Source organism: Felis catus, chromosome B4, assembly GCF_018350175.1.
Source record: "Felis catus isolate Fca126 chromosome B4, F.catus_Fca126_mat1.0, whole genome shotgun sequence".
NCBI lineage: Eukaryota > Metazoa > Chordata > Mammalia > Carnivora > Felidae > Felis > Felis catus.
This window is the reverse complement of record NC_058374.1, coordinates 75,807,391-76,085,628: the sequence shown is the minus strand read 5'-3', so window position 1 is coordinate 76,085,628 and position 278,238 is coordinate 75,807,391. Positions and strand designations below refer to the sequence as shown.

The following is a 278,238-nucleotide window of genomic DNA, read 5'->3' as shown; positions in this document are numbered from 1 at the left end:
AGAAAAAGCATTCAACAAAGTACAACATCCATTCATGAGAAAAACCCTCAACAAAGTAGGTCTCAAAGGAACATATTTCAACATAATAAAGGTCATATATGAAAAACCCACAGCAAACATCATACTCAATGGGGAAAAACTGGAGTTTCACCACTAATATCAGGAACAAGACAAGGATGTCCACTCTCACCACTTTTATTCAACATAGTTCTGGAAGTCTTAGCCCCAGCAATCCAAGAACAAAAAGAAATAAAAGGCATTCAAAATTGGTAACGAAGAAGTAAAACTTCCACTATTTGCAGATGACATAACGCTATGTATAGAAAACCCTAAAGACTCCACCAGAAAACTACTAGAACTGATAAATGAGTTCAGTAAAGCTGTAGGATACAAAGTCAATGTAAAGAAATCTGTTGCGTTTTTATACGCTAATAATAAGCAGCAGAAAGAGACATTAAGAAAAGAATCCCCCCCCCCAAAAAGAAAATAATCCCATTTACAATTGCATCAAAAATAATAAAGTACCTAGGAATAAACTTAACCAAAGAGGTGAAAGACCTATACTCTGAAAACTATAAAACATAGATGAAAGAAATTAAAGATGACACAAAGAAATAGACATTCCATGCTCACGGATTGGAAGAAAAAAATGTTAAAATGTCTATACTACCCAAAGCAAGCTAAATATTTAATACAACCCCTCTCAAAATACCAACAACATTTTTCACAGAACTAGAAAAAACAATCCTAAAATTTGTATGGAACCACAGAAGACCCTGAATAGCCAAAGCAATCTTGAAAAAGAAAAACAAGGGACGTCTGGGTGGTTAAGTCGGTTAAGCATCTGACTTTGGCTCAGGTCATGATCTCAGGGTTGTGGGCTCGAGCCCCACTCTGGGCTCTGTGCTGACAGCCTGGAGCCTGGAGCCTGCTTCGGATTCTGTCTCCCTCTTCTCTGCCCCTCCCCTGCTCACACGCTCTCTCTCTCTCTCTCTCTCTCTCTCTAAGAATAAACATTTTAAAAATAATAAAAGACAAGAAAAGAAAAAGAAAAACAAAACTGGAGGTATCAGAAATATGGACTTCAAGTTATATTACAAAGCTATAGTAATCAAAACAGCATGGAACTGGCACAAAAATAGACACATAGATCAATGGAACAGAATAGAAAACTGAGAAGTGAATCCACAATTATATGGTCAATTAATCTTCGACAAAAGATGAAAGGATATCCAATGGAAAAAAAAGACAGTCTTTCAACAAATGGTATTGGGAAAACTGGACAGCTACATGCAAAAGAATGAACCTGGGCCACTTTCTTACACCACACAAAAAGAAGAAACTCAAAATGGATTAAAGACCTAAATGTGAGACCTGACACCATAAAAATCCTAAAAGAGCACAGGCATAATTTCTCTGACATCAGCCATTGCAATATTTTTTTAGACGTCTCCTGAAGCAAGGGAAATAAAAGTGAAAACAAACTACTGGGACTACATCAAAGTAAAATTTTCTGCACAGCAAAGGAAACAATCAACAAAACTAAAAGGTAACCTACTTAATGGGAGAAGATATTTACAAATGACATATCTGATAAAAGATATATAAAAAAATATATTTTTTATATAAAAATATATATTTTTCTTATTTATTTATTTATTTTGAGAGAGAGAGAGTAAGAAAGGGGGAGGGGCAGAGAGAGACGGAGAGAGAATTCTAAGCAGGCTCCACACTGCCAGCACAGAGCCTGATGCAGGGCTCGAACTCACAAACCGTGTGTCTGTTGGCCATCTGTATGTCTTCTTTGGAGAAGTGTCTGTTCATGTCTTCTGCCCATTTTTTACTTGGATTATTTGTTTTGGGGATGTTGAGTTGTATACATTTTTTGAAATACATTTCAGGGGCACCAGGGTGGCTCAGTCAGTTAACCAGCTCTTGGTTTCAGCTCAGGTCATGATCTCATGGTTCGGGGTATCGAGCCCCATGTCAGTCTCTGCACTGGGCCTGCTTGGAATTCTCTCTCTCTGCCCTTCCCGACTCATGTTCACTCACTCTCTCTCCCTTTCAAAACTAAATATTTTTTTTAAAAACATGAGAAAAAGAAAAGAAAATTGAAATTCTTCTCCATGGGAGTTTTGTCTAACTCACCTCTAACTTAATTATTATTATCAGATGTACTCATAGATATTTTATATTTTGGGTCTTAATTTAGTACTACTTCATTTAGTTATTGCTCAGATTGCTCCAATTTTGACCACTGGGCTCCTTTCAAGTGGCTCCTGTGTCCCTTTAACATACTTCACCATTGTGGGTTTTTTTTTTTTTTTTTTTTTTGAGCAATTCATTACTTTCTGGCACTATAAGATGCTCCAGGATCATTTTGTTTATTTCTTGCCTTAGTCCTAAAATCAGCCATTTCTCCAAGGAACTGTTTCCTTTTATTGGAAAGTGTTATTATAAACACATGATTGGTGGGGGGGGGGGGGGGGTGCCTGGCTAGCTCAGTCGGCAGCATCTGCTACTCTTGATCTCAGAGTCATGAGTTCAAGCCCAACGTTGTGGGTAGGGTTTACTTATAAAAAAAAAAAAAAAGAAAAAAGAAAAGAAAGAAACACAGGATAGGTGTGCTTGTTGCTATTGGGGTGTCATTGCTTCTATGCACTTTCAGCTGACAGAAAAAGGAAATATATATATGTATACTAACCTGTGTACATACACACATATTTATTAATATTTTATATGTAATTACATGTATATTACATGTATATTAAGCTAAATATGGGTTCATACTGATGTCTCCAACTCGAATCCATTATCACGTTTTAACTTTCTCTTCTTGTTTGCCTATAACCTCTAACTCCAATAGTAAGAAAGAAACTTGGCTCCCACCATCCACCATACATATTTAATTGTTCAGTTCCAGTATAGATATATAGTGGTTTCAGGATTGTTAACTTGTACCCTCTTGGGAAACAACTTTATTGCCTAGAATACAGGACTTATGGACAGTTCCTCTTGGTCTTTAGTCTTATAGATTCCACCCATTTCCAAAGTTACTTGGATCAGCACTTTTTCTCCCTATCCTCTTCAGGGAGCTTGTTTCATACATTTGTAATGCAGTTAGATTCTTTTATCACATTCTATTCTGAGATCCTCTGACCTCCTTAATGGCTTGGGAATAGTTTTTAAAACTCACTCTCTTGGTGTCAAGGGAGTTCTTTGCTACTAGGATATCATTATTTGTATTCAGTGAGCAGAATCAGGAATTTTTTTTCATGGTTATAATCTTTTTTTTTTTAATTTCTTTAATGTTTATTTATTTTTGAGAGAGAGAGACAGACAGAGCACAAGCAGGGGAGGGGCAGAGAGAGAGGGAGGCACAGAATCTGAAGCAGGTTCCAGGCTCTGAGCTGTCAGCACAGAGCCCGACGCGGGGCTCGAACTCATGAACCGTGAGATCATGACCTGAGCCAAAGTCAGCCACTTAACCGACTGAGCCACTCAGGCGCCCCTATAATCTTTTTTTTTTTAAACAACAGCTTTATGTAAATATAATTAATGTACCATACGATTCACCATACGATTACAATGTAATGGTTGTAAGTATATTCATAGAGTTATGCAACCATCACCATAATCAATTTCAGAGAACTTTCATCACCCCACTAAGAAATCTTGTATACATTAGTGGTCACTCCCCCTTTTCTCCAACTTCTTTCCACATACCCTCTCTCCACCATCCCCAGGCAACCACTAATTTACTTTATGTCTGTATGAATTTGTCTCTTCTGAACATCTTACATAAATGAAACCATACAATATATGGCCTTCTATGTCTAGCTTCTTTCACTTAGCAACATGTTTTCAAAGTTCATCTCTGGAGACAAACCAAGAAACAGACTCTTAACTATAGAGAACAATCATGGTTACCAGAAGGGAGGTGGATAAGGGGATGGATGAAATAGATGATGGAGATTAAGAGTACACTTATGGTGAGCACTGAGTAATGCCTAAAGTTGTTGAATCACTATATTGTACACCTGAAACTAATATAACACTGTATGTTAACTATACTGGAATTAAAATTAAAAACTTAATTTAAAAAATGCAAAAAACCTATATTCTAGTGGAGTCACAAACGATAGATAGATAGATAGATAGATAGATAGATAGATAGATAGATAGATAACCTTCAGGTAGCTGTAAATGCTATATAAGAATAATAAGGTTTGAGAGGGGAGGGTAATGTGTGGAAACTGGGTGGCTCAGTTGGTTGGGCATCTGATTCTTGATTTTGGCTCGGGTCATGATCTCACTGTTTGTGGGATCAAGTCCTGTGTTGGGCTCTGTGCTGATAGCACAGAGGTCTCTAACTTGCTTGCTTCACGTTTTACCTTCCCTTCTTGTTTCAACCATTTGGATTCAGTAATTCAGCTTTAGAATGTGGTAACCTTAGCACCACTAGCCTGAAAACCTGATAGACCATTGCATCTGGCTATTGTCCCATGGCTCCATACCTTACATCTCACCTCTCTGCCCATCCTGGACACTTAGGACATCACTAATTGTATCATCTGGGGAGGGACACTAGTCACTCATGTCCTGTCAAATCCTGAAAGTCTTCCTCTAAAACTCTCACGTCAGATTCTTCCTTTCCATTTTCACTGCCATCAGCCTAGTCCAGACTTCCATTATCTCTTGCATCTTTTTTAAAACATATGTCCATCTTCACGTGACTTTGCCACTAGACCATAGGTTAACTGGAAAGGAAATAGAATACCGTGAATTCTGCTCTAAAATAGGATACCAGTAGTAAACCAAACCATGGCATGGGACCCCATATACAAAAATTTACTACAGTGAATTTCAGACAGTAGGTTTACCACTCATTAGCATGTCAAGAAATCAACTAAGTGACTTGTGACCAGTATTTAAAAAGTGAAATAGAATAGGAAGCGACCCAGAAGTTGTACTTGTAATGCTGCTTTCCCTCTCGCACAGTACCTCGCACTCTTCCTTTCCAATCAGGGTCCAGCAGAAACGATCCCACAAAAAAGGGTGGCGAGAGGAAGGGCCATTCTGCCAGCAAGGAGGTAGTGACCAGAGAATACACCATCAACATTCACAAGCGCATCCATGGAGTGGGTTTCAGGAAGCATGCACCTTAGGCACTGAAAGAGATCTGGAAATTCACCATGAAGGTGATATGCGTGTTGACACCAGGCTCAACAAAGCTGTCTGGGCCAAAGGAATAAGGAATGTTCTGTACCATATGCGTGTGCAGTTGTCCAGAAAACCTAACAAGGATGAAGATTCACCAAACAAGTTCTATACATTGGTTACCTACCCTATGTACCTGTCTTCACTTTCAAAAATCTACAGACATTTAATGTGGATGAGAACTAGTCACTGATGTTTCAGATAAAGGTGCATAAAAGAAGGGAAATAGGATAGGATAGAAAATATCAGAGAATATTATGCATAGTAAGAGTATTATTTTGTTTGGGGTATATGATATGAATGCAAAATGTATTTTCTACAATGCATCAATGGCCAAAAGGTTGGAAAAATACTGACTAGTGGTATTGTAAATGCTCTGCTAAAAAAAAGTCATTAGAAATAACCTAAATGTTAAGCTTGATCTATATTTAGCATGAAAAAGTATACTAGAAGGCCTACAAAGGCCTTCAGACTTTTTGGGTTTGAACTCTGGTTCTGTTGCTTACTTGGTGACCTTCAGCAACTTACTTAAACATTTTGTGCAATTTTATCATCTGTAAAATGGGGATAATTATAACATCTATCTCTGAGAGTTATAATGAGCTATAAATGAGCCAATACAAGTAAAATGCCTAGAACAGAGCCTAGCACATAGCAGTAAATTAAGAAATGTTAGCTATTATTATCAATATTCTCAAATTACTCGGCAATAGAAGTCATATTTTTAAATCCCATTTTTCTAACAATTACCATTTCAAGTCAGGTCATAAGGCTTCTCACACATAGAGACTAGGCCTATCATCTATGGATTTCAATACAGAATCTTTGGGTGATCACCTCAGGATCCAAAAGCCCCTTATAGGTGCTGTTCTGAGAAAACTATGTTGTCCCTGCAACCTGCTTTGTATCTCTCTCTTAGACACTGCCAAACATACCCAAATGTTCTGAGAAGATGTGGATCATACTGTCCTGTTCATGCCTGTGAACACAATTTCTACCAAGTCTTTTGTTTGAGGGCCCTCATTTAATAAAACTTGTATTAATACACACTGAGCAGATGACTTCCTTCATTTATACAGTATGAGAATCCAGCAACATGATGCTTAGCAATACAAGGATGGACTATGTTTCACTGCAATTATACTGCTGACACATTGCTCTTTGAGAGCTCCTCTCCTAGTGGTTTAACAACTAGCTCTAAGATAAAGAGGCAAAAAAAAAAAAAAGCGCCCAGATTTGTAGCATGGCCAATTTCTATGGTGTAAATGTTCCCATCGTGGCCAATTTCAAGCTACCAGTGTGACGTCCCTGAATACAGAGTTGGAAAGAGCTGCCTATATTCTGCTCACGTGAGCCCTAACAAGCAGTCCCCAGCATACCATCTGCATGTGACTGTTTCATGTTTTCTGCCCAGTGTACATGTAAGAATGAAAGCATTTTTAATTATCAAACGTTTCTTTGTTCTGAAAATACCATTCAGTGGACTTTTCGGTTATGCCAAGGAAAAGGAAACATTTTATTCTAAAATGAAGATTTTGAGACAATGTGACTCCAAGGCACTGAACAAAGGTCTGGATAATGTAAAATGTGAATCTCTCCAGACTCTTCTTTTTTGAAGTTTATTTACGTATTTTGAGAAAGAGAGAGAGCATGTGCAGGCAGGGAAGGGGCAAAGAGAGAGGGAGGGGGAGAGAGAGAGAGAGAGAGAGAGAGAGAGAGAGAGAGAGAGAGAGAATCCCAAGCAGGCTCCATGCTGCCAGCACAGAGCCTGACACAGGGCTCAAACTCACCAACTGTGAGATCATGACCTGAACCAAAATCCAAGAGTCGGCCGCTTAACCAACTGACCCAGCCAGGTGCCCCAGGCTGTTCTTTTAAAAAGGCATTCTTTTCTAAATTAGAATTCAGATCACGCAGTCCCTAAAAATGATCTCCTGTTCTTATTAGATAAGCAAATGAGAAGGAGAGATCAGATGAATGTAGAAAGGCTTTAGGGGCAAAGTCTTTGCCTCACATTGAAAAAGGACTACCAGATTGAATGGGCTGGGATTGCAGAGCCCAATCTGAACCACTCACCTAAAGACCTCAGGGAGTGTTATTACATATTGAATAACCTAGATTTGGGGAAGTGCAAGGATGAGGCATCACGGGGTTCTGAAGGATTGTCCTGGTAGGGCCTTTATGGCAAAGTCAACTCCAGGGGGAGCAGACATTCTGAGTCTCCACTACCCCATAAGGGGACAGTGAGACCCAAGACCCTACAGTCTTCACCTTGACACAAGTGTGATGTACTACATAATTTATTTCCATATAAAGAGCATTCTCTATTAAACAATACATAGAGTAGTGGTTCGAAGTGAAATGCTGGAGACAGATAGGTCCAGGTTTGAATTTTCATTTTGTCACATATCAGCTGTGAGAGACCTTGGGCATATTATCTAATTTCTCTGAACCTCAGTTTCCTCAAGAGAGGAAAAAAAGTGAATATAATTGTACCTACCCCTAAGAATTATTTTGAGGATTAAACTAGATAATATAGTATTTAGCCTTGATAAAGTACTCAAAAATTAGTAATAATCACAACAATAAATATCTCTTCAGACCCACTTCGGAGGCTAGATGCCTGATGGAAGTAGATATTTATGTCATCTCAGCATCAATGTTTACTAAATCTCAGCCCAGATTTGCAATTGTTTCCAGGTAAGTTCAGAGCTATAACCGTCTACATCTGGGTAGGAGACACAGAGGAAGCAAAATTTGAAGTCTATATTTGTATAGGATGGCTTGAGTAAGTGGGTTGTACTGGTCTCTGAAGCTCACCTAAGAGCCAGTATTTCATTTCAAGAGACAATGCAGGTTATTTCTGGGGGTCTTTATCAGAATCTCTGGACTCCTATTTGAAATGGTGCCATCATTCGCACCAGGACTTCTGTTGTCACTAAGGTGACCTCAAGCTGTCAACAAATGTTGATGCGACCTCAGAACTGGAAGTCATCTAAATCTGATGAAATCTTTCTTGTCTGTGTTCTTCTCTCAGACTCTTTATTATGCATTTAGTTAAGCTGGTGACACCAGATATAAGCTTTACTTTAATTAAACCATTCTCCAGTGTCCTCTCACCGCCCTGCACTGAAAGAGCAGGCATTCACGGAGACGACACTGAGGATGGAACTCTTTGTGTCAAGTCTCCATTTTACGCTGATTTTCACTGAACACAAGATGGACTGTTTGCAGCAGGACCATTGGGGATAACGGGCACTGGATTTTGTGCAATGATTTTTATCTCTGGTGTTTCTGGCGCTGATTAAGGTTTCAGGCAAACAGAGGCACTGAGGACCTAGCAACAATTGCTACGGAGCTTCCTGGTTGCCAGCAACAGTAAATGCCACAGAGACACAAAGACTCAACCTTTCACATGTACACAATGAAACCTGGAGCTTGGTTTCCTATTTCAGACACAACAGAATCTTCCAGGTAGAGCACAACAGCTTCTTCTTTCCCCCATTTATACTAGATTTTTAAAATTTTGTACAGAAACACACTGCCTGGGAGCCTGTATGACAACCTTGCTTCTAAATTTGTTCAAGAACACTTACATTCTAACCTCTCTCTTAGTACTGTCCATTTTCACTATTTTGAGAGATAAATGGAATGAAATAGTATTGTGTATCTGATCTGGAATTTTAAATAAGGTGTGACTTGTTTAATGTGTTTGGAATTGGCAATCTTCTCTACAAAGTTATGGTTAGTTTCTACCCTTCTGATGATATTCAGGAATATTATCTGAAAGATCTTCTTCCCCAAGTACAGTCTCTAATTTGTTTTTAGAAAAGGTAGAAGCATACAGAATATGAAATAGAGCACTGGCAATTTAAGGTTTTTCCATGACTCATTCAAGGAGATTGCATAATAGCCCCTCCTCTGCCAACCTCACACACTCTTCTCAAATACCTTGCTCTTTTCTCTATTCCATTCCCCCACCCCTGTCACCTTTTCTATCCTTTCTATATGCCATTATACTTTTTCTCTCTTTTCTCTTAAGACTGTAAAACTCTCTAGGGTATAGTCATGTGTTATGCAAGGTGATAAGGGAACTGAAGTGCCCCTAAGCTTGCTAGTCTGTCTCCTAGCAACGTATGACATGTTGCTTAGTAACATGAGGGGTGAGAGTGAAGTCTCTCTCACATATCTAAAAATACTGAAATCATTAACAAAAAATAATAGCGGGCTTATTAAGATATACCATGTTTACCATATAAGTTTACCATGGAGGGAACTTATTTCAGCCCATGTTATCTTGAGTAAACCTCTATAATTCTTATAATCAGTATACTAGAAAAACAGATAGCTTTTCTTATAAAGAGATAAAACAGCCTTTTCTAATCCTTTCTTTTCTACACATGCATAATCAATGTTTCTGCAGAATGAAGAAGTGTTTCCTAAATGATCTCTTAGGCTGAGCAGATGAAGAAAAACACAGCCTTTCCTCTTCTCTGCACATGCATAATTGATTTGTAAATCTAAATGAAGACTGAGAAATGTTTCCCAAAACACCTCTCTAGGCTGGGTGTCATTTGGGAGTTATGTCTTTTAAGATTACAACAGTCTGGAGAGTAATTCTCTGCGAACTTATTCAGTGGTTTTCAGAATTCAGAAATAACTGAATCATACCACCCCAAACCATTACAACTCTTTAGTTCCAAAATGGTAAATATTAATCCTAAGGGAATACTATTTACTGAATTAGATCTACTCAGTCTGACTCTGGTGCAGGATGCAGGAACTGGGAATCAGTTAACTAGCCCCCTAGTTACTTTAGCACTTTTAGGAAACACTAGTATAGAGGGTGATTCTAATATGTTACAAAGGGTTATCCTCCACTATTTTGTCTCTTGGATTCATACATAGGCATGGAGCCTACTTAAAGCAAACATTTCTAAATGAAATAAATAAGTAAACGCTTAAAAAAATAAAAATAAATTTAGATCTTGAGCTGTGTTTTTGTTAGAGAATTTAGGAGAAACGTATTTGCTTGGATTTATCCTTTTAAACTCAAACTTGCACGAGGCAGGCAATGTGAGACAGACAGCATGATCGTTTTATAAAGAATGTAGAGGTGGTGGTATGGTGTGAGACAGTGACCACTATCCTGGGATGAAGTTGGGAAATGTGACAGTTCTTTGTGTCAGCAGATCCTGCACTGTCCTCTCTCACACAGCACTGGACACAATGTATTGTAATAGCAGTTTCAGTCACTAGACCTTGAACTCCTCTAGGCCAGGAAAAATGTTTTATGTCTTTTGTGCCAATGCTTAAAGAAGCAGCTTCAAAGACCAAGTCCTAAATATTCTGCCACATCTTGCCCTTGAACTAGCCCCTTTGGCTAATAAAATTGGCCAAGCTTTAGAGGCACCTGGGTGACTCAGTTGGTTAAGCATCTGACTTTGGCTCAGTCATGAGCTCATGGTTTGTGAGTTCGAGCCCCGTGTCGGGATCTGTGCTGACAACTCAGAGCCTGGAGCCTTCTTTAGATTCTGTGTGTCTCTCTCTCTGCCCCTCCCCTGCTCATGTTCTGTCTCTCTTTCTCTCTCTCAAAACTAAATAAATGTTTAAAAAAATTTTAATTGGTTAAGCTTTAGAAAAATAGTTATTTGTTCATTATGCAAATATTTAGTAAGACAAATTGAAATATAATGGACAGAATTTAGTGATCAGTTGGGAGTAACTTGAAAGAGTTGATATACATAAAGTGCTAAGAATAGTGCCTGGTATATAGTTAACATTATATAAGGTTATTCTTATTTTAGTCTAGCTTGGTAGACTAGGCAGATGACAATGAACTGATATTGAGGATATAGAATAATGAAGAATATAGAACACTAAAGAGGGTAACGGAGAAGAATAATTCCATTTAGATATGTTGAACTTGAGATACCCACAGGTCATCCAAAGGGATAAAGCCAAGTAAGAAATATAAGTCCTGAAGATGGGAACATGTTGTATAAGACATTTTAAAAGTGAATTCTGACTTTTTGTGTGGCTAGTGCTACATAAAAATAGACCAGTTGTAATTCCTCAGTATTTTACTTCCTACAACATGAAAACATCGATTCTGTTGTTCACTAGTAAATCAGCGTCACCCTGATTTATCTATGCTATGGAATTAGTTAAGACAGGGATTTGAAAGAAAGAAGAGAAGTGCACATTTGGATGGTTGGGGGAAGGGACTCTGGGGCATCTTTGACTACTATCAAATCCCTGCAGCCAGTGCACCATGGCAACCTTCCCAGGCTGCCACCTAATTTCCATATGCTTTAAGGGGAGGGTGGGGTAGGATGGAAGTGAAGCCTTCAGTGTGCATTCTTGTGAGTGTGTGTAATTTGGGCTAATAAAATGCAACCAAATTATAAATTGTGTTTTATGGAAAACTGAGATTATCTGCTGCCTCTCCACTTTCTTCTTTTTTTCTTCTCTTCTCAGGATGCCTTTGAGCCTCTTCAAGTTTTGTCAAAGGTTGGATTTCAATAGTAGGCTTGCAGCCAGAGCAAAACTACAAATTAAAATGTGTATGTCAGGACATAAATATGTTGTTCAAAAGAGTTCACTAAGTGCCTGAACATCAATGAGCGACCTCAAAGCACTGTATTACAATACAAGAGATACATTTTTAATATTATAGGGTAGAGGTGTTTGCATTATTTCATAAGTCTTACTTCTGGAATCGAAATTCATTAATATTTCTCTCTACTATACAACAAAAGTCCTTCCCCAAATAGATGAAACTCAGTTACCAGAATCACCACTGATAATTCTTACCACTGTTATTCAGAAAAACTTATTATTTAGGAATATTGCATTGTGTTGACCAGAGTTTGAAAAAGATAATGTTAAGCTTTAAATAAAATTCTGAATTCAGGTGTGGGTCATATTCTTACCTAAATTGTTAATGAGGAATTTGGCCAAGGTGAATGTAGCAGGTAGTCTTTAAGGGCCATACACAGTAAGAGCCAAATCACTCAATACATCGATCAGTACTGAACCCTAAAGTAAATAAATGTAAATTCACCATGTCAGCATAATCATGTCCAGGAAGACTAGCCAGTCTCTCTGCATTATGTTCCCCTGTAACCAACTCTGCTCTGTCTATTCTTTCTGCACACAACAGTCAGAAGGACCTTTCTGAAATGCAAAGTTTATTATTCCTCTTTCCTTTAATGGCTCTCATTGAATTTGGAATAAGGTCCTTTCATAATCCATTCTTTGCTATAATCCTCCAGCCACCCAATCCCTTTCTCCTTACACTTCATGTAATAAACCATAACAAACCATTTCCAGTTTCTGAAACTAACCCAATTGTCTGTGTATTTGCATGTGCACTCTCTTCTCCATTTGTACCTGCTACTTCTATTTATTTTTCAAGACAATCCTAAGAATTGCCTCTTCCAGGAAGGTTTCCTGCATTCTTTATTCCACACCATCCCCCAAAGACCTAGAGGTTATAGGTAATATATATCTCCTTGCACAGGACCATGCCATGCCTCTTTCTTGGGACTGATCAGAATGCATTATGTCCCATTAAATCTTAGCCAAATAAACATTTATATATCCTACACTATACCTAGCCCAATATATGCAACTTAGTAGGCAATCTTACGTGTTTCCAAAAAGAAGAAACAAATGAATAAGTGTTTGAAAAATATAGGGCTGATCATTCATATGAGTTAATTATTTGGGTTAAAAAAGATAATTTAGAAAATAATGAAGTTGAAATATGTACGAGCTACTGAGAGGAGGGTTCCCAAATATACATATGGTAGCTTGATTCATGACAAAAGTGTCACTGGAGTCCAGTGGGGAAGTATGGTCTTATAAGTAAATAGTGTTGGGCCAACTGGATATTCATATGGGGAAAAAACAGATCTGACCTCTACATCACATCAAACACACACAAAAATATCGGTTCCTGTATGTATTGTGGAACTAAATGTAAAAGCTTAAACAATAAATCCTTTAGAAGAATATATCCATGAGCTGTGGATAGGCAATTTTTTTTTCTTTTTTTCTTTAAATGTTTATTTATTTAGGGGCGCCTGGGTGGCTCAGTCGGTTAAGCGGCCGACTTCAGCTCAGGTCATGATCTCGCGGTCCGTGAGTTCGAGCCCCGCATCGGGCTCTGTGCTGACAGCTCAGAGCCTGGAGCCTGTTTCAGATTCTGTGTCTCCCTCTCTCTGACCCTCCCCTGTTCATGCTGTCTCTCCCTGTCTCAAAAATAAATAAAACGTTTAAAAAAAAATAAATGTTTATTTATTTATTCTTGAGAGAGAGAGAGAGAGAGAGAGAGAGAGAGAGAGAGAGAGAGGCAGAGGCAGAGAAAGAGGGAGACAGAGAATCCCAAGCAGGCTCCCAGCTGCCAGCACAGAGCCCGATATGGGGCTCAAATTCACGAACCATGAGATCATGATCTGAGCCGAAATCAAGGGTCGAATGCCCAAGCGACTGAGCACCCAGGTGCCCTGGCAAAGATTTCTTAAATGTAACTCAAAAAGTACTAACAATAGGGTCACCTGACTGGCTCAGTAGTAGAGCATGTGACTCTGCATCTCAGGGTTGTAGATTCAAGCCCCACAGTGGGTGTACAGATTACTTAAAAACAAAATCTTTAAAACAATGCTACCAATGGGGTGCTTGGGTGGCCCAGTTCTTTGAGCCTCCAACTTGAGCTCAGGTCATGTTCTCATGGTTCATGGGTTGGAGCCCCATATAGAGCTCTCTGTGGACAGCACAGAACCCACCTCAGATCCTCTGTCCCCACCTCTTTCTGCCCCCACCTCTCTCTCTCTCTCTCTCTCTCTCTCTCAAAAGTAAATAAATATTTTTTTAAATGCTAACAATAAAGAAAAAGTGATAAACACAACTACATTAAAATTAAGAACTTCCGTTCATCAAATGACATCATTACATCATTAGGAGAGTAAAAAGGCAAGCTGCAGAGTGGGAAAAAATTTTTTTTTGTAATCTTCAAATCCAAAAAGGACTCTTATTCATAGTATATGATGTACTCCAACCAAACACTAAGATACAGACAGGCAATTCATGAGAAAATATGAAAGACCCTTGAACAGGCATTTCACCAGAGGACATTTAAATGGACAAAAAACACATGAAGAAGGTATCAACTTCATTAGTTAACAAACTGAAGTCACAATGGATAGATATTATTACTATAAACTCTCCTGGATGGCTACAATGAAGGAGGATGAAAAACGGAACTCTCCTACACTACTCGTGGGAGTGTGCATTGCTACAACTACGCTGGGAAAATTTGCTGTTTTTCCATTAAAGCTGAACATGCACATGCCCTATTATCCCACAATTCCACTCCTAGGTACACAGCAGCAGAAATATATATAGCAGAAATCTGTAAATATATTCACCCAAACACAGGCATAGGAATGCTTAGAGCACTGTCATTTGTGTTAGCCAAAAACTGGAAATAATGCAAATATCCATTAAAATTGGGAAATGGATAAATAAATTATGGTATGTTCATACATTAGGACACTACACAACAATGAGAACAATTTACAATTACATTCAATGGTATGAGTAAATTTCACAAACATAGTATTTATGTGTCATCCTTGTGCAGGGGCCACGCTAATCTCCTCTGTATCATTCCAATTTTGGTATGTGTGCTGCCGAAGCAAGCACCACAAACATAGTATTAAGTGAAATAAGCCACATATAAAAAGAATCTATTTCCGGGTGCCTGGGTGGCTCAGTCGGTTAAGAGACTGACTTTGGCTCAGGTTATGATCTCATGGCTCTGTGAGTTTGAGCCCTGCATAGGGCTCTGTGCTGACAGCTCAGAGCCTGGAGCCCGCTTCAGATTCTGTGTCTCCCTCTCTCTCTGCCCCTCCCCTGCTCAAGTTCTGTCTCTCTTTCTCTCAAAAATAAATAAACACTTAAAAAAAATCTATTCCGGGGCGCCTGGGTGGCTCAGTCGGTTGAACGTCCAACTTCAGCTCAGGTCATGATCTCGCTCAGTTCGTGAGTTCAACTGACATCAACTGATTGGTCCTACCCTCAACGACCCCCCCACCACACACACACCACAAAAACGTAATTCTCGCTCCGACTTGTGTCCCTTCTCAACTTCCCTATTTTCTTTTTCTTTTTCTGTTTTTAAATTTTTTCTTTTACGTTTATTTATTTTTGAGACAGAGAGAGACAGAGTATGAATGGGGGAGGGTCAGAGAGAGGGAGATACAGAATCTAAAACAGGCTCCAGGCTCTGAGCTGTCAGCACAGAGCCCGACGCGGGGCTTGAACTCACTGACCGACGCGGGGCTTGAACTCACTGACCATGAGATCATGACCTGAGCTGAAGTCGGCCACTTAACCGACTGAGCCACCCAGGTGCCCCTTCTTTTTCTGTTTTTTAAGTAAGCTCTATACCCAACATGGGGCTTGAGTTCAAGTAGTGTTGAACTCACTACCCTGAGACCAACAGACGCATGCTCCACTGACTGAGCACTCCCATCAACTTACCCAACAGTACCCACTACTACCGGTTCATTCTCTTAGTCTGCCAAGTTCAAAACTTTAAGGGTTAATTTTTACTCTCTCCTTTTTGCCTCATGTCCAACCAGTCACTACTGGGATTTTGTCCTTTGGATGGTCTCTTCTATTATTCCTTTTATCCATCCCCACTGTAATTATGAAGGTCTGAGAACTTCTGCTTATATTATTGCAATAACCTCCTTATTGATGCCATTATCTCCAGACTCTTTCCCTACTCCACTTACCTGTCAGATTAATTTTATAAAAATTAACACAGTGATAGTAATATTAATTCTATTAAAATGTTGTTCACTCTTTTCTATAAGAATATAAAGGCTTCCCACCATCCATGGACTCAAGTCCAAACTCTTTCTTTAGACTAGAGCTCAAATTGCTTCATTAACTACTCCACTCCCCACATGGAACACATCACCCACAATTTGTTTGCATACCCAAATCAAGACAACATTTTTGCTCTCCCTTGTACAGGCACCAGATCATCATGATACTATGTCTTTGCTAATATTATGTTCATTGTTTAAAGTACTCACTCTACTCCTGTCCCACTTGGTTACCAGCCACCATTCCTAGTAAAGGTTTCCATAATAAACCATAGGTCTTAATATAAGGACTTTTTCCTTCTTTTGAAATTTCTATATTCATAAATATAGAAATTAGAATTAGAATAGAATTAGAAATTAGAATAGAATTTCTTTCTATTCAAGGTAGTACAGAATAAATTGTGAAGTAGATAAAATTTGTCTTCAAATCCACCGTTTTCTCTTTTTAGTCATTATTTTATTAAGAAATTCTTAATTTATTAAGAAATTTTCAAACATACCCCAAAATAGAAAAAAAGGGTATAATGAACTCCATATACACATCATTAAAATTTAAAAATTTTCAAGAGTTTGGCCACAATTTTTATCTATCATCTCTTCCCTTGTTTCTTTCCTGAGGTATTTTAAAGCACATCTCAGACCTTATTTAATTTAATACACCATACTTCTGTATGCATCTCTAAAAATTATGGAAATTTTCTTACATTACCACACTGCCATCAACACATTTTTTATTTTTTTAATGTTTGTTTATTTTTGAGAGAGAGAGAGAGAGAGAGAGAGAGAGAGAGAGAGAGAGAGAGAGAACGAGGGGGGGAGGGGCAGAGAGAGAGGGAGACACAGAATCTAAAGCAGGCTCCAGGCTCTGAGCTGTCAGCACAGAGCCCGACATGGGGCTGGAACTCATGAACCATGCATGAAATCATGACCTGAGCCAAAGTAGGACATTTAACCAACTGAGGCACCCAGGTGCCCTGCCATCAACACATTTAATAAAATGAATAATAATTTGTTGGTATTATCTAATGATCAGTCCATATTCAAATTTTGCTGGTTATCTCTAAAATGTTTTACACTTGGTTTGTTGGAATCAGAATCCAAACAAAATCCATTGTTATACTGGCAATTAGTCTCTAAAATCTCTTCTAACTTTCAGCAGTCCCCCTTTCCCACCTTCTTCACCCCATGCCACCACTCAGTTGTTGCAGAAACAAGATAATTTGTCCCATAGAATGTCCCACACTTTGCGTTTTTCTGTTTGCCTCCCTGTGATGTCATCTGACTTGTTCCTATAAATGGAAGTTAGTTCTAAAAGTTTGGTTATAGGTTTAGCACAGCTGTTTCTGATGCACTTTCATAGGTGATGCTGTGTGCTTCCTATCAGATCACATCACAGGGTCGCAGGGTCTGATTGTCCCACTTTTAGTGATGCTAATATTGAGCAGTGAGTTCACTTAGTAATAGCTGAATCCTTTCATTTAAAAATTCCCCAACAGGGGCGCCTGGGTAGCTCAGTTGGTTAAGCATCTGACTTTGACTCAGGTCATGATCTTAAGGTTCGTGAGTTGGAGCCCTGCATGGGGCTCTGTGCTGACAGCTCAGAGCCTGGAGCCTGCTTCAGATTCTGTCTCCCTCTCTCTCTGCCCCTCCCCTGCTTGCATACACTCTCTCTCTCAAAAATAAACATTTTAAAAATTCCCCATCAATATTTTATCAGAGTTGTTATCCACTGATGATCTTTGCTTGAATAAATTACTTCATTAGGGGATGCAAGGGTAATTTTTCTAATTCTATTACTTCTATATTCACTAGTTGACATTACTCTATAAAACTCTATAAAACAATGATTTTCCCTAATTAATTTGGGTCATTTGGTTACCTTGAAATATAGTTTATACAGGAAATGCAGGACAAATGCTCAAATCTTTATCTGATTGCCAATGTGTAGAGTATGGAATTGCTGCCCTAGTTACTTCCAGTGGTGCAATGGTATCAGATGTTATTTTTAATTCACTTTTTTCCTATTTTTATTTTTCCTTTGTGGAATATCTTTATAAACTCATGGGTTTATATCATTAAATTTTTTTATTATAAATATGGTATAAATACAAAAATAAATAAAACATAATTTTATAGCATAACAAATAATTATAAAGTGAATATCTAGCTCTTATAACTCCTTTGCCTCCCTCCTCCCTATCAAAATCATCTCTCAGGACATTAGCTGAATTTTAAAATAATTTTAAATTAATATGTCCTTTTGCAGATTTTGAAGTATAAGATTTACTTCCATTATGGAATTAAAGCAGCCATATTAAGGATATGGGATCTTCATCTTAAAACTAATAGGCAGCCATTGATTTGCTTTAAGCAATGGTGTGACATGATCTGTATTATGTTACATGATCTGTGATATGTATGATAATAAGATCACTCTGGCTGTTGTGTGAAGACTGAACTGGGTGGGGTTAGGAGTATATGCAAAGAAAATCTAGAAGGGCACTGCAGTTGTCCAGGCAAAAGATGATGTACTTACTAGAGTGAAGGCAATAGAGATGGAAGAAAAGAATAAACTCTGAGAGAGATTTAGGAAGTAAACTTGATAGGACTTAGTGATCGATTCTATGCTGGTCAGAAAAAGAGAGGGAGCTATCAAGAGTAATTCTTCCTTCTGATTTGAGAAATCAGATATATGCTGCTCCATTTACTGAGCAAGAGAACCTTGTAGAAGGTGCATGTTTATGGGAAGGTAACTAGTTCAACTGGGGATACCTGTGAGAAACCCAGCCTAAGACTGGAAGTTTACTACACAATCTGAAACTAAGAAGAATTGTTAAGAAGTGATGGGCATATGGGGCGCCTGGGTGCTCAGTCGGTTAAGCATCTGACTTGGGCTCAGGTCATGATCTCACGGCTTGTGAGTTTGAGCCCTGCGTCGGGCTCTGTGCTGACAGCTCAGAGCCTGGAGCCTCTTCAGATTCTGTGTCTCTCTGCCCCTCCCCCACTCACACTCTGTCTCTCTGTCTCTCAAAAATAAACATTAAAAAATTTTTTTTAAAAAGAAGTGATGGACATATACAAAGGATTTGCAGCCTTGGAAATGAAAGCACTTACCATCTATTAGGAGTGACTAAGATCATATAGAATAAAATGAGTTAAGAGTCTAGGACTGAACTTTGAGAAACTCCAACATTTAAAGACTGGGAGAGGAGGAGGAACCAGCAGAGACAGAGAACAAGCAAACCAAAAATATATAAGAAGGAAACCCAGAAAATGGAGAGTTTTGGGATGCCTCGGTGGCTCAGTCAGTTAAGCGTACGGCTCTTGAGTTTAGCTCAGGTCATAAGCTCACGGTTCGTGAGATCAAGCCCCGTGTTAGGTTCTGCACTTAGATTGCGGAGTCTGCTTGGGATTCTCTCTCTCCCTCTCTCTCTCTGCCCCTTCCTCATTCGTGCTCTCTTGCTCTCTCTCAAAATAAATAAATAAACATTTTAAAAAGGAAAAATACTTATTAAATACCTTTAAATTACTACGCATTATAATAGTCAATTAAAATATGCACAGAAAGAAACCGTTCATTTAATTCAACAAACATGTGTAATGGTTAGTGTATGCTTGGCACTTTGCCAGGGACTAAGATTCACATTTTAATGGAGAAAAGGCGTAGACACACAAATAATTTAAATTCTACAAATATTATAAAAGAAAAGATGTTTTATGCTAATCTTACTGTGGACAAGAATGAATCCTTAGTAGACAGAATACTTATGCATGTATGTTTATGTAAGTTAAAGAAACTGACAGAAAAAAATAAGAAGCGAACTAGTAAAAAAATTTTCTAATAGTTTGCATGTCATTAAGTCAGACAATGAGGGAAAAAAGAACAGATTAGTTATTTCCCTTGCTCTCCCATTTATATATTTAAGGTTATCAGTGCTCAAATAATCTATTTCTGACCTAGATCTTATTGTTACTTATACCCAAGGGGAGAAAAAAATCCTCATTTGCATACGGAACAGAATAGCTCTGAGATAGAATTACAAAGAATCACTTGCATGAACACGCCTCTCTTTTGTTTAATCCTCAGTAAATTGCATAAGGAACTGAGACTACTGGGGAAATGACATATTCCTTTTATACTGTAAAGAAAATAAAATTCAAGACTGTGCCTCTCTCCATAAGGAAAGCTTTGCACACGTTACCATGGTCCAGCGGTGTTTCATTTACTTGATTATTAAAATTGTATAAGAAGTACTTTCAATGAGCTACTTATAAATCCTTAGACTGCTCAATGCCATTTAATTCCTATTTTTATTAAATGTACTTCTGGGTTCAGAACGAAGCATTCAAGTCGTCCTTAATTCTCCTGTCTTTTTACTGAAATAAACATTTATTTGGTAAAGGGACGGAGATAAGATGATGTTGAAGATTGTTTTTCCTATGAAATATGCAAGAAATAGATAAAATAATTTGTGTGTTGGGTTTTATTTTTTCTAGGGAGACGACTGCAGCAAATTTGAACAAGTAAAGCAGAGCTGTGGAAAGCAGGCTAGAAAAATCCATGGCAGCCATTGTCACACCACAACCTGCAGCAGCTGTCTCAAGTCCCTCCCTCCCACGCCTGCTGGGCTCGGCAGCCCAGCAGGAATGAATGGGCTCTGCAGAGCACTGTAAATGGTGCTGCAGACCCCAAAAATCTGTTGCTAAAAACCAAACATAAAAATTACCTGTCAAAATATAAATTTTCAACTTTGGTGGACATAACAAACCTTTTTACCTCTGAAATTTCATTAGCAATGTCAGGTGGTAATCAGTCCAAAGTCTTATTCTGCATAGCCCATCCTTGTTGATAATAGAGTCTTTCTAAATAGCAAAAGAATGTTACTGCAATCCATTTCCTAGGGGTGAAAGCAAAGCCTTTTTGTCTCGAGACGCAATTGAGCAACCACCAGAGTCTAGCTGAATAGCAAGGGTGTGAGGCTGGCTACATTTTCCACAGTTAGAAGCCCAATCTCTGAAGAGATTTACTGAATTCACACAAGAACTACCAAAAAAAAAAAAAAAAAGCAGTTATTGAGCTGACATGGTTGTCTGTGGATGGAGGCAAAATTACAAAATAGTCTTTTTTACATTGTATACAGCTCTCCTTTTTAATTTGGTATCTTAGTTTTTCTTCCCTTTCCAGAAAAAAAAGAAAGAAAGAAAGAAAGAACAATGCAGAATATTAACTACATGCACAGGTAGTAGCACCAGCTTCTGAACTCAATCCTTTCTCCTTGTATTTTCTCAATTCTATATCAGGAAAGACAATTCATTTTAAGGAACAATACACTACATAAAATATACTACAGGGACTTCTGGTAAAGGAATATTTCTAGGAGACTACTTAACTATGGTATGTTCATTAGATCTTAATTATCATGTTATAACTACTTGTGTGCTTCCATATTTAGTATGGTTTTCTTCCACGTTCCCTTTTTGTTTAGCTCTTTGGGGGAGGAGTGCATAAAAGGTCTTACGATAAATTACTTGAATCTGAAAAACCATTTTGGATGACTCTTATTGAACCTTTTTTATATTAAAAAAAATTACATTTACTCAAGCCATTTTAAGCATCATTCCCATCTTCTCTCCTACATTATTTGTAAAGCAATTAGAGATGTTGAAGCCGAATGTAGTGAAATTTAGAATACTCTGAGAGAGGGACTGGGAGTAATTTTCCGTTAAATATTTCATCTCAACACAAATTCTGCGATGTAAGTGTTGGGGAAAACCTACATTGGTGATTTTAGCTGTAGTGTGAGGCTTAAGCAATATAAAAATCATACAATTCAAGTTCTCTTTCTTCTCTCCCCCCCCCCCCCCCCGCCCCAACCCCACCCCATCATGGATGCTCGGCTGACTGTTTTTGCACAGTCTCTTTGTCTGAAGGATGCAAACAGTCTATGGATGCTAGGGAAAAAGGGGTGGGGGAGAGATTACCTCATCCCATGTCGTTTGCACCAATCACCACTCTCCTGTCGTGGCTTCTCCGGGCAGATTGAGGGGTCTGGACCAACAGGAAAAGGCCCCAGCCCATCCCCATGGTGACCGAGTTGTATATAGGGAGCCGCATCCGCCCATGTGCCGCAGGTTCTCTTACATCGACCGCCTAAGAGTCGCGCTGTAAGAAGCAACAACCTCTCCTCCTCTCCGCCATCTGCTCGGCAGCCGCAAAGCAGCAACCATGGTAAGAATCTTCTTTCTCTGGCTCTTTGTGGCCGTTGGGTGGGGTCGGTCCCCCAAGATCTACTTGGAAAGTCTTAAGCTCTCTTTCCTTTACAACTTCTTGGGTAAGGGTAGCCTTATGCTTTGTTTGCGAGGTTTGGCTTTGGGGCCCCAAATCCTTGAGTCTGGCCGCCGCCGCAGTGCGGGCTGAGGAACTGCGCCCAGGGCGCAGCAGAACCGTGGGGGAAGAACAAAGGCGGCGCAGAGGGAGTTCTTGTTATATGAGCCCTTCCAAGCTGCAGGCAGCCCATCTGTCGGTGACGAAAGGGTCTGGGCAGGGAAAGGCAGTCGTGGCGTCGCCTGCTCTGTCCCAGTGTCTGTGCGCACGGTTTTCGTGTGACTCGGGGAGGCTCTTTTCTTCCTGGCGTTGTTCCCAGGGGGAGGGAGAGAAGTCCCGAAAGACCCGGACTCAGTGGGTGTAGCTGGGAAGGGGGGGAGGGGAGAAGGACGGGGACAAAGCGGAGCCTTGGGTTAGTATTAAAAGATCCCTCCACGGCTCGTTGGCAGTTTAGGAAGATACCCGTATATTAACGCGAAAAAAAAAAAAGGTTAGTTTCTGTTCGAGCCCCTGGCAGCCGGCGTCAGGGCGGCGCAGGGGCGGAGTTGTTTGTTTCTGCCTTCTCTGGCCTTAAAGCCACTGGGCGGGGTTCCCCCTCACAAAACCTCTGTCATAAGACTTTTAATAAAATGCTTTCATCATTGTGGAACTGTAGGCGTTAAAAGGTTTTTCATTCACTGTTAAAGCTTAGATATTTTTTCTTAAGATGCAAAATCGCAATTCACTTGACAAGCACTTTAAAGTCTGGTCTGGGGCCGCCCCGCCCTGACTGACTCCGTGTGTGTGTGTGTGTGTGTGTGTGTGTGTGTGTGCGCGCGCGCGCGCGCGCACTTTCTGCTGGAAAGCCTCAGTTTGAGAGCCAAGGTACCCTAAAGCCCAGGATCCAGGGAAACGCCCTTCCCCTCCCCTCCTCTCCCCTCCCCCCCCACCAATATGTCAGTGAGTAGACAATGGACAGACAATGGAAGTTGAAGCCATAAAGACAGTAGAGAAGAAAATCTCTTATTGAACGTGATGAGTATGAATATTCGGTGGTGAGTAGAGAATCTCAAAATGAAAATACTATTTTGTTGTTTTAAATAAATACTTCATTATCCTTTCACTGGACTTTTATTCTTTGGTAGTTCTCCTGTGATATTTTTCTAATTTAGGAACTATTGTTTTAAAGATACTAACAATGTTTCAGTTTTTGCAGTGGAGAAGATTCTGGAAAGACTTCTTTTTAAGTAATGAAAATGCTGCAGACAAAGAACTATACTCTGTCCAGCTGTCTTTTGTTCTAGTGCATCTTCATTAATTCATTTCAATTTAGGCATATGGTCCCAGCTTGGGTCAGAGGAGGAAAACTGGCAGAATAGCACAATGAGATCATGTAGGCAGTTTCTGGAAATAGAACTTACTCTGTTAAATAATGTAGCAGACAGAACAGTCTAGTACCAGGCACAGCAAATGCAGCAATGCAGGAGGCAGACCTTATTTAGCTTCCAGTCCCCTAGGACTAATGGATCCTGCAGATAGACTGCAAAGGGGTGTGGCATCTAGCCTCAGCTGCAGCGCAGATGTCCATGTTAAAATTCCAAGTCATATGTACAAGAAACTCTCATCTTTATTTAAAGGGAATGCAGTAGTAATACTGATTCCAATTAACTAATGATTGAATTTAATTTACTGCATCTTACTAAATCTGTGCTTTAAATATTTTTTACATATGAAAAATTTCTCTTCAAGCATGGCTGGGGGAACAATGGGCTTGCACATGTATTGAACAGTGCAACCTTATTCAGACCACACCCATCTGCAGCATTTGGAGCAGGTGCTTTTCCTTAAACATTTCTATCGAGTTAGGGATAATCTCAAGTAAACTTGAAGAGTACCTGTATATGACTAGAAATATTTTCAGAAATTTACTGAAAATTCAAAATGCTAACACAATCTGATTTTAAATTTTCCTCTTTTCCTTCCCATAGCGTGAATGCATCTCCATCCACGTTGGCCAGGCTGGTGTTCAGATCGGCAATGCCTGCTGGGAGCTCTATTGCCTGGAACACGGCATCCAGCCCGATGGCCAGATGCCAAGTGACAAGACCATTGGGGGAGGAGATGACTCCTTCAACACCTTCTTCAGTGAGACGGGCGCTGGCAAGCATGTGCCCAGGGCAGTGTTTGTAGACCTGGAACCCACAGTCATTGGTGAGTTGGCCTCAGTAACCCAAGGGAGATCTCAGGGCTCTTGACACAGGAGGTCTGTCGTGAGGGCTCCATTGACACCCTGGGGTGGAGCAGGCGTGTGCAGGTTGTGAGTGACGGGTGGCTGCTTTGTTTTTCTCTTCCAGATGAAGTTCGCACTGGCACCTACCGCCAGCTCTTCCATCCTGAGCAGCTCATCACGGGCAAGGAAGATGCTGCCAATAACTATGCCCGAGGGCACTACACCATCGGCAAGGAGATCATCGACCTTGTCTTGGACCGAATTCGGAAACTGGTATGTTTGTTCTCCAGAATAAAGTAAATAATGACCCTAAGGAAGACATTTGAAATACGATCTTTTCTTTTCAAACACAGAATAGAAATATGATGGAGTGAGGACAACTGGTAAATTATTCCTTGATAGGGTTTTTAAATTTTCAACTGCAACATGAATTATTTGGTGTCATTTTATAAACGTCAATAAAGATATTTTAAGTGAAGAAATGCTTTGTAATTCTGGGAAGGTCTATTATAATCTGTCTCCTCTGTTCCTTTTTTCTCACAGGCCGACCAGTGCACGGGTCTTCAGGGCTTCTTGGTTTTCCACAGCTTTGGAGGGGGAACTGGTTCCGGGTTCACCTCCCTGCTGATGGAACGTCTCTCTGTCGATTATGGCAAGAAGTCCAAGCTGGAGTTCTCCATTTACCCAGCCCCCCAGGTTTCCACTGCTGTCGTTGAGCCCTACAACTCCATCCTCACTACCCACACCACCCTGGAGCACTCTGATTGTGCCTTCATGGTAGACAACGAGGCCATCTATGACATCTGTCGTAGAAACCTCGATATTGAACGCCCAACCTACACTAACCTAAATAGGTTGATAGGTCAAATTGTGTCTTCCATCACTGCTTCCCTCAGATTTGATGGAGCCCTGAATGTGGATCTGACAGAATTCCAGACCAACCTGGTGCCCTATCCCCGCATCCACTTCCCTCTGGCCACATATGCCCCTGTCATCTCTGCTGAGAAAGCCTACCATGAACAGCTTTCTGTAGCAGAGATCACCAATGCGTGCTTTGAGCCAGCCAACCAGATGGTGAAATGCGACCCTCGCCATGGTAAATACATGGCTTGCTGCCTGTTGTACCGTGGTGATGTGGTTCCCAAAGATGTCAATGCTGCCATTGCCACCATCAAGACCAAGCGTACCATCCAGTTCGTGGACTGGTGCCCCACTGGCTTCAAAGTTGGCATTAATTACCAGCCTCCCACTGTGGTACCTGGTGGAGACCTGGCCAAAGTACAGCGAGCTGTGTGCATGCTGAGCAACACCACAGCCATTGCTGAGGCCTGGGCTCGCCTGGACCACAAGTTTGACCTGATGTATGCCAAGCGTGCCTTTGTTCACTGGTATGTGGGTGAGGGCATGGAGGAAGGAGAGTTTTCTGAGGCCCGTGAGGACATGGCTGCCCTTGAGAAGGATTATGAGGAGGTTGGTGTGGATTCTGTTGAAGGAGAGGGTGAAGAGGAAGGAGAGGAATACTAAAGTTAAAAATGTCACAAAGGTGCTGCTTTTACAGGGAAGCTTATTCTGTTTTGAATATTGAAAAGTTGTGCTCTGATCAGTTAATTTGTATGTAGCAGTGTATACTCTCATATACAATTACTGACCTATGCTTTAAAACACAACGCTTTGTTATAGATCCAAGCTGTCCATTTCTCTGATGGGTTTGAATAAAGTATTCCCTGTCTTAAATGAATTCAGTCTTGTGTTTTCTATTTGGGGGTCTGATATTCATGTATTTAGTTCTGAGAAAGGATAACTTGACTGTGGTTTATACATGTTCTATAAAGTGACCTGTTTTTTTTATTTTAAATTTTAGTGTATTATAAAACTTATTCATTAAATACAAAATAACTAAAAATTACCATTATCCATGCAATTCTTAGTTTTCACTCCACTATATGTTAGTTAAACTGCTAGTACTCTTTAGAATTGGTATTTACTAATACACAGCCAAAGGTCTGGTTGCCTGCCAAGTCTCATACGACCCACATGAAATGATGAATATTCCAAATACATTATGTCTTAAGCTTATTTTCATGCATTCTCATCTTGGCTTGTGTCTAGTGCTGTCAGGCTTCCTCTTCTCTGGGTTCTCAGAAGTTTGCTCTCCTAGCAATTGCTCCCTTGTTCTCTACTTTCTTCTTTCCAAACTTATTTTCAGCTAAATGGCACAGTGGAAAAGCCTGATAAATGTATTCACTCTAATGTGTTAATTATATATCTTAATTTTAGCTTCCAAGTATATTATTTAAATTGGGCCAATAACTTCAAAGAACAAAACTAATAGTGCAGTTGTAGGAACCAGCACCAACATGGGGAGAGGAACAATTCTGGACCAATGGTTTCTTCAACAATAGAGTTCAGCTGCCAGTCCAACTGAACAAAAAGACCCAGAATAGCAAATTGTCTTGTACCATCACATTATCTTGTTCTACAATAATAGTTGTAATGAAATGATTTTTTGGTATTAACAGCTTATTTGATCTATTTTTCCTTTGACACTGCCAACAAGGGGGTGTAACACAATTTTATATATATATATATATATATATATATATATATATATATATATATATATTTAATATGTTACATATATATATTAATTTTGAGCGAGAGAGAGAGCACAAGCAGGGGAGGGGGCAGAGGGAGAGACAGAACCTTAAGGAGACTCCGTGCTCAGCACAAAGCCCAATGTGAGGCTCCATCCCATGATCTTGGGATCATTACCTGAGCCAAAATCAAGAGTCAGACACTCAACTGACTGAGCCACACAGGCGCCCCTAATACTACTATAGTTCCCGGAATCTGAGTTTAATGTAAGTTAGTGGAAATAATGAAAAATAAGAAATAAGCCGAAATCAACTAGTTTTACAGCCAATCCAATAGTGCTCAGCAGTTTTAACTAGAAGCCAATGTGTATAGATTTGGAAGAAAAAAAAGGAAAAGGCTTCGCTTATTTGAATAAAAAACAATGTGAAAACTAGATCAAATGTAAATTTTTAATATGCATTCCCAGCACCTAGCAAAATATAAGGAACATGGTAATGTATGTACAATGATTATTGGCTGAATGAGTATAGTGTAGGGTAAAAGAGATAAAACTATAAAATTTAAAAATCCCTATAATCTTAATTTTTATGGCAAATGACAGTATGAATTTATTATATATGTTCTATTATGAAAGAAAAAATTCCATAATTTTGCCCACTGAAAAGGCCTAGGACCAATTTAGGAATGAGCATCCCTACCACTCAGATGGTGGTCTCTAGATACTATTTTCTACTAAAAGGAATCAATGTTTAGAGATGTTCAAGCCTGGAGAAGAAAATATACAAACTCAGCCCCAAATAATTTCTCATTCCAGAAACTGAGGAAGATATCAAAGACTCAAAGTCATATCAAAAGGATACAGGAGTCAAGTAGAAGGGACTCTCATAGATGGTACAATGTAAGCATTGAAAATAATAGTGACTGCAGTGGGTTGAATCATAAAAAATATGTTAAAACCCATGAGCTCATAATATTTTTTGCGTGATTTACTTTTTATTTGAGAGAGAGAGAGAGAGAGAGAGAGAGAGAGAGAGAGAGAGTGCCTGAGTGGGGGAGAGGGGCAGAGGGAGACAGAGAGAATCTTAAGCAGATTCCACACTCAGCACAGCCCAACTCGGTGCTCGATCCCATGACCCTGGGATCATGACCTGAGCTGAAACCAAGAGTGGGACGTTCAACCTAGGCACCCCTATTTTCTGTGTGATTGAAAAAACAATTGGGGGTGTCTGGGTGGCTCAGTCAGTTAAGCGTCTAACTTCAGCTCAGGTCATGATCTCACAGTGAGTCTGAGCTCTGCATCAGGCTCTCTGCTGTCAGCACAGCACTTCAAATGCTCTGTCTCCCTCTCTCTCTGCCTCTCCCCTGATCTCTCTCTCTCAAAAACAAATAAACATTTAAAAAAAATTTTTAAACAATTAATGGGCCCCTGGGTGGCTCAGTTGGTTAAGCCCCTGGTTCTTGATTTTGGCTCAAGTCATGATCTCACGGTTGGTGGGATTGAGCTCTCTGTCAGGCTCCATACTCGAAGTGTGGAGCCTGCTTGGGATTCTCTCTCTCTCTCTCTCTCTCTCTCTCTCTCTCTCTCATCCTCCCCTGTTCATGCTCTCTCTGTCTCTCTTAAAATAAATACACATTTAAAAAAATATGAAGACAGTATGGCAGTTCCTAAAAAAAAAAAATTATAGAATTACTATATGATCTAAGAATTCCACTTCTGGATATATACCCAAAAGAATTTAAAGCAATGACTCAGACAGATATTTGTGTACCTGTGTCATATCAGCTTTATTCACAAGAGCCAAAAGATGGAAGCAACCCTAAAGTCCATTGATGGATGAATGGATAAACAAAATGTAGTATATACATACAGTATAATATTATTCAGCCTTAAAAAAAATGAAATTCTGACACATACTCCAAATGGATAAACTTTGAAAACATGAAGCTTAGTGAAATAAGTCATACACAAAAGGACAAATATTTTCTGATCCTACTTGTATGAGTTAACTACAACAATCAAATTCAGAGAGACAGAAAGTAGAATGCTGGTTACCAGGAGCTAAGGGGAAGAATATAATAGGAATTGTTTTTTAATTTTTTTAAGTTTATTTATTTATCTTGAGAGAGAAAGAGAGAGCTGAGGGAGGGGCAGAGAGAGAGAGAGAGAGAGAGAAGCAGAGAGAGAATCCGAATCCCAAGCAGGCTCTGAGCTGCACAGAGCCCAACGCAGGGCTCAAATTCACGTACGGTGAGATCATGAACTAAGCCAAAACCAAGAGTCAGGCGCTTAACTGACTGAACTATCCAGGTGCCCCAGAAATTTTTCTTTTTTAAGTTTATTTATTTTGAGAGGCGATGGGAGGAGAGGGTCAAAGATATAGGGAGAGACAGAATCCCTAGCAGGCTCTACGCTGTCAGCATAGAGCTTGACTCCGGACTCGACCTCACGAACCATGAGATCATGACCTGAGCCGAAATCAAGAGTTGGACACTTAACTGACAGAATCAACCAGGCGCCCCAATAGGAAGTTATTACTAAAGAGATACAGAGTTTCAGTTTGCAAAGACAAAAAAGTTCTGGGGGTACCCGACTGGTTCAGTCAGAAGAGTCTGCAACTCTTGATCTTGGGGTCATGAGTTGTGTGTAATATAAATAAACTTGAAAAATTTTTTCTGGAGATGAATAGTGGTGATGGTTGTACAACAATAAGAACGTACTTAATGCCACTAAATTGTACTTTGGCTGGCTCAGTTGGTAGAGCATGCAATCCTTGATCTTGGGGTTTTAAATTCAAGTCCCACGTTGGGTAAAGAGATTACTTAAAAAAAAAAATCTTTTCTAAAAATAATAAATCAATAAAAATAAATAAAAGTGTTAAAATTATAAATTATAAATAATTATAATTAAATATCATATAATTATATATTTATATAATATATATTTTATATAAATATTATGTATATTTATAGTTATATTATTTAAATATATTTATATTATATATTATATTTATAAATATATATTATATAAATATATAAATATTATTTATATAAATATATACTTATATATTATATAATATATAAGTATAATGTATACTTATATAATATATAAGTATATATTATATATTATAAGTTATATATACTATATATATTGTAAATCATATATTATAAAATTATATATTATATATATAGTTTCACCACAATTTAAAAACAACCAAAGTATAAACCAAAAACTAAAAATATATGGTTACCTGCAGGGGAGGGAACATGGTCTAACCAAACTCTATTTGTTGTATAGAAACGTAATTATAGGGGTGCCTGTGTGGCTCAGTCGGTTGAGTGTCCAAGTTCAGCTCAGGTCATGATCTCCCAGTTTGTGGGTTTGAGCCCCACACTGGGCTCTGTGCTGACAGTTCAGGGCCTCCTAGAGCCTGTTTCAGATTCTGTGTCTCCCTCTTGCTCTCTGCCCCTCCCCCGCTCATGCTCTTTCTCAAAAATAATAAAATAAACATTAAAAATTTTTAAAAAGAAACATGTAATTATATTACATAATTTTAATTACATAATTATACATATTATAATAAAGTATTAAATCAAGGTGGAAAAATCTCTAAAAATTAAAAGCAAAATGAAACAAATGAATATAACCATGCATCAAGTTGTAGCTTAACTACAGAGTTAATTCAGAATTATTTCACCTGACTTTATTTTTTTGTAAGTTTATTTATTTCGAGAGATAGAGTAGAGAGAGAAAGCACAAGTGGGGGAGAAGCAGAGAGAGAGAGGGAGAGAGAGAATCCCAAGCAGACTCCATACCATCAGCACAGAGCCTGATGTGGGGCTTGATCTCACAAACGGTAACATCATGACCTAAGCAAAAATCAAGAGTCAGACTCTTAACCAACTGAACCACCCATGTGCCCTATTTCACCTGACTTTAACACACAGTAATTTGCTTGTACATCCATAGTGAGATCTATCCCCAAAAAAGGACATCCAAAAGAACACAGCCATTTTCAGTAATCATATTATTAGTAATATTTATACTTTTGAAATTATTTATATTAGAATAAATAAAATTAATAATTCATTAATGTTATTAGTATACAAAAACCTTAAAAGTTAGAATTATATTACATATTCAAGAAAGTGGATGAGTTTTAAGTAGAGATATGGAGGAAAATCCAATTCTAGAGATGAAAAATCTGAGATAAAAAAGATACCAAATGGGTTTAACAGTAGATTAGACACCATAGAAAAAGATTAATGAATTGAAGAAAAACAGTAAAAATTATCCAAATAAACACAGAACAAAAAAAAACTGGAAAAAAAATGAATAAATGGATAATAAATAGAACACAAACAGAAACAGATTGAAGATGACTCAGCATTTTTAAACAGTTTGTAAAGCTTCAGGAATGAGACTTTAAACTTTTGGGTATTATTACATTTTCTCAATTACAAACTGCTTTCAACATAAAATACAGTGCTATAGATAAATTTAAAATAAATTTTATAAATCTATAAAGAGATTTTTAAAATGTTTATTTATTTATTTTGAGAGAGACAGAGTGTGCATGCGTGTTAGCGAGGGAGGGGTAGAGAGAGAGGGAGAGAGATAATCCCAAACAGGCTCCATGCTACCAGGGCAGAGCCCAATGCAGGGCTTGAACCCAGAAACCATGAAATCGTGACCTGAGCTGAAGTCCAACACTCAACCAACTTAGCCACCCGGGCGCCCCTAAAAAGATATTTTTAAGATTGGAATTACAAAATATTAAACACAAAATATTATATATATATACACACACACACACACATATACATTTTTTTTTTTAGTTTATTTTTAACTGTGCTAAAATACACATAGCATAACACTTGCCATCTTAACCATATTTTAAATATACAGGTCAGTAGTATTAAATGCATTCACATGGTTTGTACAACCAATCTCCAGAACTCTCCTTATCTTGCAAAACTAAAACTCTATACCCATCATATAACTCCCCATTTCTCCCTCCCCAGCCTCTGGCAACCACCATTTTACTTTCTGTCTTCATGAATTTGACTATTCTAGGTACATCTTTTTGTGACCAGCTTATTTCACTTAGCATAATGTCGTTAAGGTTCATCCATGTTATAGTATGTGTCAGAATTTCCTTTCTTTTTAAGTCTGAATAATATCCCATTCTACAAATATACCACATTTTGTTTATCCACTCATCCATCTGTGGACATGATGGTTGCTTCCACCTTCTGGCTCTTGTGAATAGCGCTGTTATGAACATGGGTATATAAATATCTCTTCCAGACCCTGCTCTTAATTCTTACGGTTATATATCCAGAAGTGGTATTGCTGGATCATGTGGTAATTCTATGTTTAAATTTTTTGAGGAACTGCCATACTCTTTTCCATAGAGTTTACACCATCTTACATTCCAACAGTGTACAACAGTTCCAATTTCTTCATATCCTTGTCAACATTTGTTATTTTCTATTGTTTTGTTTTTTGATGATAGTCATTTCAATGGGTATGAGGTGGTATCTCATTATGGTTTTGATTTGCATTTCCCTAATGAGTGGTGATGTTCAGCACCTTTTAATGTGTAAATTGGCCATTTGGATATCTTCTTTGGATAAATGTCTATTCAAGTCCTTTGTTCACTTTTTTTAGCATAATTCTTTTTTATTGAGATACAATTGACATATAACATTATAGTAGTTTCAAGTATACAACATAATTACTTGATATTTATATATAGTGCAGTGATCACCACAATAAGTCTAGTTAGTATCTGTCAGCTTACATAGTTACAAATTTTTTCTTGTGATAAGAACTTTCAAGACTGGGGCAGTCAGTCAGTTGAGCATCTGACTTCAGCTCAGATCATGATCTCATGGTCTGTGAGTTCGAACCCTGCATTGGGCTCTGTGCTGACAGCTCAGAGCCTGGAGCCAGCTAAGGATTCTGTGTCTCCCTCTCTCTCTGCTCTCTCTCTCTCTCTCTCTCTCTCTCTCTCTCTCAAAAATAAACATTAAAACAAAAATTTTTTAAAAAAGAACTTTTAAGACTTGCTCTCAGCAATTTTCAAATATGCAATATAGCACTGTTAACTATAGTCACTATGCAGCATGTTATATTCCCATGAGTGATTTATTTTATAACTGAAAATTCGTACCTTTTCACCACCTTCACGCATTTTGACCACCTTTGACCCCATCCCCCTACCTCTGGCAACCACTAATCTATTCTCTATGTCTACTAACATTTGCCCACTTTTTAACTGAGTTAATATTAAAACATTAAAAATATTTTTTAATTTTATTTAAATCCAAGTTAGTTAACATATAGCATAATAATGGTTCAGGAGTAGAATTTAGTGGTTCATCACTTACATATAACCCAGTGCTCATCCCAACAAGTACCCATCACGCATTTAGTCCATCCCCCTACCCAGCACCCCTCCAGGAACATTCAGTTTGTTCTCCGTCTTTAAGAGTCTCTTATGCTTTGCCTCCCTCTCTGTTTTTACCTTATTTTTCCTTCCCTTCCCTTCCCCTATGTTCATGTGTTTTATTTATTAAATTCCACATGAGTAAAATCATATGATATTTATCTTTCTCTGACTTATTTCACTTAGCATAATACATTCTAGTTCCATCCACATTGTTGCAAATGGCAAGATTGCATTCTTTTTGATTGCCAAGTAATATTTCATTGTTTCAATATTTCATTTCATATATATATGTATGTGTGTATATGTATATAATTGGTGTGTGTGTATATATATATATATATATATATATATATACATATACATATATATAAAACACATCTTCTTTATCCATTCATCAGTCAATGGACATTTGGACTCTTTCCGTAATTTGGCTATTATTGACAGTGTTGCTATAAGCATTGAGGTGCATGTGCCCCTTCGAATCAGCATTTTTGGTCCTTTGGATAAATACCTAGTACTGCAATGGCTAGGTCATAGGATAGTTCTATTTTTAATTTTTTGAGGAAACTCCATACTATTTTCCTGAGTGGCTGCACCAGTTTGCATTCCCTAAAACATTTTTAACTACTCTTCAATCTCTGAGGTTCTAAGAATCTTGAGATAATTAAAATGTAAAAAATTAGGGGTATCTGGGTAGCTCAGTCGGTTCAGCATCCAACTTCGGCTCAGGTCATGCTCTAAAGGTTCGTAAGTTCGAGCCCCACGTTGGGCTCTGTGCTGACAGCTCAGAGCCTGGAGCTCACTTTGGATTCTGTGTCTCCCTCTCTCTCTGTCTGCCCCTCCCCTACTCATGCTCTCTCTCTCAAAATAAATAAATAATTAAACATTTTTAATGTAAAAAATCAAAAATTGACAGTAAATATTTTAGTCTTGAGTCTTGAGACTATCATATGAATTTTATAATTCTCCTCTGTGTATTAATTCCTTCAATTAAAAAGTAAAAAGTAACAATACTTACCCTATCCTTTTTCTGTCTTTAATTGGAATGTAGCTTTTGGCCTTGAGACATTATAAACAAAAAATATTATAAGTTTATCAATATATGGAAAAATATATATCAAGGTAAGAATTTTATATTATTTACATGTTAAGAATATCAGAAAGGATGTTGAATTTTATTAAATGTCTTTTCAGTAATATTTGGAGATTGACATGATTTTTCTTCTTGAACATATTATGATGAATTATTTTAAAAGCTTTCCTAATGTTGGATCATCATTGCATTTTCCAGTACAAAAATTTTGGTTATGGTGAGTATTCTTCTAATGTGCTGCCAGATTCTATTTGATAATGTGAATTTTCACTCCCACCAGTAGTTTATATAAGCATACTGCTAAGTCATTTATATTATCTTTTAATATAGACTGTGGCATCACACCAGGGCACATTCTAGAAAAAAAAAAAAAAAAAAAAGTGATCCTACCCTGAGTTTATACAGTGCAGTCCAGGCAAGTTGGCCTTTGACGATCTAGCTTAATTGAGAGACAGAATTTAGAGTATCAAAAGCAGGAGTTCATTCTTGATGACTAGAGGGGTGAAAATAGATATCCTTGTCTTATTTCCAATCTTAGGGAGTGTTAAATATTTCATGATTGAGTACGATGTCAGTTTTCAGTTTTTCACAGATGTTCTTTCTTTTTAAAGTTTATTTTGAGAGAGAACGAGAGAATGAAAATGAGAGAGAGGGAGAGAGAGTATCCCAAGCAGGCTCCGTGCTATCAGCATGGAGCCTGATGTGGGGCCTGATATTACGAATTGTGAGATCCTGACCCAAGCCAAAATCAAGGGTCCGATGCTTAACTTACTGAGCCACCCAGGCACCCTTCATAGATATGCATTATTGGATTGTTGAAGTTTCCTTCTATTCCTAGTCTGCTGAAAGTTTGGAGGTTTTTTAATAAATGGATGTTAGATTTTGTCAAATTCTCTTTCTGCATGCATCTGTTGAGATAATCATGTTTTTTTTAAATTCTATTGATACAGTGAATTAGATTCATTGCCTTTTGAATATGAAATCAAAGACAAATCTACCATGAGCATTTTCAAATTTCTAACCATTTCCCTCATTTCTATAGGTACATGGTATTTCTCCTATCAAGAAATAAAGCCTATTCCTCTCTCCTTAAATCTTCATTGGACTTATGATTGAGCTGATTAATAGAATGTGACAGAAGGAATCTGTGCCAGATCCAGGTCAATCTCTTAAGAAGGCTGGCAGCTTGTTTTCCCTCAGAGAGGTCATGTGGAAAACAACCAGGGCACCCCACCCAATAGCCGCCACAAAGACCCCAGACATGTAAATGCGACTATCCTAGATATTCTAGCCCCAGATGCGATCCGGCGGAATGCAACTATGTGAATGAGCCAGATAACACCACATGAAACACAGCAACCGTCCATGACCCATGTAATCATGAGAAAAAATGAACAACTGTTTTAAGTCAGTAAGTTTTGGGGTAGTATGATAAGTAGCAACAGATAACTGAAACAAGGCTTACACACACATCTGGGGGGGGGATACAGTTTTCATCAGATTCTCTAAAGTGATTAAAACTACTAGAAAAATTAAAAGCTGAAGATTACTTAGGGAACACCTCATAAATATTCCTTTTTTCAGTGTTTTTGATAGTTTTAACAGCAGTGTGCTTAAGATACAATCTTTGACCTCTGTAAGTAGAGTAAAGGTATTGGATTTGGCAATTAAATAAAAGGTCATATGCTTAACAATATAAAGGGACTGACAACCTAAGGTGAAAAATGAGAAAACTTACTGGACCATTCCTCTTCTGTTCTGAAGTAAGTTTAGGTAGTATTTTAGAGCTAGACCAAAACTCTTCACAAAAAACATGCGAAAATATACACACAAAACTTATACAAGAAGAAATGAACAAAAGCAGACCCAAAATTCAACATAATAAAATATGGTAAAAAAAAAAAAAAAAGAAAGTAGTTGCATACATGAACCAGCCAGATGTATTCAACTACCATCATAAGTAGCACAGCCACAGTGGGAAGTGAGTGTGATCTGAAACTGAGTTAGAGCCTGTCCCCATAGAGTCCAGATAAAAATGACTAAGACATAGCATTGCTGCTATCTGGTAAAAATAACAGTACTGTAGACCATTAGTTCCAATCCAGTAAAAGATGTAATAAATCAGAAGGGTACAAGATAATGTGACAAAGAGAAGCTAATAACCTTGGAAAAAAGAGCTTGAAGAGATCAGGCCAGGTACTCAGAAACAGTTCAAAGAGAATGAATCAGGTACCTAGGTGGAGGCCTGCTAGGCAGTCTGTCTGACTCCCATGTTGGCATTATTTAGGGAAGCAACAGCTCTTTCAAGTGTCCAGGATGCTGAAGGCCAATATGTGCAAGGTCAGACCTGGAGACGGAGGCAAAACCAAGGATTCTAGGTGGCATTCTCAGGAATCCTTGCTGCAGCATATCACAGAAAGGCCCACCCCAGTGACAATTTCCCAGAAAGCAGACCAAATGAGTTAAAGGCCAAAACTTGTGAGGAAACCCTCAATGATGAGAAAAATGAGGTGAGAACTAAGAAAGATGATTTGAATGCTACACTGGAAAGACTAGAGCAACAAGCACTTGGAGAGATTATGTAAGGATCAGAAATATGGGTGCAGCCAAGCTGGGTCCCTCTGACTTAAGATCTCTCATAAGGTTTCAACCATCCTGTTGGCCAGGATGCAGTCAATATGAAGGCTCAACTGAGGGAGGATTCACTTCCCAGCTCATTCCTCTGGTTGTTAGCAGAATTCAGTACCTATTTTGAGAGCCTCAGTTCCTTGCTGTTCAGTTGAGGGCCTCAGTTCTTTGCGGCCTGTTGCCTGGAGACCTGTGGTTCCTTAACACATGGGCCTCTTCAAAGGGCAATACACAACATGGCAACTGGGTTCCCTCAGAACAAATTAGAAGGAAAGCAAGAGAGAACCCCCAAAACAGAAGCCACAGTCTTTTTGTAACCTAACCTTAAAGTGATATCTTATTATTTTTGCTATATTCTATTAGAAAAATCAGTAGATCCAGCCTATAGTCAAGGAGAAAGAATTACATAAGGACATGAATACTAGAAGGGGAACAATGGGGGCCATCTTAGAGGCTGTGTATCATAATTACTCAGCTCTAAAAATTGTATCTCTGTATTTAATTGTTGCAAATGTCAGATTACTGGGAGTTAGGATCTCATTGGCCCAGTCTGGGTTAGAGTTTTTTCCTGTGGGTTGGTCAACCTTGGCTAGAGGGGGCAAGATCATACAGTACAGGCCATTTCTAGGGTATAGGAAATTGTTGTAGGCTTGTTAGCCACATGAAAATCTGTTATAAAGATAACTATCAAGCTAGTATTAGAATTGCATAAAAACTAACAAGATTAACTTGAGATTTAGGATTGAGAAATAAAGCTATGACATGTTTTCATTCAGTTTCATTGATTATTGCCTTATTCTCTAGAGCTGAAGGGAGAGAGTAAGCATTATTTTGTCACCTGGAGATGCAGATACAATTTGATGGGATAATTTAGACGTGTCTTGTCTAAGCAAAATTGGAAGACTCCCAGAGTTATGAAGGAGGTGGTAGGGAAAATAATAAAGAAAATAGTGGCTATAGTGGAAAAAATATCAATAAGGAGATCAATTTTAGGGGCACTTGGGTGGCTCAGTTGGTTAAGCATCCAACTTCAGCTCAGGTCATGATCTCACAGTTCATGAGATCGAGCCCCACGTCGGGCTCTGCTGACAGCTCAGAGCCTGGAGCCTGCTTCAAATTCTATGTCTCCCTCTCTCTCTGCCCCTCCTCCCGTTGCACTCTGTCTCTCTCTCTCAAAAATAAATAAACATTAAAAAAATTTTTTTAAGATAAATTTTAAATGAAAAATTCACTTGATACCCTTGAAATTCAAGCATCCCAAAGGTAAATAGAAAATCATATTTGGGGAGTGCCTGGGTGGCTCAGTCAGTTGAGCATACGACTTTGGCTCAGGTCATGATCTCAGGGTTCGTGAGTTTGAGCCCCACATCGGGCTTGCTGCTGTTAGCACAGAGCCTACTTCAGATCCTCTGTCCCCCTTTCTCTCTGCCCCTCTCCTGCTCGTGCTCTCTCTCAAAAATAAATAAACATAAAAAAGAAAAGAAAAGAAATCATACTTGGGGCACTTGGCTGGCTCAGCCAGTAGAACATGTGACTCTTGATCTCAGGGTTGTAAGTTCAAGCCCCACGTTGGATGTAGAGATTACTTAAAAACAAAATCTTAAAGAAAAGAAAAGAAAAGAAAAGAAAAGAAAAGAAAAGAAAAGAAAAGAAAAGAAAAGAAAAGGAAAGAAAAGAAAAGAAAAGAAAATCATCTTTGCTGACACTGATACAATATTTACAAAAAAGCAAATAACTCAAGGTAGGCTGAGTATCCCTGTTCTTCTTCAATTGTCTTATTTTTATTCTCTAGGGCATTCTGCTGTCAGTAATGGTGGAGTATCTTGTTGCAGGCCAACCCTGCAGCAAAAAACAATCAGAAAATATGAACAAAGTTAAAAATGTAAAAATCTATTCACAGGAATCAGAGAGCTCCCAAGCCAATTGAGGAGCTAAAATCTCAGACTTCTCAAGTACAAAGAGGTAAACCTGACATTAAATGTCTCTTTTCCCTTAAAGGCATTACTGATTCAACAGTAGTAATGAGAGGCTAAGAAGCTGAGCAGAAAGCAGAAGCTAAAAGGCTGAGAACTGGTCTTCCTGTAGTCTTACAGAGCTTGGGGGGAAAAACTGCTCAGGACCCACCAAGATAAAGGAACTCCACTTCCCCCTTGCATATTTTTAAAAATTTTTTGAAATGTTTATTTTTGAGAGAAAGAGAGAGAGAGACTGAGCATGAGTGGGGGAGAGGAAGAGAGAAAGGGAGACACAGAATCTGAAGCAGGCTCCAGGCTCCGAGCTGTCAGCACAGAGCCCGACACGGGGCTCAAACTCACAAACCGTGAGATCATGACTCGAGCTGAAGTCAGTCGCTTAACTGACTAAGCCACCCAGGCGCCTTCCCCCCTTTACTTTTAGTTGGGACTCCCAAACGCCTATACATCAGAAGATACCAGCCCTTGTAAATACTAAAGCTCAGCTTCTCATCAACTCAATCCCTGGTTTGATTAAGGTGGTCTAATCTTACCCTGACTTCCAGAAGCAAAAGTCACCTCTTGCTGCAGAAATATAACACCATCCAGGGACTCAAATTATCTCTTTAATTTTTCATAAACCACTTTCAGTATTAAACAAAAAATACCAGTATTCCACAAACAAGATCAAATGACAAAAACTGAAGCAGAAGAGAAAAGGATCCATAGAAGAGTCAGATATTGGAATTATCAGACATGTACTTTAAAATAACCATAATGAGGGGCACCTGACTGGCTTAGTCAGTAGAGCATGTGACTCTTGATCTCAGGGTCATGAGTTTGAGCCCCACACTGAGTGTAGAAAATTCCGAAATAAATAAATAAATAAATAAATAAATAAATAAATAAATAAAGCAACCATAATGAATAGGTTTAAGAAGTTAAATGACAAGATAGAGAAATTCAGCAGAGGAAACTGTATAAAATATTAAATGAAAATTCTAGAACTGAAAAATAATCACATTTAAAAATTCAATGGGGCTTAACAGCACATTGGACATAAAGAGCTAACTAGCGAACTAGAAGATAGGTCAGAAGAAATTATCCAGAGTGACGATAAGGGGGGAGAAAAGAGGAAAATAGAGAAAAGAACATAAAATACACATAAGACTGTAAAAAATAAAATCTTTGATATATAGCTGATTAGAGGACCAGAAGAGGGAGACAATGGGATAGAAACACTATTTGAAGAGAAAATAACCAAAATATTTCCAAAAGTAGTGAAGGAACCAGAGTCACAAATATAAGAAATTCTCTGAACTCGAGCAGAACAAATACAAAGAAAAGCATACTTCAGGCATATCATAGCGAAGTTGCTAAAAACCAAAGATAAAGATAAAATCTTAAAAGAAGTCATGGGGGAGGGGGTTAGTAGAGGGACATACCTTCAAAAGAACAATAAAGCTAATAGGTAGCTTCTCAACAAATTGATGGAAGCCAAAAGATAATGGAATGATATGTACAAAGTGTTGTAAGATAATAACTGCCAAACGAGAATTTTATACTCAGTATAAAAAAGTTCTTCAGAAATGAAGCCAAATTAATATATTTTCACACAAACAAAAACAGAAAACTTGCCAGCAGCAGATCTTCATTAAAGGAACCCCAAAGGGAGTTCTACCAAAAGGAAAAGGATCCCAAATGGAAGCACAGATATGCAAAAAGAGATTTCGAGCAATAAAAAGAGCAATAAATATGAAGATAAATTCTGATGAATAAGAGCTTACATGTAAAGATTATGAGAGCAGATAAAAACAAAGAATTTCTGGAATGAAAACTATGATCTCTCAGGGAAAAAAATGCAGATGAATTGAAGGAGAGAATATTTACTGGCAAGATCTGAACTAGTGACTGGAAAGTTGAGCAGAAGAGCTATTTCAAAGCAAAGAGCTGAAATACAAACAGAAATCATAATGGAAAATATAAGACTTAGACATAGATCCAGGAGACCTAGTATGCAAGTAATAGCAGGAAAAGAGGACAGATGGAGAAAAGGTGATACTTTAAAATGTAATATAGATTGCTGGATACAAAATTATACAAAAATCAGCTGCATTTTTATATACCAAAAGTAATTGGAAATTTTAACTTAAAAAGGATATCATTCATAATAGCATCAAAAAACATATAACATGCCTATGAATAAAATTACCCAAATTGTTCAAGACATACTTTAATGAAACTTTATTGAAAAACACTAAATCAGGGGTGCCTGGGTGGCGCAGTCGGTTAGGCGTCCGACTTCGGCCAGGTCATGATCTCGCGGTCCGTGAGTTCGAGCCCCGCGTCAGGCTCTGGGCTGATGGCTCGGAGCCTGGAGCCTGTTTCCGATTCTGTGTCTCCCTCTCTCTCTGCCCCTCCCCTGTTCATGCTCTGTCTCTCTCTGTCCCCAGAATAAATGGACGTTGAAAAAAAAAATTAAAAAAAAAAAAAAGAAAAAAACACTAAATCAGAACCTTCAAGAGGAGGACAGGGCACTTGGAGAGTACAATTCAAGAAGGATCAGAAAAACTTTCTTGGCAAAGAAAATAATTAAACATGGGCAAAGGAGATCCTAAGAAGCCGAGAGGCAAAATGTCATCATATGCATTCTTTGTGCAAACTTGCTGAGAGGAGCACAAGAAGAAGCACCCAGATGCTTCAGTCAACTTCTCAGAGTTTTCTAAGAAGTGCTCAGAGAGGTGGAAGACCATGTCTGCTAAAGAGAAAGGAAAGTTTGAAGACATGGCAAAGGCGGACAAGGCCCGTTATGAAAGAGAAATGAAAACTTACATCCCTCCTAAAGGGGAAACAAAAAAGAAGTTCAAGGATCCCAATGCACCCAAGAGGCCTCCTTCGGCCTTTTTCTTGTTTTGTTCTGAGTATCGTCCAAAAATCAAAGGAGAACATCCTGGCCTATCCATTGGTGATGTTGCAAAGAAACTGGGAGAGATGTGGAATAACACCGCTGCAGATGACAAGCATCCTTATGAGAAGAAGGCTGCGAAGCTGAAGGAAAAATATGAAAAGGATATTGCTGCATACCGAGCTAAAGGAAAGCCTGACGCAGCAAAAAAGGGAGTCGTCAAGGCTGAAAAAACCAAGAAAAAGAAGGAAGAGGAGGAGGATGAGGAAGATGAAGAGGATGAGGAAGAGGAGGAAGATGAAAAAGATGAAGAAGATGATGATGATGATGAATAAGTTGGTTCTAGTGCAGTTTTTTTTTTTTGTCTATAAAGCATTTAACCCCCCTGCACACAACTCACTCCTTTTAAAGAAAAAAAATTGAAATGTAAGGCTGTGTAAGATTTGTTTTTAAATTGTACAGTGTCTTTTTTTGTATAGTTAACACACTACCAAATGTGTCTGTAGATAGCCCTGTCCTGGTGGTATTTCCAATAGCCACTAACCTTGCCTGGTACAGTATGGGGGTTGTAAATTGGCATGGAAATTTAAGGCAGGTTCTTGTTGGTGCACAGCACAAATTAGTTATATATGGGGATGGTAGTTTTTTCATCTTCAGTTGTCTCTGATGCAGCTTATACGAAATAATTGTTGTTCTGTTAACTGAATACCACTCTGTAATTGCAAAAAAAAAAAAAAAGTTGCAGCTGTTTTGTTGACATTCTGAATGCTTCTAAGTAAATACAATTTTTTATTAAAAAAAAAAAGAAAAACACTAAATCATACCTAAATAAATGGAATTATATACTTAGTCTGTGGATTGGAAGAGTTATCTCATAAAAATGTCAGTTCTTCTCAAAATGACCTATAGATTCAATATAATTTCAATCAAAATCACAAAAGTCTCTGTATGTGTATGCATGTGTACATGTTATCTAAGTACGCACTTAACACAGAACATATATCACATACGGCACCATACTAGAGGATTTTCAAAATATGGAATGAATAAGGGGCACCTGGGTGGCTCAGTTGGTTAAGCGTCCAACTTCAACTCAGGTCATGATCTCGCAGTTTGTGAGTTTGAACCCCCAGTCTGGCTCTGTGCTGACAGCTTGGAGCCTGCTTCGGATTCTGTGTCTCCCTCTCTCTCTGCCCTTCCCCTGTTCGCGCTCTGTGTCTCTGTCTCTCAAAAATAAACATTAAAAAAATTTTTTTAATAAAAAATATATAAATAACAAAATATGGAATGAATAAAAGTCCTTGCTGACCATTTTATACAACACAGGGAATAGTGGCGCTATGGGACAAAGAAAGTGCTGCAGGTGTTTGCTTCTAGGGCAGGCCTTCTGATCCTTCTAAGGCTTGGGTAAACATCATGAAGGCACTTTGTTTATCTAGACATTAGGCTATAAATTGTTTTTCTCTGTATTTATAAGAAACCTAAAAGATAAGAATATCAGGAAGGTAAATACAGATCCTTTTTATCTGGCTAATCAGGCTAAGGTGAAAGACTTAAGTAAGATTAAATTTGGTTATTTCTGTTCTCCATGATACATTTCATATTTTCTCTCTGTTATGTTTTCTTGACAGATCATGTAAAGAGATATGGATTATTATTATTATTATTATTATTATTATTATTATTTGTCAAACTTTTATGTTACAGTCTGTCTTTACCATTCTGGAATGTGGCCCCTTAACTCCAAGACTTAAGGCTAACTGCAAAATCTTTATGATTTCCAGAATTAAAGAGAATCATAGATATGCCTATTATTGGATTTTTACTAGTTCACAAATTGTGTGTGCATTAATCAAATAAGCTATTAAGATTATCTTACTAGCTTTATATTAATTTTATCAATTAACTATAGATATTGTATAAATTCTCTAGTTGGATCCAATTATAGATCTTGGATCTAGTTTTCTCTTGGAAGGCTTGCAAATTATAAGTAAAAGAAATGCCTCTAACAGACTCATAACCAAATACAATGCCAAGTCTCGTTTTTCCACAATATATATAGTGTAAATCCACTCACATAAAATAGTAAATATTTAGCATTTACTATTTAGTATATGTTTATACTAAATAGATGTCTACAAGGATCTTTATCAAATGTTAACAGTATTTTTAATAATGACAGGATTTCAAGTAAATTTACTTCCACTACAACTTTCTAAGTTGTCTGAATTTTCTAGAATGAGTAGATAGAACAAAGGAAATGGGAAATGTTTAAAAAGAATGAAGGAATTTCTCTGGTTTGAACTTAAAAGCCTGTTTATAGGGTCACCTAGCTGGCTCAGTCGGTAGAACAATACGATTCTTAATCTCAGGGTCAGGAGTTCCTATCATGAGTTCAAGTTCCACATTGGGTGTGGAGCCTAGTTAAAAAAAGAAAAAATAATAATAATAAAGGAAAAAATAAAAAAATAAAACCTGTTTATAGTGGATACATAGGCTGGGTGTCAAAAAATACAGGATATTCCTTAATGATGCATTCTATTAGTTTTACAAGTCTATTTATAGTTGATGTTACCATGTTCTAGATGCCACTTCCAGTTAAGAACCTCTCCAAATCATTATTCTATAAATCACTTTGTGGCAATGGGTCAGGAAGCTTTTTTTTTTTTTTTTTTTTTTTTTAAGATTTTATGATTGGCGTGCCTGGGTGCCTCGGCCGGTTAAACATCTGCCTCTTGATCTCAGCTCAGGTCATAATCTCATGGTTAGAGGGATGGAGCCCCAGACAGGGGCTCTGTGCTGATAGTGCAGAGCCTGTTTGGGATTCTCTCTCTCCCCTCTCTCTGCCACTCCCCTGCTTGTTCTCTCTCTAAAACAAATAAATAAACTTAAAAAAGTAAAAAAAATGCTTTAAAAAATGTGTACAAAATAAATAAATAAAGTATACAAATCACTGGTGTTTAATATATTCAGAGTTGTGTAACCATCACCATAATCAATTTTACAACATTTTCATCACCTCCCCAAAAGAAACTCTGCAACCTAGGCAACCACTAATCTATTTTCTGTCTCTATATATTGTCCTGTTCTGGACATTTCATATAAATGGCATCATAAAGCATGTAGGCATTTGTAACTGGCTTCTTTATTTAAAAAAAAAAATCAACTTAAGTAGATATATTTTGTAAATATTTCCATTTCAGTGATCCAAATTGTTACAGGAAACACTTAGAAGGGCATGAAATTTTCAAATATAGCAATTTCTTTGTATTGTTCATTTAAAAAAAATTTTTTTAACGTTTATTTATTTTTGAGACAGAGACAGAGCATGAACGGGGGAAGGTCAGAGAGAGGGAGACACAGAATCCAAAACAGGCTCCAGGCTCTGAGCTGTCAGCACAGAGCCCGACACGTGGGGCTCGAACCCACAGACCGTGAGATCATGACCTGAGCCGAAGTCGGCCGCTCAACCGACTGAGCCACCCAGGCGCCCCTGTATTGTTCATTGATATATAATTTATATACCATAAAATTCATCCTTTAGTGTATAATTTAAATTTTTAAATATAGTCACCAGGTTTTGCAACCATTACCACCACCTAATTCCAAACATTTTCATCATTCATCATTCTAAAAAAAAAAACCCAAAACTTCTGTACCTGTTAGCAGTTATTCCTCATTCAATTACCACCCCTTCACCCCCAGCCCATGGCAAACACTAATCCGTATTTTTCTGTTTCTGTGGATTTGCCTATTCTGGACATTTCATGTAAACTGAATCATACAATATGCAGCTTCTTTCACTTAGCATGTTTTCAAGGTTCATCTATGTTATAGTACGTATCAATACTTCATTTATTTTTACTGCCAAATAAATATCAATTGTGTGGATATACAACATTCTCTTTATCCATTCATCAGTTGATGGACATTTGGATTGTTTCCACTTTTTGGCTACTATGAATAATGCTGTGAAGGATAGCAGAATTTGCCACCCCAAAACATACCACTTTCACGCAATGATTGTTTTGAACTGAAGGCAATTGAGAAGCAGATCAAAACAAAGCAAAAACAAAAACAAAAAACCTCTCTGTCCTTTCCCTATTTGCCTAAAAGCAAGATATCAATTGATCATTGACAACCCTAGACATTTATCAGCCCAGAAACAGTACAAGAGAGCACACATCAAAAACCTTACTGACCAGCTCGGTTATCTTCCATTAGGCCCGCTTATATTTACAATGTGCTACCCCTAGAGACTCACGATTCTTTTCTTTTGTCTTCTCACTTCTCTAAAGATTTATTATTTCCTTGCTATGATGCTGTATAAGCCCATGCTTTAGCCAAACCTTTGAGTTATTATGCCTGAGTTTCTCCCATGTATATATGAGATAGACATGCTAGTAACCTTTTATTTTTCAAGTTTATTTATTTATTTTGAGAAAGAAAGAGAGAGAGCATGGGGTAGGGGGAGAGACAGAGAGAGAGAGAGAGAGAGAGAGAGAGAGAGAGAGCGCGAGGGAATCCCAAGCAGGCTCTGTGCTGTCAGCTCAGAACCTGATTCAGGGCTTGATCCCATGAGATCATGACCTGAGCAGAGATCAAGAGTCTGATGCTTAACTGACTGAGCCACCCAGGTGTCCCAGTTATCTTCTATTTTTTTCTCTTGTTAATCTGTCTTTTGTTACAGAGCCCTAGCCAAGAACCTAGAAGGGTAGAAAAAAAAGTATTTCCCCCCATTACAGCTGCTATGAACATAGGTGTAAGTTTTTGTGTGGCTATATGTTCTCATATATGCTTTTTCCAAATTGGTCACACCATTTACATTCCTTTCAGTAGTGTATGAGACCCCAATTTTTCCAAAACTTGTTATTACCATTTTTTTTTATTGTAATCATCCTAATGGTGTGATATGGTACCTCACTGGGTTTTGATTTGCATTTCCCTGATGGCTAATAATGTTGAGCACCATTTCGTGTGCTTATTGGTCATTTGTGTATCTTCTATGGAGAAATGTATATTCAGACTCTTTGCCCAATTTTTTGCCCATTTTTAAATTATATTGTCTTCTATTTTTTAGTTGTAACAGTTCTTTATATATTCTAGACACAAGTATATAATAATATTTTTTTTTAATTTTTTTTTTCAACGTTTATTTATTTTTGGGACAGAGAGACAGAGCATGAACGGGGGAGGGGCAGAGAGAGGGAGACACAGAATCGGAAACAGGCTCCAGGCTCTGAGCCATCAGCCCAGAGCCCGACGCGGGGCTCGAACTCCCGGACCACGAGATCGTGACCTGGCTGAAGTCGGACGCTTAACCGACTGCGCCACCCAGGCGCCCCTATAATAATATTTTTGATTTGCAAATATTTTCTCCAATTCTGTGGGCTGTCTTTACACTTTCTTGATAGTGTCTTTTGAAGCACAGATATTTTAAATTGTGATGAAGTCTAATTTATCTATTTTTTTCTTTTGTTGTTTATACCTTGGGCATCATTTCTAAGAAGGCTTTGCCTAACCCAAGGTCATAAAGATTTACTTCTACATTTTCTTGTAAGTTTTATAGTTTTATGTATTACATTAGGTGTATGATCCATTTTGAGTTTTTTAATGTATTTTTAAGTATTTTATGTGTTTTTATACATATTTTTATGTACGTGTGAGGAAAGGATCCAATTTTATTCTTTTGCATATGAATATCTACTTGTTCTAGCACTCTATGTTGAAAAAACTTCTTTCCTAAATGATTTGTCTTGGCACCCTTGTCAAACAATTAATTAACTAAAATGTTAAAGATTATTTCTGGACTCTCAATTCCATTCCATTAATCTGTTATATCTATTGTTACACTAGCACTGCACAGTCATGATTATTGTTGCTTTTCAGAAAGTTTTTAAATCAGGAAGCATGAGTCCTCTAACTTTGTTCTTTTTCAAGATTGTTTTGGCTACTCTAGGTTTCTTGAATTTTCATATGAATTTTAGGACCAGTTTTCTAATTTCTGGAAAGAAGCCAGCTGGGGATTTTGATAGGGATTACAATATATCTATTTGCCAACCTGGGAAATATTGCCATCTTAATAATATTAAGTCTTCCAATCCTTAAACATGAAATATCTATTTATTTAGATTGTCTTTGATTTCTTTCAACAATGTTTTGTAGTTATTCTATGATTTCAACTGCAATATTATCTATTATTAGAAAAAAGAAGTAATTATAATTCAAGTCTCTCAGTTCTTTTTCAAGATTTTGAAGAGAGATTTATTTGTCATACAGAAACAAAAACTTTTAAATTCTTAGTGGATCTCCAATTTAAATTTTCTGCCCCATCTCCATGTTTTTTTTATTTTAGGACCACTAAATCTCTATCCCATGTTGGTAGGCAAGGTTTCTTACTTTTGCTTGGTCTTAACTTGATTGAAGAAACACTTGTGTGCTGCACACACAACATATTCTCTATACTCACTGGGGACCCAGTTTGCTTATTCCACTGGGATGGCTTTTTAGATCTGTGATAAGATGCAGGGACTTTTTCCCCTTTGGGTTTATTATTAAGTAGAACATCTTATTCTGTGGCCGCAATAGAGAACAGCATTAAGACAACCCTCTGTAGAATAAGTTAAAAAGGACAAGGTATGTTTCTAATTTGTTTAAAAGAAGAAGAGTTAACTTTATTTACTTATTTATTTATAAATGTTTACTTATTTTTTGAGAGACAGAGAGAGTGCAAGCGGGGGAGGAGCAGAGAGAGAGGGGGACAGAGGATCTGAAGCAGGTTCTGTGACAGCAGAGAGCCTGATGTGGGGTTCAAACTCACATACTGAGAGATCATGACCTGAGCTGAAGTTGGACACTCAACTGACTAAGCCAGCCACCCAGGCACCCCGAGAGAGTTAACTTTTAAAGAATCCTTACTTAATATTCTGAACCTTAACTTCTGCCAGAGGGGAAATTTAAACACAGCACAATTTTCTTCCATATACACATATACACACGTACAGAGAGGGACAGAGAGAGAGAGAGAGAGAGAGAGAGAGAGAGAGAGAGAGAGAGAGAGAGAGAAGCAAAAAATCTGCCTGCTTCCCCTATAGAATCATATGTTGGTTGATTAAATATATGCCAACATTCTTCATAACTTACATGGCTTCAGTGATACATATTTCATAAGTCTCAGTTAATGGTTTCAGGGGTATTGAAGTGAGTATAGTCAGGGAGTTATAGATTTCATTAATTTTAAAGAAAACCCTTTCTTAGGGGTACCTGGCTGGCTCAGTCAGCAGAACATGTGACCCTTGATCTCAGGGTTGTGAGTTCAAGCCCCACGTTAGGCATAGAGCCTACTTTAAAACGTAAATAATATAATATAATATAATATAATATAATATAATATAATATAATATAATTTTAAAAAAGAATTAAAAAAAAAGAAAAGAAAAACCATTCTTAGATAATTCTCCCAAAAAAACTGTACAGAACATTCTCTTCCTCCATATATATATATTAAGCTTATTTATTTATTTTGAGAGAGAGTGAGTATGGGGGGAGGGGCGACAGAGAGAGGAGAGAGAGAATTGCTGTGAGTGTGGAGGAATCCCACGTGGGGCTCAATCTCACAAACTGTGAGATCATGACCTGAGCTAAAATCAAGAGTCTTGACGTTTAACCAGCTGAGCCACCCAGGTTCCCCCTCTTCCTTCATATATAAATTAATATTGTTTTAAACTTTTATTAATGATAATTTAACTTGAATGAGTACTTCAAAATTACCAGCTTCTCATCCTTTTTTTTTTTTTTTTTTTTTTTAATTTTTGGGACAGAGAGAGACAGAGCATGAACGGGCGAGGGGCAGAGAGAGAGGGAGACACAGAATCGGAAACAGGCTCCAGGCTCCGAGCCATCAGCCCAGAGCCCGACGCGGGGCTCGAACTCACGGACCGCGAGATCGTGACCTGGCTGAAGTCGGACGCTTAACCGACTGCGCCACCCAGGCGCCCCTTCTCATCCATTTTTAATAGCTTATTCTCCCTTCAAGAACACCAGAGGTAAAATCAGCATTCTTTACTACTGACCCAACATAATTGCTATTCTTTCTGAGTTACCAAGTTTAATACTTATGTGTAATTATGTTAGATAATGTGATTGGTATTTTTACTGGATTTTTTCTTTAATTATTTGTTTTTTCCTATCATGTGGAAATGAGCATTATTTGACAGTAAACACAAGAATTAATTCCTGAACCTGGATTGTGCCAAAATGACAAGTAATTCCATTTCACAAGATGAAATCACTATATACTATTTTCTGTAGGACCAAAATGATCATAGCATAGGCAAGAAAAGTGGCTCAAGGACATTTGAATTCATTTGGAAGGCAAAAACAAAAAACAAAACAAAACAAAACAAAAAATTCCACACTCTAAAAATCTAAAAAGTAAATTATTGGCCTTTTAAATTTTTCACTGGGAGGCGCCTAGGTGGCTCAGTCAGTTAAGTGTCCGACTTCAGCTCAGGTCACGACCTCGCGGTTCATGAGTTCGAGCCCCACGTCAGGCTCTGTGCTGACAGCTCAGATCCTGGAGCCTGCCTCAGATTCTGTGTCTCCCCCTCTCTCTGCCCCTCCCCTGCTCGTGCTCTGTCTCTCTCAAAAATAAATAAAAATTTTAAAAAATTTTTAAATAAATAAATAGATAAATATTTCACTGGGAAGGCTTTCTCTGGAACCATTTTCCTCATTGTTAGAAATTGTGGGACAGAGACCCTAGAGAGTCATTTGAGGTGCTGAAGATTAAGATAGATAACCTGGGAGCACCTGGCTGGCTCAGTCAGAAAAGCATGCAGCTCTTGATATCAGGATCATGTGTTTGAGCCCCACATTGGTTGTAGCGATTACTAAAAATAAATAAACTTAAAAGAGAAAAAAGGAAGAGATCGATAACTTGGGTTGCTATCTCAAAGCTCACCAAAATGAAAAGAAACTAGTCCTTACATGATGCAAAATGTAATCTTCCCATACAAAAGGAAACAATAAAGTACATGACTGACACTATATCCATTCATCCATTTAGTATCTTTTCAACACCAAACATATCTGTAAATAGACCTATGGTAGGCATTTGAGGATACACAGTTCTACATTTTAGAGCCTGATGAGGGGCTTGAACTCATGAACTATGAAATCATGCCCTGAGCTGAAGTCAGACACTTACCAACTGAGCCACCCAGAAGCCCCTAATTCTTTTATTTTTTTAAGTTTATTTATTTATTTTGAGAAAGAGTGTGCACACATGGACACACTCACATGAGCATGCAGGTGAGGGGCAGAGAGACAGAAAGAGAGAGAATCCCAAGCAGTTTCCATGCTGTTCCCATGCGGGGCTCGTTTCCCATGACTAAGCCAACCAGGTACTCCTCTACATTCAACTCTTATTCAAGACCAAAGTGGGAGGCATCACAATCCCCTACTACAAAGCTGTAATCATCAAGACAGCATGGTATTGGCACAAAAACAGACGCATAGACCAATGGAATAGAATAGAGACTCCAGAATTGGACCCACAAAAGTATGGCCAACTAATCTTTGACAAAGCAGGAAAGAATACCCAATGGAAAAAAGACAGTCTCTTTAACAAATGGTGCTGGGAGACCTGGACAGCACCATGCAGAAGAATGAAACTAGACCACTTTCTTATACCATTCACAAAAATAAACTCAAAATGGATAAAGGACCTGAATGTGAGACAGGAAACCATCAAAACCCTAGTGGAGAAAGCAGGAAAAAACCTCTCTGACCTCAGCCACAGCAATTTCTTACTTGACACATCTTCAAAGGCAAGGGAATTATAGCAAAAATGAACTATTGGGACCTCATGAAAAAAAAAGTTTCGCACTGCAAAGGAAACAATCAACAAAACTAAAAGGCAACCAACAGAATGGGAGACAATAGTTGCAAATGACATATTGGACTACAAAGGGCTAGTATCCAAAATCTATAAAGAACTCACCAAACTCCACACAAGAAAAACAAATAATCCTATGAAGAAATGGGCAGAACACATGAATAGACACTTCTCTAAAGAAGACATCCAGATGGCCAACAGGCACATGTAAAGATGCTCAACGTCACTCCTCATCAGGGAAATACAAATCAAAACCACACTCAGATACCACCTCACACCAGTCAGAGTGGCTAAAATGAACAAATCAGGAGACTATAGATGCTGGCGAGGATGTGGAGAAATGGGAACCTTCTTGCACTGTTGGTGGGAATGCAAACTGGTGCAGCCGCTCTGGAAAACAGTGTGGAGCTTCCTCAAAAAATTAAAAATAGATCTACCCTATGACCCAGCAATAGCACTGCTAGGAATTTACCCAAGGGATACATTGGGGTACTCATATACAAGGGGTACTCATATATAAGGGCACTTGTACCCCAGTGTTTATAGCAGCACTTTCAACAATAGCCAAATTATGGAAAGAGCCTAAATGTCCATCACTGATGAATGGATAAAGAAATTATGGTATATATATTCAATGGAATACTACTTGGCAATGAGAAAGAATGAAATATGGCCTTTTGTAGCAACATGGATGGAACTGAAGAGTGTTATGCTGAGTGAAATAAGTCATACAGAGAAAGATAGATACCATATGTTTTCACTCTTATGTGGATCCTGAGAAACTTAACAGAAGACCGTGGGGGAGGGAAAAGGGGGAAAAAAAGTTACAGAGAGGGAAGGAGGCAAACCATAAGAGACTCTTAAAAACTGAGAATAAACTGAGGGTTGATGAGGGGGTGGGAGGGAAGGGAGGGTGGGTGATGGGCATTGAGGAGGGTACTTGTTGGGATGAGCACTGGGTGTTGTATGGAAACCAATTTGACAATAAATTTCATATTAAAAAATAAAAATAAATAAAATAAAAAACATTAAAGAAAAAAAAACCATACTTATTCACCACCTACTACATAAGACTCTGGGGCTAAGGCTGTGAATAAAACAGACAAGATCCTCCCCTTTTATTTATTTGTTTAAGTTTATTTATTTTAGACAGAGAGAGAGAGAGAGAGAGAGAGAGAGAGAGAGAGAGAGAGAATCCCATGCAGGCTCCATGCTGTCAGTGCAGAGCCCAATGTGGGGCTCAAACTCACCAACCATGAGATCACAACCTGAGCTGAAATCAAGAGTCAGACGCTTAACCAAACTGAGCCACCCCAGTATTCCAAGATCTTCCCCTTTTAGAATTTATATTCCAGTGGGAGACAGAAATTAAGCAAATAAATAATAAATGTGCTAAGAGGAAAAAAGAAGCAGGTTAAGGGGGGAAAGAAGGGATAGAGCATACTATTTTATAAAGAAAGGTCAAGTCCTCTTTGGGGTGATAATATTGAAAGAGAAACTTTAAGGAAATGAAGAAATGAATATCTGGGGAAAAGGAAACTAGGCAAAGGGAACCACGAGTGGAGAGTCTTGAGGCAAAGTAGCATACTTACTGTGTTTGAGGTATAGTACAAAGGCCAATGCAGTTGAAGTGGATGAGGGAGTGGGGGGAAATAACATAAGATGAAGCCAGAGAGGTAGCCAGGAGCCAAATCATGAAGAACCTTTTAGAAGAATGTAAGAATTTGGATGTTATTCTAAGAATGCCCTCCAGAGTAGGCATGATCAAAATTATATTTTTATTTTATTTTTCATTTTGTTTATTTTAGAGAGAGAGGGCACACAAGTTGGGGAGAGGGGCAGAGGAGAGAGAGAAAGAATCACAGGCAGGCTCCACATTCAACATGGAGCCCGACACGGGGCTTGATCCCATGACCCTGGGATCATGACCTGAACTGAAATCAAGAGTTGGACGCTCAACCAACTGAGCCACCCAGACACCCCCAAAATTATATTTTTAAAGGATCACTTTTAAAAGCAGCCTATAAGAATAAAAACAGGGAGAACAGTTAAGTAGACTATTTCTGTGTCTGGGAGAGAGATGGCAAACAAGTCAGGATATATTTTTTAGGCATAGCTCACAGATTTGCTGAGGTATTAGATGAACTATTTTTTTTTAATTTTTTAAAAAATTTTTTATTTTTTATTTTTTTAAATTTTTTAAATATTTTTATTTATTTTTGAGACAGAGAGAGACAGAGCATGAGCAGGGGAGGGGCAGAGAGAGAGGGAGACACAGAATCTGAGGCAGGCTCCAGGCTCTGAGCTGTCAGCACAGAGCCTGATGTGGGGCTCAAACTCACAGACTGTGACATCATGACCTGAGCTGAAGTCAGACGCTTAACCGACTGAGCCACCCAGGCGCCCCAAAATTTTTTATTTTTGAGAGAGACAGAGCTTGAGGAGGGGGAGGGGCAGAGAGAGAGGGAGACACAGAATCTGAAGCAGGTTCCAGGCTCCGAGCTGTCAGCACAGAGCCCCATGTGGGGCTCAAACCCACGAACTGCGAGATCATGATCTGAACTGAAGCCGGACGCTTAACCGACTGAGCCACCCAGGCGCCCCAGACAAAATATTTGAAAAAAGAGAGAAGTCAAGAGTAACTCAAAGGTCTTTGACCAGCACAACTGGGTGAACAGAGATAACATTTACTCAGAGGGAGAACACTAGGAGAGGAAAGAAGTAGGTTGTGTGCATTTAAGTGTGAGGAGGAGGTGGAATTCAAGAATCTTGTTTGGGACATGATAAATCTAGGATGCTTATTAGACATCCTGTTGGAGATGTTGAGTAGGATATGTGCTTCAGGGAATAGGGGAAAGGTCTGGGTAAGATATATACATTTGGTAGTCACCAGTATATAGATAATGTTGTTGTTTTTTTTCAAGTTTATTTATTTATTTTGAAAGACACTGGGAGCAGCGGGAGGAGCAGAGAGAGAGAGGGAGAATCCCAAACAGACTCCAAGTGGTCAGCTCAGAGCCCAATGTGGGGCTCCAACCAACGAAACTGAGATCATGACCTGAGCTGAGATCAAGAGTCAGACACTTCACCGACTGAGTCACCCAGGCACCCCTTTACATAATACTTAAAGCCATGGGGCGCCTGGGTGGCTCAGTCGGTTAAGTGTCCAACTTTGGCTAAAGTCATGATCTCACGGTTTGTGGGTTCGAGCCCTGCAGTGGGCTCTGTGCTGACAGCTCAGAACCTGGAGCTGCTGCAGACTGTGTCTCCCTCTCTGTCTGCCCCTCCCCTACTCACACTCTGTCTCTCTCTCAAAAATAAACACTAAAGAAAATTAAAAAAAAAAACAAAAACCCATGAGGTTAGATGGGCATATATGTCTTCTTTTTCACTTATGTGACGATTTCTCTACATCAGCAGTCTTCACATTTTTGCTTGTGTATGACCTAATTTTTTTTTAAAACTATGTACCTCTTCAGACATCTTTAAGTTGTATCTAAAATTGTTCAAATTTAGTTTAAATGGTTAAAAAAAGAATGTAATTTTAACATTTAAACATTTTAAATTTCAACATTTTAAAGTAAAACTTATACCATTCTGTTACATCTAATGGAATCCGAAAACATCTAAGTTGATACCTGCTATCATCAGTTTTTAAAAGATAAGAGAAAACTGGGGGGTCTGGGGGGCTCAGTCAGTTAAGCATTCGACTTCAGCTCAGGTTCATGAGTTTGAGACCCACATTGGGCTCTCTGCTGTCAGCATGCAGCCCACTGTGGATCCTCTGTTTCCCTCTCTCTCTGCCCTGCCTCTGCTCCCGCCTCTCAAAATAAATAAATAAACTTAAAATAAAATAACATACAAGATAAAACTGAGTTTCCAAAATGTGGTGGACTAGATATTTTGATGTGCCTTCCAATAAAAACTAAAAATGCTAGATAAAATGATAAAACCATTTTCTTAAAAGTTTCAAAAAGCTGATAAGATAGGAATCCTTAAGGAATCCTTAAGCCCGGGGGAAATGGAACTCTGATGTCATTTTTTCTACAGCCTTTTAAGTGTTAGAATGGAATGTAAAGCCTAGGGTTACCCAAAAGAAGAAGTATAATAAATGAAGCACCTGCTTAAAAAAAAAAAAAGAAAAAAGAAAAATTTGGAACTCCAAAGGACTAAACCCTTAGTGCAAGGGTGAGTCAGAATTAAATCTACTCCAAGCTCCTCTTCCAGAGAGTTGCAATGAAAATTGCCTTGATGTGAGCAGGAAAAAGAGGAAAAACAAACAGACAAGAATACCTATGTCCAAAACAACCAGTTCTTACATGAATTTGCAACTCTAATCCACATAACTTGGATATTCCAAAAGCCCTAAAGCTATAAATTTAGTTTAAAGTCATCCTAGATAGGTAGTGCCCTCAGGCATCTGGCAGAAGAAAAAGCAAATCTTTATTTTAGGCATCAAAACATTTCATCCTCAAAATCTAATTTTCCAGAGTATGGAGGTTCCTCAAAATGTTAAAAATAGAACTAACCTATGATCCAGTAATTACACTACTGGGTATTTACCCCCAAAATACAAAGACACTAATTCAGAGGGATACATGCACCCCTATTTTTATTGCACCATTATTTACAACAGCTGAATTATGGAAGCAGCCCAAGTGTCCATCAATAGATGAATGGATAAAGAAGATGTGGCATACACATACAGTGGAATATTATTTAGCCATAAAAAATAATGAAGTCTTGCCATTTGCAACGACATGGATGGATGGAGCTAGACAGTATAATGCTAAGCAAAATAAGTCAGTCAGAGAAAGACAAATACCATATGGTTTCACTTATATGTGGAATTTAAGAAACAAAACAAATGAGCAAAGGGGAAAAAAGAGAGAGAGAGGCAAATCAAGAAACCGTACTTCTAGCAAATTATTGAAACTGAGAGAAAGGGTCATGGGAACCCCTGAGTTTATAGCTGGTGGGTGTTAAGTATAGGTGGCACATTGGGACTTGCGACTGGCCCCTTAAGTGGGGGCAGTCTTTTGTGATTGAGCCCTTCACTGGTGGGGTCTGCACTAACTGCACATAGTGTCAGAACTGAATCGAATGCTAAACACCCAGGTGGTATCAGAGAATTAAAAACTGGGGTGGAGGGGTGCCTCAGTGGCTCAGACAGTTAAATGTTCAACTCTTGATCTTGGCTCAGGTCTTGATCTCAGGGTTATGAGTTCAAGCCCTGTGTTGGGCTCCATGCTGAGCATGGAGCCTACTTAAAAACAAAAATTGGTGTGTTAAACACCATGTGTTTGGTGTCAGAAATAATCTTACAGAATGACTATATATACAAAAATTCCAAAAAATACGTATCAATTATTAGAATTTTTCTTTTTTATTTTAGAGAGAGAGCGGGGTGGGGGGGGAGAGGTACAGGGAGAGAATGAGAATCTTTTTATTTTTAATTAAAAAAAATTGTTTTAAGTTTATTTATTTTGAGAGAGAGGGAGAGAGCACAAGTGGTGGAGAGGCAGAGAGAGAGGGGGAGAGAGAACCCCAACCAGGCTCTGCACTTTTGGTACAAAGCCCAGTGCAGGGCTCGAGCCCATGAACTGTAAGATCATGACCTGAGCTAAGATTAAGAGCGGTTGGCCACTTAACTGACTGAGCCACCCAGGTGCCCCTGTATTATTGTGGTTATTCAAGTATTATTCATTGCTGAAGCAAATACACTAAAACCTTGGTTTGCAAGCATAATTCATTTCGGAAACATGCTTGTAATCCAAAGCACTCGTATATCAAAGAGAATTTCAAAAACCATTGGCTCAGTTGTAATCATGTGACATTTGGTGTCACATACTGCTCGTATTACAAAGACACCACTTGTTCATCAAGTTAAAATTTATTAGAAATGTTTGCTCGTCTTGCAGAACACTCGCAGAACAAGTTACTCGCAGTCCAAGGTTTTACTGTAGTCCACTATAACGATACTTCCTTTCTCATACAAACTTTTATTTTTCCTGAATCTCATAACTGCCTCAATCTTTGCTTGATGTTTCATATAAGACTTTCCAAATGCTCCTACCTCTCTGCCAATAGCCTGAGTAGTATTAATTAATTAATTAGAAATTAGCCCATCAACCCAGTCAAAGGAGGGACACGGAGACTCAGAGCACAGTGAAGAGAGGCTTTAATCAACGTTGTTCCAAGCCTGGGTGTCTGACAGGCAGGCACACTCAGGGCAGTCACAGCAGACAATTTATCTCCTAGTATGCAAGTTCCTCCCCTGGTTCCTCATTAGCTGAGTACTACAGAGGTTATAGCCTTACCCAGATGTTGCCTGTGCCCATGTAAGACAAAAAGTAGTCTGATTGGAACAAATATACATTTCCTGAGGTGACACAGAGTCTTTCAGTCCCTTCTCCCTTTGTTCTTTGGTGTGTGCTCATTGCAAAGCCTGAGAAAATAAGCCCACAAAAGGGAGAGGGGAAGAAGAACCAGGAAGTGAAGTGACTAAGGGTTTGGGACTCCATGGTGGTGGGCGGGTGGGGGGGGAGGGGGGTGCAGTGTTCGTACATATTTCCAATAGGTTGTAAACCTATGGTTAATCAGACAGCACAGTTTTTATTCGGTATTTCTTCCTTATTTCTCACATTCACCACTTCCTGTCTGTTGGTTGAATCCTTCTTTTTGGAGAATGATTTTTTTCCATCATCATGCATTCTTCACAATTCTATGGATCCTAGCATGATCCTTAAACACGAAGTCCTGCTATACTGGCCCCTTGTTATCTACAAAGCCTTAACAAAACCCAGTTCTTCCAAAGAAAGGCCTTGCTTTCAAATATTCATTAAATAATTATGATACATCCATAACAACAGACTACTTTGACGAGAGAAAAACTCTCTAAAGGCCTGATACACAAGGGAAGCCATTTTAGATTTCTTTCTAAGTCAGCATGACTGTACATAAACTGTGTTCAAACCAAAAGCCTGATTTATGGCCTGCCACGCATGCATTGTACCTCTGCTTCATGAACGAGTAGCCTAAAGGAAAACCATCTTGTCCTTGAGATACCCATCAATGCTGCTACTCCCTGCATTCTTTTATGATAAAACTCATGATTACTGCCTATATGCAGACCTATAATCCTTTGAGCTTTCATAAGATGAAAAAAAGTATATAACCCTATAAAAATTGCTCATTCTTGGAACAGTTTCTTCCCCATGAAGATCATGTTTCCAAGGCATCTGTACTAACGTGGGCTCAAATAAAACTTTCTTTACTTTTTGAAATTCTAAAAGGCTAGGGGCCCCTGGGTGGCTTAGTCAGTTGAGTGTTGGACTTCAGCTCAAGTCATGATATCACGGCCCTTGGGCTTGAGCCCCGCATTGGGCTCTGTGCTGACAGCTCAGAGCCTAGAGCCTGCTTTTGGATTCTGTATCTCCCTCCTTCTCTGCCGCCCTCTTGCTTGCTCTCTCTCTCTCAAAAATAAACATTAAAAATTTTAAAAAAAAGAAGAAATTCTAAAAGGCTTGTTCATTTTGGATTGACACCCTATAGATGGAATAGAAAATAAAACTAATGAAGATGCTTTCTAGGAGTTGTTGATATGGAAAGATATCCAGAATATACTGACAAGTGAAAAAACAAGGTGTAAAACAGCATGCACTATAGCTTGCTACCCTTTTGTGCATAAAAAAGGAGTTAAATAGGGGTGCCTCGGTGGCTCAGCTGGTTGAGTGTCCAGCTTTGGCTCAGGTCATGATCTTTCATTCGTGGGTTCGAGCCCTGCGTTGGGTTCTGTGCTAACTGCTCAGAGCCTGGAGCCTGCTTTGGATTCTGTGTCTCCCTCTCTCTCTGCCCCTCCCCTACTTGCACTCTGTCTTTCTCTATCTCTCAAAAAATAAAATGAAACATGAAAAAAAGGCGAAATAAGAATAGGTCAATATTTGTTTATATTTTCATGAAGAAATATTGACAGAATTCACAACAAACACAAATGCTTATCTATAGGGCTAGTGGGGAGGAATGGGATGAATGAGCACAGACTTGTGTATTAGCCAAGGCTGTCCAGAGGAGAACCAATAGGATCTGTCTACCTACCTACGTACCTATCTATCCATCCATCCATCCATCCATCCATCCACCATCCATTGAGATTATAAAGTATTGGCTCACATGATCATTGAGGCTGAGAAGCCCCACTGTCTATCATCTACAAACTAGAGACCTAGAAAAGACAGGCATGTAACTCAAAGGTTGGAGAGCTAATAGTGTAGATTCCTGTCTGGATCTGAAGTTTGAGAATCAGGAACACTGAGGACAGAAGATTGATGTCTCAGCTCATGTAGTCAGGGAGAGAATAAATTTAAACTTCCTGTGTCTTTTTGTTCTATTCAGGCCCTCAACACTTTTTTGTTTTTGTTTTTGTTTTGTTTTTTAAGTAAACTCTACATCCAAGTAGGGCTCAAACTCATTACTCTGAGATTGAGTCCCCTGCTCTATTGACTAAGCCAGCCAGGTGCCCCAGGCCCTCAATGCTTTGAATGACATCCATTCCCATTGGAGAGGGCCATCTGCTTTATTCAGTCCACCAATTCAAATGCTAATATCTTCTGGAAATACTTTACAGACACACCCAGAAATAACATTTAACCAGCTATCAGAGATCACAGGGTGGAAGCAAAACTTCTCAATGTACATTGGCTTATCTCTTCAACTTTTGAACCATGAGAACTTTTAACTAGTCTAGTGTTGTTTTTTTTTTACATTAAAAAAAAATCCATTCAGATATTCAATTATCTTTTCAGTGGCTAACATCTGCTTTGTCTTCTATTTCACAAATGGTGATCCAGCAGTTTCAGCAAAACACCAATCCTGGATAAATCCAATTCTCCACCTATTTCATACCTCATCTGAGCAGCTGGTCCTGACTAGAAAAAAACTACCAGGATGACTGATAATCATTTTGTATTTACAACCACAAATATTTGAAAAATCTACTATGCCTTCAACAATACTTGGAAATTTTACTACATTTCCCTAGTTAATTTACTCTCCCACTCTCAGAGATGACTATTTTATACATTTGCTCTCTTCAAACCTCCCACATTCTCTCCCCAATCCTCACATTTAGTCAGTGACCCTCCCCTTCCCATTTCACTGAAAAAACAGAAAATAAAAAAATTTAAAAATAAATGCAGAAGAGGAGTGCCTGGGTGGCTCAGTCGGTTAAGCGTCCAACTTTGGCTCAGGTCATGATTTTGTGGTTCATGGGTTCGAGCCCCACGTCAGGCTCTGTGCTGACAGCTCAGAGCCTGAAGCCTACTTCAGATTCTGTGTCTCCCTCTCTCTCCACCCTCCCCTGTTCATGCTTTGTGTCTTTGTCCCTCAGAAATAAAATAAACATTAAAAAAATTAAAAACAAAATAAAAATAAATACAGAAGAAAAATAAATACAGAAGAAAAATTCCACAAGATCCCACCATATCAGTTGTAACTTTAATCAGCCTCAAATAACAGACACACACATCCCAGGAAAATGAAAAAAGGGAAAAAGATCAGTGTGACTTAAACAAATTGTTTTATTTTCTCCCATAACGAAAAGTCCAGAGGTAGGCAATCCTGGGCTGGTTTGGCAGCTCCACAATGTCATCAGGGACCTAGATTCTAGCTTCCTCCATCCTTAGCAATGGTTTAGGATCACTTTATTGTTGTAAGATGGTTGAACTTCAATTATCATGTCCACATTCTAAGCAAAAAAAAAAAAAAAAAAGAGAGAGAGAGAGAGAGAGAGAGAAAGAAAGAAAGGGCTAAAAGCATATACCAGCTCAGAAGCCCCACAAAATAACTTCCACTAACAATTCACCAGAACTTAGTCACATAGACATCCCTTGTGTAATTGAAACAGAAACTTGGCACCTAGCTCCCAACAAAATCAGGGTTCTGCTGTGATTAAGAAACAGGGAGAGAATAAGGAGAAATTCCCTGTTTTGCTATTTCACTGGGGTGGGAAGAAAAAAGAAGCCACCAAAAGAGAAATTCCAGTGTTCCCATCACCAAATCTAACTGCCAATCTGAACCTGTACTCATACTCTGCTTCCTCCTATGTGTCAGTGGAAAAACTATCATGCTCCTCTCCAAGGTTAACCCCTTCAGTGGCACACTGGATCCCTTCCCATTTCACTAGTCTAAAACTTTGCTCCTTAACTGATCCCCCCTTTTCCTCACATCATCAATTTCCCCCTCTTTCATTTCTTCTCACTAGCAAACACACGTGTTAAACTATCTCCCATCTTTAAAAAAAAATCTTTCCTTTATTGAACATCCCTATCCAGCTATCCCAGCTAGCCTCCTTAACTCCCTTAAAGCAAAATTCCTCAAAAGAGGTTTTTATCCCATTTTCTCCACTTCCTCACCTTGCATTCTCTCTCAAACCCACCCCCATCAAGCCCTTCATTCATGCCTACTGATGCCACTCTTGCCCAGGTCACCGGTGACATCCACACTGCCAAATCTATTAGCCAACTCTCTGACCTTATCTTACCTAACTTCCCAAAAGAATTTGACAACAGTTTGCACTCTCCTGCTTGAAACACTTTCTTCATTTGGTTTCCAGAACACCACACTCTTCATGTTTTTCTTCCTACACCACTGGCTGATCTTTCTCACTTTTGACTACAGGATCTTCTTCCTCATTTTTAAAACCTGAAGGGCTCCAGGGTTCAATCTTGGGTCCTTTTTTATTTTTTTTTAATGTTTATATATTTATTTTGAGAGAGAGACAGAGAGAGAGAGAGAGAGAGCGAGCGAGCAGGAGAGGGGCAGAAAGAGAAGGAGAGAGAGAATCCCAAGCAGGCTTCACATTGTCAGCGCAGAGCCCAACTCAGGGCTCATCTCACAAACTGTGAGATCATGACCTGAGCCAAAATCAAGAGTCAGATGCTTAACCGACTGAGCCACCCAGGCACCCCTTTGGTCCTCTTTTAATCTACACTTTCTTCCTAGGTGATGTCACCCAGTTTCCATGCTAATGACTCCTAAGTTTACTTCCAGTGTGACTTCTCTGCACCTTAGCCTACTGCCTAATCACCATTTCTACCTAGATAACTAATACCTACATCTCAAACTTAACATGTCCAAAACTGAACTTCTGATTCCCTCCATTTCTTGATCCCTGTTCCTCCTTCAGTATTCCGCATTGTTGCTTGGGCCAGAAACCGTAGGATCATGTTTGACTCCTCTTTCTTTCTTTCTCACTCTACATTCCATGCATTAATAAATCCTACCAGTACTACCTTCAAAATATATCCATACACTGACCCCATTTTACCACCTCCACCACTGGTGCACCCTGGTCCAAGTAACTATCACCTCTTACTTGCATTACTGTTATTCCCTTCCAACTCATATTCCTTATTCCACTCTTAACCTCCTATAGTTTATTCTCATAACAGCCAGAAAATTCCTTTTAAAGTCTAAAATAGAATATTACACAGCTTTGCTCAAAACTATGTAATGGCTTCCCTTATTTTTAGAATAAAACATAGTCTTTCCATGGCTAATAGGAAGACACTTGCATGATCTAGGCACTGGCTACTTCTTAGATCTTATTTCATAATACTCTCCCCCTCACTTCCTCTGCTCATATCTCACTGACTTTATTGATACTGCTTTAAAAAGACATACAAGCTCAACCTCAAGCTTTACACTTGATGTTCATCTGCATGAAATGCCCATTCTATCACCTAATTCAGATCTTTGTTCAAATAACTACCTCCTCAGAGAGGCCTTCTCAGATCGCTTTATCTAAAATAGCATTCTTCTTAACTTTAATCTCTTTTCACTTTATTTTTCCTCATAGCACTCATTAGTACTTGACATTATATTTCACATCTCTGTGTTACATATTTATTTTCTTTCTTCTTCACTAAAATATAAATTCCATGAAGGGGGAAGAACATATTTTGTTCATTGTTGTATCTACCCAACATTTAAAAGGAGTACTTGAGTGGTAAGCTCTCAATAAATATTTGTCCAGTAAATAAATAAAAGAAGTCATATTATTTTTCTCTGTATATATATATATATACATATATATAAATATATTATATTATATAATATTATATAATATTATATATAAATAAATAATATATAAATAAATATTATAAATAAATAAATATATAAATATAATATATTATATAATATTATATAATATATATAATATATAATATATTATATAATAATATATAATATATAACATATAATATATAATATAATATATAATATACAATATATAATATACAATATATAATATATAATATACAATATATAATATGATACATTATATACATTATATATTATATATAATGTATTATATAATGTATTATATATAATATATTATATATCATATAATATATTATATATATTATATATTATAATATTATAATGTAATATATAATATATTAATGTAATATATAATATATATAATATGATATATATTATATATGTGTAATATATAATGTAATATATTACATTAATATATTATATATTTAGATATTATATAATATATAATATATAATATATAATATATATTATATAATATAATATATATAATATATATTATATATATTTTTTTTTCTGTATATATATATATATATATAACATATATATATATATATATAGAACACTTTGTAGTCTTTACCCTACTTAACTTCCCTACAGCATTTGGTATTGTACCACTTCTTCTGGAAACCATTTCTTTCCTTGGCCTGTGAGACCCCCAGTTCTACTTCCCCAATCATTCCTTCTCAGACTCCTTTTATAGGTTCCTTTTCTCTACTTTGAATAAGGCCATTCTTCAGTTCCCTACTAAAGCCAAGTTCTCTACTAAGGCTACTCCTCTCCTGGCTCCATATATTTCCCAAGTGGTCTTATCCATCTCCATGGTTTAATTACCATCTTTATGCTGAAGACTCTCAAATCTGTATCTCTCTCCTCTCTCCATATCTGCATATGTGACTAATGGACATCTCCAGGTATACGTACCACAGACACTTAAACCTCAAAACAAGACAAAAGCTGAATTGTTAGCTTCTCCTGTGTCCCTTCTTCAGTTCACATCCACTTCTTCCTTCAGTGTTCTGATCTCAGTGAAAAACACTACCATTCAATCAGTTATTTAAACCCAAAACCTAAAAATTAACCTCCATTCCTCAGTTTCCTTCAAACCCTGTATCCAGTCAACCACCAAGTCTGGCATTCAACAACAAATGACAAATTAGGCACTTAGTATAATAATAAATCTGGAGGTAGGTGGTTTTAAGGTTGGCTTAGCAGCTTCACAGTGCCAGAGCACTGAATTGGCATCTCTTTGTCTTTTTTTTTTAAACAAATAAATGATTTTTTAATGTTTATTTATTTATCTTGAGAGAGAGAGAGATAGAGAACGAGCAGTGGAGGGGCAGAGAGAGATGGAGACAGAGAATGCCAAGCAGGCTCAGCACTGTCAGCACAGAGCCTGATGCAGGGCTCAAACCACAAACTGTGAGATCATGACCTGAGCCAAAAACAAGAGTTAGACGCTTAACCAACTGAGCCACCCAGGCACACCTCTCTGATTGTCTTTATATTAAGACCCTGAAAGTCTTAAATTGGCTGCAGGCATTACACCTTCATAGGACATTTCCAAAAACAGAAAGCAAAGGGAAGACCAGAAACAAAAGGGCTTTTCTCAAGGGTGCAATCTCTTTTGATCAGGGGGCACAGGGGTGCAAGAGCACCTGGCTCTGGGAGTCCCAAACAGATAAGGTTCAACTACTCGCCACTGACAAAACCCAAAGACAGAGAAACGAGTGGTGGTGAAAGAAGAAAGGAATTTACCTCATTGAGGGCAACACTGGGAAGACAACAGCAGACCAACATCTCAAAGACTGTCTCCAAAGTGTTGAAAATACTTCCAGGTATATATAAGGAAAATGTGGAACAAAGGTTGGTGGGTACGTGCAGGTAGGCAATGAAGGTTAAACCGATCATTGTCTTAGGGTCAGTCACCAGGGGTCCTGCTGGCTCAGGGCAGTCCTTATTGCTCAAAGGGGTAGTTTTGGTTCCCATGGGGGATGCTTTGCCCGCAGGGTCTTTTGCCTGAGTTAAGAGATAAGTTTGATGGGCACCTGGCAGCTCAGTCCATAGAGCCTGCGACTTGATCTCAGGATTGTAAATTTGAACCCCATGTTGGGTATAGAGATCACTTAAAAAATAAAATCTTAAAAAAAGAGAGAGACACCAAAACCCATAAAATACCTAGGAATAAATCTAACCAAAGAGGTGAAAAATCTATACACTGAAAACTATAGAAAGCTTATGAAAGAAATTGAAGACACACACACAAAAAAAGGAAAAATATTCCATGCACCTGGATAGGAAGAACAAATATTGTTAAAATGTCAATACTACCCAAAGCAATCTACATATTCAATGCAATCCCTATCGAAATAACACCAGCATTCTTCACAGAGCTAGAACAAATAATCCTAAAATCTGTATGGAACCAGAAAAGACCCTGAATAGCCAAAGCAATCTTGAAAAAGAAAACCAAAGTAGAAGGCATCACAGTCCCAGACTTCAAGCTGTACTACAAAGCTGTAATCATCAAGACAGTGTGGTACTGTCACAAAAACAGACACTCAGATCAATGGAACAGAATAGAAAACCCAGAAATGGACCCACAAACATATGGCCAACTAATCTTTGACAAAGCAGGAAAGAATATCCAATGGAATAAAGACAGTCTCTTCAGCAAGTGGTGCTGGGAAAACTGGACAGCGACATGCAGAATGGACCTGGACCACTTTCTTACACCATACACAAAAATAAACTCAAAATGGATGAAAGACCTAAATGTAAGACAGGAAGCCATCAAAATCCTCAAGGAGAAAGCAGGCAAAAACCTCTTTGACCTTGGCCACAGCAACTTCTTACTCAACACGTCTCTGGAGGCAAGGGAAACAAAAGCAAAAATGAACCATTGGGACCTCATCAAAATAAAAAGCTTCTGCACAGTGAAGGAAACAATCAGGAAAGGAAAGAATCAGGAAGGAAAACTAAAAGGCAACTGACAGAATGGGAGAAGATATTTGCAAACGATATATCAGATAAAGGGTTAGTATCCAAAATCTATAAAGAACTTATCAAACTCAACACCCAAAAAACAAATAATCCAGTGAAGAAATGGGCAAAAGACATGGACACTTCTCCAAAGAAGACATCTAGACGGCCAACCGATACATGAAAAAATGCTCAACATCACTCATCATCAGGGAAATACAAATCAAAACCACAATGAGATACCACCTCACACCTATCAGAATGGCTAAATTAGCTACTCAGGCAACAACAGACGTTGGCGAGAATGCAGAGAAAGAGGATCTCTTTTGCACTGCTGATGGGAATGCAAGCTGGTGCAGCCACTCTGGAAAACGGTATGGAGGTTCCTCAAAAAATTAAAAATAGAACTACCCTACGACCCAGGAATTGCACTACTAAGTATTTATCCAAGGGATACAGGTATGCTGTTTCAAAGGGACACATGCACCTCAATGTTTATAGCAGCACTATCAACAATAGCCAAAGTATGGAAAGAGCCCAATGTCCATCGATGGATGGATGGATAAAGAAAATGTGGTATGTATATACAATGGAGTATTACTCGGCAATCAAAAAGAATTAAATCTTGCCATTTGCCACTACACGGATGGAACTAGAGGGTATTATGCTAAGTGAAATTAATCAGAGAAAGACAAATATCATATGACTTCACTCATATGAGGACTTTAAGACACAGAACAGATGAACACAAGGGAAGGGAAGCAAAAATAATATAGAAACAGGGAGGGGGACAAAACATAAGAGACTCCTAAATATGGAGAACAAACAGAGGGTTACTGGAGGGGTTGTAGGAGGGGAGATGGGCTAAATGGGTAAGGGGCATTAAGGAATCTACTCCTGAAATTATTGTTGCACTATATGCTAACTAATTTGGATATAAATTCAAAAAATAAAATTAGAAAAAAAAAAGAGAGAGAGGTTTGGAAAAAAGAATTTAATCAATTAGAAAGTACAGACTGAGGGTTGGGGATACTTGGGTAGCTCAGTCAGGTAAGCGTCTAGCTCTTGATTTTGGTTCAGTTCATGATCTCACTGTTTGTATGAGTGATCTGCGAGTCGGGCTCTTTGCTGACAGCACGGAGCCTGCTTGGGATTCTCTCTCTCTCCCTCTCTCTCTGCCCCTCCCCGACTTGTGTGTGCACTCTCTCTCCCTCTCTCTTAAAATAAATAAATAAACTGTTAAAGATCTTCCTGTTTAAAAAAAAAAGAATTACAGACTGAGGTCAAAATGGAGGTAGTTGAAGTGTTCTTTCAAAACCTTTCAGAAATACCCTAGCCAACTTCCCTTTATGTTCCACTGGCCAGAACTGGGGTCCAATCATAAGGAGACTGAAAAAGCAAGTAAACAACTGGTAAAAGGAAATAGGGTTCCCTTGATTTGTCCCCTGGGATGGAGCACATAAATATCCTTTAAAAAGAGAGAGCGTGGGGGCGCCTGGGTGGCTTAGTCAGTTAAGCGTCGGACTTCAGCTTAGATCATGATCTCGTGGTTCGTGGATTCAAGCCCCATATCAGGCTCTGTGATGACAGCTCAGAGCCTGGAGCCTGCTTCACATTCTGTGTCCCCTCTCTCTCTGCTCCTCCCTTGCTTGCGCTCTCTCTCTCAAAAGTAAATAAACATTAAAAAATAAGAAGAAGAGGGGTGCCTGGATGGCTGAGTAGGTTAGGCATCCGACTTCAGCTCGGGTCATGATCTCACCATCTGTGAGTTTGGGCCCTGCATAGGGCTCTGTGCTGACAGCTCAGAGCCTGGAGCCTGTTTCAGATTGTCTCCCTCTCTTTCTGCCCCTCCCCCGCTCATGCTCTGTCTCTGAAAAATGAATAAACCTTAAAAAAAAAATTTAATAATAAGAAGAAAATAAAAACAGAGAGAGGTTATCTTGGCAAAGAAGGATGGAAGAAGGTGGTTTTTAGAGGGGCAACAAAGATTGGCTTCCACACAAACAGACATGGAGTTTGCATGCAATTAGGGGGAAATTTTAAACAGGTAAATAAACATACAAACAAGATAATTTCAGATTCTATAAATGCTATGAAATAAGGGAATGTGATAATAAGTGATGGGAATATTATGGAAAATAAAGCTGATAGAATTTACTAATGGGTTTGAATATGACAATATGAGAAAAAGATGATTCAAACTAATACTGATTCTCATTCATAAATGAAACTGGAGAAAGATAATTAAGGATCTAAAGTCATACTACCATTAACTGACAAAATTAAAATTGTGTATAGAACTATCTGAATCCAAAACCCATTTTCTTTCCCCTATACCATGGCGGGTGGGGGGGAGGGCAGGGAGAGAACACAAAATAGTATATGTAAATTTATAGCACTGTGATAAGTAAGAATAAAGGCTAAATGTTTGAAAATAGTTGATGCTTGGTAAGTTATTGCTACTTATTTTTGTCTTTCCCTGTAGAGCTGGTTAAAGGAACAAAATATAAAGTGAACTGTTGTGTCTAAACCACAATATGGAACTATCAAAAATGTTCTGACTGCATAGAACAGTTAAACAAGTAGCAAATGGCCACAATATTAAGTAGCAAAGATGGGAGTGGCTCAAACACCAACACAACATTTCTATTACATCAAAAACTCAAAGCAAATTGTTACAAGCCCTGAAACAGTCCAACAAAAGAAAGATCTATAATATAATCAGTTAAAATGTTAAGACAGTGGATAATACTGTTTATATCCCAGCAATAGATAACTACTATTTAGTTGCTAAATATATACAAAGTATATACATCTATATATAATACAAGTAAATAAACCTATGTAAGTTTAATATGGGTACAAAAGAAAAACAAATGTCAGCTTTTCCTTTCAGGTACTAAAGAGGTAGCAAAATATACTTAGCATTATTCAATATTTTTCTGGCCTAAAGATACCAGATTAGATAATATTTAAAAGTCCTTTTTGGCTCTAAATTACTCTCTAAAAACCAAGGTATCATCAGGGACCTAAAAAAACCCCCTCAAATACTTCCTCATTCACAACAGGGGAATTCACAGAAACAGGGCTAGCAAAGCTAATGATTTTAGGAAGGCGTCTAGGGAAACATATAGGCCCATAGGAGCAAATCTCTGCAGTGAAAGCTCTAAGGTTCTGCAGAGAGCTAGGAGAAGGGAGGTGCCTGCTTCCAAATGGCTTTCATCCAGAGCAGACAGCAAAATGGAGTTAAGCAGGGTGGTTCCCTAACATTCATTCTTCTGGGCCAAGCAAACTAATCATTTTCCATCTCCTTTAAGAATAAGTGAGACAATATTTAAATATATTCCTGTCCCTGGTAACCCAGTTTGGAAAATGTGTGTAAATTCGGATCTTGAGTTGAAAACCTTTTAACAGGATTACAAAAAATATATATTTATTAGAAATAAAAGAAAACCTCCTTGTTTGTATTCCAGGTTCATAGCAGTGGAGATATTATATATATATATATTTATAAAACTAGAAATATATATGAAATCAGAAACATATACACACACACATATATATGTCTCATTACAAACTACACACACATATTAATAGTGTAAATTTGTTATTTGACATGAAGGGTGAAGGCTTTACCAAATCTGAGTAAAGTAATAACTAAATTTGAGCTATGATTTGTTACTGTTTTACGTTTACTTTTTGTTACTAACATATCACTGCAAGGATATCTTGAATAGTGTAACAGCAATAGGTTTCTGCTAGAGTCATTTTAAAGCCACACTTTATCCTAACTAACCACTTTATGCATTTACAAGGGTTAGCAATATATAGTTTATGGTCTTGTAATAGATTCTCCTGAAAGGCATGGGCGAGGTCTGGGGGGGGGGGGGAGGGGGTACCCACTATTATCTGGGCCTCCAAGCAGTGCGCCATAACCAACTGATCTATCCTGACATAACAGAAAGTATTTATTATTATATAGAGTTTTACAAAGCTCTAAATATAACACAAGGATTCCCTACTTCCTAATATCCTTCGGTGTCAAACAATTTCCTCTCTACCCAAATTTCTGTCCTCACTACTCCCATTCAGCTACCAAATGTGAAATGTACCTTTGTGGGGTTTTTCTGTTGTTGTTGTTGTTGTTGTTGTTGTTTAAGATTTTATTTTTAAGAATCTCTACACCCAACTTGGGGCTCAAACTCACCACCCCGAGATCTGGAGTCACAGGCTCTAGCGACTGAGCTAGTCAGGTGCCCGTGAAATGTATCTTTAAATATCCTCCCATTTTAAAAGCCCCTAAGACTGTTCCATAAAGTTGTTGGTTTAGGTCTAAAAATGGGGCCTAGTAAGTCGTTTTAACAGCCTCGATGTTCATTGCTTCGGTACTACTTTTTGAATGACTGAAATACTTTTGCTTCCAACGTCTTGCACCTTACTTTAACGAACAAGTCATTACAATAAACCAAATAAAACTAGTCTGTTTTCTAAACCTTGCATCCTCCACATTACCAGGTAAGTAAAGAATGCACTGCCTGCCTTTAAAGGAACTGAGAAAAGAAAAAGGCAAAACTCACTGAGGGATTGTGGCAACATGAAAATAATCAGCTGAGCTAGCCGGACCAGAAGTTTCTGCATTTCATGGTGCTTCATCTTTAAAACTGTATGGACTTCTTAAGTCTTAGGGTTCGTCCATATTAAGGCAAGCCTCCTTTCCCGTTCCCACGTTGGCTGGTTTCGGAACCTGCGCCCGCCGCCCGCCCCCCGCCCAGGCCCTGGCAGCCATGCGCCAAAGACTGCAGCACCCGAGCTCGGTGTCCGCAGGCGCGGCGGACCCCGCCCAGCAGGCCCGGAGCGGGGAGGGGGCTCCGGTCCAAGAAGCCCGCCTCTGCGGCGGCCGAGCCGGGCGCCGAGTGGGCGCGCCGGGCCGGGGGAGGGGCCCGCGGCAGTGGCACCGCCTGTGCCCGCCCGCCCCTCCCCGAACCGCTACTTAAGTGGCTCCGGCACCGCCCCCGCTTCAGTGCGTTACTTACCTCGACTCTTAGCTTGTCGGGGACGGTAACCAGGACCCGGTGTCTGCTCCTGTCGCCTACGCCTGCTAACCCTTAGCCACCATGGTGAGTGGACCACTCGCGGTGCCGCCCTCGCTCTGGAAAAACGGGAAAAGCCAGCCAGGCGGTCTCGGACGGCCTTTTAGCCAGAGATCGGCGCTCCTCGTTTTGGAGGGCGAAAAGCGAGGCGAGGGTGGGAGTAGTGAGAACGGCTGGGGCATGGAAGGGGGGGGCGCATTTTCTTCTCTGTCTTTGGGAGGGGATGGCGGAGCTCCAGCTCCCCAGACCGTGGTTGGGGCTCTCAATTAGCCCTTAACTCCGGGGTGCGGTGACCCGAGACCCTACAGTCCTTTCCCGCGCGTTCCCATCCCCCCTTCCTTCCCCGGCCTTTGGCGGGAGCGCGCGCGGGCTCTCCACGCCCTCACTTCCTCCTTAGCGAGAAGAGCGGAGGCGGGAAGGAGCCGGAATACAAAAGCGCACGCGCGACCGTTACCTTCCCGCCAGGGAGCGGCGGGAGACCGCCCCTGCAGTCTGCGCGTGCGCGCTGGGGCCCTGCGCGTCCGCCACTTGTAGGGCGTGTCGTCTGTTAGCCTGAATTTTTTTTTGTTTTTAACGAAAGAAAAGCTACATGTGGAGAATCCTCCATGTCAGTGTGCTGCAGTACGCCAGCGTACTAGGATAATTTGCTCCCAACAGCTTCTAGACTCCATCTGTCCCTTGACCTATGTTAGGAATGCGTGTAGGAGCAGCTGGTGGCGGTGAGGGATTTTGAGAGAATGGAAATCGGATCTTGGTCCAGATCTGGGCTGCTGATAATCCCCTGCTGCGCCCTGACTGATGTGGGGGTGCTAGGCTAAGCCTAGCGCCTGGGGGAGCAGAAGATGGTTGGCCGAGGTAGCACCTCAGCAGACGTGGCCGCTGCGTGTGTCTGCAGCTGCGCGGTCCCGCTGGCCGCAGGCGGGCGCGGGGGCGCGCGCACACACCCTGAATTGCTCATTCATCCTGTGCCGCAAAACCCCGCCCTTTGTCCCTGTGGCCAGACATTTCCTCTGCACTGTTCTGGCCACGTGCTTCCTGTGATGGTAGCTGCCCGGAAATCTGGCCGCCTAGTCTAAAATGGAATTCTGAAGCCTGAGCACTGGATGAATGGCCTCCCCCCATCTTGGTGCTCCAAAGGAGAAAGCTGTGACTAAGCTTTCTTGGTCTGGAACGAGGCCTTCCCAATTTACAGGGTGAAAAGAAATACATTAAAAGCAATGCCGATTAAAAAGTGTAGTGATTCTCTCCTAGAAAAGATGTTCCATTTTAACTAGTTTTACAAGGGGAAATTTGTAAGATTGATTAAGTTATTTTGTTCTGCTTCACAGTCACTACTAGATTAGTTTAATGCTGATTTTTTTTTTTTTTTTTTTTTTTTTTTTTTTTTATACCTACTTTTCCCACAGCGTGAGTGCATCTCCATCCACGTTGGCCAGGCTGGTGTTCAGATCGGCAATGCCTGCTGGGAGCTCTATTGCCTGGAACACGGCATCCAGCCCGATGGCCAGATGCCAAGTGACAAGACCATTGGGGGAGGAGATGACTCCTTCAACACCTTCTTCAGTGAGACGGGCGCTGGCAAGCATGTGCCCAGGGCAGTGTTTGTAGACCTGGAACCCACAGTCATTGGTGAGTTGCCCTCAGTAACCCAAGGGAGATCTCAGGGCTCTTGACACAGGAGGTCTGTCGTGAGGGCTCCATTGACACCCTGGGGTGGAGCAGGCGTGTGCAGGTTGTGAGTGACGGGTGGCTGCTTTGTTTTTCTCTTCCAGATGAAGTTCGCACTGGCACCTACCGCCAGCTCTTCCATCCTGAGCAGCTCATCACGGGCAAGGAAGATGCTGCCAATAACTATGCCCGAGGGCACTACACCATCGGCAAGGAGATCATCGACCTTGTCTTGGACCGAATTCGGAAACTGGTATGTTTGTTCTCCAGAATAAAGTAAATAATGACCCTAAGGAAGACATTTGAAATACGATCTTTTCTTTTCAAACACAGAATAGAAATATGATGGAGTGAGGACAACTGGTAAATTATTCCTTGATAGGGTTTTTAAATTTTCAACTACAACATGAATTATTTGGTGTCATTTTATAAACGTCAATGAACATATTTTAAGTGAAGAAATGCTTTGTAATTCTGGGAAGGTCTATTATAATCTGTCTCCTCTGTTCCTTTTTTCTCACAGGCCGACCAGTGCACGGGTCTTCAGGGCTTCTTGGTTTTCCACAGCTTTGGAGGGGGAACTGGTTCCGGGTTCACCTCCCTGCTGATGGAACGTCTCTCTGTCGATTATGGCAAGAAGTCCAAGCTGGAGTTCTCCATTTACCCAGCCCCCCAGGTTTCCACTGCTGTCGTTGAGCCCTACAACTCCATCCTCACTACCCACACCACCCTGGAGCACTCTGATTGTGCCTTCATGGTAGACAACGAGGCCATCTATGACATCTGTCGTAGAAACCTCGATATCGAACGCCCAACCTACACTAACCTTAACCGCCTTATTAGCCAGATTGTGTCTTCCATCACTGCTTCCCTCAGATTTGATGGAGCCCTGAATGTGGATCTGACAGAATTCCAGACCAACCTGGTGCCCTATCCCCGCATCCACTTCCCTCTGGCCACATATGCCCCTGTCATCTCTGCTGAGAAAGCCTACCATGAACAGCTTTCTGTAGCAGAGATCACCAATGCGTGCTTTGAGCCAGCCAACCAGATGGTGAAATGCGACCCTCGCCATGGTAAATACATGGCTTGCTGCCTGTTGTACCGTGGTGATGTGGTTCCCAAAGATGTCAATGCTGCCATTGCCACCATCAAGACCAAGCGCAGCATCCAGTTCGTGGACTGGTGCCCCACTGGCTTCAAAGTTGGCATTAATTACCAGCCTCCCACTGTGGTACCTGGTGGAGACCTGGCCAAAGTACAGCGAGCTGTGTGCATGCTGAGCAACACCACAGCCATTGCTGAGGCCTGGGCTCGCCTGGACCACAAGTTTGACCTGATGTATGCCAAGCGTGCCTTTGTTCACTGGTATGTGGGTGAGGGCATGGAGGAAGGAGAGTTTTCTGAGGCCCGTGAGGACATGGCTGCCCTTGAGAAGGATTATGAGGAGGTTGGTGTGGATTCTGTTGAAGGAGAGGGTGAAGAGGAAGGAGAGGAATACTAATTACCATTCCTTTCAACCCTGCAGCATGTCACACTCAGAACTTAAGCTTCAACATTAGCTGACAGGCATTAAAGCTTCTGGTTAGATTGTCTTCACTTTTAACTGTGACCATGTCTTACTTTTCCATGTGTACCTGTCAGATTTTTGCATCATGTCTCAAAGTAAAGGCTTTATGAAAGGAAGTTTGACCTCTGTGCTTCTTCTAAATTGCATTCTCCAATTCAAGATGTACTACCACTCATCTACATCTGGAAGAGTCTGCAACAGGGTTGTAATACCAAGGATCCCACTTTCTGTGTAGCTGCCTGTATGGGGAAAAGAGCACACTGGACTGGAAAAGCAGGAGAGCTAGATTTTGACACTGACGTGTTAATACCACCTCAGTTTCAGAATGCAGGTCAAAGGGGGTTTAGGAAAAATAACCCTTGTACAACAAAATGGCTGGCTAGATGAACATTTGACCACAAGGAGGTGAAAGCTGTTTCTAGCCCTATCCTATTGGGAGGGAGGAGTGGCAGGATCAGAATTCCTGGTGATAAAAATCCTACCATAGGGGAAAACCAAATGAGGCATGGGTATAGGAAAAACAAAGCTATGGATGTTTGCAAGAGCAGTGCTTTAGGAGACGGTGAAGTGGCAACATTGTACAGGTTAGGATAGGGTTAATAATTTACAGTACTTGCTGTAGCATACATTTTTTCTTAAGTTTATTTGCGGGGGGTGGGGGGTAGGAGTGGAGGGGCAGGGACAGGAGAGAGTCCTAAGTAGGCTCAGCAGAGCCCCACAAACTTTAACTCAAAAACAGATCATGCCTTGAGCCAAATTCAAGACTCCAATACAACCAACTGAGCTACCCAAGTGCCCCAACATACTGTACATTCTTTCAAGTATATAGTTTGGCTGCATTTAAACGACTATGGAGAAGACAGGCAAACAGGATGCAGATAGACGGTTTAACCTAAGAGAAAAGGTACATTTGAAATTCAGGAAGTATAGGGACTATTAAGGTTGGCTGGAGATGTTGATCCTTGGTTTAAAGAGTAGGGAATACCAAAATTTTTCCAGTTTTTTCCCTACAAATTTACAAAATAGTTTTCTACTCCTGAAAGAAATGATCTGATTTGTCACATATTTCTGAGAGAAAGCTCTCTTGGGTGGCACTGTAGACTGATAACACAAATGCAGCCACCACAGGTCTCGGGAAGGCAAATGCCAGGGCCTTAAAGTACCATGAGGAACCCTAAACTGAATTAGTGACCAAATGGGGATTGAAGGTTTTGAGTTAGTGCTGAACTCACAAAGGAAGTCGGTTATGTGAGCCATCTGAAGACCCTTTGAAATATCCCTCTCTGTTCTTTTCTGCAAAACAAGAAGGAAAAGTAGCTAGGCCAGAGCCTGGGAAACAACAAATCAATGCGGAGAAGAGTTTGCTCTTCAGGAAGACGGCCTGGATGGCCTAAAATCAGGGAAGTAAGCACACATTCCATAGAGCATGTGCAGTGATGCCTTTTCAGAGACCCGAGGCACAAGGCAGGGACAGGATAAAGCCAGAGTTTCAACTGCATCTGTTCTATTTTGAATGGGTTTTGTGTGTGTGTTGGAGGTGGGGGGTTTATATTTTTAAGAAAATTAAAAATCTAGGAGCCTGGGTGGCTCAGTCAGTTAGGCATCCAACCCTTGACTTTGGCTCATGTCATGATCTCATGGTTTCATGAGTTTGAGCCCCACGTCAGGCTCTGTGCTAACAGCATGGGCCTGCTTGGGATTCTCTCTCTCCCTCTCTCTCTGCCACTCTCCCATTCACCCTGTCTCTGTCTCAAAATAAATAAAAAAACAAAAAAATTTGGTAAAAAATGTTAAAAAATTAAAAATCTGTAATAAACCAAATGCTAAGATGACAAGCTGGTAGTAGGTATGTAGTTGTTTGCAATTTTATCCATTGCCACATAACAAATTGCCCCAAAACTTTGTGGTTTAAAATAATATATGTGTATTACTTCAGGAAGTTTCTGAGGGTCAGGAATTCGGTGGTGGTTGAGCTGGCATACTTCTGTCTCTGGATTTCTCATATAAGGTTGTAGTCAAGATGTTGACTGAGGCTGCAGTTCCCTGAATGCTTCATTGGGACTGGAAGATTTACTTTCCAAGGTGGTTCACCTGCCCATCTTGCAAGTTGGTGCTGGTTGTTGGCAGGTGGCCTTAGTTCTTTCACCAGATGGACCTCTCTCCAATAGGGCTGCTTGAGTGTCTTTAGGACATGGGAACAGGCTTCCCCCAGAATGGGTGATCCAAGAGAGGACAAGTTGGAAACTGCAGTGTTAGGACTTAACCTTGCAACTCACACTCTCATTTCTACAATATCCTATTTGTTACACGTCAGTCCTGTTCAGTGGGGGAGAAAACTGCACATTGACAAGAGAGAAGAATCAGTGGGAGTTACATACAAACCCCTAAATCTTAACGTTTCTATAGTATACAACAATACCACGTATATTATCCTTTTTTTCCCTGTATGCTTGATATATTTGATTTTTTAAAAGGGAGGAAGCTTGGGGTGCCTGGCTGCTTTAGTTGGAGGAGCATGTGACTCCTGATCTCAGGGTTGTGAGTTCAAGCCCTGTGTTAGGTGTAGAGATCACTTAAAAATAAAATCTTGGGGCATTTGGGTGGCTCAGTTAAGTGCCTGACTCTTGATATCAGCTCAGGTCTTGATCTAAGGAACAAGCCCCACATTGGGCTCCATGCTCAGCATTGAGCCTGCTTAAGATTCTCTCCCATCCTCTCCTGCCCTTCCCCCACTCTCGTGTGCACTCTCTCAAAAAAAAATTTTTTTTAATAAGGAATAATAATTGGAACACCTGGGTGGCTGAGTCGGTTAAGCTTCTGACTTCAGCTCAGGTCATGATCTCACAGTTTGTGAGTTTGAGCCCCTTGGTGGACTCTGCACTGCCAGCACGGAGCCTGCTTCAGATTCTCTCTCTCTCTCTCTCTCTCTCTCTCTCTCTCTCTCTCTCTCTCTCTCTTTCTGTCTCAAAAATAAACATTTTCAAAAGAAAATTTAAATTTTTTTAAAATTTTAAAATAAATAAATAAAAAGGAGGAAATCTCTACTTTAGAGAGATTTTCCATTTTCTACAGTTCAAGCTCAAAATTTTTTTGTTGTCTTAACTTAGGCTATCCTTTAGAATAAACACCTCCTATCTACATTCCTCCTGGACTATCTAATCCTCTCTATACTCTAATTATGTCCTTACTGATCCAACTGGCTGCTTGAGTTCAGTATTCCCTCTGTCCCTTCTGTTCCCAATCATCTTATATGTCGAAATGATGATTAGTAGTTACAAGTACTCAAAACCTTTGGTGACATGAAGTACCAAGTGGGAGACTGGGGGAGGGGGGCGGGGGGATGCCTATAATGAAATGCCAAGGCAGACAGGAAATGCCATCAAGTATTCCTTTGGGGGGCACTAGGGTCTGATTATCTATATCTCTGCCCTGGCAGCAAGCACAATGCCTGGCCATGATTATGGCCCATGGAATGCTCTAATGGAAGTAAAAATAAAGACAGTTTATTTCCCCCCTAGGACAGATTCTTTATTATTCTATTCAATGTCAACATTAAACCCAAGGGGTTTGTAAAATGTATTCATTCTGTTTCCAGGCCCAGGTCTCTTTAAGCATCTCCTGAGGAGTTGAGTTTCAGGGTAGAAAGGACTGGGAAACAGACTGAGACACTTGACTTTTTGTTCTGTCATTAGTCAGGGTCTCTTAACCTTCTAGGCCTATTTTCCCTTTTGCACTACAGATTCCCATTCTTCCTTTCTCAGAAGAGGGTGGTGAATAGTACAATCACATCTGGAAGGACTTGAAGTTTAGAGATGTGCATCTAAGCTTAGGAGATGAGGGGCAAGGTACCCAGGACTTGACAGCTCAACTCAGTGAGATGCCAAAGCCACTGGCAAAGGAAAATGAGCAATCTATTTAGAAAAGAAAGAGACATAAGTAAAACCCAAGATGGGTTTACTTAGAGATGGTAAGGATGATGATGATGATAACAATAATCATAACGATCATTCACCTTAACTACATGAAGACTTTCAATTTATACCCACCCACCTTTTTTTTTAAACACTAGCATGCTTAAATACCTTCACAACGCAGTATCCTTAGCCACTTTGAGGTGACCTTAAAATGAGAGGAGCCCAGTGCCTCACTTTCCTTTTTCTTTTTTTTTTTTTTTCTTTTCTTTTTCCAAATAACAGATATCATTGGCAGAGAAGAAGGGAAGTGATACCAGCCCTCTGATCAGCCTGGCCTGGTAGGACCAGAGGCCTTAAATTGCCTGCCAAAACATCAGAAGGAATAGGAGTCTTTCAGCCCTATTATACCTTTCAGATTAAGAGACTTGAATGAGAGAGAAGAGAAAAGGGCATTTTCCCTTTCCAATCCAACAAATTCCTGGCAAATTCCTGAATGCCCTGCAGATGGCACCACTGACAACAAGTTCTCTGCCCAGAAGAGCTGAGCTCACATTTGTGAACTCTGCCCTGTCACCTTGGACCTGAGCATAAAAGATACGTAATAAACAGGAAGTGACTGACTTGGCATCCCTGGCTTGTCATTTTTTGTTCTGTCGCTTCCTAGAGGCAGCTGGGCCTCGTGCTAGCCATTATGAATCAGGCAGCCACAGGATTTAGGAACTCCCATACCCCAGCTCTTAACTTCAGTTCCTGCCTTGAGGGTACTCTCCAGGGTTGGATAGATATAAAAACATGGCCTTGGGGTCAACATGTAGTAAGGGAGACTGCCAGATCAATCTGAACTCATTATTGACACAAAGTCAATAACTACCTGATGATATAGAAATTATCATGTAGATACTGATCGTTGTGTTGTGAGGCCCAGCTACTTCCTCTCTGCCATCTGGTCCATAAACCAAAATAAATGTCTTTCCCCACCCAGCCCTCAGCTGACCAACCCATGTCCCAAGTGACAGCTTGCTATATGTTACTATGTCCAACTGTGATGGAATCAGGCTCATCGTGTCATTCCTGCCTGGGACCTTCACTCTTCCCTCTACCTATCATAACTTTACCAACCATAACTGCCCCCACCTCTTTGTCTAGTTAACTCATACTCTTCCTTTGATGATGGAAACTTAAGTGTTACCTCTTCAAGGACTTAAAGATTAGGTCAGGGTAGGTCAGACTTCCCATTATACATCTGAATAGAACCTTCTACTTTTCTCTTAAAGCATTGATCACATTTTGGAATTATATACTTATTTGTGTGATTATTTATTTAATTAATATATTTTTCCCCTATCAGATTTTATAAGCTCTACATCTGTTGTGCTCACCACTATATTGCCAGTATCTAGCTTGGTGCCTAGTGCATGAATGGCACTCAACAAATATTTCAAGAATTAATTTGGGGCAAGAACAAAGATTCAAAATTTTTAACTCTGAAAGCTAGAGATGACTGTCCCTCCACTGCCTTCCCTCCCCGCCTCCCCCTTTCCCAGACCCAAAGATGCCTCTGGAAGACACCACTGTAGATAGTGACATTAAATGGAGGTGGAAGGGAAAGCTGTTCTAAAGACTCTTCGTAAATAGATCTCTTAACTCCCTCTGGCCCAGCTCGAGTGTCTTATGATACTAGCATGCAGGAGCTTCTACTCGCTCACACTGCCCAAATTAACGTGTGCCAGGGGCCAAAGTGTGACCCAGCTGTCAAAACGGGCTGGTGTCACCTTAGATATCCCATCTCTACATCAGTATGCAAAACTAGGCAGGGGAGCATTCCCACCATCCTCTTCACTGGTTACCCTGCTATGCAAACTGTTTGTCCAGTACTGGGAAACCTCAAAGAGGATACAGACAGGCAAGAAAGTTCCCTCTAAGAGGTGAGTGGAATGCTAAGGAGTCTTGGGTAGAGGAGTTCAGAGAACTGAGGATGTTTAGGTTAGAAAAGAGAAACCCAATGAAGATCTGCTGTCCAGAAATGGCAACAGCCTTATTCCTCAAAACCCCGGAGGGCACAGCAAAGGATGGGGGAAAATATTGCAGCTTACTTTTCTAATAATTAGCTAGGACCAACAATGAGTCACTATGTCATCCATGTTGTGAATGGCAAACAGGGAGAAAGAACTAAAGATTTCTAAGATCTCTTTCCATCCCCAGAATCCAGGATTTCACAAAGTTTCCTGCTATCTCTAAGCCAATCTTTCATTATGACTGTTTTCTCAAATATTTTTGGAGAGGTCAGAGATGAGTAGGGACAAAGGAACAGAATCTCTCAAAACATGTTCCTTAAACTCTTCCTCTAACGCCTGCCAACAAGTTCTCAGACCAGTGAGGACTTACCTAAAAGGAACCTCTGGTTTTCTGGCTTCCCTGGTACCTTAGATAGGAGGGCAATCCCAAAGCTGCTAGTCCATTTCTAGGAGCTGGTGCAATTTCCATCAGAGAAAGGAGGAGGTTTACAGCCTTAGCTTGGGCTGTTATAACAAATACCATAGACTAGATGGCTTAACAAACTTTTATTTTTCATAGTTCTGGAGGCTGGGAAGTCTAAGAATTGGTGTCTGGTGAGGGCACCCTCGCTGGCTTGCCTACTTGCTATGTCCTCACAGGTCAGAGAGAGAAAGCTCTAGTCTCTTTCTCTTCTTATAAGGACACTAATTACATCAAGGGAGCTATATTTCATTTACACATAATTACCTCTCAAAGGCCCCACCTCCTAATACCATGACATCAGTGGATTAGGGTCTAACAAACGAATTTTTTTTTTTGAGGTAAAATTGACTAACATTAATTTGGGACATGTAAAAACAAAATTCACGCAAAATATCATAGTCTATAGCGTTTTCACCTCAGAGCTGGATGAAATCTTCCTGAAGTCCCAGGAAGTCCTGGGCATAAAATCACCCTGCAGGTAGCAAGATTTTTTTCTGTACTTACTGTGTTCTCTCTGGGAAAATTAGGACATACAAGTAAGCAAAGAGAAAATGAAGATCACTCATAGCGTGGAAAGTTTCTTGTTTAAAGAAAAGGGTAGCTTTTCCAAATCCCCCTCTCTGTCTCTCTCCTGCCCCAGTTACCTTGGGGAGCGGATGTCTCTGGTCTTCTGTCTGTGCCTCTCAAGATGCAGCTCAGCAATAAGTCTTCATCATTTGGAAGGTCAAAGGTGGCCTCAGTGGGGGGGGGGGGGGCACTTCCCAGGGTTCTTGAGGGTACTGAAATTCAAGTTTTAGCTTTTTTTAAAAAATTTTTCGAACATTTATTCATTTTTGAAAGAGAGAGAGACAGAGCACAAATGGGGGAGGGCTAGAGAGAGAGAGGGAGACACAGACTCTGAAGCAGGCTCCCGTCTCTGAGCTGTCAGCACAGAGCCTGAGGCAGGGCTCGAACTCACAGACCACGAGATCATGACCTGAGCCAAAGTCGGCTGCTTAACCGACTGAGCCACCCAGGCGCCCCTCAAGTTTTAGCTTTCTATTACACTGAATATCTAAGCAGTATAGTAATGAAGAGACTACAGAAGTGGGGGGTATATCCACAAAGAGGCAACAGCAGAACATCCGGAAAAAGGGAAGCTTTGGAATCAGACAGGCTGAGTTCAAACCCTAGCTCAACCCTTACTATAGTTGGCCCTTGTACAAGTTAATCTCTTTAAACTGATTCCTCATCCGTAAAAGAATAAAGTCTATTTTTTAGGGTCCTTTTGTCACTGAATAATCTATGAAAAGTATCTATTAATGTTTAGCACTTAGTGGAGGCTCAATGTGGATTAGTTCTCTTCTTGTTATGCTTGAAGAAATTGAAATTAACTCTCCATAATTAGTTACCCCTTCTCTACTAAGAATGGGCAACTAATCTCATAGGCAGATCAAATCCATTAACACTGAGTGTTTACTATGAGAACTGCCACTGAGGTTGGACAGAAAAGGATGCGTCAGAAGCCAAATACAGGTTTCCAACTGTTTCCTTCCAACTTGAAGGAAAGAGGAAAGGAGAAAAGATATAAATGCAGGTAAATTTAAACAATACAAAAGATTTAAATAATAGCTCAAGATAATGTTATAAAATAGTGCATATATACCTAATTGTTCACTGAACTAGATAGCTGAAATGGTACAGACAAAAATCCCTTCAGGAAAGAATGGAAGAAAAGACATTACATTATTGGCAAGTTGAGCCTTGGAAGTAGATAGGATTTGGACAAAGTGAGATTTGGTAAGTTTAAAAAGATACTAGGGAGTGTCTTTTTGCATAGTTTTCTGAGTGGTAACTCAGTAATCTTGGAATCTCTTGCCAATTCTAAATATAGGCAGTGAAAAGACAGTTATTGGCTTCCAATGGATTTGTAAACAAGGGCTCAAAGACTTGTGAGCAAATAAATCAGATTTCCCCTGGGCTTGAAACCACTTTCTCTAGGAAGTATTCTAGATTCTCTCTGTTCTGAGCTTGTCTTCTACCATGCAGTTCCAAGTTGATATGTTTATTGATATTTTGCCTTTTAAAGTTCACTTCAGTTGTACATATCTGTACATTCTAGAAGGTGATAAGTCTCTAAGCAGAATCTATGTCAACCAGCTGTTGTAAGAATCAGATTTAATAGTCTGTGGCTTGGGTGATGTCACAGCACATTGTAAACTGCAAAGGACGGTGAACATTAGATTTTTAGATTTAGAAGCAATCTGAAGGGTGTTCTAGTTTTGCAAATGAGATTAAATATAGTCCAGGATGACAGTGCTAGAACTAAAACCCAGGTCTTCTGATTATTAGCAATGCCTGCCATCTTTTCTCACTACATTTGTTAATATTTGAATGTCTGTATGTATTAGGTACCTGGCTAAGGGCTAAGGAAATAACTACATTCAAGACAAATGATTCTTCCCCTTTACAAGCCTATATGGAGGACAGGACAAACAAATGCAAACAAATCAAGCTATGACCATTTGTTATAAATAATATGAGAAAATTAGTTTGCTTTAGATAAGTTAGTGAGGGAAGACTCCTCTGGACAATTATCATTTAAGCTCAAACCTGAGATTTAAATCAGCCAGAACTGAATAGGGAAGGAGGAGGGGAAGAGGAGAGCCTTCTGGGCAGAGGCAACATCAAATACAGAGCCCTAAGGAAGAAAAGAGCTTGACAATGTCCACCAGGAGTTGACCAAAGGCTGGGGTTAAGATGGTACCAAGTTGAAGCAGTAGAGAGGGGTTAGCTCATAGGTTACAACCTCAAATGCACAGCTGGGCTGACAATGTAAGTGGAAACACTGGTGGGGTGTTAGCGCTTCCCCAGTGATAAAGACTGTGAAAGACCAGAGCACATCCTGCCCCATCTATAGGGTCATATGTCCTTGTTGCCCAGTTCTGCCAGATCTTCTATTTAAGAGACAGAAATCTAAATTCTTAAGGTGTCCTGATTTTTATAGGTTTGTTCAAATTTGTTAAAAAAAAAAACCACTGGAAGCCAAACAAAACACAATATGGTTATCCCCAAAACACGCTCAATAGCCCAAGCCACCTCCCTGTGCTCACTTTTCCTTCCTTGCAGCAGATCCCAGGACCCAACCAGCGATCTTCATCTCTTTGTAACTACTCCCTCTTCCCACTGATGTTCTCTCCACCCTAAGCTTAGTTGCTAAGAAGGAAATCAACTCCTTAGCTCCTCTCATTATCTTGCTGTCACCAAAGACAGATGTGTGTGTGTGTGTGTGTGTGTGTGTGTGTATACACACATATATATTTGGTATGTACACATATATACAAGTGAATTAATTTTATTTCCCAAGATCCTACTGCAAATCACTGGGCAAACAAAGAAGGGACAAAAATGACTTGCTCCAGAGAAGTTAACCAGAGTACAGAATTCAGCTGTTAATTCTGGCCCCTGACTTTTGCTCAGATAGTAACTGGATGCAGTCTAGGCCGTTACAATCGGGCTCTTTTTCTTCAGTGGGGGGTTTTGCAAAACTCAACCCTTCTTTTGAATTTCCATTCTCCAATTAAAAAAATTTTTTTTCCAACGTTTTTATTTATTTTTGGGACAGAGAGAGACAGAGCATGAACGGGGGAGGGGCAGAGAGAGAGGGAGACACAGAATCGGAAACAGGCTCCAGGCTCTGAGCCGTCAGCCCAGAGCCTGACGCAGGGCTCGAGCTCACGGACCGCGAGATCGTGACCTGGCTGATGTCGGACGCTTAACCGACTGCGCCACCCAGGCGCCCCTTCCATTCTCTAATTTAGAGGACAAGTTCAACTCCATGAAGGTGGAACTTCCCAAACAGTGCATATTCCAAGGTGGCAGGAAGAGAACTGGCATTCCTTAATTGTGTGACCTTGGGCACGTGACAACTTCTCACCGTTTTCTAATCTCTAAAGTGCTAATCACACCGTCCTCTGAGGGGCTGTTGTGATGTAAAAATGAGATAGAAGTCTGTAAGGTGAGTGGCACATAGTAGGTGGTCAGCTAACATTTGACTCAGTCCCATTAAGCAATGATCCCGTGGGCATTTCCTCACAAAGTTTCAGAAGATATTTCTATGGTTCTCTATGCAGTTTTCTTCACTATTTGCTCCAGCACACACTAGGCCTCCCACAAAGGTTAATGAGTGAAAACTCCTGGCCGCGGAGGGGCCCCACCCCAACATAAACACCTTTTCGGAAAATGCTGCTACAGGCCTTGGGTTACTGGGCTGCGGTACCTTTCAGAACCCCCATGGCGCTCTCCCATCCTGCCTGGCTGGCCTGGTCCAAATGGGTCATTTAACCACGGTCAAATTAAAATCTTGGTTGCTCTGGCAGTGCGAGAAGAGACCTCTCTGAACAGCAGGAGCTGAAGGAGACAGTTGTTTAGTTTTAGAACTGGCACTGTTAGGGCCCCAAAGATCCCGCCTCTTTCCACGGGGCGAGCCTATCAGCGTTCCTTTGGCGATGAGCGGCAGCTCCTTAGGAGCCAATGAACTCAGCTCGCTGGAAGAAACTGCCCACCCCTGTGTCGTCAGTTGGTCTCCAGTAAGATAGAACCAGCACCTGCGCTTCCTCGTAGCAGGCTTGTTGGCGGGTGTTTGCGTTAAAGTTAACTGAGGCCGGACCTTAAAGGGGAGGGAGCAGAGGGGGCCAGGGCCCTTTAAAACCAGGCGCCTGGTGCCTGCCCCTTTAAGGCGTCCGGACGACTGAATCTGAGCTCCAGATTATCCCGAGTTTCCGTCGCAGGCTGCGAGGAAAGGCTCCTTGGCTGGGTCCGGGTGCGTGGCGGCGGCGGCTTCATCCCCGCTCGTCCTCCCCGGGCCCGGAGACACCCCCGCCCCAGTCATGCTGAGCAGAGTATGGAAGCAGCTGACTACGAAGTGCTATCCGTGCGAGAGCAGCTATTCCACGAGAGGGTTCGCGAGTGCATTGTGAGTACGGGACCCGGACAGGAAGGGTAGGACCAAGAGGGGGAGAAGCACGGGTGTCGCGGGAGAGGGAGAAGTTCGGGTTGGAGTGCGACCACCTAGGCTCAGAGCCAGGTCCAGGGGCGAGCGACCAAGGGCCCCGGCCTGACAGAAGGAAAGACCGGTGCTCCGGCTGGTGAACCCCCAGATCGGATTAGTAGGGTAGCTGCGCGGTAAACAAAGCCGCGGGTCGGTTTCCGTTCCTCCCCTCTACACGCCCCTCCCCCCGCCCGCCCTCCTGCCTCCCCCCACCCCTGCTGGGGTTCAGGGCGTGGGCCTGCGAGGCTAGTGAGTTTTATCTTCGTAGTCGGATAGTCTGAGAGGGATGGCTTTAATTGAGGGAGGGCTTGTTTGCATTACCCGCAAACTCCACTGATGTTTCACGAAAAGGGGGACGTCCAAACGCTGAACTAGATTCCAAGAAAAACTTGGGAGGTGTAGGGGTGGCATGTCAGAGGAACGGGGGACTTTGATGGGTCTCCCACTCCGGAAGAAAGGACTCTTGCTGGGAGGGATTCTGTGTAGAGATGGAGAACAATTAAGTTTTCCCCTTCTTTTCCTTCTCATTGGTGTTTGTTAGAAACCCCCACAAGCGTAGGTTCCTAGCTCCCCGGCCACGCCGGGATTTCCCCTGTGAATGTCCCTCTCCCTCCCCAGTGCTCCAGAGAGCCGCAGGCTGCGTTCCCTACTCCCTCACTGCCACCTAGAGCAACAGCTGAACCTGCCACACTGTGATGGACGCCTCCCTCCTGGGCCCCAGGGGAGACCGGTGGCACTTAGGGAGCTGCATCTTCCTCAGGCCTGCTTTCAATTCTCATCCCGCCTCTATCTCCTTCCTCAGACTTCCCGAGAGTAGCCCTCACCCCCAGATACTAAATAGAAAGCAAAAAGGGAAGGTCTGGAAGAACAGAAGCCTTAATGAGAAGGGAGACCCACTGATGGGGTCATCCTTTATTTTTCACAATCTGCCCTGGGCAGCCTCAGACTGGAGGAGAGGTAAAGTTAGCCATGACATAACTAGGTCTGCTCTTATCTGTGAGGACTGAAAAATGGGGAATGTATCAGTCCACGTGTGGAACTCCAGATCAGCTTTCCTTGGGTGATCCTTAGTGGATAGTCCCACGTGGTGAGGTTGGGCATATTGTGGAGACACGCCAGGCCTTGAAACAGTGTAGGGATAGAGGTCCACATTCCTAGAGAATGGGGAGGGATGAGACCTTGGACAGAGAAGCAGCCTGCTAAATATCTCCCCCACTCTTTAGTACTGTTAGCTGAGGACATCAGTGCTGGCCAAGGGCAGCCTGAAGGCTTCTCATGCCTCCCCCACCTGGCTCCCATGCACTGCTCTAGAGAATGACCTAGCTTCTGCTGGAACTGCGTGGAACTCCAGCCTGACCTTTTGAGCCCTCCCACCTTCCTGGCTGTTACGCAAGCCCAAGGGCAGAGAGAGTACTAGGCAGTAGAAATCTTCAGTACAATCTGAGTAACTCATTCTACTCAGCTTCCCTAATATTAAAAGCTAAAATTTTGTTCTAGATCCATTGTTCTTGGGTCTCTTTGACTTCTTCCTTCCTTGTATAGATCACTGTATGCAGATTCCCTGTAGGGTCAGCTCCTCTTGGGAACCGGAGGACCCACAAGACTGATCCTGCTTTCTTTGCTTACTTTAAATGCAATTAACATCTCATGGTGCCTGGTTGGCTCAGTGGGAAGAATGTGTAGCTCTTTTTGTTTTTAAGTTTATTTATTTATTTTGCGAGAGACAGAGACAGTGCAAGTGGGGGAGGGGCAGAGAGAGAGGGGGAGAGAGAGAGAGAATCCCAAGTAGGCTTCTCACTGCCAGCGCATAGCCCCATGTGGGGCTTGAACCCACAAGGCCATGAGCTCATGACCTGAGCCAAAAGCAAGATTCAGAGGCTTAATTGGCTGAGCCATCCAGATGCCCCAGAAGAGTGTGTAACTCTTAATCTCGGAGTTATGAGTTCAAGCCCCACATTGGGTGTAGAGATTACTTAAATAAATTAATTTTTAAAAATGCAATAACATCTCTTTTCAAGACTCTAGCACTGATTGCAGAGCCAAGCTGACCAGTGGCTCCTTCCCCGGACAGCAGCAGACTACTTGGGGTACGGTAGGGACGCATGGATGTGCAGAGTTACCTGGCCAAGTCCTGCCATAACTGGTGATTGGAGGGCCAGTTGCCCAAGGGCACTGAGAGGCCTGGCTCCGGAGCTGGAAGTCACTTCAAGTAGGGACCAGGAATTAACAGCCTTTAAAGGGGCTGATGTGAGCCCTGGGTGTTGTATGTAAGCAATGAACCACAGGAATCTACCCCAAAAACCAAGAGCACACTTTACACACTGTATGTTAGCCAATTTGACAATAAATTATAAATACATACATATATACATAGGAAAAAAATAAAATGATTATAAAAGAAAAAATAAGTAAAAAATCAAAATCAAAAAAACAAAGGGGGGGCGATGTGGTTCTAGAAATGTAGATTTTTGATGTTGGGCCTCAACTAAGGTCTATTCTGAGGGACAGGGGATTAAATGAGGCTCTAGTTTAGCCCAGAGCAGGTCTGATCTTTCAGGGCCCCTGAATAAACACAGAGTAGAAATTCTGAAGTAGTCTAGGAACATGATTCCTACTTATTCTCTCCCGGAGCTTGGGCCAAAGTGGCAGCAGGGGAAGGGGAAGAGGGAGGAAGAGTGAAGGATCAGGACAATGCAGGCATCCCCTTCTTCCCTGAAACTGGCTATTCTTTCCAGTAATGTACTAGGAGTAAATTCGCTCTGGTTCTGTGGCCCATTTCAGGTATGTGTGTACGTGGATCTCTAGGAGTTTTCTCTGCCCATTTACCAACCAGGGTTCAGCTGAAGCTATTTTCTCCCAGACAAACCTTCATAGGGCTGGACGTAGTACTGTCCCCCCGTCCCCTTTCTGGTGCTTCTTAGAGGCCCCTGGGGCCCTGACCAGAAGAAAGTACTGGGGAGAAAAATGGAACCCCGGGAAGTATGGTGCCTTCTTTTGGGAAAGTGACCCCATAGAATTAACAGGCCGCAGGGGCTGTGGAATATGCTGGGGATTAAAGTTTCTCATCCCAGCTCACACTCTGCCACAGATCTCAACACTTCTGTTTGCGACACTCTACATCCTCTGCCACATCGCCCTGACCCACTTCAAGAAGCCTGCTGAGTTCACCACAGGTACGTGACTTTCCTCCCTCCTGCCTGTCCCCTGCCAGGGATCCTGTCGCCATGGGGCCAGCCTCAGGGGAATGGGCCTATGGTGCCTGCTGGGAAAGGAGAGTCAACTGTTTCGGAGCCTTTGCCTGTTCTGCTTCCCTTCCACAGGCAGGGGCAAGGTGGTATAGTGGAAAGTCTAGACAGAAGGGTCTGCAACTGATAAAGCCACTGGGCAAGTCATGTAACTTTTCTGACATTCAGTTCCATCCCCTACAAAACAGGCCTAATAGTCTCTAACCAGCTCATTGACATTGTGTGGACCAAATGAGATGGTTAATATGAAAGCCCTCTGTGAACCTAAAATGGATATTATGGCGAGTGTTACCATGGGTACAAGCTGTTCTCTCCACTAGTGCATCCACACCCAGTAACAGAGACCTGCTGACCACTGGGACCCCAGGACCTGGTGAAGGTGGACTTTCTCTTTATAGAGAGCCTAAGTGTGCTCAGATTGGAGCTTTCCTTCCTGTAGGCACTGTGCGATTCGGGTGACACACTTGCCCCAGTTCCCTCCACCTGCCTGTCCGGATCATCCTGTCCCGGCCCTAGCCTTTCCTTCCCTCCAGAAGGCTTCATGAGCCCCCACCCTAGAAGACAGTTACTCCTCAGTGTAATGCTCCTGAGGGCTTTCTCTGTGACTCTCCCCTCCCCCTCCCCTGTTTTCCCTTTGCTTAATCCAGCCACTGATGTAACCAGCCTTACAGGCCAGTTGTTTCTTACGTGTTCAGCTTGCAAAGAGGAACCTGCAATGAGAGATTGTGGGGAGGGAGGGAAGTGAGAGAATTTCTGGCCTGTGCCTGGGACCACAGATCTTAAAGCTGCCACCTTGGCCAGAGAATAGGTTGTGGGTTCATAGTGTGGACTCTCCCAGAGCCTCCTGTCCAGCTCTGCCTCCGGATAGGGAGGGGGTGGCAGGGCCCACTGCAGCACAGATGGTTCCCAGAGCTGCCCACTGATGTCCTACCTCTTCCCCTTGCCCCCCCCTCTCTCGTAGTGGATGATGAAGATGCCACAGTCAACAAGATTGCGTAAGTGTTGCTGCCTCAGCACCTGGCACCAGGAACCTTTAGAAGCTGGGATCTAGTGAGACTCCTGGAGCCAGGGGGAGAGTGAGGTGTTGTACAATGAAGAGAGGGCTTCTGCTGCCACTCCATTTCTGGCTTCTTCCGGCTTCACTCCACCCTGGAGACGCTTGGAAAAGCTGTTGTTCCTGTCTTCCTGGTTAGGCCAGGAGTTTCTGGGAGCCTCTTGGCCAGGGACTGTGATCTGGGGCCTGAGTCACCGGAAGTGGTTCCAGCTTGGCTTCACCTCCCAGTGACCATCAGGGAGGCAGTACTGCAGGGATGTAAACCAATGGAAATAGAGCAGGGGATGTGGAAGGTGGAACCGTCAAGGGCAGGGCATGCTTGGTTCTGAGAGGATAACCCTTGCTCCAGGCTGTTATTATTATTCACCAGCACATATAGGGAAAATAGAGAGATGACCCCTCCAGGTCAACAGTTTAGAGGAAGGCAACCTTCCCCTCTTGGTGGACCAACTAGATAAAAAAGTGTCTCTTCTTTTCAGCGGAGGCAGTCCTGGACACAGGCCTTGGCTATCAAGCTGGGTTTCAGCCCCTCCTTATTTTCCTTTGCCTAGTGCCTTCCTGCAGGGCATAGCCATATGGGGTGACCCTGCTCTTATTTGGGCTGGAGAAGGCAAGCTCAGAAATCCACATCTCTGAGCAGAGAAGAGAAGAGAAGACAAGCCCCTTAGCTTGGCATACCTGCCATACCCAGCAGGCATGTGTAGGAGGACCACATTCCTGGGGACAGTCTGGGCAAGTGTCGTGGCAGATGACATGAATGCCTAAGGTGTTCCCATTCTTTGTGCCAGGGTTTCCTTGGAGGGGGTGTTCAGGGGGGCAGTGGTAGTGCCCTAGCTGGATGGCTCCTTCCCTCAGTCTGTCACTGCTACATGTAGTTCACAGGTGCCCATGGGGACAAATAGGGCTTCCTGGGCCAAAGGGAGTAAGTGCCCAAGCTAAGCAAGGGCACCACCCATTCTCTGCCCAGGCTCGAGCTCTGCACCTTTACCCTGGCAGTCGCCCTGGGTGCTGTCCTGCTCCTGCCCTTCTCCATTATCAGCAATGAGGTGCTGCTCTCACTGCCTCGCAACTACTATATCCAGTGGCTCAACGGCTCCCTCATCCATGGTACGTTGCTCCTGGTTGCAACTTGGGGTGGGAATAGGAAACAGGTATGTTCAGACAGACACAGACAGCCTAGGCCAATTAGTCGTATATCGCCCCACCCTTGCCCCCTCCTCTGCCACGTGATCAGTCCCCAATGGGTCATTCCCATTCCCCCACTGACCACTTCTGCTTTTCCTTTTTTGCTCTAGGCCTCTGGAACCTCGTTTTTCTCTTCTCTAACCTGTCCCTCATCTTCCTCATGCCCTTTGCATACTTCTTCACTGAGTCTGAGGGCTTTGCTGGCTCCAGAAAGGTGAGTGGGGTTATACCCAGGCAGGAAACAGAATTCCACTCAGATGGTTCAACTGAAGAGATTTTAACAAAGACTATTGGCAGAGGTTTAGTCAGAGTTAAGGGGACCAACAAGGAGTTTGAAGTGCTACTGGCAGCAGGAAGTCATTACCACCTCTAGGCCTATGGGATCAAAGGGAAATAGTTTCTGGAACCCACTGATACTTGAAGCTGGAAGGTGCTTCACAGCCACTGCCAAAACCATAAAGCCAAAGGTAGGAGGAAACTGAAGAAATACCCTGATCCCTCTCTTCCTATTTTCCACTCTCCTGCCTGTTCTTCCCAGAGGGCAAAGAGCTTACGTGATGCAGCCCTCAGGGGTCAGCCTCCCAGGGCAAGGCAGGATAGAGAAGGTACCTGAGGAGGGGGTTCCAGATGAAGCCTATCCTGTATAATGAATGTCCCTAGATGTTCCCTGTCTCCTGAACCCAGTCCTCTCTGGTTTCCCCAGCCAGGCTGCCATCCCCAGTGTCTCCTACCTTCCCCTGATGTTGAACCTGACCCTTATCTGTTGTCTCCTCCTATAGGGTGTCCTGGGCCGGGTCTATGAGACGGTGGTGATGTTGATGCTCCTCACCCTCCTGGTGCTGGGCATGGTGTGGGTGGCCTCGGCCATTGTGGACAACAACAAGGCCAGCAGGGAGTCACTCTATGGTGAGAGAGCCAGCTTCCTCCCCACCCTCCAGGCTGCGTGACTCTGCAGTTGGCTGATGTTCCTCTGCCTGGAACAACTGTATCCCTCTAAGGTGGAGAAGGTTGGGACCATGTTTCTTAGGCTGAAGTTTCAAACAGATGGACTTCAGGCCAAGTCCAATTTGCAGGAATGATCCATTGGACCCATGCAATGATTAAAAATATAAAGGTGTCAGTTGCTGAAATGTAAAAGTTGGGAGATTTCACATTAAATATCTAGATTTATGGCTTTTTCTGACAAGGTTGAGGATCCAGCCACACTAGACCCCAGGGACTGGGTGGGCCTAATAGCAGTTGTGTTCTTTAGATATGGCTTAAGACCTCCAGTTTGGTCCTATGACTTAGGACCCCACTGCTTCCTGTTCTGCTGGCACTAGGCCAGCTTTCCTCATTCGTATTACTTGCCTAACCCCTATAGGCTTGTATGTGGTGTCCTTGCTAGTCTCTGAAGCTTGCCAGCCCTCAGGAAGCTGGAGGAGAGACGAGCTGACTTACTTCTTTTTTACCCTTAGACTTCTGGGAGTATTACCTCCCCTACCTCTACTCCTGCATCTCCTTTCTTGGGGTCCTGCTGCTCCTGGGTGAGTGTTCGGGGTCTTGGAGAGCATGGGTAAAGTCCATGGATCAGAGTAACCAGGATGGAAAGAGAGGGAATGGAAGGGTGGGTAGGGAAAGTGGTTGAGAGAAAGGTCTGGCAGGTAACTGGCTCCTGTCCCCACAGTGTGTACTCCACTAGGTCTCGCCCGCATGTTCTCAGTCACTGGGAAGCTACTGGTCAAGCCTCGGGTATGTAGTACTCTTTGCCCTTTGATTCCTGAAAAGCTGGGGCCAAACAGTGAGGCAGGCCTACAGTTGTGTGGTGCACGCCTTGCAGAAGGTCCCAGCCTTTGCTGCCTCTTGTGCCTTTCACTTCCATCATCTGGAGCTGGTCACCAGACATGCAAGGCAGAACACAGGCAGTTGGGAGGGACTAGATAAAGCCACTGGCCACAGGGTGATGAATGAGGGTTAGGGGAAGGAATGAGACTATGGATCCTGGGATGAGCGGGGGTCTCCTGGGCCTTTGAGACCAGGGAACCTCTGACGGTTTCCCCTTTCCCCTCCCCTCAGCTGCTGGAAGACCTGGAGGAGCAGCTGTACTGTTCGGCCTTTGAGGAGGCAGCTTTAACCCGCAGGATTTGCAGTGAGTCATGGTTCTCCCCAGATGGGATAGTGGGCATGGCTTGGGCAGGGCCCTCAGGACTGGGGGGCAGCACCATCTTCTCTGCCCTCAGATCCCACCTCCTGCTGGCTGCATTTGGATATGGAGCTGCTGCACAGACAGGTCCTGGCTCTGCAGACGCAGAGGGTCCTGCTGGGTACGTAGGTTGGTAGGGATTGATACCTATGTGTCCCCAAGGAAGGTAGCCCTTCATTCTAGGCCCTTGCTAACAGCTTTCCATCCCTGTACAGAGAAGCGGCGGAAGGCTTCAGCCTGGCAGCGGAACCTGGGCTACCCCCTGGCCATGCTGTGCTTACTGGTACTGACGGTAGGTATTCCATTCCTGGTGGAGGTGAGGAATAGTAGGCTCTTGAGTACTTTAGGTCTTCTCAGGGAAGGGGGAGGAGATTCAGGGACCTGGTTATCTTCAATAATAGTAATTGCCTCTAACTGATTGCTACTTTGTGCCCTGCCCTGTACCGAGCACATCAATCCCCATTTTGTAGATTAAGAAACAGAAGCGAAGGGGTTTGCCTAAGGTCATACAGGGCCACTGAGTAGTAGTCACACGGGTTTTCTCTGGGATGAAAATAGAGGTTGAAATCTAGTCCATCCCCTCACTTACCATGTTTTGGACTTGGAAATAAGTCTTATCAGTCTGGAGGAAGAGGTACATTTTTCTCTTTGACCAGAAAGGGTGTGTCTTATAATACCCTCAAAGGTGCTCTGTTGCTAGCAACAGCCTTGAACAGTCCTACACAGCTAATGGGAAACTGAAAATGTTGGGCCAGAGTATCTGCTCTTAACATTCAGCTCTGAATATAGCTGTGGGCTGAGGCAGGAATGGAAGTCCATGACCTTGCTTCACACAGGGCCTCTCTGTGCTCATTGTGGCCATCCACATCCTGGAGCTGCTCATCGATGAGGCTGCCATGCCCCGAGGCATGCAGGTACTGGGCCACCCTCCCACCATATCTTTTGGGGAGAGCCTAAGAAAGGCTAGGGGTGAGAGACAGAAGCTGAGCCCAGAGTGAAGGCTGGGTGCTGGGTGGTGCTCCTGGTAGGGAATACTCTATAGTGACACCACTCCTTCTCTCAGGATGCCTCCCTGGGCCAGGTCTCCTTCTCCAAGCTGGGCTCCTTTGGTGCCGTCATTCAGGTTGTACTCATTTTGTATCCTTCTGGAAGCCCACCATTGCCTCTGTTCACTGGACTTGTCTCCTGGGACTGTGGTGGGAAGGTGTGGTGGGAATGTTGGGGAAGGGGGCAAGTCTTCACCAACCTGGGGTTCAGAAAGAAGATTTACTTGAAAGGAGGGTTAGGGGAGAGGTCCATTTCCTTTGAGATGACGCTAATCCTTGGGAGCTGGCCAGTTCTTCCTTAACCCAGTGGCAGTTACCTGATGATATCCTCAGTTGTGGGATTCTACAGCTCTCCACTCTTCCGGGGCCTGCGGCCCAGATGGCACGACACAGCCATGACGCAGGTAGCTGGGGGCGGGGTATAGTAGAAGCCTCCCTGGGGGCATGCATGGGTGCTAGGTGCTAGCAGCTCTGCTACCCTCACCTCCCCTTTTCCTTACTCCCACCCAGATAATTGGGAACTGTGTCTGTCTCCTGGTCCTAAGCTCAGCACTTCCTGTCTTTTCTCGAACCCTGGGTAAGTAGCAAAAGGAGGTAAAGGAATTAATTGGCTTTTTCTGAGTACCTACTCATGCTAAGCTTATACTTTCTATACATGCTGTCTCTAATTCCCACAACAAACCTTCAAGGAGGTATTACCCCCATTATACAGATGGAGAAATTGAGGCCCTGTAAAACGCCTCTGTTGAGCTTCAGAGTAGTGTTGCTTCAAAGCTCATACTTCTCCCATTAGCTACATCCCATAGTCTCTCCCTTTTACTTCCATTTTTTGGTGGAGAAGCACCACTTTTCCCCAAATCTTCCTTTGGGCTGGATCCACTAATAAACATTCTCATTTTATAAAGACAAGAAACAGAGAAGCTAATTGACTTAGCGAGTTAGACAACTAGTTTGAAGCAAGGCCAAGTCAGGCTAGAACCTTTGTCTCTTTATTATTATTATTATTATTATTATTATTATTATTATTAATGTTTATTTCTGAGAGAGAGAGACAGTGAGACGGAGCATGAGCAGGGAAGGGCAGAGAGAAGGAGGCTCCAGGCTCTAGGCTCTGAGCTGTCAGCACAGAACCCGACGTGGGGCTCAAACACACGAACTGCAAGATCATGACCTGAGCTGAAGTCAGATGCTTAATCGACTGAGCCACCCAGGGGCCCCAAGAACCCTTGTTTCTTAAACCCCAGTCCAGTGCTTTTCCCCACACACTGGGGCATCAGATAATACACTCAATCCCTCTCCCATCTTTAGAGCTATGATCTAGAATTACCTGGTAAAAAGTGTTCAAAAGTATAATAGTTCCCCCCAGGGTAGTATGGGAGTTGCATAGGTCATCCCCCCGTCCATCATACCATCATCCATGTCTCCTAAATGATTTAGTATTTACATCAGTTCTGTTTGGTTCTTCAGTTCGTGTTGTCTCCATTATACCATTTGTACTACTAATGCCATGGGGATTTAGTAGGACACTAGACTTGTGGCCCGCTAGTTAATTCCTTATGTGCGTTGGATGCAGGTAAGAATATGTTTTTAGGTAGGAGAGGGCCCCAGTATTTGGACTTACGATGACACTATTATGATGGTTATGGCTCAGTAAGTGTTTGAATAGTGCCTGGCATATATATAGTGCCTTATGCGTGTTGTCCCATTTAATTCTCACCATCCCGTTATTTTCTATACTTGATAGTTAAGGACACCGAGGCACAGAAATTTAAAGAATTTGATCCTGATCACACAATTAACTAGGGGTGGAGTTTGGATATGAACCAAAACAGCTCTGAGCCTCCACACTGCTCTGTCCCCCCAAAAAGCACTGAGTGACCAGCTTTTAGGTTCCTGGCCCAGGAACAAGTAGCAGGCCCAGGGAGCTCCTAGGGACACGTGGAGCCAGAAGGGGACCCCATTGGAGGAGAAGATGCCAAACTCTGGAAGGGAGGTTGGAGCAAGCCTAGCTGCTGACATTTTCTTCAACATCCATGAACTCCCTCTGAGACAAGTTGAGAGTGGGAGTCATTAACGCATAGGGGAGTCCAACCTATGAATTGCAGTGTTGAGATGTGGCCACCAGGAGGCAGCAGAAAGTTGGGCTCTGAGCCAGGGAGGAGCTGGGGAGCCCACTCCCATCCTGGCCTTTGTACTTCAGGGCTCACTCGCTTTGACCTGCTGGGTGACTTTGGACGCTTCAACTGGCTGGGCAATTTCTACATCGTGTTCCTCTACAATGCAGCCTTCGCGGGCCTCACCACTCTCTGTCTGGTGAAGACCTTTACCGCAGCTGTGCGGGCAGAGCTGATCCGGGCCTTTGGTGAGAGGGAGTGTGGGGGCAGGCTAGTGGGGTGGTTGTGAGGTGGGGCCCTCTGGAACCATGATCACTCATCCAGGAGAGATGGCATGCTCTCTGCTTTGTTTGTAACGTGCCTCAGACACCCATTCTGTGGCTCGGTTTCCTTACCCCCAAGACTGGACCTATGTCCCGCTTTTGACCACCCACCCTCCCTCTTCTCCAGGGCTGGACAGATTGCCTTTGCCTGTCTCCGGTTTCCCCCGGGCATCTAGGAAGACCCAGCACCAGTGACGTCCAGCTAGGGGTGGGAGGGAGAAAACTGGACACTGCCATCTGCTGCCCAGGCCTGGAGGGGCGCCCAGGAGTGGGTGGACCTCAGGACCTGGAATCTGAGAGGGTGGGTGGTAGAGGGGAGCTGAGCTGTCTGCACTGTTGCATAATCTGAGCCAGAGTTTGGGACCAGACCCCCCTGCTTTTCCAGATTTAACTGTGGGCCTCAGCATGGAATGGGGCTGGGTGACTGGGTCTGGCTCCTGGTCCCAAATCTGTTTACACATCAATCTGCCTCACTGCTGTTCAGGGCCATGCCCGTAGCCATGTTTACATGATTTGATGTGCAATAGGGTAGGGTGGGTTCAGGGGAGGGACTGAGTTGGGGGCAGACTTGGGAGGCAGATTGTCTCCTTTGCCTCTGGCCCAGCAGAGCCTAAGCACTGTGCTATCCTGGAGGGGCTTTGGACCATCAGAGAGAGGAGGGCATAGGGAAGAAGAGACCACAACCATCAGCAATAAAGTTGATTCCAGGGTTTGCTTTGGTTTTTCAAATGGCCTGTCTCTGTCTCTGTCTCTGTGTCTGTTGAACAGCCTTATTCCCACCAGTTCTGAATCTACCAACTGAGAAAAACAGATATCCTGCCCACCATCCTTTCTCTTGCCCCCTCTACATTCTTAGTATCTTTTAGGGACTTGGGTCTAGTGTTAGGCCATACAATTAAGCAGTGGGCAGCTCCTCCTCCCTTAGCCTTGCTTAAAGCTGACTGGTCCCTTGACTCTTCCTTGTTTTCGTGGTTTGTTTCTGGGCCTTGGTTATTGGGGGGTAAGTGAGCATGAGTGTAGAAATAGGATAATTTCCCCCTATATGCACATGTCCTCAGCCCTGTCCTCCCTGACTTGACTTGGATGTAAAGTAAAAGAAGTGGCTGACTAACCAGGGTTTGTAGTTCTCAGGAAATAATGTAACTCCATCTTTCCGGAGGTTATCAGTGCCTAGAATACGATGCAAGGCCCCTGGTATGTTGGGGGGTAGGGACAAAGTTTCTGCTCAGGATGATATAGATTGTGCATTGTACAACTTCCAGGGGCACCATTCACCTCATAGTCTTTTTGTGACTACAGCCATTTTCTTGCAAGTGGCAGTCAGGTGTCTTGAGGAAGGAACACTTTTTTCTAATGTACAGAGTAGCACTGAGTGCTCGTCTTGGAGCTGAGGGAGGGGGGAGTATAGAACACACACGAAAAGTGTAGATTCCACGAAAATTTGCTGAGCGCCCTACTCTAAGCCAGGTACTTAGCCACGGGGATTCATGGTAAACAGTTTTGTACTTAAGAACTGCTTTGTCTAGTAAGGGTGACATAATTCTAATACATACCACAAAGGTTGACAGTTAATCACTGGTTCTCAGGGAAACAGGTGGGCAGTGTCAGGACATCAGGGAAGGCTTCTTAGAGACAGTGATTTCTAAACAATAATAGATTGGTGGGTGAAGTGTTGCAGGCTCAAAGCCTCTGAGATGAACCTAGATGGCTGGAAGCAGAGCCCGAGGGGGTCCAGAGAGGGAGAAAGCTATAGAGAGATGCCTAGATGGAAGGTGAAGGGAAGCATCCATTAGCCTGTTAGAGACTGTAACTGTACTCACTTTACCATCCAGCAGCTTCCACCTGACAACGTTATGCATTAGAAGAGAAGCAGCCTTTGGGTGTTTGACAGGGTGGAAGTTTGAAGTCCAGAGCTAGATAATAACTACAAAACTCGGTCCCTGATTCTGGGGGAAGCTCTCAGAAAAACGCTGCAGAGTTACCAGAGAAAATGGTCCGCTGGTACCCTCCCCTTCCAGTCCTAGTTACTGCTGAGGAGAGATGAAAAGTGGGGGACGTTTGGGGAGGACCAGTGAGAAGAAAGGCTCTGGTTGTATGCCCAAAGGGCTTGGCTGGCCTTGGGTAGAAACTGGAACCCATACTTCCTGGATGATAGCAGAGGACAATGGCCTGCCAGGATAGGCTTTGGGACAGTAAAGATCCAATTCAAGTATCAGAGGAGGGTGGTTTGGTGCCAAGCTTAGGTTTGGGAGTAGAAGGATGCTTATTCAGGCAGCTACGGACTGAAAAGCTGCTAGGAATTCTTAGACAGGTGCCTGCCCAGTTTCCAGGATGGGACACACTTCAATGGACCAGCGGTGACCGACTAGAGCCCCCGCCCCGGTGGGAGGGGGAGGGACGGTCCTGGGAGAAGGGCGGGGGGCGGGGCCAGGGGCCACTTAAGGCGGGGCCGGGGAGTTCTGGCAGCGCAGGAGCCGGGCAGCAGAGCCAGGCTGGGCTGGCACTCACCCACGACCCCCCTTCCCTGCTATGATGGCCCATCAGTAGCAGGTTCCAGACCCCCCGGGGGGCATGTGGGCAGAGCCAGCGGCAGCCAGGTGCGCAGAGCCACAAGAGCTCTAGGGCACTCTGGGGGCAGCTCTGCCTGCTGGGCTCTCTGGTGCCTGGGGAAATGCCCAACTGACGGGCGAGCTAGTGAGGACAAGAACGTTCCCTGTGGCCTGAGTCCTCTGCATCCATGGCGCTGCCGGCCAGGCTGGTGCCCCTGTGCTGCTTGGCGCTTCTGGCGCTGCCTGCCCAGAGCTGCGGGCCGGGCCGGGGACCGGTTGGCCGGCGCCGCTACGTGCGCAAGCAGCTCGTGCCGTTGCTCTACAAGCAATTTGTGCCCAGCATGCCCGAGCGGACCCTAGGCGCCAGTGGGCCGGCAGAGGGGAGAGTGGCAAGGGGCTCCGAGCGCTTCCGGGACCTGGTGCCCAACTACAACCCGGACATCATCTTCAAGGATGAGGAGAACAGTGGTGCAGACCGCCTGATGACCGAGGTAAGGAGGACCTCTCCCCACCTGCGCCCAGGGCACTGCCAGTTCCTGCGGCAGCCCCGGAAGGGTGAGCTGGGTTTCATCTATAGGGACCTTAAAATCTCTTCCCACCATTCCACCCCCCGCCCAAGAAAAAAAAAAAAAAAACCCACCTTTGCTCACTGGACTAAGCAATCTGGAGGGATCCCAATGGGGAGAGGCTCGAATGGGGAGGGGAGGAGGGACTAGTGAGAGTGAAGCTGGGAGAGACAGAGAGGGCGGGGAAAGGAGGATGGCGGCAGGCGAGACGGGAAATGGCTGAGGCGTGGACCGGGGGTCAGCTACCGAGCCAGGCAGGAAGGGCTGGGGTGAGCTGGGGGCCAGGAGCTGGCTAGGCAGCAGACAGAAAGCTCTACCCTTAGCCTGGCTCCTGATCTGATTGTGGAAAAGATCTGTGGGCTTTGAAGAGATTGAAGAGATTGAAGGAGAAAGGGGTGGCGAAGGGTTAGGTCACCAGGTCATCTACCTGAGAAAGGGCTGAGCAGGAATTGTCTTCAGCATGGGAGAGGCACCCTAGAACCAAGGCAAGGCTATTCTAGAGTCTAAACGACTGTCTTGGGTGAAAAGTAGTCCTCAATGGGAAGAAGAGACGGGCCCACCTGAGAATCAAAGTGTTCCAGGCATCCCTCAAGCTCAGCTTAGCTCAGGGGTTTTCCTTGAAATTGAAGATTAAATTCAACTACCATGCAGCAAGCGTCTGCTGCAGACTGCAATCTAACTGACCTAGGATGAGGTGAGCAATACCTTAGGGGTGAAAGACCACCTCTGGCCAGTGATCTTAAATGTCAGCACTGGAAGGAAACTTGGAAGTCACATTTTTCCAACTCCCCGCCTCAATTTTGCAGCTGAGAACTGGGCCCCAAGAGGAAAAGCGATTTAATCAAAGTCTTAAAAACTAATTAGTGGCATGGCTAGGACTAGAATTCAGGACTCCTGATTCTAAGTCCTATACACTTTCCATTACACCACCTAATTGTGTATGGAGTGGGGAGGTGGGGGGAGAGGGAGGGGTACGGATTTCCTCCGATTAATTGCCATAGTTTTCCAGGTTACTTTGTTAGGAAAACCTGTCCAGGGGAGAAAGAATTCCTTCTACTTCTACTCAGAGATTGGGAAGGGGACACTCCTTCCCTCCTTGGTCATGGAATATTGTGACCTGTTCCTCTGGCTGCCACCTGCAGCAGAGGGGCCAGAAAAAGGGACAGGCCCAGGAGGGGCTCTAACGGGCCTGGGAACCCCTCAATCCTGCTTATCTCCCACACCCTGGCTGCAAAAGGCCTCCATTGAGTTGGCTCTGCACTGGGCTGCTGCCCCCGCAGGTCAAGGCCTCAGGGCCTCCTTAGGGGACAGAACGACAAAAAGTTGGAAGGAGTTCCCACTTTTCCTGTCTTCCCTCCCCTGCTCTCCAACCCTGCGGAGGTGTAGAAAACTCGGGAAGAAGGGAAGGGGGAAAGTGCCCCTCTGGCACTTAGGAGAAAACCAAGTCCGAGGTGAGAGGTCGGAGCGAGGAGAAGAAAAGGAAGCTGTCCTCTCCGAGCCTCCTCCCGCCGCGTCCGTGCTATGGTGCGTGCCAAGGTCTCCGGCTCCCAGACTAGAGCCGCCCAGATAACCGTGGTCTCACTCCCCCGGGTGCAGGCTTCCAGCCACTGATGCTTTCCCTCCTCTCCACTCCCACCCTGCAGGGGGCCCCCCAGTTCCGCGCAAGGGCAGCTCCTGCTAATCTCAGGTGCTACTCCCACGCCTTTCTGGGATGCATCTGGAACAGAGATGGAAAGACCGGGCTCTCCGGGCTGGCAGAGCCTGAGTTGGAATTGGGAGGGCTGGTCGCGCTGGGGGAGGGGGCCCGGCGGGCGGGAGCAGGGATGGGGGGCGCGGCTTTCTGCCCTTTCCTCTCCCTGAGCCGGGGCGGCTGAAAAGCGCCTTTGTGGATGGAGCTGCTGAGTCCGCTTCTCCCGGCGCGTCCCCGGCCTCGGCCCGGGATTCTCGCTCGGTTATGTCATCCCGGAGAATGGCCATTGTACTTCGCGCAGCCCCCGCCACCCAAACCCTTTTTCCAGTAGCCTTGATCCCCCACGGCTCCGCTTGGGCACCTCTGTGGGGGGCACTCGCACCACGAAGGGGTTAATGCTAGGGGCCGAAAGGAGGAGGAGGAAGGAAGGAAGGAAGCGATGCCCGGTGCCAGGGAAGGCAACGAAACAAAAGATGAATCAGGCGGAGGGAGGGCAGCCGGGGCTTGGGGCGGGGGCCAGCCTCAAACAGGGGCTCCTCTCCGGGAGCCAGGCTGCTCAACCCCTCCCTGACCGAGCTTCCACCCGCCCTCTCAACTCTTGCCCTCTTCCAGGTTGAGCCGAGGTCCCATAACGAGTGAGGGGCGGGCGTCGAAAGTGGGGAAAGAGCTAGGCATAGGCACCCCCTATCAGTCTCCGAGGGCACCCCACAGTTCTCCCATAACGCTCTGGAAAGGGAGTGCTTATTGACGACTGCACCTATTCGGCTTCTCACTTCTCCGGGACACTCAAAACCTGGGAGGGAGTGGAGTCAGGCCAGGAAAACAAAGAATCGACCCTCCCGTCCAGGTCCCTTTTGCCCCTAAGGTGAGAGTGGTAGTGAGGAGACTGACTCCTTTATTCCCCGCCAGCGCTGTAAGGAGCGGGTGAACGCGCTGGCCATTGCCGTGATGAACATGTGGCCCGGAGTGCGCCTACGGGTGACCGAGGGCTGGGACGAAGATGGCCACCATGCTCAGGACTCACTCCACTACGAAGGTCGTGCCTTGGACATCACCACGTCCGACCGCGACCGCAATAAGTATGGGTTGCTGGCGCGGCTGGCAGTGGAAGCCGGCTTCGACTGGGTCTACTACGAGTCCCGCAACCACGTCCACGTGTCGGTCAAAGCCGGTACAGTAGGGGTGGGTGGTGAGGTCCACCCAAAGGGGGCTCCTGCCGGGAAACTGAGGCTGCACCTTTCCGGTGCGACCGTAGGGGAGATAAAGTGGGCGTTAGGGTTGTAAACCATCCTTGCATTTCTGCCCAGGTTGGGGCCAGATCCATGGGAAATTACATTCTGTCCCAGGACTGGTTGAGGTCTGCGGCTGGGCTCGACCCATATCTTTGAGAATCTGTACATCCTGGAACCGCTGGTCTTGATTCAGTCATCTCTGTGCATGTTCCCTGCAGATAACTCACTGGCGGTCAGGGCAGGCGGCTGCTTTCCGGGAAATGCCACCGTGCGCCTGCGAAGCGGAGAGCGGAAGGGCCTGCGGGAACTGCACCGCGGAGACTGGGTGCTGGCTGCAGACGCGGCAGGCCGGGTGGTGCCCACGCCCGTGCTGCTCTTCCTGGACCGGGACTTGCAGCGCCGGGCCTCTTTCGTGGCTGTGGAGACCGAGCGGCCCCCGCGCAAGCTGTTGCTCACGCCCTGGCACCTGGTGTTCGCCGCTCGGGGGCCAGCGCCCGCACCGGGCGACTTTGCGCCGGTGTTCGCGCGCCGGCTGCGGGCGGGGGACTCGGTGCTGGCGCCCGGCGGGGACGCGCTTCGGCCGGCACGCATAGCCCGCGTGGCGCGCGAGGAAGCAGTTGGCGTGTTCGCGCCGCTCACAGCACACGGGACGCTGCTGGTCAACGACGTCCTGGCCTCGTGCTACGCGGTTCTGGAGAGTCATCAGTGGGCGCACCGCGCTTTCGCTCCTTTGCGCCTGCTACACGCGCTGGGGGCGCTGCTTCCCGGCGGGGCCGTCCAGCCGACTGGCATGCACTGGTACTCGCGGTTCCTCTATCGCTTGGCGGAGGAGCTGCTGGGCTGAGCGCGGCGGACCCAGAAACCCAGAGGCGCCTGCTGAAACCGGGGCGTTCGGGCTGAGATCTGGGGATGTGGGCAGCAGAGGAGGCTGACTGCGGGGGGAGGAAGGGATGGGGAAAAAAATGGAGGCGAGACTGGACTGCTTGGTTTAGGGGCAACCTCCAGCTGAGAGGAGATCCCTGGTCCTAGGTAGACGGGGTTGATGGTGGGTACTCCCTGACGAGGACTATTTCACCTCTTCCCGAGTGCCTCGGCCCCACCCGACTATTTTATTTTATTTTCTATTTATAAATTGTAATATAATGATCTGCTTGCCCCGCCTGGCAAGGTGAGGGGCCAGGGCACGGCGTTAACACTGTCTGACACAGCCAGCCAATCTGACGTCTGACATTTTCCTACAGGTGGGCTAATAAAGGGAAGGCTTGCAGGAGCTTATTGGAAAATATCTCTATTCAGAGAGTAATTCACCTCCAGAGTGGAGAAAGGGAACTAACTCCGAGGCAATACCTTCCTTCTGACTCCTCCTACCCCACCCCAGCAGGTCTTCCGGCCTGCTTCCTCCCCTCAGAGGTGGGGCCCAATTGATCAGCTCCGGAGACCAGGAGACCAGATGAGTCATACCCTTTTCTAGGCTGTTGGTGCCTTCTCTCACCATCCTTCTGCCCCGACGGTTCCATACAGAATGTTGGAGGGGACAGGGTTGTTGAAGGAGCAAGAGGGTCCAGGAACGTCCTTTCTCATTCATAGGGGTTCCAGCAAGGTCTCTGGCCATTGAGTTACTGATGCCCAGAGAATTCTGGTCCCTGATTGTTAGCCTGCAATCCTGGTCCCTTCCCAAAGGCCGTGAATCAACCTCATTCCCATTCTACCCTAGTGTCAGGGTCTGGATGGGTCCCGTGTTTTATTCTGGGATGTCACTGGACCAACTGATGACCCTTGGGAATCCCTGGCTAATTTATAACTGATAGTTCCCACACACTCTTGGTCAAGAGAAAGAACGGGCACAGAGGCCTGGAACTTACCTCTCCTGAAGGGCTGTGGGCAGAGAACAGCTTCAAGCCCTGGTGTGTGTGTTTGGGGGTACAAGGGGAGGCTCTCCAAGCAAGAGCATATAGGTATTACAACCTGAGTCCCCTTCTTTTTTAAGCGTATTTATTATTATCAGTAGTAGTAATCTCTACACCCAAAGTTGGGCTGGAACTTGTGACCCTGAGATCGAGAGTCTCATGCTCTTCCGACGGAACCAGCCAGGCACCCCCCCCCCCCCCGCCAAGTCCCCTTCTTGATCACCTGTCCTAGTTGTTTCTACTGGCTTCCTTCACCATCTCCTCTTCCTTCCCCTGTTTTCTCTCTCTCTCTCTCTCTCTCTCTCTCTCTCTCTCGGCTTTCTTCCCTGGCCTGGGTGTTCCTGGAAACTTCAGGTTCCAATGCAGCAGACAGGCAGGAATTCGGGTGCCCCTGAGTTAAGAATGGACGCTCTGAGGAAGCTGGGCCTCAGTGGAAGGGTAATGTCTGGGGTCTGGGGGATGGAGGGGTTTGGTGGTACCACTGAGGAGCCAGCCCTTGCCTGTCTCAGCTGTGCACTCACAGTCCACAGGGTCCCTGCTTTACACCGCCCCCTGGTGGCTTTCAGGATCAGTTCTCTTCCAGACCACAGGAAAGAGAATTCTATACTGCAGGGATGGGTGGACTGATGTGCGCAGAGGAGTCTTATCTCAGGAGGTGAAAGATGGTGTGCAGGGCTTGGTAAGTTGCCAGGATTGAGCCACAGGTGTCAAGGGCTGGTGAGGAGTCCACACGCCTCACCTTTTGAAAACTTTTCCAAGCCTGGCATTTTTGCATCCCTTGTGCCTGGTTTAGCTCTGTGGCTCCCAGTTGCTGAAGGTATAGTTGTAGCCAGATTCTGTGAAGATCCAAGTAGCCAGCTCATCTCCCTCACCTTGTGACACTTGAGTTCAATACCTGGAGGTCAAAGCATACTTAGGGTTCCAGGTAGTGCTTGAGAAAGGCAACATTTGGAAGCAGAATACGTTTACTTTTAATGTCCTTCCACTCAGTATTTCCTTCAATCTGTACCAGGTACCCGTTGCCACCTTCCCCTCCCTTTTCCTGATCTCAGAAACATAATCCAAGCTGTAGATCTTTCCCCAGAGTATGGCCTCGAAGTCAGGCAGACCTGCAGATAATGATACCACCCCGAGAGGATTGTTAACAAGATGAGTGTATGTGCCAAGGTGTAATAGGCACTCAGTCCATGTTTTCCATGATCTGCTCCATTTCTCACTGCCTTTGCTGCTTTCTATTCTCTGTCTACTTCTCTACTCACCACTCCACCAGAAGCAGGACTTATCCATGATTCCCAAATGTTTTGGGGGCCGTGTTGCCCCTATAATGGTTTCATTTCATAACATTCTTTCAGAAGGTGCTGTGTAAAAGATTTGGGTTTGCTTTAAAACTAAAGTATAATTGGCTCGGTTGGTTAAGCGCCCAGCTTTGGCTCAGGTCATGATCTCTCAGTCTGTGAGTTGGAGCCTCACATCAGGCTCTGTGCTGACAGCTCAGAGCCTGGAGCCTTCTTTGGAGTCTGTGTCTCCCTCTCTCTCTCTGCCCCTCCCCTGCTCACACTCTGTCTGTCTCTGTCTCTCTCAAAAATAAATAAACATTTTTAAGAAATTAAAAAAACCTAAAGTATAATTAAAAGTAATCTTGTTTTGAGAAGTTACAGAGCATTTTGTAACCTTGGCAAGACCTCTCTGCGTACTGGGAAATCAGAGTCGAGAACCACTGTTTCAAGGTTCAGATGACCTTTATAAGCCCTCAAATCCAGACATTTCACCACCTCCCCCTTTCTTCAAGCAGGAATTACTTAACATCTACAGTGTAGTGCTGTATTACGCATGAAAAACACACAAAATATTAAGAAACAGCTTCCTCCATGGAGGAGTACACTTAAAGGTATAAGTTGGTTAACTACCAAATCAACATTGTTACTTAATCAGGATGATTTGAATGGGTGGAAAATGTCATCAAAGTACAGGGAAGACCTTGTGAAGACAGCGAGGCCTGGATAGAATGTTAAAGCGTGTAGGTGGTAGAGACCAGAAAGGGCATTCCAGGCAGAAGTGACAACATGAGCAGCGACTTGGAATCTGGAAGGAAGATGTGCAAGCTGGCTACGTGTAGTTCCAGTTGGGGAGTGGAACTACAGGTAGCAAATGTTTCTTGAGGACTTACCATGCATCAGGCCCTGTTCTAGCCCTCTACATGCATTCTCATTCCATCCTTAAGATAACCCTGTGGGGTTATATTACAGATGAGGACACCGAGGCAAAGAGAGGTTTAGGTCACTTGCTCAAGTTACCACAGCTGGTAAGTAGTAGAACGGGAGCAGGAATAACAAGAAATAAGGTTGCCTTGATGGATGGGGCCACCTCCTATAGGGCCTTAAGAAGTTTTTGACTCTCATTCCCTTCAGTGAGTGACTAGGAAGTCCTAGCATTTTGACAGTTCTATTTTGCTCTCATTTTCATTGGCTCTTCCTTCTCCTGCCTGGATGGCTGGCTTCCTTAAACAAATTTTTGTAATGTTTATTTTTGGGAGAGAGAGAGAGAGAGAGAGAGCACGTGCACATGCGTGCGTATGCGTGTGTGTGTGTGCATGCACGTGTGAACGGAGGGGAAGTAGAAGAGAGGAAGACAGAGGATCCCAAGTGGGCTCCAACACTGAGGGCACGCTGGGCTTGAACTCATGAACCCAGAGAGATCATGACCTGAGCAGAAGTTGGGTGCTTAACCCACTGAGTGGCTGGCTGGCTTCCTTAACTAAAGTTACCTAGCCAGTAAACCAGTAAAGGATATTTATTTATTTATTTAAATATATATATATATATATATATATATATATATATACATATATATATATATATATATATAGGCACTCAGTCCATGTTTTCCATGATCTGCTCCATTTTTCACTGCCTTTGCTGCTTTCTATTCTCTGTCTACTTCTCTACTCACCACTTCACCAGAAGCAGGATTTATCCATGATTCCTATATATATATATATATATATATATATATATATATATAAATTTTAAAGTATATATTTAATTAGAGGAGAAGGGAGACTGAGCTTTGTTATAGACTGAATGTACACATCCCCCTCCAAATTCATATGCTCAAACTCTAATGCCTATGTGACTGTTTTTGGAGATGGGGCCTCTAAGGAAGTAACTGAGGTCAAATGAAGTCATAGGAGTAGGAGCCAGATCTGATGGGATTAGTGTCCTTATATGAAGAGATACCGGAAAGTTACTATCTCTCTCTCTGCGTGCACCAGGGAAAGGCCCTGTAAAGACATAGTGAAAAGGCAGCCACCTGCAGGCCAGGAAGAGAGTTCTCACCAGAGACCAAATTGGCCAGAACCTTGATCTTGGACTTTTCCAGCCTCCAAAACAGTGAGAAAATAAATGTTTGATGTCTAAGCCACCCAGTTTACGGTATTTTGTTATGGCAGCCCCGACAGACTAAATACAATCCTTCAGAAATGTTGGAAGTAAGAAGAGGCCAGTGCTAAGATGGGGTCTTAGTGAAAACAATGTACTCTGCTTGAAAAGCGAACATTTCTGACCTAGAGCTCTGACTGCTTTCGTGGTGTCCACCATATTGGAGGAAGCTTTCTTCTCTGTCTGGGAGACTGAAGCCGCTGTCTGTGGGAAGAAGGCTGTGGCTGGTCAGGGTATTTCCCTGTGGGAATTGTGTGGCCAGTTAGCACATGCAGACTCTCTTCTCCCTGTGATTGTCTCTATATGTGGATTGATTGATGTATACAAATGAACATCAGAGGGGGAATATCTTGTCAGGTTTTACTAAGTGCCCGCTTTGTGCCAAATACTGTGCTGTGCTTTGGGGGGGGGGGGAGGACAGTGAGTCAGGCATGGCTCTTACAGTTCACCTGGCAAGACAGACACGGTGGTCAGAACGTTGTTGGTGAGTGCAGTGAGATAGATGAGGAGTGACTTTCAAGCTGAGACCTGAGGATGGGTAAGAGTTGTTCGAGCAGGGGGAACAGCATATACAAAGGTCTGGAGTTGGGGAGCAAGAGTAAACTGAACCCAAGGAGCATCAGTAAGTTCAGTTTAGTAGAAGGGAAATGTGAACTATTTAAAGATTTTTCAATTTTGTCCTAAAGATGAAAAGCAGTTGTAGGATTTGAAGCAGATGGGGGGGGGGGGGGGTGTCAAACTTCAATTTTAAACAAGAAATTGGAAATCAGATGGGCTTTTTAGGTCATCTTTATCCTTAAGTATGTTGGGTCTCCTCTGTGCATGTGAGTGTTGCTAGGTTTTTAAAAAAATTTTTAAAAACGTTTATTCATTTTTGAGAGAGAGAGAGAGAGAGAGAGACAGAGTGCAAGCGGGGAAGGGGCAGAGAGAGAGGGAGACACAGAATCTGAAGCAGGCTGCAGGCTCCACGCTGTCAGCACAGATCTGTCAGCAGAGAGCCCGACGCGGGGCTCGAACCCATGATCCGCAAGATCATGACCTGAACGGACACTTAACCGACTGAGCCACCCAAGAGCCCAAGTGTTGTTAGTTCTGATTGCAAGTGGCAAATGCCCCCATCCCCGTACAGAATGTGTTATGGGAGCAGATGGTGGGGGGCAGTGGAGGGATGCTGGAGCAGGGCAGGATAGGATAGGGACAGATCTGAAGGGGATACCTCCATCCCTGGCTTTGCTTCTCTCTGAAACCTAAACCCAAACTGTCTCTCAACTTGTCTCCTTGGGACCGCATAACCTAAGAACACAGTTATCTGACTCCAAACCACATGGTGTCCAAACAGAAGTCCTTGGAACTGGGGGCTCCTTTTCTGCTATTCTCTTTTACTTTCTAGCCATTCTTTCAGCAGAGTTTGGCTTAGCTTGGAGCTGATGGCCCTAAGCTGAGACAGAGCTGCCATCCTGAGAGCCAGGTCTGGGATGAACATTGCAGCTGCCCAGGGAACAGCTGGTTAAGCCCTCAGCAGCTGCAGCAGCTGGGATTCCACCCAACATTTGAGCTGGGATTAATCCCATTTCCTCCACACACATCCCTTCCCTGTTCTAGTCCCTGGCCAGTCTACAGTATCTCGTAGAATTTTTGAGACTAAATGTCATGCGCCTCTCCCTGAACTAAGTGAAAGCCAAAGTCATCCACCTTCCTCCTCTTGGGGGCAGGTGACCCAAAGCACTTCTGGACCATTGCAGGAATGAGAGCCTCCTTGCTCTCATTCCCTCAATCCCTTGATAAACTGGCTAGGATGGATTATTCTTTGAAATGTCTGATTTGCAATAACCATTAGAATTGGTGGGGTGAGGAGGTAGATTTCCTTTATCTTTGAAAGACTCTATACCAAGGCCTGGAAACTTGGTGGGAGTGTTACAGGAGGATCAAACATCATATGGGTATTTGTCACTTTTCAACCATGATTGCTTCTCCCTTAACTGTGATTCTACAGTTGTGAACAACAGGGCTGTTTATTCCATTTGGTGCTTATGCACCAGCTGTGTGACCTTGAGGAAATCACTTTGTAAGAGATGCCAGAGGCTACAATGAGGTGCTTCCAAGAAGTTGGAAAGAAGGGGGTGCCCTGAGATTTGAACAAGGCAAATTCACACAGAAAGGAACATGGCATTTCCTCCCAGACCTGGAGAGTTGACTCCCTCCTTTCCACAAATATTTATCAGGGCCCTGCAAGTACTAACAGTATTTTACTATGCTGAGGATTTCTAATATTTTTCTAGGGAAACACACAAGCATTTTAATAGATTAAATTAATTTAATTAGGTTTTAGCTTGGTGAAGCGGCCTGACCAAATTTGAATTTTAGAAAGATCACTCTACTTGCCGAGTGGAGAATGAACTTGAAAGGAGTTAGTGAGTCCAGGGAGGAGAGCAAAAGCAAAAAGGATAGTGCAGTGGTGCAGACGAGAGATGATGTTGGTAAGGTAAAGAAGTGGCAATGGAGATGGAAAGAAAGGACAGTTCTAGGAAATATTTGTATTCGTGGGATTGATAGGACTTGGTGGTTGATTGAATGAAGTAGGGAGCAAAGAGTAAGTAGGAGGAGAAAAGGCTTTCTCTCAGTTTTCGCTGTGTGATATTAATGTGCCTAAAATGAAAGAGGAGGAGCGATTGATCAGCCAATATCAATCTATAATCCAAAATGGAATGTGGCAGATGGGCCACTCTGTCAACGAGAGTTGTTACTGTGTGCCCAGGAGGATCTTGGTGAGGGAGGTGCCATATGTAGTCACTGGTGGGGCAGGAATGGTTCTTCAGGCCTCCAGACAATTGGCTGAAATCCCTCATAGAGATGTAATTTTCTGCTCTTCGGGCAACAGTCTGGTACCTCAAAGGGAGTGCCCTAGATAGAGGACACAGGCATCCTGGGCGGTGGGAAGGGAGCGTGATGGGTCCGTTGGAATGGTAGGACCCAGATCAGGCACTCAGGACTTCTTGTAAGGCTTCTCTAGCATATGAGGATTTGGAGGTGTCCTGAGCAAGTCCAGTTCCCAAGTTGGCTAGACTGAGTGTTCTTCCCAGGATCTTCTTTCTCAGTGGTGTCCAAGGAGGGAGCCAGACCATCTGCCTTCCTCTAGGCATATCTCTCTGGCCAAACTGTCAATTCACTTTCAAACCAATAATGATAATTATTCTGATGGCTTCAATTCACTGAGTACCAGCTCTTTCTTTTCTTCTTTAATGTTTATTTAATTTTGAAAGAGAGAGCGAGCAAGAAAGGGGCAGAGAGCAAGGGGGACAGAGGATCTGAAGTGGGCTCCACCTTGACAGCAGAGAGCCTCATATGGGGCTCAAACTCACTAACTGTGAGATCATGACCTGAGCTGAAGTCAGACAACTCACTGAACCACCCAGGTGCCCCTCGTACCAGCTCTTTCTTAATAGAGTACCTGGGATATCACACACATTATTGCATTTATTTCTCGCGACAGTCATGCAAAAATGAGTATTTGGTTCTAGAAGGACTTAAGCAAGTGACAGGGACCGCTGGAGACCTGGGTTTTGAGGCTATGCAGCCAGAAACATTGCCTCAAATCACAGAACCAAGCCAGTGCACCGTGGCACCTGCCACTAAACACTAGACACTGCAATTTGCAGACCAATGCTGACACTGACATGGATACAGGAAGTCACTGCTGACACCGCCGCCACGGGCCACCCTGGAACTCGATCTTTCTGCCAGCAGCCAGAAAGAATGTCAGACATCTGCTACCATGTTGTTCCAACCATTTCGTAGAGGAGAAACTGAGGCTCAGAGTAGTGAAATAGCCTGCTTAAAATCACGCAGTGAATAAGCTAGGGTTTGACACCAGGTCTGGTTGACTGCAAAGTCCATGCTCTTCCCGCTGTGTTTTGCTGTTGTGACTCACTTTACTTCTCCAGGCTGCGGCTTCTCCGCCTGTAGTCTGGAGGAAAAGTCTGGACCAGGTGATCACCAAGGTCTTCCGTCTCTAATAGGTTACAATTCAATTATTTCGTACATTGCTGGTTATGGTCCCTGGATTGGGAAAGGTCCCCCAAGAAGAACTAAGTACTTCCATTCTCCTGAAATGGATTGGTGTTTACCATCTCCATACTAACAGAAATCAAGAGTAGGTGTAGGAGCGAGGGGGAGGACCGGACGTAGGGAACATGCAAGGAAGATGCCTGCATGTATATTGTGGTTATTTTTCTGTGGAGTGCCTAGAGACGCATATCCTTCAGTTGCCCATCAACATGCGAATACCTGGGGAGTGCCCCCAAATCCACGTGTCACAAATAAATACATTCAGTGCTTTCCCCTTAACCCCACTAAAAAATTCCTGTGCTTCCTCACGTGTCTTCTAATCCTACACATGGAATTATCATCTTCCTTCACTCTGCTTTAATCAGGTCATCAACTTCACTTCCGTCTGGAGTGCCCTCCCTAGGAGTCCTCGCCATCCTCTCTGTTGTGACCTGGTCCAGGCCCTCATCTTCTCCTTTCTGGGTATTGGCTTCCTATTAGGGCTTCCCCTCCAGCCCCAACCTCTCTTGGTACTACCTTCTCTAAAGGGCCACCGGTGTGACCCTCATAAAGCTTCCCCCCCACACCCACCAAGTTAACAGCAAAGATTCCACTGTTTACTGCAGGGCTACCCAAACCTTGTACTGTTTTCATGACTGTGGCCATAGTCTCTTTCTACCCGTATAAAGGTTTAGTATTCGTCTTGAATTCCATTGGCTTTTCTTACTACCAGCTTTAGCTTCTGTGCAAGAATATTTGTGAAGTCATAGCTTTGGCATTATCACTATTGTTTTTCCCACCACATATTAAAAATCACATAACAAAACAGAATTTTAGGTGTGTATGTTACCTAAGTCATCTTACATACCACTAATGGTATATTTTGAGAACGCTGGATACTGAACAAATGTCAAATTCTTTTTTGTAAACTCTACCCCCAACAGGGGGGGCTCAAGCTCACGGTTCTGAGATCAAGGGTTGCATGCTCTAGACTCTGAGGTCAAGAGTCCCATGCTCTACTGACTGAGCCAACCAGGCACCCTAAAGGTCAAATTCATTTATTTTGTTTTGTTTTATTGTATTTTACTTTATTTTTATTTGTTTTTTAATGTTTATTTATTGTTGAGAGAGAGTGAGAGAGACAGCACCAGCAGGAGAGAGGCAGAGAGAGGGGGACAGAGAATCTGAAGCAGGCTCTGTGCTGACAGCAGACAGCCTGAGATGGGGCTCAAACTCATGAACCTCAAGATCATGACCCGAGCTGAAGCTGGAAGCTAAACAGACCGAGCCACCTAGGTGTTGTCCCCTCAAAGCTCGAATTCTTATAACTTTTTAAAAAAATATTTATTTTTGAGAGAGAGAGACAGAAACAGAGCATGAGCAGGGGAGGGGCAGAGAGAGAGAGACACACACACACACACACACACACACCCAGAATCCGAAGCAGGCTCCAAGCTCTGAGCTGTCAGCACAGAGCCTGACGTGGGGCTCGAACTCATGAACCATGAGCTCAGGACATGAGCCAGTCAGACATTTAACCGACTGAGTCACCCAGGCACCCCAAAGGTCAAATTCTTAAAGCTGGCATTCAGAGCCCTCCCTGATCTGATCCCAGTCTAATTTCCAGCCTTAATTCACAGACAGCCCACATTCATAGAGTGCTGCAGGTACAGGGTCCACTCTGTATTTCCAGACATGCTGTGTTTTCAATTCTCTTAACTTTTTTGCTATTTTCCCTAGGGCCTTCTCAAGCTTTAAGGCCCAGCTACATCATCAATTAGCATGTGAAACCTCTGATCCAGACAGAATCAAGCTCTTTCCTTCCTCCTTTCCTGCCTTCCTCTTTTCCTTTTCTCCTTTTCTCCCTTGAGAATAATTCCTTCCTCTATGCTTCTAGCTATTCATACTCTGATGTGAGACTTAAATATAATTTTGCCTTCTAATCTCTTACTTGATAATTTTCCCTACCATAATTCAGAGGTGTATCATTCAGAGTCTTTGGGGGAAACATTGCACAAATGGGGAACTGAGGAGAATATAACGGAAGGGCTGTTCATAACGTTGTAGGAAAGGGTTAAAGAATATTTGGAGAGGGGGGAAACATTGAGTCTGGCTTCAGTGAGGAGCCACTAGAAGTGGTGATCTCTAGGTCTAAAGGGGCAAGGGAAGGAAAGGTTATGAGAACCCAGAAAGACTGTAACTGCAGTTGTGGTTGAAGGAAAGGTCCGCCCAGCAGGGTCTGTGGCCTCTGGTAACCGCATGTGTGAGTCCAGGAGAGATAACAGAAGAGTTGCCAGTTCAACCCACAGAATCAGAAGAAATAATACATTGTTGTTTTAAACCACCAAGTTTGTTGTTGGTGGTGTTGTTGTTTAAGTCATCTTTACTCCCAACGTGGGGCTCAAACTCACAACCCTGAGGTCAAGAGTCACATGCTCTGCCGACTGAGCCAACCAGGTGTCCCTGGAACCCATACTTTTGATACAAACATAGTAAACATGTTTTCACTTTTTATAGAGATACTTGAAATAGTTTTCTGGCAGCAGTGGATCTTTATTTTGTCTCAGTTGTTTGAGACGTAACAAAATATATGATGCTGTCACTGGAAATTTTATTCCAAGCTCATTTATCTACCATTAGAATAGTTTACTTCCTTTAGGTGATCCTATATTGGTGATCTTTGTATATCTTTGATCTTTACAAAGTAACTGTGTACGCATTACTCTTTAAGGTGATTGATATTTAATAAACAAATATCTTGGTCCCGAGGTGTGCAGGTCTTGTGGATTGGCTCACTGAACATTTATTCCTAATCACTTTCTCTTTTGCCTTCCTTTACTAGAGAGGGTAGAAAAGAAAATGCTAAAACTTCCAGGCTCCCTTGCAGCTAGAGATGGCTATACAATAGTTTGGTTTAAGGAGATGGGGGTGAAAATCTGCTGTGAGACCTTCTCTTCCTGTTTAAAAAGAAAAAACCAGGGGCTCCTGAGTGTCTCAGTCTGTTAAGCATCTGACTTTGGCTCAGGTCATGAACTCGCTGTTCGTGAGTTCGAGCGCTGCATTGGGCTCTGTGCTGACAGCTTGGAGTGTGGAGCCTGCTTTGGATTCTGTGTGTCTCTCTCTGCCCCTCCACCATTCCCACTCTGTCTCTTTTTCTTTCTCTCTAAAAAATGAATAAACATGGGGCGCCTGGGTGGCTCAGTCGGTTAAGCGTCCGACTTCGGCTCAGGTCACGATCTCATAGTTCGTGAGTTTGAGCCCCACGTCGGGCTCTGTGCTCAGAGCCTGGAGCCTGCTTCACATTCTGTGTCTCCCTCTCTCTCTGCCCCTTCCCTGCTCATGCTGTGTCTCTCTCTGTCTCAAAAAATAAAATAAACATTTTTAAAAAATGAATAAACATTAATAAAATTTTTAAAAGAGCCATAGGAAGAGAAAGCCTTTGTCTTAGGCCTTTTGCTTTCTTCCTGATTGAAAACAAGAGAATTTGAGAATGATTTAATAAAGAGACTGTTTACAAAGGTGTGAGCAGGGTATAGGGAAACTACACAGGGGTAGAATAGTACCCTGGGGTGAGTATCAGAGACACTGTTATCACTGTAGGCCTGAAGGGGAGAGAGCAATTAGAAACAGAACAAAAGAGGTAGGTGAGGGGGGGGGGGGAGTTGGAGGAGTGACTTGAGGGGTGCTGGGAACTTCCAAAGGGGACATAGATACTCTCTTCCATCCATGTGATTTTCTGTGAGGGCTTCTCATAGGCTGAACTCCACTGATATCCAGGGGGTAAGGTGTGCCTCCTGGAAACAAACCTGGGTGGAAAAGAATAGGGAGTTAATCTGGAAAGACAAACAGCATAAAAGCCATCTCATTTATCTTTATACCCATATTGTGCAACACTTTGTGAGAGTGTCTGGTACAAAGTAGGAAATGAATCAATTTTTGTAATGTTTATTTATTTTTGAGAGAGAGAGAGAGAGAGAGAGAGAGAGAGAGAGAAATACAGAGCTCTAGCAGGGGAGGGGCAGAGAGAAAGGGAGACACAGAATCCCAAGCAGGCTCCAGGCCCCTAGCTGTCAGCACAGAGCCCAATGCAGGCTCAAACCCATGAACCTTGAGATCATGACCTGAGCCGAAGTTGGGCGCTTAACGGAATGAGCCACCCGGGCGCATCAGAGATGAATAAATTTTTGTTGACTTTCACTGAATCCAGTTCTTTGTTCTACCCTGCAGTGCTTAAGACCCAATTTGGAATCTCCACCAACCTCACTCAGGCCAAATAATCCAACATAAAGTTGCTGGTCTGCAAGGAACTCCCGTTACCCAGTTGAAAAGGTATTTGGGTCCCTTTCTGAGGCCAGATTAACTAGCTCTTTGAAACAACTTTTGTAGATCTGAACTCTTTAAAGCATTAGATAGATCCACAGTTATACAAAGCCTGTCCTCCAGTACAATTTGGCTGCTAAATACCAATTCGTCAGGACCTTCCAAAAGAAATAACTTCTGTGTGCTACCTATATGGCTAAGTCTCAGTTTCCACATCTGTAAGATAAGGGTGATAACAGCTACCCATCATTCAAGTCTCAGGTACAAATGTCTTTGAAATCCTCAGGATTTCTAGGATATCATATAAAAGAAGAAGAGTACCACACCCCATTACTGTCTAGTCCATTAATATCTTGGGCTCCCCCCACCGCTACAGATATTATTTTTTTATTTTAGCTTATTTATGGTTTCCTCTTAGATTGTTGGTTTTCCCCCAAAAGAACACTTGCTCCTTATGAGCAAAGACCTTGTGTGTGTTGTTTGCTGCTGTATGCCCAGCACCTAGATAGGACATGATGATTGTTTGATAAATATGGTTGATAAATGGGTAAGTAATACCAATGACCGACTTTAGGGCTGTTGTGGATATTAAATAACAAAGAAATGCATCTGGCACAAAGTAGAACTCTCTATAAATGTAGCCATTTTCTTTCTTTCCCCCTCCCTCACCTCCTATGGCTAGCCCTTTAGCAAGTCAGGTTGACCTCAGCCTCAAAATGTAGCGTGAATTCTCTACTTCATTCACCTCTACCACTCTAGTCAAGCCACCTTCACCTCTCACCTGGACTACAAGTAACAGTCTCCTAGCTGATCTTCCTGCTTCCCCTTCTGCTTCTGTCCCCCTCATTCTTCACAACCAGAGGTATACTTTTTTTTTTTTTTTAACCAGGGAAATATTTTAGAAACACTATTCAGATCATGGCGTGCCCCAGCTTAAACATGATCAACTGCCTTCTGGGTGCTTAGAATTAGACCAAACTTCTTCTTTTCAAAAAAATTTTTGATGTTTATTTACTTTTGAGAGAGAGAGAGAGAGAGAGAGAGAGAGCAGAGGAGGGACAGAGAGAGAGGGAGACACAGAATCTGAAGCAGGTTCCAGGTTCCAAGCTGTCAGCAGAGAGCCTGACGCGAGGCTTGAACCCACAAACGGCGAGATCATGATCTGAGCCAAAGTGGGGGCCAAACCAATTGAGCCATCCAGGCGCCCTTAGACCAAATTTCTTTACATAGCCTGGCCCCTGCCATTCTCTTGGATTTTGTCTGTTTTGGGCTGACTCACTCTCTCTCTCTCTCTCTCTCTCTCTCTCCCCTCTTCTTACCCTGGAATTTAACAAATTTATTTTCATCGTAACACCTGTAGCACTGATGGATTCTTCTGTCAGAATTTTGTTCTAGCTAGCTCTTTATTGTCTTTCAGACCTCAGTTTAAATGGGGCTTCCTTTGAGAGGAAGTTTTACTATCTAATGTGGTCATTTCTTATTATGCTGCCTTTTATAGCACTTAATACTATCTAATATTTCCTTGTTTATATGTTTGTTTCTTCCACTAGGTTTTAAGCTTTATGTGCACAAAGACCTTGTCTGTCATGTTCACTGCTCTATCCCCAAAGCTAGAACAATGTCTGAAACATACAGTAAGTGCTGAATAAATATTTGAATAAATGAATGTGATGATTATGTTGATAACAACAAAATTTCAGATGACCTAGCCACAAATTCAATAACTTTTTCAAGAATAAGAGTTGCATTTCCGAAGATCCTGATAGACTATGGAAAGTGACAATAAAAGATCTGAGGCTGAAGTCTGGGGGGAAGAAGAGATAATATATTGGAACTTGGGCCCTTTTTTTCCCTATCCAAGGATCTCAGAGACCTTGCAAAACGGAGGCCTAGAATCTTTTGACCAGAAATTCCAGCCAAGCCATAACGGGTATCTTCCATCCACGATTCTTGATTCTTCTTGATTCTTCGCAGCCACTTGTGTCGGGTTGCAAATGCGCAAACACCTCTAGGACCCCGGCTTCCTTTCTGTTTCTTTATGAATGAACCGGCTTTAGTCTGCGCAGGCGCAGCTCCTGGTTCTCTGGCTCCACGTGAGGCCCACCCTTCCCTCCTGCTGGCGGCCCCGCCCTTATCCTTTCCAATGAACCAATGGCGAGCGGCCTGGGGGGCGGAGCCCGGAGCGGCGCGGCACTGTAGATCCCCCGGCGCCCGGCTCCCTCGCGTTAGTCTTGCTGTGTTGTGATCACGTGGCCAGCTCCGGGCGCGGCGCTTGTTTTGGTTTTCCTCTAGCTTGCCCCTGGCAGCTTCAGGGTGAGCGACTTTCCTGTGCCGGTTGCTGCGCCTACCTTACACTCTGATCTCCCTTTCTTAGGGCTCTTTCAGCCCGCAGTTCTGCAAGCCCCTTGGGGCCGGCTACTGCCATGCCGTTAGTTCGCTACAGGAAGGTGGTCATTCTCGGGTACCGCTCTGTAGGTGAGTCTCCGCCTTGGGGAGAGCACCGACGCACCGCGGCTTTGTGGCCAGAGGAGGCGCGCTGTCGCGGGAACGCGACCCAGACAGGAATGGTGGCATCGTTAGAACGGGGTTGCAGGGCGAGGATTGAAAGGATGGAGGAGGAAAGGCTGGGGTGGTGATAGTGTGTGGAGGGTTGCAGGAAGCAGGAGAACGTAAGGGTTAATGTGGGCTTGGTTGCCAGAACACCAGACTGGTCCCCAGTGTTACCCTGGGGACGGGGGGACGGGGGGGGGGGGGGGGGGGAGGATGGGGTCAGGATTTGATGGATGGGGGCGCGGTCTGTGTGGGGCAAGTCGCAAGTGTCCGGGCGCGAGGCGACTGGATCCTAGGGGAATCCCGGATCTTTCCAGGGGTGGGGTGGGGAAAGTCTGCAGGAAAGGCTTCCTGCGGCGCTACTGAATGCATCCGGTGGCCAGGGTGCAGAGACCCAAGGCGAAGAGGGTGAGGGTAGGCTAAGGAAAAACATTGCATGGCACCCACAGGCTAGGGTGCTAATTTGGGGTCCTCTTTAGCCCTGGGCCACAGCCCCCGAAAGGGCAGAGGATGTAAATGTGGATGGATGATTTGGATACAACTACCACTGCTTCCCACAGGGAAGACATCTTTGGCACATCAGTTTGTGGAAGGCGAGTTCCTGGAAGGCTACGATCCTACAGTGGAGAATAGTGAGTAGATTTCTCCCCTAGGGGTGGGGCAGGGAGGTCTTTGTTGCCCCATCCAAGTCCGTAATTAGGGAGTTTCCTGGTGCCAAGGGGCTGATTTGATTAGACCTTAAATCTAATCTTTTCTCTAGTAATCCTGTTCTATGAGTGGAGCTAGAGAGTGGATTTTGCAAGATAATGAGTCCAGGATGGTGTAGATGTAGACAATGAGAACCTTAACATTGTCCCTCTAGCTGCCTGGAGAGCTCCCTAGACCCGGTCCATCTATATCACCCCTAGGGTTAAGAATGTATGGGGGCACACATTGCTAGCCCTACAAGCACCTCACAGTCAAGTTTTCTTTTCTTTTCAGCTTACAGCAAGATAGTGACTCTTGGCAAAGATGAGTTTCACCTACACCTGGTGGACACAGCAGGGCAGGTACCAGTTTGGGGTAGGGTATCTAAACATGGCAGTTCAGTTGTGGGAGATGAAGTCTGGTTGCCTCTGTGGCTCATCTGTAAAGTAGTATTAAAAGAAAAGCATTTTAGCAGAGGGTAGTGTGCAGTGCACAATGGAGCTACTCTGTAAATTCTTGCTGAATAGAAATGACTGGAATATTGAGTGCCCTAGGGAGGGTCCCCAGGATGCAACCCACAAACCTTTGCCAGCTGAGTGTTATGTATCTAGGTACTGATGTTTCTGTTTCTTGTCAGGATGAGTACAGCATTCTGCCCTATTCATTCATCATTGGGGTCCATGGTTATGTGCTTGTGTATTCTGTCACCTCTCTGCATAGGTAAGTGACCAAGGTTATGAGTGGGGAACTTGGGAGGATCTGAGGGCTGTCTCAGAATAAGTTTATAGCTCCATTTCTTGTGTTTAAAGCTTCCAAGTCATTGAGAGTCTGTACCAAAAGCTACATGAAGGTCACGGGAAAACTCGGTGAGTGGCTCTGGGAGATAGAGACATAGTATGGACTTAAGGGGATGGAAGAGAGCAGGGGGTCCAAGTTAGGGAGGAGGCCAGGACAGATCCTGTCTGATCTGATGGGGAGTTGTCCAGCCTTGATGTGAAGGAGGTTGGGGTCCATGCAGAGTGGGAGGGGATCCTATAGTAACTGGTATTTCTTCACAGGCTGCCAGTGGTGCTAGTGGGGAACAAGGCAGATCTCTCTCCAGACAGGTATGAAGATCTCTATACCTAAAGGCAGAGGAAAGTGAGATAGACTAGGAATCAGTCAAGGCTCTAGTCCTGGTTCTGCCACTGACCTTAACAGTCATTTCACCTCTTTTTTTTTTCTAACTTGAAGGTTAACACAGGATAACCCTTCTTTGGTTTTTAAATTTTAAAAATGTTTATTTATTTTTGCAAGAGGCGGGGGGAAAGGAGGGGCAGAGAGAGCAGATGACACAGAATCTGAAGCAAGCTCCAGGCTCTGAGCTACCAACACGGGGCTTGAACTCATGAACTGTGAGATCATGACCTGAGCTGAAGTCGTATGCTCAACCGACTGAGCCACCCAGGTGCCCCTACAAGATAACCCTCCTATTGCAAAAGCTGTAATTTCATATTTCAAGCCTCCATCCTAGGCTTCTTTGTTTTCCTTGATTTTCTCCTTCCTCAAGCCTCCTCCCAAACCTTGGAAGTGGGATGGGTAAGAGGAAGTCTAGATTCTCTAAAGATTTTGCAGAGAACGTGGGGACATTGCTGTCCTCCTTCTTCACGTCACAAATCTGTTTCTAGGGAAGTCCAGGCAGTTGAAGGGAAGAAGCTGGCAGAGTCCTGGGGTGCAACATTTATGGAGTCATCTGCTCGAGAGAATCAGGTGCTTGGCCTGAATATTAGGAAGGTGGTCGGGTAGCAGTGTCTTTCTTATGGCACTTCTTGGATATGGGGCTGGTGGGGGAGTGGGGTATACACCTCAGAGCTGGGTCATATTGGTGGCAGTAACTAACTTTGTTGCTCTGATTCTCTGTCCCTTGCAGCTGACTCGAGGCATCTTCACCAAAGTCATCCAGGAAATTGCCCGGGTAGAGAATTCCTATGGGCAAGAGCGCCGCTGCCGTCTCATGTGAGCCCTCAGGCATTGGGTAGCTGCCTTGATTCTGCCCCTGCACTTGCCAGGCTCCAGCGGGTGTAGGCCCTTAGGACTTCACGGGTATGGTTGCCAGCTGTGTTCCCAGTCCTCTGGTCACACAGTGTGGTACCCTCATGTTTGCACACTCCTCCCAGGCTCCAGTGGCCTGGTTGTCAATGTTTACAACGGGGCAAGGATGTCTCATGGGCACTGGCCTCTCGTCTTCTGTTTTTGCTAAATGAGTTGTTACAACCTGCAGGGTTGGGATATGAGTCCTAAGCATTCTTTATTCAGGACCCAGTCTTCTGTGCAGGTTTTGGGTGTTGGCTGTGTGAAGGGAGCTGGGGACTCCTGAAGTGGAGCTGACTCCCTAGGGTAACAATGTATATATGCAAATAAACTGAGAAATCTTTTCGTCTTGGCTTCTCTGTATGTGGGGAGAGCTCACAGCCAGTATCTCCTTTTCCAAGGAATGGTGACTATGGCCTTTGGTGGGGAATAAGGGCTAACTCTTTCCTCCTACCTCATTGCTATTCCTTACTCCTCACTCATTCAGGAGGACCATTACCCTAAGACTTATTACTTATTTTTTCCCACCTTCTTTTCTCCTAGGTTCTCCTGTACAGGTACCAGTTGGCTGCCACTCCCATCCAAGTTTATAGGCTCTCAAGATCCCCTTAACTACAGAAACACTACCCTCTAGTGGCCAGCTGCCACATGCTGACCTAGCTTCCCTCCTGGGGGAAGCTGGCACTCAGCATTTGATGGCACTCAGAGAGAGGGTAGGGTTTGGGGAGGAAGGAAACCCCTCATCCTAGTGATGTAATAATTAAGAAGGAGGGTAGAGGCAGGGACGGAGTAAAGTGTTGGTGAAGATTTTGGCTTTCCAGAAGAGTCGAGTGAAGGAAGAAATAATGCTCCTGGTGTATATCAATCCTTCCATTCCCCATGTCCCCAGAGCCTTTCATTAAGTGGATGTTCTCTGGTCTTTTCATTACCTTTGGTGACCTTTTCACACCCTTCACACCTTTGGAATCATGTCACTTTTTTTAGGTGTCAAAAGGTATTGCTTCTACTCTTTCTTATTGACCGGCCATCTCAGTAGGAGGATGGACATTTTAGCTAGGAAGGATCAGTCCTATCTGCCTCTAGTTTTCCTGCTCACCCCCCATCCCCACCAGACCTAGGGTCTAACTGGCATAATACTTCTGCCAAGGATTTACAAGGGTTACTGGAATAGTACCATTAACAGGGAGAACACAGACTACTCTTGCCAACTGAGGGAGTCTGAGGTACCCTGTCAATGCACTTAGTTGGGAACGATGGGCAAAATCTTAGCTGTGACCTTGCTAGTGCTTGAGTCTAGGCTAGTTGGGCTTACAGTTGGGGTGACTGTTTGTCATACTGGTTTTTAAAAGTTCTGCCAGCTGCTTTTGCATCTCTAATCCAGAATCTAAAATATAAAGGCTGCTGGAAGGAGCATTCTCCAAAGGACAAGCTCGGTGGTTAAGGATTCTCTTTAGGGTGGTCACCACTCTCTTTCCTTATATTAAAATTAGGTCCTTTTGCATATCTGACCTGGAATATTCAATATAGGTTATCTATTGCCCTGTTGCCATTGCCATGAGGTCTGGGATAGACTTATAAATGTTTGAAGTTTTCTAAAAGTGTATCAAGCAATCTCAAAGTCCTGACAAAAATAACGAATAGTAGTTAATAGCTAGGTTAGAATACTTTTCCACTTAGCCGTGTGACCTTGCACAGTCACTTAACCTCTCTGAGCCTCAATTTCTCATTTATGAAGTGTAGTTAAATCCGCATAGAGTTGAGGTGAGTTAAGTTGTGGTGTTATTTGAAATGCTTAGAACAGTTTCTCTTACATAATAAACTCTTGAGAAAGGCGGCTCTTGTGTTATTGGAGGTCTTTTTGGTGAAGGTCAGCCTCCCTGGCTCTGGATGTAGAGAGTAGGGAGGGACCTTTCATTTTCCAACTTCTGTCTCTTGGTTAATTTATTCACTATAGCTGGGACAAGTGTGGAGTTGCTGCTGGCTTTTTTTTTTTTTTTTTTTTTTTTTTTTTTTTTGCTGAAATAGACCCGAATGGTCAGTGCAGGGTACATGGTACCAGTGTCTGGCTAGCACAGGGCATGCCTAGTTCTAATCCTTCCTATGAACCTGGCAGGTAGAGATTTAAAGGTTTTCTGCTCTGTTAATATGGAAGCCACAAGTCACATATGGCTATTTAAGTTTAATTTAGTATTAAAATTAAACATAAAGTTCCTCAGTTGCACCACCTACATTTCAAAGTGCTCAATAGCTACATGTGGCTGAGTCGAATTAGTGTAGCTGTAACGCATTTCCATCACTGCAGAAAGTTCTATTGGACAGCATTGTAAATAAACCCTTTTCCACAAAACCAGCCCTGCACCTGATTTACCTCTTTCTTCGCATCCTCCTTAAAAATATATATTTTTTATTATCTAGATATATACAATCCTAGGAAAAACATGGCCATTGGCTTGAATCATGGATGTCACTAGATGTAATTCGTTGGGAAATTTTACCTATGTTATTTAGCCTCAATCTCATCATAGAAACATAATTCTACGTAATTCATAAGGAGGGTGAGGAATAACTAAGAATATATAAAGTATCTAGCACATAGTTAGTGTGTCTCTTTCTGTTCATCCCGTGGTTACAGCTAATGCAGAAAAGGCTTTCCAATCCTTTCTCACCCAGACTTACGGGGGTGTGTGGGGGAATGCCTGCAAGTAGTGTTTTGGGATCTTGTCTAGAGTAACAGCACTCCGGCCAGGTAGCAGAAAGGCTCCAAGGTACATCCCCTCTGTTTCCTAAAAAAGGGGACACAGGCCCTGAGGGTCCGGGGAGAAAGACTAGGGGTGGGGGTGGGAGCACCCGGGGAAAGGAAGGAAACTCCACATTTGTTTTGATGGGGGAGGTGTGTGTGGTGATTGTGGTAGCACTGAGTCTTCTTTCCTCACGGAGGGGTTTGAGAGCCACAAGGAACGACTAGGGACTCGTACCGCTTTCCTTAGGGCCCCCGAACGTGGCAAGAACCCACCCTTTGCAGCGCCAGGCGCCGTGCCTCACTTTCTCCATTTGCGGACTCCAGTTCCCAGGATGCAGAGCAGCGGCCAATCTCCTGGCTCTTCTTCCATCCCCCTCCCGGGAAAGATTGCCCCTGGCCAAGGCAAGGGGGCTGGTGGAGCTTCTGGGACTGAAAACTGCAAGGGAACGGAACTAGAAAGTGGCCGCAGTCCTAGTTTCACGAGCCGGTCAGTGAAGGAGGCAGGTCCAGGGCCGGGGCGCAGAGGAGGGGGGCTTCATTCCCACGTGTCTGCACAGCGGCCGGCCCGGCGCAGTCGGGGTTAACCCGAGGCGGAGGGATCCCACAGCGTGTGCGTAGAACTGCAGAGTCACAGCCTTTCCTCCGAGAGGGCCGTATCCCTCCGCCGCTCCGCTCCAACACAAAATAGGGCCGCGTCTTCTCCTTTCTCCGCTTCTCGAGTGGGGTTCCCCAGGCAAAAGAGCCCCCCGGATCTTGCGCCGGAGGCTTCCTGAATCTCTACGACCGCTGCCGAGATCTCGGGCCAGGAAATAGCCCCTTCGCAGGAACCACCCTACCGGCCGAACAGGAGGCGGAGGGGGGGGAGGCGGAGCGGCGCCGCGCTGCACTACTTTCCTCTCCGGTTGCAAATGGCTGCCTCGTTCCCCACTTTCCGCTCAGTTTCCTGACCCCCCGGTGCCGGGAGCCGGGGTTGGGCCATGCACCTCTAGGCCCCCCGCGATCACAGCCAGCCGGGGGTCGAGGGGGTGCCGCCGATCAGAGCCGGCCAGGCCGGGGGCGGGGCAGCTCCCGAGGCCAGAGGGGAAGGGAGGCGAGCGCAGGGCCTGGAGCGGCCGGAGGGGAGCGGGCAGAGGGCTCGCACCGCCCGCCCCTTCCTCTTCCTCGCCCACCTACCCTCCTCCCTTCCCCGGGGGGGAGCAGAAGGTGGGGGGCTCGAAGCCTCAGAGGGTGAGCGCTCGGGGTCGAGGAGCCCGGCGCTGGGTGTGTGTCAGGTTCAGCCCCGCGGCCCCGCCGGCTCCGCGTCGCCGTAGCTTGCGCGGCCCCGGGGCGCCGGCCCGGGCGGGGAGAGGGGCTCGGCGCTCCAGCGAGGGTCTCACGTTCCATCCGGGCCCGGCGCGGGGCGGCGCGGCATTCCTTCCGGGCTGCTGGGGAGGCGCCTCGACGTTCCATCTGGAGAGCCTCGACGTTCCGCCCGAGCCCGGCGCGGGCGGCCGGGGCGCTGGCCCGGCCCTAGGACTGAGAGGCCGCCCGGCGACGCGGATGCGGAGCCTGCTCGCCCAAGATCAAAGCCACCGGTGCTCTCTTTGTGTCCGCTCGGGATTCGCCGCCCTGGGGCTGTCCATGGAAACCTAAACTGCTGGAACCCGAGGCAGAGAACCCTTCTTTGGCTTCTTGCGTTTTTTTGGGGGAGGAGGGTGGCCACTCCGACCTGGATTTACCGTTCTTGGCCCCCCTAAGCCCCCCCGTGCGGGGGGCGGCTGTGATCGCTCTGGCGGTTGGAGGTCGGGGAGCGGCCCGGGCTCTGGCCATGTTCTCGGATGAGGATTTCTGGATCGCCCTGTGAAGAGGTGAGTGAAGTCTGCCCGGCTAGGGCCCAGAAAGGGTTGGACTGGGGGCATAGCCAGATGGACTATCTTGGCCGGAGCTGGCCTTTAGGTTGGAGAAAGGGGTGCCAGAGCTGAGGAGGGTTCCTTTGGCAGTGTCTGTCAAGGCAACCTGAGCCAGTCGCCGGGGCAGAACCGAGGCCTGGTGTCTTGGGGTGTGCCTCTTTAAAGACTGGGGGTTCAGGGAACCACGGGAGTTTGGGAACCTGGCCAGATCGCCTTTCTGCCTGTTTATTTTTGTGTTGGGGGGAGCTCTGCTAAACTAGGACCCAGGCCCTGATGCCAGCACCAATCCCAGTTGGCTGCTTCTCCCTCAGGGTTCCTTGTGGGCCTTGGGAACAGAACAACTTTGGGAGGGAGGATAGAGTGCCACTGCCAGGTCAGACTTACTGCCAGGTTGGACTTTAAGGTTGTTCTTGCCCATCCGGGCACCCAGAGCAGTCTCTGGGAGACTCCAGGAACCCTAGATATTTCACCAGGCCTTATTTCACTGTGCAAAGGGAGAGTGTGTGGAAATTAACTAGTGTGATGAAGGGGGTGGCTGGGGCAAGAAGGAGGCGGGGCTGGGGGCAGCTCTGGCCTTGCTGTTCAACTTTAAACTGCCCCTGCCTGACAAAGTGACCCCAGCAAGGCCTAGTGCTGTCTTAGCCTGCTTTGCCTCCCCTCCTCTGGGGATGGACATAATCTCTAGGGGATTATAGAGTAGGCCGTTGAGATTTGCTCCCTGCGAATGTGGGCTGCAAAAAAATGGCTTTTGTCTCCCGCTTTCTCTGGGCCTAGTGTGGAGAGCTGGTTGCCCATAAGTCCTGGCCAATCCCATAGGCCCCTCCCAGACCTCTCCAAACCCTTTTCAATTAGGGAGTGTTAACTGGTCCTCAGATCCTGTCCTAAGCCTACAGAATAGGGTGGCCTGTCCCTCTTTGGAGGAGAAATGACCTGATCAAGAGCTGTTTCAGCCAAAGCCTGTGTTTCCAACCCTGGCAGGAGGTGTTGGGGAGAAGGGGTGTGTATGTGAGTGCATGAAGGTGCAGCATGAGCCTCATGCCTCTGAGCCCTGGGCTGGGACAGCCCCTCTCACAGCTGTCATGCTGCCCAGCAGGGATTTGGCTGGTGTGTTTTGCTCCCTCACTCCACCCTCTCCAACATACATAGGTTAGATCTCTTCCAGTCTGATCTTGGAGAAAATAGGGGTTTTGCCCTTGAAAGATTTCTGGGTGGTAACCCTGAGGTGAGAGGTGCTACAGGGGTGGTAGAGTGAGGCTAGCTGTCACCCATGCTCTCTGCCACTGCTGCCTCTGAAGGGACCCTCCTGTTGTCTGTCCCCAAAGAGCTTTCTTAGGAGGGACCTCTCCTTCTTAGCTGTGGCTGACCCCAGGATGACCCAGACACCGTCCGGAGGGTCGACGGGCCCAGTGTTGCCATTTGGATTCTTCCTGGAGGGCTGGCCCAAAATGGGGGTGGGGAGAGGTGTGGTTTGATTCTCAGGCTGGGAACCAGGAAGTCCTGAGTCCTACAGAAGAGCTGTTCACTCAAGGGCCTACTTCAGCCTTTCACCTCTCCAAGCTTCCATTTCCCCTTTGGCTGGGAAAATAGAGTTAAAACTATTGGTCTGGGATGGTGTCAGGGAGGAGAGTGGGTTGAGATGAATCCCTGTCTTCTTTGCTGTTTTGGGCCTCTTAGGCCTGGGGCTAAGGGAAGCCAGCACAATTTTACCTCCTAGATCTGTACTTCTTTGGGATCTCTCGTTCCCCAGAGGAAGCCTGGCTAGGTATTAACCCAATTTAGATCCAGGGAAAAACCCTTGGTGTATATGTATGTGTGTGTGTGATTTCTGGCTGTGAATGATGGGATGGGGGAACCTGTGGTCTTTATTTGTTTAGCTGTGTTCAGGGGCCTGGCAACTGGGACTTGGCATTGGGGCACAGGTGCTAGACTGCAGGGGTAGAGAAATGGAGCCCCAGCTTCTTGGAGGTGCCCCTAGATTGTTTTTGGCACAGCTTGGAGGATACTCTACTGTGTGCTACTTGGTCTATCTTCCATGTCTCCATGAATGAGGCTGTGGCTTTGGAAGATGTTGATACTCTGTCTTCCAAGGCTGACGAAGGTGGTTTCTGTATCTCCCCAAGCAGTGCCAGCCTTACCAGCTTGAGAGGGCTGCGCTCGGGGGAGGGCAGAGGAATTTGTCCCTCTGGCCTTGTGTGAAGCAGTCCTCCTCCCACCCGCTGTATTATCACTGTTGCTTTTTATTTCTTACTGTTTGTGACTCCTTTGGCCTCAACTTTTGAGAGCAGAGCTGGTAGAGGATCTTTGCGGGTATGTAGTGGTAAGGAACACATTTAGGAAACTTTGAAGTCTTTGGGTGTGGTCGGGCCTTGAACGACTGCTTGGGAAGAGGGGGCTGGCTGGTACCCTGACCTCCAACCCCTACTTCCCAACAGTGGCTTCTAAGAGCCCCTTGAAGTTCCAGACCAGCTTTTCTGTGGGCCGGCCAGATGACCACCTGACTTTCCTTTCAGGTGTGGTTGTGTGGCAGGTTTGGGAAAGAGATGACCAGGGAATGGAGGTAACAGGTATCAGGTGATACTTCACTTTCCCAATCTGGTAGATTCTGAAAGCATGAAGGGAAAAAAGTAAAACAAAATTTCTTTTCCGGTGATACGTCACAGAAGGTGCATTGCTAGTCTCTGAAAATGGAGTGTGAGCTCAGGGGAAGAGAACTGATATTGTGGTTCTTAGGTAATTGATTCATCAGTCCTAGGCACTTTTGAGGGTTCCCCCATCTCATTTGCCCCAGTCACACAATCCCAGTGGCTGACCACTGGGGTAGTTGGTTTAGGAAGAGAGGCTTATCCTTACTAAGGTTGGTGTGGTCCCTCTGGTTAAATAAGAGTGGAAAAGGTGGGAGAGAGAAATTTCTCAAACTTTTATTTAGAGTTCTGTTTTAGGGATTCCCTCCTCCCATGCCCCCAGCTTCCTTAAGAACATACTTTCTTTTCTCTGCTTAAGCCCTTATCCCTCCCATTTAGAGCTGCTGGCACCTATCTCTTTCTCCCTTTTTCTTTTTTAAATTTTTTTTAATGTTTATTTATTTTTGAGAGAGAGAGAGAGAGAGAGAGAGTGTGAGAGTGTGGGGGAGGGGCAGAGAGAGCCAGAGACACAGAATCCAAAGCAGGCTCCAGGCCCCGAGCTGTCAGCACAGAGCCCAACACAGGGCTCAAACCCACAAACCATGAGATCATGACCTGAGCCGAAGTTGGACGCTTAACCGACTGAGCCACCCAGGCGCCCCTCTCCCTTTTTCTATAAGATGACTTTCTTCTTCCTCACCTCTACAACTTTGCTTTTCTCTTTTCTGTACTCTGCTTAGTTCTCTCTGAGGTTTAGGAAAATATGTTCAACGGGTGGGTCTCAACCTTCTTAGGTGTAACTTTAGATTGTTTCATTTGGCTCTGGTATAGTCAGGCGTATCTTAGAAGAGGGGACCGTTACCCCCCTCACCCCCATAGTGTGTGTGGAAACCCTGCTTTACCGAAGAGGAAGGAAGCTACTCTGCTATGCTGTGTCCTCCCGGGTTTAGAACTCCTCTAAGTGGCAGTGTGCTTCCTGAGACTACAACTCCCAGCATGCCTAGCTTCGAGCCTAGCTACACATGCTCAGTAACTCTTAAGGCCCACTTCTGTTAACTACTAGGGACCTCTGAGGAGGAAGGGCAGTTAGTGTTGCTAAGGGCAACGACCTGAGGCCTTCAGGCTGGGTGAGATCCTGAGCTCAGTCACAGCAGGGGAGGAGGGGTGGGAGGGGGCCTGAGCTGGATTTGGATGGGCCGTGGGTAGAAATTGGGGAGTTTCTTCTTTTGTGTTTGGGATCGCCTGTTTGAAACTGGTGGAAGTGGAGGAGATCCATCCATAGCTAGGCTTTAGTCCCAGTAATGTATTCTATACCCTGTAAGACCCCAGACTCTGTCTCTGGGAGAGGGATTTTGACTGGATTCAGACTTCTTGGGTTATGGCTACCCCTGGGTTGGCACTGATGTACCTCTGGGATGGTAGCTGACTTGAGATCTGAAGAAAAAGGCCAGGGAATAGGGCACACCAGAAACCAAGAACTCAGACATGAAGCAAAGGGCAGTACTAGATATACCTTGGATGTGCTTCTAGTTGGATGCTCTTGCCCTGGGAACTCTGACACAGGAGGTAGGAAGTAGGAAAGGGGAGAGGACCTCCTGAGAATCCAGAGTGGGAGAATAGGGTATGTGTTTATCTGGGGAGGAAGTAGGCAGTGGGTAAGGGTTAGGGAGAAAGTTTTTCCTTGTCATTAGAACAGGAGTTTGTAGGTATGGCTTTGCTCTGCTTTCTGTAAAGTAGTTACCAATAGCTGCCTTCCTCCTAGGATGCTAGGGAAAGTGTTTAGTGGGGAGACTTACTAGACATGTAGATCTTTCTTTCTGCTCTGACAGGTCTCCCCGAGAGGGCCCTGCCCAGTCGGAGAGAGGGATGGACAGCCAGAAGCCGCCTGGTGAGGATAAAGATTCAGAACCGGCAGGTGAGTAGGGCAAATTCTGGGTTTGCTGGCAGCTTTCTGCCCTTCCCAGGCAACCTTAGATTTCTGGCCCTGGCACAAAGACAGGAGCTAAGTCTGTCTAATAGACAGGTAATTGAAGGACTTTGTTCTTTGGAGCAAAAGTCAAATTGCCATCACTGTAATTCACCAAGGGTTTTGGTTAATCTCATGGGTCTGATCAGTGGACTAGTATTTTTATTTATTTATTTATTTATTTTTTTAATTTAAGTTAGTTAACATACATTGTAGTATCGGTTCCAGGAGTAGAAATTAGTGATTCATTATTTACATATGACACCTAGTGCTCATCCCAACAACCGCCCTCTTTAATGCCCATCACCCATTTAGCCCATCCCTGCCCCCCCACCTCTCCTCCATCAACCCCCAGTTTGTTCTGTGCATTTAAGAGTCTCTTATGGTTTGCCTAGACTAGTACTATATAGAAGATGATGGCTGATGCTTGCTTCTCTGTTCATTCAGCTGATGGACCTGCAGCCTCTGAGGAGTCAGGCACCACTGAGCCAGACCTTCCCAACCCACATGTGGGGGAGGTCTCTGTGCCCAGTTCTGGAGGTCCTAGGCTTCAGGAGCCTCCCCAGGACTGCAGGTAACTTGGGGAAATGAGGATGTAAAGCCACACAAAGATTTGATTTGAGAGTCTGAACTTTCAAGGAGGAAGATTTAGGAAGATGAGTGTTTGGGAATCATAGGCATGCCAAATCATGGGGATGTTAGGGGTGCCTTTGGGCAGCGGTCGGCATGGTACTAACGCTTGTGTGTCCACAGTGGGGGTCCGGTGCGGCGTTGTGCTCTCTGTAACTGCGGGGAGCCCAGTCTACATGGGCAGCGGGAGCTACGGCGCTTTGAGTTGCCATTTGACTGGCCCCAGTGTCCAGTGGCGTCCCCTGGGGGGAATCCAGGGCCCAACGAGGCAGCGCTGCCCTGTGAGGACCTGTCACAGATTGGTTTCCCTGAGGGCCTGACACCTGCCCACCTAGGAGAACCTGGCGGTAAGTGAGGAGAGGTGGGGTAGCTGACTTGGGCAGGAAAAGGGGGTAGGGACTGGGTGGTCCTGAGCCAGTCATTACCTTTCTGCTAACTCTTTCTTTTCTGTTTATCCTTTTCCATTATAAAGGGTCCTGCTGGGCTCACCATTGGTGTGCTGCGTGGTCGGCAGGCGTATGGGGGCAGGAGGGCCCAGAACTATGTGGTGTGGACAAGGCCATCTTCTCAGGGATCTCACAGGTGGGGCTGGGGCCAAGGAGTTGCATAGGCACAGGGTAGAGCGAGCAGAGCTGGTGGGCTTCTGAGAGGCTAGAATGAGAAGGGCAGTGGTTAGACGGAGGCAGAGCCAGTGCCTGACCTATTGCTCTGGGGAGAGCGGCTAGCACTGACACTTTGTCTCCACCCTGGCAGCGCTGTTCCCACTGCACCAGGCGCGGTGCCTCCATCCCTTGCCGCTCACCCGGATGTCCACGGCTTTACCACTTCCCCTGTGCGACTGCCAGCGGTTCCTTCTTATCCATGAAAACACTGCAGCTGCTATGCCCGGAGCACAGTGAGGGGGCTGCGCATCTGGGTAAGAAGTCCTACCCTCTAGACACAGGGAAAATAAGGGGCCAAGTGTGCCTGGGGTTTTTGTGTGAACTTATGCCCCACTAAAAGAGATGTGAACTTTGTGAGCATAGGGACTTTTCCTTGTTTACCACGGTGTCTGCAGCGCCTAGAAGAGTGTCTCCCGTATATTGGGCAAATACCCAGTAACTATTTGTTGTTTGTTCGTTCTGTGTCTATGGAATGCCTGTTACGTAGAGAGCACTGTGCTGAGTCCTACAAGGAATCCATAGCTGACCCATCTTCTTTGTCTCTTCCCATGCTAGAGGAGGCTCGTTGTGCAGTATGTGAGGGACCAGGGGAATTGTGTGACCTGTTCTTCTGTACCAGCTGTGGGCATCACTATCACGGGGCCTGCCTGGACACTGCTCTGACTGCCCGCAAACGTGCTGGCTGGCAGTGCCCTGAATGCAAAGTGTGCCAAGCCTGCAGGTAAGAATAGGAGGGCAAGAGAGAAGCCTTAGGTGAAGCACAGGTTAGGGTTGAAAATGAGGGCAGGAAGGATCTGTTATGTGCCCTATGTGCCTGCAGGAAACCTGGGAATGACTCTAAGATGTTGGTCTGTGAGACGTGTGACAAAGGATACCACACCTTCTGCCTAAAACCACCAATGGAGGAACTGCCTGCTCACTCTTGGAAGTGCAAGGTGATTATCCCTCTGATTCTGCCTTACTCTCCCTAATTCTACCACCTATCACATCTCATTTCCCCATTGTGATGAGTCCTGTGCTCTCCTCCAGTCTGCTCTCTGACCAGTGCCTGTTTTGCCTGCTTACTTCCCCTAGGCATGCCGGGTATGCCGGGCCTGTGGGGCAGGCTCAGCAGAGCTGAATCCCAACTCTGAGTGGTTTGAGAATTACTCGCTCTGTCACCGCTGTCACAAAGCCCAAGGAGGACAGCCTGTCAGTTCTGTGGCTGAGCAGCATCCCCCTGTCTGTAGCAGGTAAGTAACATGGACTGAAGGAGATTGGGAAGTTACGCAGTTTGGAGGTATTGAGACTGGCAGGGGCCGTGTTAAAGCAAGTTGACTTTGAGAGGGGAGCCCCAAGGTGGGCAGTACGATCCGTAGCATTCGTGCCTCACCTCAGCACGCTGTCTAGGAGCTGATAGCTGATGAGAGCCCTGGTGCCTGCTCCCCTGTACCCTCTGCAGGTTCTCACCCCCAGAGCCTGGTGATACCCCCACTGATGAGCCCGAAGCTCTGTACGTTGCATGCCAAGGGCAGCCAAAGGGTGGGCACGTGACCTCTATGCAACCCAAGGAACCGGGGCCCCTGCAATGTGAAGCCAAACCACTAGGTGAGTAGGGTTTGAGGGTTCCTGAAAATAATTCCTGTCTGTTCTGTGACAAGGGACAGTTTCTGCTTTGCCTTAAACCCTGTACTTTTGATGGAGTAGAGCTGGGCTAGGTGGGAGCATAGTGTGTTATGTCTGCAGGGAGAGCAGGGGCCCAACTTGAGCCCCAGTTGGAGGCCCCCCTAAATGAGGAGATGCCACTGCTGCCCCCACCTGAGGAGTCGCCCCTGTCCCCACCACCTGAGGAATCGCCCACATCCCCGCCGCCTGAGGCATCGCGCCTGTCCCCACCACCTGAGGAATCACCCCTCTCTCCACCGCCTGAGGAGTCTCCTCTGTCTCCTCCACCTGAGTCATCACCCTTTTCTCCACTGGAGGAGTCACCGTTCTCTCCACCAGAGGAGTCCCCCCCATCTCCCCCACTCGAGACACCCCTGTCTCCACCGCCTGAAGCATCACCCCTGTCCCCACCATTTGAAGAGTCTCCCCTGTCCCCCCCACCTGAGGAGTTGCCTACTTCCCCACCTCCTGAAGCATCTCGCCTGTCTCCACCACCTGAGGAGTCACCTATGTCCCCTCCACCTGAAGAATCACCCATGTCTCCACCACCCGAGGCATCTCGTCTGTTCCCACCATTTGAAGAATCACCCCTATCCCCTCCACCAGAGGAGTCTCCTCTCTCCCCACCACCAGAGGCATCACGTCTGTCCCCACCACCCGAGGACTCGCCCATGTCCCCACCACCTGAAGACTCGCCTATGTCCCCCCCGCCTGAGGTATCATGCCTATCCCCCCTGCCTGAGGTGTCACGCCTGTCCCCACCGCCTGAGGAATCTCCCCTGTCCCCACCGCCCGAGGAGTCTCCCACGTCTCCTCCACCTGAGGCTTCACGCCTATTCCCGCCGCCTGAGGACTCACCCGCTTCCCCACCACCCGAAGACTCACCTGCTTCTCCGCCCCCGGAGGAGCTGCTCATGACCCTACCGCTAGAGGAGTCATCCTTGTTGCCACTGCCTGAGGAGCCACGACTCTGCCCCCGACCTGAGGAGCTGTGCCTGTCCCCTCGGCCTGAGGAGCCGCGCCTGTCCCCTCGGCCTGAGGAGCCGCGCCTGTCCCCTCGGCCTGAGGAGCCCTGTCTGTCCCCCCGGCCTGAGGAGCCGCGCCTGTCCCCCGCACTTGAGGAACCGCGCCTGTCCCCTGCGCCTGAGAAGCTGCATTTATCCCCTCCGCTTGAGGAGCCACATCTGTCCCCCCGGCCTGAGAAGCCATGCCTGTCCCCTGCCCCTGAGGAGCTGTGTCTGTCTTCCCGGCCTGAGGAGCCCTGTCTGTCCCCCCGGCCTGAGGAGCCACGCCTGTCCCCCCGGCCTGAGGAGCCACGCCTGTCCCCCCAGCCTGAGGAGCCATGCCTGTCCCCCCTGCCTGAGGAGCCGCAGCTGTCCCCCGTGCCTGAGGAGCTACGCCTGTCCCCCGGGCCTGAGGAACCGCGCCTGTCCCCCCAGCCTGAGGAGCCGCCCCTGTCCCCCCGGCCTGAGGAGTTGCGCTTGTCCCCCCAGCCTGAGGAACCGCGCCTGTCCCCTCGACCTGAAGAGCCCCCTGAGGAGCCAGGCCTATGCCCTGCAGCTGAGGAATTGCCCTTGTTCCTCCCACCTGGGGAGCCACCTTTATCCCCCTTGCTTGGAGAGCCGGCCCTGTCTGAGCCTGGGGAACCACCTCTGTCCCCTCTACCTGAGGAGTTGCCGTTGTCCCCATCCGGGGAGCCATCCTTGTCACCTCAGCTGATGCCACCAGGTAAGGGGATGTTAGTTCCCCTTTGTCTGGGACAGTCTTAATTCTTCATGGTGCATCTAATCTAAGAGCCTCCCTTTTTCCATTTCCAGATCCTCTTCCTCCTCCACTCTCACCCATTATTACAGCTGTGGCCCCGCCGGCCCTGTCTCCTTTGGGGGAGTTAGAATACCCCTTTGGTGCCAAAGGGGACAGTGATCCTGAGTCGCCGTTGGCTGCCCCCATCCTAGAGACACCCATCAGCCCTCCACCAGAAGCTAACTGCACTGACCCTGAGCCTGTACCTCCTATGATCCTTCCCCCATCTCCAGGCTCCCCAATGGGACCAGCTTCTCCCATCCTGATGGAACCCCTTCCCCCTCAGTGTTCTCCACTCCTGCAGCATTCCCTGCCTCCCCAAAACTCCCCTCCTTCCCAGTGCTCTCCTCCTGCTCTGCCACTGTCCATTCCCTCCCCACTGAGTCCCATGGAGAAGGCAGTGGAGGTCTCAGATGAGGCTGAGCCACATGAGATGGAGACTGAGAAAGTCCCAGAACCTGAGTGCCCAGCCTTGGAACCCAGCCCTACTAGTCCTCTCCCCTCCCCCATGGGTAACCTTTCCTGCCCTGCACCTAGTCCTGCCCCGGCTCTGGATGACTTCTCCGGTCTGGGGGAAGATACAGCCCCTCTGGATGGGACTGACACTCCTGGTTCACAGCCAGAGGCTGGACAGACCCCTGGCAGTTTGGCTAGTGAACTTAAGGGTTCCCCTGTGCTCCTGGACCCCGAGGAGCTGGCCCCTGTGACCCCTATGGAGGTCTATGGCCCAGAATGCAAGCAGGCAGGGCAGAGTTCACCCTGTGAAGAGCAAGAGGAGCCACGTGCACCAGTGGCCCCTACCCCACCCACTCTCATCAAATCCGACATCGTTAATGAGATCTCCAATCTGAGCCAGGGTGATGCCAGTGCCAGTTTTCCTGGCTCCGAGCCCCTGCTAGGCTCTCCCGACCCTGAAGGGGGCGGCTCCTTGTCCATGGAGCTGGGGGTATCTACAGACGTTAGTCCAGCCCGAGATGAGGGCTCCCTGCGACTCTGTACTGACTCGCTGCCAGAGACTGACGACTCGCTACTGTGTGATGCTGGGACAGCTATTGGCGGAGGCAAAGCTGAGGGGGACAAGGGGAGGCGGCGCAGCTCCCCAGCTCGTTCCCGCATCAAACAGGTGAGAGGCCATCCAGCCACTGGTTGTGGTCAGTGTGATGTCAGTGTCAGATGTGTGATCCTATGTCACGGATAGCTTTCTACCTGGTTTACTGAATCCTAGACTCTTCAGGGATCCTTTATTCATCCTCTTTGTTACGGGAAATACTGATACATAGAGAGGGAAGTGAAGTGCCCGGGGTTCGTAGTTACCCAGTAAGAGAATGAGGACTAGAAAGTCAGGTCTCTCTAGCCAGCGTTTTTCTCATTGTGCCGTGTTGGTCACTTTCTCCTTGGGATGGGGGCATGGTTTGAGCTGGAGCTATCTACCTGTCATGGAGAGCTTGGCTTTTCCCCTGCCCTGAGTAGGACTCCTGGGCCTTATCACCTGTCATGCTGTGTCCGCTCATCTCTTCCCTTCCCCCCTGAGGCTGTAGACCCAGTACACTACAGGATTACAAACTCCTGACTTGCTGTTGTAATCGTCCTCTTCCCTCACTTAGGGTCGCAGCAGTAGTTTCCCAGGAAGACGCCGGCCACGTGGAGGAGCACATGGAGGACGCGGGAGAGGACGGGCCCGGCTAAAATCAACTACTTCTTCCATTGAGACTCTGGTAGTAAGGAGAGGCTTCCCATTTCCCAAACATGCTTCAGCTGGCCCTTTCAAGATTAAACACCCTTTAAATCCTGCCAGTCCCCTGCACGCCCACCTACCTGCTTGCTAGCCTAGGGCCTGTCCAGCTATGTCTGTGCTTCTGTCCACCTGGCCCCCAGGCTTCTCTGAAATCTCTGCTGTTGGGCTGAGGCCAAGTTTGGGAGCTGGGGTGTTCTTCTGCTTCTTAGTCCTGGCTCCTGGCCTTCATCTTAGCCAGGGGTTCACGCCTCCTTCCCCCCAGCACCAAAGAGGAAAGCGGCTTAGTGGGGGCAGATTAGCTGCCTCACTTGCCACAACTCTCTGCCTGTAAGGTTGCTGATATCGATAGCTCTCCCAGCAAAGAGGAAGAAGACGACGATGATGACACCATGCAAAATACTGTGGTTCTCTTCTCCAACACAGACAAGTTTGTCCTAATGCAGGTACTGTACTTGCCTGTGGTATAGTTCCATCCTCAGCACTGAGACCTGGCAGACCCAATGTTGGCTGGGCATATTTTGGTGGGAGGGTAAATGGGGAAGACCAAACTGAGGACCTGCTTCTGGGGATACCCAGCTAATGGGAAAACACAGTGAATCAGGATCATGTTGTTCATTTGTTTGTCCATCCATCAAATTTCTCTTTAGTGTCTCCTCTGGGCTGGGCAGTGAGCTAGGAGCAAGGGGTATAGCCGTAAAAAAGGCAGAAATGATCTCTGCCCTATTGAAGCTTATAGCCTGGGAAATTTAATGTATGTTCCCACCTGAATCATCTCAAAGCTGATAGAATTTTGTCAGATATGTTACTCTCTCATCCTGACTAGTCTTTATGCTTCTTACCTTCCTTTCACTTCTCCTTCCTTTTACCCATGTCAGGATGTACCAATTCAGATTCCCTGGTCAGATGAGCAAGGCATGATAGGAAGGAACAGGCCCGTGATAGCTAAGTGTCCTGACAATGGGGGGTGGGTTTTTGGTTCCTTGACTCCCCCCTTTCAGATTAGTGTTGTAGTTGGTTGCTGGGACTGAGTGAGATTGAAGAGGCCAGGTTGGGCATTCAGGTTTCTCTGTGTTTCTCTAGGACATGTGCGTGGTATGTGGCAGCTTTGGACGGGGAGCAGAGGGCCACCTCCTCGCCTGTTCCCAGTGTTCTCAGTGCTATCACCCTTATTGTGTCAACAGCAAGGTGAGTTCAAGGCCCAAGAGGCCTGGACTGGGAAATGGGGTCAGTTATTTCTTACATTAGGCCCCCGTTCTGGTCACACTACTTTATTTAAGAAATTTTAATTTGAGTATAATTGATATTGTTTGCTTAAAATGGCCATTGGTCGTGGAAGTTACTTGTCAGTCACTAGTGGTTACAAACTCATCTTGGGGCAAAGTACTTTGGAAATCATGGCGGTCTTTATTAAGTTTCTTTGTCGTAGATCATGATTGGTATAATTTAATCCATCGTCTGAGTTGTGAAAACTTTACATGGCCTGGAGATAAAATATAAAATCAAAATCATAAGCACAAGTCTGCAATGAGAAAGCAGTGTTTTTGACCCAAGTGTGGTCACTTGTTTTGGGGTTTTCATTAATGCTGATTTAGAACTCACTGCTGACATTCACTAATTTGTAGCGATAGCAGGTTCTAAACGTTCAAGAAATGTCGGGGGAGATACAACCTAATTCTATCCACAGTCTTTTGGGGACTTGGCTAGTAAAAGATTGTAATGAGGTAGTGGCTGGGTGAGGCCATTCTCTGATCAGAGATCCCTGGGAGCCTAAGTTTAGAGTCACTACTTTTGGGGATGGAGGTGCTCTGCGTAGCCTTCCTGTGTTCAGATGGAGGTCTGGCCTGAGCACTGAGGTCCTCCAGCCCTACCCACGTAAGTCCCACCCTCCCCTAAGAAGTCTTCCCTCTCCTGTACGTCACACCCTGAAGAATTGCCATCTTCTGCCCCAGATCACCAAGGTGATGCTGCTAAAGGGCTGGCGTTGTGTGGAGTGCATCGTGTGTGAGGTGTGCGGCCAGGCCTCGGACCCCTCACGCCTCCTGCTCTGTGATGACTGTGACATTAGCTACCACACATACTGCCTGGACCCGCCACTGCTCACCGTGCCCAAGGGTGGCTGGAAGTGCAAATGGTAGGGAGACCTGGGATCTTGAGCGGCCTGGGCAGGAGATGTTGGAGGGATGCGATGTTGCTGACGTGACAGAGGCTGGGTTTAGAAGGCTGGGCTGGTTGCTTGCTTCTCAATGAAGACGTCTCTGGATGCCTTGGGGAGGCTAGGTACTGAGGGTCTGTCTTTCTGTCCCCACCAGGTGTGTGTCTTGTATGCAGTGTGGGGCTGCCTCCCCTGGCTTCCACTGTGAATGGCAGAATAGTTACACACACTGCGGGCCCTGCGCTAGCTTGGTGACCTGCCCTATCTGTCATGCCCCATATGTGGAAGAGGACCTCCTAATCCAGTGCCGCCACTGTGAACGGTGAGGGTGTCCTCCCCTTCTATGGGTCTCCTCTTCCCTGTTCTTAGCCTTGCACTGTCTGGGTTTATTTCTTGCTGTTTCCCTTCTTCCAGGTGGATGCATGCTGGCTGCGAGAGCCTCTTCACAGAGGATGACGTGGAACAGGCGGCCGACGAGGGTTTTGACTGTGTCTCCTGCCAGCCTTATGTGGTAAAGCCTGCTGGTGAGTACCAGGTGCTGGGGAGAAGGGAGCAGGGGTCAGGGCAGGGCTGTCTTACTTTGGGACAGGGTCTCAAGCTGCCTTGGTTTGCCCGTCTCTTCCATAGCACCTGTTGCTCCTCCAGAGTTGGTGCCTATGAAGGTGAAAGAGCCAGGTGAGTCACAGAAATCCCGAATGCCAAGTCTGGAAGAGACCTTAGACGCTGTCTAGTCCAGCTCCAACCCAACTTTATCTCCTCATTTTCAGAGGAGGAAACTAAGATCCTCAGAGGTTGAGTGGCCTGCTCAAGGTCACCCCCAGTAGGTTAGTGGTAAAGTTATAACGAGAAGCAAGGCCTCCATTTTCCCAGGCAGAGTTCATTCCACTAGGCAACGTGGCCTTTGCAGAATCTCATCTCCAGAGAGCACAGAACACAGATTTTTCTTCTCAGTGAAGGGGGCCTCAGTGAAGGGGCCTCTCCTCCATCATGATGTGTGCACTGTATGCTGGCATTGGCAAGTAGGGGCCTTCTTAGGCCTGGGTAGCTAGAGAATTCTTTGGGTGAACTAGTGTGAGTCCTGAGCAAAGTCAGGCTTCTGTAGTAGCGGTCTCTGTGAACCCCTCTGGGTCACTGATGGAGAACTCAGGCCTCAGCTAGCACCCACTCGTGGCCAGCCCTCCTTCCCCAGTGTTCACCTCGGTCCATCTTTTGCTGCTTTTGTCCCAGCTGGGGACTTAGGCTGAAACTTGGAGGTCTGGTTTCTCTGGGGCCTCCATCCAGGGGCTACGTGCTCTTCTCCTTTGTGCAGAGCCTCAATACTTTCGCTTTGAGGGTGTGTGGCTGACAGAAACTGGCATGGCTGTACTGCGTAACCTGACCATGTCACCCCTGCACAAGCGGCGCCAGCGGCGAGGACGGCTTGGCCTCCCAGGGGAGGCAGGGCTAGAGGGTTCTGAGCCCTCAGATGCCCTTGGCCCTGATGACAAGAAGGATGGGGACCTGGATGCTGACGAGCTGCTCAAGGGTGAAGGTCAGGCTGGGGAATCTCAGGGAGTGCCCAAGTAGTGGGAGCACTCCCGTGAGAGTGGGGCGTTGGGTGGGGCAGCAGTGCCACTCCCAGTCCCCCTCAAACCATGGTTGGGCTTGTCCAGATGCTCTGTGGCAAAGCACTGGGCTCTCTGTTCTCGGATAGCAGGATGACGAGCTTAAAAGGGCGTGTGCTTCTGATCTTCCTCCCTCTCTCGCTTGTCTCCGTACACAGGTGGCGTGGAGCACATGGAATGCGAAATGAAACTGGAGGGGCCTGTCAGCCCTGATATAGAGCCTGGCAGAGAGGAGACCGAGGAAAGCAAGAAACGCAAACGCAAACCCTATCGGCCTGGTGAGGCCCTGGAATGGGGAGGTGGGTGGTGAGGGACAGTTCACCAGGTCCCCGGCAGCTTCTCAGTCTCACTCTCCCTCTTCCTAGGCATTGGTGGTTTCATGGTGCGACAGCGGAAATCCCACACACGTGTGAAAAAGGGGCCTGCTGCACAGGCGGAGGTGTTGAGTGGGGATGGGCAGCCCGACGAGGGTGAGACGGGTGAGGGCTCCAGTGGGGCCTGGGAGAAGGTGGGGATTCCAGGACCTATGGGGCACTGCCAGGGAGGCCTGGGAGGTGAGGGCTCACTCATAGGGCCACGAGGGTGGTGGGCCCAATTGGTGCTGGGGAGAGAGTGGGCAGAAAGTGTCCCTTGAGTGAGTTGGGAGCAGCATGCCCAGTGTCCCCTGAGAGGGGCTGACACCTCCCCTTCTGTCCCCAGTGATGCCTGCAGACCTACCTGCAGAGGGCCCCGTGGACCAGAGCTTAGCTGATGGGGATGAGAAGAAGAAGCAGCAGCGGCGTGGGCGCAAGAAGAGCAAACTGGAAGACATGTTTCCTGCTTATCTGCAGGTGGGTCTTTGGCTCTCTGCAGGGTGACGGTGCGTCTGCCCTGCGGAGCATGAAGAGGCCTATTTCTCTTACTCCTCCTGCAGGAAGCCTTCTTTGGGAAGGAGCTGCTGGACCTGAGCCGGAAGGCCCTTTTTGCCGTTGGGGTGGGCCGGCCCAGTTTTGGACTAGGAGCCCCAAAAGCCAAGGGGGATAGTGGCTCAGATAGGAAGGAGCTCCCCACGTCACAGAAAGGTCAGTTACGTGGGGGTGAGGTGGTCTGAAAGGATCCAACTTTCCCCTCTGTGCTTAGAGGCTGGTGAGGGGATTTGGTGGGGGACAGGCTGGCCTCCCAGAATTGAGGGTGGGCCAAGGCCCTGGCCTGTGGAGCTGGGGGCCCATTCTGGGCATCAAGTGTAGGGCATCTCTGACTAGAGTGGGGATTGTTGCTCATAGGAGATGATGCTCCAGATGTTGCAGATGAAGAATCCCGTGGCCTGGAGGGCAAAGCAGATACACCAGGTGAGGGCTGCTGGGAGGACTGTGTCTTCTCTCGGTTTTGCTTCTGTCAACATGTTTTGCCCTTGAGCACCATCTGGTTGGCGGCTGGAAACTGTTTTGTGCCCTCTGGGGTCCAGGGTGGCTAGTGTGGTGCCTCTGCACTGTCCTTGGTTGACGGGTTTCTCTTGGCAATTGCAGGACCTGAGGATGGAGGCATAAAGGCATCCCCAGTGCCCAGTGACCCCGAGAAGCCAGGCACTCCGGGTGAAGGGATGCTTAGCTCTGACTTAGATAGGATTCCCACTGAAGGTGAGGCTGTGGCCCACACTTGTCGTGTGTAAGGGTCCTCTGTGGGAGAAGAAGGTCCTACCTGTGGGACTGCCATCTGTACAGCCAGCTTCTTTGGTGGGGAGTCCTGGGCACCTTCCCTGGCCATGGCCATTTGTGGCCCTGCAGTGTCCCGTCAAATCTCCAGTCTTCCTTAGCGGCATCCTTCATCAATCCCCCACAGAACTGCCCAAGATGGAATCTAAAGACCTGCAGCAGCTCTTCAAGGATGTTCTGGGTTCTGAACGAGAGCAGCACCTGGGTTGTGGAACCCCCGGCTCGGACGGCAGCCGTACACCGCTGCAGAGGCCCTTTCTTCAAGGTGATACGGATGGCAGTGGCATCAAGACTGGGTGTCCAGATTTGGCCAAGCTCACCCCCAGGATGGGCCTCTTGCTCTCGTTCTCTGATCCTGTACCTCTTGTAGGTGGACTCCCTTTGGGCAATCTCCCCTCCAGCAGCCCAATGGACTCCTACCCGGGCCTCTGCCAGTCCCCATTCCTGGATTCTAGGTTGGTATCTATGCTTAACGTCTGTGGACAGTCCCTGCTGTCCCTTCCCTCCCACTGGGGCCACGCCAAGGGAGGGGACCTTGGACTCCGGGGTGCTGCTGTAGAAATGCTTGTCTCTGCTCCTTTGTTAGTGGCCCTCCTTATGGGGGCAGGGCAGTGGCCTGGGAACTCTAGGCAGTTTGTCTGGGGTGGGGCTTGGCTTCCTTGCCCTCCGTGACTCTCTGCCCCTGCGCCCCAGGGAGCGCGGGGGCTTCTTTAGCCCGGAACCCGGTGAGCCAGACAGCCCCTGGACAGGCTCAGGGGGCACCACGCCCTCCACCCCCACCACCCCCACCACGGAGGGAGAGGGCGACGGGCTCTCCTATAACCAGCGGAGCCTTCAGCGTTGGGAGAAGGATGAGGAGTTGGGCCAGCTCTCCACCATCTCACCTGTGCTCTATGCCAACATTAACTTTCCCAATCTCAAGCAAGATTACCCAGGTACCCATGGAACGGAGGCAAGGGAAACAACCTGGGAATGTGGTGGGCACAGGGGTCACCTGCCAAGTTTCCTCTAACGAAATACCTCTGCCCTCCAGACTGGTCTAGCCGTTGCAAACAAATCATGAAGCTCTGGAGAAAAGTTCCAGCTACTGACAAAGCCCCCTACCTGGTGAGCCGGAAGAGAGCCTAGGTCAGGGTGGGAACTGGGGCTCGAGGGTGTTTTCGGGAAATTCACCTCCGTTCTTTCCATTACCCACTCCCAAAGCAACTGGGCCAGAAGGGATCAGCTTCTGGGTAGGGAGTGAGTGACGTGAGGGATGGGGGCTGGGCATGAAACTGAGCCCTAGGCCTAAGGCTGTGTCCTGTATCCCTCAGCAAAAGGCCAAAGATAACCGGGCAGCTCACCGCATCAACAAGGTGCAAAAGGTGAGTGGGGGCCAGGTTGGGTCGTGCCATCCAGATCCTATAGCTGGGGGCCTCTTGAGGGTGTGGGGGACATAGGGCTTGCCACAGCAGCCTGACTGCTCTGTGCCTGGTCTCCCCCTGTAGCAGGCTGAGAGCCAGATCAACAAGCAGACCAAGGTGGGCGACATGGCCCGTAAGACTGACCGACCGGCCCTACATCTTCGCATTCCCCCCCAGCCAGGGGCACTGGGCAGTCCGCCCCCCGCTGCTGCCCCCACCATTTTCATTGGCAGCCCCACTACCCCCGCCGGCTTGTCTACCTCTGCGGACGGGTTCCTGAAGCCGCCGGCGGGCACAGTGCCCGGCCCCGACTCGCCCGGTGAGCTCTTCCTCAAGCTCCCACCCCAGGTGCCCGCCCAAGTGCCTTCGCAGGACCCCTTTGGACTGGCCCCCGCCTACGCTCTGGAGCCCCGCTTCCCCACGGCACCACCTACTTATCCTCCCTATCCTAGTCCAACTGGGGCCCCTGCGCAGCCCCTGACGCTGGGCGCCTCATCTCGTCCTGGGACTGGCCAGCCAGGGGAATTCCACACTACCCCACCCGGCACCCCCCGGCACCAGCCCTCCACACCCGATCCCTTTCTCAAACCCCGCTGCCCCTCACTGGACAACCTGGCTGTGCCTGAGAGCCCAGGGATAGGGGGAGGCAAGGCTGCCGAGCCCCTGCTGTCACCCCCGCCTTTTGGGGAGTCTCGGAAGGCCCTAGAGGTGAAGAAGGAAGAGCTTGGGGCATCCTCTCCTAGCTATGGGCCCCCAAACCTAGGCTTTGTTGACTCACCTTCCTCAGGCCCCCACCTGGGCAACCTGGAGTTAAAGGCACCTGATGTCTTTAAAGCCCCCCTGACCCCTCGGGCATCTCAGGTAGAGCCCCAGAGCCCGGGCTTGGGCCTAAGGCCCCAGGAGCCACCCCCTGCCCAGGCTTTGGCCCCTTCTTCTCCCAGCCACTCGGACATCTTTCGCCCTGGCCCCTATCCTGACCCCTATGCCCAGCCCCCGTTGACCCCTCGGCCCCAACCCCCACCCCCTGAAAGCTGCTGTGCCCTGCCCCCTCGCTCATTGCCCTCAGACCCTTTCTCCCGAGTACCTGCCAGTCCCCAGTCCCAGTCCAGCTCGCAGTCCCCATTAACACCCCGTCCTTTGTCTGCTGAGGCTTTTTGCCCATCCCCTGTTACCCCTCGCTTCCAGTCTCCTGACCCTTATTCCCGTCCACCCTCACGTCCTCAGTCCCGTGACCCATTTGCCCCCTTGCATAAGCCACCCCGACCCCAGCCCCCTGAAGTTGCCTTCAAGGCTGGGCCTCTAGCCCACACTCCACTGGGGGCTGGGGGCTTCCCAGCAGCCCTGCCCTCGGGACCGGCAGGTGAGCTCCATGCTAAGGTCCCAAGTGGGCAGCCCCCCAATTTTGCCCGGTCCCCTGGGACGGGTGCATTTGTGGGCACCCCCTCTCCCATGCGTTTCACTTTCCCTCAGGCGGTAGGGGAGCCTTCCCTAAAGCCCCCTGTCCCTCAGCCTGGTCTCCCTCCACCCCATGGGATCAACAGCCATTTTGGGCCTGGCCCTACTTTGGGCAAGCCTCAAAGCACAAACTACGCAGTAGCCACAGGGAACTTCCACCCATCAGGCAGCCCCCTGGGATCCAGCAGTGGGTCCACAGGAGAGGGCTTTGGGCTGTCCCCGCTACGCCCCCCATCAGTCCTACCACCACCTGCACCGGATGGATCTCTCCCCTACCTGTCGCATGGAGCCTCACAGCGGGCAGGCATCACCTCTCCAGTCGATAAGCGAGAAGACCCAGGGGCTGGATTGGGTAGCTCTTTGGCGGCACCTGAACTTCCAGGTACCCAGGACCCAGGCATGTCCAGCCTCAGCCAGACAGAACTGGAGAAGCAGCGGCAGGTGGGTGGACATCCTGGAGTGAACCCCCATATCTTTGCTTTTCTTGTGCCAACTCTGTGATTGGAGTAGAATGGACTTACCCCACTTCTCTGTTCTTTGCACAGCGCCAGCGACTACGGGAGCTCCTGATTCGGCAGCAGATCCAGCGCAACACCCTGCGGCAAGAGAAGGAAACAGCTGCGGCAGCTGCAGGAGCAGTGGGGCCCCCGGGCAGCTGGGGTGCCGAGCCCAGCAGCCCTGCCTTTGAGCAGCTGAATCGAGGCCAGACTCCCTTTGCTGGGACCCAGGTAGATAGAGTGGTGGCAAGGGGTGGCGGGTCCAGGATACTGAAGGTAACACCTCCTTCATCCACCTCCATCTCTCCCAGGACAAGAGTAGCCTTGTGGGGCTGCCCCCAAGCAAATTGGGTGGCCCCATCATGGGGCCAGGGGCTTTCCCCAGCGATGACCGACTCTCCCGGCCACCTCCACCAGCCACCCCTTCCTCTATGGATGTGAGCAGCCGGTAAGCTCCAAAGCAAAGGGTAAAGCAAGGGAGGAGATCTTACCACCGTTTTGTGTTGCCCCAGGTTTTCCTGTGTCTGACCCTTGTCCAGTATCACTTACTCTCCTTCCTCATTCCTTCTTACTGTGTCAATTCCATCCTTCCTTAATGCCCTAAGCCCATGTTCTAGCACTTGATCCTGATTTCATCTTACTGACTACCGCATATTCTTCCAGGCAACTGGTGGGAGGCTCCCAAGCCTTCTATCAGCGAGCACCCTATCCTGGGTCCCTGCCCTTACAGCAGCAGCAGCAGCAGCAGCAGCAACAACTGTGGCAGCAGCAGCAGCAACAACAGCAGGCAACAGCAACCTCCATGCGCCTTGCCATGTCTACTCGCTTTCCATCAACTCCTGGGCCTGAACTTGGCCGCCAAACCCTAGCTTCCCCCTTGGCAGGAATTCCCGCCCGCCTCCCTGGCCCTGGAGAGCCAGTGCCTGGTCCAGCTGGTCCTGCCCAGTTCATTGAGTTGCGGCACAATGTACAGAAAGGACTAGGACCTGGGGGGGCTCCGTTTCCTGGGCAGGGCCCCCCTCAGAGACCCCGTTTTTACCCAGTAAGTGAGGACTCCCACCGAATGGCTCCTGAAGGGCTTCGAGGCCTGGCAGTATCAGGCCTTCCCCCACAGAAACCCGCAGCACCTCCGGCCCCTGAATTGAACAGTAGTCTCCATCCAGTGCCCCACACCAAAGGTCCCTCCCTGCCCACTGGCTTGGAGCTGGTCAGCCGGCCCACCTCAAACACTGAGCTTGGCCGCCCTCCTCCTCTGGCCCTGGAAGCTGGGAAGTTACCCTGTGAGGATCCTGAGCTGGACGATGACTTTGATGCCCACAAGGCCCTAGAGGATGATGAGGAGCTTGCTCACCTGGGCCTGGGTGTGGATGTGGCCAAGGGAGATGATGAGCTGGGCACCTTGGAAAACCTGGAGACCAATGACCCTCACCTGGATGACCTGCTCAATGGGGATGAGTTTGATCTGCTGGCCTATACTGACCCTGAGCTGGATACTGGGGACAAGAAGGACATCTTCAATGAGCACCTGAGGCTGGTAGAGTCGGCCAATGAAAAGGCTGAGCGGGAGGCCCTGCTGCGGGGGGTGGAGCCAGGACCCATGGGCCCTGATGAGCGCCCTCTGCCTGCTGCTGATGTCTCTGAGGCCCGTCTGGCATCGGTGCTCCCTGAGGTGAAGCCCAAGGTAGAGGAAGGTGGGCGCCACCCTTCCCCTTGCCAGTTCGCCATTACCACCCCCAAGGTAGAGCCAGCACCTGCCACCACTTCCCTAGGTCTAGGGCTGAAACCAGGACAGAGTGTGATGGGCACCCGGGACACCCGGATGGGCACAGGACCCTTTTCCGGCAGTGGGCACACAACTGAGAAGGGCCCCTTTGGGGCCACAGGAGGACCACCAGCTCACCTGCTGACACCCAGCCCGCTGAGTGGCCCAGGAGGGTCCTCCCTGCTGGAAAAGTTTGAGCTGGAGAGTGGGGCCCTGACCTTGCCCGGTGGACATGCAGCATCAGGGGATGAGCTGGACAAGATGGAGAGCTCGCTGGTAGCCAGTGAGTTACCCTTGCTCATCGAAGACCTGTTGGAGCATGAGAAGAAGGAGCTGCAGAAGAAGCAGCAGCTTTCGGCACAGCTGCAGCCTGCCCAGCAACAGCAGCAACAACAGCAGCAGCAGCAGCAGCAGCAGCATTCCCTGCTGGCCACACCAGGCCCTGCCCAGGCCATGTCTTTGACACATGAAGGCTCTTCTCCCAGTTTGGCTGGGCCCCAACAGCAGCTTGCCCTAGGACTTGGGGGTTCCCGACAGCCAGGCTTGGCCCAACCACTGATGCCCACCCAGCCACCAGCACATGCCCTCCAGCAGCGCCTGGCCCCATCCATGACCATGGTGTCCAGTCAAGGACATATGCTAAGTGGGCAGCACGGGGGGCAGGCAGGCTTGGTGCCCCAGCAGAGCCCACAGCCAGTGCTGGCACAGAAGCCCATGGGTACCATGCCACCTTCCATGTGTATGAAACCTCAGCAGCTGGCCATGCAGCAGCAGCTGGCTAACAGCTTCTTCCCTGATACAGGTAACTTGAGCCAGGGGCACTGGCTTAGTTACTCAGGGGTGATCACTGCTACCACCAAATGGACACTGGAGCTAGAGACCTAAGATAATCCCCAGCTGAGGGAGGTGGGACACAAAGAGCATGGGCTAAACACCATACTAGCAGTGCAGGCAGAAGCATTGTAGCTTTTGCCAACGGAGGAATGGCGCCTGGCATAGAGCAGGCAGTTAGATACTTGAACAAATGGAATGAATGCATGAAGCCTGGTTGGCAAGGGCTTTGTAGCTGTGCGAGACCAGAAGATCGGGAGCTGGAGAGAAGTAGTGCAGGAAACAGCAGTCCAGGCGGGCACAGGCCCTTGAGTGGGAAATGTGGGGGGAAGCTGGTGAGTGCGTTTGGAGACCATATTGAGGTGGCTAGGCCAGAGTGGACTCCATGTGGAGGAAGGTAAGTGGGTACTACCCTAATTTTGGAGATGTGAGAAGGGGGGCCAGATTGAGGAAGATCTCAAATTCAATACTGTTTATTGGGATAACATTTGTTAAGCAGTGTGCCAAGCACTTTACCATCGTCGTCCAATTGAATCACAACAAACTCATTAAATAGGTACTGCCAGGGTCTTCAGTTAGGGAAGTAGGCATGGAGGGCAAGTAACTTGCCAAGATCATACAGCTAACAGCTAGAGTTTGAATCCTGCTCCTCTGGTCCTCTTGACTATTTTGTGGCCTTAAAATAGGAGGAAAGGGAGTTTGGGTAGTCCTTTAAGAAAAAATTTTTTTTAATTAGTTCTCTTTATTTTTGAGAGGCAGAGAGAGAGAGAGAGAGAGAGAGAGAGCACGTGTGGGGGAGGGGCAGAGAGAGAGGGAGGGAGACACAGAATCCAAAGCAGGCTCCAGGCTCTGAGCTGTCAGCAAAGAGCCCGATGTGGGGCCTAAGCTCACGAACCGTGAGATCATGACCCGAGCCGAAGTCGGACGCTCAACTGACTGAGCCACCCAGGCACCCCAGGTTAGTCCTTTAAAAAGTGGAGAGTGAAGTTGTGAGAGCAGTGGAGAAATATAAAATGTGCAGGATTTTAGGAAGATGTAAGTTTTTGGTGGTTGCCTATTTCTCCTTTTTAACCCAGCATCCTGAATAGGCAAGAAATGGGCTGTAGGTTATGCATGTGGTGCCCAAAGCAGCACTGGCATCTAGGACTTTGGCACAGTGCCCACATCTAGGGTTCTTGGGCTGCACTAGTTGCCCTAAGAGTACTTCTGTTGAAGAATGCTTTCTAGGTCATAAAGTGTACTCACAGTCTTTGTTACATTTGATCCTCATGGTAGTTGTGTGAGGTCGGCAGAGTAGGGAATCACAAGGTCTGTCAAATAGAGGAGGAAACTGAGGCTCAGAGAAGTCAAATGACGTTGATACATTAGCTCAGCAAATTTTTACTGAGTACCCTTTAGCACTGTGCGAGTAAAAACAGGGCCACTATCTTGTGAATAATAAAGCTGAGTCAGCCAGGCTCCCTGGCTCCTAGTCTTTCTAACACTTTCTTGCCATGCCATTGTTCTGCTTGGTTTGGTGGAGGTCAAGGTGTTGGAAGGAATGGCAGATGCAAAGTGGAGTATTGAATCCAATGTCCAGCTTACTTGGCTCTCCCCTCTCCAGATCTGGACAAATTTGCAGCAGAAGATATCATTGATCCCATTGCAAAGGCCAAGATGGTGGCTTTAAAAGGCATCAAGAAAGTGATGGCTCAGGGCAGCATTGGAGTGGCACCTGGTATGAACAGGTAAGACGTGGGAGGTGGGGGGTGGTTGGCTCTTTCCTTTCCCAATCTTTTCCCTCTCCTTCCTGGTCCCCTTCCCTACTTGTCCCACCTCTTTGCCTTTCAACTTTCCCCATCACCTGTGCATCCCCTTTGCTTTGGTGGACTCCAGGCAGCAAGTATCTCTGCTAGCCCAGAGGCTCTCAGGGGGGCCCGGCAGTGATCTGCAGAACCACGTGGCAGCTGGGAGTGGCCAGGTAAGTGATCAGTTGGGAGTAGGAACTTGTGTCCTATACAATCAGGCCACCCTTCTTAGGGCCTAGTATGGAACAATGACCCTTTAGCAGTCTCTCTCATCACAGGAGCGGAGTGCTGGTGACCCTTCCCAGCCTCGTCCCAATCCACCCACCTTTGCCCAGGGAGTGATCAGTGAGTAGGGGGATGGGGAGGAGTGTGCAAGGGAGTGGGGTGTGTGGAAGAAGAGGGATTGGGATCACCCTTTTGCAGCTCCTGACACCCTGTTTCCTTTCCCAGATGAGGCTGACCAGCGGCAGTATGAGGAATGGCTGTTTCATACCCAGCAGCTCCTACAGATGCAGCTGAAGGTGCTAGAGGAGCAGATCGGTGTGCATCGCAAGTCCCGGAAGGCTCTGTGTGCCAAACAGCGCACTGCCAAGAAGGCTGGCCGTGAGTTCCCAGAAGCTGATGCTGAGAAGCTCAAGCTGGTTACAGAGCAGCAGAGCAAGATCCAGAAACAGCTGGATCAGGTAGGGAAAGCAGACTTCAGCCTAGAAACCAGGAGCCCAGGGAACAGGGATGGCTCCGATGGGCAGGCCCCAGGCTCACCTCCCAACCCTCCTGTGTTAGGTCCGGAAGCAGCAGAAGGAGCACACCAACCTCATGGCAGAATATCGGAATAAGCAGCAGCAACAGCAGCAACAGCAGCAACAGCAACACTCAGCTGTGCTGGCCCTCAGCCCTTCCCAGAGTCCCCGGCTACTCACCAAGCTCCCCGGTCAGCTGATCCCTGGCCATGGGCTGCAGCCACCACAGGGCCCTCCGGGTGGGCAAGCTGCGGGTCTTCGCCTGCCCCCAGGGGGCATGGCTCTCCCTGGACAGCCTGGTGGCCCTTTTCTCAACACCTCCCTGGCCCAGCAGCAGCAACAGCAACATTCTGGTGGGACTGGGGCCTTGGCTGGCCCCTCAGGGGGCTTTTTCCCTGGCAACCTTGCTCTTCGAGGCCTAGGACCTGATTCGAGACTTTTACAGGAGAGGCAGCTACAGCTCCAGCAGCAACGCATGCAACTAGCCCAGAAATTGCAGCAGCAGCAACAGCAACAGCACCTCCTAGGACAGGTGGCAATCCAGCAGCAACAGCAGCAGAGCTTGGGGGTACAGGCAAACCAGGCTCTGGGTCCCAAGCCTCCGGGGCTTCTGCCTCCCAGTAGCCATCAAGGCCTCTTGGTCCAGCAGCTGTCCCCGCAACCACCCCAGGGGCCCCAGGGCATGCTGGGCCCTGCCCAGGTGGCAGTGTTACAGCAGCAGCAGCAGCAGCACCCTGGAGCTTTGGGGCCCCAGGGTCCTCACAGACAGGTACTTCTTACCCAGTCCCGGGTGCTGAGTTCCCCCCAGCTGGCACAGCAGGGTCAGGGCCTTATGGGACACCGGCTGGTCACAGCCCAGCAGCAGCAGCAGCAACAGCACCAACAGCAGGGATCCATGGCAGGCCTTTCCCATCTTCAGCAGGGCCTGATGCCACACAGCGGGCAGCCCAAACTGAGTGCTCAGCCCATGGCTTCCTTACAGCAGCAGCAGCTTCAGCAGCAGCAGCTACAGCAGCAACAACAGCAGCAGCAGCAGCTACAGCAGCAACAACAGCAGCAGCAACAGCAGCTACAGCAGCAGCAGCAGCAGCTACAACAGCAGCAGCTGCAGCAGCAGCAACAACTACAACAACAGCAACTACAGCAGCAGCAGCTACAGCAGCAGCAGCAACAGCAACAACAATTGCAGCAGCAGCAACAGCAGCAGCAGCAGCAGCAGCAGCAGCAACAGCAGCAGATGGGCCTCTTGAACCAGAGTCGAACTTTATTGTCTCCCCAGCAGCAGCAGCAGCAGCAGCAGCAACAGCAGCAGCAGCAGCAGCAGCAGCAACAGCAGCAGCAGCAGCAGCAGCAGCAGCAGGTGACCCTTGGCCCTGGCATACCAGCCAAGCCTGTGCAACACTTTTCTAACCCCGGAACCCTGGGCCCAACTGTCCTCTTGACGGGCAAGGAACAAAGCATTGTAGAGACAGCTCTTCCTCCAGAGGCCACTGAGGGGCCCTCCACACATCAGGGAGGGCCGTTAGCAATAGGGACTATACCTGAGTCAGTGGCGACCGAACCTGGGGAGGTAAAGCCTTCGCTCTCCGGGGACTCACAGCTCCTGCTTGTCCAGCCCCAGGCCCAGCCTCAGCCCAACCCTGTGCAGCTGCAGCCACCTCTGAGGGTCCCAGGGCAACAGCAGCAGCAAGTTAACTTGCTCCACACAGGAGGTGTGGGAAGCCATGGGCAAGCAGGCAGCGGATCATCTTCTGAGGCCTCATCTATGCCCCATCTGCTGGCCCAATCCTCTGTTCCTTTAGGGGAGCAGCCTGGGACCATGACCCAGAACCTTCTGGGTTCCCAACAACCCCTTGGACTAGAGCGGCCAGTGCAGAATAATGCAGGGCCACAGCCTGCCAAATCAGGACCTGTCCCCCAGGCTGGGCAGGGCCTGCCTGGGGCTGGCGTCATGCCTACGGTGGGTCAGCTTCGAGCACAGCTCCAAGGAGTCCTGGCCAAAAACCCCCAGCTGCGGCACTTGAGTCCACAGCAGCAGCAGCAGCTACAGGCGCTCCTCATGCAGCGGCAGCTGCAGCAGAGTCAGTCAGTGCGCCATGCCCCACCCTACCAGGAGCCTGGGGCCCAGCCCTCTCCCCTTCAGGGCCTCCTAGGCCGCCAGCCTCAACTTGGGGGCTTCCCTGGATCCCAGACTGGCCCCCTCCAGGAGCTAGGGGCAGGGCTTCGACCTCAGGGCCCACCCCGGCTCCCCACCCCACAAGGAGCCTTATCCACAGGACCAGTCATTGGCCCTGTCCATCCCACACCTCCACCATCCAGCCCCCAAGAGCCAAAGAGACCTTCCTCACAGCCCCCAGGAGCCAGCCCCCTGGTCCCATCCCAGCTCCCCTCTGAGGCCCAGCTCACCCCCACCCAGCCAGGGACTCCAAAACCCCAGGGCCCATCCTTGGAGCTGCCTCCTGGGAGGGTCTCACCTGCTGCTGCCCAGCTTGCAGATACCTTCTTTGGCAAGGGGCTGGGACCTTGGGACCCCCCAGACAACCTAGTGGAAGCCCAGAAGCCAGAGCAGAGCATTCATCTGGAGCAGGTGAATGGGCAGGCAGTGCCTGAGCCACCCCATCTCAGCATCAAGCAGGAGCCTCGGGAAGAGCCATGTGCCCTGGGAGCCCAGGCGGTGAAGAGGGAGGCCAACGGGGAGCCAATAGGGGCACCAGGTACCAGCAACCACCTCCTGCTGGCAGGCCCCCGCTCAGAGGCCGGGCATCTGCTCTTGCAGAAGCTTCTACGGGCAAAGAATGTGCAACTCAGCACTGGGCGGGGGCCCGAGGGGCTGCGAGCTGAGATCAACGGGCACATTGACAGCAAGCTGGCTGGGCTGGAGCAGAAACTACAGGGTACCCCCAGCAACAAGGAGGTGAGTACTTTAGATGGATTGGAGCAGATAGAATTGGGGCTGCAACCTAGGGCAGCGTGAGCATGTCTGGTTCAAACAGGAGGTGAGGGCTCTGAGGAAGACAGCAGCCTTCACTGTGGGTTTATCTGGCTTAGGATACAGCAGCAAGGAAGCCTTTGACACCAAAGCCCAAGCGGGTACAGAAGACAAGCGACAGGTTGGTGAGCTCCCGAAAGAAGCTGCGGAAGGAGGACGGGGTCAGGGCCAGCGAGGCCTTGCTGAAACAGCTGAAACAGGTGACCCCCAGGAGCCAGCCCCCTGGTCCCATCCCAGGATAGGGGGCACTCTGGCCCCCAGCTGTGCAGTGGCAGAGATGTACACACTGTGGGTTTCCAACTTTGTCATCTTGCCCCTCTTAGGAGCTGTCCCTGCTGCCCTTAACGGAGCCTACCATCACCGCCAATTTTAGCCTCTTTGCTCCCTTCGGCAGTGGCTGCCCGGTCAATGGGCAATGCCAGCTGAGGGGGGCCTTTGGAAGTGGGGCGCTGTCCACGGGCCCTGACTACTATTCCCAGCTGCTTACCAAGGTCAGAAAAACGGCAATACCTCTTGGGGATGACGAGGTTCTTGGGGAGGTGGAGGTGGGAATGGAAGATGAGGAAATTGCTGATGTCGTGTGGGGCCAGGAGATTACATCAGTCTCCCTATGCCATCTTGCACACAACACCCCACCCCACCCCCAGAATAACCTGAGTAACCCGCCGACACCACCCTCGTCGCTGCCCCCCACCCCACCCCCATCGGTGCAGCAGAAGATGGTGAATGGCGTCACTCCATCTGAAGAGCTGGGGGAGCACCCCAAGGATGCTGCCTCTGCCCGGGATACTGAAGGGACACTGAGGGGTAAGTCAGGAGCAGAGTGGGCCTCTCCTTCTCTGGTAGGATTTAGTGCCGGGGGTCCAAGTTGGTTAGTGTCCCCTCTCATACAGTTTGAGAGGAATGGTTGCATGTTGCCCCGTGCGCACATATGACAGGATACCTGAGGTTAGGAAGGGCCTCTTCAGGGCTGATGAGTTGGAAGCAGGGAGTCCAGAGAACAGGCAACAGAGGAGGTAGATGGCAGGGAAAGGGGTAATGAGGCTTTTGTTGGTGAGGAACAATCCTGCTTGAGTGGTTATAGAACTACAGTGAAATCTGGATTTGAATTCAGGTTCCTGTATTAATTTAGTTGTGTTAGCACAGCTAAGTAACACGGTTGATTTGTGTGGGCCCCAATTTCCTCACTATAAAGAGGTGTGATATTATTCCTCTGCTGGAGTTGTTAAAAGATGATAAACAAAGCCCAGGGCCTGACATAGAGGAAAGGCTCAATAAATACAGCTCATCTGCCCCAGATTTATAGGTCGGTGGGTAGGTAGACAGCAGTTCATAATAGCTAAGCTAGATCTTATACTAGTTAGGCCTGAAGTATGGGGGAGAAAGCCGTGTCAGCTCTGGTCACCAGCCTGACTTTTCTTCTCCCTTTCTACTCTTCAGATACTTCAGAGGTGAAGAGTCTAGACCTGCTGGCTGCCTTGCCTACACCCCCTCACAATCAGACTGAGGATGTCAGGTGGGGGCAGCCAGAAATGGGGATGAGGAATGGGAGTACGGGACCGGGGCAGGTTGTTTCATCTTTCCTTTGGCCAATGGCAGATTTCAAATCTGGCTATGACATCGACTAATTTCTAGATTTGGGAGGGGGAGTCTGCAGGGCAGTACCAGCAAATGTCTACTTTTGGCCCACAGGATGGAGAGTGACGAGGACAGCGATTCTCCTGACAGCATTGTGCCGGCTTCGTCCCCCGAGAGCATCCTGGGGGAGGAGGCCCCTCGTTTCCCTCAGCTCGGCTCAGGCCGGTGGGAGCAGGATGACCGGGCTCTCTCCCCTGTCATCCCCATCATTCCTCGGGCCAGTATCCCAGGTAGAGGCTGCTCTGGGTGTGGGCCAGGCAGGGCTGGGTTGTCCGAGCTGGGGGGAGAGAGGCAGCTAGAGCTTACACAGGTCCCTCTCTCATTCAGTCTTCCCAGATACCAAACCTTATGGGGCCCTGGACCTGGAGGCCCCTGGAAAGCTGCCTGCCACAACTTGGGAAAAGGGCAAAGGAAGTGAGGTGTCAGTCATGCTGACGGTCTCTGCTGCTGCAGCCAAGGTGTGTCCTGGGGGTACCTTGGAGACCAAGGGGATCCTGGTCAGAAGGCAGCCCTTGGAGCTTATGTGGATAAGTTCAGTCACTCAGAACTATGCACTAGGACCTGCTGTGTGTGAGTGCCTGGGCCGGAGGCTTCAGGATTAGGGTAAATAAAGCATGAGAGGTCCCTGCCCTCAGGGGGGCTCCCTGTCCAGTGGTAGACCCAAGTCAACAAATGAGGAGAGTTGCACATGACGCGACAAATGCTGTAAGACAGCATGTCTTCAGTCACATTTGGTAGAACTCTTGTTATTTTATTGTTAATGTTGACGGGGTTTTGTGGTCAAAGAAAGTTGGAAATCCCGGCTTGAAACCACAAAACAAGTTTCTTTACTACAAGGTTCCTCAGATCCTTTAATTTGCTAATGTGTATCGTGAGTCTCCAGGTCGTGGATATAGCCTGTGTCATTCCTAAACTCGGTTGGCACTGGTCCCTTTTGGTGGAGCGCCCATTCATGTCCGTAGCAGTCTTGGAAAGGTGCTATGAAGGAAGCGTGTGAGAAGGGCAGGACTGACTGGCTGCTTGGGGAGTGGGCTTCTGGGTGTTGAAGGGTGTCCCCGTCAAACCGGTGACAGTGCTCACTCCGCACTGCCGACACAGCCCTCCCATCCCCTTCCCTGCCCTGGTAGAACCTGAATGGTGTGATGGTGGCGGTGGCAGAGCTGCTGAGCATGAAGATCCCCAACTCCTATGAGGTGCTGTTCCCAGAGAGCCCTGCCCGGGCAGGCATTGAGCCTAAGAAGGGGGAAGCCGAGGGCCCTGGTGAGTGTGGCAGGAAAACTTGGGACCTGTGGGGAATGCTTCTGGTGGGAGGTTCTGATCCCTTCCTTCCTGCAGGAGGGAAAGAAAAGGGTCTGGGAGGCAAGAGCCCAGAAGCTGGCCCTGATTGGCTGAAACAGTTTGATGCAGTGTTGCCTGGCTATACCCTCAAGAGCCAGCTAGACATCTTGAGCCTCCTGAAACAGGTGGGTCTGGGGGAGAAAGGGAGGTGGGTGTCTGGCTAGGGCAAAGAAGGCAGAGGGCTTTGGGGAGAGTGGCATCCGGGTGAGAGGAGGGAGGGGGCTAGTTAAGTGAGGAGCTGGCACTAATGATACCGGGCACGTGCCCTCCCATAGGAGAGCCCTGCCCCAGAGCCACCCACCCAACACAGCTACACCTACAACGTCTCCAACCTGGATGTGCGACAGCTCTCAGCCCCGCCTCCTGAAGAACCCTCCCCGCCCCCATCCCCCTTGGCACCCTCTCCTGCCAGCCCCCCTGCTGAACCCCTGGCTGAACTCCCGGCTGAACCCTCAGCTGAGCCACCTGTCCCCTCGCCTCTGCCACTGGCCTCATCCCCTGAATCAGCCCGACCCAAGCCCCGAGCCCGGCCCCCTGAAGAAGGTGAAGATTCCCGGCCCCCTCGCCTCAAGAAGTGGAAGGGGGTGCGTTGGAAGCGGCTGCGGCTGCTGCTGACCATTCAGAAGGCCGGTGGACGGCAGGAGGATGAGCGGGAAGTGGCGGAGTTTATGGAACAGCTCGGCACAGCCCTGCGACCCGACAAGGTGCCTCGCGACATGCGGCGCTGCTGCTTCTGTCACGAGGAGGGTGATGGGGCCACTGATGGACCTGCCCGCCTGCTGAACCTGGACCTGGACCTGTGGGTGCACCTCAACTGCGCTCTGTGGTCCACGGAGGTATACGAGACCCAGGGCGGGGCACTGATGAACGTGGAGGTTGCCCTGCACCGAGGACTGCTCACCAAGTGCTCCCTGTGCCAGCGCACCGGTGCCACCAGCAGCTGCAATCGAATGCGTTGTCCCAACGTCTACCATTTTGCCTGTGCCATCCGCGCCAAGTGCATGTTCTTCAAGGACAAGACCATGCTGTGTCCAATGCATAAGATCAAGGGACCCTGTGAGCAGGAGCTGAGCTCTTTTGCTGTCTTCCGGCGGGTCTACATTGAGCGGGATGAGGTGAAGCAAATCGCCAGCATCATCCAGCGGGGAGAGCGGCTGCACATGTTCCGTGTAGGGGGCCTTGTGTTCCATGCCATTGGACAGCTGCTCCCTCACCAAATGGCCGACTTCCACAGTGCCACTGCCCTTTATCCTGTGGGCTATGAGGCCACACGCATCTACTGGAGCCTCCGCACCAACAACCGCCGCTGCTGCTACCGCTGCTCCATCGGCGAGAACAACGGAAGGCCCGAGTTCATAATCAAAGTCATCGAGCAGGGCCTGGAGGACCTGGTCTTCACCGACGCCTCCCCCCAGGGTGAGCACTGGGCCCTTGAAATGGTAATACGGAAATGGGAGAGATCCTCAGGGTCTTTGTGAGTGACCTTCCTCCCCTGACCTCGGGCAGGTAGAGGTCTTCTAGAGATCCCCAGAGAAAGTGTTTTAGCCTCTCTTGGTCACCTTAATTGCTCTTGTAATTGAAGATGTTTTGCTAGTCTACTTCGTGTATTCTAGCTTCTTTTCCTACCTGCAGTGGAACTAAAGAATATTCTGATTCTGAGACCGCATCATCTAGCTCACCCACCCTGTTCTTAACCACGTGTTCCTTATGGTTGCTTCGCCCTGGTCAAAATTCTGTTGATCTTAGTTTTAGCGTTAATGATAAAAATAAGTGAGCGTGTACCATGTGGCGCAAACTAATGTAAGTGACTGATACAGGTGATTTTGTTTATGCCAACCCTATGATGTAAGTACTTTCATTTTGCCCAGTTTATACATAAAGAAACAGAGCCTTAGAGAAATTTGAGTATTTGGCTTAAGGGCCTAAAGCCTGTGCTGGAACTTGAACCCAAGTCTTCCCAAGTCCAGAGCATGCCTATTGTTCTGGCTCTCGGTTAGTCACTGTGGCCTGTGCTGGGGCTTCTGGGCCTTGGGTCCATGTTTGTGTGTCATAGGGCTCTGTGATGCCCCTCCAGAGTAGGAAGCCTTCTGGCTTGTTGAGGGAGAGTGGGATTGGGAGGCCAGTGGAGGGTCCTGAAGAACGACACAGCCTCGTGACAGGGAGGTGTGCAGGCCGCAGGAAATGACCATAGCTCCAGATGGAGGTTAGGGCTGAGGTCAGTGAGCAGAAATCGCCTCTGAGGGCTGCTCTCTTTCTTTGCCTCTTAGCTGTGTGGAATCGCATCATTGAGCCTGTGGCTGCCATGAGAAAAGAGGCCGACATGCTGCGGCTCTTCCCTGAGTACCTGAAAGGCGAGGAGCTCTTTGGGCTGACGGTGCACGCCGTGCTGCGCATAGCTGAATCAGTAAGGAGGGGCTGGGGGCCAGGTGGGCACCGGGGACTCTGGTCCTGCCCCCACAATGCTCAGGCTAAGGCAAGCACGGCCTGTGCCCACAGCTGCCTGGAGTGGAGAGCTGTCAAAACTATTTATTCCGCTATGGACGCCACCCCCTGATGGAGCTGCCACTCATGATCAATCCCACTGGTTGTGCCCGATCGGAGCCTAAAATCCTCACACACTACAAACGGTGAGCTTGTGTGTGGGGGGGCTGTGGGATGTGGGAGTGGGTGGTTGGTAGGAACCCTCCGGCCAATTAGGAGGGTTTGGGGGTTCACTCTAGGCCTCCTGATTAGAGGGTATGCAGGTATCACTTAGGGTATCCCTTTCCTCTTCCTCCACCCTGCTCAGGTATCCTAGGTTGGCCTGGGGTCTGGGATAGTCTTATCTTGGGCACCCTGGGAATGGCTACTGGGGAGGTTCTGGGTAGATGGTGGTACGGAATGGTAATACGGAAATTTTATGAAATGTGTAAGGGGGCCAGTCACCTCCTTCCTCTTATTTTGCTTCTAGGGGCCTGTGATTCTCCCAAACCTGAGACACCCTATAAGTGTTAGGGTCACCTTCCCTTCCCCAGGCTGAGTTGGTGTCAAAAATAATTAGAAATATAATGGAAAAATACTAAAACCTTACGTTTGTATAGCACTTTATACTTTTTTTTTCAAAGCGTTTTCACATCCATTATCTCATTTGATCCTCACAACAACCTTATGAGGTAGGTAGGGCAGGTGGTATGACCCCCATTTTACAGCTGAGAAAACTGAGGCCCAGAAAAGTTAAGTGACTAGACAAAGGTCACGCAGCTGGGACCAGAACCTTACCTCTTGACTTGCGGTTCACTGCTCTTTCTGTGTGCCACGGTAGCCTGACTTTGGTCCCTGGGTAGAGGGGAGGCAGAATCCACGTAACAGGGTTTTCTTGGAGGCCTTTTGTTGCTCCTTGGGCTGTTGTAGAGCATCAGGCTCTACTACCCCAGTCATCCCTAGTCCTCGATGCAACAGTGGTTTTCAAACTTTGTGTGTTTCAGAAAGTCCTGGAACACATAAACCGAGTAAGCCGAACCTGGCCCTCTTCGTGCATAACTCCCCCTTCCCCAAATTGGATTCATCCAGAAGCATTCTCTTTTCATCTAGGTTGTGTATTGGAATTCCAATGACATTTTGTTAAAGAAAAAAGAAAAACAGATTTCTGCTAAATAGAAAAGAATCAAAAACGTTTGAAAACCACTGCTCTGGGATGGGCAAGATTTTGGCTGGTGCCCTAGGGTGGTGAAGAGGCATCCTGCCAGGCAGCAGTCATTCCCCTGCACTGAGCCATCTGCACAGAGCCCAACCTTATGTCAGAGAAGGGGACAGTCTGAAGAAAGGAAAGGATACCACGTTTTGGCTGTGAATGCAGAGCCACTTTTAATTCAAATCCAGCCCGATGTGGTAGACACGGCCCCCATTTTCAGGGCTTCCAGTATGTTCAGGAGGTAGAACTCAGATGTTTGAGCAAATCATGAGCTTAAATTCCAGGCCTCAGCTGCTTGGGGAAGACCTCCCAGAGGAGCATGGCCTTGTGTAATGTTTGGCAAGAGGGGGGTTTAAGGTGGGGAGATGGGAGAGCGGGCTCAGTGTAGGGGAATTGGTGCCCCCCTCTCCCTCCACACCCCACCCCCCATCCTGGGCTCTCTGTCCCACTCAGGTGTCGGAAGGGTTTCCATAACTAGTGGCTACCTCACCAAAGCCAAGACCCACATGCCTCCGCTCCATTCCCAAGACAGCACATGCCCCTAACTGGCATGTTGTGCATCCCGGGGAGGAGGCGGGTGGTGTGTGTTTGGTCTGAGGGAGAGCTGTCTTGTCATGGCCTGTGTCACCTCCCAGGCCTCACACCCTGAACAGCACCAGCATGTCCAAGGCGTATCAGAGCACCTTCACAGGCGAGACCAACACCCCATACAGCAAGCAGTTTGTGCACTCCAAGTCATCACAGTACCGGCGTCTGCGCACTGAGTGGAAGAACAATGTGTATCTGGCTCGCTCCCGTATCCAGGGCCTGGGGCTCTATGCCGCCAAGGACCTAGAAAAGCACACGATGGTCATTGAGTATATTGGCACCATCATTCGCAACGAGGTGGCCAACCGGCGGGAGAAAATCTATGAGGAGCAGGTATGGACTGGCAGAGGGGCCATCTTGGTATATGGTCTGCACTCAGCGGAGGAGCAAGGGGCAGAATTGGGGTCAGGGGAGCAGGTGGAAAGCTGCGGGAGGAGGAGGTAAGTGACGGGAGAAAGGCAGAGTAAGAAATGAAGATAAGCCCACTGCCCGCGTCTGCTACCTGATCTCACCACCAGCACCGCTACCATTCTCTGATACTCTCCTCACTTGTACAACTTCTTCCTTTCCAGAATCGAGGCATCTACATGTTCCGAATAAACAATGAACATGTGATTGATGCTACGTTGACCGGAGGTCCTGCCAGGTGAGAGAGGAATGAGGAAGGAGGGATTTAGGGGTCCCTGGGTGACACTCAGGGTGGGCCAACAAGGAGCCAAAGCCATCCCAACTCAGTTGCCTGGCATCCCCGACTCTGGCCCGCTGCTTAGGTACATTAACCATTCCTGTGCCCCTAACTGTGTGGCGGAAGTTGTGACGTTTGACAAGGAGGATAAAATCATCATCATCTCCAGCCGGCGAATCCCCAAAGGAGAGGAGGTGAGAGGAAGTGTCGTGTGTGAGTGACAAAGAAGCTCCCTCTTCTCTGCCATTCCCCAGAGCCAAGCTCCAAGGCCACTGCCCTCAGATCAGATCTCTGCCCTCCCCTACTCCCTCTGGGGGGGCTGGCATTGATTTCTACCCTCTTCTCTTTCCAGCTGACCTATGACTATCAGTTTGACTTTGAGGACGATCAGCACAAGATCCCCTGCCACTGTGGAGCCTGGAATTGTCGAAAATGGATGAACTAAGAAGCTTAGAGGCTACCAGGCAGGGGAGTCCCCCCACCCCCAACCTCTTCCCTGAAAGGGATGAGGGGGAAGAGAGGTAGCAGCCAGAGCCAGGACCCAGGGCTGGGGCTGCCGGCTGACCGGAGCCCCTGGAGCAGGAGGCTGGGGCAGAGGGCCCTAGGCCAAGCCCACCCTGGGCACCAGGGGCAACCCTCTTCCCCGCCACCGGCCCCCAGGCTGGCATCTCTGCCCCCAGCTCCAGGAGGGGCCAGACAGAAGCAGCCATTGGGCATCTCAGGTTTGAGGGGGATATGGGCCGGGAACTACCCAGAAGCAACTGGGAGGCAGCAGGGAGGGGGGAGGAGGATGTGTGGCCGGGCCTCACAGCCCTGCTGCTCCCACCGACCTCTCCGGCCCAACTCAAGGCTGCAAAGAGACTTGACTAAGCTTGACAATCCCAAAGGCCGGGTCCCACACCTGGCCCTGCCTGCCGGGTCCTGCCCCCACCCTCACTCCCATCCCCTTCCCTCTCAATCTGTCTCTGTCTCCCTCTTCTCCTCTGTGTTTCTGTCTCTCTATGGGTTGTGTTTCCTTGTTTTCCACTCTGACAAATGCAACATGAACGGGAAAGAGGCGCCCAGCTGCCCAGGAGGGCGAGCCAGGCAAGCCGGGCAAGGAGACCCCGCACCCACACCTACCTCATTTAAGTGTTGGATTTTTTGCTGTTTTGAAATGTGAGACCCTCTCCAAGCCCCCTACTGCCCCGATCCTCTCTTCCACCTCACTGCCCTCTTCTGAGTGGGTGGAAGGGGGGTAGGAAGAGGAAGAAAAACAACAACAAAAAATCCATCTTTGTTTTTAATTATGGGCATGGGATGGTGGTTGAGGCTAATGATGATGAAGATTGGGGATAACTGGCCCCGAGTTGCTCTAGGACTTCCTTCTCCATCTAGACATGGGGGCAGGAGGGGGTGCTAAACCTAGGACCAGGATATCTCCCTCCTGTTTTCCCAACCCCATCATGAGCCCATTTGCCCTCCAGCCCCTGGATGGGGTGGGTGGGTGGTAGGGTGAGGGCTATCCCTGAGTGGCATGCCCATACCCAGTGAGGCAGGGTGTGGCCCGGAGCTCCCACTTTCCCTCAGTCACCAAACTGCTGCTGGTCTGGTGGGAAGGGGTGGTGATGTGGGGGTGGGGAGCTTAGTGTCAGCGCGGGGAGGGTGGGGGGTATTTATCTATTTATACATGGGATTGTACATAGTCTTGTGGGGAATGGGGGAGCCGGCTGGAGGTGAGAACCCTCCCCTCTCCCCCCACCCCCGGGGAGAGCAAATGTAAAACTACTAATTTTTGTGCTTTATATATTCTATATAAATATATCTATTTTCTTTTTACAAAACCAGTTTATAAATGGTAGGGGGGCGTGGGGCGGACACATGGAGCTCCCCTTGTGGGGGGGCCCCCTCCATAACCCAACCTACCGCCCTTTTCCTCACCCCCTCCTTCCCACCCCCTGGCTGTGACTGCTGTAAGGTGGGGGTATAGAGGCTGGGCAATTCTCACCCCCTTTGTATAGTCGGACTATGTTATAACGCACAAAAGAGAGCTGGCCCCAGGGGGAGCCAGAGGGTGATGGGTTCCCTGCCTCCCTTTTCCTTCCCCTTTCTGCCCAAGCTTGTGCTGCAGTTGAACCTCTTCCTGGGGGGTAGGGGTAGGTTGGGGGTGGGTGAGGCCCCAGACCCGTCTCTAGTAGGGAGCGCGTGGGGATGAAGATGAAGCTTATATGCAGTTCTCTCCTAGGGGCTGTGGGCAAAGGACATTTTGTAATTAATATTTTCAAAAATCAAATGTCTGGAGTGTAGGGGTGGGCTTGGTGGCGGTGGATGGGCAGGCCTGCTGGAGGGGGAGCACGGTCGCTGTTGTGATTTTAGGTTTGTTTTGTTTTGTTTTTGAATTTGGGGGGTTGCGGATTGATGGGGGTAGGGAGAATTTTTTTTTTTAAGCTGCTTCCTCAACTGTTTCAAGCTGCAAATGTTTAAGAGAATAACATCCCCCCACCCCCACAGAAACCACTGTAATTAAATCAGACAGTGGGGAGACTGGGCTGCTGCCCCCAAAGCCATTGGATATTCCTTTTCCAAGAGCAAAAGGTCTAGGCTACAGGGAGGGGGAGATTGACTCCTGTGAGTCAGGCTCTGGTTGGGGCTTGGGCCCTGGGATTGGGAAAAGGGGATGGGGCAGACTTTGTAAGCATATGCTAGGTATCCGATAGTCCTGTAGAATTTAGTGAAGAAACCTTATACAGTTTTTAATTTTTATATAAACTAACTCAGACCCAAGCTACAAGGTTGGAATTTTGGTTGTTGGTTTTTTTTTTTTTTTTTTTTTTTTAAAGTATCCCGCCTGTATAATTGCATCTGAATTCCCTTCCCGCCCGCCCCCCCCCCCCGTGTTTGTATTTTGGGTTGGTTTACACTTGCACATATTCAATTTTCAGTTTTTCCCTTTTACAGTCTTCTCCCCTCACCTCCAGGACCCTCCCCCTTTTTAAAAAATAAATCGCTGACAAGTGTGAATCCCGTGAAGACTTTATTTTGTGTTGTGTGTATCCTGTACAGCAAGGTTGGTCCTTCGTAACAACGGATGAAATGATTCCCTTTTTTAAAGCGCCCTCTCTCCCTCCACCCCCAGCGCCCTGTCCTTGGCATGTTTTGTATCAGCGATCATTCTGAACTGTACATAATTTATGTTGCAAGAGGCAAAGGGCAAGTTTTGGATTTTGCTTCTTCCAAGTTTGTTTTTAAACGACAAATAAAAAAAGAACATTTTAAATACAAGCGGCTCGGTCCAGTCACCCTCGCCGTCGGCGGATCCGTGAGGTCCGAGAGGACCCGGGGGAGGGCGGTTACTCAGGCCAGGCCACGCCGGAAGAGTGAACTCCCCGCCTTCCGGCCTTGGCTTGCGTCTGTCTGACGTAGGCGGAAGTGGTGTAGCGGTACCGGACATGGGGCGGGACCTGTCCCCCCTCCACCCCTCCCGCCCGGCTCCCAGAGAGCTTCCTAAAGCGAGCGAGCCCAGTCTGCGCCTCTTGAAATGGAGACGGTGAGGAGCACGGGAGGGCGGCGGGGGGCGCTGTGGAGCCTGAGACCCCCCGTTAGGGGACAGGGAGGCCTGGGCAGGGACCGGCGCTGCTGCCCAGTAAACGAGAAGCCGGTGCCTGCCCTATCCCGTGACTCTGCCCCTCCGCTCCTTCGCTGGGCGCATCTCCTAGGACTGGGCCGCGCGGTGCATACTTTCCGTCCGCGGTAGTCTCAGCCCAAGCTGGCAGTGTTTGCTCTCCGCTAGGAACCCGCGCACACCCTAGCGATTTGGGGCCTCCTCTCCTCATAGCACCTCAAACCTTCAGAGGTTTGCCAGAGAGCAGGGTTGTGACCCGGCTTTCCTGGGTGAGGCGGGGGAGGGGGGGCTTCCAAGGGACTGCCACTTGCAGGTAGCACCTGGCCCTCAGTTGTCTGAGTGTGAGCTTTGCGATCACAAAGACCTCTGCTTCGAGGTGTCCAGCGAACTCACACTGCCTTAGTAAGACTGAAAAGTGGGCTTTCTCCGAAGGAGGGAATCTTTTTAGTGTTAGAGGCCGCCCTGTCCCCGGACAAGTTTAGGTTATGCCCTGCTCTGCGACTGTAAGCAGGCGGCACGGATCATTCTTGGCTAGCAGGCATTGCCCAATTGTGGCAGGCCCCTGTCATCCTCCCAGAGATGCTGCAGGTAGCCCGCTGCATGTTTGGACCCACCCTCACTCTCCGGAGCCGCCTTCTAGCATCTGGAACCATGTATTCTCTGTCAAGCAGAGCAACCCTTCATGTCTTCGTTTTTATCATGTTACTGGCAGGTTCACCTTTCTTTGGGTCAGTCCCATGCCCATAGTAATTCCTTTACCACACCCTTTCTCTGCCTGCAGAGAGGTCATGGCCCTCGAGTTATAAATGAGAAAACAGACGGAAGTGTGGTAAAGTTGATTTGCAGTTGGTCACCCAGGCAAGGGAATTAGCTCTTACAGATTAAGAGGATTTTGCACAAGAATAAGGAGTTTGGGGCGCCTGGCTGGCTCAGGCAGCAGAGCATGCGACTCTTGATCTCAGGGCTGTGAGTTCTAGCCCCAGGTTGGGCAGTAGAGTTTACTTACTAAAATAAATAAATAAATAAATAAATAAATAAATAAATAAATAAATAGGTCTGATTCCATTAAATTGAAAACAACATATCAATTTTTATTTTACTTACTCGTAAATGTGTTATAGTTTACAACACATTTTTATATAGATTTTCTAATTTGGCCCTCACATTTTATGTCCTGATTAGGTTCTTGGGATAGAAATTGTTTTAAAAAGAAAAGAAAACCCTTGCTTTGAAAATGCTCAGCCTGCCTAGAGTGGGGGTGAGGGCAAGCCAATGACAGTTGTTACTGAACGTAGACTGTAATAAATGCTATCATCAACATGCAAACAAAGGACTGTGGAAGCATGGGGAGGGAGAAATTATTGTAAACCTAAGAGAGGGCTTTGCAGGTTGAGAGAACAGTGTGAGCACGGGCATAGAAATCGGGGTACGTAAAGATTAATTGGGGGTGAGCCAGTGGCATGATGTTGCTGGAGGTTTGGATTTTGCTTGCACTGGGAGAAAAAATTGGAAAAGTAGGCCGAGGTCAGGTTGAAGGTATTGCATGCCACACTACGTTTGAACTTTGTTTTGTAATAAGGGGAGCCATGAAGATCTATAAGCAAGGCAGTAAGTGTGCTTTAGGAATGTTCTCAACAGCTTCTGCAAATGGATGGAGCTACTTCAGAAAGTATTGAGCTCCTGGTTGCTGGAGATAACAGTCCCTTACAAACCTGAGATGCTTAGTGAGAGAACTTGGAGACAGCATGAAAGATGAAAAGGAGATAGATTTAGGGCAGGGAGACCAATTGAGAGAATGCTGCAGAAGTGAGAGGTAAAAGCTATAGTTAAAACTGTAAAAGTGGAAAGGATAGAAAGGGACTGGAGGCATTTCTTACATATCAGCTTAGCTGATAGATGTTAAGGACAAGTTTAGGTCATGCCCTGCCCTGCGATCCTAAGCAGACATGTTGGCGTGGCCCATTCTTGGAGGAGTCAAAACTACAGTTCTAGGCACCCACGAGAGCAATGCAAAAAACAAAGATGGGAACCACAGTAACAATAACAGGGTGGAAGGACAGATACTGTTTTGTATTGAAGCATTTGAGGAGTCTGTGTGACATCTGTGGTTGTCCAGCAAACAATTAGAAATGTGGATCAGGAGTTCAGAAGAAACCGTGAGTCCATGTGTCAGATCTAGCCTGCGTCTGTATAATAATATTTTGTACTCATGTATTACAGTGGGACTTTCTCAGGTCTCCTGTGTTATTAAAAGCAGAGAAGAGTGGACGTAATTATCCTCCTCTGTGGATAAATAGGCAGAAAGATAAAGTCATATTCAGTTGTGGTTGACTATTGTGTAGGTTTCTGTATCTCTAGCTGTACATCTGTTTTCTCTCTCTGTAACTTAATCATAGGTCTCTCTGTTCATATCGGTGTGCATCATTATCGTTATTAATTTGAGAGTTAAAAAACAAAGCAATTGAGATTTATATGCAAAACCCCATGCTAGATGTTATGGGTGATACAGAGAAATACAAAATAGTTCTAGGCTTCCAGGAATTTAAAACCTGTTTGGATAGATAATGAACCAACAAAACAAAACACTGTAGCACAGTGCAGCATGTAAGTATTATATAATGGGTACAATAATTTCTACAGAAGCAACTGTTTCTGTGTCTTTGTATAGATCTTTGTGAGACTGTGTTATACTATGTGTGTATCTTTACTGCTGAACAGCCCTCTCTCCCACTTATAAGTGATGAGGCTGTTGTTCCGATAGCCTTGCCAAAATGCCAGGCCAAGCTGATAGTCGTATGCAGCCCAGAGAGAAGAGAAGGAGATTATTCCCCTCCCCCTCTGCCCCCACCCTGGCCCATTAGGGGAGGGACGTTTAGGGCTGTCCTGCCAACTTGACCCTGTTTACCAGCCAACTTACCAGGCTCAAGCCGAGGCTTTTAATTTCATGTTACTACAGCAGCTATGTAGGTGAAGTATGACTTTAAGTTAGTTTGGGTATATTACCCAGAACAAACGGAGCCAAACTTGTTCATTCCAGTAGATTGAAATTATCATGACCCCTCCTGCGTTCCTAGATAACAAAGAAATTTCCAAATGTTCCCACTTGAGGGAGCACAGACATGGTTCTGAAGGTTTCTCTGTATTCAAAGACTGTCAGGGGCAAAGAAACTTAGAAAACCAGCATCCTCTGGGCTGTAGCAGCCTTTGACTCACAAGGGTGCTAAGAGGAGTCGGGTCTTCAGTTTCAGAGCATTGACAGTCCTCATCTACCCCTCAGTCATTTAAGCTTTAACTCTCTGTGACAGTCAACTGCCGGGATCCTCCCCAGATGTGGTCCTCTCTTAGGGTAAAGGGGTATGTCTGTGATTCTAGTGTCTACATTTAGGCTTAGTATTGAGGGGAAAGCAGTATTGTCTCTCTGGCTTCCGTGTTTTTATAAAGTAGATCTGTGAGAACCTTGTGGGACTGGCCTTAAGCACAGATTTTCTAGTCTTGGCTTTTAAGATCTAATATTTCATCAGGCAGTGTAGTATATAAGGACATAGGCTTTGGAACCACACAGATATGTGTTCAAATTCCTATTCTACCTCTTACCAGCCACGTGACCTTGGGCAGGCTGCTTAATATTTCTTGAACCTCAGTTTCCTAATGTGTGAAAATAAGGCTAATAGGAGTATTTACCTCAGGGTGGTTCTGATGATTAAATGAGATAATATTTGAAGAGGGCCTTATGGTGCTTTAAATGAAGTCATTAGTTCACCAGCCCTTCCCAATGATAGGCTAAAATGGATGGAATCAAGGATAGGCTGAATCTTTGTTTCTTTTGTCTCTCCAGGTTGCTTCTTCAGATAGCTCCCCAGCTCTGGAAAATGAGCATTCTCAAGGTAAGTTTACTAAAGAAAGGAGACCGGCTATGAAAGCAATAGCTGAACCATACCTTGTCTTCAGCAGTGTTTTCAAATCTTCTCAGGATGCCCCCTGGGAAAAATCAAAACTGGGCCAGATAATGTGACAAATCATACAAATCAGGAATAGTAATTTGGCAGGAGCACCCAGGAGTAAATCTTGGGCAGGGTGGGGATGACTAAGATTTTCAATTATCAAACCACTTAAAGGAAATTTTTGAGGAAAAACTTCCATAGGCAACTCTGGGCTGCCTAACCATGAATCAAGGCCCCTAGTACTTTTGAATTAGCCCAGAAACAATGCCACTAGGCTTTTATCATCCAGTGAGCTCACTAAAGCCACTGAGTGTACACAAGAAATTATAGAAAGGCCTTGAAAGCCCTTAAAACTAATCTAGAAATTGAGACACTAAACCATAAAATCCAGGGCACAGGAGAAGGCAATTCCAGCACCTTCCCGAATAACTGGTGAGAAGGAAATGGTTAACCGTAGACCATCTAGAAAGAAGCAGAACTTATAGGCACCCCCCTTAAAGGATTTTGCCCAGGAACACTCCTGGGGCTTCCCAGGACATATTTATGGTATCAGGAGTACATACTTTCTCAGAGAATTGAAATACGGGGTGAGGTCTTAGGACAGATTATTAAGGGTCTCTGAGTTCGCCACAAGACTTTTTAAATGTTCTGTTTTCATTTTGTTGGTATCCAGAAAAGTTAATATGGTCATATTTGAATGATCTGGATGATATTCTTCATAACTGAGACTGCCACATGATAGCAGTGCCTGTTTTATGTATCCGAGTACATTTGCAGTAGCACCAAGGCAAGGGTCAAAACCTCAAACTGTCTGCATGAACCAAGCAGTGCTGGAGGCTGCATATTCCTGACAGCCTGTAGATCTCGTCACATGTAAAAGGAGGCAGCAACAATCCAGGTCTTGTCCGTTGTCACCGTTTAGGAATTCAAGCCTGGTTTGGTCAGATCTGATTTTGAAAGAAATTGAGAATTTGGATCTTTATGTTAATCTCCAGATTTTGAAAATTGGGGAACTGATTTAAATTACTTTTAAACTACTGAGACAGCCAAATCAAATATGCTTGTAATTCTGTAGCCTAAAATGATATTATTTAACTATCAGTGAAGTATGCCTTAAACTGACATCAAAAGACATGTTCTTGGGAACTCCTTTAGCCCATCTGCCTCAGGCAAGGCAGGGGAGTCCCAGGATGGGGGACACTTGGAATACTGGAGTCCCACAGGGGCCAGCAGCACAGGCCACAGTTTTCCCCTACACGACCTTGAAAAAAAAGACATGTTCTTGGGAGTTCTGTGAGTTGTCAAATTTGAAAAACAATAGTGGGCTTCCAGTTACAGATGGTGGATTGAATACACACATCTACTCTTGTTCTCCTACAAAGAGCGACTAAAACCACCATAAAAAATTTTTTTTCAAAAGGTACAAACCCGGCAGAATAGGGAGAATAAAAGAGGAGACAATAGTAATTGGGAGCTGGAAAACAGAGGCAAAGAGTGGTAAATGATTTAGCAGACCCGAGAAAACTGAATTATAAACTAGCAGTGGGGAAAGGCGAGACGCATTGAAGATCTAAGAAGCAGTCAGAATCTGAGACTCGCTGCTCCACTGAGTGCAGCTAGGAAGCTGCCCCTCCCAACTTTGGCAAAGACTGAAGGTCTGGAGAGGGGCTCAGGCCTAGTTGAGGGCTGAAGTACTATAGCAAATGCAGGAGCACGAAGTGAACTACTCTGGATGCTGAAATTCCAGTCCTTTTTCCAATCCAGTTTCCAGAATGCTGACAGAAAAGACTTCATACTCCCAAGCGTGGAACTGAATAAATAATCCTTCTCTCCAGAATCCCCTTGAAGAGAAAGCCCTAAAAATACAGACTGTTCCCCATCTAAACAGCTCACAGTTAACAAGTTAACTGTGTTAACAGTTAACGTGTACACTTGAGTTTCCAATCAGCTTTAAAGACTGCACTCTTAGAATATGGTTTGAATGCTCCTTTAAACCAAGGATTACCAGACATCTAAAGAAAGTCTCTAACATTAAAAAAGAAAAGAGATCCAAACTGCACCCCCCCCCCAAAAGAAACAAGTAGGAGGGGCGCCTGGGAGGCTCATTCGGTTAAGCATCTGACTTCGGCTCAGGTCATGATCTCACGGTTCGGTTCGTGGATTTGCGCCCTAGATTGGGCTCTGTGCTGACAGCTCAGAGCCTGGAGCCTGTTTTGGCTTCTGTGTGTGTGTGTCTGTCTGTCTGTCTGTCTCTCTCTCTCTCTCTCTGCCCCTCCCCTGCTAGCACTCTGTCTGTCTCTCTCAAAAATAAACAAACATTAAAAAAAAAAACGTTTACAAGAAAAATGATCCAAACTGCCCCTGCAAAAGAAATAAATAGGAGGGGCACCTGGGTGGCTCAGTTGGTTAAGCACCCAACTTTGGCTCAGGTCATGATCTCGCAGTCCGTGAGTTTGAGCCCTGTGTCTGGCTCTGTGCTAACAGCTCAGCTGTGTCTCCCTCTTTCACTGTCTCTCCCCCACTCATGCCATTTCTCTCTCTCTCTCTCTCTCTCTCCCTCTCTCAAAAATAAATAAACACTAAAAAAATTTTTTTAAAAGAAACAGGAAAAACAACAGAAGGAAAAATTCAATGCATAGAGAAGAAAACTTTAGAAATTAACATTAATTTCAGATAAAGAACATTTCCACTATGCAACAAGTACAGGAAACCATTTTTTAAAGGAATTTTCAGAAAACAAAGAGGGGCTCTAGGATATTAAAAGTATAATAGCAAAAGTTCAAAACTAAGTAGAAGGTTTGGGAAATTAGGTTGAGGCAGTTTCCCAAAAAGTAGAATTAAAAATCAGAGAAGTGGGGTGTCTGGCTGGCTTAGTCCAGACAGCATGTGATTTGTGATCTTGAGGTTGTGAGTTTGAGTCCCATGTTGGGTGTAGAGATTACTTAAAAATACAATCTTAAAAAAAAAAACCCACAAAAATCAAAGAAGTGGGGGGGGGGGGGGGAACCACACCTAAAACAAAGAAGCATAAAATAGGAGAGAAGATATTTTAACAACAGCAACAATTCACCAAACAAAAAACCAAAACAAATAAAAACAACCTTAAAGGGTCAGTCAAGGAACTCTTATAATCTACATAATAGCAGTTACATGGGGTGCCTGGGTGGCTCAGTGAGTGGAGCATCCCACTTCGGCTCAGTTCATGATCTCACATTCATGAGTTCCAGCCCCGCATCCAGCTCTCTGCTGTCATCACAAAGCCCGCTTTGGATCCTCTGTCCCTCCCTTGCTTGCGGGCCCACGCTCTTTCTCTCTCAAAAATAAACAAACATTTTAAAATAAATAAATAATAGGAATTACAGAAAGAGAAAAAGGACATTACAGAGGGAAGGACACGATCAAGGAAATAATTCAAGAACATTTCCTGGAACTGAAGGACATTAGTTTTCATACTGAAAAGACTCATTGAGTATTCAGCACAGTGGATGAAATTGACCCACCTAAACCAGAATCATCATGAGATTTCAAAACACTGGAAACAAAGAGAAGATCCTGAGTCTTCAGAGAGGAAAAAAACAAGTTACATAAAAAGAATCAGAATTGCCTTAGACTCTCAACACACCAGAAGCTAGACAGCAATGGGGCAGTGCCTTCAGCATGCTGCAGGAAAATAAATTCAAACCTAGAATTCTATATCCAGCCAAATTATACATCAAAGATGAAGGTAAAATAAAGAAAATAAAGATATCTGCAGGCTGAAAGTTCTCAAAAAATTTACCTCCCATGCACCCTTTCTCGGGAAGCTACAGGAAGATGTACACCCCCAAAACAAGGGAGTAATAAAAAAAAAAAAGATGAAATCATAGGATACAGGACACAGGAGTGCCAATACAGGACAGACGTGAAAGGGGGCCCCTGGATGGTGATGAAGGAAGATCTCAGGATGACAGCTGTGCACAGCAGCAAACCAGCCCAGACTTGGGCAGGTCAGAATAGACTGGGCTCTGGATAAACTTCTTTGGGTTGTTTAAATTGATAGACTAGTGCTTCTGAACCCCTTGAAAAGGAGATTTAAACAATTGGTGAAGAGTTTGGGGTTGCATTAGTTATAAATACTTCAATTAGTTATTAAAAACAAAAAAGACGACAATAACTCCAGGGAAAACAAAGTTGCAAAAGAAAGAAAAAGTAAATGAAGGGGTGCCTGGCTGGCTTGGTCAGTGGAGCATACGACTCTTGATTTCAGGATTGTGAGTTCAAGCCCCACATTGGGTGTAGAAATTACTTTAAACAAATAAAATCTTCAGAAAAAAGGGGGAAAAGAAAAAAAAAAGTCAAGAGTTTACAGTTGGGCTTAGCTCTGAATAATAATATTTAGTCAAAATTATTTAAATATTAACGTAACCAACATTATAGTTTAACTTCTGGAAGAATGGGGAGATGGGAGGTTCATGTTTGTGTTGGGGTCTTAGTATGAAGGAGAACTAAAAATTCTCATATTCCTTGGATGATAATAGATAATGCCCAAAAGTGGAAAAATCAGAAAAGAGCAATATAAGCTTGTTACTTTATACACATAGAAATAAGTGCCAAAATAATCAGCTAAAAGAGGTCTCATCTCTGGGGAGGACTAGTACAGGGCAGTAGGTGCCAGGGACTAGTTTTTCTTAACAAAATTTGTAGAACTATTTGATTCTTTAAACTGTGTATCTGTATGACTGGTTAAAAATTAAAAACAAACAACTGGCATAGGATTTAAGATCATGAACTTGGGCATCAGGTAGGTCTGTGTTTAAGTCTTTCTTGTCACTTACTAATGGTGTGGCCTTGAACAGTTTATTTAACTGCTTCCTACCTGTTTCCTCATCTGAAAAATGAGGACAGTATTTGCTTTCCAGATTTACTGTCAATCTGTGAGGATTAAATGATGTCATATTTTTAAAGTACACGTAGCATAGTACATAGCACATTCAGGTTATTATTTTGTGGGTTGCTTCTCCACTTTAAAGCAAGCAATTAAAATCCGAGGAATAGACAAGTAAACACATCCAGGGTCTCCCATTGGCCTGGGAGTAGGTGAGATGATTTCTGATTCACAGGGTCATCCCAAGATGGACTCTCGGGGTGTTTTGGGCCAGGTTAATTGAGCACTGGGCTCCAACTGAATGTTGATCTAAAATGGCCCAATTTGGACCAGGACTTTCTCATCTGTAGGTCTTAGAAGAATTTTAAGAAGCTTACTTGAATTTTAAGAAGCTTAATTACATCTTCACTGAGAAAAGAGAACAAGTGAAAATGCGCTTAAACATATGAAAGGGAAAATTTGAGTTAAAGATGAGAAAAACTTTTAGACTAAACAGGTTAATGATAGATATTATAGACTTTCTGTTTTAGTCAGCCATCTTTTGCATAAGGAGCCAATAAATATAGCCCTACCTGGAGTCGGGGGTTGAATGAAATGGTTTCTAACAGGTTTATCCAGGTTTTGTGGGAATAGGAACAAAATAGATAGACAAGGGGGCCTTATAAAAAAAATCAGCCTCTAAATATTTGAACAACTACACTTTTATTTTCTGCCTCTTTTGATTGTGAGTTGATGCATGGAAGGAAGCTTCTAACTATCCCACCCTATGCAGAGACCCCAGAATCCAACAATAGTGTGTATACTTCCTTCATGAAGTCTCATCGCTGCTATGACCTGATTCCCACAAGCTCCAAATTGGTTGTATTTGATACTTCCCTGCAGGTGGGTGAAATCCTCTTCTCCCATCCCCCTTCCTAGGAGCCTCTGGTTCAAAAACTTTCATCCTGTCTCATCCCAAGGGTAATATCCCTGTCCTTATATGGGTTTAGTCTCATGTTTTCCCCAGCATACCCAACCCCTTTCTTTTAAAGTCCTGCACCCTGTGAATTTTCCTTTGTGATTATTACTCTTTTTGACTACAGGTGAAGAAAGCTTTCTTTGCTTTGGTGACTAATGGTGTACGGGCTGCCCCTTTGTGGGATAGTAAGAAGCAAAGTTTTGTGGGTAAGCAAAAGTTTCTGGAACACAGTATTATTGGCATCTTGTGCTGGGCAGGGAGAGAAGCTTTGAACAGTGCTGAGGGATCTTGTCTTGGCTTCTAGGCATGCTGACCATCACCGATTTCATCAATATCCTGCATCGCTACTATAAATCAGCCTTGGTAAGGAACCTTAGCGCAATGACCAAAACCACTTTCCCTACCCAGAGTCCCCCATTCTCAGTTCCTTTCTCCCAAGGAAACTACAAGGGGTTAATGCAGCAGAGAGATCAAGTCTCAAGTTCTGTTGCTTCTGCTTCCAGGTACAGATCTATGAGCTGGAAGAACACAAGATAGAAACTTGGAGAGGTATGTAGAGAATTGGGGGTTGTAAAAAGAAAATGGGATGGAGAGTTTAGTGGGAAGTGGTTTTCCATACTGGTATTTTGTGAACCTCCCTTTTCCCTTCAGAGGTGTACCTACAGGACTCCTTCAAACCACTTGTCTGCATTTCTCCTAATGCCAGGTGAGTTTCAGCTACCCATTTGTCCAGAAAGGGAAGAGCCTTGCCACCAGCGTAGCTAGAGCTTTAGATACCCAGAGATCTAGAGGCAGAAGAGAGAAAAGATGCTCCTCACAAACACACATACACACACACGCGCGCGCACACACACACACACACACACACACACACTCCACACTCTTTAGGTCTGGTTTGAACACTGCTGTCCTCTCCCAGTCACCAGTTTTCCCTCTTTGTAAATATGTTCTTAAAAGCTGTTTACCCACCTTGGGCTCAGCACTGTGGGGCTTATCTTTATTCCCCACCTTCCCACAGCTTGTTTGATGCTGTCTCTTCATTAATTCGAAACAAGATCCACAGGCTGCCAGTTATTGACCCAGAATCAGGCAACACCTTGTACATCCTTACCCACAAGCGTATCCTCAAGTTCCTCAAACTGTTTGTAAGTGTCCTCAGCCTGGTTTTTACTCCTTATATACAAGGTTGGAGGGGTATCCAGGGGTGGTTTGGGGAGCCTTCAAGATCAAGCTGATGGTTCTCTCCTCAGATCACTGAGTTCCCCAAGCCAGAGTTCATGTCTAAGTCTCTGGAAGAGCTACAGATTGGCACCTATGCTAACATTGCTATGGTCCGCACCACCACCCCTGTCTACGTGGCTCTGGGCATCTTTGTACAACACCGAGTTTCAGCACTGCCAGTAGTAGACGAGAAAGGTGAGAGATTTCACAGAAGAAGAGGGAGGGCTCCAGGGAAGCCAGGGTGGTTCTGGGAAAATCTGTCCGTCAGCTCAGCCCGGAGGGCGATGCTATAGGCAGGGGGAGCCTTGGATGCCAGATCCTCCTTGCTGAGCTGCCTCTGTCCCCCTAGGGCGTGTGGTGGACATCTACTCCAAGTTTGATGTTATCGTGAGTGATTGTGGAGGGGCTGGGAGGTAGGGAAAGGGGTGGGGTATTGAATGTGGAGAGGGAGTAGAAGAGAGTCTCTTCTGGGACCTAAGGGTTTTAGAAGCTTCCAAACTTTTGAATCCTATTTGAAAAGGAATTGAATGAGTTGGGTGTGGCTTGTGGGCATGGCTGACAACTACCCTAAATCCCTCTGGTGTAGGTGGGTGGGGTCAGGGGTTGGGGGCTGGCTCCCTTGCTTCCTGCAAGCACCTTCCTCTCTCTCCCCAGAATCTGGCAGCAGAAAAGACCTACAACAACTTAGATGTGTCTGTGACGAAAGCCCTCCAACATCGATCACATTACTTTGAGGGTGTCCTCAAGTGTTACCTGCATGAGACTCTGGAGACCATCATCAACAGGCTGGTGGAAGCAGAGGTAGGGAGGCCAGTGACCCAGAAGGAGCTGGGGGAAGCAGCTTTGAGTGTGGGGTTTGGCAAGGAGAGTCGGGGTTGAAGGGCTCATCCTAACTGAGACCGTCACTAAAATCCCTTTTCTCCTGTGTTGCTTCACGCAGGTTCACCGACTTGTAGTGGTAGATGAGAATGATGTGGTCAAGGGGATTGTATCACTGTCTGACATCCTGCAGGCCCTGGTGCTCACAGGAGGAGAGAAGCCCTGAGCTGGGGAACGGGTCAGGCAGCACCAGGGGACATACCCCACTCACTGCCTGCCCACAGTTCTAGGAACCACAGATGAAACCTTAAGAGAATTGTAACTCTGTTCTCTGCTTGGGAGCCCCCTAGCTGGGACTCCCTGGGAGCTGGGGAAGGTGTGGGGGAGGAAGGAGAATGGATTTTTAGCTGTCCTTATCCTCACACATACAGCCTAGCCCATCTTAGCCCCTGCCTTCTTAGACATATCCCCCTTACTGGGTGAATGATGGGCTGTGTGCCCCTCAAGCAAATTCTGATCTCTAAGAGATCCCCAGACCTCACCCAGCCTTTGCCTCTGCCTTTGCCCCTGACTCCACCCTGAGATAATAGCACAACAAACCCCTTCTAAAGGTATTTTTATTTATCCTGTTAAATGCTGTATGGAGGAGGCTGAGTCCATTTAGTGACATTTCTTCCCATAATGGCAGTGGGGAGGATTGTGGGGAGGAGGGCCTTTGGGTTCCTGTGCTGTGTGCATATGAAGGGAGGTGGGGGTTAGGAAGAGGAGGAGGGCAGAGTGATTAGCTGAGGTTATTGCTTTTCATGGCAAACGTAATTAAAATGACAGGAACCTCTTCATGGTATTGCAGTGTTTTTGATTCTTGTAGTTGGTAGACACTATGCTCAAACGTCCTACTTCATATGGCTTCTTTAACTCATTATTGACAACAACAGAATAATGGCACATGTATACACACACACACACACATACACACACACAGATAATTGTGTCAGGCACCATTCTCTGTGCCTTACATATATTAATTCATTTAATCCTCAGAACAATGGTAGGCATGATTCCAGTTTTACAGATTGTTCAAAAAAAACTGAGGCACAGAAGACTAAGAACAGCCCAAGGCCACACATCTAATAAAATGTAGAGCTAGGATTTGAACCCAACAGTCTGGCCCCAGAGCTCCTGCTCTTTACTACTGTGCTAGACTTACTACCTTTCCCAGTCTATTCCCGGAAATTCTCCTTGTTACCTCACTTTCCCCTCTGCCTGAACCATAGCTGGACCCCAGGAAAATCTCATAATAGTATTTTGTCTCCAGAGAGTAGAGGGACTGAGGTCTCCTTTAGGCAGAGAGACATGCCACAGTCATCAACTTTTCTCAGGGAAGGTTGGACTCTGTGTTTGAATTTTGCTGGGCTGGCACTGTCTTTGAACCCACAAAATGCCTTGCCATTCCACCAACGTGCGAATGAGCTGGAGGGTGAGGGTTGTGGGGAGCAGGCTCTTTACCTGTGCTGGAACCGTGTGGGCCAAAATAGTCAACACCAAACACCATAAGGACTGCTAGACTGTTGGGCATGAGCCAGATTTTGGGTGCCATCTCACCACTGACTTGTAGGTTTGATACCGTTTCCTGCTCAAGACCAGAAGCAATCTTGGAGTAATTCCTTGCCCTACGCACACTGTACCTAAGAACTCTGATGAACCCTGACATACCATATTGGTTCCTCCAAAGTAGGTTTCCTGACGGCACATGTGCAAGAGTTTCAAGGCATCTGTCAGGGCCCCCATCTTGGCTCTGGAGAAAGTCCCTGCTTCTGCATTCTCTTCTTCACAGCTTACAGCACATTCCCAGACTTGGGGGAGGGAGGCTTCCAAGTTATTAGAATTAGGGTATGTTTATGTGGGGGGGTGGTGAGTGCATGATGGAAAGGACAGATGTCTCCTTATGTCACATTCCATCATGGAGAGTTTGTCTAGGGAGGAGGCAAGGGCTTTAAAAAGCCTTAGGACTCTGGTGGGACCTAGGTGGAAGGAAGCACTGTGGAGCAAAGAGCCACCAGTGTGCAGAGCTGGTAGGTGTGTGAAGGGTCTGGGGAGGGGGGAGGGGCCTCCAATGGTTGGAATAGGGGCTGTTTGGGTTATCTTAAAGGTCCATACTGGGGAGCAGGGAGCCTGGGTTTGATTGTTCTGGTTCTCAGTAAGTCCATCTCTGCCCCACAACACCCTTCTGGCTCCATCTTTGTAAAAGGAAGGGTCTGTACCCAAAGGGCTGCATGATCTTTTGCCTCTCCCGTTCTCCCCTAAAACCCAACCAATCAGTCTCAGAATCTGAGAATGGAGTAGAAGGAAAGATAAGGGACAAAACTGAGGAGCCTCATGGCTTATTCTTACTTAGTCCTCTTAGAAGAGGCAAATTATCCCTTCTTCCTCAGCAACCATTGCCATACACACTCTTCTCCCACCTCCCTGCACCCGTCTCCTCCACTGGAGCTGCTGCCATGGTTGCCAGGCATGGTTGCTAAGTCTCTGCATGGAAGGGTTGGCGTGGGCTGTGCTGCCACTAACATTACCATGGTGAATCAGGGGACACCTGGTATAGGCTTGGGGGGAGGGATCATGTAGATGTAAGCAACACCTTCTGCCCCTGGGACAGAATGATCCTAAAAGGTGACCATCTTAAGCACCACTTCAGGTGGGGGGGAAGTGAGCCAGGGATTGTGGTAGTGGTGAGGGGGAGCTCTACCCTGGGAAGTGGGGGCCACTTTCATCATTTCAGTTGCTAGGGGATTGGTTTTGCCAAGAGAGCACAGTATTCCTCCTCCATCCCTTCTGAAAGGGTGCAAATGCATAACCACCGTGGTCTGTCCTCCATAAGGCTCAGCAGAGCTGTGTGGGCACAGAACAGTATGACCCCCAAGTCCTGGCTCCTGGATTGGGGGAGAGAGCCTGCTGCGGGGAGAGGGCTCCATAGGTCCCCAAGGACAAACATGTGGAACAGGAGTGTGGGACAGTTAGGATGGCCAAGACAGATTCCTGTGTGCAGCTGTACAAGCAGCCCTGGGCTGCAACACTGAGAGGGTAAGGAGTTAAGGGTGTGGAGGTTACCCTTTCTGGGCTTGGGGGAGGCAGCTCTCCCCCAGAGTCACATAAAAGCTGTGTGAAAACCACCGCCTCCTCCCTCCACCGCATGGAAGCTGGTTACTCATCTCTCTGCACCCGAACAGCCACTGCCGCTAAAAATAGACCCCCTGCACCCCAACCCCATGGAAACCAGCGGAGAGTGGCAGGCAGAGACCTTGACTTCCATTCCCATCACCTCCCTGTCCGGGAAACTGAAATCCGAGGCAGGAAGTCAGAGGCAGAACCCTGGTGGTCAGGCACCCCGACAAGCAGAAGAGGGAAGGATTAAAACGACAGGAAGCTTGAAGAAATGGGGGTGGGGGAGGGGCACCGTCAGCTTGGCAAGAATTAGAAGTCCCCTGCCCACTCACGCAGGTCCCATCAGGCTTGGGGGACATGAGCAATGGGAAGGGGCGCCCAATCCCGGGCCCCAGGGGGCGGCCGTGCACATGGGGGAGGTAACAGCGCTGTGCCGTCCGCGCCGCGCCGTGTCACATGCGCGCGCGCACACACACACAGACAGGCACACACGTGTGCCCGGGTATATATAGTCCCCAGTCTCTGGCCCCGTTCGCTCTGCAGTGGGCGCCGGCTCCTCGGGCTGGGAGGGGGCTCTCGGGGCGGGTGGGAGGGTGGGGGGCCGGGGTGGGGTGGGGCAGGATGCTGGATGGCCAGCTATTCTCCGAGGGGCCCGACAGCCCCCGGGAGCCCCAGGATGAGGAGTCTGGCAGCTGCCTCTGGGTGCAGAAATCCAAGCTGCTGGTGATCGAAGTGAAGACAATTTCCTGTCATTATAGTCGCCGCGCCCCTCCTCGACAGCCCATGGACTTCCAAGCCAGCCACTGGGCCCGTGGGCCCCAGAGCCGCACGTGAGTGAAGGAGGGGTGACGGGAAGAGAGTGGTGGGGCGGGGAGTGGGGTCCGGACCTCCCCGCAGGCACCAGCCAGTGCTGCTGGTCCCCCTTCTCTTTCCCACGCCTCCCCCCACCCCATCCCGAGGGCTGGGGCCTGACTCGTCCCGCATTGTTTTGGGGGGCAGGAGTGGGTGTGAGGAAGGGCAAGAGGTGAGATGGGGCAGACGCTGTTAAAGTGTGCATGGAGAGATGGTGAGGAGTCCGGCTTCGACTTCAGCCCTAACGTATACGCACGTGCACACGCACACACACTCACACACACCCCTCCACACACCTGCCCCAAATGGTCTCCAGTGCTCCCAGCTCCCCGGATTTCGGCCCCCTTCCCCCACAAACTGCTCACCTGGGTTCCTGCTCATTGTCCCAGGTGTGGGCCGCGCTCGGGATCCCCTGAACCGCCGCCCCGCCGTCCCTGGGCCTCCAGGGTGCTGCAGGAGGCGACCAACTGGCGGGCGGGGCCCCCGGCCGAGGCCCGAGCCCGGGAGCAAGAGAAAAGGAAAGCGGCATCGCAAGAGCGGGAGGCCAAGGAGACCGAGCGAAAAAGGCGCAAGGCTGGTGGGGCCCGAAGGAGCCCCCTCGGTCGGCCCCGCCCGGAACCTCGGAACGCCCCTCGGGTGGCCCAGCCTGTAGGGCCCTCAGCTCCTTCACGACCCGAGCGCCTGGGGCTGGCGGGGCGACCGCCCCGTCCATCCGCGCAGCCTCAGAGCGACCCAGGGGCGGCGTGGGCGGGGCCCTGGGGAGGTAGGCGGTCAGGGCCCCCCAGCTACGAGGCACACCTGCTGCTAAGGGGCGCAGCCGGGACGGCCCTGCGACGACGCTGGGACCGCCCGCCACCCTACGTGGCTCCACCTTCTTACGAAGGCCCCCACAGGACCTTGGGGTCTAAGAGAGGCCCCGAGCCCTCCCAGGCGCCCGCCTCAGCAGCCTGTGCTCCGACTCCGGCCAGGACAGAGGGAGGGTTCACAAAGAAGAGGCTGGATCCTCGGATCTATCGGGACGTCCTCGGGGCTTGGGGTCTCCGACAGGGACGGGGTCTCCTGGGGGGATCCCCAGGCTGTGGAACAGCCAGGCCAAGGCTGGAGTCCGGCAAAGGGGCCGTGGAGAAAAGCCTGGGGCTGGCTAGTGCCGGCCCGAATAGTGGTAGTGACAGCCATCCCCAAGCCAAAGCTGCTGGGAGCCCAAGCTCGGAGACAGCTCCTGCGGGGTTGGCCGCTGCGACTCCCAGCCCACCGCGTCCCGCTCCCAGGTCCAGGCCCCATCTCAAGGGCCCCGGGGAAGGGAAAGAAAGTAGGGAACAGAGCTGGCTCCCCAAAGGCTGGATTCCCTCCCTTAAAAGGCAGCCACCGCGACATAGCCAGACCCTCCCCAGACCCTGGGCTCCAGGAGGCACTGGATGGAGAGAGTCCCTGGGTCATAGAGAGGGGGCAGGACCTGAGACCTTGGAGGGTTGGAAAGGGGCCCGCCGCGCCCACACCCTGCCCCGCAGCTCCCGCGGCCCTGCTCGGGGAGAAGGCGTCTTTGTCATTGACGCCACGTGCGTGGTGATACGCTCCCAGTACGTTCCAACCCCTCGAACCCAGCATGTACAGCTTCTGCCCAATGGGGTGCCGCGCGTCGGGGGGGATGCCCCTAACCAACCGAAGCCCAACAAGGAAGAGGTCGAGGGAGTCGCGGCCTTTCCCTCCCCATGCCAAAAACTGCTGTTGAGCAGTCGCCTTTCACACCAGCTCGGTGGGGGGCGAGGGTTCGAAGCTGAGGGCGGGAAGCCCCCGGACTCCTCCTTGGAGGAGCGCGCCTCGCGCATCTTGGGGCTCCCGGTTGGCGAAGTAAACCTGCAGGACGCCCCCGCGCAGCCAGGTAGCCCAGAGCGCTCGGTCTTAGGCCCACCGGCTTCGGGAGGCGCGGGCAGTGCCGAGGGCTCGGAGGAAGTGGCGGCTGTCCCGCCGCGGCGCGCGGGCCGGGGCTGGGCGCGGACCCCAGGGCCCTACGCCGGGGCCCTGCGGGAAGCCGTGTCCCGCATCCGTCGTCACACTGCCCCGGACTCGGACTCAGACGAAGCTGCGGAGCTCAGCGTCCACAGCGGCTCTTCTGATGGAAGCGACACCGAAGCCTCGGGCGCCTCCTGGCGAAATGAGCGGCCCCGGCCCGGGGAAGGCGGGAAGACGGCAGAGCTGAGCGACAGTATCCGAGAGATTCTAGATGTCATCAACCGAACCGAGGAGGCCTTCTTCGGAGAAAGGGACACTAAGGGGATGCCACAGGGAAATAGGGAGCAGCAGTGAGAGGCCCTTTCTTGTATTTGTGTTCCCCAACCTTTCCATCTTTGGGGCCCACTGGTCCTCTTTCTTCCTCACAGACTTCCTTGTACCCCTTACCCATAGCCGTTCCCACACTTGAAATAGCCGCCGCCCGACTGAAAGGAAAGGGAGCATGTGGCAATTCATGGTTTCTTTCTTTCTTTTTTTTTTTTTTTCTTTTCTTTGTCCTTTCCTTTCTTACTTTCCTTTCCCTTCCTTTCCTTTCCGGGAGAGGCGAGGATGAGCAGTTGACTTTAATCCCTGCTCCATTCAGGGCACTGGGGTAAAATCTTCACCAGGGGCAGATGAACTAGTTGTGGAGCTGAGCAGAGAGACCTAGCCAGGACCAGGAGGAGGGCAGGGATGGTATAGTCATAGGAGGCCAACTTAGGGCGGAGTCTCTGGGCTGGAGGGAGAAAGTGATGGAAGAGGCTTCTGAGTGAGGTGACCAGGTGACATAGAGGCCTTTGGCAGAAGAGGAAGGGACCCAGAAGCAACCAGCAAAACAGGAAGAGGGCTTACTTTGGTGTCACAAGGCCCCAAACAAGGTTCCAATCCCAACTCTGACACTGACTGCTGGGTGACCTTAGGCAAGTCACTTCCCTTCTCCAGGCCTACTAATATGTAAAATGAGGGAGTCCTAACATCATCTCTGATGTTTTGGATCCTTGGGGGAGGATTTGTATCTTATCCTCTCCTCCACCGGCCGAGAAAGAGAATTAGGAATAAATGTACGGAGTCTGAGTGTCCCTGGGTGGCTTCATTTTCACCTGCACTCGTTCACAACTCAAGAGATTGTCCAAGGTTTGCAGAAGATCTGAGTGAGTGGGTGAGGGCTTCTATCCCAGTATCTTAGGTTTAGGTGAGGGCTCCCCAAAGCAGAGCAGGAGTGTGGCCTTGTCACTGTCCCTGGCCTGCAGTGGTCTGAGCTGGGGAGGGAAGGCAGCCAGTGAATCAGCTTGGGACCTCTTTAGGCCTTCCCCTTTTCCTCCTCCCCAGTGTTCCTTAGTGATGCTATGAATTGTTACCACAATTTCACACCCCGGTGGTATCACTCATCTGAAAGAACCCTGAAAATTTCTTGCATCTCTGCCTCTTCCAGAAACCTTGGCCAGGGAAGGAAGAGGGAGGCTGGTCCCCAAAAGCCTGTAGGTGTGGGGTGTGATACTCGCTGTAGCCACTATGGGGCGCGCGCAGGTCGCGGATTTCCCCAGTAGCTAATTCCCGAGTCCCCCGCCCCGTACCCAGGCACTGCTAGTTAACCAGTTGATTCCCAGTTACTGCGCGCCGGTCCCCCGCCTTCCAGCCGTGTGAGGTCGGGGGCAGTCCTCTGGCCTTCTAGACTTCTGGAGCGCGCGGAGCCCCTCTTTGTACTCACCCACGCCAAGTGGCTTGGGACCCAGACACTGAAGTCTTTTTTCTCTACCATCTTGGAGAGCTCTGTCTCTATTTACTAGCCATGCGAATTTGGCCAAATCACTTCACCTCCCTGAGCCTCAGTTTCCTCATCTGTCAAATGGGGGTTTATAAACACCTACCTCGCAGGGTTGTTGTGAGGATTTTATGCGATAATGTATGTAAAGCGCCTTGCACAGTGCCTGGCACACAGTAGGCGCTCAATAAATCTAAGCTTCCCTTTGTCCAATCTTGGCATGTTCTTCCTTTCACCGACCTGACCTACTCCCTCCCTCCGTTGTCCTTCCCCCAGGGTTCCAGTTTCTTCCCACTTGGTGGGGGGGCTGGGGGGACTCCTTTCTTGGATGGAAACTCCCGGCTCAACCCTGTCTCCCCTAGTCCGGACTCTTCCTTCCTTGCCCCCCACCCCACCCCCGCTGGCTCTTCCCACTGCCCCGGCGCACTCCCCCCACCCCCCATTCCGGGCAAGGGCTGAGTCAGCCTGGGTAAATTTAGCCGCCGACTCGGCGGGCGCGGGGGCTTCGCCCAGACTCAGTCGCAGAGTCCTGGCCCGCCCGCCTCTGCCCCCATCCCTACGAGTCCACCAGCTCAAACTCTGCGTTCAGAGCCCCAGCCCCATTCTCAAACCACTTCTGATTTGGGTCTCCCATTATCTCCATGTCACTCCCTACCCTCCCCAGACAGACTAGGCAGGGCAGTTTGGGAGGTCTCGCTGGACCACAGCCTGTGGCAAGCTGACCTTGGTTCAGTGAAGGGGGGAGTGTCTCCTCGGGCTTCTGAACCTGAAGGGAGAGCATTGATCGGAATCACCCTGGAGAGTTCATCCCAGAACCTGCCCGGGACCCATAAAGTCAGGTTTCAAGTTAGCTCTTGCTGGGGAGGAGGTAAAGGAAGTGAGGTTCACCTCACTTTGGGCAGAGATCAGAGTTTCCTAAGGTCAGTCTACCTTCTACCTACAAGTCGATTCTAACTATTGAGCACTTACTGAGCACCTGAGAGGAACCGGGTGCTGGGTTGGGCTCCAGGAAAGAGAGGAGTAAGTAAGGCCTGCCTGACAATGGGGTGAAGATGAAAACACACAAATAACGATAGTAGTGAGCAGGGAGTGGTAAGTACTACAAGGAGTCAAACCAGGGAGATTGTATGGATTTTATGAGCTCAGGAGAGGCTCCCCGAAGGAGGAGACATCTGAAATAGAATCTGGGGAAAGGGGTTCCAAGCAGAGGGAAGAGCAAAAATGGGAGCACGGATATGGGGAAACAGTATGTGTAGGAAATTCCCAAATGGTCTGCTTAGACTGGAGTTGAGGGAACATTCGGAGCACTTACAGAAGATAAAGGCAGGAGTGAAAACTGAGGGCACGCTGCGGTGAGGCTGGCCCACTAGGGAGAATGGGCCTTGGGCCTCTGGGCTTGAGAAGAGAATGACCTTCAGGCCAGGAGGAAGACCGAGGAAGGCCAGGGCAGTGGTGAGAGCATCTGGCTGGAGTTTGCTACAGCCCAGGGGCTCCAGGCTCTTGGGCTAGTAGAAGAGGTGAGCCGTGCAGGATAGTGGGAGGTAGACTCCGCCATGCTGCGAAAGCCTCTTCGGGGCTGAACACCCAGGAGGCCAGGCTCTCAGAGCTCACCCACACTACTACCGTTACCAGAGAAATGGTGTAGTGTGGTGTTTAGAACACGGACTCGGACTCGGGGGCCTGGCAGCATGGCTTTAGATCTTGCCCCTACCTCACATCAGCTGTGTGACCTTGGGCAATTACTCAACCTCCCTGCGTCTTGGGGTCCTCAGTGATAAGATGGGGTTATTAGTAGTGCCTTTCTCATGGGCCTGTGGGGAGGATTAAACGATTCAATATGTAAAAGCACTTAGAACAATGCCTGGTACATAGGAAGTAATACATAAGCGTTAAGCTCTGATTATGATTTATCTCTAGAGCTATTTCATTAGTATTTGGGGGTTTAGGAACAGGAGGATGGGGAAGTAGAGATAGGGCAAGAGGTGGGACAGGCAGCAGAGGCCAGGTCAAGAGGAGCGGGGAGGTCTGGGATGGAGAGAGTCCCTTGAATGGGTGAATGGTGTACATGGAACCTCTGGGTAGTTAGCGCGGCGATGCAACCCACACCCCTTCCCCAGGACTTCCTCCATCTTTGCCTAAGGGTGGAGTCAGCGCCAGCTGCTAAAGATCTGGGGAGAAAGGGATAGAGAGGAGGAGAGGAGTGACTGCAGGTCTGGGGGCCAGCCCTTGGTGAGCCATATCTCAGACTGGCCCTGCGTGGCACTGTGGGTGGGAGGCTGGAGGCTCCCTGCTGCGAAAATGACTTCTAAATCTGGCTGCGTCTGCCAGCTGGTCAGCCTTGAGACGGAGGCCACAACCACCCCCAACCTTGGGACAGCCTCACAGGTCAGGTGTAGGGACAGCAGACGCAGGAGGGCGTGGTCAGGTTGGGGCAGCAGGACACTACCCTCCCAACAGCCAGGTTCTTCCCAGGAAGCCCTTTCCTGTTGTCCCAAACGGGGCCCAGTTAATATGGCTTTAAAGGCCCAGCGGGCCCCTTCCCCTTTCAGACTCTCGTGGGAGCCCTGGAACTTCCCTAGATCGGTCACAAATGGATAACAAAGAACCAGGCCGTAATTATGGGACTTTAGAGGATTCAGGGTCAGGAGTGTGTGTCTGGGGTATGAGGAGGAGAGAACCAGGAGAGTTCTGGCTGGACCTGAGTCTATAGGGAGTGTGCAAAGTGTGCCTGTGGGGAAAGGTGAGCATTCACTCATTCATTTGTTCACTCATTCATTAAACATGTGTGCCAGGCCCTAGGGAGACACAAGAGACTCAGACCTGGTTCCTGTTTAAAGGGAGCTTCCGGTCTAGGGTGAGATCTCTATCTCTGTGTGAGATAGGGCGAGGGATGCGGGAGAGGAAACCCACAAAGGCATTACAGTGTAGACTGTATACATAATATATGTTAATGAAGGTCTTCCTGAGGATCCAGGCAAGCATGAAGGAAGGAGAAGTTCCCCGACTATGACTTCTGGGAGTGGGAATATACCTAAGGACTCTGAGAGATGGCTTACTGAGGGTGAATTTGTTAGTGAAGGAAGACTCAGTCTGCCTGCTGTCCTCTCCCCTGCATGTCTTGGCATGGGGTGGGGCTTCCTCCCTTGGAGCCCCAGATACTACATAGCTTTTTATGGGTCCTTTTTTTTTTTAATTAATTTATTTATTTTGAGAGAGAGAGAGAACAAGAAGGGGAGGGGCGGAGGGAAGGAAAGACAGAATCCCAAGCAGGCTCTGCACCATCAGTGCAGAGCCCGATGCGGGGCTCGAACCCACGAACCATGAGATCATGAACTGAGCCAGGGTCAGGAGTCGGTGGCTTAACTGACTGTGCCACCCAGGTGCCCCTTTATGACTCCTTTTATTTTATTATTACTTTTAAAATGTTTGTTCATTTTTGAGAGAAAGAGCACGAGCAGGGGAGGGGCAGAGAGAGAGGGGAACAGAGGAGCCGAGGCGAGCTTGAGGTCGAGCTCCATGCTGACAGCAGTGAGCCTGATATGACTCAAACTCACCAAATGTCAGATTGCGACCTGAGCCGAAATCAGACGCTTAACTGACTGAGCCACCCAGGTGCCCCTTTTTGTGTCCTTTTAAAGAATAGCTGCTTCCTCCATCCATCTATCCATCATGCATGCGTGCATCCATCTATACATCTCACCTGTCCATTTATCCAGCCAGCTACCAATCCCTCTGTCCATCCATTCACCCATTTATCCATCTGTTCGTTCATCCATTCACTCATCCATTCATCCGTCCATCTCTTCTCTTAATGAGGACATATGATATGCCTAGCTCAGTGCTACAAGGAATGCCAAGCACAGAGCCCACAGTCCTCAGGAAGGTGGAAGCCTAGTAGGAGGACAGGAAACACGCAGATAACCATCCATGGGACAGCCTGTACATGCTGTTCATGAAAGCCCTACCCAGAAGCTGCTTCAGGAGGCAAGGCCACTTTGCCAAGGGGTATGAGAAGGGCTGCATGTAGGGAGGGACACCTGAGATGGGTTTCAACAGGGGGAGATGGGGAAGAGGTGCTTTCCAGGGCATGAGCAAAGGTAGAGAGGTGGGAAAGCCCAAAGCTTTCACGGGGAACAGAGTCAGTGGGGAATTCAGAGGAGCAAGGACCTTGGAATGATGTGTGTGAACCAAATCATGAAGTGTCTCTGGAAAGCAAGGATAAAACGTTTGAGCTTTAGCGAGAGGGATTGAGGAAGAGGGGAGGGGCAGAGAGGTTTTGAGCTGCGAATGTCCCCGTTGCCTCCTCAACACCTATAGCATTGTTTTCTCTGCTGCTTGATCACGGCCTTCGTTGGTCTTGTTATGTTGTGGAATCTCCTGCTGGACCATAAGCTACTTAAGGGTAGTGCCTTTGACTTAGCTCTGTATCCACTACAAGCTGGGCCTGGAGCAGGCTCCCAGCAAATGCTGTCAGAAGGTAGGAAGAAATGATAAAACTGTGTAACAGGAACACTGGCACAGCAATTCAGGGTCAGATAAATGGGAGGAGAGGGGGCTGCTGCCTGGTGTCCTTCCACCCCCCACCCCAGCATAGGGATAAACCCCTGCTTTCTTTGCTGGTCTCTCCAGGAGCTCTTCCAAGAGGCACCACAAGGTGGCGCTGTTCTGACTGTAGTTCTGTGTTCAGCCAAGGTCCTTAAAATGTTTGCAGTTGGAGGAGTGCCCATCCAAGAACTGTCCCTAGATGGTCTAGACATTTCCTTCCAGCAAGTGCTGAGACAGAATGAAAAGGCTAAGTGCAGCTATGGAAAAGCAGAGCCAACAGACCCCCAACCCCACTGCAAGTACCAGCCTCATGTATCCATTCATTCATGTGACAGTACCTACTACGTGTCAGGTACAATGTTAGGCTCTTGGAAAAACAGCAGTGAACAATCATAGCCCCTGCCTTCAAGAGCTTGACATCTAGTCTTAACCAAAAACCAAATCTTTTTTTTTGCTATCGCTCTCTTTCATTTACACACACACACACACACACACACACACACACACACACACTCGCCAAGCCAATCCCCTTGACCTGGGAAGCCATCTCCATGAGAAGTCTACTCTTTGGCACTGTTCATCCCTCCAAATCCAAGTTTCTCCCTATGGTTGCTGCATGGCCACATGAGTGTGACCCTTAGATGCTGCCTGCTTGGATGACTCCTCTTGCCCTCTCGGAGCTCCCTGACCAGCCCTTTCCTAGTCTTTCTCCCAACCTCCCCCATCACATCCACAGCCACACTGTCAGCTCTAGCAGCTCTAGGGACCTCCTGAGAGTACGTCTGCTATGGATTAGGGCCTCCTAATATTCTAGACCTCTGGAGGTTATAGGAACATGACCACTCATGTGGATCCACAGAAGGACCCTATGAGATCCTGGTGTCACCAGCCCAGAGGTAAGGAGCTGGAGTGTCCAGAAAACCAAAGAGCTCAGAAACATGCCCCTCTGTGGCCTGGGGGCTCTGCCAGCCAAACCTGTCCCTAGACAGGCTGCCTTCTTTTTCTCATCTACTTTGGCGGGGTGGGGGGGGGGGGGCAGGCCTCTCCCTAGCTGTGACTCCATGGTGGTGGCTGTGGGAGACACTGGTTGAGAGGTGAAGCATTGTGGGACATTGTCCACTTTCCCAACATGCTCCAGGGCCCAACGTAGCCCTTGGCGGGTTTGGGAGAAGAGAGGAGGGAGGGTTGGTGCTGAGAGTGGGAGCCAGGCCCATCGAGGTCCCGGGAGTGAATGCCGCATTGTTGGCCAGGCCAGAGTCACAGATAATTACCTCAATTAGTGACAATGGGAGAGTAATAAATACAGGCTTAGTGTCTCCTACCCCACCAGGGCTCCGAAGATTAATCCAGGCTGACGGGCGGGCCCTGAAAGGCGTGATGGACAATTCATTAAACTCCCCAAATGCCGCACAACCTGGGCGTGAAGGCTGAGTTAGCCCCCTGGGGGCTGCGCCTTTGTCCTGATTGTGTGTCTCCGCCGCAGCAGAGCCGGGCAGCCCCCAGAGAGCGGGGAGGTGAGTGGGGCTCCCCCAGCCGGGCCAGGCGGCGGGAGGATTAGGCCTTGGTCCGGCCCTGGTTGCCCTGGCACACCAGCCCGGCCGGGCTGGAATGTCCGTGGGGGGGAGCAGGCCGAGCGGAGGGGCGGGGCCGACAAGGTGGGGTAAGGGGGGCACACAAAACCGGGGGCAGGAGGAGTTAATTAGACGCCAGCCGAGGAGGGCGAGGGGCCACAATAGGGCCGAGGGGCCGCCAGGGACGGCCCCTTCACTTCCGAGGATTAATAGGGAGGAGGGAGAGGGGAGGGGTTCGGCCCTGGGGGAGGAGAACTGGAAGCTTCCCAGGGTGGCACTGCCCCCTTTTGCCCAGCTTGGCACCTACTTGGCAAGTGACTGGGAGGCAGGAGGCTCTGGCAGCCTGGGCAGGTGGCCCCCGGCATCCCACAAAGTGGCTCTTTCTCCTGGCATGGCGCCTGCATTGGGAGATGATTGAGCAGGAGGAGAAAAAGGACCCTTCATTTATCTGGGGAGTAATGGAAGCAGGAATGTTTAGGGGCCCTGCTCTCAACACCCTCCACCTCCACCAACCTACTCTGAGGCAGAACCAGGAAGGAGCCTGAAGCTTTACCCTTTCTGATGAGGCTGCCGGGTTAAAGCCAAGAAGTCCGCAGAGGGACCGGTGCTGGTGTGAACACACGGGAGCCGGGCCACTGTGCGTGCGTGCACATACACGTGCAGACACTTGTGCTCGCAGGTATTTTGATGCCCGGGCCTGGTGCTCAGCAGGCCGTCAGTCAATGCCTGTTGAATGAATGAATGAACTCTGGTTTTGCTGAGGGTGAGTGTGAGAAAGAGGAGTGATGCCGGGCTGCACCGTGACACAGGGTGGCCTTGGGCCCTTTCCTTCTGAGGTCCTCAGTGTGGCCCGGGAAGGATGGAACCCCACCTCTGAGCAGATGAGCAAATGCCCAGGAAAAATGAAGTGGTGGGGGTTCCTTCCCTTTGAAAAGGGCAAAAAAAAAAAAAAAAGTGCAGTAGCCTCTTGGAAGCCCCACTTCCTCCTGGGCCCCAGGAACAGCCCTGGCTCCTCCCTAGGAGCCACCCCACCCTATCCCCTCCCAGGGAATGACAAGGGAGCGAGTTGGCGGCAGTTCCCTGGGCATATTTATAACCTGCTGCTCGCTCACCAGCGTCTGCTTTTAGCCCAGACGGGGGAGGGGGCAGGGGGGTGGTCTGTCTCATGCTGGGCGCCCCGGCTGGGTGTGGAAAGAGTGAGTAAGGGTGAGTGGTGGGCAGCTCTGTATGGATATTCCTGCTCACACCACAGCCAAACAGCTTATTTTCTCCTCATTTTGTTATTTTTCTCCCTCTAGCCTGGAGAGGAGGACTGAGCCAGCCTGAGGTGGGGAGGGGGGGTGCTAGACCCTGGGGTATTTGCAGCCCCACTGACAGGGTTTTTCCAGGGTGCGTGTGGCAGGGTGTGTGTGGTGCCGGCTTGCTGACCCCCTGGGGACTGCGCAGGCCTGCCGTCTCACTCCTCTCAGCTTTTCCGCTCCCCCCCCCCCCAGGGTATTTCAGGACTAGTGCCTCCCTCACCCGCTGAGGCCAACCATGTGTCCGGGGTCCCTGGCAGCCTCAGATCCCCCTGGGTGTGTGGCACCTGGCACCTGAAGATCAGAAGTGGGTGGAAGGGTAGCCTGGGTGGATAGGGCAGAGCTGGGGCATCAGGCCCATTCCTGACAACACTTGCCTATGGTGATACCCTTCCAGGCACAGCCCTTCGTGAGAATGGCACAGGTGATCATAACATGAAAAAGAATTAGCTTCTATGTAATGCTTTGCAGAGATCCCACACTCCTTTCGCTTGCCCCCCGCCCTCCCCCCCCCCACACCTTTTTTCTTGGTGCATGGCCCCTTGAGGGCCCAGCCTCATTCTGCACTTCCTTACCCACTTTGGAGTCCCCGCCCCTGGAAGCGAGGGCTCCCATGCAGAGGACTGATTCTGGGAGTCTTTCATCAAACCTCATGGGTGTGCAGAGGGCTTTACACTTCGCTGAGCCTTCACTGCACTCCCTTCTTCGTCTGACAATACCAGTCGATGTGCTTGATTCCCTGGCCACCCTATAAACTTCTCCAGGTAGGCACGATGGCTCACGCATCCCTGTATCCCCAGCCTTTGGCACACGCCTGGCACAGAAGAGGCGTCAGCAAGTGTTCAAGTGACCAGAGTTTTCACGTACATGACCCTCATCTGAACCTCACCACCTTCTTGAAGGAGAGGTCTAAGCACTGGCAACCATCCCTGTTCAATTGACAAGGTAACTGAGGCCGAGAAAACAACAGGTTTGTTGAAAGTCTAATTAGGGCCAGAACAGGATTCATTGCTTCCCTTTACCCTTCTTCAGCCCTTGTGTGTCAGCTCAGCTCAGAGGCCCCAGCTTCTAGGCCTGAAAGCTGATACCCATTCCAGCTCTTGGAGTTAGGAATCAGGTGAGAGTGCTTGGGGACAGCTGCCAACCCTTCAGCTCCCCAAACGCTGCCTCTCCCCAACTCTGGGCATCGTCCAGTAGGGGCCCAAGCCCCCTCTCCTGCCTCTGGCATCCCATTCACTTCTTGCTTTGGGAGCTGGGGGATCTAATAATTCATTGGATTATAGACTGGACATTCTCTGCAGGGGGTTCTTTACTGGAAACCCAAGGCTTATGAGAGGTGCCTTCTACCCCGGATCAATAAGGTTTCTACTCCTCCCCCTCTGCTGCCCATGAGAGCTAAGCTGGTGCTGGCTTGGCAGATGGAGAAAAAGGGAAAGGGATGTCATTGCAGGGTTGAGCAGCTCCTGGCTCCACTCCCCTACCCCCACACATACCCCAAAGGCCAACAGGGGTCAGAGTTCACACATCCAGGGAGAGGTGGGAGGCAGCTACCACAGCAAAAGAATCCTAGGGAGAGGGGGAAATTCTCCAGCCATCTGGGATCAGTTGTTGCCCTTGGGGGGTGGGGTGCTTCATAGCTCCCCCTGCCCTTTAGGTCCTCCCCTGGGGGGAAGTCTTAGGATTAGGGACAAGCGTTAGAGCTTAGGAAGGGGTTAGTGTTGTCTGAAGTTAGGGTTAAGGCTAAGGTTAGACCTAGATCTAGGGACGGGCAGAGGATTAGGGTTAGAGATGGGTTCAGGGCGTGGGCAGGATTAGTACTCCTGCCGACTCTGGTGAATGTGCACATGGAGGTATGAGCGTTATTAGTAACAGTGCTCTTTCAGGCTCTTTATGGGAATGACTAACTTAATGGTGTGGTTATGGACCACACTTGGGTTTCCTTCTGGTCACATTGGTTTAAGCCCTAGCCTCTAGTTGGATTCTAGCCCTCCAGCTCCCTTCTTCTCCCCCACTGTCGTCTCTGAGCTTTTGGGTCCGGTGCTAGAACCCATCACCTGTCACCTGGATCCTCCTGAGCCCAAGGTTGGGAGCTGGGGTCCTAATAAGGACGTGATAAGGTCCTAATAAGCCGCGACCACAGCTGAAGCCAATAGGCTTCAGGGGCCGAAAGCTCTACAGCAGCACCCTTTCTGCTTGGCTTTCTCTTTTCTTTGGGTTCTTTTCAGAACAGGGTCGTGGCTTCACTCAGGTGTAGCTATTTCCACAATTCCAGAAAGGAAAGGCAGGCTGAGAGTTTGTTTGCCTGTTTGTTTAATCCCCGTTCATCAAGGGAAGAAACTGAGGCAGTTATGGACTTGCCCGGTATCACACAGCCGGTTGGTGTTCAAATAGGAAGAAGAATTTTGCAGGGTGTCCTGGCTCCTGGCCAGGTTCTTCTGAGGACCTAGATCCCCAGGGGCCTCATTAAGGTCATGCAAGGGTCAGAATCTCAGGGTCTTCTTGCAGGGCGGGGAAACCAGTCCCCCGACAGTGTAGCCTATTTAAGAGACGCAAGCAATGGTGTGTTCTGGGTTCAAGGAGAAGCCACCAAGTCACTGATAAAAATAGAAATTTTATTCTGCGGAGGAAGATACTACATCGGTGGGGGTGGGGAGCCACTAATAGCTACAATGGAAGGAAATGCTGATTCCGGTAGGCAACGGCATCTTGGAGAAATTGGGGAGAGGAAGAGAGGGATCAGAAGAGGCTGGAGAGCAGAAGGAGAGGAGAAGGGAGAGGGACTGGGGTGGGGTGGAAGTGGTCTCTGCAAGCCAGGCCGGAACCCAGCACAATAAATAGTTTTATTTACAACAACCAAACTCGTGGCTTTGTATCCACGATTCAGTGCAAATTATTTACACACTGATGAGGAGGCAGGACAGGAAGGGGTAGGAGGTGGGTGAGGGAGGCATGGCTCACAGCTGTTCAATGGCTCCATGACAGAGGCTGGGAGAATGGGGGTATTTCTGCTGGGTCCCCCAACCTCCTTTTCCACATCACCACAGCTGCCCTTTCACCCTAGAACCTCCCGGTTCCGTTGTAGGTGGGGAGGAGAAAGGCCCTGCTGTCCAGGTGTGTGTTCAGCGTCTGCACCCTTGGCAGGAGAATGGGAAGGGCGTGAGAAGATCTGGAGAAAAAACGGAGGATAAAGGGGAGGGAGAGAGGCGGGGCGGGGGGTCACTGGCGCGGTGGAGGAAGCAGAGCCACACGGTCAGAAGCTGACCCCCACGGGGAAGGGAACAATCCTTCTCTCACCTCCTGGCCAAGCAGGGGGCAGTGCAACAAGGGGTCTCCCGGGAGAGGGAGGGAGGTAGGTCCGGGGCAGGTCCATCAGGATGGCAAGAGGGTTCATGCCGGCCCAGGCAAGTGGTTTCAGGAGTCCCCCGGTAGGAGGAGGTGGGAGAAATGATCGCGCACGTATGAATCGCGGGGGTTGTGGCTGGAGGGACTGGGTGGGCACGTATCCGGGTGGGCTAGAGGGGAACGCTCCTGGGGCGAGTCCGCGAAGCGTCTCACAGACACTCGTGCAGTACGCGCGTGTGCGTGCAGTTGCGGCAGCTGACGTGGCAGCACCAGTGGAAGGTGCAGTTGCAGCGCTCGGTGACGCGCTGTGTGCGCGTACGGTGGCCCCGGCCACAGCAGAGCAGCTCGCAGCCGTCCAGCGCGGGCGAGGAGCTGTTGCAGGCGCGCCCGGCCGTGCCCGCCGTTCCCAGGCGTCCGCTGTACGTGCAGAAATTGGGCGATTTCTCGAAGTAGACGAGGTCGTGGGGGGAGGGCGGCTTGTGCGCCGGGTCCTCGGGCTCCAGGCGCAGCAGTTCCGCCCTCGAGGCGCGGTTGCTGCCGCGGTTGCCATAGAGGACGCGCGAGGCGCCATCGAATCGGTCGCGCAGCACGTCGCCCACGGCGCGCAGCGTGGGCAGCCGCATCCAGCACGTGCGCACCGTGCACGAGCCCGACATCCCGTGGCACTTGCACTCCTGGCGCATCTCAGAGAACACAGTCTGGGGGGAAGGAGGAAGAAAGGGTGTCCCGGGGCACTGTCAGGGCCAGAGCCACCACCGTCCCAGATACCGCCCCCTCCCGGACCCTGCCAGGACCTCAGCAAAGGCCCAGGCTTAGCCCTCGCGCCGAGATTTGAACCCCAGGCCCAACTGCTCCACGCGGGATAGTGGTCTCGGCCTCCAAGCCTCGTTTTTTGAATCTGTACAACGGAGGGCTGCAGGCAATACATTCCACGGGTTCCATGACGTCTAATGTCTTCAGTTCTACCTGCCCTCAGCCACTATCTCTTCCATTCTCTGCCTGCCTTCCACACCTCCTGCATCCTCGGGACGTCCTCTCCTGATTCCCTACTCTGACGCCTGGCCTTATCACCGATCGTCACTCCCCAAGTTCGAGGTTAGCCCCTGCTCAGGGACTCGGAGATCCCTGCCACGCCACTCCGCTTCCGTGCGGAGCCCCTCAAGCCCGCTCACCGTGCGGCCAGCCTCGTTGTTGTGAAGGTTCATGAGGAAGCGCAGGTCCCGCCCCTTCTCCCCGGAGTCCACAAACTCCCTGCCGAAGAGGCGGCCGAAGTCGATGTTGTCGCTGCAGCCCCCCCAGTGCCAATCGGGGCCCCCAGGGCCGCGCCGCCGATAGTCGCACGTGCAAGACTCGATGGAGCCCTCTGAGCAGGAGCGCGCCACCGAATGGGTAACCCCGGCGGAGGTGATAGCGAAAATAAACGCCGTTTCCCGACAGCCTGTGAGGGAAGGGAGCGGGGATCAGCGAGGGGGTACGCGGGGTGCTGCGAGCCTCCTCGGTGGAGGGCTTGGGACCCTTGACTCCGCCCTTAGAGTCCCGAGAGCCGGCGGCCGGCTGGGTTGGGAAGCTGATCTCCTAGAGAAAGCACGTGCGTGGGCACGCAACCCTGTCCACGCTTGTAATCACGCGTTCCTGAGACTCAGGGCGCATTTGGCTCCTCAGTGGGAGTGGGGCAGCTCCAGAGGGAAAAACTGAAAAGAGGGGAGGGGAAGAACTCTGCACTTGCCAAGACCTCTCCGCGCCCCAAACTTTCGGCCCCTGTCGGCGATGCAAGCCTTGCTGGGCTGGAGGCAAGACACACTCGCGGAGATCAGCTTCCCAGGCGCCTTTGAGAGGGGCCGGGGAAACGGTGGCGAGCCGGCGTCCACGACTCAGAACTCGCTTTTGCTGGGGCAGTGGCGCAGAAAAGTTAAGCTTCGCGCCGGAGGTGCACGGCTTGCAAACGCCTGGTAGAGCTGGCGCTGGGCGCGAAGCTCTTGGCGGGTTGATCCTGGAACCCTGCAGGCGCCTGGGACATCTTCCCTGCACTCGCCCGCCCCTGCCCTGCGGGTGACCCTGCGTTCCCCTGGTCCCGGAAGTGTCGCTTCCCTGGGTACCCACCTCGGTTGACGATCTTGCCGAAGAGGTGGGGCCCCGTAGCCGTGGGGCAGTTCCAGCGGCGGTTGCGGAACTGCCACTTGCACTCTCGCACAGCGCTCTGCAGCCCCCCGCTCACGCTGTGCAGGATCCCCGGGTTCTGGCGGATCAGCCTCCTCTGTTTGCGGCTCAGCAGCTGAAGACTGGGCTCGAGCACCAGTTGTAGACTCTTGGAGTCGGTCAGCAGGTTCGTGGAGGAGGCTACGTTCACGATGCCCCTGGTGAGATGCGTGGTAGGAGCTCAGGCTCTGGTAGGGGACCTGCTCCCTAAGCAAAAAGATCGTGTCTACCCTGTCCTCTTCCTGGGACTATTTGCCTGAGAGAGCAGCAGGAGATCAATAATGAGGTAAAGACTCCGAGCTCCCTGGCTAACTGGTTTGAAAGAAATGGGCGTCCAGAGTGTTGTGCAGGGCCGCTCAGGACCCTGGGCCTGGGGACTGGACAGGGGAGGCATGGGAAACCTGAAGACTAGATGTCCACCTTGACTCTGAGAGACTGCTTCCCCGGGAGCCTGGGCAAGGAAATCCTGGCCTGGAGTCCATGCCCACCCAAGGGGTGAAATGCTCAGGAGTCCCACCCTCCTCTCGCCTCCTTTCTGAGCGCTGGCCTGGCCCTTCGCTTCCGAGGCAGGGAAACCCGTGGTGTGGCTACCCCCGCGAGGCTGGGTTTGGGGCTCAAGGGAGAAGGGCGGTGCCAGATGGGAGTGGGCTCCCTGCCTGGAGGGAGTATCGTGGGCCGCCGCGGGCGGACCGTTCACCCCACCTCCTCAGAACTAGATTCTCTGGGGCAGCTCCGCTCCAGAGCGCCCCTCGGTGTCTCGGAGGGAAGTCAGTGCGGTGGAGCGAGCCTGTCTGCGGACGGATCCCAGAGCGTGGGAGCTGGCTGGGGCTGGCCCCTGGCTCTGCGCCCCGGGACAAGTGGCGACCCCGCACCAGCTCACTTACCACCATCGGCCACTGCTGTTGGCGGCCAGGGCTGCGGGCAGAGCGGCCAGCGCCAGCCACAGCGTAGCAGAAACCCAGCCGGGCAGCAGCGCCCAGTGCCCCATGGCCTGCCCGGCCTCGCCTGCTCTGTGCTGAAGTTGGGGCGGCTTTGGCTGCTGCCCGCGACGGTGGGACGGGTCGCGGCGGTGGCGGCGGTGGCGAGAATTCGCAGTCTGGCTCTAACAGCCCTGGGGGCGGGCGGCGGGCAGCATGGCTCGCGGTCCCAGCTGGTGGGCTGAGGCAGCCACGGCGGGCGGCACCGCCTCTTATAGTTGCGGCGCTGGCTGAAGTGACGATAGGAGGCTGCCCGCCGGGCCGCACCGTGGCACCAGGGCGCACCGGTCAGGGGCGCAGACAATGGGCAGCGAGCGGGGCCGTGGCTCCCGCCCGTCTGAGGCAAGAGCTGACGGGCTGGCCGTCGGGGCTCACCCCCGCCCCCTGCCCGGTGGCTCCCGCCTCCGGGCCTGCACTGGCCGCCGACCCCTCCCCTTGGGACGCCCTCCCACGCGCGCCCGCCTCACTCCTCTTCGCGTCCGGAGCCCGTCGGGGACCAGCGTCCGCCAGGGGGCGCGGCGACAATGTGCTAAGGGGAGAGTCTGCCGGGAGCCCAGCCGCTTCGCCACCACCGGCTGTGGGGCTGTCCCCTCGACGTCACCCTGGGCCCGTCTGGCGTCCTCTCTCTCCCCACTCCTGAGTAGAGGAAGGAAAGCTGTGATTCTGGGCAGCGACTCCGGGGAGACGCCTCCTGCTTTGGAACCCCCGACGGCTGGACAGGGAAGGATAAGGGGGAGACTGGGAGTGAGTGGGGTCGTGGTCAGGGAAATCCTGAGGGTGGGTTTGTGGGGTAAGTTCACCAGAGAGAAAACCGGGGACCGCGGCAGTTTGTGTTTGTGGGCTGGTAGGAGTGCACAAGTGACTATGGTGTGTGTGTGTGTGTGTGTGTGTGTGTGTGTGTGTGTCTAAGTGGGACAATGCAAGGGTGAATGCATATGAGAATGTGTGAGTGTGTTCTGAGGGTGCACACTCGTGTGTGTCCTCATGGAGAGAAACTCCATGTTTTGAGGAGGGACGTTAGGGAACTTTCCAAAGAATCTTGGCATGTAGCTCAAGTCAGGAGGGATCAGTCGAGTCATCTTGTCACAGCCACCACCTGGGGCAGTGCATCATCTATGTGTCGGGAAGGAGGTGGCGGCCACTGTCAGGAAAGACCCAAAGACTGACTGAGGGACGGAGTGTCTGGGACTGTTTGTGGAGGTGGGTGGATGGGTGGATGAGTGTGTGTGCGTGGGGAGATTAACTATGCATATATGTGTCACTCTCGCCGTGTATACCTTGTGTCACCCTATGGTGTGTCACTCTGTGGCATGTATCAACATGTGCATGTCACCGGGGGAGGGGACTGAGGCTGCAACCAAGGCGGCATCAAGATGGACAAAGCCTGGAGTAGCTGAGTCTCTATGGATTAGGCTCAGGAAGGGCAGTGGAGTGGATGTCAGGTGTGCGTGTGGGTGGGGAGGGCTGGGAAGAGAAGAGTTGCTGGCTGAGCTGAACCCAGAATAGGGAACTTGTGCCTCCACGTGTCTGCTTCTTTTTGGATTTTTCTGCCAAGTTTCTCTCTTCTTGCAAAATTCTGGCTCTTTCCACTCTCACCACATTTGAGATATCCCGAATGCTTGCAAGCATCTCCTCCATTGTAGGCTTTTCTCTTTTTTCCCAGGGACTCCAATTCAGCTTCAAGGCTATCTTGGCCTCCTATTGAAGAGGAAGTGGCTGCTGTCCTCTGTACTGGGGCATAGGGAGCACCACCAGCTTTGTCATCATGCCCTACCACCACACACAAATGGCCCCTGCAAGGAGGGAGGACCTCCTCCCTTATGTCTCTCTTCTCTCTTACTTTACAGAGGGAAAAAAAGATAGATTAAGAAGTTGTCCAAGGTCTACACAGCTAATGAATGAATAAACGGGGCACGTGTCTGGCCAAGTCGCTGGTGCATGTGACTCTTGATCTTGAGGTTGTAAGTTTGAGCCCTACAGTGGGTGTAGAGATTACTTAAAAACAAAATCTTAGGGGCACCTGTCTGGCTCAGTGGGAAGAGCATGAAACTCTTGATCTCAGGGTCCTGAGTTCAAGCCCCACTTTGGGCATGGAACCAATGTAAAATAAATAAATAAATAAATAAATAAATAAATAAATAAATAAATAAATAAATAGTAAGCTTCAAAATTAGAATCTTAAAAAAAATGAACAAGTTGGTAGACCCAAATTAAAACTCAGATCTGGGGTGCCTGGGGGACTCAGTTGGTTACGTGTCTGATTTCTTGATTTCAGCTCAGGTCATGATCTCATAGTTCCTGAGTTCGAGCCCTGAGTCAGGCTCTGTGCTGAACAGCTCAGAACCTGCTTGAGATTCTCTCTCTCCCTGTCTCCCTGCCCCTCCCCTGTGTTCTCTCTCTCTCTCTCTCTCTCTCTCAAAAATAAATAAACTTTAAAAAACTCTTTTTGACTCAAAGCCAATGCTCTTTCCACCTAATCAGCTTTTGTGAGTGTGTAGCAATACAATAAGCTATGGACCCCATCTCAAAATTGACAGATAAATAAAAATGATTTTTAGGATCTTTCTGTCTCCCTTTTGAATCCTCTCTTTTTCACTTCCCCTGCTTTTAGGGTGCTTTCTAACTGAGTATGTACCCAGGTCTGATCCTGAAGAGTTCTAAGTCTCAGAAATGATCAGGTATCCCATTAAAGGCAGGGAAATCACTCTAAGGAGCCCATGTCTGATAAGTTTAATTAATCTTCTTGGGGCACCTCCATTTTATTTTTTATTTAAAAAATTTTTTTAACGTTTATTTATACTGAGAGAGAGACACAGAGTGTGAGCAGGGGAGGGGGAGAGAGAGGGGGAGACACAGAATCTGAAGTAGGCTCCAGGCTCTGAGCTGTCAGCACAGAGCCTGGTGAGGGGCTCGAACTCACAAACTGTGAAATCATGACAGGAGTGGAAGTCAGATGCTTAACCGACTGAGCCACCCAGGTGCCCCAAAGGCACCTCCATTTTAAATGAGATGCTTATTAACCAAGATGAAGCCTGATGGAGGTTTTTTTTAATTTGTTATTTTAGTGGTTTTTTTAATTTTTTTTTTAAATTCATGTTTATTTATTTTTGAGAGAGACAGAGCATGAGCAGAGGAAGGGCAGAGAGAGAGAGGGAGACACAGAATCCAAAGCAGGGTCCAGGCTCCGAGCTGTCAGCACAGAGCCCGACAAGGGGCTTGAACCCACAAGCCGTGAGATCATGACCTGAGCTGAAGTCAGACGCCCAACGACTGAGCCACCCAGGAGCCCTAGTGTTTATTTATTTTTGAGAGAGGGAGGGGCATAGTGCAAGTGGGGGGAGGGGCAGAAAGAGAAGGAGACACAGAATCTGAAGCAGGGTCCAGGCTCTGAGCTGTCAGCACAGAGCCCCATGTGGGGCTGGAACTCATGAACTGAGAGATCATGACCTGAGAAGTCAGCCACTTAACTGACTGAACCACCCAGGTGCCCCCTGATGGAGGTTACTTTTGAGGGCAATATCCTTCCCAGGCCTATTGCCCAGTCCAGTGCACCTGACCCTCCCAAGGATTTGACCCTGAGAGACAAGATGTTCTGGGCCAGGCATCCTCCCCAGATCCAAAATCCAGTAGTCTCTACGGAGGGCACCCAGCACAGAAGGCTCAAGTAAATAGACAAAGTACCATGGGCAGCTTGTCCTTCATCCCTTAGGAGTTTATTCCCACTGGGGCCTGGGCCATGTGCTTTGGCCTGTGGATTGATTAAACCCCATGGAAGCTTGAGATGCACTGGAAGACAGGAAGCCCTTTCTGTGGCTCCTGGTGACAAGCAGAGGTGGGAAGAAAGAAAAGACGAGCCGGTATCCTTTGTTCTACCATTCCACCCACCAGGAGTAGTGAAGAAAAGTGGGCTCTAAGGGCTCTAAGTCTGAGTCATGCTATGAATGACTTGGCCCAAATTTCTATTTAGATCAAATCATTCCTCTATCAATTGTCCTGTTTCTTTCTTGTTTCTTCAATTTACCTCTATGCTGGATCATACCCATCAGCAGGCAAAATGCTGTGATATCTCCCCTCTAAAAACGCTAAAGCTTCATTCGACGCCACATTACCTCCTGAGATTGCTCCATTTCCCAGCCCTCTTTTACTGCAAAAGCTCAAAAGGGCTGCTTTAATCACTAGCGCCAATTTCTTTTCTTTATTCCCTCTTTCCACCCCGATCACCTCTTTGAATCTGCTACACCTCCTGATCAAAATCATCCATGACCTGTTGGCTCTCCTCCTAACCAACTTTTAAGGAACAGCAGACAGAGTTGAACACTTTCTCCTTCTTGGAATACTTTCTCATTTGGTTTCTAGAACACCATTCCTACCTCCCTAGCTGCTCACCTTCTCAGTCTTCTATCTGGTTGCACCCTGTATACCCAATTTCTAAGCTTCAGAGTATACACCAATTCAATTTGGAGTTTCTTTCCAGTCTATACTCATTCTCTTGGTGATCTATTCAATCTCATGGTCCCTAATTTATATCTCTGGCCCTTAACCCTAAACTCTGGACTTGCACACCTAACACTTGAATAAGCATATCAAAATGTACATGTTCAAAACTGAACTCCTGGGGCACCTGGGTGGCTCAGTTGGTTAAACATCCGACTTCAGCTCAGGTCATGATCTTGCGGCTCACAGCTCAGAGCTTGGAGCCTGCTTCAGATTCTGTCTCCGCCTCTCTCTGCTCCTCCTCTGCTCATGCTCTGTCTCTAGAAAATAGATAAACATTAAAAAACAAAACAAAACAAAACAGAAAACACTGAACTCCTGATTCTTCCCCATCCTAACCAGGTCTTTCTTCAGTGGTCCCATCTCAATAAATGACCACTCCATCTTGCTCCCCCCCCCCCCCAGTCTCTTATCCACAGAGCAGCCAGAGGCATTCTTTCCAAAACAGAAGTCAGATCATTTCATTCCTCTGCTGGGAATTTTCCAATGATCCCCAATCTCACTCAAAGAAAAAGGCAAAATCTTTACAGTGGCCTCCACAGCCCTATATGGTCCATCTTGCTCCTTCATTGCGCACCAGTTATCTCCCCTGTGGGTTCCTCCCTTTGGCGGCACTGGCCTAGTTGCTAATTCCTTGAACATCCCAAATGAGTTCCTGTCTCCAGATCTTTGCACCTGCTTTTCTGACTTCTGGAATGCCCATCCTCCGATATCTCCGTGGGTTCGTTCCCTCACTTCCTTTCCCATCCCCTTATATAAAGCGGAATCCCACCACCTATCTCCTTTACCTTGCTCTGTTTTTCTATCACTTTTGACCACGGATAACTTTAAAGGCTTGAAGTAGAAAACCAGTAGCAAAGCACCTCCTTGGAGCAGGAACAGGGGAGAGAGATACTGGAGGGGAAAGGGGCTTTATTTTGATGTTGGGGTGTGGGGAGGAAGCAGGGAACTAGGGCTGAGAGTTCACGGACAGAAGAGCCTACCTTCCTTTGAAGCACCAGCAGGCGGCACTGCCTCCTTGGGCCGGGAAGGCATCAGCCTCTGGTAGAGAAGGGGGCAAAGTTCTTTCTAGGGTAATCCCGCAGATTTGTTGGGGCCAACCGCTCAACTGTTGGGGTTTTCCCTGAGAGTCCGACGCAGTCGGACTGTGGACCCTTTGGTGCCTCCGGGCGGTGGCCTGTGGTGCTACAACAGAAGGCGTGACAGGCGGAGGGTGGGCAGCACAGCTGAGCTCACCGCTGAGGGCGCATCCATCCCTCCTGGGCCTATAATTTGGGTTCCCCGGGCCTGGCCGCCCCTATCAGCGGCTCAGCAATAGATGAGTCACCCGGGACCCCGGGCCAAGGCAAACATGAGGGGGGGAGGAGGAGGAGGTTCCCGAGGCTTTGCTCTGCATTAGCCACCGCCTCGGTTGCTCGATCCCCCAATCTCCCGGGGGCCCCCACTCTTCTCTTTGACCCCCGCCCTCCAGGGCTCCAGTGTTCTTCCCAGATTGTTCTTGCTACACCCACCCTCCATCCTCATGATGGGAAGGCAGCCCTCCAGTCTTCTCATCGAAGGGAAGGAGGACCAGCTTGCTCCCACTCCCTCCCCAGAGTAATGACAGCCCCTCACTTTCCCCCTCCTGTCATGGCCCCAACCCCTGTCAAGGTCTCTCTGGTTCCCGCCCCTCCCCTTTCCTGGAGCTGGCTGCGTGCTTGGGGTATTAGGCAATGGGTGTGTACCCGCAGCCCTCTCCAGACCCCGCCTGCTCCACCACCCTCCAGCCGCCTGCGGGTCAGTGCTCAGGCCAGCCGGTCGGGCCAAGGGCACTGAGGGCCAGTTCAGGCCACCCAGTCTGCCTGCCTGTGGCCTTCTGTCCCAGAGCTGAGCTTCTGCATGGAGAGGGAACAGGAGTATGGACCCCTGGACAGACCAGCTTGGGGAACCCTGGAGTCACTGAGAAGTTGAAGTCTATGGTGGTAGTTCTGACCCTGGCCATTCCTTGGCACCTGACTACACTACAGCCTGACAAGGGTAGAATCAGAAGAAAAAATCAGAAAAAATGTCCAAGGGGTCTCCACAAGAGAAGAGGAGCATAGGAAACCTTGTCCCCTTCCTCCAGGGACCTGAGTGGAGTCCCAGGCTAACACGCAGGCAGAAGGACAAGGACGTTGGCAAGGATCACTGAATCCAGGTGTAAGGGTGAAAGCTACTGAGATTGCAGATTCTGGTGGCCTCAAAAGCCACACATGGTTTGGGTCTTGGCCTCTAAACAGGAAGAAGAGGCAGGGGCTATAAGGCTACTTCTCCTGCTTCCCTGCCCCCGGAGGTGCAAAAGCAAAGAAAAGCAACCCTCTTCTGGTCAGAGCTGGCCAGTGTCAGGAACCAGGGCACTTTTACCTCCCCAGCCTACTCAAGACCTGGTACATAAAGGTGGTCAATAAAAAATACACGGGCAGATGAAAGTCACTGACCTCTCTCAGACCGCTCTGCCCCCTAGACAACAGTGCCCCCTGCAGCACAGGGCAGGCTCTGCAGCAGCACAGGCTGGAGGCTGGCTGCCCAGACGAGCTGCATGGCCACCACCAAGGAAGAGATGACTGTGGCTGTGGGTTTCAGCCCCGTGGCTCTGCTTCCCCAGGGGGCCTGTCTCTGAGTCAACGTGCCAGCCTCGGGCGCGCGGGGCCAGTCGTGCCTTGGGCTGCGGTCTGGCAGGGGCGGGGGGCGGCTGGGAAGCCTGGGGCCCCTCTCTGGCAAAAATAGCCCGCAGTGGTTAGAGCTGGGAGGGTGAGTCAGGCAGGAGCGCAGTGGCGCCTAACCCCTTCACTGCCACTGGAGCTCCCTAAGGTGGTTTGTCCTGGTCTGTGCACCCCAAGATGGGACTCTTTCCCTGGCTGTCCTCAGGCTGGGCTCTGTTTGAGATCCCAAGGCCCTCCTCATTCCATGTGAAGCACGTCTGAAAGCATGGAGCGACGATATGGGCCACTCCAAGTACAGACTGGGGGATCCTGGGAAGGGCAGGAGAACTCCGCAGGCAAGGATGCCTGGAAGCCAAGGGAAGCAACGGAGAAGGCTGAAGATCTTTGGGGCTACCCGAGCCTCTGCTAGGACCAAACTCTGAGGCCAAGGCTGACCCCTCCCAAGGGGCAGGCTCAGAGCTCAGAGGTGGGTGGAAGCCAAGCCACCCAGAAGGGAGCTTTTCCTGCCGGCTCTGAGTGCCTTGTGGTGCGCTCTGGCTCAGGGCTCTGCACAGCAGTGTCCAGGGAGAGAAGTTCTCAGCTCCAGCTTCATCGTGTCAAAGGCACTCTCCAGCCATCCAGCTCTCCTTGGGGAAACTGAGGCAAAGAGAAATGACCACGTGGGACCAGGCTCCTATCTCCCTAGTCTGGGTCCCTGCACCCTCCTTGCAGACTTGGCTACCCAGAGCAGGTGAGAGGCACTTTGGTCACCACCCCCTTCAGTGGGGCCAAGCGTGAACCCAGGCGTCGGGGGAGAGGGTGTGTGTGTAGGCTGGGAGGAGGGGGAGCGGCTGCGCTCCCTGGGTCAAGGCGGGGGGTGCGAGGAGTGGGGTGGGGATGCCCGGGGCTCGGGGAGGGGCCGCAACTCTGTCAGCCGCAGCAGAGCCGCCTGTGAGCTCGGCACGAGTAGAGTAGAGCCAGAGCCCCCAGTTCTTTGCTAGACCGCTCGCTAGCTTTCTCGATCACTCCCTCCCTTCCTCCCTCCCTTCCTCCCGGCGGCTGCGGCGGCGGCGCTGGGGAAGCAGCGAAGAGGAGTGGCCCTACCCTGGAAGAATGCGGCTCTGCCGAGGGGGCAGAACCCGAGGCAGTCTCCCCACGGTTTGAGAAGCCCGAGCCCAGGCGACCCAACCCTGCCGGTGGCGACCCCGCACCAGAGCAGCTGGAGGTAATCGGAGCCGGGAAAGCAGGGAGGGCAGGGACGAGCACACGCGGCCGAGACAGGCACACGGGCAGTCAGACAGACAGACAGACAGACAGACAGACACGCATCCGCCCACAGGGGCACGGAGACACCGAGAGAGCCAGGGATATTGCCAGAGATGAAGACAGCAAATAAAGGGATACCCCCAGATCTGAAGGGCAATGAACGCGAGAGCAAAGGGTTGGGGACCGAGGCTGGGACCTGAGGGGACCAGACAGACGGGCGTCTGGAAGGAGGGGAACACTAGTTAGGAAAGGTAACACAGAGGAGGAAGAGGACTCAGACTGAGCTACGGTCCTTTACAGGCGGGAACCAGGTCCCCTCCCTGTCTGGCGCACCTGGAGCCTCCCCTCTCTCCCAACTGCAGAAGAAGGGGGTAGAGAGGGGTTGGGAGCCCATTCCTCCACCTTTCTCACGGAGGGTGCCTGCCCTCGACGGCATCTGGAGGTGACCCTCCCCCACATCCTGCGATCTGTTGGTGGAGAACCACCTCCCAATTCTGCCCCCTAACCCTAAAAGCGAGACTGTATCGGCAAGGGAAGCCAGTCCTGGGGCCCTTAAAGAGGGAGCCCCGGGGGGCAAGATGGTGGAGTGGTGTTTGTGAGTCGGTGTGTCTGAGTCTGCACGTGAGTGTGTCTGTGTGCCGGGCATTGTGTCTGGCTGGGTCCGGCTCCAGGGGCGCTTGCATAAGCCCCAGCTGCGAGGCCCCTAAGTCTTCCCGCAGGGTGCGGGGACTGGGAATCAGGGGATGATTCTTACTGTTTTGTTGGGGGAGGAATGTGGAGGGTCACTGGGGTGGCACTGGTGAGTTAGGAATCCTTGGTTGCTCGGGGGAGCCCACCTTATTCCCGAGTGCCCAAGTCTCTCTGTCCCGCAGGCCGTGATCGATCTGCCCACCGGGGCCTTCCGGCCCGGGCTTCGACATGCCGGAGGAGCCCCGGCCGCGGCCTCCGCCCTCGGGCTTCGCGGGTCTCCTGTTCCTGGCGTTGTGCAGTCGGTGAGCAATTCCCCCCTGTCACCCAGCCCTCGAGAGAGCCGTAGGCTGCAAGCACCGACCCGGGACGGGAGGAGTCGGAGGGGGCGCGCGGCCTGGACCACAGACCCCGAAACGCCTTCTGCGTTCCCAGGGCCCTCAGCAATGAGATTCTGGGCCTGAAGCTGCCCGGCGAGCCGCCGCTGACCGCCAACACCGTATGCTTGACGCTGTCGGGCCTGAGCAAACGGCAGCTAGGCCTGTGCCTGCGCAGCCCCGACGTGACGGCATCCGCGCTTCAGGGCCTGCATATCGCGGTCCACGAGTGTCAGCACCAGCTGCGCGACCAGCGCTGGAACTGCTCGGCGCTGGAGGGCGGCGGCCGCCTGCCGCACCACAGCGCCATCCTCAAGCGCGGTGAGCCGGGCCGGGCGGGTCTGCGCCTCTGGGGCTGGGGGCGGGAGGGGGTGGGGGCGGCAGGCCGAGGCGAGCGGAGGCGGGAAGGGACCGGTTCACGACTCGGGGAGGGGCCTCTCTGGGAATTCCCCCCCGGGAGCCACGGAGCTGGGCCTGGCCACCCGTCTGGGCCCCTGCTCCTGACTTCCACCTGCGTGCTGCCGGCAAGGCAGCTGGGTCGCGGCTCTCCTACCCTAGGGCCCCCCTTTCCTGCCTCCACCAGGCTCAGTCTGGGTTGCACCTGTGAGGAAGAGATGCCCCCAGCCCTGGAAGCTTCAAACGTCCCCCCCATTCCCTCCCTCAACTTTCTCCCCTCTCCCTCTCCGCTGGGACAAGCCCAGGCCGGTGTCCCCAGAGCCTCAGCGGGGGTGGGGTGACGCCCCCAACCGTTTAAGGGTTAAACCTACTCCCCTAATTGCTGGGGTTCCCAGGAGCAGAGGCTGGGAACAAAGACCCTGATGACTTTGAAGCCGGGGAGCAGCCCCCTCCTCTGTGCTGTGGGGGCCCCAGGTGGCTCTCACCTGAGCAGGTGAGGAACGGCTGGAGGGGCGAAGAACAGGTCACTGCTGGTCTGGTCTGGGAGGTATGGTCTGGAAGGCATCGTTGCCTCTTGCCAGGCCATGCCCGAGTTTCCTCCCTGGAGGAGTAAAGATCCATTCTGTGCTCAGCTCCAGGGTGGGGGCAGTACTTCAGGGACTACGGGGTTAATAGGCAGCTGCCATCTGCGGGGGAATTCCCAAGACGTGTGCAAACAGCTTCACCCCTGGAGGGTGGAGGTTGGGGGGGGGGTCGGGAGGCTGGGCCAGAAGCCCTGCATCCTGGGGTGGGAGAGGCCCGGCCCCTAAAGAGGTGCTGTCTCTCATCCTCTCAGGGCTCAAGGAAGCCCCTACCTAAAAGGAAGTGAGAGACCCCTCCTTCCCTACAGGGCCTGGTATAGGCTTTGATACCCAAGTGGGAAGCATGGGAAAGGGTTGTCATCTTGAGCCTCTGTGACCCCCAAAACATAACAAAGAAGCCAATATTTTAATAGGGCCGTAGGGAAAATCGCCCTCACTCTCTCCCCCTCCCAGCATTTTATAGAGTAATAGCAGGTTAGGATAAACATAAAGGGCAGTCTCAAAGGGCAAATATAAAACTAGAAACTGGAAAGGGGAAGGACAGCTCCACAGTTCCCGTGCTTTGGGGGTATTGGGGTGGTGGAGATGCCCCAGCCCTGGAAGCTTCAAACGTTGGTTAAAAGACACCCCCCCCCAAAAGGTCTCGGCTTCCACCCCACCACCCAAGCTCCCTGGGGAATTTCTAAGGCTTTCAGATGTGGAACTCGGTGAACGAATCTTCAAAGACCTCGGGGACTCCCTCTCAGTCACCTGCCAACCCTTGGGGTCTTGCCCTCGAGCTAGCTCTTTCATCCACACCCGCAGATCCCAGAGTAACCGAACCAGGATGGGCCTCAGAGATCACTTCAGTCCACCCCCACCCCCCACCCCCCGCCCTTAATAGATGAGGAAACTGAGGCTCTGTGCTTCTGTTCCCTTTCTTTCTCGGTGACTTTCTCCCCAGTTATTCAGCTGGTAAATGGCAAAGTCAGGATCCAGTTAGGAATTCCTGGAATTGAAGGGTGGCTGCTTATTTCCTTCCACCTCCCCCCTCTCAGCTGCCTGTCAACCTTATCCCCCCCGTCACACCCTTTTTATCCCCAGGTTTCCGGGAGAGTGCTTTTTCCTTCTCCATGCTGGCTGCAGGGGTCATGCACGCGGTAGCCACGGCCTGCAGCCTGGGCAAGCTGGTGAGCTGCGGCTGCGGCTGGAAGGGCAGTGGTGAGCAGGATCGGCTGAGGGCCAAACTACTGCAGCTGCAGGCACTGTCCCGGGGCAAGAGTTTCCCCCACTCCCTGCCCAGTCCTGGCCCCGGCTCAGGCCCCAGCCCTGGCCCCCAGGACACATGGGAATGGGGTGGCTGTAACCATGACATGGACTTTGGAGAGAAGTTCTCTCGGGATTTCTTGGATTCCAGGGAAGCTCCCCGGGACATCCAGGCAAGAATGCGAATCCACAACAACAGGGTGGGGCGACAGGTATGTGTGTGCAACTTGTCCTGGGTCTCCTTAGCTTTCGAGGCCTGGCTAGAGTTTGAGAGGCACAGCAGAATGAGAGGAGGAGACGCGGTGGGTGATTGCCACTCACCATCTGGATGACCTCAAGTTACTTAACCTCAGTTTTGCATCTGTAAAAAGACTCTAATGATATCTATCTTACGTTGTCATTAAGAGGGAGCTAGCAAATGGAGCACTCGGCAGAGTGCGTAGTCCTCGGTAGGTGCTCATTACACGATAGATAGCTATTATTACAGCTGCCTCCCTACAGAATTTAGGGGTTCTTTGGGTCAGACTCCTCATTTTGGTGCTCACTCTGGAAAGAGCACTGGACTGGGAGTCCGGACAACTGGAGTTGAGTTCTGTTCCCACCTAGTTCCCTAAGCTGAGTCTCTGTCACCAGCTAGTGATTAAAGATGGGCAAATCACTCTGCTCTGGGCTCAGTTCTCCAGCCAGAAGATGAGGGAGTTGGGCTATTAGCCAGCCGTTCAGTGCCCTTTCTCTTCTGATATTCCATGATCGTTCTCGCCTATATTTATCCTTCCCTGTGCTCTCTGTCCCCTCCCCTCTCCTGTGCCTCTGTGCTCTGCCCATTTGCTGCCGTCCCCTTCACCTCGCCTCCCTCTGCCGCTCTAGGTGGTGACTGAAAACCTGAAGCGGAAATGCAAGTGCCATGGCACGTCGGGCAGTTGCCAGTTCAAGACCTGCTGGAGGGCGGCCCCAGAGTTCCGGGCAGTGGGGGCGGCGTTGAGGGAGCGGCTGGGTCGGGCCATCTTCATCGATACGCACAACCGCAACTCCGGAGCCTTCCAGCCCCGCCTGCGTCCCCGTCGCCTCTCAGGAGAGCTGGTCTACTTTGAGAAGTCGCCTGACTTCTGTGAGCGAGACCCTGCCGTGGGCTCCCCGGGCACTCGGGGCCGGGCCTGCAATAAGACCAGCCGCCTGCTGGATGGCTGTGGCAGCCTGTGCTGTGGCCGTGGGCACAACCTGCTCCGGCAGACACGAGTCGAGCGCTGTCATTGCCGCTTCCACTGGTGCTGCTACGTGCTGTGTGATGAGTGCAAGGTCACAGAGTGGGTCAACGTGTGTAAGTGAGGGCCAGCCTCGCCACAGCACTGGGGAAGGGGAGGGGCACCTTTTCAGCCTTTTGCTCTGATTTCTGTCCAGGGTCAGTCCTGGCTCCTAGAAGCTCCAAGTATCTACCTGGAAGCAGCTTGGGGGTGATGGGGGTCAGGTAGAGTCTGTGATGTGCAGCCTTCTCCCCCACAGTAGGAGGGCCTTGGAGAGAAAGCTGTCACCCCTCTTCTCCTCCTTAAACACCTGAAATGAGCTAAGATGAAATGCACTGTATTGCCTCCCTCTCCCCCACCCTGGGGTCCCTTTAGCTCTGGTTCCTCTTCCTTCTGGCTGGGGAGTCCCTGTAGTTTGACCACTCTTTCCCTTTGAGGGATAGACCCAGGCACTGTGTGGAGCCGGAAGACCTGTATCCAGGGAGACCACTCATTCCTACCTGCCATTCCCAAACTCTTCTACAGTGATCTGGGCCCACTCTTGTGGGGTAATGGGAGATGGTGGTAGAGAGGTTTTTCTTGGGGAAGAGACAGGGTGCTGGAGGGGGACCTCTCCCCTGAGTCCTCAGAGGGTTGTTTGTCTAGGTCCTTAGGGAAACTATCCCTCCCCCCGCCTTCAGATGTTAAAGGGAAACCTCCAAAGGAAGAATTTTACCTAAGACTCTCTGAGCCTTTTATTCTTTCTTTAGCAGGAGGGATGGGGATGGATAATTTATTGTACTGAGACTTGTTCTTGGTTTCTGTTTGTAACTAAAATAAATTAAGCTACTGGACCAGTGGATGCAGGTGGTGATATTTCTGCCCACACTTGGGATCCCAGTCCATGGCTTCTTTTTCAGGTGAATTCTACCCTCATATACTCAATGACATTACTTACGCGTATCCTGCCTGGCTCCACAAAGGATTTGAAATGGTCCTCAGTGATTTATTTCTTTATTATTTTTAAAGTTTTCTTTCTTTCTCTCTGAGAGAGACAGAGAGAGAGAGAGAGAGAGAGAGAGAGAGAGAGAGAGAGAGAGAGAGAGAGAGAGAGAGAGAGAGAGAATGAGCAGGGGAGGGGCTGAGAGAATCCCAAATAGGCTCTGCTGTCTGCATGGAGCCTGACGTGAGACTTGAACTCACAAACCAAGAGATAATGACCTGGGCCAAAATCAAGTCGGTTTCTTAGCCAGCTGAGCCACCCAGATGCCCCTGATCCTCAATGATTTAGTTGGGAGCTTTCAGTGTGGAAAACCAGGGGGTACTTCTAGGGGTGAGAGGCTAGAGATCCAAACACAGGCCCTATTTACTTTTTATGTGCCTCAACTCCAGATTTCACCTTGGTCCTTGCCCTAGAACAAGGGTTGGAATTTTTTCTTCCTGCAAAGGGCTTGATAGTGAATATACAGTTAACCCTTGAACAACATAGGGGGGTTAGAGGAGCCTCCCTCCCCATGCAGTCAAAAACCTGTGTATAACTTTTGACTTCCCTAAAACTTAGTTACCAACAGCCTACTGTTGACCGGAAGCCTTACCAATAACATGAACAGTCGATTAACACATATTTTGTGTGCTACTTGTTTTATATGCTCTATTCTTACAATAAAATAAGATAGAGGAAAGAAAATGTTATTAAGAAAATTGTAAGGAAGAGAAAAAACACATTTAGAGTACTATATGGTATTTACTGAAAAAAATCTGTGTATTAAGTGGACCCACACAGTTCAAACCCGTGTTGTTCAAGGGTCAACTGTAGTAGGCTTGTGGGCTTTGTCGCAACTACTCAACTCTGCCATAATTACTCAACTCTGCTGTTGTAAATCACAAGTAGCCATAGACTGTACATAAACGAATGGGCGTGGCTGTATCCAAGAAGGCTTGATTCACAAAAATGGACTGCAGATGAGATTAGGTTCTTTGGCTGAACTCTGTTTACCCCTGCCCCACACCACATGGTCACCTCTTTTCTGGAAATTTCAAGTACTGAAGGTATCTCAGCGTTAAACCAGGAGCCAAAAGAGCAGGTGCTTTTCTTTATGGCTCCAAGTCAGAGAACCTGGGAGGTAGATATAAGACTAATGGGAAACATATAAAGGAGATTCCAGTGCTCAAAAGGGAGTGTTTTGCTCTGGAAACCAGCAAAACCAGCATGCTTTCCTACTGAATTATTTGCACGTGTATTTTGTCCTTCCTTATTCAGAGCTCTTCTGCATTTAATCTTAGTAAAGTAGTTCCTTTATCTTTTAGAAGAGAACCATAACTAGAGAAAACAGATTTTTAAAGCTTTTTACCATCTTTCTATTCCTAGCTCAGTGTCTTTGAAAACAAACCGTTATCATTCAATTCAGAAAAGGGATAGACCTCATACATTTAGGACTAAATGTTTATGGGGTTACAAGCTGCTGATTCTAACAGGTCATCTCCTTGGCCAGGGAATGTTCTCTCCATTCCTCTAGGCAATAGATATATCTGCTACCCAAATTACCCTCAAAAAACAGGTGATTTTGCTACTGGGATAGCAAGGACATTTTGAGGAATGTTGGGTTAGGGCAGTACTCTATGGCAAAATTTTATGTCCTTGAATTTCCACTTGAGAACTCTGGGCTTGGAAATTTGATGGAAGCAGTAAGATGTCTTAGCCCACTTCAGTCACTGACTGAGCCTGGTGTGTACGGGGGAGTGGGGAAGAGGGGGTGTATCTAGAATAGGATATGAGAGAGAATAATGATAAGGAACATTCAGAATGGGAATTTCTCACACTTAGAAAGGGGGAGGAGAATCTCCAATGGTATTACAGAAAGAATATTTCATCTTTTTCCTGTTTCCTTCCTCTGTATTCCCTTTGGCTCCCTCTCTTTCTAGCTTTCTCTTTCGTCAGACACACTCTGTGGCAAACTTAAGCCCCAAACCACAACCTTGAGAAATTCCAACTGGATTTTGTCAGCAAGGCCAACACCCCCCCCCCCCCCCGCCCCGCTCCCGGCACACGCGCTGGGCTCAGACCCAGGTCTGGGGTCAGTGACGAGAGTGGGAGTGTGCAACCCACAGAGTGGGTGGCTACAATTTCAGCTTTTACTTAACTCCACTTGCAGTCAGAGGGAGGGAGAAGGACTGATGAACTGTAAGTCAGGCCTCTTGGCCTCCTTCAGCTCTGGATGAGCTCTTCTCCCGTAGCCTTTCATGTGGTTGGGAAGCTGGGGAGTGGCAGTTGCTGGCTAGTTGCCAGCTAGGCAGCACCCCTTCTGTCTCTGCTCCTGTTTGCTCCATGGGAAGCACCCAGTGATGCTGCAGCAGACTCCAGACTCCAGACAGGTGAAGGCTGGGAGATTCTCCAGTCCCATTCATCAGTTCTGACTCAAATGCCATGGTACTTGCTGCTAACCATATTAGGCTGTCAGTATTTCCATCCTCGGTCATACCTGGAACCCAACCTGGAGAGGATCTGGTCTTGGGCAGGGACACTGAATTTGTACCTCCTGTCAGAGTCTCACAAGGCATGTTGGTGTCGTTGGGGCACTAGTGAAGGGGAGGGGGGTGCAGAGTATTATTTTTAGTGGTCAGTGTGGGGCATAACTTGGTGGGGGAAAATTTTAGGAAAAGAAATGGAAAGAATAGTCATGGGGAGGTATCACAGGGCCTAATCTAAGAGCATGCAAGAAAACTGAAGGAGTCTTCTGCCATTTACCACACAGAGCTTAGCAGGGCAAAGGCCTTTAATAGCAACAGCCTAGGACAAATACAGCTCTCTTTGTTATGAACGTGCTCCTTGTTATCCAGCTCATCCCTCACCATCTTAAATTAGGGCCATCTCGGCTTCACGTTCTAGGGTCATGCTATTCTCTACGTTAAAATAAGAGAGAAAACAGACTGGGGTAAGAGGAAGAGTAGGGAATGTACACACCAGGAATAGATGGGGACAAGTGTGGCTATCTACCAACCTAGCTCTTCTTGGAAAGCGACAGGAAACAAGGCAAAAAAAAAAAAAAAAAAAGAAAGAAAGAAAGAAAGAAAGAAAGAAAGAAAGAAAGAAAAAATCCAGAAAAGCAACAATTTTGGCTCAAGCCTTAGGGAACAGCTATGTGTTCCCTTATACTGCTATAAATGAGGGGAGAGGACACTTAAAGAACCTTCTTTTGTTCTTAGCATTACTAGTGCTCTTCTTCTCGCACAGCAGAGACTGTTGGTGTTCCAAGGCAGCTTTGCGTGTCTAGATCAGGTGCAGAAATGAGTGTAAAGGAAGTGGAGGTGGGCACGAGTGGAGAAATATGGGTGCAAAGTCTCTCACTTTCCTTGGGATACTAAAATTCAAAGTCATCTAGTCACACATCCTCAAACCACGCCTCTTAATATTAGGCTTCCACCGGTTGTCTTTCACTTTCCAACCTCCTAACTGGTCCAGAGTCCAATTGTTTCCTTCGGTCTCTTAAATTCATCACTCTCTCTCCTCTTCGCCATGGGAAAGGATCTCCTGATTCAGACCCCTGAGTACTCAGACCCCTAAGACTCAGTCTTAGGAGTAGTGAGTAGCAACACTGATGCAGCGAGGGCTCTCAGGTAGTTGCAGCTAACCAGGGTTAAGAAATAAAAGATGTGGTCTGGGGGAACTCTGGAGCAGCGGAATTGAAAAAAAAAAAAAGGTGTGGAATTGAAAAAAAAAAAGGTGTGGAAAAGGTGTTGTCTAGAAGAGTAAGGTGAGCCATAACAAGGACTGTTCACTCATACCCTGCTCCTGGCTTTGCCTCTCCGCCCAAACCCTCTCCAGTGTGGCCAGCACGCCGCTCCAGTCCTTACATTCCAGGAATGGCCCTGGAGCTTGGGATTCTCACCCCAGTCCTCCCTGCCTCATCCCCACTTCCCGGCTCCCGCCTCCGCCACCCTCAGCCTGCAGCCCCCACATCGGCCCCCGCCCAGGTTCAGCTCCAGCACCCGGTTGCCTCTGCTGCAGCCGCTGCCATGGTGATGGATCTCGCGAGAACTGCCGCACGCTACCGCGCAGTTCTCGCGCGATCGGGGAGGTGGGAAGTATCCCGGTCTGGGGGTGGGGGTGCGCCGCACAGCTCCCGTCGCCGTCGCGGCTTCCGGTGCTAGGTGGAGGAAAGGAAGGAGGGAGCCAGGGAGCGGGGCCAGGGGAGCAGTGGTGCCGAAATCGGCTTGGGGGAGTCGGAGGGAGCGGAACCAGTGCCGAGCGGAACCTGCGGGGGCGGAGGCGGCGGCCGCAGCGGCGGAGCTGGGAGCAGGAACAGGTGAGGGGCTGGGGAAGGAAGGCGGGTCCCCGTAGAGGAGAGGCTCGGGGTGGGGGCTGAGGAGATAGACCCCCCTCCCCCCGCCCCAGGCATTGCCGGGCAAGGAGCGGTGTGGTCTTTCCCACCGGAGAGCTCGGAGAGGGGGCGCCGGGCCAGTCTCTCGCCTGCCCCCGCATTTGAAGGACGCGGAGCTGGGGTGGGGGTGGGGGGCGCACACGAATTTGTGCCTCTGCCTCGCACGCGGGGGCGACCCGGGCTGCAGTTAGGTTCTCCTCGCCTGCAGGAGGTGGGCTTACGAGGGGTCGGGGTTGAGGTGGAGGAAAACAGTCCATAAAGAGGTGGTGCGGGGGCGGTGATGACTGTTTTGTATCCTTTTTCTGTTAAAAGGGCTAGGGAATGCCTCTTTTTCCTATCTTCTCTCCCGCTCCACCTTAGCACTAGGAGACCAGAGCCTTGCTGCGGTGACACCCTCTACTCCCATCATGGGGCAGGGGTGCGTAGGGGGTTTAGGGATTAGGTGACAAGGCAAGCTACTGGGGCACCCCGGGGGCACTATTCTGCTAAAGGTTGCGCTTTTGGGTCTTGGGAACCACACGTTGGGAAGAGGGCAGCAGGTGGGGAGCGGGAGGAGAAGAGGCAGGAGAAGGGGGAGGGGGCATCTGATCTTGCTTGGAGAGGAGAGGTGGTGCCTTCCTCCCCCAGGCAAAGCGGGGGCGGTCTCACAGGAGGAGGGAGCAGCTTGTCGCTGGCTCTGAGTTTGTGTCTTCCAATCCGCTTTCTTTCTTTAGGAAGTACCAGGATTCCCGGAACAGAAAATGGAGCCATTGCTTACACCAATGTTTGAGGGAAGGAGGGGGAGGTGGAGTTCCCTGTTAAACCTAGCCACTTGAATAGCAAAGTGGTAGCTCCTCTCTTGGGGGAGTTCCCTTCTTTTTGGGTTGTATTACTGCCGGTCTCATTCTGGCCAGGCCCGGAGGAGTGTGGTATGTGGTCAGGAGTGAGAAGAAATAGTGAGGTCATCCGGTTGAGGGAGAAGCGTAACTCAAAACCTGTCTCTGCTGCTGTTGGATTGGGTCACCCCTGGTCTATGGCATGAAAGTTTTATTGGTAGGAGATCTGCTGCAGGAGTCTGATTGCGTGGGTCAGTGCAACAGGACAGAATCTAGTCTCTGCCTACTGTTCTCCCCTTGTTCCTTAATCAGGTGGTGACCAGCTTTGCTGCCATTTTGTCTTGAGCTTCTTGGGGTAAGTGTCTCCACTTGGTATGACTGGAAGGGAGCAGTGAGTTGGTTATTGCCCATTAGACCTGAGTTTGAATAACGTGGCTCTAAAAGCTCATTTTAAGAAAGAAGCTGATCCACAGAGGTCACTTTTTCACAGAATGAATCAATGACCTTGGATTTAGCTGGGAAGGGCCCCCATGTATCACATATTTACGTGCCTCCTGCCTCCCAGCATAGAATTATTACCTTGCACCGTCAAAATTTTTGTGTGTGTCTTGTTTTGCCAAAGAGAAGAAACATTTCAGTTGCAGGGATTGGATCTCATGTTGTGTCACCCACGATGCCCATGCAAACAGTAGACACTCATGATGTATATGGGATGTGAATGGACAGAACTCAACAAGCTTTCTGATTACAGTTTAAGGAAAGAGAAAGAGATGACTTGACTCTCAGGGAGAGTGCCTGGGGATAGCTGAGTGAGGGTACAAAAGCCCTTAGCCATTGTAATTAAGTCTGAGTCTCTCCACCTTCCTAAGAGGCACAAAACAGGCCTGGATACTGGAAACTAAGACCCAAAAAGAAAAATATTACTAGAACACTAAGTCATTATTTATCTGAAATCTCAGATCCCGTGCTTCTCTATGTGGGCTAAAGGGGTCTCCGTTAAATGTTAAGTCAAAATTGGAATTCTGGAGATTATGGAGGAGGGAGCCAGTATCTGTGGTGCGGTGCCTGGCACAGAAGTGCCAGTGAATGGTAGCTGCTATTATTAAACTGAATGCAAGTATAAAGGAGGGAGGACAGCAGGCTGGAAAGAGTGGAAGTGAAGTCTTAAGTGCACAGAGGGTCATATTGTGCGTGTTCATCTCTGCTACTCTCTTTTCCACTGAGTCAAGAGGAAATGGACTCAGAGGATAGTGGGTGGGATTTGTTACTTAAAAGGAGGAACTTCTTTAAAACCAGTTTTGTTAAAGCCGAGTAAATAATAGGGAAATTGTGGAATCTGCTTCTCTGTACACCTTTAGAAATGGCTGCCAAGCAGCCGGAGACTCAAAGCATCTCACTGTGTTTGGTTCTCCTCACCATTTTTTTCTCCTCCTCACCATTTTTGTTGCAGGTCAATTTAGAGGCAAAATGGTGTGGTAATTGAGAGTGTGGTCCTTGGAATTAGACAAAATTGGGTTCAAATCCTGCCTCTGCTAATTACTAGTTGTATATAATTTCGGTGAAATTACTTGTCCTTTCTTATTCCTCATTTTCCTCATCAGTGAAGAGCATGACAATGATAGTACCTTCATAATATAGGCATGAGAATTAAATGAGATAACTGAGTGTAAAGCAGTTTCATACAAAGCATGGTAAGTTTCAAATAAATATTAGTTGCTACGAATAATCATCATCATAATAGTAATAATAATATGAGCACTCAGGGCTGCCTTAGAGAAGGTTGACACAAGAACAACTTGCCGCCTGTGTAGAGGGATGATTGTTACCATGACTTTCTTTGCTGGTTGTAGGCTTATGAGCAATAAAATCTTTTTTCAGCATCAGCCTTACACAGGCAGCTCCTGCTGCCCGAGTGGGAGGTGAAGCTGGAGCAAGGCAGGGGCCCTGAACCATCAACTTGGATGCAGGGTGAGGATGTGGAGGCTCAAGAATAGTGTTCATGTTAGAAAAGTCAGCATGGGGTGCCTGGGTGGCTCAGTTAAGAGTCCGACTCAGGTCATGATCACAAAGTTCGTGAGATCGAGCCCCACATCAGGCTTTGCACTGTTATTATGGAGCCTGCTTGGGATTCTCTCTCTCCCTCTCTGTCCTCCCCCGCTTGAGTGTTCTCTTCTCTCTCAAAATAAATAAACATTAAAAAAAAAAAAAGCATGATTGAAGTAATGGTCGACTCTGATAAAAGAGCACTCTCGTTGACCTAGGTCAGTGATTTAGATTTCAGGGTCCCTTTATTTTAGGGCTCAGTATTTCAGCATCCTCCATTTCCTGGGCCACTTTTTTCTTTAAAAATTTTTTTTAATGTTTATTTTTGAGAGACAGTGTGAGTGAGAGAGGGACAGAGAGAGAGAGGGAGACACAGAATTCGAAGCAGACTCTAGGCTCCAAGCTGTCAGCACAGAGCCCAACATGGGGCTTGAACCTGCGAACCAGGAGATCATGACCTGAGTGGAAGTCAGACACTCAACCTGCTGAGCCACCCGGGCGCCCCTGGGCCATTCATTTCAGGGTCTCCTTTAAATGTCTACTTCTGGGGCACCTGGGTGGCGCAGTCGGTTAAGCGTCCGACTTCAGCCAGGTCACGATCTCGCGGTCCGGGAGTTCGAGCCCCGCGTCGGGCTCTGGGCTGATGGCTCAGAGCCTGGAGCCTGTTTCCGATTCTGTGTCTCCCTCTCTCTCTGCCCCTCCCCCGTTCATGCTCTGTCTCTCTCTGTCCCAAAAATAAATAAACGTTGAAAAAAAAATTTAAATGTCTACTTCTGAGTACGTTTCAGAATGTACTGTATGGAGGTCCAGAGTTGTGATATCTATGTAATTCTATTTGCTATACATTTTCAACATCTGTTGCAGTTATAGGTAGAGTGCTAGTAAAGCTTTTTGATAGTGAAAAAACATGGGGAACATTTAGAAGGAGTTCCACAAATGTTTGAAGGTTTGTATTATAGCCTGGGTAGGAACTGACTGAGGTAGGGATTCCGTGAACATGTAAGAGCTTTGCATTGGACTTCTCAAAGGACCAGAAGGGACATGGCTCAGGATTTCAGGGCTCTACCATTATCACCATATTCCTGAAGAAAGGTGAGATGATGGGGTGTAGCATATCTCATCATACCTTTTAGCTCTTCCGTTACTGATGAGAGCCTTGTATGACGCTTCCTTTGTGAGTGTCAAGCATGGATGTTTAAAAAATTTTTTAATGTTTATTTTTTAGAGAGCAAGAGAGACAGAGTATGAGTGGGGGAGGGGCAGAGAAAGAGGGAGACACAGAGTCCAAAGCAGGCTCCAGACTCCAAGCTGTCAGCACAGAGTCCGATGCGGGGCTTGAGCTCATGAATTATGAGATCATGACCTGAGCCAAAGTTAGATGCCTAACCAACTGAGCCACCAGGTGCCCCAAGCATGGATGTTTAAACTTAAATAATTTAAATGTGAAATGAAACATAATTTAGGCTGCAGGAGAACGTTTGCTCTCCGTTGCGATGGTTTTTTTTTTTTTTTTTCAATTTTTTTTTCATGTTTATTTTTTTTTGAGAGAGAGAGAGACAGAGCACAAACAGGGGAGGGGCAGAGAGAGGGGGAGACAGAATCTGAACCAGGCTCCAGGCTCCAGGCTCCAGGCTCCAAACTGTCAGAACAGAGCCTGACATTGGGCCCGAACTCATTAACTGTGAGATCATGACCTGAGCTGAAGCTGGACCCTTATCCAACTGAGCCACTCAGGTGCCCCTTCATTGCGATGGTTTTTGACCCTTTCCTCTTTTTTTGTTAAAAGCAATAGAACGTTACCTTGTATAAAATCTTACTTGAAGTCTAATACATTTAGTGGATAAAAATGGAGCTGCTCTAGGGGCGCCTGGGTGGCTCAGTCAGTTGGGCTGCCGACTTCGGCTCAGGTCATGATCTCGTGGTCCTTGAATTTGAGCCCCACATCAGGCTCTGTGCTGACAGCTCAGAGCCTGGAGCCTGCTTCGGATTCTGTGTCTCCCTCTCTCTCTGCCCCTCCCCTGCTTGCTCTCTCTCTTTCTCTCTCTCTCTCTCTCAAAAATAAGAAACATTAAGAATTTTTTTTTTAAATGGAGCTGCTCTGGTGGTGGTGTAGAGTCATGGAGCATAGTTAGAGCCTCTCATGTGGCTCCCCCCACCCCCACCCAGAAGCCTGTGAATCCCACCCAAGGAACCTTAGGGTTCTGAAAATGTAGCAACTACTTCTCGAGTTTGTCAGATACAGGAAGAGGATCAGGGATCACCTATAGAATAGTCTTCCTCAACCTCAGAAATGTTTCACCACCATCGTTAGAACCAGACTCCTCAAAAGCAAGCCTGTTAGTCGCTAGCCACAGATTAATCATGGTGTTGGGGACATGAAACATGAATAAGGCATGATCCCTGTTAGCAAGGGGCTCCTGGTTTGGTAAAATATTTCCCCAATCTTTTCTCATCATGGCATACGTAGAAAATGGTAATAGTGAGACATGGTGCTTACAAGCTGAAGTGACTGGCCCTTGAATTCTAGCCATCTTAATCTCTGCCTAGCCATCCAGTCTGATGGGATGTATGGCAGACCTGTTATGCATTAAAGACACATTATTTCCAGCTCTGGAAAGCAAAATAGGCAAATGTAAATAAAACATACTGTGGTTAAGTCCTAGAGTACACATGCATTTGCAGTGCTAAAGGATCAGATGGCTCTTACTCCCCAAGCTAGTTGTTCCCTGTTTTCTGAATCCTTAGACTGCTCTGTAATGATGGGCCTTGTCAAACCATGGCTTCCTGTTTCATCTGTTCACAACAGCTCCGTTTTGACTTGTGAAGTGGGACCAAATTGGGGCAAAGGTTTATTAGGGCTTTAGGCTGACTACTCACGGAATTTCAGTGATGCTATAATTAAGAAAGCATAGTGTTCTGAATAGCTAAGGCATTGTATAGATGTAGGCATTGGAGCAGCCATGGAGTATCAGGCGATGGAACAGTTGTAAGCTGGTCAGATTCGAAGAATAGGGCAAGCTGATAGCTTTGGTTAGAGGGCAGTGCCACAGAATGTTCCAAAGAAACAAATGAGTCTGGTTTTTATCTGGTCACTGTTTTATGTGGCTAAGTCATGTATTCTGAAACAGACCTGATTCTCTGTTCTGACTTGCTGAGGTTTGTGCATGGGAAAAGCCAGGCCCTTCCCAGGTGTTTGGGTCTTTCTAATCAGACAGGGGCAATTTAGGATCTTTCCTTGATAATGTGGCCTTCTTTCAGGTTCTCCTATATTGGAGTCGTCTTCTCAGACTAGAAGGGAAACTGGCATCATGATTCCGGCCTGAGCCTAAACAACTGTTAAGTGGAACCTAATTTTAGTTAGGTATGTTTTGATTTGTAACAATATCATCAATTGCCTAATAGCTAAGTTCAATAGGTATCTTTCAGGCCTTATCTTAATTTGACATTTCTAAAGCCTTTAACCCTCCTTCCTTTTTTTAAGATGTTTTTTACTGTCTTGACTTCCTTTGGGCCCCTCTGGTACCTTCTTACTCTCTTTCCTGGCTTCTGTTTTTGCCCAGTGCTTTAAATGTTGACATGCCCCAGGTTTTTGCCTGTGGCCTTTTTTCCCTGTCCCACTGTACACAGTCTCCCTAGATATACAGTTAGAGTAGCATCAGTTGCAAAAGACAGAACACACACGTGTGGCTTAAACAGTAAGTGAATTTATTAAAGCGTGTATCTTGAAGTCTAGGTGAAATAAACCAGACACAAAGGAATAAAAGTGTATGATTCTATGTGTATGAAGCATCTAGAATAGTCAAATCCATAGACAGACGTAGATTGGTGGTTGCCAGGAGCTGGAGGTATGGGAAGTGGAGGTTATTATTTAAGTTACAGAGGTTAAATTTGGGAATATGAAAATGTTCTGAAGATAGATGCTGGTGCACAACAGTGTGAATGTATTTAATGCCATTGAACTGTGCACTTAAAAATGGTCAAAATGGTAAATTGTGTTGTGTGAATTGCTCTCTATACACACGCAAAGAAATGTAGGGTTACAACACTTTTCTTTTTAATCTACCAGCTTGGCAGGGTCATTAAGAATGCAGATTTTCTTCATTTTTCTGCTCTGACAGCCTAGAGTTCTTATGTCTGTGCCTTCGTGTTCTCAGCATCTCATCCTTCTATGTCAACATCTATAGGCTAGATTGGGGCGCCTGGGTGGCTCAGTCAGTTAAGCATCCAACTTCGGCTGAGGTCATGATCTCACAGTTCGTGAGTTCGAGCCCTGCGTCGGGCTGTGTGCTGACAGCTCAGAGCCTGGAGCCTAAAGGCTGGAGAAGAGAATGTTGCCATATATTTTTTGTTTTTTTTTTTTTAAATAAAGTCTATTTATTTATTTTGAGGGAGGGAGGAAGGGGGGAAGAGAGAGAGAGAGAGAGAGGGAGGGAGACAGAGACAAACACAAGCCAGGAAGGGAGATAGAGAATCCCAGGCAGGCTCCAACCACCAGCGCAGAACCTGATGCGGGGCTTGAACTCACAAACTGTGAGATCATGATTTGAGCTGAAATCGAGAATTGGACGCTTAACTGACTGAGCCACATAGGTGCCCCAAGCATATGTCTTTTTTTTTTAAGATTGAGGAAAACTTTCCTGGATGCTCCCAGCAGACATTCCCCATGTCTTATTGGCTAGAATTAGCATATAACCGTTCGTGAGTCAGTCACTGGCAGGAGAAATGAAATGCCTATATCCCTTAGGCTGATCACTTTTCCTACCCTAGAGTTGGGGAAAGGTATCTTTATACCCCCAACTCCAACATCTGAACAAATTAGATCTTCTGTTAGAAGAAAGAAGAGGAAGAATAACTGTTTGGGTAGATAGCCAATAACTCCTGTCATCCTGGATCTTAGTTTCTCTTATGGCTTCAGTTACCGTCTCTGCAGATGATTCTCAAATACTCAGCCTAACTTTTCTCCTGAAAATCAACTTAGCACCTCAAAATCAAACTTCATTCTAAAAACACCTTCAATCTCAGATCTGTTTCTCTTGTATTTCTTGTCTGAAGAAGTCCCACCAGATCACCCAGTCATTTAATAATCAATCATTAAATCCTGTGGATTCTACGATTTTGATCTTTCAAATCTGTCCTTTCCTTTTTTTTTTTTTTTTCAACGTTTATTTATTTTTGGGACAGAGAGAGACAGAGCATGAACGGGGGAGGGGCAGAGAGAGAGGGAGACACAGAATCGGAAACAGGCTCCAGGCTCTGAGTCATCAGCCCAGAGCCTGACGCGGGGCTCGAACTCCCGGACCGCGAGATCGTGACCTGGCTGAAGTCAGACGCTTTGTCGACTGCGCCACCCAGGCGCCCCTGTCCTTTCCTTTTTATTGCCACCTCTGGTTCAGAACTTTTGATTTGTCAGCGGTATTACCGTACCTCCCACATGGTCTTTCTGTCTCAAGTCTTTTCTCTTTATTTTTTAACGTTTTTTAAATTTATTATTGAAAGACAGAGCATGAGCGTGGGAGGGGCAGAGAGAGGAGGAGACACAGAATCCAAAGCAGGCTCCAGGCTCTGAGCTGTCAGCACAGAGCCTGACGCGGAGCTCGAACTCACAAACTGTGAGATCATGAGCTGAGTCGAAGTCGGATGCTTAACTGACTGAGCCACCCAGACGCCCCAAGTCTTTTCTCTTTTTAATTTATACCCTAAACTATTGCCAGAATGGTCTTTTTTTTTTTTTTTTTTTTTTTTGGAAAGTAAGCTTTACATCTAACATGGGGCTCGAACTCCTGACCCTGAGATCAAGAGTTGCATCCTCTGCTGACTGAGCCGGGCACACCCAGAATGGTCTTTTTAAAGCATATACTTGATCATGTTATTCAATATGGCTTTTAAGGCCCTTCATGATCTAGCCCCTGCTTACCTCCAGAGTCATCACTTTCTTCTACCCACTATGTGATATCCAAATAATCTGCCTCTCAGATGCACCTGGCTTTGTCTAGTAAAAAGTGCTGTCTCTAACTCAAGTCTTTATGTCTTTGACATGCTGTTCCCTCTCCCTCTTTATTGTTTAATTACTTCCTATTTTTCCTTTAGGAGTCAGCTCAGGTGTGACCTGAGAATGAGAGAATCGCCCTTTACCCCTGTTTTGATTAGCTGCTCCAGCTTTCTGTCCCCATAATACTATGTGCTTATCTCATTCTTACCCTCATGCTGTTTTGTAATCCTGGGTTTGCTAGTCTTCCTCTCCCATGACAGTTTCATGAAGGCAGAAGCTGTCTTCCTCTCTGTATCCCTAGTTCCATATACTCAATAAATGCTTAATGAATGGATGGAAGCTGACCTCTGAAGCTATTTCTTGGCTTTGGGAAATCTCTGAGTCCAGTAGAAGTCATTGAGATACTAATCTAGGAGTTCTTGTGTGCTTGTGATTATAGTGCTCTTGAGACAAAAACTTGGAAAGATTATAGAGGTCACAAGCCAGCTGTGCTAAGGAAGCTAAATACAGGCGGACCCTGCTTTTGTTTCCTTAAATTTTATTGGTCTGCTCCATTGGCTTTGCTAAAAATAGCATCTCTATTAGTGATATCTCATTGTGAAAACCGTCTGGGAGCAAAGCTGCTTTTAGTGCACCCTGCTTGGCAGCAGACTTTGGTTTTCCTTTCCTCGGACCCATCATGTAGCCTGAAGAGGAGGAGGTGGTGCCAGATCAGAAGTCCCCTCGGAGGTGTCTTACGACGCAAGCCTGAGTCAGCCACAGGAGTCAGGTGAGGGGAGTGTGTGCGGCAGACCGAGCTGTGACTCTCAGTAACACTTGGAGAGTGAGGCAAGAATGTTCCTGCAACACACACAAGCCAAGATGGCTGAGCAGTTTCAGCAACAGCCTGCCTCTCCTGGGGGGGTGGAAGGATGGGCTTGGGGGCGGTAAGTAGCCCTCAGTGAGGACATCCTCAAATGAGGCTTAAATCAGGCAGTGTGCTTGATTGAACTCCTGCAGTGTCCCAGACAGATTGTCCTGGAACACATTTTTTTTAGAGCTCTTCTTGTCGTTTGTACCACTGATAACAAAGTTTGTGATTGTAAAATAGAATGTTGAGATATACTTTTTAATACTAGAGATATTACTGTATTCCATTTTTTATCCTAAGCCACTCACCTTTAGTTTTAACTGCTGATTCCTGGTTTCTAACAGCCCATGGAACCCTGGCATTTTGCCCTGTGAACACAGGAGTGCCATCTGTGGTAAAAGAGAGTAACTATAGGCTGCAGAGTACATAGGGAAACAATCCAGGGTATATGGTTTGTTTTTTGCTTTTTGTTTTTTTCTTTTTTGCCATTCTGCCTCCCAGAGCTTTTTCTAGGAATGCATTATGGTGAAAGTGAGAATCAGCTGTAGAGACCAAGATTTGTGTTCATGGCACAAAGCTGAAAGTTGCCACCATCCTCATGGTAGGGGCATCAAGCTGTCTGGTAATAGGGACAGATCAAGAAAACCAATACCCACTTTGGAATGCTCATCTGAGTCAAGCTCTTGATTATATTAAAGAGGAGCCATAATTTCCACTAATGTCAAGGCCCTGGGCTTCCCCCCAGAGGACATGTGGTAACTCCTTGGGCATTTCATCAGTTATCCATCTGCCACACTGTGTATTAAGCGGCAAGAGAAAATTCCAATTTTAGTCTTCTAGTCCTTTTGGGGTGTTTCCAAACCAGTCTTTGGGTCAGGTATGTGTGGAGAATGGCCAAGAATTGACAGGATATCTAAGAAACCATTGGTGCATTACACAAAGATGCCAAGTGCTGCTAGGGCAGAAGAAATGATATTAAGAACAACCTCAGATGAGGCTTAAATTGGCCCATGTGCTTGATTGAACTCATATAGTGGAATTGGCACTGGGAGTGGGACGGATCCAAAATAAAAGGCATAGTCCTTGCCCATGGAGAATACAGTGAAGCTGGAGAGATGGTAAATATACAGACTTATAAAGAGGAAAAAACTCCACAAGTTAGTAAGTGCCACTTGAGTGGTTCAGATGATTCAGGGACATACCAGGAAATAGAAATAAGTGTAACACTGGGATTAGCTTTTGAACCAAGACATTAGCATGCTAGCTTAGCAAAGAAGCAAACCAAAGTACAAGGTTTATATGTTTGGGGGCAAGGGGTATTTTTCAGTCACTGCTGTACTCACAGTTGATAATCATTTACTCAGCAATAATTTCATTCTCGAAGGACAGCAAGATAAATGTGTGGCATAAGTTTAATACAGAATCTGGGCCGAAGCCTGTTACCAAAGTCTTAAAGGAAAGTATCATCTGGAGCTGTAGAAAAGGACACCTGAGCAGGAGACAAGATATAAAAGTAGGAAGACTTGGGGAAGATTTAAATTTCTGTAGGTGATGGTGGCAGGACCGGAAATCTGACTACTACAGATTGCTGGGGTTGATGGAATCTAATCTTATTAGTTGGGCAGATGTCCCCTCCTGCCTCAGGGATCCTCTGGGATCTGTCTGCCTGGGTGGGTTGAGGCAGGATGGGCAGGGACGATGGCTAGTGGGCGACTTGGCTGAAGTTGAGCCCTAAGGTTGAGCCAGGTCCTCTCTCTGGGGTGTGAGCCCTTTGGGTCAGGGGCAGGGCTCATCTGAGGAACCTACCAGGAGCACCACGCCTGGCTCATTAGTGGATGTCTGAGAAGGCCTTTGAAGATGAAACACTCCGTAAGCACTCATTGTTTCTGTTTTTTTGGACAAACTAGTACTTTGGTCTCCAGGGGCTGTTGATCTGGCTCCTTTGTGCTAGTCTGGAATTTGCTGCAAACTGAGGAGAGTAGGAAACAAACAGAACTGAAATAGTTTTTGAGAAAACAGCTAAACTCCCACTAAACCCCCCATGCTTTAGCTTGTAAATAGGATTCCTACCCATCCACCTTTTACATTCTTGGGTTTGGGTGCACTCTGTCTTGACCTGTTCCTTCGCCTGCTGGGTTTGGGGTGTGTGTGTGTGCGCCTCTGGTTCCCAGACTCTATAGAGAATGCCAGCAGCTGGCATATGGTGATTGCTGAATAAGCTGCCTGCTGACGCATGTCTCCTGCAGGCACAGAGAACTGGCTGGCATGGGCGATTCTGAACCCCTGTTTCATTGTTGTTTCAAAGATGCATTTCTGTGGCTGTCCTGTTCCATAGAGAAGGGAGGGAAGAAGAGAAAATGAGTGACTCTGATTTTGTCTTTGGGGGCAATAGGTAGTAGGGTGGGAGGATGGGCATTTTGTACCTTCATAGTGGTTCTTAACTGCTGTCGTCTTCACTTTTTTAGCAGGTATTTGTTAAGTTCCTAGTACGTACCGGGCATAAGCTTCCAATCTGAGTGAGCTGCTAGTAAGGCCAGTTATAGACCTTACTATTTTAGTTCATTTGTTCCACTGCTATGTGCCAGGCACTAGTCAAGGTACCGGGAACACAGCAGTGAACAAAATAAAGAGCCGACATTGTAGGAGGAGAAAAACACAACAGCAAGAAACAAATGTGTGATGTGTCTGATGCTGAGAAATGCTATGAAGAACAGTGAAGTGGGATAAATGGGGTAGAGAGTGATGTGTGTATGTTTTGGTGGTTGTAGAAGGCCTCTTTGATAAGGTGATACTCAAATGGATGCCTGAAGGAAGTGAGGGAGTACTCTGGGAAGGTTAACTCAGGGCAGAGTGAAGAGCAAGTACAAAAGCTTTGAGACAAGAAGGTGTTGGGGAGTTGAAGTGGAGTGATCCAAAGGGAGAGCAGTAGAGGATGTAACAACAGAAGCAGGGGAATGCAGATCATGCAGGACCTTGTAAGCCACGGTATGGCTTTGGGTTTTACTGAAAAGGAGATACGAAGCCAAGAGAGGGTTGAACCGAGAAGCAGCATGACCTGATTTTGGTTTTAAAAGCAGTCTGGCTATGTGGAGAATAGACTGAAAGGGGTGGGGGGAAGAGGCAGGGAATGAGGTGACTGCCTCATTGCAGGTGAGAATGTAGAAAAGCTGTCCTTGGATGGGCCACAGTGAGCCTAGGAATGAGGGGGAGCCTAGGAATGGCTGAGGAATGAGGGGGAGCCTCTCCCCACCCCATCTCCCAGCTTGGTGTACGGTTGTATGAACGGGAACAACTTGAGCAGCTGGCACTTCACAAAGTGGAAAGGATCAGCCTCTTTTAGGGAGTGTTACTTTCTTATTTCTTCCTCATTGATTTTGGTGTGTGGAAGGAAGGTAGAATTATAGAAGTAGAGAAAGGGAAGAAGTAGAGTCCCTTGATTTGAGCAGAGAGCCTAGACCTTGGGAACCTGGCAAGCCCAAACCTTGTCAGGAGTCACAAAGAGCCACTCCTCATTCCACTCCCTCCTCTCCCAGCCTTTCCGGGAGTCTCAGGGTAAGGCTGAGGGAGGGAGGGGCATTCATGGTCTCATAAGACCTTATATGGTATAGAGTGTCAGAACTCAAGGGACTCTAGAAGTCATCTAGTTCAACCCCCTCCATTTATAGGGGCAGATATGGATGGGTGAAATAACTCGTCCAAAGTCACATGGGTATATTACTAGCAGAGCAGGGGTCCTGAGTGTTCAGTGCTTTGTCTCTCTGCTCCCAAAGACTCAGGATGTGTCTGAGTAGGACTTGATCTTCCTAGTCCTCTCAGGCTCTCAGTTTGGCATGAACTCCAGCTATGACTTTGGCAAATCCCATTTGCACGAGATCCTGACTAGCAGATGGTGGTAATGAGTTTATGTTTCTTTGCCTAGGATCAAGTTCTCCATACCAGGGGCCAGGCCAAAACCAGACTGCCACTGCCCCCACTTGAGCCCGCCTGTCCTCAGAAAGTGGTTGCTGTGATCATGGGTAATATCTTTGGAAACCTTCTCAAGAGCCTGATCGGGAAGAAGGAGATGCGTATCCTGATGGTGGGCCTGGATGCCGCAGGAAAGACCACCATCCTGTATAAGCTGAAACTGGGGGAGATCGTCACTACCATCCCCACCATCGGTAAGGGTACAGCTTAGATGTAGGCTCTCATGCCAACAGCTGAGCCAGGCAGGGGGCCTGTTCCTAGATCCCCCACCTGGCCACCAGGCAAGTCCATGCAACTTGGGGGGATTCAGGGAAGGATGGTTATTTAGCTTACTAGCAGGTGCTGGGGCTGCCGTTTGCCCACCTACCCTGGTCCTCTCTGATGCGGGAACTTCCGAAGCCTGGCACTGAACAGTCGCCCTGAGGCACTGAGCTGGTTTATTCTTTGTGTTGTTTGGAAAGCGGGTGAAAGGCTTTGATGTTCCTGCCAGGGGCCAGGAGTTGGTTCGGTTTAGATCCTCAGTGGCCCTGATCCTGGTTAAGACCTGCCTGTGGGAGGGAGAGAATTTGCCTTATTGATGGGGCTCCAGATCATCATTGTCCATTGGTTCTGCATTTGGGGCTCCAGGACTATAGCTCACTTTTTCTTCACCGTGTTTCCCAGGCCCTACTTCTTAGCTGTGGCAGACTCTGGTGGCTGAGGTACAGGAATGGGGCTGAGTCATTTCTTTGCAGGAGGGAGAGGCAAAGACTGAGAGAATGAGTGGAGAAGGTTAGCTCATGTTACCCAGGCGATTGTGAACCTCCTGACTGGCCCTTCTCATTCTCTTCCTCTTTTTCTCTTTTTGGCCTTTAGGTCAGGGAATACCAGGCCTGAGAAAGCCTTAGTTTCCTTTGCTAGGATCATAGCCAGGCTGGGGGAAACAGAAATGAACCCACCTGGGTATTGTTCGCAGGCCTGGTGTTTGAGGCCAAGTGGCCATTGTTTTTTCCAAAGGGTTCAACGTGGAAACAGTGGAGTACAAGAATATCAGCTTCACGGTTTGGGATGTGGGTGGCCAGGACAAGATTCGGCCTCTCTGGAGACACTACTTCCAGAACACCCAAGGTATGGAATATGAATTGCCCAGGTTGGCACGGGTTGGTTGGGTATGAGCAGAAGGAATGACCTTCATTTTTGGTTATGGGCAGCCAGTTCTTGCCCGGCTGCAACTCCTAGGGGTGGGAACAAAGGAGGAAAGGGAGCAAATATTTGGAGGGCATGTGGAGGGTGTTGTCTTTTGGTGGTGTGTGTGCGGGGAGGGGGAGTTCATCTGCTGTCTTGTGCAGCCCATGCTCTGCCTCCCTAGGGTTGATATTTGTGGTCGACAGCAATGATCGGGAGCGAGTAAATGAGGCCCGGGAGGAACTGATGAGGATGCTGGCAGAGGATGAACTCCGGGATGCAGTGCTCCTTGTCTTTGCAAATAAACAGGTGAGACTTCTCCCCACCCCTGGATTTGAGAGATGACAACCTGGCTGTAGAAATCATGAGCCTTGGGGCTTATTGTAGGGGAAGCCCTGTGTTCTCAATTTTGGAAGTGTGGGAAATACGATTAGCTGGCTTCTTTATGTTCCTCTTCTTGTCCCCCACCCAGCTTTAATTAGCAACATTTCTGTCCTCAGAGATTTGGTGTGGTAGATACATCACCTCAAATCCCTCCTTCGTCTTCCCTGATGTCTACTTTAGTGGAACTGCCCTCACTCCTGCAGTCAGGCAGACATGATTCTTTGCCCAGTCTGAATCACCTCTCCACTTCCCTACCAACCCCATATTTGGTTTGCAGCTCCCCAGTGGAATGACCTTTAGTGCCTTGAATCTGTGGCTCTAGGATGACTAAATCCAAAGCTGCTCCTTAGGACCTTGTTCTGGCTCCTACAATGGAGGAGGAGGAGAGGGTGCTGGTACACATCTCTTTGGTAGATGGGTGCTCTAGAAGCCTTTGAAAGATCCTGAGGCTCCTTTTTGTGTGTCTTCCTCGCGCTCCAGGATTTGCCTAATGCTATGAACGCTGCCGAGATCACAGACAAGTTGGGCCTGCATTCCCTGCGTCACCGCAACTGGTACATTCAGGCCACCTGTGCCACCAGCGGGGACGGGCTGTACGAAGGCCTGGACTGGCTGGCCAATCAGCTCAAAAACAAGAAGTGAGAGCCAGGCAGCCCTATTCGACCACCCCACCCACCCCTGACACACCTACTGTCTCCCTACCCCAGTCCTGCCCCTTCCTTCCCGTTGCCAGTGTGGCCAGGGCCCTGGGTATCACGTCCGCATGCCCAACAAGAGCCTTGCCTCCCCTGCCTCCCCTCCTCTTCCCTGTCCATGACCAGTCCCCAGTTGTTGTCCTGATGATGAATCATTCCAATTTATCGGATTTAAAACAAAAACAAGGTTGTTATGGTTTCATGGGGTGGCCCCCCTCATCCTTGGGTTTGGGAGGTGGGGTGGGGTATTCTCTTCGTTCGCTTCGTTTGGCTCTGGTTGCTGTGCTCTTGGCATCTGAGTCCCTTCCCTTTCCCCACAGGTCCTTCTCCTATTCCCCGTCTTCCTTTCCTTTGCCACCCTCTCCCCGTTCTACATGGAAATTGCACGGGCCTCTCTGTGTGTGCGTGCATGTGTGCGCGTGTATATACATGTATAGAGAGATATATATGCAGGGGCCGGGGGAAGGGTGGAGGGGTGGAGTGCAGCTCGAGGCTGGGAGCCAGGACACTGCCCGCTCTAGCCTATCATCTGCCTCTCCCATGTTGATGAGATAAAGGGAAGAAGGTAGAGGGAAGGCTGTCCCACTTGCACTGGTTCCTCTCTCCTCTGCAGGTGGGTTTTTCTGGATGATAGGATGGATGGTGGATTTTCCACCACCATCTTCCTGTGTACCTCTCTCTCCTGCTTAGGGCAGGGGGGTGGTGTTTATCTCTAGATGACTGTTCCCAAGGAGATACCATTCTGCCCTGCCTTGTTAGTGGGGAGAAGAGAGGAGCCCACTCACTCTTACCAGCCCAGTGTTCAACTGGTCCTCCTCCTCATCCTTAGATCTGTTCCTCAGGAGCTTGTGGGGAAGATAGGGAGAGCAAGACCATGGGGGTGTGTTTGGGACCAAGGGCACTGGGGGGGTGGGCCTCAGGTTTTTCATCTTCATACTTTTGTGTTGTTACGAGGTGAGGCATGGATCAGTCCTGTTCTTGCCTTCCCATGTGCCCCCCCCCCCTCCTTATCTTCTGATCTTGGGGATTGGGTGGTTCATCTATCCTTTGTCAGAAGTTTCCTCACTTTAGTAGTCCTGCTGGCCTGACCAGGGCTGGCTGGGTGGTTTAATGGGAAGCAAGGGAGTGGGGGTGACATAGCAGACCTCAGTTTCAATTCCCCTTCTCTCCACTTCACTCTTTTTTTAGTCCAGGATGTGCTGAAGGCTGAAAATTTTCTATTCTGTTTCTAGACCCTCAGGCTATCCTGCTGTCCCTCCTGACTCCCATCCCAACAGTTTTTCCCTGCCCGTTTCACCCACTTCCCATAAATCAATTTGAGGGTTGGAGTGGAGGAAACAGAACTCTGAAGTAGTTGTTGGTGCTGGTGGGATGCAGTGGTCTTCAGAGTCCTCCCACCATAATTATGTAGTTGTTCAGAAGCTGCTGCTGCTACTGCGTCTCTCTGTGTACAGGGGGCGCTTGTCCCTGACGTCCTGGCCTGGGTCCTGACTTTGCGGTTTCTGTGAAGCCGTGGCTTTTCTGTGGGCTCCTGTGTGTGCTGGCTGCGCCCTGAGCTCCTGAACAGCCACCCATAATCTTTCTGCTAAGGTCAGGGCCCAGGCCCTCTGACAAGCATGGCTGAGGGACCCCTTCCCACAAGGAGTGTCCCAAGCCCCACCCCATGGGGCCAGGCTTCCTGCCACCTTTGTCTACAACAGGCAGATCAGTATCCCCACCCTGACCCAGGTTGAACTGTGAAAGAGAGGTTCCAGGGGTGTCTCCCTCAGTGCCAGTTCCTTAGTGATGTACTATTTACCCAAGATGCAGTGGGTGTGGTGTGTGCAGGTCTCTTGATCTCTAGGCCTGTGTGTGTGTGTGTGTGTGTGTGTGTGTGTGTGTGTGTGTGTGTTTGGTGGCGGGGTGAGGGGAGAGGGGTGCTGGAGCTTCTATTTCATTTTAATGTATATTCACTCCCATGAACCCCATGGATGCTTCTCTCCACCCCTTTTCTTTGCTTCTGCCTCAGTTTCCTCATGTTTTTGCTCCTGCTCCTGTTTCCTCTCCCTTCCTGAACTCTTTCCTTGACCTTCTCAACTCATTCACTGCTGTTGCCTGCTGTCGTCTCCCCTTTCCTTGTTTCATTCCTACTTAGGATTCCCCACTCTTGATCTTTGCGGTAGGTGAGAATTTTGCCTCTTCTCCTGCCTCCTAGTCTGACTCTCCCTAGTTAGATGTCAGTCCCAAATAGGTTTTTCTCATTTTAGGCCCACCCCTACCTTGCTTTGGGGGAGCTCCAGAGACCAGCGGGCCTGAGCGTTAGAAAGCAGCCTTGGAGGTTGCCTTGGTGCTGCTCAAGGATGTATCCAGCAGGGGGCAGTAAGTGATCTTGGTAGTGTCCCTGGCTGCCAGGCCCTTGGCAGGGGTGGTCTCTTCAACATTCCCATTCACCTAAAAGCTCTTTTTGGATTGGGTTTTTCATTCCATTTTTGCTTGCTCCCTTCCACACTCTTCTCTGGGAGATTTAATTTTATGCTTTCCTTTGTTACAGCCTCTTCCCCCCTGGAGAATTCCCCTCCCCCCCAAAGTTTGTTTTGTGGTGTTATGGTGGTAACTGCAGTTCTGAACTGGTTTTTCTCTTCTTTTTTCCTCCTCTGGAATGTAGACTGTATATGTTTAATAACTCACCTTCTCTCTCCTTGCTCAAAATGTGGGATACGCGATGACTGTGACCCTGGTTGGAAATTAAACTTGTTTTATGCAGCTTTGGAGCAGACCTTCATCCTTGATGTGCAGCAGCCATGGGACAGTAGTTTAATGGTGAGGGTACTTCTGTCTTTGGTCCCTCTCTGTAGACTGCTCCTTCTCTCAGCAAAGGGGTAAAGGGTACACTTGACAGGGATGGGGCTGGGGGAGAGTGAGATTATTGAGGAATTTAGGCTTATCTCTACACTGCTTACTACTTCCCATCATATTCCAGAGAGGAGCATAAATGAATTGGGCACCAGAGTGCGCCTTTGTGACTTTGCTCCTTAGTTGTAAAGGGTTTAATCCTGTACTTTGCTTTATTTATCACCTGCTGGTAGACACTAGAGACTTGAGTGGCTAGAGGACCCTGAACTCGGAGTGACCCAGACTGCCTCCACTCTCAGATCTCCTGAGCCCTGTGCATCAGGTGCTTATAGTTGGAACAGGGTCTCCTCATCCATAGACTGGAGTCCCCTCACTCGTCTAATTTTAGATTTTGGCAGTGAGTAAGCATGAAGGGTAAAGGCCTGGATAGTGTAATGAACTTGATCCTCTTTACAACTGTGGCCCTGTATCACCACTGCTTCAGGCATGTGGTTCCCCATTGTCAGGATGCCAAACCTCATCCAGAGATTCCACAAATGTCTTGAGGGAAAGGACAAGCCTCCGCCCTCCCAACCCACTCCTGTCACTACTCTCTTCCTCTCCTGCTAATACTGTCTGGCTCCAGGCAAAGAAAGAGATAGTGCTCCCCTTTCTTTAGGGGGTGAGATCTGGGTGAGCTAGGCAGGCCATCCCCACTCTTGCCACTTTCTTAAGTGTTGTGGGAAAGGGACAGGTTTTAGGCATATAGTAAGTTTGAGAGCCCCGAGTGCCGGTGTGAAGTAAATCATTTGTATTCAGTTACCTCCCTGGTCCTCAAAAGCTCTGCCTGGTGACCAATGTTACTGATAAGAGCACCTTTCCCACGTGCTTTATTTGTACATTTATAAGTATGTTCCTTCTAGAACAACCCCTCATAAGATCGTGATAATAGAGAGGACTTTAGCTGGATGGCAGGCCAGTGGGTGTCTTTTGACCCCTGAAGAGGACGACCTGATCCGTTTTGTCCCTCAGTACTCTATTTAAGATTCCAGAAGGGAGGTGCGGGGGAACCCTCTTGTGTCAGTTGCTTAAACCTTCCAGCTTCTTTCAAGAGGGGTTGGGGGGAAGAGGGAGAGACTTAACCTGGAAAGTAAGTGTTTAGCATCCAGCTCTTAGGACAGATAGCAACCTTACCTGCCCAGAACTTGAATAGCTCTTCAGTCATGGCTTGGCAGACTTGGGCCCAGGGTCTACCTCAGAATAATCTGGGTAACGGAGCTTCCAACATGAGCTTGGAGAAAGTCAGTGGAAGGCTTTGGATTGGTCAGGCTGCCGTAGACAGAACTGTCCTCCTCGTTACAGAGTTTGGGGTCAGTGGCAGGGAAAATGAGTGTGGGTATGTGTGAGTTTCTCAGACTAGAGGTATAAGGTTTGAAGGCTCTGGGGATTCGCTGCTGTCACTTCCAGTTCAAGTGCCTAGATTGGTCAGAGCAGAACATTGACAGGTATTTACTGAGTACTTTTGAGGGTTCCAGACCTGTGCTAAGAAGGAAGTCAAACCACTGGATAGACCTGGGAATCCATTTCTGGGACGCTTTGAAATCCTTTGGGATATCCATAGTGCAGTACATTGGGGTAGTGAGAGTTGGGGAATAACTGGGGGATACCCCTTTGCTACTGCTTGGTGCACAGAGTGGTGTCTTTGGGCAGGCAGTCATAGTACTAAGAATGCTTCCAGTTGTGAAGGGTGTGGAATTAGGAGGGTCAAAGTCCATCTCTCTACTTTCTAACCTGGTACCTGGAGGGATAGAGTTTCCTGCTGGTCGCTGGGGAAAGATAGGATCCAGTGGCCTTCCTTCCTCTACAGGTTTTTCATTCTAATTGGGTTTCCTGGCCCTGATTGCTGGGGTTGGGTAAGAAATGACCCTGAATTCCTGAGCAAAGGGAAGAGGAGGTTAAGTCTGAGGAAATCCAAACCTTATGAAAGGGAGCAAGGCCACTGAAGGCAGTGGCTGGAGGTCTGGAAGTGACGAACTTGTGTCAGGACTGACGACCATCATGGCTTGAAGGTGAGTGTCTGCTTATGTGTGTCACTTTGGCCATCAGCTACAGAAGAGAGGATCTGGGCTCTAGTTTAGGAACAAATCTGGTTTCCGAACTGAACATCGTGGAGTAGAGAGGATGACACTCAAGCCAGAACTTTGGCTCTCTAGGCCCAGAGCCAACCAGTGTTACCTATGCACGCTTCCTCCCACCACCCTTACTCCTAACCAGGCACGTTGAAAGCTGTCTCTGAAGAGGTCTGGACAGTCAGTCTGGGCCTGGCAGGAGGTTTGAGAATGAACTTGTCCACCTGGCACCCTGCCCCCCCCCCCGGCCCCCCCAACATCCACCCCTTCATCACACACATTGTTGAGAGTCCTCCTAGAACAGAATTGAGTACAAGACCTTTTAAGGGTTGGAGGACTTAGCTTGGGGCTCTGAACCACAGGGATTTAGATGTTAGCTTCTTTCTGCATTCTTAATGTAGAAAGAGAGGTGCTTTCTTGGCTTTAGGTGATAAGAGATGGAGAATCTCAGTTTTTGCCTATGCCTTAGGGAAAAACATACTGATGGGATGAACAGCCATGGGGGGAGTGGGGAGCAGTACTGCTTCAGTTTTGGATGAGCGAGTGCATAACCATACCTAAAAAAACATCTTATCATCCAGGGTATGCATACCCTTGAAAATACGGCATTAGCTTTTGAATCCAGATTTACATATGCTGACTCACAGGCTTTTTATTTATTAACAGTCTTAAAAACAAACATATTAAAAACATTTAAAAAGCAGTGCCCTGCTTACTATCTGGCACATAATAGGCATTCGGCTTTGATGAGTGAATAAACATAACTGTCCATAACCAAACTGGGCCGCCTGGTGGGCCCCGCATGAGTTCAGGGGGCTGTGGTAGAGTTTCTAGTACTCACTGACAGAGACCCTTTGAAGGGTGGAGGCCTTTCCGGGAGTGGCCCTCTGATTTCAAAGTTGTGCCTCCAGTCAGGGTTGTGCCAGCTCCTCTACCTTTCCCAGAACCATCTCACCTTTCTCTGTTCTCCTAACTTCACCCAAGGAGAGAGCTTCTTCCTCTCTGTTCCCTTCTGGGTCCAGGTGGGCTTGTGCTGCCCTCTGTGGGTGATCTTGTTGCCTTAGTTTTGCCCTAGTCTCACTCCTGCCCCCCACCCCCACTCCATCCTCACTTCCCCTTTCCATTCAGAGTCCTGGACCTGGACGGGCAGCAGCCCTCCATTTTCATGAAACCATTCCAGTCAGCCCATGCGGAAGTGCAGTATGGGCTCTCACCGCTTTGCTCCAAAACCTTCAGTGGATTCCCACTGCCTTAGTCTGACATCGAATCTCTCCACAACCAGCTCTTGCTTTCCTCCCCAGTTACCTCTTTCTACTCTTCTGCTTGAATCCATTACTTTAGCCAAACTGGTATACTCGTTTTTCCCAAATATCCGGCCTACTGCCTTTATCCCCTTTCTCACTTGTTTAAAAATACCACTTTTCTTTAAGATCTACAAAGCTGCCCATGACCTCTCTAATCCCAAGGATTCCTTTTTCCCCCCTTGCTGGCTCCTTTAGTTCTATTAGCATAATTCATTCAACATCTCTCACACCTTCCCTTATATTGTTATATATCATGTTCATTCATTTAATATTTAATTTGGAAATTTATTTTTGTAACCAAAGTAATCTTCATTGCAAAACATCCAAACAATACATAAATGTACAGAGCAACATGTGAAACCTGTTTGCCTCTGTTTTTCTCAATGTAACCACCCTCAGCTGTTTGGTGTGCCTCCTTCTGGTAGTTTCTTTTCTAAATATATGTAGCTCCACACATTTGGGGAAGGGCTAAAACATAAATGGGCTCATATCACATTTATTATTTTTGCTTATTTTATTATTTTTAATGTTTTATTCATTTTTGAGAGAGAGGGAGACACAGAATCCCAAGCAGGCTCCAGGCTCTGAGCTGTCAGCACAAAGCCCAACGTGAGGCTCGAACTCACGGACTGTGAGATCCTGACCTGAGCTGAAGTCAGACACTTAACCGACTGAGCCACCCTCTTGCTTTTTTTAACATAAGGGTATATACATTTGTCTTGAAGTTTTTCCAAATTAGCATAGATATTTTTAATTGTATTAAAAGTATTGCATAGCATAATATTTATTCAAAATAAAACACATTTGTCTAGAATCTGTTATATGGGGGGTACTGTACAGCTAGTACCTGGGGGACTCCAGACATGATCACAACCTTGTCCTTGCCATCAGTGAGATGGCTCTTGAGAGAAAGGGAGAAGTGAGGCACACATAAATAATAGCAACACAACAGAAAATAACATCCCTGAGTGTATGCTGGAAGTTCAGAAATAAGTAACTTCTAGCTAAGGGAATCAGGACTTTACAGAGGAAGTGATATTTGAACTTGGTTTGGAGGAAGCTTGACAGGTGAAGGAAGAGCATGAGCCAGGGCACAGAGATGGAAACACATGATGAAGGTTGATCTGATGCCAGACCACAATCCATGAGCAGGAAGGGGATTTGGTTCAATTCATAGGTGTTTAATGAGCATCTATGTGTCAAACACCATACGAGGCGAGGCAATAGAACACAGAAATGAGAAAGATGACGTTGCAGTCTTTAAAAGGCTTTTAGTTTAGTGGAATAAAAGCCAAGTTTGGAAAGGCAGATAAGGACCAGATAGTGAAAGCTTTCAACTGGCATGTCATGGAATCTCAATTTGATTCATGGGGCAATGTGAGGCTGTAGGCTCCATGACAAGCTGAGCAGACCGCAGCAGTGCACAGAATGGGCTGAAGTAGGCTGGGGATGGGCTGGGGATGAGGGGCTTAGAATGTTCTTCCTTTCTTTTTTTAAAAACAAGACAAATTTCACTTCTACCTCAATTGAAAAGTATCTGGTGGTAGGCAGTCCAGGTGTGGTGGCTTTACAGTTATCAGGGCTGAGACTTCTTTTTGCTTCACCAGCCTCACACATAGCTTCCTCCTCATGGTCACCTCATGCTCTAATGTGGCTGCTAGAGTGTAATTCATCTCAGCTACATTCCAGACAGCAGAAAAAAGGAAGGGGGAAGGAGCCTGGGGGGAGGAAGAGGAGCACACAATGACACACTTCTTAGCTAATTCCCACTAAGGGCCTTGCTGGAAGTCCAGGATAAGATTTCCAACACTTCTGTTATGACTTACTGGCCAGAACTTAGTCACATGGCCTTATCCAGCTTTAAGGAAGACTTGGAAATGTAGTTTTGTAGATTTTTTTTTTTTTCATTTGAGGTATGATCTGCATGCAGTGCAAGGCACAACTCTTCTATAGTTTGAGAAGTTCTGACAAATGTACATACCATATAACCCACATCCCTATCAAGATATGGAGCTTTCTATCATCCCTAGAAATTCCTTCCTGAGGGGGTCTTAAAAAAATGTTTTTGATGTTTGTTTATTTTGAAAGAGTGAGCATGAGCAGGGGAGGGGTAGAGTGAGAGAGAGGTAAAGAGAAAGAATCCCAAGCAGGCTCTGTGCTGCCAGTGCAAAGCCTGACACGGGGCTCGAACTCATGAACTGTGAGATCATGACCTGAGCCAAAATCAAGAGTTGGGTGCTTAATGGACTGAGACACCCAGGCACCCTGAGGGGGCTTTTTCTTTTTAAACAACCCCAAAGAGAGAGCTAATGAGAGCTTAAATAGGGTAGTAGCCTTGGGAATGGAAAGAAGGCATGGAGAGGCAGTGGAAGGAGAGTCCAAAGGAGAATCATTAGGTGTGGGAGATGAGAATCTAGAAGAATGCTAATAGCAGAGCCACTAACAGAAACAAGATTGGGAGAGAAGTCTGGGTTGTTACCGATGGGATGGAAGGAAAAAAAGGAATGAGTACAGTATTGGGTGTGTTGATCTGAGGTGCTGGTCAAACATGTAGGTGGAGATACCAAGTAGGCAGTTGTATCTAGAGTTTGTGAGGGCATTCAGAGCTCAACTGCATCAAATACCAGAGAGATGCTAAAGAGGACAATGGAAAGACGCCTGGATGGCTCAGTTGGTTAATCATCCACACTTCTGATTTTGGCTCAGGTCATGATCTCACGTGAGATTGAGTCCCACGTCGGGCTCTGTGCTAACAGCCCAGAGCCTGCTTGGGATTCTCTCTCTCCCTCTCTCCCCATCCCGTACTCTTGCTCTGTCTCTCTCTCAAACATTAAAGAAGTAAGACAAGGGACCAAGAAATGACCCAAGAATTTGGTGACTTTGAGCTCACTGATAACTTTTTGAGGGAGCAGAATTCAGATGCCAAGGCCTGAGTGGGCAGTGAGGGTTTGAATCACGCAGAAGGGGACTGATTGCATTGCCCGAAATAATTTAAAACCCCTATTAAAAACTGAAGTTCCTTGGGGTGCCTGACTGGCTGATACTGGAGTTGAGTTCAAGCCCCACATTGGGCAAGATAAATAAAAATAAAAACTGAGGTCTTTGCATAAACAAAAGGGAGCTGCCCTTTTGACAAACTTGTTGATGAAGGGAGGAAGGAGATGTTGGTGTCAGGAAAAGATCAGGGATTCACCCTATCCTTACAGGAAAATACCTCCTGACTCTGAAATTAACTTTCCAAAGGACAGGGAGATGGGACAGCTAGCTACCTGTCTCCTTTTGGATATATGACCTCCAGAAATTCAAGCTGAAGGGCTGGAAGTGGGAGAGGGATGCCATCTCTAACAACTGCTGGGGGGATGGGGGGCAGCCAGACACTGCCAGGACAGGTGTGAAGAGACCTATCTTAAGAGTAAAGAGCAAAGAACAAACACGCTGGACTCAGGCAATAATGGGTTTGAATCTTGTCTCTGTCGCCACCTAGCTAGAAGACCTTGGGCAAGTTGCTTAACCTGAGCACCCAGCTCCTCGTCTGTAAAATGGAAACAATTATGCCTACCTTTCAGGGTGGTTTTGAGAATTACAGACAAGTGACTGGCACACAATAGGTCATCATAAGTGGGTGCTATTCAGTGATCCAGCCTCTCACTAAGGGACAGAACGGCAAACGGAGGGGTCAAAATCCGCAACCTCACGATCTTAGAGGGTAGGGAGGGCTCCCAGCGGCCTCCTCCCTCCAGGAGGTGGGGACAAGGTGGAGGAAGGGCTGCTGGAGGAGGAGCTGGCGCGTTGCTACCCGCCCCGTCCCGTCCAGTCCAGCCTGGGCGCCGAGAAAACCGCTGTCCTAGCCGCCGCCACCCGAACAGCCTGTCCTGGTGCCCCGTGCCCTGCCCCGCGTCCAGTCATGACCCTGCGCCCCTCACTACTCCCGCTCCGTCTGCTGCTGCTGCTGCTCAGTGGGGCGGTGTGCTGGGCTGAGGCTGGGTTCGAAACCGAAAGTCCCGTCCGGACCCTCCAAGTGGAGACCCTGGTGAGGAGAGAGCGTCCTGGGGCTGCGGGAGCTGGGCCTGGGGAGGGAATGAAGGGGTCTAAACGAACCTGGGAGCGGGTAGGCGAGCAAGTGTGGGAACTGAGTTGGGGGGGTGGGTACCGGGTCTAGGGACAGGAACGGACCTTTGGAGGATCCTGCGTGACTCCTGTAGTCCGATCATAGGTGGAGCCCCCTGAGCCTTGCGCGGAGCCCGCTGCCTTTGGAGACACGCTGCACATACACTACACGGTGAGGGATCTGGGGGGCCGGGGCGGGGCCTGGGAGGGGGCGGCGCCCTGCTGGAACACGTCAGCGTTGGCTGGGACACGTGGCAAGCGGTTCGGGAGTAAGTTGGGGCTCTGGGGTCGTCGAGCACGTGGCGGGGGGAGGGGCGCTCTTCTTCCCGGCCCATTTCCCCTCCCAGCTCTTCCGCCAGTTCCGCCCCGGTGTGGGGAAGAGTAGGGTGGGGAGATCTCCGAGAAGTGCCAGCCCTTCGGGGCTTCCTGTTGCTTTCTGCCCTGAGGGGAATGCTGGGCTGCAGCTGCCAGGGGGTTGCCGCCTGGCCGCCGCTGCCCAGGGGCGCAGGTGTGTGTGGTGTGCGCCTGCTGAGAGAGAGGTACTAGGTGTGGCTCTTGCTGCTGTCTCCCCCCAGGGCAGCTTGGTAGATGGACGCATTATTGACACTTCCCTGACCAGAGATCCTCTGGTTATAGAACTTGGCCAAAAGCAGGTGATCCCAGGTATGTGACCTGCGCCTCCCATTTTACGTCTCCTAACTTAAGCTTTCCTTAGCCTCTTCAATCTCTAAGTTACCTTGGAAGTGCCCCCACGACTCTCCCAGTCACATCCTCAGGTTCAAACCCCACTTCTAACACTGCTTTTGCCTCACACCCCACTGGCAACCAGACAGTTGAGAAATGGGGAGCTCAGTTGAGGGTCAAAGGGAGCCTTGGGATTTGGGGAATGTAGGTAGCTTCCTGTTCAGTTGTGTCTTCTTCCTCAAGGTCTGGAGCAGAGCCTTCTAGACATGTGTGTGGGGTGAGTATCTGGGCAGGGGCGGGCTTGGGTACCCCCTTAGCATGGGTGGAGGTTTACTTTGCTATCCTTGTTCCTAGAGGGGGCAGAAGAATGTGGATAAAGGCTTTGCACTGGGCAGGTCCAGGTCATTGGGACCCCTAAAGGCATCCAAAGCCACTTTGCCTATCTGGCTGTGGGTTTTGTTGGAGGAGTTGAGGCATGTGGGGGACCTTTCCTGGTCAACCTACTGAATGCTCAGTGGGAAAGTTCATGTTTTGGGGTGAATATCCAGAGAGTTTTGCTGGTGGGGCTTCAGATGGATTGAGGCCACTGGCCCACCTGGTCCCACCTCTAGCTGTGATTCACATTCCTTCCATCAGAGAGAAGCGAAGGGCAATCATTCCTTCTCACTTGGCCTATGGAAAAAGGGGATTTCCACCGTCCATCCCAGGTAATCTGACTAGGCCTCTCTCTCAGGTAATCCAAATACCCAGTCCCTCAGAGCTACAAGGAGCTGTACACTTTGTCTGGAGCTTGAGAAGGTCTAAACCCAGGTTGCTGAAAAGGACAGGGGCGGCCAGGGACTCCTGCAGGGTCACTGTTTTCCTCTTCAGGTCACCAACAGGGACTAGAGACATATAACCTGTTAGGCCACCTGGCTTGCCCTCTAGCAGACAGCAACTTTATAGGGAGGAGACACCTGCTTGAACCACTTGGGTCTGTTGCCTGTGCTACCCCTTTCAGAACTCTAGACCTTTCTCCTGCCGCTTCTCCACAACTCCAACCTGTGTCGTTTGTGCAGCTGGCATGGCTTCTCAGCACACCTCTACCCTTCCTTTCAGCCTCCATCAGGAAAGAGACAGTAAAAATAATCACAGTCAAGTAACCCCTCCTTTCAGCCTCCATCAGGAAAGAGACAGTAAAAATTATCACAGTCAAGTAATTCAAGACAAAGCAAAACAAAAAACAACTTGTAAAAGGCAAGCCTACCCTATAACTTCAAAAGCTGTCACAGGTCACTGCTGATATCTATACTTGAAGATCTGAGGCTGGACAGATTTCCTAAGATGCAGATCTCTTGCTTTGGGTTATAACAAATGCTCTATTGGCTAAAAGGTTTTGTCCTTCAGAGTATTAGTATAAAAGTTCTTATCCTAGTTACAACTGAGAGGGAAAACCGGAAAGAGGGTCATGGACTAAAGAGAAACTCTTTTACCCGAAGCTCTTTAATCTCCCCATTTCCAGTGTTTGTATTTCTCACCTGACTCACCCCTGTTCATTCCCTGGCTCCTTACTTCTTAAGCCACCTCCTTCTTCCTCTCCAGCTCTTATGTTGAAACATCTATGTTTTCTTAGTAACAGTCACATCAGTGTGCTCATTGGTTGGTGCAATTTTAAAACATCTAGGTTAAATTAAATTAATTTCAGGCCTGCAAAGATTCTATCGATGTGGCTGTTTGGAAATGGAGTCATTAGTATAGAGGTTCTCTCACTTATAAATGGAGAACACCCTGTGGGAAGTTTCCCTGTGCTATCAAAAACCTGTCCCTGAACACAAGCCACACTTGTAGATTTGGGGCAAACATAACTACCAATAGACTCTGTTCATAACTTTTCTCTACTTTTGTCTAAAGGAACTCAACACATTTAAATCTTGCCAGCTTCATAGTTGTTGCTCTGGTGTGGCCTGCCCTTCCCCTGCTTTCATTTAGATTCTGAGCCCTGGATAAAATGCAGAGATTCTAACCCTCACCTCCTCTCTGCCTCCAGCGGATGCAGTGCTGCAGTTTGATGTGGAGCTGATTGCACTGATCCGAGCCAACTACTGGCAAAAGCTGGTGAAGGGCATTTTGCCTCTGGTAGGCATGGCCATGGTGCCAGCCCTCCTGGGCCTCATTGGGTATCACCTATACAAAAAGGCCACCAGACCTAAAGTCTCCAAAAAGAAGCTCAAGGAAGATAAACGAAACAAGAGCAAAAAGAAATAATAAATAATTTTTAAAAATTTCTTTGTATTCTTCACCTGATACTTTCTGGGGCTACTTCTGTAAGTGGGAATGTGGAAAAGGGCTGGGGAAAAAGGCATTCTGAGTTGGATCTTGCCTGACGGGGTGTTTGGAGGCTTTGGATCACCTCTGCCTCTGCCTCTTCCTCGTGTCCTAACTTCCTGCCAAGGACCGGCTCTTGAGTCTTCCCATAGGATCTGTACCTCCCGAAGGTATGGGTGTTGGCCCCCACAGTGCCCAGACTTCCAAGTAGCAATGCTTCCTGGAGCAATGAGCCTCTGATATTTGCCTAGCTATTAGCTCCACTCTGTGGGGCCACTGTATTCCTAGTGTCTTCCAGTTAGACTGCTCTGTTCAATATGGGGAAAATATAAAGAGCTCACAAACCCCATGGAAAATTTTAATAGCAAAGTCCTTGGGTCTCTCAAAAAATCATTTGGGATTTGAAAAGAGATTTACTCCTTGTATCACAGGATATGGGAGATCACGTGGGCTGCCTCAATGATGTTGTAAGTGGTTGGAGGTTGCTTGTCACCTGGCTGGGTGGTCGGTGTGGACAACGGCTGGGGTAAGTTGCTTCGATGGTTGACGATAAAAAGTGGGTTGAGCTGGCTCAGCACTTCATCACTCACCGAGATGCCATCCAAGTACTGCTTCAGCATCTCTCGCAACTTACCGTTGATTTCTAACAACTGGGCGCGTCTCTGCTGGAGGCTCAGTTGTTCCAGTTTCACTTTGTTGTACCTTTTCCAGAAATTCTCCATCCCTGTATAGTTCACGATCACCTGGGAGTTGAGTTAAAGGGACAAGGTACGTGGTGGGGCCCATTAGCAAATGTAAGCCCAGTGGCCCATCATCTCCAACCTTGGGTGATGGCCTCTGGGGCCCTAGGAACTTTACCTTTGAGAGCTCCTCAGTAAGCTCCTCTCGGTAAATTTCTTCTATCTCCGCCTGCTCCTTGGGAGTCAATACTGACGAATAGAAAGGTAGCACTTTTTCTTCCTCTGTTTCAAATTTCCTACATATTTCAGCAAGTTTCAGGATCTTTTCACCCTATCGGAAGCATGAAGAGACCTTTTATTAGGAAAGGGGGTGGGGAGGGGAAATAGTGGAGTTGGTTCCCCTGCTTGAACCCAGGGAAGTGTTCATCCAAATGTGACATGAGAGTAATAAATACATCTAACAGGCTCTTCACTAGGTGCCAAGCACTATTCCAAGTATTTATATACTTGGAATATATATACACATATACACATATGTGTGTGTGTGTGTGTGTATACATAAATATGTGTGTATATATATGTATGTGTGTGTGTGTGTGTGTATATATATCTATATATACACACACATATATATGTATTTTTTTTTTGAGAGAGAGAGCAAGCAGTGCAGGGCCAGAGGGAGAGGGAAAGAAAGAATCTTAATCAGGTTCCATGCCCAGCATGAGTCCAATGTGGGGCTCAATCTCCTGACTGTGAGATCATGACGTGAGCCGAAATTAAGAGTCGGACGCTTAACTAACTGAGCCACCCAGGCACCCCTTAATTCATTTAACTTAAAATGTGAGGGGGGGGCACCTGGGTGGCTCAGTTGGTTAAGTTTCTGACTTCGGGTCCGGTCATGACCTCGTGGTTCATGGGTTTGAGCCCCACATTGGACTGTCAGCACAGAACCTGCTTTGGACCCCCTGTTCTCCACCCTCCTCTGCCCCTCCCCTGCTTGTGCTCTCTCTGTGTCTCTGTCAAAATAAATAAATAAGCTTTAAAAATAAAATAAGGTAAAATAAAATGTGAGAGGGGAGGAAACATGGAATAAAAAAGGTACTCAGGCAGGAAGCAGGAGAAAGCCCTCTACCTTTCTCAAACCCGTTTCACTTCGCAGGAGCCGAGTTTCTTGGTTTTGTTTTGACTGCCCTTTCCCCTTCGTTACCTTATCAACAATCTTTCTCAGGGCCTTGAGGGTGGCATTACTTTCCAAAGTAAGTTTGACCAAGTTTTCCTGTGATATTTCCCGGGCGTGACTCCTTTGGGCCTTAAGTTTTCGCAGTTGTGCAAGGACCAGCTCCTTGTCCTTACGAATGTACTGGTTCCGGTCTTCATTCTCATGGCTGTGCACCATGATCTTGCCTCTTAAAATAATTATGGAGTCCTGGAGGAACAGAATCGATTAGAGTAAACTCTTGCCTGGCTGAAGGTCTTCAACGAGACAGGCAAAAGGACCATCTGGGGACTGAAATCCGGGGATATCATCTTTCCCCAGCCAGGGGTCCAGTAGAAATTGGGGGATGAATAGGGGATAACGGAGCAGTGAAAGCAGTGAGTATTTCCAGTTGGCTGCACTAACCTGTAATTTCTGTATTTTTTTCATCTGTGCTTCAATCTCTTTGGAGCTTCTTTCATCTTTCACCTTCAGAGTCTCAAAGGCGATCTTTTGATCCTCTGTGGCATCAGTATAACTCTTGAGTGCATCCTGGAACCTTCTCCACAGATCTTCTACTGTATTCTCCAGGTGCAGTCTTAGAAAATGCTTCTCTTCTAAATTCTAGGAAGCGGTACCAAAATAGCCAGTGCTTGGAATTACCCTATTAGTGCCCTTTTACTGCCTCCAGCAACCTCATCCTCTTCAACTGTTTGTAACATAGTAGGGTGCAGAGGTCGCCAATGAAAATGCCTACAAAGACCAGGCAGATGTTATAAATATGTGCTGTATGCTAGATGAGGCCTGTGGTGAACCAGAGAGGAAAGGCTCCACGGGGGGTTGGGAGTAGTGGCCTATCTGCCCGGCTTCACATGAATGTCCCCATTTGGAAACGTGGCCCAGTGTTACCAGATCTTTTCTCAAGGCAAGCTAAATTTAGGATTTTTATGTGAAACCTTTCACTTTTTAAATGTAGGAAGCTTATTTTAAAATTTACAAGGGGCACCTGGGTGGCTCAGTCAGTTGAGTGTCCGACTTCAGCTCATGTCATGATCTCGTGGCTTGTGGGTCCGAGCCCCCCACATCGGGCTCTGTGCTGATAGCTCAGAGCCTGGAGCCTGCTTTGGATTTTGTGTCTCCCTCTCTCTCTCTGCCCCTCCCTGACTCTCTCTCTCTCTCTCTCTCTCTCTCTCTCTCTCTCTCTCTCTCTCAAGTAAACATTAAAAAACTTTTTTTTTAATTTACAAAACATTGTGGGGCAAAATAAAAACAAAGAACCCCATGCCCAAACCCAGGTCTGCAGGATAGCTAACTTTGTAGCCTCCAAGATGGTGGAAAGCACTTTGGGGCCAAGGGCAGAACTGGATTCTCCTCCTGGCTGTACCACAAAGCAGCAGCATAACTTTGGTGGGTCATTTTACTTCTTTGGGCCTCAGTTTCTTTCACAGATCACCCCTGTGATTTGTCTCTTGACTGTTGATTAGCGGTCTCTACGAGCTCCAGTGGCCTTGAGCATTTTTTCTCCCTTCTCTCCCAGCTCTTGCCCAGCTGCTCTCCCTCCATACCTTGTTTTTGAGATCATCCCACATGCTCTGGAACTCCAGCTTACTTTCATACTCAGAATCTATATAGTTCTGCTCCATGGCCATGAAGACATCTTGTAGGTAGTGAATCTCTTTTTCATGCTGGTCAATAATTGTCTTCCTGTGGGAGACAAGACACTGCCCCTGCACTGAGGGATAAAGCATATGGACCAATAATGACAACTCAAAGCAGTATGTGATAAAACTGTACAAACAGTATAAATTCCTAGGTAAACAGAGAGAGGGTGGGCCCTATTCTTTTTAGGATCAGAAAGAATAAGATTGTTTTGATTTTTGAGCAGGCAGTCCATTTATATGATACAACAAGTGAAAAAGTACAAAAGATTTCAGTGAGAAGTCTCCATCCCATCCCTGATCCCTACCAGATGGGTTGGATTTTGATAGCTGAAAGTAGGTGGTGAGGGTGTTACAGATAGGGACCTGGCATGGCTGTAGGGAAGCTAAATCCACAAGCTTAAACACGTGTTAGTTTAGAAGGAACTCAGGAGAGGGGCACCTAGGTGGCTCAGTCGGCTAACTGTCTGACTCTTGATCTCAGCTCAGGTCTTGATCTCAGGGTTGTGAGTTCAAGCCCCACGCTGGGCTCCGCACTGGGGGTGAAACCTACTTAAAAAAAAAAAAGAAAAAGAAGGGACTCGGGATCTTCTCTGCTAGCGTCATATCATAAGCAAGGTGGGATGCTCCATGGTGCTGGCTTATAGGTAGCTCCTTGACACAGGCTCTGCATACTCTCCTGGACTCAATCCCTCAGTCCTCTTAGGCCCCCATACCTTTCTGTCTCAAACTCTTTGGTTAGGGCCTCCAGTTCCATGTTGTAACTTTCCTCTAGGAGGTTGAGCCGGCTTCTCTGCAGGGCTAAAAGCTGATCGATGCTGTGCAGGTGGCTGCGCAGGGCATGGGCGTACTGCTCCTCGGCTTCTGACAGGTCCGTGGCTAAAGACTGGGTAGGAAACAGGGAGTTAACCATTTTGGCTGAATGGCATCCGTGTGAGAAAATAAAAATGTATTCAGCTGGTCAGCTGGATGGCACGAACGGCATTTTCCCCTAGCTCCTCACGCCAGCTCTTTGGCGCCAAGGGTGCTGTTCTCCCACTCATGAATAGAAAGTAAGAGTGACATCCGGGAACCCCAGGTAGCCTGCCAGTGTCCTAGGGACAACAGACATTTACAGTGAGGCTCCAAGATGTGAGGCAGAAGAGAAACAAGTAGAACCAAGGGTATCTTGTCATACAACATAGCAAAGCAGCTACGGAAGACCAATAGGGTCACGTCAAAGGGATTCAGGAGCCCGACAGAAGTGGCTCCCTGTGGCAGAGGACGTCTTCTAAAGATCCGCACAGCAATATCTCCTATCCTACAATCTGCAATGTGACCTTGCCACTCCTCCAGCAGGAGGTATTATCTTCTTCCATCTCCTTGAATTTGGGCAGACACCGTCACTACTTGGACCATGAGAACATAGTGGAAATGACACTGCGCCAGTTCCAGGCATAGCCCTTACATGGCCTGGCAGCTTCTGCTTCCTGCCCCTTGGAATGCTTGTTCTTGGGACACTCCCTCCAGGGACCCGGCCATCACGTTGTGAGAAGGGCAGTGCCCGGGAAGGGGCCATGTTAAGGCATTCTGGTCAGCAGTTCAGCTGAGCTCCCAGCTGACTCTCTGAATCAACCACCAGCCACGTTAGACATCCAGCCCAGTCCAGCCTTCAGAAGATTGTAGCCCCAACCGACATCTGACTGAAAACTGTAGGGGAGATACTGAGCAGGAACCACCTGGGTGAACGAAGTCGACGGATCGTGAGAAATAATAAAATAAATTGTTCTAAGTCACTGATTTAGGAGTGGTTTGTTATGTAGTAATAGATAGCTGGAACACTTCCACTGGCGAGAAAGGGGACAGTGTGAGCATCAACAAGGATAAAAACTATGATGAGGGGCGCCTGGGTGGCGCAGTCGGTTAAGCGTCCGACTTCAGGTCACGATCTCGCGGTCCGTGAGTTCGAGCCCTGCGTCAGGCTCTGGGCTGATGGCTCGGAGCCTGGAGCCTGTTTCCGATTCTGTGTCTCCCTCTCTCTCTGCCCCTCCCCTGTTCATGCTCTGTCTCTCTCTGTCCCAAAAATAAATAAACATTAAAAAAAAATTTTTAAAAAACTATGATGAACTGAAAAGATATCAATTATCTTTGATTATGAATTCATAAGCATACTTAAAAAAATGGTTACCTTTGGAGGATACCAGACAACCCATTCCTTTTTTAATTGTTTTAATGGCGTTTAAAGGGCAGAGAAAGAATTAAGCATTTATGCTACCTTTATTATATAAGCTGTACCTCTTGGTCACTGAATGGTAAATGACAGAGGTATCTCTTTATAGAAGTATTCAAGCTAATAAATGAAAAAGGAATGACATTATTAGAAAATCAGCATTTTGTAACCCCCAGTGAATTAAGAGAGAAACAACAAATGCTAACTTCACAAAAAGAGGGGCGCCTGGGTGGCTCAGTCCATCGAGCACCCGACTCTTGATTTTGGCTCAGGTCACGGTTCGTGAGATCGAGCCCTGCGTTGGGCTCTGCGCTGACAGTGCAAGTCTGTTTGGGATTCTCTCTCTCTGCCCCTCCGCTCACATGCGCACGCGCTCTCTCTCTCTCAAATAACCATTTTCAAAAAATCACAAGAAGAGATTACCGGATGCATGTGCTTCCTGGATGGAAGAATACAACACCTCTAAACTAGATCTAATTACAAGATACAGGAAATACAGAAAACAAAGTAACATTTTATAATACAGAATACTATGCAGTTGTTTTAAGAAAAGAGAGAGACAGAAGCTCTTTATGGACTAATGTGGAATAGTCCCTAGGATATATTGCTCAGTGAAAAAGGGGCAAAACAGGATGTAGGACTATAATTTGTACAAAAAAAATGTTTACTCGTGGGGCGCCTGGGTGGCTCATTCGGTAAGCATCAGACTTCAGCTCGGGTCATGATCTTGTGGTTCGTGAGTTTGAGCCCCACACTGGGCTTCGTGCTGACAGCTCAGAGCCTGGAGCCTGCTTCAGATTCTGTGTCTCCCTCTCTCTCTGCCCCTCCCTCCCTCTCTCTCTCTGTCAAAAATAAACATAAAAAAAAAAAAAAAGGTTTACTCATGAAATTAAAATGATTAAGGCACTAGGTGGCTGGAAGTCACTGGTGGGAGGGGACTTTTCTCTCTTTCACTTTATCTTTTGAATTTTGAATAATGAGTGAAATGCCTATTCGAAAAAGTAAAACAAATTACAATTAAAGTGAATGAAACACAAAAAGGATTTAGTAAGTGCCCACATGATCCAGGCACCTTGAGCCATGCATTGTAAGCTGCCACAGCCTCTATGCAAAGCTGGCTCTTACCTTGTATGTTTGGGATGAGAAAGGATCTTATGGAATAGGTGCCGATAATGGAGGCCTCTTCACTCACTCAACAGATGATTGCTGAACGTGTCATGTACCAGCACCGTGCTGGAGGCCAAGGATTCGGGGATGAAAAGACATGCATATTGCCCCCAAAGGAGCTCGCAGTCGTGTAGTAGGAAAGGTGTTATATAAACAGAAAATTACAGTGTAACATGGCAATTGCTATGAGGTCGATGATGTACCTGTGACAGTGGGATATAAAAGGCTGAGTGCCTGTGTCTAAGAGCACAGGGGGAGGCTTCACAGGACACACGTCATTTGTATCACTCCTGAAGGAGGAGAGAGAGTTTGCCAGGAAGACTGAAGAGATGGGGAAAAGAGAATTCCACATAGAGGGAACAGCATGTGCAAAATCACAGGTAAGAAACAAGGGAAGGGACAGGCAGAGGCCAGAACATGTAGGGCTTTGATGTTTTTTTCCCTGGAGTTTGGATTTTTTTCTGTGGAAGAAAGAAGCCACTAAAATTTAAGCAGTGGAGTACCAGGATCGGATTTTTGTTTCAAAAAGATAATCCCGGGGCACCTGGGCAGCTCAGTTGGTTGAGCGTCAGACTTTGGCTCAGGTTATGATCTTGCAGTTCGTGAGTTCGATCCCCACATCAGGTTCACTGCTGTCAGCGCAGAGCCCGCTTCAGATCCTCTGTCCCCCTATCTCGGCCCGTCCCTCACTTGTGCTCTCTTTCTCAAAAATAAATGAACATTAAAAAATAAATAAATAAAAAGATAATCCTGGTAGTTGTGTAGTTGTGTAGACAGTCACCTGGAGGTGGCTGGGCATGAAAGGCTGGAAGATAGGGGCCTAGTGCAACAGTCCATATGAGAGAAAGTGCCCAGGTCTCAACTGCAGCAGGACAGGGGGGAAGGAGAGCAGGATATGGCTTTGAAAAGTACTTCAGCAGAAGATTTATACAAAACTTAGTGAAAGAAGTCAGGGATGGAGGCAAACCCTAGGATGATTCCCGGATTTCTCTGTTGAGTGGTCTGGTGAATGGCAGGGACCACCTGAATAGAGAGTAAGGAAGACCAGATTGTGGAAAAATTGCTCTGGGCCTGCCCAGGGAAGGGGGAACTCCTTAGTTCAGTTGTGAGGACAATGCAACAGCCAGGAACGGATATCTAGGAATCTTGAATAGAAGGATGTGAAATTCATGAAAGAAATCCAGACTGGTGTTACAGACCAGGAAGTCACTGACATAAAAGTGGTATTTAAAACCAGGGTATTGGGGCGCCTGGGTGGCGCAGTCGGTTAAGCGTCTGACTTCAGCCAGGTCACGATCTCGCGGTCCGGGAGTTCGAGCCCCGCGTCGGGCTCTGGGCTGATGGCTCAGAGCCTGGAGCCTGTTTCCGATTCTGTGTCTCCCTCTCTCTCTGCCCCTCCCCCGTTCATGCTCTGTCTCTCTCTGTCCCAAAAATAAATAAATGTTGAAAAAAAATTTTTTTAAAAATAAAAAATAAAAAAAAATAAAACCAGGGTATTGGGGCGCCTGGGTGGCTCAGTCGGTTAAGCGGCCGACTTCGGCTCAGGTCATGATCTCGCGGTCCGTGGGCTCGAGCCCCGCGTCAGGCTCTGGGCTGACAGCTCAGAGCCTGGAGCCTGTTTCAGATTCTGTGTCTTCCTCTCTCTGACCCTCCCCCGTTCATGCTCTGTCTCTCTCTGTCTCAAAAATAAATAAACGTTAAAAAAAATTTAAAAATAAAAATAAATAAAACCAGGGTATTGTGTACAACTGTCTAGACCCTAGACACCCGGTTAAAGGGTGAGATGGCCAGACTCAGAAACCTGGGAGATGCTCAAGTTCAGGAGATGGAGAGAGGAAGATATAAACTCACCAAGGGGACTGGATGTATATATCCCAGAAGCAGGAGAGAAACCATGAGAGAATGGTGTCATGGAAACCAAAGGGGAGTTTCAAGAAGGAAGGCATGACCAAGAGTATCAGCGCCACAGAGAAGTCAGGTTAGGAGATGACGAAATGATGAACAGTGGCCATGATTTGGGCCTGGTAGTCTTTACAAGAGCAGCTTCCTAGGGAAGGATGGAGATCAGATGTGGGATGCCGGATAAATGAGAAGTGAAGTGGAGACAGCAGGTGAGGATCACTAACATTGGCACATTTAACATGTGTAGGTTCGGTTATTCAGGAATGACCCTGAAGGTGCGTAAGATTAGCAATATGTGATTTACCTAAGTCAAGGACTGTAATCGTTTGCTACAAAGCTGGAAGCTAATTGGTGGAAGGGGGAGCCTGGCCACTGCTCAGCATCCCTAAATGAACCCTGCTGGTTCTCCTCTCAGCAGGTATTTGATAACTCCCAGTAAGTGTCGGAAGAAGGCACGTAAAAAGCCATAAGGTGGGGGCGCCTGGGTGGCTCAGTCAGTTAAGTGTCCGACTTTGGTTCAGGTCATGATCTCGCGGTTCACGAGTTTGAGCCCTGCATGGGCTCTCTGCTGTCAGCACAGAGCCTGCTTCAGATCTTCTGTCCCCCTCTCTTTTCCCCTCCCCACCCTCAAAAATAAATAAACATTTAAAAGAAGGCCATAAGGTATAACTGGTGGGGTGAGGAATTCTAATGTATAATGGTTTTTATAAATCTGGAGACACCTAATACGTATCGCTTGAAGCTTGCCCAGGCCTACTAATTTTTTTTCCCCCCCAAGAGTTAGGCTGTGAAGGAGAGATGTGTGTTTGCAAGAGGGGGCATGCCAGGCTGACAATGTATATTTTGCTCTTATGTGGGATTTCTGTTGTTGTTTTCAGATAGAAAAGTCTAAGTAAGAGTCAGTAAACAGAGGTTAAAAATAGGATAAAAGAAGGGATAGAGCAAAATCCCTTAGAAAAAAGGATGGTATGTGGGGCGCCTGGGTGGCTCAGTCAGTTAAATGTCTGACTCTTGATTTTGGCTGAGGTCATGATCTCATGGTTTGTGGGTTCGAGCCCCCTGTGGGGCTCTCTGCTGACAGCATGGAGTCTGCTTGGGACTCTGTCTCCCTCTCCCTCTGCCCCTACCCCACTCGCTCAATGCAGATGTTGTCTTTCTCTCTCTCAAAAATAAAGAAATAAAATTAAAAAGAAAAAAGATGATATGGACTCAACTCAAGAATCGTCCAAGAGCATAAAGATGGTTGATTGAATTGCTTAGAGATCCACAACTACTCTTACCCATGGGGATCTCAATCTCATCCAAGGCCATTGAACTTGAATCAAAGAGGCCCAACAGAATTCGGTTAAATAAAGCACTGGAGTGGGAATCAAGAAACTTATGCTCTGGTTCCAGCTCTCTCACTGACTAGCTGTGTCACCTTGGGCAAGTCAGTTCCCTTCTCTGGAATTGAGGCTTCTCACATTGAAATGAAGACATGGGGCTAAGTTTAAGTCATTGGGTGATGTCTGCTGTGCCTTACAACTCTAATATTGTATAGTGCTGGTTTTAGGCAGTAGATAACCAAGGAAAATGGCTATGCTGAGGGGGTGGGGAGAGGGATGACAGCCCAGTGTTCTATTTTTCATTTCAGTGAAAACTGGTATTACCAATAGCCGGCTTCATCACGGCCTGCATCTTGTAAGGGCTTTAAGACTGATAAATAAATGGGGGGGGGGGCCTGGGTGACTCAGTCGGTTAAGCAACTGATTCTCGATATCAGCTCAGGTCACGATCTCACAAGGATCATGGTTGGTGAGATGGGGTTCTGGGCGGGGCTCTGCACTGACAGTGAGGAGTCGGCTTGGGATTCTCTCTCCCCCTCTCTCTCCAAATAAATAAAAATTTAAAAAACTGTTAAAATAAAAGACAGACAAATGAATTCAGTAGGCCCATTGTATTAAGAGGTCAGGGCAGCCAGGTTCAAGTGTTTCCTTGGGAAGAGTGCCTACCTTGATGACACTGTCCTTGCAGTCCACCACTCGTTCAAACGTTTGGCTGAGGATCTCAATATCCTTATGCAGCTCTCTGGTCTTGACTTCCCTAAGGACAGTTCTCCACTGTGTGTTAATCTTGTAAAGGTTCAGAGCACTGTTGTGCTCCTCCTTGGCCAGCTTGTCCTGTGTGAAGGAATAAATACACCCCCAGGAGGTCAGGGCCTAAAGCCCTGTTACAGTAAAATGAACAAGATCATTTTTTAATTAATTAATTAATTAATTAAAAAGGGGCGCCTGGGTGACTCAGTCGGTTAAGCATCTGACTCTTAATTTCGGCTCAGGTCATCTCATGGTTCATGGGTTGGATCCCTGAATAGGGCTCATGGTGGAGCTGGGAACCTGCTTGGGATTCTCTGTCTCCCTCTTGCTCTCTCTCTGCCCCTCCCCCACCCAACCTCCCCCCCCACCAAAAATAAATACACTTTGAAAAAACAAACAAGATCACAGTTTGTCAACCGACACCTTACCCTTTGTCTTTTTCTGAGGGACCAAATTTCCTGATGGCTAACACTCAGGGAATTCCCATTCTCGTTTTGGGGATAGTCTGAAGTAAGACAGGAACAGCCTGATGGCACTTTAGGGAGGGCAAGGGTGAATTTCCTTCAGGTGAAGACATCAAAGCAGGATGTTGTTTGTAATGACATATCTCCGGGGAGTATATCAGAATTTCAGACAAGCTCGGACAGCTAATAGCACCTACTGTCCTGGTCTGGGGCTCAGTTGTGCCATTAACCTCCTTACCCTTTGACCCCTCCGTACTTCACAAAGAACTGGTTCCTTCCCCCGACAATGTTGCCAGAAATCTAAGTATATTTGGGTCTCAAGGTTTCCGGAGGAGAGGAGGCCAGCATGAAAATGAGGCTGCCGCAAGGAGAGGATCAAGGCAACAGGGCTGGTGTAGGGAGTGGGTGGGGTTGGGCAGAGAGTAATGCATGAAGCCATCACCTTCAAGAACTGGCTCAGGAGCCTCTCTTTCTTCTTGGCCATCTCCTCCTCTGCCAGCAACTTCTGCTGAAACAGAAGCAGCTGCTCCTCATCCGACAGGGGCATCTTGGCCTTTTTCCCTTTCTTAGACATAGCTGGGCGGGGGACCGTGTCTAAGCAACGATCCTCGGTCTGCTTTGGAGAGCTTTACAGGAGGTAGGAGGAAAGTACCCCAGGACAGGGCCTTCTGAACTACCCCTGCATGGTAGCGGGGACCTTAGATCTCAGTCTTTCCGCAAGAGACAGAGCGCCTGGGATCTTGGTGAGGCTGGGATCTGGAGCCAAAAGACGCATATCCGTTTCCTAGCAACGGGGCTGTCACTAAGATGGCGTTGTGAAAGGCTAGGAGTAGGGACCCTGGCTTGGAGCGCCGTCTGCTGGCTGGAGGACCGCGGTCAGTTTTTGAGAGATGGTTGTTTGTTTTACTTATCAAAAGCCGTAGCCTCCTCACCGAACGTTTTTAAGCCTTTTAAAACCTTGGGGGGGGGGGGGTTGTTTTTCATAGAATGGCCATATTTTAGCATACAGATAATAACACATTTTGGAGAGAATGTGGAGATACCCTTGTACATTGCTGGTAGGAATGTAAAACAGTGCAGCCGCGTTGGAAAACGGTTTGGCAATTTCTTAAAATGTTAAACATAAATTTACTGTGTGATCCAGCAATTTCACTCTTACCTATCAATCTAAGAGAAGTGGGAATGTATCCACACAAAGACTTGCACAGAAATGTTCTTAGCAGCAGTACTCATAATAACCCAACTGGAAATAACCCAAATGTCCACTGACATGTGAATGATAGACAAAATATGCTCTTTTCATACAATGGAATACTATTCAACAATAAAAATAAACAAATTACGGATGCATACTACCATGTGGATGAACTACAAAAACATGCTCAGTGAAAGGGGCCAGACATAAGAGACTACGTATTGTAAGTTTCCAATGATACGAAATATCCAGAAAAGGCAAAGCTAGAACATCAGAAAGTAGACTACAAATTGCTTGGAGGAGGGAGAGGGGAGATTAATATTAAATCTGCATGAGAGATCATATTGGGTTGATGAAAATGTTCCGAAATTGACTCATGTTGGGGGCGGCTGGGTGGCTCAGTCGGTTGAGTGCCCAACTCTTGGTTTTAGCTCAGGTCATGATCCCAGGATTGTGGGATCAAGACCCATGATGGGGTCTGTGCTGACTGTGGAGCCTGCTTGAGTGCTCTCTCTTGCCTCATGCACCACCCCGCCCTTGCCCCTTCCCCCTGTGCTCTCTCTCCTTCTCTCTAAAATAAAAAAAAAACAAAACCTAATTTAAAAAAAATTAAATAACATTGATTTATGTTGGACAACTTGATAAATTTGGTTTAAAAAATCATTGAATTGCTGGGGTGCCTGAGTGGCTCAGTTCGTTAAATGTCTGACTTCTGCTCAGGTCATGATCTCATGGTTTAGGAGTTCGAAACCCCAGGTCGGGCTCTGTGCTGACAGCTCAGAGCCTCAAGCCTGCTTCCGATTCTGTATCTCCATCTCTCTCTGCCCCTCCCCCACTTGTGCTCTGTTTCTCTCAAAAATAAATAAACATTAAAAAATTTTTTTTAATCATTGAATTGTATACTTGAATGGGGTGAATTAGTTAATATGCAAAATGTGCCTCAATAAAGTTGTTTCAAACGTGAGATATAATGCTTTTATTAGAATTCTCCAGAGAAACAGAATCAATAGAGTATGTGTGTGTGTGTGTGTGTGTGTGTGTGTGTGTGTACATACATCTGATGTTTCAGTCTGAGTCCAAAGGCCAGAAAAGACCTGTGTTCTAGTTCAGCAGTCAAGCAGGAGGAGTTCCATCTAGCTCAGCCATTTTTTTTCTATTCAGGCCTTCAACTGTTTGGATGAGACCCACCCCCAGTAGAGAGGGCAATCTCCTTTCTTTACACAATCTACTGATTCAAATGTTAATCTCATCCGGAAATACATACCTTCACAGATATACCCAGAATAATGTTTGACCAAATGTCTGGATATCTTGTGACTCAGTCAAGTTTACATATAAAATTAAGCATCACAAGTCTACCTATTCTCTATTCACATGTCCTTAGACCATATTTAATCTCCAACTAAAGATAATAACAAGATATAATACTTAAATACAATGATATAAGGTCAATACATCTTATGCTACATGATAAGGCGATAGGAAAGAAAACAAAGATATTTTATTCATTTGTACTTTTAAATATTTTTCTTTTTTTTTTTAAGTTTATTTATTTTGAGTGAGACAGAGAGAGTGTGAGTGGGGAAGGGGCAGAGAGAGAGGGGAGAGAGAGAATCCCAAGCAGGCTCTGCACACGGTCAGTGTGAAAGCCCAAGCCCAATGCAAGGCTCAAACTCACAAAACCGCAAGATCATGACCTGAGCCAAAACCAAGAATCAGATGCTCAACCAGCTGAGTCACCAGGTGCTCCGTATTCTTAAATATTAAAAAAAAATTTTTAATCTTTACTTATTTTTGAGGGACAGAGAGAGAGCGTGTGAGGGGGGGGTGGGGGGGGTGGAACAGAGAGAGAGGGAGACACAGAATCTGAAGCAGGCTCCAGGCTCCTAGCTGTCAGCGCAGAGCCCAACGCGGGGCTCGAACCCACAAACCACGAGTTCATGACCTGAGCTGAAGTAGGACACTTAACTGACTGAGCCATGGTGCCCCATTTTTAAATATTTTTTTAATGCTTATTTATTTATTTTGAGAGAGTGAGAGCACACCCACACAAGCTGGGGAGGGGCAGAGAGAGAGAGGGAGAGAGAGAGAATCCCAAGCAGACTCAATGCTGTCAGTCTGGCCTGATGCGTGTGGCGGCGTGGGGGAGGCAGGGGCTGGATCCCACCACTGTGAGATCATGACCCCAACCAGCCAAAATTAAGAGTTGGAGGCTTAACTGACTGAGCCACCCAGGTGCCCTCAAAGATTTTATTTTTATTTATTTATTTATTTATTTATTTATTTATTTATTTAATTTTATTAAAAAAAATTTTTTTAACGTTTATTTATTTTTGAGACAGAGAGAGACAGAGCATGAATGGGGGAGGGTCAGAAAGAGAGGGAGACACAGAATCTGAAACAGGCTCCAGGCTCTGAGCTGTCAGCACAGAGCCCCACGCGGGGCTTGAACTCACAGACCGCGAGATCATGACCTGAGCCGAAGTCGGCCGCTCAACCGACTGAGCCACCCAGGCGCCCCAAGATTTTATTTTTATACACACCCGTATTCATAGCAAAACAGGGAGAAACTGTTATGACAATTACAGTTCTGTAATTACAGAAATTGCATTTCTGTAACTGGTCATGTGGTTGTAGGTGTCAATTTACAGCTATCTTCTTCCACTATCCATTCTGTATTCTGTTTGCCTTCAGCAGGCCCCTCCACTGGTCATTGTTCTCAAACTCTCATTCCTGAAAGGTCTGGGCCATTGGTAGTCCCGCCCGAATTGGGCTGTTATAGTTTTCCACTGACCCAATCGTGGGGCATAGTAATACTAAGAGACACTCTGAGGGATCTCCTGTATCCCAGACATTCTTTTCCTTACTTCCATTGTGGAGCGGTAGTTCAATTTCCCCCTTGGTAGTCAGGATCAGTCCCAGCCAGCACAGTGACTCCCTTCTTTGCTTTTTGATTCAGACGGATAGGAGTCCTAAGTGGCTGGATGACAGTCTCAACTTCCGGTTCAATGGAATCATTTTTGTGTCACCTGGTGGAAGTATTCCTCCTTTGGAGCTAAGACCTCTAGGCCAGCAGCACATAAGGTTGCAGCAACGAAGGCAAAAAAATTGTTAGTGGATAATAGTGATTGGTGCCACTCCCATTTCCACCCCTTGATTCCTGGACCTGTGAATCCTGGCTACTGGAGAAATAGCACCACATATTGGGTGCTGATTCAGAGCACTTACAGCCTTCTGGAGAATGTCGCCCCAGCTCTGCAAGGTATTGCCACGTAGCTGGGACTGCAACTGAGTCTTCTGTCAAACCAGCTGCTTCAGGATGGTAGGGAACATGGGAAGACCAGTGAATTCCACGAGCATACCCATTGCCACGCTTCATTTGCTATGAAGCAACTTCCCTGATCAGACGCAATGCTGTGTCGGGAATACCCTGACAGTGGATAAGGCAGTCTGTAGGCCTATGACTGATCGTTTTGGTAAGAAACATTGCATGCAGAGAAGGCAAATCTGTATCCAGAGTAAATATTCCAGTAAGAACAGAATACTGCCCCCTCCATGACGGAAGTGGTCCAGTGTAATCAACCCATTCAGCCAAGGGAATACTATGTCAGAGGCCCAGTGCTGGCCTTTGCTGCTGGCAGATTGAGCACTAGGAGATTGCCATAACCAGGTTGGCCTTAGTGCGTGGAAGTCCATGTTGCCGAGCCTATGCATAACTTCCATCCTTGCCACCATGTTCACGAGCCCACTTTGTTCATGAGCCTATTGGGTGATGACAGGAGTGGGTGGGAAAAAACGCTTACTGGTATCCACAGTAGGCATCATCCTCTCCACTTAATTATTAAAATCTTCTTCTGCTGAGGTTGCCCTTGGTAATCATTCACATGAGACACGATATCTTCATGGGGTTTTTTGGGTTTTTGTTTTGTTTTGTTTTTTTGCCCATTTAGAGAAGTCTATCCACATACCTTCTCAAATTTCCTTGTCATCTATTTTCCAGCCGTGTGTCTTCCAAGTCCCTGACGATCCAGCTAAACCTTGGCCATAGCCTGTGTATCAGTGTCTAATCACACATTTGGCCATTTCTCCTTCCAGGCAAAGTGAACAACCAGGTACACTGCTCAAAGTTCTGCCCACTGGGGGACTTCTCTTCACCATTGTCCTTCAGGGATGGCCCTGAAAGTGGCTGTTCTACTGTAGCTGTTCACTTTTGGGTGGTGCCTGCATATGTGCAGAATCATCTAGAAACCAGGCCTGAGTTTTTTCTGCCTCTGTCAAGTGATCAGAGGGAACTGCGCCTGAGGGAGGAGAAAAGGTAGTGGGGAACCATGGCATTTGGGCCACGTCTTCACGTGACTCACTTATGACACCAGGGCCTGTTTGGACCCAGTCTCGTCTATTCCAATATCACGTGCTGATGGAATGCTGTTTTGCTTGCCCAACATCATGGCTTGGTAGGTCAGACAACACCCGGTTCATGATGGACAGCTCAGGTCGCAAAGTAACTTGGTCCTTTGTTAAGCACTCAGTCCCTACGGAGGCCCAGCAGCAAGCCAAGAGCTGTTTTGAAAAAGAAGAGTAGTTATCTGTGGAGGATGGCAAGGCTTTGCTCCAAAATCCTGAGGGCCTGTGCCGCAGTTCACCTAGAGGAGTCTGACAAAGTCTTTGAACAGCATCCTTGCCTGACGCTGCTACTTCAAGCACCTGAAATCTACTAGATCACGTGACACAAGTGGCAGAGCGGCTTGCACGGCAGGCTGGCTGGGGCACAGCCCTCTCCTGTTCTGGGCCCCATTCAAAATCAGCAGCTTTTCAGGTCACTTGGTAAATGGGCCAGAATAATACAACCAAATGGGGAATATGTTGCCTCCAAAATTCAAAGAGGCCCAGGAAGATGTTGTGCCTCTTTTTAATTATAGAAGGGGCCAGATGCAATAAGCTACCCTTCACCTCAAAGGGCTAGCTCAGCATGTCCTGCACCGTTAGACCCCCAGAAATCTCACTGAGCTAGCAGGACCGTGAACTTTGGTCGGATGCATTTACCACCCTCTGACATACCAATGTCTCACCATTAAGTCTACAGTAATTGCTACTTCTTGCTCACTAGAACCAATCTGCATAATGTCCCCAATGTAAAAGACAAGCGTGTGCTATCTTGCAGAAGGGACAGTTGTTAAGCAGAACCTCATGCACTTGTTACCAGTGTTAAGGGAAGGCTCCAGCTACATGGAGGATAGCAAAGATCGTCACAGTGCAGTCAACTGGCAGAAATCCAAACACTTCTGCCCACTGCATCTGGGTGTCAGAGTCAACCAGGAAGACACAATGCAGTCAAGCACTGGATGAAACAACGCTTCATTTGCACAGAGAAGAGATAGAACAAGATCAGCTTCATTCAGCTTTATGGGGCATTGGTCCCCCATGGCCAGCAGGTGCCTCCTGGCAGCCAATGCAGGGCAATTGACCGACATGCACCCCTCTGGTGCACAGTAGAAGGACATCTCCCCCTCACCCATGGAGCCTGAAATAGCCAGGGGCATGCCTGAGAGCTATCGATGCTCACACTTAAGCAGACCAAAGGAGTACACATTGAGCATGAAACATGCAAAGATACTTTCACACAAGGTGATAAGCCCGGTACAGGCTGTGTGGGCTCTTTATCTCTTAGTAAGAAATGTCCCAGGGGCGCCTGGGTGGCTCAGTCAGTTAAGCATCCAACTCTCTCTCTTTTTTCAACGTTTCTTTATTTTTGAGGAAGAAAGAGCGAGGGGGAGAAGGGCAGAGAGAGGGGGACAGAGGATCTGAAGCAGGCTCTGCACTGACAGCAGAGAGCCTGATGCGGGGCTCGAACTCATGAACCATAAGATCATGACTTGAGCCAAAGTTGGACGCTCAACCGGCTGAGCCACCCAGGTGCCCCAAACATCCAACTGTTGATTTCAGCTCAGGTTATGATCTCACAGTTCATGAGTTCGAGCCCCACGTGGGGCTCCTCTGCCTCCCTCTCTCTCTGCCCCTCCCCTGCTCACTCTCTATTTCTCTTTCTCTCAAAATAAATAAACAAAGATTTTAAAAAAGAAAGAGATTCTGGCCCAAGATCCATTCTTATGTGGCCAAACAGGGGTGGAAAGACCGCCGGCATGAGATTGTCTTTTCCAACAAAAGGTGATCAAGATTCTGTGAAGTAAATTATGATATAGGGCTGGAGAGTTGATATACCCCAGAGGTAAGACAGAGAAGGCGCACTGCTGGCCTTGCCAGCTGAAAGCAAATGACTTCTCGTGGTCCTTAATGATAAGGATGGAGAAAAACGCATTTGCCAGATCAACAGCTGCACACCAGGTACCAGAGGACAGGTTAATTTGTTCAAGCAATGAAACCACATCTGGCACAGCAGCTGCAAAAGGAGTCACCACCCGGTTAAGCTTGTGATAATGCACTGTCCTTCTCCAAGATCCATTTGTCTTCTGCACAAACCAAACGGATGAGTTGAATGTGGTAGGAATGTGGTAGGAATCACCACCCCTGCATCTTTCAAGTCCTTGATGGCACTAATTTCTGCAATCCCTCCAGGGATTGCTTTTAGTTTATGATTTTCCTAGGAAGAGGCTGGTGTAGTCACTTCCACTTGGTCTATCCCTCCACTCCTAGGTCAGGGAACCAGTGTGGGGATTCCGGCAGCCGCCGGGTGCATCTATTCCAGTTACGTAACCAGAACTGGGAAATTAGCCCTAAGACGGGTTCAAGGGCCCACTGGCCCACGGTGAGACAGACCTGAGCTAAAACTCCGTGATTACCTGACCTCCATAAGCTCCTACTCCGACTGGTGGGCCACAGTGACATTTTGGGTCTCCTGGAATTAGTTTCAGTTCACAGCCAGTGGCCAGTAGTCCCTGATGGCTTCCTTTCCCCCAGTGCACAGTTACCCTGATAAAAGGCCATTGGTTTGGGAGGGAAGGCTAGGAGAAAGATTAACAGTATGCATTTTGGGCAGTGTACTCTTCTTTTTTAAAAAAAAAATTTTTGGGGGCGTCTGGGTGGCACAGTCGGTTAAGCATCCGACTTCAGCCAGGTCACGATCTCGCGGTCCGTGAGTTCAAGCCCCGCGTCAGGTTCTGGGCTGATGGCTCGGAGCCTGGAGCCTGTTTCCGATTCTGTGTCTCCCTCTCTCTCTGCCCTTCCCCCGTTCATGCTCTGTCTCTCTCTGTCCCAAAAATAAATAGACAGAGCATGAACGGGGGAAGGGCAGAGAGAGAGAGAGACAGAACTGGAAGCAGGCTCCAGGCTCTGAGCCATCAGCCCAGAGCCCGATGCGGGGCTCGAACTCACGTACCCTGAGATCATGACCTGAGCCGAAGTCGATGCTCAACCGACTGAGCCACCCAGGCGCCCCAGCAGTGTACTCTTCTTGAGGGAGGATCCACCTTCCCCTTCATTCAGGGGGTACTGGTCTGTAAACTGGCTCAAGTCTGGAAAGTCTATTTTTATGATTCAGCTTAGAATTTTGTTCTCTTGACCTAGAACTTTTCTGTTTATATGAGAATTTATTAGGCTTCTCATCTATCTCTCATATCTCACCATGATCGACTGGCCAATGCCATAATTTTTTGTAAGTCAGACTGTTGTGGGTTTTTTTTTTAAGCTGATTGATTGATTTGATTTTACTTATTTTTTGTTTTTTGAGAGAGAGCACAAGTGAGCAAGGGGGAGAGAGAGAGAGAGAGAGAGAGACAGAGAGAGAGAGAGAGAATCCCATGAGAGGCAGAGAGAGAGGGAGAGAGAGAGAACTGGGGCTCAAGCTCACCCAGAGTAGGCCTTGAGCTCACCCGATGCAGGGCTCAAACTCATGAACCGTGAAACCATAACCTGAGCTCAAGTCAGGTGCTTAACTGACTGAGCCACCCAGGTCCCGATTGATTTTATTTTCAAGTAGTCCGTACACAACCCCAAGACCAAAAGTCGCATGCTTTACCAACTGAGCCAGCCAGGCGGCCCTATTAAATTATTTAGTAATCTCTACACCCAACTTGGGATTTGAACTCACAATCCTGACATCAAGATTTCCATGCTTTTCCAACTGAGCCGGCAAAGCACCCCAGGTCAGACTGTTCTAATTTCTGGTTTGGCTCTGCTGTTCATTATGGTAACGACTCCCACCTTGCTTTTGAGTGGTTGAGTACAACCACCTGGCTCCTGCCACCCCAGGATCCAATTACTCCCTTTGCATTCAGTTTTACCAATTCAGAGACTGCAGTGTCCTCCGTAAGGTCTGGTCTTACAGACAGAGAAGAACAATCACGAAGCTCTCCTCACAGGTTGGTTTTTGTTTTTTTGTTTTTTGTTTTCCATCCGAAACCTCCCAGTGTGTGTGAGTAGATCTTAAATGACATCCCAGTTCCCCTAACCCTTTGAATCCCTTCCTCTACCTTAGACCAAGGCAGGTCTGGCATTTCCAACTTGCTCAGTGTGGGTCACCTTTTGGCCCATGTTTCAGGCAACGAATCACACTGTTAAAATCCTGTGTAACCCGCTAGGGTGCAACATTAAATGCAGAAGCTGAGGGGCGCCTGAATGGCTCAGTTGGTTAAGTGTCCTACTCTTGATCTTAGCTCAGGTCTTGATCTCAGGGTGGTGAGTTCATTGGGCCCTGCACGGGGCATGGAGCCTACTTTAAAAAAAAAAAAAAAAAAGAAGAAGCAACAGAATCTGTGCTTAATGAGCTCATATCAGCAAGTTCAGCTTGGTCAGATTTTATGTTCCTTCCATCATCATCCCACGCCCTTACTATCCATTTCACACATGTTCTCTAAATTTCTGTCAGCGTAAGTTAGAACAGCCAAGTAGTTCTTTTGGAGTATAATATACCTCCTCATAGGTCACACTTTGTACCTCACCTTTAGGGGCCTGCTGGGACTTGAGTCTAGTTATAAATCTAAAGCAGAGAAGGGTTGTGGGTGTGGGTCCTGAGGAGGATAGACCTTGTCTTGCATGGCTACTACCTCAGGGGAGGCCATTACTATTTCCTCAGGCAATGCGAGGTTAATTAACTCAGACGGGGGTAGGGAAGCCATCCCCACTCCAACTTTTAAGATCCCATTCCTTCCTAAACCAATGCCCTTGCTTTAACAGCAGACACCCTGTGAGGCTGGGATTTCAACTTGTGTGGTAGTTCAGCAGGATGAGATTCTGTGTTTGAGTTTCAGCAATGTCCACCTGGCAGCTGGAAGACATAGGTCTCTTTGAGGACACACATAAGTACCTTTGAGGTCATTTATGTGGCACTTGAGTTTAGAACTTGAATCTCTAAACTCTTCCTTTTCTTTCCTCATTTCATACAGTAACAATAGGAATAAGAAGCCAATTTCATTGTTCTTGTTAATTTGCCAAAAATGTTAGAGTAGCATATACACAATCACCCACGTCCTTGCTTCTTATAAGTGGTTGATTAAGAATATCCAGGGGCGCCTGGGTGGCTCAGTCGGTTAAGCGTCCAACTTTGGCTCAGGTCATGATCTCACAGTTCTTGAGTTCGAGCCCTGCGTCGGGCTCTGTGCTGATAGCTCAGAGCCTGGAGCCTGCTTCTGATTCTGTGTCTCCCTCTCTCTGCCCCTCTCCAATTTGCACTCTCTCTCTGTCTCTCAAAAATAAAATAAACATTGGGGCGCCTGGGTGGCGCAGTCGGTTAAGCGTCCAACTTCAGCCAGGTCACGATCTCGCGGTCCGGGAGTTCGAGCCCCGCATCAGGCTCTGGGCTGATGGCTCGGAGCCTGGAGCCTGTTTCCGATTCTGTGTCTCCCTCTCTCTCTGCCCCTCCCCCGTTCATGCTCTGTCTCTCTCTGTCCCAAAAATAAATAAAAAACGTTGAAAAAAATTTAAAAAAAAATAAACATTAAAAAAAAAAAAAAGAACAGCCAAGGTGGGGGCGCCTGAGTGGCTCTGTCGTTAAGCATCTGACTTTGGTTCAGGTCATGATCTCACAGTCGTAAGATCAAGCCCTCAGCGGGGCTCTGTGCTAACAGCACAGAGCCTGCTTGGGATTCTCTCTCTCCTTCTTTCTCTGCCCTTTCCCTGCTTGCACAGGACTCTCTCTCAAAAATAAATAAATAAATAAATAAATAAATAAATAAATAAATAAATAAATAAATAAATAAAAGGAATATCCAATGGTGATATTTTGCATATCTCTGTCGCCAGATCATGCCATGGACAATCAGTGCTCTCTCTACTACTGGAAATAGAATTATTAGTGTCTTTATATCTAATCAGATTATAGAGTCAGTTCCAGAAACCCCAGAACCAGTTCAGAAAACTCATCTTTAAAAAAAAAAAAAAAAGTTTATTTATTTATTTTGAGAGAGAGGGAGACAGAGAGACAGAGTGGTAGGGGCAGAGAGAATAGGAGAGAGAGAATCCCAAGCTGACCTGAGCGGAAATCAAGAATTGGGCGCTTGCTTAACTGACTGAACCACCCAGGTGTCCACCAGAAAACTCATCTTTTTTTTTTTTTTTTTTTTTTTGAGAGAGAGACAGAGACAGAGACAGAGCATGAGTGGGGGAGGGGCAGAGAGGGATGGAGACACAGAATCCAAAGCAGGCTCCAAACTCTGAGCTGTCAGCACAGAGCCCAACGTGGGGCTTGGACTCACCATCTGTGAGATCATGACCTGAGGCAAAGTCAGACGCTTAACCGACTGAGCCATCCAGGCGTCCCTCAGTTTTAAAGTTCTGTTTATCTAGGGGCACCTGGGTGGCTCAGTCAGTTAAATGTCCAATTCTTGATTTTTGGCTCAGGTCATGATATCACAGTTCATGGGTTCGAGGCCCAAGTCAGGCTCTATGCTGACGGTGTGGAACTTCCTTGGGATTCTCTCTCTCTCTGCCCCCCCCATCTCTCTCTCCCTCCCAATATAAATAAATAAACTTTAAAGTTCTGTTTATCTAGAACCGCTCCCAGTACTGACCAAAATCTGTATTAGTCAGGTCTCCAGAGAAACAGAACCAATAAGAGATAGATTGATTAGATAGATAGATAGATGATAGATAGATAGATTTATTATAGGAAATTGACTCACGTGATTATGGAGGCTGAGAAGTCCCAGGATCTGTGGTCAACAAACTGCAGTTTGGTATTGCCTTTAAAAAAAAATTTTTTTTTAAATGTTTATTTATTTTTGAGAGAGGGACAGAATGCGAGCGGGGGAGGGGCAGAGAGAGAGGGAGACACAGAATGGGAAGCAGGCTCCAGGCTCTGAGCTGTCAGCACAGAGCCCGACACTGGGCTTGAACTCACGAACTGCGAGATCATTACCTGAGCCGAAGTCGGACACTCAACCGACTGAGCCACCCAGGCACCCCTGGTATTGCCTTTTATTGAAATGTATATAAATAAAATCAATAAGCTTGTATTACTTGTATATTACTTCTATTCTGTCAGTGGACATTTCCATTGTTTCCAGTTTAGTGCTATCAGGAAAAATGGGGCAGTGAGAATTCTTGTACTTGTTCCTCGGGGGCACGTGTGCATGTATTTCTATGGGTGTGTACAAGTAGCAGTTCACAGACTATGCAATCTTTTTTTTTTTTTTTTAACGTGTATTTATTCTTGAGAGAGAGAGACACACAGAGCATGAGCAGGGGAGGGGCAGAGAGAGGAGGAGACACAGAATGGGAAGCAGGCTCCAGGCTCCGAGCTGTCAGCACAGAGCCCGACACGGGGCTCGAACTCACGAACTGCGAGATCATGACCCGAGTTGAAGTCGGTCACTCAACCAACTGAGCCGCCCAGGCGCCCCCAGACTATGCAAATCTTAAACTTTATCAGAATAGAACTGAGCTGTTCTCCAAAGCGTCTGTGTTAGTTCACACCCCTACCCGCAGTGTATGAGAACCCTTGTGGCTTCACGTCCTCCCCACCACTTGATATTTTCAGACTTTTTACTTTGAGTGTTGTCAGTGGGTGTGTATTTTCTTGATGATTAATGAAGTCACACACCCTCTCCAAGGTTTATTTGCCATTTGGGCTTCCTATTTTGTGGTGTATCTATTTGAATTTCTTGCTCATTTTTCTATTAGGTTTTATGTCTTTGTCTTATTGATTTGTGATACTTCATTTTATGGGCTGAGTGTAGGTCGCTTGTCAGTCTATGTGTTCCAGATTTGTTCTCCTACTTTGCGGCTTAACTTTTCACTTTCTTTTCCTTTTTTTTTTTTTTTCCATTCAAATGTAATTAACATACTGTGTTATATAATAGTTTTGGGGGTACAATATAGTGATTCAACAGTTCTATACATCTCTCAGTGCACTTTCTTTTTTATAAAACTTAATTCGCATACTATATTATTAACCCTTTTCCTTTTCGCCTTTTAATTATGTTTTGCTTGTATAACCCACGGAATATTTTAAAAATTTAGTGTAGGCAAATGTGTCAGTCTTCTTCCGTAGGCTTACTGTTTCCTTTTGTATACTGTTTAAGATGTCTTTGCCTATTCTAACATCATGAGAATAGTTTCCTGCGTTATTTTCTAGAGGCTTTATTGTTCTGCCTTTTACATTTATATCTATGATTCACCTGAAGTTGATTTTTTTAATTAAAAAAATTTTAAGATTTTATTTTTGAGTAATCTCTATGTCCAACATGGGCTTCAAACTCACAACCCTGAAATCAAGAGTCCTATGCTCCACCGACTGAGCCAGCCAGCCACCGCCAGTTGATTTTTGTATACTGTAATGTTATACAAGCCTTGGGGATATTTCCTCACCACTCTTCACTATCCCCCTTTGTCATAAACCAAAGGTACATATACATGTGGGTTTGTGTTTCAGTTATTTATTCTATTTTGTTGGCCAGTTTCTCTGTTCTTGTACCAATATCACATTGTCTTAATCCTCATAGCTTCATTGTAAGTCTTTATATATGCTAGACCAAAGACTCACATCTTCTTCTTCTTGAAGAGTGTCTCAGTTATTCTTGGCCCTTTGAATCTCTCTATAAATGTATAAATCAGCTTGTTAGCTTCCGTTCTTAAAAAACCCTGTTGGGATTTTATGGGGGATTGCAGTGAATCTCTAGATAAGTTGGGGGAGAATTGCCATTTTATAATACTGTCTTCCAACCCATGTTCATGGTATATCTCTCTATTTATTTAGGTCTTCTTTAATTTCTCTCTTTTTAAAAAGTTTATTCAGCGGCACCTGGGTGGCTTAGTAGGTTAAGTGTCCAACTTTAGCTCAGGTCATGATCTCACGGCTCATGAGTTCGAGCCCTGTGTCGGGCTCTGTGCTGACAGCTCAGAGCCTGGAGCCTGCTTCCGATTCTGTGTCTCCCTCTCTCTCTGTTCCTCCCCTGCTCTCACTCTGTCTCTCTCTTTCAAAAATAAATAAAGATTAAAAATTTCTTTTAAGGTTATTCATTTATTTTTGAGAGAGAGAGTGTGCACACGCGTTCATTCGTGTGCAAACAGGGGACGGGCAGAGAGAGAGGGAGAGAGAGAGAATCCCAAGCACGCTCTGTACTGTCAGCACAGAGCCCAATGCAGGGCTTGATCCCACAACCTTGAGATCATGACCTGAGCTGAAATCAAGAGTCAGATGTTTAACTGACTGAGCCACCCAGGTGCCCCTAATCTCCCTTAATATTATTATATAGGTTTCCTATTAGAGGTCTTCAACATATTTTGTTAGAATTATTCTTAGATATTTGATATTTTTTATTCAAATGTGAATGGTATATTTTATAACTTACTTTTTCTGCTTGTTGCTGACATTGATTTATATGAAACATTTATTTTTGAAAATTGATCTTGTATTCTGCAATATTGCTTAACTGCCCTCTTAATTCTTATAATTTATTTACAGATTTCTCTCAATTTTCTGTATCACAATTATATCATTTGTGAATAATGACAAGTTTATTTCTTCTTTTCCTTGAATCCTTTGTTCCTTCCCCTCCCCCCCCCCCTTGCATTAGTTAAGACCTCCAGGACAATGTTAAACAAAATTGAATAGAAAAATAATAGGGAGCATTTTGTTGTTGATCTCAAAGGGAAAAGTTTCAGCATTTCACTGCTAAGTGTGTGTGATGTTTAGTCATGGGGATTTTGAAGTTATTCTGTATCAAATTAAGAAGTTTTCACTAATTCCTTAGTTTATTAGATTTGACTTTTATTTTTTTTTAAGTTTATTTATTTTGAGAGAGAGAGAGAGATTGTGTGCGCATGTGTATGCACATACATGCACAGGGGAGGAGCAGAGAGAGGGTGAGAGAGAGAATCCCAAGCAGGCCCCATGCTGTCAGTGCAAAGCCCTTCCCGGGGCTCCATCTCATGAACTGACCTGAGCCGAAACCAAGAGTCAGATGCTTAACTAACTGAGTGCCCCTAGATTTGACTGTTTTAAATCATGAATGGATGTTGAATTTTACCCAACACTTTTCTGCCTCTATTGCTCTGCACTGTCCCCTTTGTCACAAATCGAGTGTCCATATATGTGAACAAAATTATTTCATTTTTCTCAATATTTGGTGCATACAGTGAACTACACTGCTTTTCAGATGTTAAAATAACTTAATCTTTTGCTGAGGTGAACATCATGATAAATCATCCTTTTTGTAAATGGCTAGATAAGTATTTGTTTATAGTCTAGATTTTGCTTCTAGAACTTTGCATCTGTGATCATGAATCTAATTTCCCTTTCTTAAAATGTCTTTATCAGTTTTGGTATCAAGGTTATGCTTGCCTTATAAAATGAGTTGGAGGAAGTAGCCTTTCTCTCTATTATTTGGAGGAATTTGTATTCAATTGGCATTATTTTTTCCTTAAATATGTGGTGGACTTCCTTGGGGCCACCTCTGGGCCTGGTATTTGATTTGTGGGAATTTTAAAAATATGGGCTTTATTGAGATGTAATTCACATGCCGTACAATTCCACCACTTCAAAGTGTGCGATTCGAATGGTTTTTAGTACATTCACAGAGTTGTGCGATCATCACCACAATCAATTTTGGGACATTTTCACCAGCCCCAAAAGAACCCCAAACCATTAGCAGTCACTCCCCTTCTGTGGGAATGTTTTAAATTACAGATTCAATCGAGACTGTCCTGCTTCCTTCACGGTCAAACTCAATGCCTACACTTCAGGATCAGCTCTTCCCTGAGACTCCTGCTCCAGGATCGATGTCACTGAACAATGAAATACTGACTTTCCGTGGCGCAGTGCTGGGCACAGAGGCACACAGAAGGGAGATGAATGAATAGGGCAGAGCGCTCAGGCTTTACAGAACCCTGAGTTTTAGCATCAGGTGAGAGCTGAGCCTTTGGACAGGCTTAAACTCTGAATCTGCATCTTTGCCAAGTGGGGAGGCTAATCCCTATTTTTCAGGACAGAGGTGGGACAACTGAGAGAACGTGTGTGAAAGCACTTTGCAAACTGTAAAGTATTAGGGTATTATTACCGAAGGGCTGCCAGTTTAGCTAGAGAGACACAAATGACAAGTCCCGATACGTGTGCAATGCTAGCATGTACAACAATAACAATATTTTTGAGTACTCACCATGTGCTGAGCACTGTTTTGTGTGTTGTATATGCGTCCCCGCATCGGATTCTTGCAAGACCCCTGTTAAGTAAGTGCTGCTGTTATTTTTATTTTTACATTTACAGATGAGAAGAGTGGTGCTTGGGGGTCAAGTAAGTCCCTCAAGTTTACTGTGCTACAAAGGGCCATCCGTGGGGAGGGAGGGGTTGGTCAGTTTGGACTGACCAGTGATCCAGGAGAGAACTGCAGTTATGTATGGCCTGTCAAGGAAGCCACCTGTCTTCACAAGGTACAAGTTATTCCAATAACCCTTACAAAGCAATCCCTCCCCCACCCTGGTGTCTCAATATCTCTCCTTCTCTCCACAATTTCTGTGAACGCTATCTCTTTGGCCTTCCTAAGCAGCACCCCCAGCACAACCCCAGCATCCAGATTCTTCCCATAGCTTCACAAATGAGCTCCGGGATGGACGCAGAGGCTCCTGTTTCCATGGTGATGTGGGGAGGCTGGTACACCACCAGCCAAGTGTAGGCAGGCGATGCAGAGAATTGGCTCAGGATCCAAAGGTGTCGGCAGTAGCCAGGCTCCGGGAAAAGAGATGGATCCATGAGAAAGCCAAGTCTGAGTGACTGGACCTCCCTTGAGCTCCAGAGGAACATCCACCCCCACTGCGCCCCCGGCCCTCCCTAAACTTCTAATTTGGGAGAAGATAGGACCCTTGGGAAGGGAAGCAGTGGGAGCCCCAAAGCAGAAGCTACCGCCCTTGACTTGATTGAAAATGAAGCCTAATCTTGACAGGGACAGGAAGGACTGCCCATCGCGGGGGTTGGGGGGGGGGGCGGGGAGAGGGTCGGGAGCGGGGGGCGCCCCCTGCCCAGGCCCCCTGACTCACCTGGCTCTCTCTTTCTTGCTCTGACCTCATTCTTGGAGCGCGCGCTGAAGGAAAGCAAGGCAGCCAGCAGGGGGCAGAGTCTCCCACATTCAAAGCTTCTGCGGGACTCCTGCTCCGCCACCCCTGCTCTTACCAGGATTATTTTCAGTTGACAGGCTGCAAAGGCGCAGTAGGTGGATTTCGGGACTGGAGATGGGTTCTGGCAGGGGTTCTGGGAGGCGCTCAAGCTTTGGTCTTAAGCTGTGGGCCCCACTGGGGGAGGGGTATTTAAGGCCGCAGAGCTAGGGGCTGAACTGGCAAAGGTTTCTTCGGACGTTTTACTCGATCCGTTGAAAATATTAAAAACATCCTAACCCTGAGGAAGAGTCATAGTCATCCATTCAATAACTGTTCATTGAGCATCAACAACTATATTCATGGATGGATGAATCCAGCCAAAAACTAGTGTTTCCTGATGCCTAAAAAGTTCTTAACCTTTGGGGGGGGGGGGGGGTGGGCACGGGTGGGAGGGGTTGTTACACATCCTGTGAGATTATGACAAAAAATACAGACTCTCTCCCAGGAAGAATGCACTACAAATCTATAAACATTTTCATATGATTTGGGGAGCCCTGTGAACCCCTGGAAGCTCATCCATGGGCCCCAGGGCGTAAACTCTGTCTATGATGGGCCCTGTGCTGGGCACTGAAGATCCAATAGCAAACTAGAGAAACATGATCTCTGCCCTGCCTGAGTTTGACATCTAATGGGAAATACAGATAAGTAAAGAGATGGTTAAAATACAGCAGGGAAATCCCAGTGCTGGGAGACCCACTGGCCTAGACCAGGGGCCTTACGGAGGGCTTCCTGGAGGAAGTGATGGATAAACTGAGAC

At 47.4% G+C, this 278,238-nt stretch overlaps 14 protein-coding genes, 3 long non-coding RNA genes, 1 other non-coding gene and 1 pseudogene across 33 annotated transcripts; 13 read left to right on the top strand and 6 right to left on the bottom strand.

The window, feature by feature from the left end:
* Positions 1-4,988: 4,988 nt before the first annotated feature.
* On the top strand, positions 4,989-6,365 carry LOC109501911 (annotated as a pseudogene).
* Positions 6,366-14,826: 8,461 nt separating this feature from the next.
* LOC111561522 lies at positions 14,827-14,931 on the bottom strand. Its single transcript, XR_002744173.1, has one exon. It is a non-coding gene; the product is annotated as a U6 spliceosomal RNA (small nuclear RNA).
* Positions 14,932-22,195: 7,264 nt separating this feature from the next.
* On the top strand, positions 22,196-26,396 carry TUBA1A (tubulin alpha 1a). The gene is made up of 4 exons (XM_045061749.1): positions 22,196-22,353; positions 24,417-24,639; positions 24,783-24,931; positions 25,202-26,396. The coding sequence occupies exons 1-4, from the start codon at positions 22,351-22,353 to the stop codon at positions 26,180-26,182; spliced, it is 1,356 nt and encodes a 451-aa protein (XP_044917684.1). The 5' UTR covers positions 22,196-22,350; the 3' UTR covers positions 26,183-26,396.
* Positions 26,397-41,979: 15,583 nt separating this feature from the next.
* Positions 41,980-42,621, top strand: LOC101096658 (high mobility group protein B1-like). The gene is given in 1 exon segment (XM_045061751.1): positions 41,980-42,621. A coding segment is annotated over 1 exon segment (642 nt).
* Positions 42,622-61,742: 19,121 nt separating this feature from the next.
* LOC109501569 lies at positions 61,743-72,188 on the bottom strand. The gene is made up of 2 exons (XR_002159715.2): positions 71,861-72,188; positions 61,743-61,929 (listed from the first exon to the last, which is right to left on the bottom strand). It is a non-coding gene; the product is annotated as an uncharacterized LOC109501569 (long non-coding RNA).
* Positions 72,189-72,262: 74 nt separating this feature from the next.
* LOC101096402 (tubulin alpha-1B chain) lies at positions 72,263-75,727 on the top strand. The gene is made up of 4 exons (XM_003988644.6): positions 72,263-72,400; positions 73,780-74,002; positions 74,146-74,294; positions 74,565-75,727. The coding sequence occupies exons 1-4, from the start codon at positions 72,398-72,400 to the stop codon at positions 75,543-75,545; spliced, it is 1,356 nt and encodes a 451-aa protein (XP_003988693.3). The 5' UTR covers positions 72,263-72,397; the 3' UTR covers positions 75,546-75,727.
* Positions 75,728-77,442: 1,715 nt separating this feature from the next.
* LOC109501566 lies at positions 77,443-86,453 on the bottom strand. Of its 2 annotated transcripts, XR_002159711.2 has the most exons (4): positions 86,262-86,453; positions 82,648-82,782; positions 79,694-79,887; positions 77,443-77,947 (listed from the first exon to the last, which is right to left on the bottom strand). It is a non-coding gene; the product is annotated as an uncharacterized LOC109501566 (long non-coding RNA). The 2 variants fall into 2 exon arrangements; XR_002159712.2 differs by lacking the exon at positions 79,694-79,887.
* Positions 86,454-86,608: 155 nt separating this feature from the next.
* Positions 86,609-98,910, top strand: LMBR1L (limb development membrane protein 1 like). The gene is made up of 17 exons (XM_003988642.5): positions 86,609-86,957; positions 90,121-90,205; positions 91,239-91,272; positions 92,299-92,438; positions 92,627-92,730; positions 93,296-93,422; positions 93,974-94,042; positions 94,183-94,247; positions 94,572-94,644; positions 94,736-94,819; positions 94,914-94,990; positions 95,535-95,612; positions 95,762-95,835; positions 96,058-96,148; positions 96,255-96,321; positions 97,945-98,106; positions 98,309-98,910. The coding sequence occupies exons 1-17, from the start codon at positions 86,886-86,888 to the stop codon at positions 98,374-98,376; spliced, it is 1,470 nt and encodes a 489-aa protein (XP_003988691.1). The 5' UTR covers positions 86,609-86,885; the 3' UTR covers positions 98,377-98,910.
* A 1,705-nt stretch (positions 98,911-100,615) lies between these two features.
* On the top strand, positions 100,616-105,488 carry DHH (desert hedgehog signaling molecule). Its single transcript, XM_003988641.6, has 3 exons — positions 100,616-101,221; positions 103,896-104,157; positions 104,437-105,488. The coding sequence occupies exons 1-3, from the start codon at positions 100,919-100,921 to the stop codon at positions 105,060-105,062; spliced, it is 1,191 nt and encodes a 396-aa protein (XP_003988690.2). The 5' UTR covers positions 100,616-100,918; the 3' UTR covers positions 105,063-105,488.
* Positions 105,489-105,628: 140 nt separating this feature from the next.
* On the top strand, positions 105,629-123,576 carry RHEBL1 (RHEB like 1). Of its 3 annotated transcripts, none has more exons than XM_003988640.6 (11): positions 105,629-106,563; positions 117,834-117,935; positions 119,477-119,560; positions 120,301-120,401; positions 121,037-121,108; positions 121,458-121,525; positions 121,801-121,883; positions 121,973-122,029; positions 122,222-122,269; positions 122,831-122,912; positions 123,073-123,576. In XM_003988640.6, exons 4-11 carry the CDS (start codon positions 120,350-120,352, stop codon positions 123,160-123,162), a joined length of 552 nt encoding a protein of 183 aa, XP_003988689.1. In that variant the 5' UTR covers positions 105,629-106,563; positions 117,834-117,935; positions 119,477-119,560; positions 120,301-120,349; the 3' UTR covers positions 123,163-123,576. The 3 variants fall into 3 exon arrangements, with proteins under 3 accessions (XP_003988689.1, XP_044917683.1, XP_044917682.1); XM_045061748.1 differs by having other exon boundaries at positions 120,956-121,108; XM_045061747.1 differs by lacking the exons at positions 105,629-106,563; positions 117,834-117,935; positions 119,477-119,560 and having other exon boundaries at positions 119,587-120,401; positions 120,956-121,108.
* Positions 123,577-126,613: 3,037 nt separating this feature from the next.
* Positions 126,614-167,014, top strand: KMT2D (lysine methyltransferase 2D). Of its 6 annotated transcripts, none has more exons than XM_045061743.1 (55): positions 126,614-127,820; positions 132,313-132,398; positions 132,897-133,023; positions 133,203-133,426; positions 133,552-133,661; positions 133,833-133,995; positions 134,297-134,462; positions 134,562-134,676; positions 134,816-134,973; positions 135,183-135,328; positions 135,467-137,113; positions 137,203-138,311; positions 138,793-138,906; positions 139,256-139,366; positions 140,004-140,108; positions 140,873-141,054; positions 141,233-141,397; positions 141,490-141,599; positions 141,703-141,750; positions 142,385-142,606; positions 142,838-142,957; positions 143,045-143,149; positions 143,379-143,509; positions 143,593-143,740; positions 143,942-144,007; positions 144,185-144,295; positions 144,498-144,635; positions 144,741-144,825; positions 145,064-145,305; positions 145,404-145,477; positions 145,684-145,734; positions 145,858-147,669; positions 147,774-147,956; positions 148,037-148,173; positions 148,389-150,289; positions 151,922-152,045; positions 152,194-152,278; positions 152,384-152,450; positions 152,556-152,788; positions 152,889-155,759; positions 155,894-156,034; positions 156,158-156,325; positions 156,482-156,641; positions 157,275-157,350; positions 157,527-157,702; positions 157,800-157,930; positions 158,600-158,732; positions 158,808-158,935; positions 159,086-160,226; positions 161,078-161,214; positions 161,307-161,437; positions 163,116-163,401; positions 163,641-163,714; positions 163,839-163,947; positions 164,106-167,014. In XM_045061743.1, the coding sequence occupies exons 2-55, from the start codon at positions 132,350-132,352 to the stop codon at positions 164,196-164,198; spliced, it is 16,839 nt and encodes a 5,612-aa protein (XP_044917678.1). In that variant the 5' UTR covers positions 126,614-127,820; positions 132,313-132,349; the 3' UTR covers positions 164,199-167,014. The 6 variants fall into 6 exon arrangements, with proteins under 6 accessions (XP_044917678.1, XP_044917679.1, XP_044917677.1 ...); XM_045061744.1 differs by having other exon boundaries at positions 126,615-127,820; positions 138,793-138,903; XM_045061742.1 differs by having other exon boundaries at positions 126,615-127,820; positions 138,793-138,903; positions 143,045-143,158.
* A 139-nt stretch (positions 167,015-167,153) lies between these two features.
* Positions 167,154-180,001, top strand: PRKAG1 (protein kinase AMP-activated non-catalytic subunit gamma 1). 4 transcript variants are annotated; one of them, XM_006933663.5, is made up of 12 exons: positions 167,158-167,279; positions 171,190-171,238; positions 176,889-177,041; positions 177,242-177,323; positions 177,422-177,480; positions 177,621-177,666; positions 177,769-177,823; positions 178,136-178,262; positions 178,368-178,533; positions 178,688-178,725; positions 178,993-179,139; positions 179,279-180,001. In XM_006933663.5, exons 1-12 carry the CDS (start codon positions 167,182-167,184, stop codon positions 179,381-179,383), a joined length of 1,125 nt encoding a protein of 374 aa, XP_006933725.2. In that variant the 5' UTR covers positions 167,158-167,181; the 3' UTR covers positions 179,384-180,001. The 4 variants fall into 4 exon arrangements, 3 of the variants coding, with proteins under 3 accessions (XP_019690432.1, XP_006933725.2, XP_003988685.1); XM_003988636.6 differs by having other exon boundaries at positions 167,166-167,279; positions 176,932-177,041; XM_019834873.3 differs by lacking the exon at positions 176,889-177,041 and having other exon boundaries at positions 167,154-167,279.
* Positions 180,002-181,152: 1,151 nt separating this feature from the next.
* Positions 181,153-187,132, top strand: DDN (dendrin). 2 transcript variants are annotated; one of them, XM_045061745.1, is made up of 3 exons: positions 181,153-181,229; positions 183,075-183,146; positions 183,558-187,132. In XM_045061745.1, the coding sequence occupies exons 2-3, from the start codon at positions 183,100-183,102 to the stop codon at positions 185,470-185,472; spliced, it is 1,962 nt and encodes a 653-aa protein (XP_044917680.1). In that variant the 5' UTR covers positions 181,153-181,229; positions 183,075-183,099; the 3' UTR covers positions 185,473-187,132. The 2 variants fall into 2 exon arrangements, with proteins under 2 accessions (XP_044917680.1, XP_003988684.2); XM_003988635.5 differs by lacking the exon at positions 181,153-181,229 and having other exon boundaries at positions 182,927-183,146.
* A 9,792-nt stretch (positions 187,133-196,924) lies between these two features.
* On the bottom strand, positions 196,925-201,066 carry WNT1 (Wnt family member 1). Its single transcript, XM_023257012.2, has 4 exons — positions 200,756-201,066; positions 199,776-200,029; positions 198,848-199,113; positions 196,925-198,373 (listed from the first exon to the last, which is right to left on the bottom strand). Exons 1-4 carry the CDS (start codon positions 200,857-200,859, stop codon positions 197,885-197,887), a joined length of 1,113 nt encoding a protein of 370 aa, XP_023112780.1. The 5' UTR covers positions 200,860-201,066; the 3' UTR covers positions 196,925-197,884.
* Positions 201,067-204,243: 3,177 nt separating this feature from the next.
* Positions 204,244-214,628, top strand: WNT10B (Wnt family member 10B). Of its 2 annotated transcripts, XM_023257011.2 has the most exons (6): positions 204,244-208,753; positions 209,088-209,227; positions 210,141-210,260; positions 210,391-210,653; positions 212,393-212,766; positions 213,422-214,628. In XM_023257011.2, exons 3-6 carry the CDS (start codon positions 210,187-210,189, stop codon positions 213,878-213,880), a joined length of 1,170 nt encoding a protein of 389 aa, XP_023112779.1. In that variant the 5' UTR covers positions 204,244-208,753; positions 209,088-209,227; positions 210,141-210,186; the 3' UTR covers positions 213,881-214,628. The 2 variants fall into 2 exon arrangements, with proteins under 2 accessions (XP_023112779.1, XP_023112778.1); XM_023257010.2 differs by lacking the exon at positions 204,244-208,753 and having other exon boundaries at positions 208,912-209,227.
* Positions 214,629-218,870: 4,242 nt separating this feature from the next.
* ARF3 (ADP ribosylation factor 3) lies at positions 218,871-237,800 on the top strand. Of its 3 annotated transcripts, XM_006933660.5 has the most exons (6): positions 218,871-219,077; positions 220,280-220,322; positions 232,769-233,009; positions 233,812-233,922; positions 234,164-234,288; positions 234,844-237,800. In XM_006933660.5, exons 3-6 carry the CDS (start codon positions 232,862-232,864, stop codon positions 235,003-235,005), a joined length of 546 nt encoding a protein of 181 aa, XP_006933722.1. In that variant the 5' UTR covers positions 218,871-219,077; positions 220,280-220,322; positions 232,769-232,861; the 3' UTR covers positions 235,006-237,800. The 3 variants fall into 3 exon arrangements, with proteins under 3 accessions (XP_006933722.1, XP_003988679.1, XP_006933723.1); XM_003988630.6 differs by lacking the exon at positions 220,280-220,322 and having other exon boundaries at positions 218,884-219,077; XM_006933661.4 differs by lacking the exons at positions 218,871-219,077; positions 220,280-220,322 and adding an exon at positions 228,679-228,768.
* A 6,307-nt stretch (positions 237,801-244,107) lies between these two features.
* On the top strand, positions 244,108-248,357 carry FKBP11 (FKBP prolyl isomerase 11). The gene is made up of 6 exons (XM_003988629.5): positions 244,108-245,332; positions 245,516-245,581; positions 245,985-246,072; positions 246,337-246,370; positions 246,730-246,800; positions 248,120-248,357. The coding sequence occupies exons 1-6, from the start codon at positions 245,207-245,209 to the stop codon at positions 248,335-248,337; spliced, it is 603 nt and encodes a 200-aa protein (XP_003988678.1). The 5' UTR covers positions 244,108-245,206; the 3' UTR covers positions 248,338-248,357.
* Positions 248,358-248,741: 384 nt separating this feature from the next.
* On the bottom strand, positions 248,742-260,533 carry CCDC65 (coiled-coil domain containing 65). The gene is made up of 8 exons (XM_003988628.5): positions 260,190-260,533; positions 259,200-259,367; positions 252,647-252,816; positions 251,838-251,976; positions 250,699-250,896; positions 250,285-250,503; positions 249,256-249,408; positions 248,742-249,140 (listed from the first exon to the last, which is right to left on the bottom strand). The coding sequence occupies exons 1-8, from the start codon at positions 260,319-260,321 to the stop codon at positions 248,823-248,825; spliced, it is 1,497 nt and encodes a 498-aa protein (XP_003988677.1). The 5' UTR covers positions 260,322-260,533; the 3' UTR covers positions 248,742-248,822.
* Positions 260,534-272,009: 11,476 nt separating this feature from the next.
* LOC109501565 lies at positions 272,010-277,673 on the bottom strand. Its single transcript, XR_006601273.1, has 3 exons — positions 277,365-277,673; positions 276,491-276,553; positions 272,010-272,075 (listed from the first exon to the last, which is right to left on the bottom strand). It is a non-coding gene; the product is annotated as an uncharacterized LOC109501565 (long non-coding RNA).
* Positions 277,674-278,238: the final 565 nt, after the last annotated feature.

Coding starts and splice junctions, on each gene's coding strand:
- TUBA1A (XM_045061749.1), top strand. Junction 24,640..24,782: donor CCTGGAACCCACAGTCATTG/GTGAGTTGGCCT, acceptor TTTCTCTTCCAG/ATGAAGTTCGCACTGGCACC. Junction 24,932..25,201: donor TGGACCGAATTCGGAAACTG/GTATGTTTGTTC, acceptor TTTTTCTCACAG/GCCGACCAGTGCACGGGTCT.
- LOC101096402 (XM_003988644.6), top strand. Junction 74,003..74,145: donor CCTGGAACCCACAGTCATTG/GTGAGTTGCCCT, acceptor TTTCTCTTCCAG/ATGAAGTTCGCACTGGCACC. Junction 74,295..74,564: donor TGGACCGAATTCGGAAACTG/GTATGTTTGTTC, acceptor TTTTTCTCACAG/GCCGACCAGTGCACGGGTCT.
- LMBR1L (XM_003988642.5), top strand. CDS start 86,886: ATGGAAGCAGCTGACTACGAAGTGCTATCCGTGCGAGAGCAGCTATTC. Junction 91,273..92,298: donor GCCACAGTCAACAAGATTGC/GTAAGTGTTGCT, acceptor TTCTCTGCCCAG/GCTCGAGCTCTGCACCTTTA. Junction 95,836..96,057: donor ATTCAGGTTGTACTCATTTT/GTATCCTTCTGG, acceptor ACCCAGTGGCAG/TTACCTGATGATATCCTCAG.
- DHH (XM_003988641.6), top strand. CDS start 100,919: ATGGCGCTGCCGGCCAGGCTGGTGCCCCTGTGCTGCTTGGCGCTTCTG. Junction 101,222..103,895: donor CAGACCGCCTGATGACCGAG/GTAAGGAGGACC, acceptor ATTCCCCGCCAG/CGCTGTAAGGAGCGGGTGAA. Junction 104,158..104,436: donor CCACGTGTCGGTCAAAGCCG/GTACAGTAGGGG, acceptor TGTTCCCTGCAG/ATAACTCACTGGCGGTCAGG.
- RHEBL1 (XM_045061748.1), top strand. CDS start 120,350: ATGCCGTTAGTTCGCTACAGGAAGGTGGTCATTCTCGGGTACCGCTCT. Junction 120,402..120,955: donor TCTCGGGTACCGCTCTGTAG/GTGAGTCTCCGC, acceptor GGTCCTCTTTAG/CCCTGGGCCACAGCCCCCGA. Junction 122,913..123,072: donor CATCTGCTCGAGAGAATCAG/GTGCTTGGCCTG, acceptor TGTCCCTTGCAG/CTGACTCGAGGCATCTTCAC.
- KMT2D (XM_045061739.1), top strand. CDS start 132,350: ATGGACAGCCAGAAGCCGCCTGGTGAGGATAAAGATTCAGAACCGGCA. Junction 134,677..134,815: donor CTCACTCTTGGAAGTGCAAG/GTGATTATCCCT, acceptor TACTTCCCCTAG/GCATGCCGGGTATGCCGGGC. Junction 142,607..142,837: donor CGAGCTGCTCAAGGGTGAAG/GTCAGGCTGGGG, acceptor CTCCGTACACAG/GTGGCGTGGAGCACATGGAA.
- PRKAG1 (XM_006933663.5), top strand. CDS start 167,182: ATGGGGCGGGACCTGTCCCCCCTCCACCCCTCCCGCCCGGCTCCCAGA. Junction 177,667..177,768: donor CAAGATAGAAACTTGGAGAG/GTATGTAGAGAA, acceptor TTTTCCCTTCAG/AGGTGTACCTACAGGACTCC. Junction 177,824..178,135: donor TGCATTTCTCCTAATGCCAG/GTGAGTTTCAGC, acceptor ACCTTCCCACAG/CTTGTTTGATGCTGTCTCTT.
- DDN (XM_003988635.5), top strand. CDS start 182,938: ATGCTGGATGGCCAGCTATTCTCCGAGGGGCCCGACAGCCCCCGGGAG. Junction 183,147..183,557: donor CGTGGGCCCCAGAGCCGCAC/GTGAGTGAAGGA, acceptor TCATTGTCCCAG/GTGTGGGCCGCGCTCGGGAT.
- WNT1 (XM_023257012.2), bottom strand. CDS start 200,859: ATGGGGCACTGGGCGCTGCTGCCCGGCTGGGTTTCTGCTACGCTGTGG. Junction 200,030..200,755: donor AACAGCAGTGGCCGATGGTG/GTAAGTGAGCTG, acceptor GCATCTCACCAG/GGGCATCGTGAACGTAGCCT. Junction 199,114..199,775: donor CGGCAAGATCGTCAACCGAG/GTGGGTACCCAG, acceptor CTTCCCTCACAG/GCTGTCGGGAAACGGCGTTT.
- WNT10B (XM_023257011.2), top strand. CDS start 210,187: ATGCCGGAGGAGCCCCGGCCGCGGCCTCCGCCCTCGGGCTTCGCGGGT. Junction 210,261..210,390: donor TTCCTGGCGTTGTGCAGTCG/GTGAGCAATTCC, acceptor CTGCGTTCCCAG/GGCCCTCAGCAATGAGATTC. Junction 212,767..213,421: donor ACAACAGGGTGGGGCGACAG/GTATGTGTGTGC, acceptor CTGCCGCTCTAG/GTGGTGACTGAAAACCTGAA.
- ARF3 (XM_006933660.5), top strand. CDS start 232,862: ATGGGTAATATCTTTGGAAACCTTCTCAAGAGCCTGATCGGGAAGAAG. Junction 233,010..233,811: donor CACTACCATCCCCACCATCG/GTAAGGGTACAG, acceptor TTTTTTCCAAAG/GGTTCAACGTGGAAACAGTG. Junction 233,923..234,163: donor CTACTTCCAGAACACCCAAG/GTATGGAATATG, acceptor CTGCCTCCCTAG/GGTTGATATTTGTGGTCGAC.
- FKBP11 (XM_003988629.5), top strand. CDS start 245,207: ATGACCCTGCGCCCCTCACTACTCCCGCTCCGTCTGCTGCTGCTGCTG. Junction 246,371..246,729: donor CTTCTAGACATGTGTGTGGG/GTGAGTATCTGG, acceptor TCCTTCCATCAG/AGAGAAGCGAAGGGCAATCA. Junction 246,801..248,119: donor ATTTCCACCGTCCATCCCAG/GTAATCTGACTA, acceptor CTCTGCCTCCAG/CGGATGCAGTGCTGCAGTTT.
- CCDC65 (XM_003988628.5), bottom strand. CDS start 260,321: ATGTCTAAGAAAGGGAAAAAGGCCAAGATGCCCCTGTCGGATGAGGAG. Junction 251,977..252,646: donor AAAGAGTTTGAGACAGAAAG/GTATGGGGGCCT, acceptor TGTCTCCCACAG/GAAGACAATTATTGACCAGC. Junction 249,409..250,284: donor TGAGAAAGATTGTTGATAAG/GTAACGAAGGGG, acceptor TGCTTCCGATAG/GGTGAAAAGATCCTGAAACT.